The 288,358-nt window shown below is 41.8% G+C and overlaps 5 protein-coding genes and 1 long non-coding RNA gene across 9 annotated transcripts; 3 read left to right on the forward strand and 3 right to left on the reverse strand.

The window, feature by feature from the left end:
- Window positions 1-77,771: 77,771 nt before the first annotated feature.
- Window positions 77,772-138,011, forward strand: TMC3 (transmembrane channel like 3). The gene is made up of 22 exons (XM_069958544.1): window positions 77,772-77,869; window positions 79,299-79,445; window positions 80,410-80,485; window positions 97,059-97,140; window positions 101,138-101,244; window positions 104,786-104,884; window positions 105,288-105,430; window positions 106,048-106,195; window positions 109,135-109,178; window positions 110,461-110,608; window positions 111,783-111,892; window positions 111,980-112,055; window positions 114,632-114,865; window positions 115,075-115,203; window positions 117,025-117,092; window positions 117,289-117,417; window positions 125,081-125,191; window positions 125,500-125,625; window positions 127,463-127,541; window positions 127,645-127,687; window positions 129,088-129,349; window positions 137,134-138,011. Exons 1-22 carry the CDS (start codon window positions 77,772-77,774, stop codon window positions 137,984-137,986), a joined length of 3,312 nt encoding a protein of 1,103 aa, XP_069814645.1. The 3' UTR covers window positions 137,987-138,011.
- Window positions 138,012-142,403: 4,392 nt separating this feature from the next.
- Window positions 142,404-165,337, forward strand: LOC138801187 (pseudouridylate synthase 1 homolog). 4 transcript variants are annotated; one of them, XM_069983762.1, is made up of 7 exons: window positions 142,404-142,423; window positions 157,723-157,827; window positions 160,288-160,390; window positions 160,569-160,712; window positions 163,000-163,134; window positions 164,194-164,299; window positions 164,398-165,337. In XM_069983762.1, exons 2-7 carry the CDS (start codon window positions 157,784-157,786, stop codon window positions 165,060-165,062), a joined length of 1,197 nt encoding a protein of 398 aa, XP_069839863.1. In that variant the 5' UTR covers window positions 142,404-142,423; window positions 157,723-157,783; the 3' UTR covers window positions 165,063-165,337. The 4 variants fall into 4 exon arrangements, with proteins under 4 accessions (XP_069839863.1, XP_069839855.1, XP_069839847.1 ...); XM_069983754.1 differs by lacking the exon at window positions 142,404-142,423 and adding an exon at window positions 146,063-146,199; XM_069983746.1 differs by lacking the exon at window positions 142,404-142,423 and having other exon boundaries at window positions 157,552-157,827.
- On the reverse strand, window positions 152,485-154,132 carry LOC138779667 (uncharacterized). Its single transcript, XM_069956619.1, has 3 exons — window positions 154,042-154,132; window positions 153,806-153,952; window positions 152,485-153,623 (listed from the first exon to the last, which is right to left on the reverse strand). The coding sequence occupies exons 2-3, from the start codon at window positions 153,919-153,921 to the stop codon at window positions 152,735-152,737; spliced, it is 1,005 nt and encodes a 334-aa protein (XP_069812720.1). The 5' UTR covers window positions 153,922-153,952; window positions 154,042-154,132; the 3' UTR covers window positions 152,485-152,734.
- On the reverse strand, window positions 162,666-168,845 carry LOC138801220 (uncharacterized). The gene is made up of 3 exons (XR_011364584.1): window positions 168,670-168,845; window positions 165,805-166,006; window positions 162,666-165,058 (listed from the first exon to the last, which is right to left on the reverse strand). It is a non-coding gene; the product is annotated as an uncharacterized lncRNA (long non-coding RNA).
- Window positions 168,822-181,513, forward strand: STARD5 (StAR related lipid transfer domain containing 5). The gene is made up of 6 exons (XM_069983781.1): window positions 168,822-168,992; window positions 175,512-175,561; window positions 177,652-177,784; window positions 178,147-178,264; window positions 178,952-179,045; window positions 181,081-181,513. Exons 1-6 carry the CDS (start codon window positions 168,897-168,899, stop codon window positions 181,226-181,228), a joined length of 639 nt encoding a protein of 212 aa, XP_069839882.1. The 5' UTR covers window positions 168,822-168,896; the 3' UTR covers window positions 181,229-181,513.
- Window positions 181,514-182,871: 1,358 nt separating this feature from the next.
- On the reverse strand, window positions 182,872-242,956 carry IL16 (interleukin 16). The gene is made up of 19 exons (XM_069983802.1): window positions 242,885-242,956; window positions 235,322-235,705; window positions 233,383-233,485; window positions 220,092-220,234; window positions 219,422-219,532; window positions 217,068-217,182; window positions 216,505-216,578; window positions 215,012-215,204; window positions 213,875-213,992; window positions 212,607-212,739; window positions 211,470-211,542; window positions 209,186-209,589; window positions 206,532-206,655; window positions 204,560-205,607; window positions 199,592-199,766; window positions 198,590-198,691; window positions 197,568-197,808; window positions 192,279-192,404; window positions 182,872-185,824 (listed from the first exon to the last, which is right to left on the reverse strand). The coding sequence occupies exons 2-19, from the start codon at window positions 235,661-235,663 to the stop codon at window positions 185,646-185,648; spliced, it is 3,804 nt and encodes a 1,267-aa protein (XP_069839903.1). The 5' UTR covers window positions 235,664-235,705; window positions 242,885-242,956; the 3' UTR covers window positions 182,872-185,645.
- Between the last annotated feature and the right edge of the window lie 45,402 nt (window positions 242,957-288,358).

Here is a 288,358-nt window from a genome sequence, read left to right on the forward strand (position 1 = left end):
TCCAGTACCCTGTGTGTACAAGTGACTTATAGTGTCCCTGGTTTAGCCTACTAAGGGCACGTAAACGTTATATCTATTGTGCCAGTTGCCCAGTAATAGGCACATGATACCTATTGTACCAGTTGCCCAGTAAAAGGCAAGTGATACCTATTGTGCCAGTTGCCCAGTAAAAGGCAAGTGATACCTATTGTGCCAGTTGCCCAGTAAAAGGCATGTGATACCTATTGTTCTAGTAGCCCAGTAAAAGGCACGTGTGGCTATTGTTCCAGAAGCCTAGTAAAAGGCATGTGTAGCTATTGTTTCAGTAGCCTAGTAAAAGGCACGTCATACATACTGTTCCAGTAATGTTCGTACAGCATGATGCATGATACGCCCGAATAACGTGAGGCTTTACGGACGCACTGGAATCATGTATGTAACGCTGTGCAAGAAATACGAAGGAAATGTGTGAACATTGCTGTAAACATTCGTAAAGAGTTCAGAAATATTTTTCATTCGCAACTGTGGAGAGTGGCTTTATACTACGATTTTGGGGTATTGGGTGCACCCAGGCATGCTCCCCCTAATGTCCCATTGTCATTCCGGAGGTGTTGGCCTTGTTTAGGAAGGCTTCATGGGGGACTTGGTGACCTACAAGTGGTCAAATTTTGATTTCCAAGTGCCGAGAATTTTTTTCCCATAGACTACAAAGGGATCGAATATTCGTTCAAATAGTCGAATCTTGGTGCCGATTCGATTCGAATTCTCAAAAGATAAATATTTCACTACTCGCTCATCTCTAATCTTTATTTATTCATATTTATAAAATAGAAACTTTTAATAAATCCTACCAACAAGAATAGGACAGGATCAACAGGTCGTATACATATAATGAATAATAAGATTGATTCCTCCCTATATAAAAAAATTTAACCCATATATTACACTAGTAAGTTATAATAACCGAACAAACAGCATGTCAATACAACATGAAACGTAAAAAACACAAATAATAAAGGATGGCATTCACCTAGACTTGTGTCAGCGGAAATACTTCATCTGAAGCCAGTGCTTTCAACAAACCTACATAAAGATAAAGGCAGAATAATAATTACTTCTCTCAGATTATTTCAGACATTGTATTGCATTGTATACAGCCCACAATTCAGGTCAGGGATGATCAAGAGAAACATCAGCACCACATGATGTGACCATGGATTGCTGTCTTAGATACCAGCCTGGAGGAGGTTGTCAAGGATCCAAGAGCTTCCCGGTCACATGCCTAGCAAAACGGCACCACAAATGAGAAACATTAAACTATATATTGCTGTGAAATAGCAGCTTAAAATAGACTGAATTAGAGTATCAGAGTATTACATAAGAAAAAATTAGCCATGATATTAAAATCATGTGAAGGTATTATCTCATCACAGTGGCCTCTGTCACGGGGTCTGATATATTAAGAAGCTTGCGAACGTTGGCATGTTGGAAACAGGAAAAAGGTACAGCTCATCAGACCTATGTTCCATACATCCTGCAAGGTTTTCCATTAGGAAAACTATCAGCAGGTTAGAACCATGTAACCTGCTGATCCAGTATGTTCTTGTAGCACATGGGGCACTGAGGATTAAGGTAATTTTCTTACCTTCATCTTCTGCGCTGTTTTTGTGATATAAACAGTTTGTCTCCTATGCTAATTAAGCGTTTTGGTGCACTGGGGGCGGGATTGCCACCAGAGCACCGATGTGCCCCCGGCTGGGCCACCCCTCCTGATTGGATCGTGCCCATGGGGCAGTAGTCTGATCCTCAGTGGACCAAAACACCGTGTTAGCATAGGAAATAAACAGCTAAAATAAAATAAAAAATTGTGCCAAGGACGAAGGTAAGAATCCTGAGGCTCTGAGGAGGAAGATAATTTTCTTACCTCCATCCTTTGTGTTGCTTTTGTGATAAAATAGTTTGTCTCCTATGCTAATGAGGTGTTTTGGTGCACTGGAGATGGTACTACCACCCCCAGATCACCAATCTTCCCCCCAGCCAGTCCTCCTGATGAAAATCAGCAGAACGGGCCCAGGCAGATCGGTGCCCTGAGGTGGTAGTCCCATCTCCAGTGCACCAAAATGACTCATTAGCATAGGAAATAAACTGCTAAAATGAGAAAAGCAACAGAAAGGATGAAGGTAAGAAACTTAACTTCATCCTCAGCGACCTCAGGCATCATGTGATATAATTGTCTACTGTGGGTCAACATGAGCCACCACAGCAATCCCTGTGCCCAGTGTTTCCGGAGCAGTGGCTTAACCCATGATGATGGACATCATGGCTCTACTGCTTGTGATGGGCAGCTCTACAGTTTAAGCTGGTTAAGTCACTTGCTCTCAATTTATAAAGAAACAGTGTCAGTCGTCCAGTGTTTGGTTATCAGCTTTGTGGCGATTTCCCTATTTTGCTGGCACATTTTCTCAGATACTGCATACTGTGTTGGCGTTTCTGAATTTCCATATACCAACCCTTAGCCCAACTTCTAAATCCTAACGATACCAAACTTGGACCTGACATTCTTATAAACAGCTGTTCCAACTACCTCCTAGGGGTCTGACCTGTAGACTGAGACCTGGATATTCAACCAGGAAAGGCCACACTTCATTGTGCAGGTTAAGTATGAAGAGCAATAGATACCTTTTGCCCCTCTCTTCCTGGAAAAGCAGCCATAAGTATACCTGCTGCCAGTTGGCTTGGAACCAGCAACCAGCTATGTGTTTTGACTGGTACGCAAAGTACATTTGACTATGTTGCATAAGCCTAATACATCCAGTAATTTTATAACTGATAACATTGATGGTTTCTGCCAAGATGATATATGAAATAATCCCAATCCATAAAAAAACCCTGACAGCAATGGAATACTCTTAAATGAAGAAACAAAAATGCATCCTAAGCTAAATTTCAAAGAGCCAATAAAAATATCTGCCGCAGGATTCCTTGCCAATGTTTAGAATGTTCTCTGAATTTTGGATTACCCTGCTGTTCTTATTAAATTAAAGAGAGTGTCTTTAGTGTAATCTTCCATTGATGTTTATATAGAGTGTTTTAGAAACCTATCGGAGTCATTTCACCATACTTTGAAATTTGTTATGAAAAGATCCTTTTGACAAAGTGAACATTTCCCACAGAAGGCATTCATTGTAAAGTATAATTGATCTCAGAACTAGCATTGACTTAATCTAACATTGCAAAGGGCAGACACAGCGCAGAGAAACAGGTCAATTAACCAAGAGCTTCCCGTCTGAGAACCAAAGTCATTGGACTGGAAATAATCGGAAGTTTATTATATCTTCACAAATGCATTTGAATATTCATGATATGGGTTTTAAAGAACAATTATCATGCATCTGAAGAATTATTACAAGACAGGAAACATTGCCTAAATCTTTAGTCTATCCAAAGAATAGCAAGTAGCATATATAGACATAGACATACGATAGCACTCAGTGCAGGATTTCTAGTGTCTGTGGTATAGGGTTTTCTCTATGATGGATGGTACACCACAGGTGGAGGTTTCTGTTGCATATTTTGTATTGGGCCCAGAAGCCCAATGTAATCTGGATGTAATTAGATTTAATGTGCAGAAGCATTGTTCATTCATGTAATTGAAAAAAAAAGAAGAAGAACTGGAGCTTAGAGTCCTTATGGTGACCAGGAACATAAAACAATTACCAATTAAACCCCTGTATCCTTTATTGTGTAAAATGCTTCCCTGATTTTTATATTGTAACATTGTAGTCCTAAAAAAGTGGTACTGCTATGAAATTAAGCATGTAGCCTGTATTAGGCTATGTTCACACACGTATCTTTTTGTAGAAGTACGGCCGTTGTTACAATCGGCAACAATGGGCCGACTTTTTGCGAAAACATACGTTGCCTTGTCTTCTATGGAATCCCGTCCGGAGCGTATACACATAGTTAACGCTGCAGCTGGGATCTCTTGTGGGATCTGTCAGTTTTCTGCGGCCGCTATTTAGTGAACGGCGGCCACAGAAAACCGTGAAGCTAGAGGCTCTGGCCGTATGCTCTGTAGTGTGCAGCGGGGAGTTCTGACGAGGGCGCGCACGGATGTGCATCAGAATTCGGCCGGTCACGGAACTGAGGGTCTAATACGTAGAACAGCATTCATAATTCTTCAAGGTTTAGAGCTAACTTTTCCCAGCATTCCTGTTACTTCAATGTCAGCACAGAGCTTGCTTTGACAAGAGCAGTTGTTGATCGGAGTGGAGAAGAATTGCGGGACAAGTCTCAAAGTGACCCTGGGGAAACTGAATCGCCAGAGTATCCCTTTAAGAACGTTCTAAGTCTTCCTAAACATGTTGGTTTTATGATTTGAAATTCAATACAATTAAGACTTTTTATGGAGCTTGAGAACTTGTCTTTGTGTGCTATATTTTGCCTTCAACTCATCTGCTGTCTGACATAGTGAAAAATTTTAGACATTCACAGTAATTGCCACCTCTATTGTATGGTTTCACTATCCCCTAACAACATTTCCATTGCCTCAAACTACAGTATGAGGCTATGTTCACACACTATAATGATTTCAGAAAAATATGTCCATATCGGTCAGTGGTCATTGAAAACAATGGCCATAGGTTTCTAAATTAATTAAATTCTATTAATTTCAACAGAACAATGGTCATGGTTGTGCACACAGTGCATCAACAATGGCTGCTGTTTACTCCGACTGTATAAAATAATGAACATGTCTATTTTCCATGGCCACATTTCACAAACAACGGCCGCAGAAAATACACTGTGTGGCCGTCCTGCTGGTCTTAGTGTGAATGAAAGTCAATGGTTAATTGATTCTCATTCACACCCTTACGGCCAGTAGACTTCCATGGGTGGAAAAGAATGTTCCTATGACCCATAATGCATTATCGGCCAGAGGAACAGGGAATGAAGAAACATCTACTTCTCTTGATTTTGCACTTTGTGTCCTTTAAAAGAAATCAGTGGAAGGGAAATGCCTTGCTTCTGTTTGATTATTGTCATTGTTTTGATAAACATATTGAAAGACAACGATCAGCCGACATAATGGTAATCAGCCAAGTACGGCCAATGATCGTTTGGTGTAATAGGGCCCTGAGGTGTATAGGGATCTTTACACAAGCAGGGGCAAAAAAAACAGCGGGAAAACATCTGAAAAACTAAGCAACGGAGGAAAACATATTATATTCACAGCTGATCATAACCATACAATGAATATATTTAAATTAATTTGTAAAATTTTACTGTTTCCATCAGCTCCTATACCTTTGGATTACTTTGCTGTTAAATAGGTCAGTTTTCTTTTATGTATACATTAATTTTATGCCATAAAATGAGGAATTTATTAGGTCTAATCATCCAAAACGTTTAATAAACGGTCACAGAGACAGAACAGTACTGTGGTTGGTAATATTGTCTCCACTAGAGAAAAGAAGGCAGCAATAGTAGTTAGGACTTGGCAATGTTCAGTAGCCTCAAAGAGAATTAGTAGAATAAAGGCAGTGCATAGGTTTTACTTCTTTTCTCTGGATCAGTATTAGACTCACATGGTCATTATGTTATTTCCTATCCTGTAGACATGAGAAAAAATGCTGAGATGGGAGTACCCCATGAGTTGATGTATAATATTGGTAACTAAATAAAGTTAGTTTGATCCTTACGGCTATAAATAACGCATTGAGGTGGACAAGGACAATCCTAGAAAAGTACTTTAGAACGTGATCAATGAGGAAAAGGGAAAAACTAAATCTTTCAGGCAAAAGTATTTTAGTTAGATGTAATAAGACAGAAGATAAATTAAAAGATGAGTGTTTCACCGTATTTTCTTCCATTCGAGTTAATTGGCTTTGTTGAAAAAGCAGCAGGAATGGATTTGACGGAACTGTATGGTGAGATTTGATATAATTCTTGATCTACTGTCACATTCAGCCCCGGCGTGCTGCAGTGATTGAATGATTATGGAGCGTTATAACATTGCATCCTAATTAGGTAAAAGTGTCAATTAGACACACACTGACTTTATCTGAGAAAACGTAATGTCTTCAGGTATAATTAAGGTCAATCTGTGTAGGTCTCCTTCTAAAGGGAGATGTTATGTACTCTAGTACATAACAATACTATACTATAGTAATTACAATAGATACAAACACATATTTTCAGGTCAAATGGAAATTCTTGTCCAATAACTAAGACATATTTCACTTTCATATCGAGATATTTCTCCAAAACCTGTTGGATTGTTACCAAGAACAAAAACCAAACCATATCCCTGAAATTCTAGTGAATGCCTTATTTTTGGAAAGAGTGTGTACTGCTTTTAGTTTACTTGAATGAAGACTTTATAGGAAAATGCATTGCTGGTAACTCAAATATGAACCTTTTACAGTGGGTTGGCACATGTATGCTCCCTGTAGGAAAGGCATTTGGCTGGGTTCAGTTTACATTGCATCTGTTGGCTGGGTTAACAGAAAACATTGACTAGGGGGAACAGAAGTACCTGTCTGTTCTAAAGGTGCCCATACACCTTATCCTTAAAGGAGAAGTCCGTCAATTTTAACATTTTTACAGCCGGCAAGGGCAGGAGGGAATATGATAAACTATCATTACTTACCTTTCTCCCTGCCTGCAAAGCACCATGTCACAGCCCATGGACCCCTGTCAGAAGGCATTTTTCCCCGAGTTCCAATGACATCACAACTTGAAGAAAAATACCTGTCCTGGCTGATGAATTGTCCACTCAGCCAATCAGTGACTGCAGCAGTGTCCTGCACCAGTCACTGTGAAGGAAATTCAGGAGCCTGGCAATGGAGAGGGGTGAGTTGTGATTGTTTATTATGATTCCCCCTTGCCCCTGCCAGATGAAATGTTCTTCAAATCGCCAGACTTCTCCTTTAAAAGGGAACCAATCAACACAATTGTGCTAATATGGTTCCCTGCAGCACAGTATAGATCTACTGTGCAGCTCCCCGAGGCTACCAGACGCGTCTCCGTTACCTCAGGGAAAAATGTTTTATTCCAGTGGGCACGGCTGGGTCATGCTAACTAGTCATGTGGGCCACTTAAGTGTCTCTATTCCTGTCAATCATCCCCACATCTCGTGCTTACATGAAGAGTCACGGGCAGCTCCCCACCCACATGTCTAGTTGGCCTCTCGCGGCCTCGTGCACCGGAATAAAATGTAAAACTAGTGCACAGTAGATGTACAGTATATTGTGCAGCTGGGAACCATATCAGCAGAATCATTCTGATTGGTTCCCTTCAACTCAGGTTCAGCCAACAGCATAAGCAGCCCCCTGCCCCTAACCCCCCCCCCCCCCCCCCGCGCCTACACCGATGTTCCTTGGCAAGAAGGATTCAGAGTCATGGAATTTCAACATCCAACCCAATTTTTCTAGGGATTATAAGACAGTGGCAGAGCTAAGCTGCGGTAGTCCACCATGCCCACTATACAATGTACCAACCTGTTTCTATTATTTTTCGATATATGTTGGTCTTTGACAAAAAGTTGAGTGTAGGGGGGCTTTGTATTAATCCTCCACCAATTAGATAGGATTGGCTATCAATCAAAAGACCCATTTAATTCATGATAGAGAATATAATTATTGCAATGTACTTTCAGAGAATCATAACTATTACCATTTCTACAGCAGCGCTTTATATTTATACATACTTCATGAAGATTATGATTTTTTTCAAGTAACTGTGAACATGTTGCCTTTGACCTCGCCATCTGCTAGTCAATATGTAATATGAAACAAAATATATCCATCTAGTCTTCTCATCTAGAAGTATCCAAACATAAAAAATATAATACTAGAGTCTTCCTTAGTTTATAATAGAAGCACACAATATACATATATTTAAATACAATAATTAGCGAATATATGAAATGTAACAAATAGAAATATCTTGTTACTCTATATCAGCCACATCATGGTAATGATTAAGACTCAGTAATGAGGTGTAGTCCATCTGCTGGGACTGACACTGTGGCCACCCTCTGATTCATACGCCAGTGCTAGTTTACAGTGCTAGAAAAAAAACCGAGCCTGCAAAATCCATAGATTTCCTGGAAACCCCATTCAATGGTTCCATACAGGCCACACACAAAACTAAGCCCGTGCTTAGGTCTGCCAGAAAATATCCTGTGGTCAGCATCATTCACACCCACTAAAATGAGACCAGACACAAGCTTTTTAATTTTTAGTTTTTTTTTTATCTACTTGGGCAATATTATTTTCCACGCACAATGGAATGTACGATGCCATAAAACAGCACATGCATTTACCATATGATTAATCAATCCCACTTGATGAGATAGAAGAGAATAAATGTTTCAGAGGTGATAAACTGTGTACACACATCTGACCAAGGAATGTTATTAAGCTCATAAAGCTCCGGATTGCAGGAGCAGCCTTGGAAAATAAGTGATACATCATGATATGCATTATGAATGGAATAACGGATACCACCGGCCGTATCTGATATGTATGGATTTTAGCTAAAAGGGAATAAAAAGCTTTAAAAATTAGTATTAATCACTCAGTTAATACTTAATACATAGTAAATAAATCAGTAAACACCAGTTAATTCCATGGTTCAGATTCTGGACGTAATTTCTTTATTGTCATTCTTTTCCCTACAATGGATTACTCAGAAAATTAATAAAGTATAATAGCACATGTAATTTAAGACTGAAGACAATCGGAGACATGCTTGAAATGTACAGAGCACAAACTAGTCACTATTAATTGACAAAGCAGACCTGGACATCTGTATCCTATCTGATTGCAGGGGTGTAGCTAAGGAAAAGGGTATGTAGGTGTGTACCGAGGTACAAAGTATCAAAGTGTTACTAATAAATTTCAAGGGGTATACCTTTTTTTTTTTTTTTTAAAAACAGTACCACCCCCAAACTGGAGACAAGAGTGGGTGCTCTGTCTGGAAAAAAGAGGCTATGTTCTTCTGAGCCTGCATAACCCCTTTAAGGCCCCCTTCCATATATATGACCATCCAGCTCTCCTACCCTCCAGCGCAATAGCAAAGTGCCAGAGAGAAACTGACTGGAAAATTTCAATCGATCCCATATGAATGGCACAGTTCATAATATCCGACGCTTCAATCTGGATAATCGCCAGACAGGTCGGATGGAGAAACATATCATGAAGCGTTCGTCCCCTCTACCCTGTAAAGAACTGATGGTTTATGAAAAAAAGGGTAGAAAGCCTGATTACAGCTAATGTAGATAGTAAGCCTGATGACAAATTATGTTCATAATTTGCATAATACAGCCGTATTTTGATAGAAAAATGATGGCTATCCAACAAGGCGGTAGTTAAATCTAAGCCCCCCCCCCAAAAAAAAAAAAATAAATAAATAAAATGCTGCACATGTAGTGCAAAACCACTGAATTTTTATTACAGTAATACAAACATTAAAATGATTTTAAAAAAAATTATGTGACAAGGGGATGACAGCAACAACAAATCCCAAAGCAGGCAGATGACTATAATGTAGTAAGGTGCTTAGTTATCTGCATATAGCATCTAAAACAGTGACACTGGGCACTCATGTATACAAACAAAATTATACAAACAAGCAGGACTAATACACAAAGTAAAGTGCAACGTGCACAATAGTCCCGCAGCATGTGATCATATAATCAAAAACAAGTTTGTGTGACCATTTGCCTCATGTAATAAAAAGATGAATGCTATAGAAAGAATAATTTTCAACCAGGTAACTAGCTGCAGAAGAAGCCCCTCCAACACACACACACTCATGAGTCCATGATAGCAGACCAGGATCACAAAAGCCCCACCCCTTTATGTAAGCCCCGCCCAGTCACGTGGCAGTCAATAATGAAAGTGGCCAGAAGGAAATTTACCTCTGTGTTCTCTACAGGGTTTCTACAAGACTGTTTCAGGAACATGCAAATAATCCTACAGCCTGACAAAAAGTGTGGGCAAGACTATATTTTCTTTACCTATGTTATTTATTTTATTTATTTCTAGGTTTAGTATCGCTTCAAATAGGGATTAAGGAATTCTTTTATTTTATTTTTTTTAAATAAGCCACCATTTTCCATATAAACTTTTTTCCCACTCTGAATGTATGTAGTGTATTTTTTTGCATATATCTGTATATACTTGTATATATGCACTATGAAATGAAACAGAATGACAATTATTTTATTATATCACATGCTCACTGGTACGGAACAGTTGTGAATGGTAGGCTGGAAAAGCTAAGGTATGATTATATAACAAGTCACTCTAAGTGAATCTCATTACAACAGACCACACTGAACATATGTCAGAAATGTCAATTAATCAGGATGCTGTGCATGCGTTCTACATCAGCCAGCTATTTTTGCCCATATTACGTATTTAGGAAAGAATTGCATGGCATATGTATTGCTACAGGACGTGGAAAAATATAGAAAGTCTATCAAATTCTTCATCATTTTCCTGGTGTCAAAAAGCATTGACTGTCTAACTTGTCATACATGTACAGTATATGCATTCTGTTCCAAAGAAAAGATGGATTAAGTGTCATTTTATAAAGGTGCGTAAACTAATAATAATTATAAATGTTCCTGACACCTTTCTTCAGCCCAGGACATGAATAAGATTTTCATCATATCTTTCTAATCTAAACCAGTCCAATAGAAATCAGAATTACTCTTCCAGCAATACTGCAGGTTTTATGATTATTAAGTTTCAACCAGAACTAATGTCATTATTGCCTAGTTTAAAGCACCACAATACTGAGAAAGTGATGGACAGATTAACACAAGAGATTTTACCTCCGGGCTGCTCATCAGCCTAGAGGTGATCTATCCATGGACACACTGAGTATTCATCCTCTCAGTGCTGACACACTAGTGCCATCTTCAGATTGATATCATCTCTTATGAAAGCCTACAATGTGACCTGAAATATTAACTAGCACTTCTCTCCTTCAGGAAGACCGCCCATTGTCATTGCCCCATCTGTGCTACTCTCCTTGCCGAATGGTAATAAGACCTTTACAGATGTTATCGTGTAATAGTAGATGAGATTTAACAGTATGACATTTATACAAACTATTGAACCTTTTAACCACCCACACTGAGATACACTTGAGATTACAGTGGGTATAGCCTCCCTGAACAGTGGACATATTGCATTTTTTTTTAAATGACCTGAGAATATGATCTCAAGTGCATAAAAAGTGACAGTCTGGCTTGACAGTCTCCAAACTGCAGGGCTGGTTCTCTCTTCCTACTGACTCATCCCCCAGCCCCTCTCCCCTCCATAGATTATAATGGGCACAGGAAACCTGACTATGTTTCTATGTAATGTAGACAACTTTGCCTGAGAATGCACAGATAAGAAGTGAAAAAGCTCTGTGGGTACAGAAGGAAGCTTTTTTGCTGTTTTTAAAAGGGAACTATCAGCAGGTTAGAAAAATCTAACCTGCTGATAGCCCCCTATAGCACCTGGGACGCTGAGGAGGAAGGTATAATCAATGGAGTGGGCAGGCCGGATGATGCTGTGGGGGCCGAGCAGTGCTCCTAACAGTGCAAAGATTACGCCAACTAACAACGCGGAAACAGCACCAAGGAGGAAGGTAAGACACACACATCTTCCTCCTGAGCGTCCCAGGTGCTAAAGGGGGCTATCAGTACGTTAGATTCGTCTAACCTGCTGAAAGTTTCTCTTTCATTAGGCTATATCTCTTAGTGACAACAAATAAAAGAATATAAAACTACAACCAAAGAATGTAAAAATCCTATACCACCATAAATGCAGAACATTGAACTGTAAAATATGAATTCAACTAATTTTCAATTTACCACAGAACCTCTTGTATAATTCTATACAGATAAAAAATATCCTGGAGCTTTCTATGTCAATCTATTTTGTCTGTAGAGTCTGAATTAAAGAATGACAAAGTCATTACTAGTGTAATACTCTAAGGACGCCATCACTGTTACCTAACAAATCACTTATTGATTTACACTGTTCTGTTCTCCTCATCTAAGCACCAATAAAAAGCGGAGCACATATGTATTGTCCCACAAGTAACAGCTCACCTTTAACACTTTCTTCTTGGCTGATAGCCATTAACATTAATGTGTTTGTACCATACACTGTTACTTATACTCTCCCAATCCATAACAATAACTAGCCCAACATGGCTCGTTGGGTTTTTCCACATATGCAGCTGTGTAACTTACATCTAAGGAAAATTATTTCCATGTTTCTTTTTCCATTACAATAAAAATGTGATTCTATATTGGTCATGGCCAGTTTTCTGGCCAGCTAATATACTTAAATACTGGTCACTGGATTTAAGGGGTCTTGTACATGGCAAAGCCCCAATGGTGAGGCATCTAGGGGAGTATAACACTTCTTGGCAGCCACTGCTCCAGGTCCGTTAGCTGTTTCTGGGGAATTGTGGGGACGGCTATTTCCATTGATTATAAACAGTAAATTGCTGGAACTATACGTAGGATATTCCTATTCACAAACTGATGGAAAACATCTCAGATTCAGATTCTTTTGGATCAGGGACACCTTTAACCAATTTCTAAAGTTATGTGCGGACAGTATTCCTGAATTTTTTACTATTGTGTTGCTGCAAGACCTCACATGTCCTTCAAGGCAACCACAAGGCCTTGTATTATAAAGTAACATAAATGCATATCGAATGCATATATTGTCATGTGGTTTGATGACTGAGTAAACAAGGTTTTCCCTTAAATAAACATGTGTTTAATGTGCACTGCTGGACCAGGCAAAAGCAAAACATATGTTTTAAATTATGACAATGTAAAAAAGAAAAAAAAATCTTGTGTCTAGATATTGCTGATATTTGCGTCTTATGACAAGTTAGGCAGGGTTCACACTACGTTTTTGCAATCCATTTGCAAAAAAAAAAACGGATGGAAAAACATATGCATTTGTGTGCATCTGTTTTGATCTGTTTTTCCATTGACTTCCATTATTTAAAAAAAAACTGATGAAAACGAGTCTGGTTTTTTTTTTACGGCCACAAAAATGAGGTAGACTACGTTTTTGTGTATGTTAAAAAAAAAAAAAAAAAAAAAAAAAAAAAAAACGATCTGTTTTAATGGAAGTCAATGGAAAAATGGATGCACACAAATGCATACGTTTTTCCATCCATTTTTTGCGGTGGAAAAACATAACACAAAAACGTAGTGTGAACCCAGCCTAACCTGTTATTTTCTGTAAAAACATCCATCTAATAGGCTTAGTGTGAGTAGCCACAAATTCTGGTATTAACATATTAGGCAGGAAAGAATCTAACAATAAGAATAAATTCATGGGCCAACAGCTCTTCACCCAAATCTAGTCTTGGGTATAAATAGATCATTGGAGAGAAATCTCGGTATTGCCTCTGATTTATTTCTTCTTAGTTAATAGCCCCTCAGTTGTCTATTACTAAACTAAATAACCACAATTTTGGTAATATTTTCCATAATCCAACCACTCCATTTATTATTCTGGCCGTCCGTCATTTAACCCACTCAAGCACTTCTATGTCTTTCTTGTAATATGTGATGCCCCCAAACTGTATACAATATTCCATGTGTGGTCTGATTAGTCATGTATACAGTGATAGAACTATTTATTTGTCGTAGCAGCTGCCTGACACAGGTTACTACAGATATATTTGCTGTCAACTAACATTTCTAAGTCCAGTTCCATGTGTTTTTCTATTTAGTAAAAAAACTTTAACACAATAAGTATTCTGAGAGGGAAAGGACAACAGGGGAAACCAAACTATGTATGTAACAGCAAAATCTAGGTATAAAAGCATTTTTTTCTAAATAACGGCAATTGAATTGCTGACTGAACAAAGTAAATTAATGTTCAATTGAGGGACAACCATTTTAAAGCTTCTTGATTGGGGACATATATTTGCAGTGGGAAGAAAGAAGACTCCCTAAAACTGAGACATCACTTTCCCATTTATTTCCATAGCATACCTTATTTACTAGGTTGTGGTCAAAGGCCATGTTCATATTCTGTATGAACCTTGGCCGTTGTTTGATGTGTCAAACAACGGACAATGTCTCAGATGTTCACCTGACCGGTACTGCAGTATCAGCTGGGTGAACATCACTTTATTTTAATTGGAATGCGGGCACATTTGGGTTAGCCATAGAGAACAATGTAAAGTACGGCTGAGAGATGTACTTTACACTGTGAGAACAGGCTATCTTGTGTGGCCGATATTTACTGACTCAGTAATGGCATACTTACATAGTACTGTTTTAGCAAGCTTACTTTGCAAGGTGGAGGAGTGTAGGTGCAGCGCAGGTGGATGATACTGGGCTGCAAATCCTAACATGTAGCATCTATAGATCTATCTATCTATCTATCTATCTATCTATCTATCTATCTATCTATCTACTTTTAAGGGAAGGGACCTCAATCTGAATCTGTGCCCAACTAAAAAAAATAGATTTATCCTTGCCTATTAAGTACATGGTTGTATAATAACCAGACAGGAGTCTTAATATTGAGCAGATATATTCAGTAATCTTTCAATCTTTCTCCAATAATAAGTGAAATATATCTCTAAATCCATCTTTTTATGAAAACCTCTTGCAGCTGGACCACCCAAACTGCTGCTAAAGAAACATTGCATTTCATTCTATTGATTTGGTAAGAATGTCTCAAGTGTTGCCATCTATCATTAGCTCCTTCTTATTTTTATTTCCTTAGAGCTTTGCAGAGATGTATCTGAAAATCAAGTCTGTCACAGGACATTGCAGGACGAAGGCTCAAAGCTTTCTGGAGTAATACGTCTCATTTTATGATTTGTCTCCTGTGTGCTCCTTACAAGTAGATGATTCCCTTGCATCTCATTCTCTTCATTTTTCCTGATTGTTTTCTCTGTTATATGTATCTCCTTCTCTAGCTGTAAAACCCTTACTTGTTAGGATAACTGTGGCACTTACTGACCTGCTTACACAATGATCCTCTCCAAGTTATCCGTACTAATTACCCTATTAAGGAGGTCATAAAGAGGAATCCCAAGGCGCATAGTTACACCACCAGCAGAGATTTGTCTACTGAGGTGCTAAACTATATGCAATCTAATCTATCTATTCCAGACATACAGGAAGACTAAAAACTACAATACAATCATTTCAACTTTACAGCCTGAGCTCTCTATATAAAAATATTGTTGTACTTTTGTACCTTGGTACTTGCTGGGCAAGCTGGATCCTGGCTCTGCCAAACAACTTGTCCACGATGAAGTAGTATTAAAACAGAGGATGGTTTATTACAAAGAAACCAATAAAATACATACAAACAGCAATCACTTTTTTATGTATTTTATTGGTTTTTATACAATAAACCATCCTTTGTTTTAATACTACTTTATCACATTGTTTGGCATCGCCAGGATTCAGCTTCGTGTTTTTTTCTTCTCCTCTTTGACTCAATAAGTCCTCCCCAACGGGAGCATCCCCATTATATGAAGCACCTGGCCAGCAGCTTTCTTCTTGGGACCCAAAGCTACGAGTATTCATGGGGTTACATGCACAAAGCCCAAGGAGCACTCAGGTGAGAGTCCAACTACATCAGCTACACTTGGCATCTTCTCAAGGCAACCTCCCTACCACCTTTTTTCTCTCCCACACGTTTATCATGTGCTGGGTAGATTTGCTGTTACAAAGACTCTTACTATAATAATAGCATCCAACGTATAGTAATAGTAAGATGCACTGTTCTTTCTTCATTCACAGAAGGTAAAGAGCATACTGTTACGATGATTACAAGATGTTTTACCACTTGTATTCCCAAATTGTCCTTAAGTGAATCAGACAGCTAGGGGGATATTTATCAAACATGATGTAAAGTGAAACTGGCTCAGTTGCCCCTAGCAACCAATCAGATTCCACCATTCATTTTCCAAAGAGTCTGTGAGGAATAAAACATGGAATCTGATTGGTTGCTAGGGGCAACTGAGCCAGTTTCACTTTACACCATGTTTGATAAATCTCCCCCCAAGTGTTCAATTTCACTGCAGTGCTCCAACAGGTGAAATGAAGCATTACACAGTCCCTCATATGACAATAAAAATTGTAGTTTTGTGACAGCTGGAGGGCCAAGGTTTCTTATCCCTGCTCTATTAGGTTCCAAATGACAGATCCCTCCCCCTGTTTACTAAAAGAAGAGAATAGGATATTTTAACCAATATAAATGGGGCCAGTTGTGTACTTGTGGCCAACGTCTACAGGAAAAGACCAAAAGTTAACAGGAACATCTTCAAAAAGATTTATTGTTGTAATAAAAGCGAAATATACTTTAACAATTCACATCGCAACATCTACAATTTGAATATGGGTATGTCAACTGTATTCTACCATTTATACACATGAATCATTACTTCACCTCTATAATACATTCACCTGTATAAGATATTCATGCGGCATATAAAATATGTATTTCCAAACATACTAAGAGTAATGTAACCACTGCTGTAAATTATCATTAAAAGAATAACTCAGTGTGCTGATTTATTATACAGAGGACAGAGCCTGTGCCGGGTACAGGCCAAGCCAAGTTTACTAGGAGGTAGGGATGGCCCGAACCTGCCGAGGTCCGGGTTCGTATGAATCCGAACGCTCGGCAGCAGATTCCCGCTGTCTGCCCGCTCCGTGGAGCGGGCGGATACAGCGAGAGGAACGCCTGGAAAACTGGGATACAGCCTATGGCTATGGCTGTATCCCAGTTTTCCAGGCGGTCCTCCCGCTGGATCTGCCCTCTCCACGGAGCAGGCAGACAGCGGGAATCATTACCGAGGGTTCGGGGTCGTACGAACCCGAACCGAACTCGGTTCGGACCATCCCTACTAGGAGGCATGAGCCTCACAGTGAATTCAGACGGGAAAAAGGGGACAGGGCTTTATTTGAGACCCCCCCAATAATGTTGATGCATCGTCACAGATTGAAGAAATTATAGAAAGGACCTCGGAAAATATAATGCAGTATAGGAAATGAATGTGGCAGTGCATTCACAACTGGTTCCTGCTGGTTCCAATGGTCCTGGATATCAAAATTCTACTGGATTATTAAAGGGATATTCCAGAGACATATATCTATGTTTAATATGTATAAAACCTGTACTTGTACAACCCTCTGCTGGTGTTGCTCTGATGGTGCTGGTCCATACTGTCAGTGCTTCCAGTTCTCCATGCCAACACACAGGAAATGCTCACTCAGCCAATCAGTGAGTGTAGTGATCACTCCTGTGTGCCAAGAATGGAGGAGGCACTTCACATTGCAAACATGCACTCAAAACAGTACCAGCAGTTGTTGGGCAGCAGGTAAGTACAGATTTTTTCTTTTTTCCAGCACCATGAGCAGTTTTAAACATAGAGGTACCTCTTCAGTGTGCTCCCTAACTATAACAACAATATAACACTTATGTCATCCATCTGTTTTTAGGATAAAGTGTTTTTTAACTTACTTAAAGGGGTTTTCTGTGAATTTCAGAAAATTGTCTATGGCATATGAGCACTGAGCCAGTGACTGCTGTCAGTATCAGATAAACAATGTACATGACAGCATTAGTCATTATACTTTTTACAATAGGTAGAATATTTAAAAAAAAATTCCTTTAACCCCTTAAGGACAGAGCCTGAAATGGCCTTAATGACAGAGACAAATTTTATGAATATGACCAGTGTCACTTTATTCATTAATAACTTCGGGATGCTTTTACCTATCCGGCTGATTCTGAGATTGTTTTCTCGTGACATATTGTACTTTACATTTCTGGTAAATTGGAGTCGATAATCATAACAAATCTTTATGAAAAAAACCCAAATAATGTGAAAAAATGTGAAAAACTGCATTTTTCCAACTTTGAAACTTTTTTGCGTATACAGAAAGTGGTTATAACACATAAATTATATATTAAATAGCATTAGCAACATGTCTACTTTATGTTGGCGGCATTTATTAAATGATCTTTAATTTTTTTTAGACAATAGGAAGCTTAAAACATTAGCAGCAAATTTCCAAATTTTCAGTAAAATTTCAAAATCAGATATTTTTAGGGACCTGTTCAGGTTTAAAGTGTATTTGAGGGGCCTGTATGTTAGAAAGCCCCACAAAGCACCCCATTTCAGAAACTGCACCCCCCACACTCTGCAAAAGCATATCCATAAAGTGTTTTAACCCTTTAGGGGAGTCACAGAAATAAAAGCTAAGTGTGTAAGAAATTTGAAAATTTTAATTTTCTGTGCAGAGATTTTATTGTAATCCAATATTTTTCATAATTATAAACCTATTACCAGAGAAATGCACCCCAATAATTATTGCCCCGTTTCTGCAGTTTATAGAAATACCCCATATGTGGCCCTATTGCGCTATTTGACGCAACCACAAGCCTCAGATACAAAGGAGCGCCTAGTGAATTTCAACGCCTCCGTTATATTTGGTCATTTCTGACTGTACCACTTCAGGTTGGCAGAGGCTCTGGGGTGCCAAAAACTAAAAAACACCCCTAAATGGACACCATTTAGAAAACTACACCCCTCAAGGAATGTAACAAGGGGTGCGGTGAGCATTTGGACCCCACAGGTGCTTCACAGATTTTCCGAACAATATGGCGTGAAAAAAGAAAAATGTATTTTTTACACTAAAACGTTGTTCTAGCCTTCAATTTTTCATTTTCTTAAAGGGATAAGAGGAAAAAAAAGACACAAAATGTGTAGCGCAGTTTCTCCCGAGTACGGAAATACCCCACATGTGGCGATAAAGTGCCAAGCGGGCGCAGGACGACCCTCCAAAGGGAAGGAGCGCCAATTGGCTTTTGGAAGCTGAATTTCACTGGAAATCATTTCAAGGGCCATGTCGCATTTACAGAGCCCTCGTGCTGCCAAGACACTGGAAACCCCCCACAAGTGACCCCATTCTGGAAACTACACCCCTCAAGGAATCTAACAAGGGGCACAGTGAGCATATGGACCCCACTGGTAATGGGCACAAATGTGGAACAATGTGACGTAAAAGTAAAAAATTTCATTTTTTCACTTTCATGGCACAAATGTGCCCGTCATCAAGGGGTCCATATCCTCACTGCACCCCTTGTTAGATTCCTTGAGGGGTGCAGTTTCCAGAATGGGGTCACTTGTGGGGGGTTTCCAGTGTTTTGGCAGCACGAGGGCTCTGTAAATGCGACATGGCGTTCATCATCCATTCTAGCCAAATCCAACCTCCAAAATCCAAATGGCGCTCCTTCCCTTCGGAGGCTTGCCCTGCGCCCACATGGCGCTTTATGTCCACATGTGGGGTATTTACGGACTCGGGGGAAATTGCTCTACACATATTGTGTGTTTTTTTCTCTTTTAACCCCTTGTGAAAATGATAAATTCAAGGCTAAACCAACATTATAGTGTAAAAAATGTAATATTTCATTTTCACGCCACATTGTTCCACATTTGTGCCCGTCACCAGTGGGGTCCATATGCTCACTACACCCCTTGTTACATTCCTTGAGGGGTGTAGTTTCCATAATGGGGTCACTTGTGGGGGGGTTCAACTGTCTTGGCAACACAGAGGCCTTTTGAATGCAACATGGCCCCTTAAAATCCATTCCATCCAAATCCAGCCTTCAAAAACGAAATGGCGCTCCTTCCCTTCGGAGGCTTACCCTGCACCCGAATGGCGCTTTATGTACACAAGTGGGGTATTTCCGTACTCAGGGGAAATTGCTCTACACATTTAGTGGTTTTTTTTATCTTTTAGCCCCTTGTGAAAATGAAAAAATCATGACAAGATTAATGATTTAGAGTAAAAATTTTACAAAAATTACACTAAATGTTGGTCTAGCCTTGATTTTTTCCATTTCCACAAGGGGTTAAAAAAGAAAATTAACACAAAACGTGTAGGGTAGTTTCCCCTGATTACGAAAATACCCCACATGTGGGCATAATGTGCCATATGGGCACAGGGCAAGCCACCAAAGGGACAGAGCGCCATTTAGAGGCTGGAATGGAGGATGGAGGCCATGTCGCAATTACAAAGCTCCTGTGCTGCCAGGTCAGTAGATACCCCCGACAAGTGACCCCATTCTGGAAACTACACCCCATAAGGAATCTAACAAGGGGTGCAGTGAGCATATGGACCCCACTGGTGACAGGCACTTACGTAGAACATGTGCCGAGAAAATAAAAAATACCATTTTTTTCATTTTCACGTCCCAAATGTGGCCGTCACCAGGGGGCCATATCCCTGCTGCCCCCCTTGTTAGATTCCTTATGGGGTGTAGTTTCCAGAATGGGGTCACTTGTGGGGGGTTTCTACTGTCCTGGCCGCACAGAGGCTTTGTAATTGCATCATGGCATCCTCTAATGGGAATGGCGGCCATACCTATTTAGCTGGGAAAAAGGGACAATTCTAATTTATTTGGGGGTATTAGGCCAATTATTAGTTTATAAGGTTGAAAATGACAGGTGTCCATCAAATTCAATCTGTGTTGATCCAGAGGAAGGCAAAAAACCCTCGTGAGGCAGACGACAGTAGCCTCATCACAGGGGAAAAATTCCTTCCCGACTCCATAATGGCGATCAGAATAATCCCTGGATCAACGTGACCCCTGAAATAGGAATAAGAGACAGAATTTAGATAATGTAGAACCCCAGTGACGTGTGGTGCGCCTTGGAGCGATCCAGTATGCAGAGGCCGGGGGGATCAGGACAGGTGGCACACTGGAAAATGGTGTCCTTCCTGATACCCCTATTACCCCACACTCTGCACTTCTTCTGGGGTCTCCTGTTTTCCAGTGTGGGGGACGTCACCTGGAGAATGTTGTCCTGGTGCGATACGGGGTCCCACATATCCAGAAGCGCTGGGTCCGCTCCATGGCTACTAAATATTAGGGCGCTATTACTACTTCTGATATGTTCGGATCGTGCCGCAAGCTACAGGGCAGCGAGGGACCGGAAGAGGGGGCGCTGGTATAAAGGTTATCCCCGTACAGGTGGTAACCTTTATCCAGCAGTGGGAAGATCAGTTCCCGGACGATCTTCCCACTTGTTCCGAGGATGGGAGGGGAGGGGGCATCTGGGGCTGGATTCGGGTGTTCCTTCCTACATACACTCTAAGGGTACATGCACACTGCGGAATCGCGACAGATAACCCTTCGTGCATTCCGCAGTTGGCACCCGCCGGCGGACTGATGCAGGCGCACGTCTCCGTCCGTGTCATAGACTCCATTCTATGCACAGGCGGATTCCGCTCTCCGTCCAACGTGTTCATTCTTTGGACGGACGACGGAATCCGCCCATGCATAGGATGGAGTCTATGACATGGGTGGAGACGCGCGCCTCCATCAGTCCGCCGGCGGGTGCCAGCTGCGGAATGCACGAAGGGTTATCCTTCGCCATTCCGCAGTGTGCACGTACCCTAAATCTGTAAGTGTACCCTGAGGTACGCTCACACAGTTTGTAGAATTTCACACCATACCGTCATCTCTTATTGGGACGGTACTGGCGGAAAAGACGTGTCTGGGGGGCAGCGTACGCTACGCTACCCCCAGACACGTCACTGGATGATGAGGATGAATGGAGGAAAGAACGATCCCCCCCATTCATCCTCACTGGCTGTTTCGGTGTCGGAGGCAATAATAACGTATCCCTCTGACACCGAAAACACCCTGGGGGCCACCTTTATATGGGGACTAGTATATGGGGTATGTAGTGGTGTAGTGTCAAACTCTATTCAATGTAGTGTGGTGTAATGTAGTGTTTTTTACGTGTTTTTTTTACAGTAAGTATAAAAAAAACCTACGCCAACAAAGGAGTTGCTGATAAATGCCGCACTTATGTGCGGCACTTATAAGCAGACCGTGGCAGTAGGATAGAGAAAAAAAACACCCTACGCCAAAAAGGAGGAGTTGCTGATTAGCAGCGCACTTTCGTGCGATGCTGATCAACACTCAGCGGCGATAGGGTGCGGAAAATAGAAAAAAAAAAATTTGGGAAAAAAAATATTTTTTTTCTATATTCTGAATATCCCTCTAGCTGCTGATAAGTGTATTACACATATCAGCCGCTAGGGGGCAGCAGAGCGCAAAATCCGGAAAATGACGAGGCTGGAGCCGAAAATAGCCGAAAGAAGACGACGAGGACCGCCGGAAAGACCCGAAGACCGAACGGAATGACGGAGGACGCCGCGAACCCGGAAGCCGCCGATCAGGAGCCCGGGACAGGTGAGTAATGTACAAATACCTGCTCTGGACCCCTCGGCTACCTAGCTGAGGGGTCCAGGGCAGGTATTTACTATTTTGTGGGACTCTGATCGCCGTGCCACCGGCCCGATCGCCGTGAACGGCCGGCCGGCCGTTCACGGCGATCGGGCCGGTGGCACGGCGATCAACATTACTTTTTACAGTAATGGCGGTCGGTGCCGTCCTCGGACAGCACCGACCGCCATTTTTTTCCGGGTCATCGGGTCACCGATGACCCGGAAAGGTTCCGATCAGCGCTATTGGCTGATCTGAATTGATCAGCCTATAGCGGCGATCGTAAGCACGGGGGGTGTTAACCACCCCCCGTGCCGAGAAGCTATGATGGCCTGCTATGATTTATAGCAGGCCATCTTCCCCGACCGCTGTGTGTGAACACGCAGCGATCGGGGAAACATCGGGCGTAAATTTACGCCCTGATGCGCTAAGTACCAGGGCGCCAGGGCGTAAGTTTACGCCCGATGTCGTTAAGGGGTTAAATCTCCTTAGTTGCAAATCATATGAATGGACTCACCATGACTTCATGGCAAAGCTTATCTGTTCAATTTCCCATAGATGTAACGCTGTAGTGCAAGGAAGGTAAACAGCAATGAGAGGCAGACAGAGTTGGCATTTTATTATGTGAGAAAAGACCCTAAAATATTAGGATTATATCAACTTCATAGCCAATATTATAGAAATATCAGGGATATCTTGGTAGAGCTACTCCACCAATATGGCAGTAGAGTAGAGTACACCCAATACTCTAGCCTAGTCTAAGAATTACAGATGAGCGAACCGGGTTCGGGTTCGAGTCAATCTGAACCCGAACTTTCGGCATTTGATAAGCGGTGGCTGCTGAAGTTGGATAAAGCCCTAAGGCTATGTGGAAAACATGGATATAGTCATTGGCTGTATCAATGTTTTCCAGACAACCTTAGAGCTTTATCCAAGTTCAGCAGCCCCGGCTAATCAAATGCGAACATTCGGGTTTGGATTGACTCGAACCCGAACCCGGTTCGCTCATCTCTCTACTAAGAATCTGTAAATCCGCTGTTCACCCCATCAACATTTACAGAAGTGATTTCTTTGTTGTCATTTGTAATATTTCTTTATTATTGGTTATTTATTATTATATAGCATTAGCATATTCCATAATTTTGAACACAAATCCTACCCATAGTCCTATGCTACAACTTTGAGTATTACATAGACTCTAGAATATACTGTAATGCATGTGGTGGAATCCTTACATCTACTTGTAATATAATAAAGCTGAACTCCTTGGTATTAATGAGAAGAGGTGTATTAGTATATAAATTTCTCTAAGCTGATGGTATTTGTGCTCAGCACTGTATTACAGACAACAATGAATTTCAGGTTTTGCAGGGTTGCCAGACTATTATTGATCCAGTCTAGTCTGACTGATGCCTCATACTTCCTACAGAGCAAGGCTGTACAACTAGATCAGCACTGCCACCTACTGACTAAACAAGAGTACTGAATTAGATTTTTTTTTTCTTTTTCAATAAGCTGACATCAGCAATTATTTTTCCAATTTGGATGGACAATCACTGGTTTAAAAAAAAAAAACTTCAGCCTTACTAACATTACATTTAATTTGCTATAACAGCCAGACGCTTTTATTCTGCTCATTATTTTAAGCCAGTCAAAAATAAAGAGCAGACACTTGGCAGATTTTGTTCCTTGGTGCAAATGATGCATGGAGACCACAGATCCAAGATGTGTGTACGAGACAAGAGTCTTCCAGGTTTTATTCTCCTCTTTATCACCTTCTTGGTATATTTTTCTAATGCACAGAGAATACTGTACAGCTTTTTCACTCTATTTGGAGCCCGTATATTAAAGTATTATTTAGGAGCTAGTGATGATATCCTACTAAACATTGCAGTAAAAAAGGTATTTTAGAAATGTGGTCCCCCCTAAGAACAGAGAGCATATACAGGGGTTCTATGGCTATGTTTACACATTGTTTATTCTACGTGTCAGAGTATCAGGTGTGTTTTCTATTATTTACTTCCAACATTTACCCATGGCATACCGTATTCCACTGTATACAATGCAAAAAAGTATATACAATCAGGGAGACTTATCAAACTTGGTGTAAAGTGAAACTGGCTCAGTTGCCCCTAGCAACCAATCAGATTCCACCTCTCATTCCTCACAGACTCTTTGGAAAATGAATGGTGGAATGTGATTGGTTGCTAGGGGAAACTGAGCCACTTTCACTTTACACCATATTTGATAAATCTCCCCCAATATGTTTTATTTTTTGCACTGGTTCACTGTATAGGAAAGTGCAGACAATAAAAAAAAAGTTACGCCAAGGCATATCTGCCCAACAGAGGCCAAGAAGACACTCATTTGCCCTGTGTCTGGTTAATGGGGCCTATGTATTCATTACACATAAACTTTGGCTGGGTTCACACTACGTATATTCAGTCAGTATTGTGGTCCTCATATTGCAACCAAAACCAGGAGTGGATTAAAAACACAGAAAGGCTCTGTTCACACAATGTTGAAATTGAGTGGATGGCCATCATTTAATGGCAAATATTTGCTGTTATTTTAAAACAACGGCTGTTGTATTGAAATAATGGCAGTTATTTACCGTTATATGGCGGCCATCCACTCAATTTCAATATTGTGTGAACAGATCCTTTCTGTTTTTAATCCACTCCTGGTTTTGGTTGCAATATGAGGACCACAATACTGACTGAAATATACGTAGTGTGAACCCAGCCATATTCTGTTTTCTATGGAAAACTCTATGGAAACTTAAAATCTATCACAGACAAAATCTAGTGTAGGGGAACAGATCGCTGATCTCAGGGAGACCAGCCAAACGATAACACTGCTGGCTGCTAGTAAAATCGCTGAATGCAGTGAAATCCTAGGTGCATTGCCCCCTGGGAAGCATGAATATGCAAAAGAAGAGCCTGTGGAGCCTCATTGAAGAGTCTCGAAACATAGGACTAGCCAGACATCCCACCGGGAAGGACCCAGCCAAGGGGTGGCTCCTGTAAGGAAACCACCAAAACCACCATATTAAGTGGCCCTATAAGTCAATGCAATGACAAGGGAAAAACCAAGGCCAGATATCCATCCACATACAGCTGTTTCGGGGTGTTGCCCCTCATCAGTGTGGAGCAGGAATCTGGCTAGGTGGGAGCAATGCCTAGTAGAGCCATAAGAGAAACAGATTGCTGATCTCAGGGAGACCAGTCAAACGATTACACTGTCGGCTGCTAGTGAAAGTGCTCAATGTAGTCAAATCCTAGGAGCATTGCCCCCTGGGAAACATGAATATGCAAAAGAAGAGCCTGGGCGGGATGTCTGGCTAGTCCTGTGTTTCGAGGTTCTTCAATGAGGCTCCACAGGCTCTTCTTTTGCAAAATCTAGTCTAGATCAGGTTTAATCTTCTCAGTGAGGTGGTATTTTGGGGCTTTTAGAAAGGTCTCATCGTAGCTGTTTACAGTGCTGCGTTCACACTATGTATATTTCAGTCAGTATATGTATATTTCAGTCAGTATATTTCAGTCAGTATTGCAACCAAAACCAGGAGTGGATTAAAAACACAGAAAGGCTCTGTTCACACAATGTTGAAATTGAGTGGATGGCCACCATTTAATGGCAAATATTTGCTGTTATTTTAGAACAACGGCTGTTATATTGAAAAAATGGCAGTTATTTACTGTTATATGGCGGCCATCCACTCAATTTCAACATTGTGTGAACAGAGCCTTTCTGTGTTTTTAATCCACTCCTGGTTTTGGTTGCAATACTGACTGAAATATACTGACTGAAATATACGTAGTGTGAACATAGCCTAATGCTGTGTTCATGCTCAGTATTTTTGCTCAGTATTTTGCAACCAAAACCAGGAGTGGATTGAAAGCACAGAAAGGCTACTGTATGTTCACAGACTGCTGAAATTGAGTGGATGGCTGCAATTTAATGGCAAATAACGGCTGTTGTTTTAAAGTAATGGCAATTATTAATTTTAACATTATGTGAACATAGCCTTTCTGTGTTTTTAATCCACTCCTGGTTTTGGTAGCAAAATATTGACCAAAATACTGAGCAAAAATATCGTGTGGGAACAAAGCCTAAGCCTCCATCTTAGAGAAATAGTTTAAATAGCAGTTCGATAATAGACATTACTGGTGGAATCTTTCAAAAATACAGCAAAGCATCCACTGTAGCTTTTCTTTTATATTTCACAGCAAGTAGAGTAGGCAGTGCTATTATGGCTGCCAAAATGATGGACACCACAACAGAAACCAGAACCCTAATAATATGATATGACATATCCAGCAGAGCGATGTGCCTAATGTGTGTGTGAAGACCGTGCTATGAAGAGGTGCAACATAAATGATATGGCTTTGAGATGTGCAGAAAAGAACACATAATGACAAAAAATAATGCACCAAGAAGAAAACTTTATCTGTGTGAATGTAATGATGATATATGTAAGTGTAGAACTGAAAGGATGTCTCTGCACCCTAGTTAGTGCCTCTAGTCTGGATACAAGATGAGATATGGATGGACATGGAGGTCTACAGTTCCTGTATGGCATCCTGATGCACACTGCCCACAGATATTGTAGCTGGGCCTGTAGATCCTACATGCTTGCTGAAGCCAGATCACCATAAATGTTCGATTAGCAATAAATCTGGCATCCGGGCATGTCAAGGGAGTGTTGCTATCTAGTGGAGATCTTCCTGTGAAATCCTTGCTGTGTGGGTGTACCAGTTGTAAGCTCTGCCATAATAATAAGTGCTGCTGGATATCCTGCACATATCACTGATCTATTAGTGTCCCCCGTAACCGACTGTTATGTGCCAAAGACTCCCAGATAATCATACTAGCAGTTGTTGCAGTATAATGCTCCATAGCAAGGGTAGGATTGAAGCTCCATACCTGAACCTGACTTTCATCGAATCCCAAACACAACTCAGATTAATTGCTAAAGACTGTTTCAATCCAGCCCATAACAGTCCACAGCAAATGAGGATGACGGTGGTCGTGTGTCAATGGCAGGACACATAATGGGTGCCATGACATCACAGTTCTTTCTGCTAAGCGCTTGGCAATGGTCCAGAGAGAGAGGTGTAATGATAACTTTTCTGATAACGCAGAAACGTGTGAACACAAACCAGAAACTGTGATCATTACCTCACGACATCTGTTAACTACCCAAATGTAGCCTCTTGTAGGGTAGCAGGAAAGGCACATTTATGCCCTCTAATCGTTTACATATCTGCCTGACACTTACCTGGGTGCTGAGTTTTGCAGCAATCCAACATTTCTGAGTACATTAATCTTTGTTGGTGACTGTAGATATACAGATTTCCAGTGGTTTGGGTTTCTAATAATTCTGGGTCATAAGGCATGGGTGACATAATGTAAGAACGTTCTCCATATACTGCGACAGAACTAAATTCAGTAAGTGTGGTTTATGTCCATTCTGGAGAACCTTGTATGGAAAAACATGGGATGACTAAGCCAGTTTGGCAATGCTAATCTATAAACATGAGGACAAGATAAGACGATGCATATTTTCTTTGGCACTCCATTGAAGAGATGATTGTAGCATTTTGTATCATAATGCAGCGGACTCCTATTTGTTTCACTTGGTTTACATTCCTTAGTAACTAGGAGCAGAACTTCATATGGATATCATCAGCCATCTGCATACAGTCGCAGAAGTGATTGGAAACATTTATAAAGACTACTCAATTAAAGAGCAATGGATAAGGTAATAATGTGATGACCAATTAGCTCTATCTCGCCTATTGCTACTGTATTAGGAAACAACAAGGTGAAAGAGAAATTTACACATGTAACTACAACAGAGGCAGACGTGTTCAATTTCATTATAGTCCCTTTTGATTTTCTTCAGCAGATATGATGTGACAAAGATTGGCTTGGAGAACCCTGGTTAATCCACATTTTTGCTGCAATCAGTGTTAAACAAATGAAGTTGCTCACTGCCCTCATACAATACATAGAGGATGCACTGTAATAGACTGAATAAATTGCTAATTTATCTGCTAATCGCTACAAACACATTTGGCCTTGGTTCAGAAACTGCTGGGTCTTAAACCACACGCTGAGAAGAATAGAGAGAAGAAGAGGCTGGCATTTTACATTAAATAATAAAATGACTTCTAAGAAAGTAGCCACATTAAATGGGTTATCTGGATAGGGATATATATATATATATACACTACCGTTCAAAAGTTTGGGGTCACCCAAACAATTTTGTGTTTTCCATGAAAAGTCACACTTCTTCACCACCATACGTTGTGAAATGAATAGAAAATAGAGTCAAGACATTGACAAGGTTAGAAATAATGATTTGTATTTGAAATCACATTGTCTTTACATCAAACTTTGCTTTCGTCAAAGAATCCTTCTTTTGCAGCAATTCCAGCATTGCACACCTTTGGCATTCTAGCTATTAATCTGTTGGGGTAAGCTAGAGAAATTGCACCCCACACTTCTAGAAGCAGCTCCCACAAGTTGGATTGGTTGGATGGGCACTTCTGGCGTACCATACGGTCAAGCTGCTCCCATAATAGCTCAATGGGGTTCAGATCTGGTGACTGCGCTGGCCACTCCATTACCGATAGAATACCAGCTGCCTGCTTCTGTTGTAAATAGTTCTTGCACAATTTGGAGATGTGTTTAGGGTCATTGTCCTGTTGTAGGATGAAATTGGCTCCAATCAAGCGCTGTCCACTGGGTATGGCATGGCGTTGCAAAATTGAGTGATAGCCTTCCTTATTCAGAATCCCTTTTACCCTGTACAAATCTCCCACCTTACCAGCACCAAAGCAACCCCACACCATCACATTACCTCCACCATGCTTAACAGATGGCATCAGGCATTCTTCCAGCATCTTTTCATTTGTTCTGCGTCTCACAAACGTTCTTCTTTGTGATCCAAACACCTCAAACTTGGATTCATCCGTCCACAACACTTTTTTCCAGTCTTCCTCTGTCCAATGTCTGTGTTCTTTTGCCCATCTTAATCTTTTTCTTTTATTGGCCAGTCTCAGATATGGCTTTTTCTTTGCCACTCTGCCCTGAAGCCCAAAATCCCGCAGCCGCCTCTTCACTGTAGATGTTGACACTGGTGTTTTGCGGGTACTATTTAATGAAGATGCCAGTTGGGGACCTGTGAGGCGTCTGTTTCTCAAACTAGAGACTCTAATGTGCTTATCTTCTTGCTTATTGTGCAACGCGGCCTCCCACTTCTTTTTCTACTCTGGTTAGAGCCTGTTTGTGCTGTCCTCTGAAGGGAGTAGTACACACCGTTGTAGGAAATCTTCAATTTCTTAGCAATTTCTCGCATGGAATAGCCTTCATTTCTAAGAACAAGAATAGACTGTCGAGTTTCAGATGAAAGTTCTCTTTTTCTGGCCATTTTAAGCGTTTAATTGACCTCACAAATGTGATGCTCGAGAAACACAATCTGCTCAAAGGAAGGTCAGTTTTGTAGCTTCTGTAACGAGCTAGACTGTTTTCAGATGTGTGAACATGATTGCACAAGGGTTTTCTAATCATCAATTAGCCTTCTGAGCCAATGAGCAAACACATTGTACCATTAGAACACTGGAGTGATAGTTGCTGGAAATGGGCCTCTATACACCTGTGTAGATATTGCACCAAAAACCAGACATTTGCAGCAAGAATAGTCATTTACCACTTTATTGTGTAAAGATTTTAACAAAATATCCATCACTCCTATTGAACAAATTCCAGTAAATACACATAATAGAGTGACAGTGCTAAATAAACGGGAAACATACTGGATATATAGGATCCAATCATTATACCCTGATGGTCTTAATGAGGTTATAGAGCATATATAATTATATACCATTTTGCAGGTCCTAGGGGTATTTTATATGGTATTTTTAGATTCTCAGAGTTTAGAGAGGTTATTCACTTAATTATTTATTTATTTACACATTGATTTATCTATTTATTGATGTTTATTAATATATAGTTATTTATATCCTGAGTATGAACTGATATTCCCTTGTGTGTGATCTCACACATAGAGGGAAGGAGATTTGAATTCAGATAGGTCGCCATCTAGTGGGGCTTATCGGCTATTACATTTAAGTAGATGGCGTAGTTTTACGCCATTTACGTTACTAGAGGATACTGTTCACTACGTCCTACGTCATTTCCGCCGTAGCCATATTGGACTCCGCATGCAAGAGACATGGACAGTCGGAGGACAGTAAGTATATGATGTTTTCTGTTTTGTTTGTAACTTGTTTAGTAGATGTACTGGCAGTATACATATGAGATGATGTGATGTGACTGGGTGGCTTGCGATTAACATGGCTTGGTAATCCGCGATACCGGAAGTGCCGTGCTGGGACCTGTTGTACTACAGGTGTATATGTACTACTTTGTGTTACACTCTCTGTTAAGCTTGAGAAAGGCACTGATAGACTAGTGTGCCGAAACGCGTCGCAATTTTTTATAAACTTATCTTGGCATTCTTATCTGGCTTGGTGAGTCACATCCATTGGTAGCCAGCAGCACATGGCTTACTAACCACCTGGCTCTAATACCTGCGCTATGCTGTCTGAAGGATCGCTTGTGGGCCCTATAGTCTTTTAAGGACCTTGCTTCTTCCCGGTGTATCTGCTCCACACGCTGTGTGGATGATCCTCTGCTAAGCTGCGGTATTGATATTACGTCTGATATAGTGTTGTGCCTATCATTGCACAACTTCAAAAGCTGAGCACATTGACGATCTTGTGCATTATTGCTATCTAGTAACCCAGATATTGCACTAGGAAGCGCCCTTCCCTCCTTTCCTTCTTCTTTTTTACTACAATGATGGATTTGTTAGAATTAAATTATTGAACAACGAAAGGGACTTTATTACAAAGAAAATGTGTTTTATTAATTTAATATATTAACTATTAGAGGCATCGGCATTCGGCATCATTGCCGGCTATTTTTGAAGTACTCCGTATGGACCCCCTGTCAATCCACGGCCGCATTTCCAGCCGCAAACAATGGTCTTATTCATTTTTTACGGGTCCGTTTACGATTGGGCCGTAGATTCATACATAGTGTGCACTGTGCAGCCGTATATCGTATACTTTCCAGCGTACGCATAAACCGGAAAAATCCGGCCGATGATTTACCGCCTGCAATACAGCCGCACAGATACATAGTGTGAACCTAGCCTTAGGGTGGCTTCACACCTACCGGATCCGTAGTGGATCTCACTTACCAGTACCATTGATGCCTATGTTAGCACATACTCGCAGCGGGATTGACATCCCGCTGTGACTATGTGCTTTAACCCCCTGGTGCCCACAGCCCCGCTGCTCGCATTAGCCCCGCCACGGCATCCTCTATCCCCGCCTCCATCATCACCACCGCCCGCATCCTTTATCCCGGCCCCCCATTAGCCCGGCCGCCGGCATCCTCCATCCCGGCCACCCCATTAGCCCAGCCGCTTGCATCCTCCATCACAGCCCCCTATCAGCACAGCTGCCCGCATCCTGCAGCCCGTCGCCGAGAGCATACATTACCTGCTCCTCGGCGCGGCTGCAGTGAGGCTCCCGGTCCCGCTCAGCCGAACAGTGTTGCTGTGCGCTGATCGGCTGAGCGGGACCGGAGCCGGAAGCCTCACTGAAGCCGCGCCGCTGAGCAGGTAATGTATATGCTCTCAGCGGCGGCCTCCAGGATTCGGGTGCAGATGGAGAATGCGGGCGGCGGGGATGATGGGGAGCCGGGATGGAGGATGGGGGCGGCGGGGATGATGGGGGCGGGGATAGAGGATGCCGGCGGCGGGGCTAATGCGAGCAGCGGGGCTGTGGGCTCCAAGGGGTTAAAGCACATAGTCATGTGCGGGTATGTGCTAACATAGGCATCAATGGTGCTGGATCCCCAGCTGATCTCGCTGCGAATCTGCTGAAGTGAGATCCGCTACGGATCCGGTAGGTGTGAAGGCACCTAAGGGTGCCTTCACACCTACCGGATCCACAGCAGATCTCACTTCTGCGGATTCGAAGCGAGAACCGCTGCGGATCCGGTACCATTCACCCCTAAGATAGCACATATTCGCAGCGGGATTAACATCCCGCTGTCCGCAGCCCCGCTGCCGCATTAGTACCTAGAGCATAAAGTACCTGCTCGGCAGCGCGGCTGCAGTGAGGCTCCCGGGAGCTTCACTGCAGCCGCGCCGCCGAGCAGGTACTTTATGCTCTTAACGGCGGGCTGTAGGATGCGGCCGGGAATGCGGGGATGTGGGATGCGGCGGGGGATGGGGGGATGCGGCCAGAGATGGGGGATGCGGCCAAAGATGGGCTAATGCGGCTACGGGGCTGCGGACAGCGGGGCTTAAAGCACATATTCACAGCGGGATGTTAATCCCGCTAGGAATATGTGCTATCATAGGGGTAAATGGTACCGGATCCGCAGCGGTTCTCGCTTCGAATCTGCAAAAGTGAGATCCGCTGTGGATCCGGTAGGTGTGAAGGCACCCTAAAGCAGTATTTTTACTAGATTTGAAGACAGGTTCATATAATATGTTATTTCCCACAAATCTAGTGCACAGGATTTGTGTATTATACTTATTTAGGCTATGTGCACACACAGTAAGAGACCAGCCGTAAGAGACCAGAGAACGGCCGGTCTCTGAAAAGATCATCCCGGACGGTACTGCAGTACCGGCCGGATGATCTTTAGGGCTGCAGTGTTCTGATTCGGGCACATCCGTGGGGGCCCCCATCAGAACACCCCACAGCACCCTATGGAGCAAACGGCCGGAGCCGCTCACTCCATAGAGTGCACTGAGAGGGTTTTCTACGGCCGCTATTCAATGAATAGTGGCCGCAGAAAACTGACATGTCAGTTGTTTGCAGCGCCGCTAGGGATCCCGGCCGGAGTGTATACTATGTGTAATACACTCCGGCTTAGTCCACTCAAGTAAACAAAGCTCATAGAGCAAAATGGCACAAAAAAGTATACTCACAGATGCAGAAAAAGAATATATACATAAATATAGCCACACATATCATAATCAGTTCTTGTGCTTCATGTTTTTTTTCCAGAGCACATGTAGTATACAGAGTGTAACCTCAATGGAAACATTAGTATTTACTTAAGCAAATTAGTATGAGACAGTGGAATAAAAATGGAGCCAAGCTCCTAGAGACTGGGGGTTACCAAAGGACAGGCAAATCTAATGTAATCAATTATAGAGAACATCCGCCAATATACACCTAGTTTTAAATTGCCATTTCCTATGAACTCATGTGACTCACAGACTTTGGCAACTGTTATAAAATTCTTTGCACAATTATTACAGCTGTGCCAGCTAAACTGCCAAGCCGTCATCTAACTGTTATTCTTAAAGGGAGATAGGAAGCCAAACTGCCAGACTGCCATCTTTCTTAAAGACGGTTTTTGGCAGCATTTTATTTATTTTTATTTGAAAGGACAAACTAGTTAAAACAAGAAGCCTTACTCACCTACTTGACCCCTCACTGCTGCTGCTGCCCACTGTTCTCTGCTTCCTGCTACCTGATTTTGTCCTATACAGAGCATATGCCCACTTAGGGTTTACATACTCTAAATATAATTGCTTAATATCGGATTATAAAGAGCACAAATATATCTCAAAGAACATATATGAATGTATGTGAATAAATGTATGTGAAATAAAAAAAAGTTAAAAAAGTTGTTTACTATAGGTTTATATATAAAATATGATCTTTATTAAGGAACATAAAAGAAAAATTATAGCAAAGTAAAATATACACTTGTGTAACCTGCTTATATGAACAAATTACAGCTCAGCTTTCAGCTCTGGTAAAATGAAAGCTGAGCTGTGATTGGTTGCTCAGGGCAGTTTACACAGGTGGATATTGTACACCCTTTGTTAAATCACGGAACGGCCGGTCTCTAACGGTGTGTGAACATAGCCTTAAAGACAACGAATCTCTAAGAAAAACTGAGGGATGCCATAAGAAAACTAGAGCAGTAGCAACTTTAAATCTGCGCCATCAAATCTGCTGCTGATCTGCTGCGGATCCTGTACGTGTGAACACATCCCAACTGTACAATGTTCCAATTAATTAATAATGTTTTATACTTTATGTTTGTTCTGATTGTAGTCAAGAAACTTGGGTGACAACTATAGGCCTATATGGTTATGAATAGCTCTAAAATTGTCACCTGCACAAGCTGGTGTTGTCTATAAAGTACATACCTTCCAATGTTTGCTGAGAGGAAAAAGAGACATTCAAGGCAATGTGCCACGCCCCCATAACCACACCCAAATACCTTTCCCACTGCTATTCACACAATACTAGAGTAGCGCCACACACTACAGAAGCCAGAAGTGGATTCATACCATACCGTCACACTGTTACTGACCAAATCCATGAAAACCAAGACCACTATTACTGGTATGCCAGAAAGAAATATCACCACACCTTTACCACATAGTAATTAATACCACCAGACCACTAGCAAAATCCAAGACTAATAATACTGTCAGTATATAAAAAACATATTTTATTGCTACACTGTAACCACCACCATTACCATCACACAGGGATTAATACCACCATCTATTATGCTCACCTTTCCTTTCTTCTTCATCTTGCCCAGCCATCATGAAGACTTCTCTCGGCCATAACTCATCTCCACAGAAACTGGCAGACGTGACATTTTAGGCTTTTTTCTCCGGCACCATGTAGTGTTTAGGCACTATTTGGATCCTCAAACAGTACTTAGGCCCTCTCTAAGTAGAAAGACCCCAATCTGTGCCCTTATATAGTAGTTAGGTCCCTTTGTTTCCATATAGTAGTTAGTCCCTTCTCTGCCACATACAGTAGCCAAGCACACTCTATGCATCTTAATAGCAGTTAGGCCTCCCTTGGTAATGCCCCTGTTGTTTAGTCCCCCTCACCCTCACCCCAGCAGGTAGAATCCCCTTGTTAGGCATCACCCCTATTATTTAGACATTTAGACCCTCCCCCCCAAACTTATGTAGGCATCTCTCCTGGTAGTTATCCCCCCCCACACACACACACACACATGATGTAGGCATCTCTCAGACCCCTTCCCACCTATGTAGGCATCACCCGGTGTAAAAAAATAAAAAGCCCATACTCACCTATCTTCAACTGTGTGTCACAGTTGAATGGGCTGCTTGCAGGACCCAGTGCCGATGAGGGGGGCAGGACAAATGGAGGCCATCCCAGGATGGCGGGTGATCACAGGATTGAATATAAAATAAACAAATACAATGATAGTAGAGGGCAACTAGCAGGAGATTAGGGCACCATTGCATAGAAATAATTATGGACAGTGGTCACCTGGTGTAGTGTAAGGCAGAAACACTACTCATAAAACACTTTTTGTTTGACCTTCAGTATTACTTATACAAATATAATGCTTTATTTTCTAACTTATTTATGGATTAAATGACCACTATTCTTTAATAATTTTCAACAAGCTGTACAGTGCGGAAACCAAACACAATATTATCTCGATGACGTGCTATAGAAAACACAGACCATTAGCAGAAATTTCCTGTATAGAGAAAAAGCTGCTAAGGTCAATGTTTGTCCTCAAATATCCCTTGTCTGTTTATGGAAAAGCTTTATGAAAGCCAAGGAGATTTGTCATACATATTGTAGCAATATATACTGCATTACAAATCAGTGCATGCACTGAGAGCCATTGAGATAAAAACATAGGAGTTTATAAAAGAAATGAACTGGTATGAGTGAGGTGTTATTAAAGGAGAAGTCCCACCAACTATGACATTTACAGGCAGGTGGGGGTGGGTGTGAAAAGAACGAACATGTTAACTCACCCGTGCCTAGTAGCATCACCGGGGTCCTGTAGCTCTGCTAGCTGCAACATCACGGCCCTGGCTCAGCCAATCAGATGATTGGGCAATTGCTCAGCCACGCCGTAACTTTTCTGCTGCAGGAGCTGGGTACATCACATACCCGGTTTCCTATAGAAGATGACGTCCGGCAGTGAGGAACGTGCCCCCGGCGGCTGCGCTAAAAGGCACGGGGGGGGCAGGTGAGTTAACTTATTAGTTATTTTTACATCCACCACCGCCTGCCTGCAGATTTCAAAGTTGGTGGGACTTCTTTTTTCATGCTGCGGGGGTCCCAATCGCTTGTAATGATGGGCGGGGGTAAGCCACTAACCTCCGTCCTGTCGGATTGGCGTTCTGTGTATAGAATTTGCTCTCAGGCATGCACAGATCACTGATAACACTGATCTATGCTATGCTATAACATGATAGCATGTTTTACAGTGAATAAAAGTGTTAAAAAAAGGGGGGGGGGGGCGTGTTAGGAGCACTGCCCAACTCTATAGCGCTGATCTCGGCTCTTGTACCACAAACTACTCTTTTGGATCCTGATTCTGTACCACATTGTCTGTCAGGTTTGGCCTGCACGACCATCCCTTGGTGTTTTGTCTGTCTTGTCTTTGTTCTGTGTTTTACACCTCAGAGGATTGTCGCCAAGTTGCCCACAGCCACCTAGGGCAAGTCTAAGGCTCACTGTTTTTCCCCATACCTTCCCTGGTCGTTCCATGGCAGCCTAGCTGACAGGGAGTTTCTTTGCTAGACTTTCTTCACCACAGAAAAATTGGCCGTGGGGTGCTAATGGGAACCTATGCACACCAAGGGGCATAGCAAGGCTCTCATCCTATTAATAAGGCTACATAAACATAAAAATAGAAAAGCTCATGCCGGTTATGTGGCAAAACAATAAACATATTTAAAAATGTTTCCTCATTTTTATTACAAATGCACTGGAGTAATAAAAAGTGGTTTCAAAGATAAACATAGCCTTTAAGGGTTTTTCCCATGAACAAAGAATTGTGATGAGTCAATTCTAGATATAAAAAAAATAATGCGAAGATTTATGAATATATTTACACCAGTCTTGTGTTGTAAATACATTGAGAAATATGCTGTTTGTCAGGACTGTAAAAATTGGAAATGTTATTATTTGATAAAGCACAAGAAGCCTTGAATATGTATGGCTGTAATTATTACTTTGAGGTTAATGCTGCCGGTAAGACGCTGCATAATATAATTTGTAATCAACTACAAAAGAATTATATTGGGGCCATAAAGAAACTAGATGGGGCGGGTAATAATGAGCCTAGGGAAATAGTGGAACAATGTATGTTTTAGGCTCTAGAAATACTCAAAGAAATCACAATGATGGAATTTTTCAGTGTTTGAAATATTAGAGCTGCTGTTTTAGTCTGATGTTGACAAAAAGTATGTTGAAAACTCGATTATTAAAGGAGAAATAGAGAAAGACTTAGCTGGATTTGCATTAAATAAATCTCTTGGTTTGTCTTTTGCAATGTACAGTATAGGCATTATAGAAATCTTCTATCATATGAGCATTTTGAGGTATTAAATTAGGTTTGTGATACAGAACAGTTATCAGATTCTCTAAATGAAGCATATATTATGGTGCTACTTAAGGGTATGTGCACACTACAAAATACACGTGGAGATTTAAATCGGTTTCCAACGCGACGGTGGAATTCACTGGAGAATATCATTGAGTCTATGGGACGGATGGAACTTCAAGTGGAAGCTGCGCGACGGGAAGCGCTTGAAGTCTCCAAGATGGTTATCCCTGGCATAGGCAAACAGCTGACAGTTACCCCACTTTTGGGTTTAGCACTGCATACTTGTTACTGGAAGTCTCTCATAAAATCTGAAATCTTTGTTCCTAACGAAGGCTCTGGCCTTCAGGGCTGGCATGGATATAGACTTCAGCAGAAACTCTAAGGGGGTGCTTTATGAAGAATGGAGTACTCGTACGCCGGTTCAAACCTAGGCCCCGTCCCCTTTTTCCCAGCCGACTTCACTAAGAGGTGCATGCCTCTCAGCAGGGGCGTAGCTAATGTCTCCTGGGCCCTGGTGCGAGAGGTCAACGTGAGCCCCCTCCCCTTCACGTCCAAGTAATGCTATTGGTGTATGTATATATATATATATATATATATATACACACACACCAGATATTACCAATAACACCAGCATAAAGGAAGAGAAAATATTATCACCATACATATTACCACCATACTGTAACTGACCAAATCCTGTATACTGAGAGCAATATTACCAGTGTATAGGAAGGAAATATTACCGCCACACCACAACCACTACCATCACCACCATATTGTTACTGACCAAATCCTGTATACTAAGACTTATAAAAAACACAGTACCAGATAATAAGTAACAAATAATTCCACCACATACTGACTAACACTACCACATACTGACTAATACCACCACATACTGACTAACACCACCGCTGCTACTGAATAACATCCATTGTACACAGATCACTATCACCTCATCCAGTCATATAGAGGCTGACGCAGCTGTACACAGGCTCTGTACTCCATATACATTACAGTGCAGTTATATCAGGTGACAGGGGACGTCTTCTCTTATCGGAGTTCTTCCCTTTTCATTTTCTTCTCCATCCATCCTGTGCCGTTATGAGAACTTCTCCAAGCCACGAATCCACAGAATCTGCAAGAGAAACATATTAGGCTCCTCACTCTGGCGACATCCTCATCTCTATACACACTACACATATGTATTGGTCCCTGTACACCCTCATTTAGTAGGTAGGCTGACTGTATGTGACCCCCCTTATAGTATATGCCCGCCACTGTGCAGCCTCCTTATAGATGCCCCCCCCATGTTGCCCCCCTTATAGATGGCCCCCTCTACCCCTATGTTGCCCCCCTTAAAGGTAGCCCCCTCTCCCCTTCCCTTATAGATGGCCCCCCTCTCCCCCCTTATAGATGACCCCCTCTTCTCCCCCCCTTTATAGATGGCCCCCTCTCTCCTACCAACTATAGATGTCCCTCTCTCCCCTCCCTCCTATCGATGGCCCCCTCTACCCCCTCCTTATAGATGCCCCCCTCTCTCCCCCCTCTTTATAGATGGCCCCCTCTCCCCTTCCTCCTAAAGATGGCCCTCTCTCCCCTTCCTCCTATAGATGGCCCCCTCTCCCTTTCCTCCTATAGATGGCCCCCCTCAAACCCCCCTCCTCCTATAGATGGCCCCCTCAAACCCCAATCCTCCTATAGATGGCCCCCCTCAACCCCCCTCCCCTATAGATACCCCCCTCAAACCTCCCCTCCTCCTATAGATGGCCCCCCTCAAACCCCCTCCCTTCTCTTATAGATGGTCCCCTCAAACCCCCCTCCTATAGATGGCTCCCCTCAAACCCCCTACCCATCCTCCTATAGATGGCCTCCCTCAACCCCCCCCCCCCCCTCCTCCTATAGATGGCCCCTGCTGGCAAATAAAAAAAAAAACACACACACACAACTCACCTAACCCGCTCCCCCATCGATCCTCTCCTTCAGACTCCGTCTGCCCCCGGCTGATGTACAGCTGCCGGGGTTGTCGCGTCCTATCCCCGGCAGCGTGCGCATCATAGATATCCCTGTGGCTGTGACTTCCTGCACAGGGAGCGCACGTTAGAGACGCTCCCTGTGCAGGAAGTCACAGCCACAGGGAACTCTATGATGCGCGCTGCCAGGGATAGGATGTGACACCCCCCGCACCCGCGCATAAGCTGGGGGCAGACGGAGTCGGCCTCTTGTGACCGCAAGCAAAACAATGCTTGCGGTCACAAGAGTGATTGATGGGGGGCCGAGTGGTTGTGGTGGGCCGAGTCACAGCGGCAACCGCTGCGACCCTGGTAGTTACGCGACTGCCTCTCAGCGAATCCATCCGGCCGGGCGCCTGGCGCACCAAATCTGATTCCAGCAGGTGTAGATTTACACCTAATCTGTGCCTTCTACCTGGCGTACACCCCTGATGTGCTTTTCATACATGTCCCCCTAAGTCTAGATCTGTCTCTCTCCACCATCCACTAGAAACTGAACTGAACCAAGATCCCCTCCACACACACACACACACACACACACCAGGAACTAACCATCATAAATGACGTGGACTAACCTCCTATTCAGGGGCGCCGCAATCATGAGGCGACCTGAGTCGTCTGCCTCAGGCGGCGCCACCAGCTGTCTTCATGGGGGCGGCATTCAGTGGCAGATTATAATATGAGCGGTTCGGGCGGCCGCCCACATTATAATCCGCCACTGATTGTACCATGTACCGGAGTCCCCCCGCGCCCGGACAGCATCTGTAATTAGATGCTGGGAGCGGGGGAGACTGTATTCATAAGCGCCGCGCTGTAATGAATCAGCCGCGCGGTGCTGTTACTACAGCGCGGCGCTTATGAATACAGTCTCCCCCGCTCCCAGAATCTAATTATAGATGCTGTCCGGGCGCGGGGGGACTCTGGTAAATGCATTCCACGTCCGTGATCCGTCAGGATCACGGAACGTGGGAATGCAGCCTTAGTCCCCCGGCTGATGTGCGGCTGCCGGAGGTGTCCCGTCCTGTCCCCGGCAGCGCGCGCATCAGAGAGATCCCCGTGCGCCGGAAGTCACAGCCAGCGGCGCACGGGGAGCTCTCTGATGCGCGCGCTGCCGGGGACAGGACGGGACACCTCCAGCAGCCGCACATCAGCCGGGACCAGACCAGAGAGGCTCGACGGGGGAACGGATGGCAGGTGAGTTGTGTGCTGTTTTTTATTTTTGTTTTATCTGCTCTGCAGGGGGGGGGGGGGGAGAGGGGGACCATCTATAAGGTAGGGGGGGAAGGGGACCATCTATAAGGGAGGGGGGAAAGAGGGGGACGATCTATAAGGTAGGGGGGGAAGAGGGGGACGATCTATAAGGGGGGACCATCTATAAGGGAGGGGGAGAGGGAAGAGGGGGACCATCTATAGGGGGGGAAGGGGACCATCTATAAGGGAGGGGGGAAAGAGGGGGACCATCTATAAGGGGGGGACCATCTATAAGGGAGGGGCGGGAGGGGGACTGTCTATAAGGGGGGGGGGAAGAGGGGGACCATCTATAAGGGGGGGGGGAAGAGGGGGACCATCTATAAGGGAGGGGGAAAGAGGGGGACCATCTATAAGGGGGCATCTATAAGGGAGGGGGGAGAGGGGGACCATGTATAAGGGGGGGAGGGGGACCATCTATAAGGGAGAGGGGACCATCTATAAGGGAGGGGGAGAGGGGGACCATCTATAAGGGAGAGGGGACCATCTATAAGGGGGGGGGGGAGAGGGGGACCATCTATAAGGGGGGGGGAGAGGGGGACCATCTATAAGGGGGGGAGAGAGGGAAGAGGGGGACCATCTATAAGGGGGGGGAGAGGGGGACCATCTATAAGGGGGGGAGAGAGGGAAGAGGGGGACCATCTATAAGGGGGGGGGGGGAGAGGGGGACCATCTATAAGGGAGGGGAAAGAGGGGGACCATCTATAAGGGAGGGGGGAGAGGGGGACCATCTATAAGGGAGGGGGGAGAGGGGGCCATCTATAAGGGAGGGGGGGAGGGGGACCATCTATAAGGGAGGGGGGAGAGGGGGACCATCTATAAGGGGGGGGGGGAGAGGGGGACCATCTATAAGGGGGGGGGGACCATCTATAAGGGGGGGAAGAGGGGGACCATCTATAAGGGGGGGAAGAGGGGGACCATCTATAAGGGGGGAAGAGGGGGACCATCTCCTAAAAGATCAGCACCCTCCTCTCCTGACATCCTCTGTGCTGCTGTGACCTCTCCTAAAAGATCAGCACCCTCCTCTCCTGACATCCTCTGTGCTGCTGGGACTTCTCCTATAGGATTAGCACCCTCCTCTCCTGACATCCTCTGTGCTGCTGGGACCTCTCCTATAGGATTAGCACCCTCATCTCCTGACATCCTCTGTGCTGCTGGGACCTCTCCTATAGGATTAGCCCCCTCCTCTCCTGACATCCTCTGTGCTGCTGGGACCTCTCCTATAGGATTAGCCCCCTCCTCTCCTGACATCCTCTGTGCTGCTGGGACCTCTCCTATAAAGTCAGCCCCCTCCTCTCCTGACATCCTCTGTGCAGAAAGGGACCAAACATTATGTTTATTGGGGGGGGCAGTGGGGGGGGCAGTAGTGGATTATAATGTGGGCGGATTGACGGGGGGGGGGGGGGGGCGTCATTCTATAGTTCGCCTCGGGCAGCAGAGAGGCTAGAATCACCCCTGCTCCTATTGGTGGGGAAAGTGTTAGAAAGAATGAGAGTGTGACAGGTGAGAAGATGTGAGGCACTCAAGCTATTAATTGGACAACACATAGCACAGTACAATAGACACTGTTAGCCCTTTATACCTTTAGCTGTGCAGTTAAGATAGGGGAGAGTGAGACACCAAGTGGTGATAGTGTAAACAGTGGGATCAACTGTAGCCTGGGTCTGAACTGATTTTCGACGTGATAAAGAGAATCATATGCACTACTTGGGATTCACACACCATACTGTAGGTTGTATGCATGTTGTATGTAACAAAAATAAGCATGAAGTGCACAGTTTTATACAGAATCCCTGATATTGCTTGTAAAAAGACAGCATTTATGGCGCACAGACTCACCAACAGGCTGTACCCTCTGTACCCACTTCTAATATAGGCCTAAAACAAATACTAATTGAGCCAGGTGTTGTTTTCTAAATATATTAATAGAAATTTCAAAAAGTTATTGATAAATGTAATTTGGTAAGACTCTGAATAAGCTATTTTGTTACAATTTAGCTGTATTTTACTCATTTTGGGGTGACAAATGCAGCTGTAGAACTTATATATGCAGACACACTGCCTGGGACAGCATGACCTACAGTATTAGTACACTAATATGGAGCCCCTGTAACATATGAAAAGAATGGGCAGGGCCTCAGAGCTGGACCAAGCACAATTCATATATAGAAAACTTTCAGAATAGTGTCAGTAACCAATGACAGGCCTTACCTGACATTATAGAACATCAGAATCATCAACTTAGTGTATGTCAGGATATTCATCTTATATGTAGGAATGGATGTAGTGTATGTGCAAAATCATTACATGAAGAAAGAAAAACAGCTTACAATCTATTTTTTCTTATACAAAGTTCCATGTTTTGAATTTTTTAAATAGTCCTAAACGCAAAGCATTAAGGTCTATGATTTGCCTTAGTGATGGACAATAGTGAGGAATATTGCGTTCTAAAACCCAGTTTCTTTATTGGTTCTCTAAACTGTAAATCTGGTGACTGGATTCTGCCATCTCTAGTAAATACAAGGTCCACACTATCTTTTCATGTCCTCAGCTGACATAAGAACCTCTGGATTTCTATGTGTTAGTCTTTGTGGACACCTGGTGGACAATATTTAAATGACACCCCATGAAGCGTATCAATTATATATCTTGTTTACAGGATTTCCAATATTTTGCTAAAGCAATGAATGTTTGAAGGTAAGCTTCGTACTTGAAGTGTAAGTCATCCTGTAAGACAATATGAAGTGTAAGACAATATGAATGCAGAGTTCTTTGGAGGGATTTCTGCCACAGTTTATTATTAACTCTTGATAAGATATGTTACTATTTTGCAAACACATGACATACTGTATCATAGTGACATTTCAAAAAGGTGTGCAGCTGAGCAATGCAGTTTGCAGTTTGCAAAAGTCTCAGAAGCTTTCTATGAACCCTTAAAGGAGAACTCCAATGATCTCATAAAAATAATAAAATGCACAAAAAGGATATAGGTGCACTCAATGATCCCCACCGATTGTTTGACACCTTATCTGCAGCTCCTACACCCAGATTCAAACTTTTATAAATGATACCATTTTACATCATGGCACCAGGCCAGGAAACTACATCTCCCAGCATGCATTGCAAACAAAGACATACAAACAATTTTTAATTCATTGTTTGATTGTTGCTGTGCTTGCATGAGAAGATTATTACTTATATTCAAACGTAACTATTTTTTCCACGTTAATTGGCCCATATAGAAGGTTCTTAAACACAGTACGTATCTATCTATCTACATACACATATTAGAGAAAGAGATGAAACAGCAGTGTTTCCTTTCCCCTTATACTACTCAGGGGGCCAGGTGATCACTAATAAGTGTGATGTCAGGGGTGGGCGGGGTTAAAAATTCAGTGTTACAGCTCTTGCAACAGAAGAGACAGAGATCATGTGACCTCTGTCCCAGAAGGGAGGGGGAAGACAGAGGAGGGAGACAGAGTGGACAAGGAAATGAAGATTTGCAGGAACCAGGATGTGCTCTAGACAAACCCAATCCTACCCCCTCTGTTTGTGGGGAGTCTCGGCAACTGCCCCCCACCAAATTATCTGATATGTCCCCATGTTAAAGACAGAATATTCTTAAAAACAGTGGAGGATTGTATCATTCTTCACCTTGGAATTCCTGAGTTGCTGTGATCTTTTAATAAAGATATGTATATATATATATATATATATATATATATATATATATATATATGTAAACATTTTCAGTGATCCATGAGATCATGTGCAAAGTGGAGTAACTTCAATAAATGCTGACTCATTAAATTGATGAGCTTTACATAAATCAGTGTATATTGATATTGACTACATAAACACCGTTGGAGCAATACATTTCTTAAGAAAACACTGCAGTAATACATTATGACATGTGGCATACAGATGGCATATTTCTGTCACATAAACGTCATCTTTGCATCACACATTTGATATATGACCTCTAATGCAGAATATAATAGAAGCTTATTATGTATGTGCACCTCCATTACTTTCCCTGCATTTAGCACGGTACCTTACACAGTTAGAATCCAGCCGCTGATATTGATGATGCAGATGTAGTATTCATGAATAGCTGCCATAATAGGTTATGAATAAAGGTAATGTGTTACTCCTCAGTCCATTGGCTAGTCATACTTTCTCAAATAGGGCGTAATGTAGCACACAGGAAAATGGTCATTTGGACAATATTTTTTATCTTGATACATAACCATGCCCCACACTTCATAAATACTAGGAAGGGGATGACTTTGAGAAGACTGCCTCCGGCTGCACAGCTCTGCGTGACAACCTTAGATATGTTGCTGGAATTGATGTTCAATGTTTCTGTTTTCCTGGGCAAAAAGATATTTATGGAGGGGCCTGGATTACATTAATGTTTTAATAAACAAGGTCTGGTTGTCAGAAAAGACATAGTAACATATGTAGGTGGAATCATCTGGTTAAAGGAAATGGTCTCAGACTTCAATGATGTGCTCTATGGAAATAGAAACTGGATTTTTTTTCATGTTAAGTTAACCAATGAATTTTCTCCAAAGACTGACTGACTGACTATCTATCTCTTTGTCCTAGGATTTAATCCAACCAAACACAACCTCTGCAAGGGATATCTGTGCATGGGCTTTATCCCATACTCCAAAACATAGTGATAAGTCAATTTGTATTTTAGAATGTGAGCTCCACTGGTGACGGGGACCAACATATGTTGGCACTCTACAAATAAATTATTATTATCATTATTATTACTATTGTTTTTGTTGTATTGTAAAGATGTACAATGGCAGGACAGTGCTAGAAGGAAAAATAGCTTTTGACAATAACTTGGCAGAAAAATGTGTGGGATCTAAAATGGCATAACATGCCTTGCTCCCAAGTGGTTCACTTCCAGTTTAGTTCTGACACAACCTGACAGCTTTCTCCATACTTGATGTGGATGGGCCATTGCTCCTGCTTGCTTCGGCGGCTCCCGGCACGTTCCGCCCGGCCAATCAGTGCGCTGCCCCGCCGCAGCGCACTGATTGGCCGGGCGGGCCGTGAAGACACCTGGAGCCCCGAAGCAAGCAGGAACGGGGACCCGGTAATGTATAATGTCCGGCGGCCGGGGGGTTAATGGGGCGGGCTGCAGACAAAATCGCAGCAGGGATGTACATCCCTGCTGCGAGTTTCTCTGCTATTGAAAGTATAGGGCCAGGATCTGCAGCGAGTCTCGCTGCAAAAACGCAGCAAGGAGACTCGCTGCAGATCCGGCAAGTGGGTTTGTAACCTTAAGCTGAGAATACAGTTGTATTTTGCAAAATTACAGCCATAAGAAAAGGGCATGTTCAATGGTTGTTATTCCATATAGTGTGTGCACTTATAGACTATAGACTTATAGAATAATTTTTCCTCAAACGTACGGCTGCATTGTGCTCTTATTTTTTTGTTGTGTGAACATACCCTTAGACATAACTACATGTTGAGTTTTACAGCAACCTGGTTTTCAATGTGGGTACATTTAAAACATTTTCTTTTAATTTCAAACTTATTTCAAGAAGTTCATTTTTGAGCTGCAACAACAGCAGATACCTCTTTCATGCAGGTAGCTGAACATTAGAAAAAGTCTGAAAGAATATTTGAAAAGTCACAAACAAAGTGGCCAATTTAGTGGAAGGTTAACATAAAAATAAATATCATAAAACTCTTTCATCCTCTATTTTTTAACTTTACCTTCAATAAAAAAAACTTCATGACACACCGAATCAAATAACACTTGTGTGTAACTTAAAAATATGAAAAACTGAATTAAAAAAAACCTGTAAAGGATATGATGCTATTAGGAACATGATGTGCATAGTGAGGGGAGCAGTGCTGACTACTTCTGTTCAAGGTTTGACCAGCAGATGTCATTGTCCAAGCAATAAAAGAATGAATGATTTCCCACTTACTGTATCATGCTAGGATCACAGAAAACACAACTCTTTTTGCTGTTTTGCAATTGCTATATTGATTACCTATACACTGTAATCAGACTGTCTTCATAGATGAAACTTCACATTATCAAAACAGAACCAGACATTTATAATTTCTGGATTAAAGGAGTTTAGTTCTATTGTTAGTTCTACCTTCTACTTGATACTTGTATTTTCTGATCAAAAATTTCGTTTCCTTTACAATCCAAGCCTAATATTATCATAGACATAAAATGATAATGCAAATGTGATTAACATCTGCTGAGATCAAAGACTTGGACTAGTGAGGACTTTGCTCAAGGCAAGTCTACTTCTGTATTCCCTGAAATGCCATCTACCACACTGAATACTGTATGACAATGACAGCAGCTCAACATCCCATTTCACTCCTATTCAGAACTAGCAATGAACTGATGTTACTATTGCATATTCTGTTTAATCACCTATTGATGGACTATTGATGACCAGAGTATCACTTGACGATATCACTAATAAAAATTAATCTATTTTTAGTATGTATTTATGGTATTATGCACATATCACATAATCTCTGCAGCCTGTTTTGGTCTTAATGCCCTGGGCCTATTTTTCAAATCTGACCTCTCTCTCTTTATGTAGTGATAACTCTGCGGTGCTTTTAATTATCGTAGTTATTCTGAGATTTTCTGTAAAAAACACATTTGCGCAAAAACCTGAAAAATTTATGTTTCTTTATATTCAAAGTTCTCTTGTTCTAAGAAAAATAGTCATGCTACATGAACTAATTATTACTGCAACATCTACAACATGTCTGCTTTATGGTGACGTCATTTGGTGAACATCCTTTTACTTGTTAGGATGTTAGAGGGCTTTGAAATTTTACAGCAATTTTTCAAATTTTCAGGAAAATTTCAAATTCTTATTTTATTAGGGACCAGTTCAGTTCTGAAGTGTAATTGTGGGGCCTGTATGTTAGTTATCCCCATAAATCCCTCCACTGCATCCCTAAAAGTATTCAAAGTAAAATTTCATAAGTTTATTAACTCTTTAGGTGTTTCGTAGAAATTTAAGCAAGTTGGAGGGGAAATTTAAGATTTTCATTCTTTTCGGCAGATATTCTATCTTAATCCATTTTTTTTCTAACACAACAAATACAATCTGAGAAATGGAACGCGACATTTATTCCACTTATTATATCCCTCATATGTGGCCTCAGTGCGTCACCTGACTCAACCAGAGGCCTTAGACATAACAGAGACCTGGTGAATTTTGGGGGCTTTTTTTATTTAATTTTTTTTAGCCATTATACCAGGTCACAGAGGCCTTTTGAGTACGACAAGTTGATGATTCCATCTGTACCATTCTGGGGGACATGTGACACCCTGATCAGTTTTTATTTAATTTTTTATGAGGTGGTACAAATGAAAAACACAATTTAGCAGCCGTTTTTTATCATATATTTTTAATAATTATATTTTTTTGTAAGCCGTTTACTATACGTTACATATGACATGTTATCTTTATTCATCAGGTTAGTACGATTTTATATAGCTTTTGTTATAGCAAATTAGTTTTTTGTTTATGACATTTATACTTTTTTTTTACGGTGTTAAAGGTGCGGGATAATTAATCTAACAGGTTAATAGACGGAGTCATTATGGATGCTGCAATACCAAATATGTGTATTTTATGCTTAGGGGATCATTTATAAAGAGGGGGTGGGGAATGTGTAGCAGGGGCTGCAGGAGGAGGCTGTGTGACGCAGCCTCCTCCTGCTACCCGATCGCCGCTAGGGACAGCGGGGGGAGGCAGGGACAGCATGAAGTTCCTGGAAAAACATGTTGTAGGAAATACCTGCTTTACATGACATCATTTTGTGGCAAGGGGTTAAAGTAGCACTCACAGAGTTAATTTTTTTCTTTTAGCCCTTATAATACACACTCACTATCCCTATTCCTGCAGTGTCATCTGTTTTATTCCAGCTTTGCTGCTTCCATACATTTTATTACTGTGGTAGAGTCATGTGACCTCTTATGAGCCATCAACTTGGCTTTCCGAATTTTCTGCATTTTCTCTCTTTCAGATCTTCTATAAATCCCATAAACATCAGCACAGCATCACATGGCCAGCTAGAACCAGTGCCATATAATCCTGCGGGGAGGACAATCTAATAAACCTTGTCTCTATGTATCGCCAAATAAGCTAAGAGATTTTAAGCGCCCGGCTTAAAGTGAATGTACCATCAGGTACATCGCTTTAAGTTTTTTACATGTATGGATGGGTGCCGCCACAGGGATGCTGCTGCTGTCCTCTCCTTGAACAGGTTCCTGTGCACGGCGCCAGTCTATTACCGAGCACTGGCCCAGCATGAAGCACTGGGGGCACCCAGAATGAATGGAGCTCCGTCACAGAGGGGAGGGGGTTTCATCACACTGGGGGCCGGTGGGTGTGTCCCCAGTGCTCCATGCCACGCCAGTGCTCGGGAATAGACTGGCACTGTGTGCATAAACTGTGCATAAACAAAAAAAGGACCATGGCACCAGCATCCCATTCATCTATTCATGTAAAAAACTGATGGTACATTTGCTTTAAAAAAATTACCTGCAGTGACGATGCTTGTCAGATTTATGTTGAGCCACAATTCCTCTCAATAAATCCTGTGCGCACTGGAGTTCCTCCATGTGTGCGCACAGTGTAACCTACTCCAGCTCAGAGGTTTCAGTAACATTTTTCGATCCACAGTTATGTCCCCTGCTTGCCCCTTTCGCAAGACAAACATATACAAAGAGATTATTCACATCTTCCCCCTCTGCGCCAGAAAATGACAGTTTTGCTGCTTCATAAATGTCTCCCCAGATGTGCCCTGTGGGACATAGCTCCATTTGTGGCTTTTAGCAGCTGATATCTGCCATCAGTGACCGGGATGGGAAATAACTCCTATCACAGCCACCTACAGTACCTACCTAAATGCTGTGATCAATAGTGACTGCGGAATCTTGGGAGATACAGTATATTCCTTCTGACCTATAATAAAAATTCCAATCAACCCCCTTTTTCCATCTTTCAAATTCAAAGGTAAACTAAGCATGTTCAAACTACAGATATAGCCAGGGTCAACATGATTTCTGATGCAACAACTAGAACATCAAGTTAAATGCGTCATGGTGATAAAGTTAACAACGGCTACATCTGTATTAAAATATAATATCATTTATCCCATATGATGGACACCACATATGAAAATACAGCTCCATAGTAGGAAAACTACTAATTTTTCAAAAAGTCTTAAAACATAACAAAACTATAATAACTGTACATTTCTGTGATTTTATTCACCTATAGAATAAAGTTAACATTTTATTTTTACTGTGTTGAAAACTGTGTGACAACAAAACTTCCCAAGATTTGCAGAATTGCTTTTTTTAATCAAATTCCAGCTCGCCTCCCTTGGTGCTCCCATAGTAACTGATCTCAAAATTGACACCAAAATCCACACGACTTGGTATGATTTGAAGATGCAGATTTCCTTGGATAAACAGAGATGTTCCTTGATACATTTTGCCTTCTTTATGGATACATAATCTTACTGTTAGATTTTATAATAGAAATTATTGAAGGATTTTGACACAATATGTACTATAACTTGTGGGCAGGAGAACACATGCCCCAGGTAGGAACTGAATTATCAGGAGTTGCTGTTTTAAGACTTCGTTTCAAGAAGCCCTTTAGATGCAAAGTACTGTATATCCTCATTTATCCTCTGTTACTTTCATCAACTAAAATGTTTTTTTTTTTTTTTCCTTTTTCCGCACTCCAAGTAATAGTGCTAGTGTTGTTGGGATCGAGATGAAAAAAATAAACTGGCACTAGAGTAAATTGGACTCAAGTGAGTTCCCTTGGCTGTTTTCATGGAGATAAATTAAATCTCATTTTCAAGGACAGCGGCACTGTAGAGCTTGTAAACCCGACAAGATGGACGGAGATGGGAATAAGGATCTAACACAGGCAAACAAACTTGGTCTCACTTGTGTGACACTAAAGCTATAGGCACAAGGTCAATAGCAGTGCCAGATGTGTGGAACATAATTTACTTGTTATTAGAGATCCCTTAGAGAACTATACAGGCATATGGCTTGTGTAAAGGCTTGGATAGCATCTGCTTTGTGAGATAGTTTATCCTGGGTATTGGGCTTAAGTGTGTAATTATTCTTTCTTAAGTAAGATGACAAGTGGGACGGATTATGGTAAATTGCATCACACTAATCAGTATATTAGCTTTCCAATAAAAGCAGCAGAACCGAATCAGGAATTTGTGAATAGTCATTCTGGATAAAGATAGAAAGATCTTAAAGGAGAAGTCTGGCGGATTATGAAAGCCAGCAGGGGGGAAATTGATTACAAATACTAACTTACCTCTCCCCGTGCCTGCAGTGAGTGACCCCCACCAAGCTCTGGGATCTCCGGAGTTGAAATGCCATGACCCGGCTGTTGGACTGCATGCTCAGCCAATCAGTGATGGGGAAGAACGTTGCTCCAGTCGCTTATTGGCTTAACGGCTGGTGGATCAGCTAGGACAGACATCATCACAACTCGGGGGAGGTAAGTTAGTACTTGTAATCAATCCCCCCCTCCCTGCCCCGGCTGGCAGCTGACTTTTATAATCCTGGACTTATAACTACACAAGCCAAAGATGACACGCTATTCAGTTTACATTATACAGTAGGTACAGTTTTTTTATGAAATACTTTGTATTTTCTCATGTTATACCCTGTTTCTGGAATTCTTAAATATAAGCCCTACTCTAAAAAGAAAACGCTACTTCATCGAGTACAAGAAAGGGATCCAGCACAATGTGTGATTGTTGTTTATGGAAAAAATAAATTCCTATTCCAAAAATGAGAAAAAAAAAACAAGTAAAACCCTGTCTTATTTTGGAGAAACATGGTATAGTACCAATTAGTTATTACACTATCTAAAAATACTCATTATTATAACTATCATCATGAACCAACTTGTAGGGAAGTCTATGCTCCGTTTGTAGAGCCCTAATATCTGCATTTGGAAATGATGGCTGTGGAGTATATGACCAGTCATTAGAGGTCCAGTTCCTAGGATGGCACATTGTGGGGAGTCAAATGCAAAAACAACCGTGTTTGTGACATTATGGCTAGTATATGGACAGCTAGATGATCATGTGTTAGTATTGTGTATATAGGCCTATTGGTGGTTTGGTGGATTTCATATGAAATTTATTATTTACAACATACCACAGCTGTACTTTTATATCCTAGGGTGACTACTTTAACTTCAGCAGGTGAGATACATCTAACCTGATGATATGTCCCTATAGTGCACGGTGCATTGGGGATTAAGTTAATTTTCTTACCTTAATCCATTTTTGTTAGGTTTGTAGCTTAATACCTTACTAATAAGGTGGTTTGGTGAGCTTGGGGCAGGACTACCACCCTCAGTGCACTGATCCCCACCTGTTCTAATGAATATTGGGGGAGGACTATGCAATTATGTCACTCTGGTGATCATCACTGCAGAGCACTAGACCAAGATTCATTGGGGGGGGGGGGCACCAAACTGCTTATTTGCATGGAAAATAAACTAAAAATTAGTGATAAGGATCAAGGTAAGGAAACTTCCTTCATCTACAGTGCCCTGTGCGATATCGGGACATAACAGTAGGTTAGATGTGTCCTGATTAGCAATGTCACCCCCAGTCATGTTTGCCATATCCCCTACCCACTGTAGTACAGTGTTTAAATCAAAGTTGAGTTGGGTTGGGTTGACTGATAGACCAATTACTAGAGATGAGCAAACTTCCTGAACTGAGATTTGTTCAAAACTTTGCAAAAAGTTTGGTTCTGTAAGCCAGGAACCAAATTTTCACAAAGTAAAAAGCAAATTTGGAAAGATGGTGGCTGCACATCTAAAAGAGAGACTAAAAATTATTTTGTCACTTGTTTGTGCTCCCACAATGTTCTCCTCTGGGTCTCCAGTCTCTGCAGTCGCTAAAATCCGTTGACAGCACCGTGGACAGTGATTGCACTGTGCCATCTTAGTTAGTGATTGGCTGAGCGGGCTATCATTCTTGTCTCTGAAGTGACAGCTCACTCAGCCAATCATTGACTGACTTAGAGGGGACAGTGCTATGGCCAGTGATTGGCTGAGCGCACTGTCACTTTTGAGAAGAGACTGACAGCCAGCTCAGCCAATTATTTTCTGTGGTGCTATCCCGTCTCAGTCAGTGATTGGCTTAACAGGATTTTGGCAGCTGCGGGGACCAGGGAAGAAAGACATTGAGGGGAGCACAGACAGGTAAGGATAGATGAGCAAATTTTTTGAACCACACTAAAACAGCTAAACACCTGCAAACATTTGGCTGTTTTAGTGTGGTGTGGTTAGGTTCGGAAAACCTAAACTTTTACATCAAAGTTTAGCGAAAAGTTTGTTCATCGCTACCTATAGCCTCACCTCAGTAGGCCATATCCAGTTATGGATTTTTTTTCAGCTTCCCTTTCACTAGTTTATGCTACCCTTAGGGCCCGTTCACACTAAGAAATTTGCACAGAACTTCAAGTGGAGTACCATGGCGCCTGTCCCATTGATTGAATAGGATGTCTCACACACACTCTGCTGCTGCCCAAAGAATTGACACATATATATATATATATATATATATATATATATATATATATATATGCACTATGGGGGAGATTTATCAAACATGGTGTAAAGTGGAACTGGCTCAGTTGCCCCTAGCAACAAATCAGATTCCGCCTTTCATTCCTCCCAGACTCTTTGGAAAATGAGAGATGGAATCTGATTGGTTGCTAGGGGTGACTGAGCCAGTTTCACTTTACACCATGTTTGATAAATCTCTGTCTCTCTCTCTCTCTATATAATATATATATTATATATATATTGGTGCCTTGGATTACGAGCATAATTCGTTCCGGGACCGTGCTTGTAATCCGAATCGCTCTTAAAGCAAAGCAAATTTCTACATAAGAAATAAATGAACTGCAGACAATTGGTTTCATATCCCATAAATAATGATTTGTTATTCTGAATAACACGTCAAACAAATGAAACAAACATTCAGAAACAGCTGAATGTGTCATATTATAAGTTACTGTACAGTAATGGAGAGGTTGGAAAACACAAGGGCGGACAGAGACTGCAGGGAGCATGAAGGAATGAGCAGGACAGATGTGGGCATATACATACAGAACTTTCTGTCCGGGGAGAGGGGAGTTACAGCTATTAAGAGATTACCTCCACAGTCCTGTCCCCTGATGTAAGCCCCAGCCTTAAGTGGATCTGCCATGATTTGGAAGGTGAGGGAGACTTCCTGAGTCAGAGTACAGTGCTGTAGACCACACTATGCGGACCATACCCCTCCCCCACTCACGCTCCCACCCAGTACAGGGAGCTCTTGAACCAAAGCAATGCTCTTAAACCAAGTTAAAATTTTGAAAAACTGTGAGCTCTTCTTACAAAACGCTCTCAATCCAAGTTACTCTTAAACCAAGGTACCACTGTATATATATAAAGAAAAGTTATTATCATAGTCTAGTTGCTAAAGTCTGGATACCATTAGACAACATTTTGCTATTCCTGACTAATGATCTGTTATCAACATGAATTCCTGTCAATGTCGTATCATTTTTTTTTTTTTTTACCCAAACTAATGATAATAATTCAGCCGTTTTAAAATCATCTTGTTTCCACAGGAAAACCATATCTAGTGGGCTGTTAAAATACACTAATGGAATATTAAATGCTGGACATAACCCTGTTGGAAATGTATTATTTTCAGTAAATTCAATTGCAAGCAGTGAAATGTAATTTTACCAAACATTCAGTGATACACATACCGATGAGTCAAGTGGGGAATGGCTCAAATAATGAGGTTACAAAAAATAAAAAAGGAGAGACTATGTACATGAATGCTCCGTAATGTCTTCAACCTTCCCATGTCCGGGCGTAATGGTGTGATAAAAGCACCGATTAGGCGGTACCTTGATACATGTCTCATAGAATCATAAGTATTAATGTAGCTTTTATAGGAAGCCCACTGTATAAATGGTTCATAAGCCTCAAATTATTTATCTACGGGGCAGTGTAATTGGATTGTGCCTCATTTCCCATATAATTTATCTGTAGGTCTTCTCTGTGACATGGGAGCATGGAGAAAGTGACACCATAGAAGATTTAGTGAGCTTGCTCAAATATAGCAGGACAAGGCAACTAAAGGAAACAGGACATTTCAATGTCAATGGTTTGAGACAGTGCTCAATGGACACATTTACGAAAGAAGGAAAGGGTTGAGACTACTTACCATGCAGTAAGGTGCAGTTTATTGTACTTGATAGCAAATGAAATATGTAACATAATATTATTAATACTCCTTTGAAAAACTCTGTTGTTCGATATACTGTAGATCTGATGGTATTTATACAGTTAGGCTATGTTCACACAACGTATATTTGCGTAAAACGTTATAGAACGGCCATGAATATTATAAAAATATATGTCCTTTTGTTGCCTATGGGATCTCCCGCAGCGCCGCAAACAACTGACATGTCAGTTTTCTGCGGCCACTATTCATTGAATAGCGGCCGCAGAAAACCCTGTCAGTGCACACTATGGAGCCAGTGGCTCCGGGCTTACTCTCCATAGTGTGCAGGGGAAAGTTCTGATGTGGGCGCGCAGGGATGTGCCCACATCAGAACCCTGCGGCCGAAAAGATCATCCGGCCTGTACTGCAGTATCGGCCGGGATAATCTTTTCAGAGACCGGCCGTTCCGTGACCTGGCCTTTTACTGAATGTGAACATGGCCTTATACTGTTTGTAAACATGTTTTACATGTTCCCGCAGCTAAAACTGCCATATCAGGAAAATTACTGAACGGTTATTTGAATTGTGGGCACCTTTGGGTGTGTCTGCAATTCAATTAACCTTTGACCTCAATACAATGTACGGCCGTGAGAACGGCCATACATTGTGTGAACAGGCTGAGAACAACTGCTGTTGTTCACAGTCTGCCGGCCGTAAATAATTTAAAAGTCAATTATTTCCACGGTTGTAGAGGAAGAGCGGCCTTTGTGCAATACAGTGTATGAACAGCAGTGGTTGTTCCCCATATGATTCTACAGAGTGTATTCTTTTTTCACAAGAATACACTGTGTGAACATAGCATAGAATTTCACACCTGTATAAAAAGTATTGTTTGGAGACAAAATTACTTTATTATATTTGGCTTGGAACAACCCCACAAGAAGTGTGCCCACAAGAACAGCCTGTCTTAGCCAGTCACTGACTAAGGCAGGACAACGCTGTGGCCATTGATCTGTTGGGCAAGCAATTATTTGTGCCCACTCCAACCCTGGAAAAGCTGTGCAATGGGACCAGAGCTCAGTAATACCAGCAGCAGCTAGGAAGTGAGAAAGGTAAGTATAGCAATTTTTTCTTTTTGGCACTTGCCTGTGAATAATTCTTCATCAAAGTTACTCCCCATAACACATCTTTAGGACATGTAAACACTGCATGTACAACTGCATAATACCTTAAGTTTATCCATAGTACACAAAGCAGTCTATAGTTGCCACTTTTAGGATTGTGCAAAATGGTCAGGCACAAGGCCTAAGCCCCAGGGATTCCAGTAATGTGGTAAACTTAAAAAAGCTAATTCAGTGTTTTGTAGAAGGAAGATGATAATATATGCATGATATGCTCTTGCTTTATAAATAAATGTATATAGTAAAAAATTGATTTGTTATACTCTCTGTGCTGTTGTGTCATGTATTTGGCTCATTGTTGGTTATTGATCATTAAAGGATTTAAACCTGCAGACATTATTGCTTCAGCATTATTCTAGCAGCACTGTATAGATTGCTGAAACAATATATCACATAGAATCTATTCTGTCTACTTTTAATTACTGCAGAAAAAAAATTATGTTAATGTAAAGAACAAAATATACTGATTCAATATACTGCCCAACCTTAGTAGTGACAACTCCAAAAGATTGGAACATTGCTATAAGTGTCTGTAATGTATGTTTATCCAGAAAGGGACCAGGAAAGGACAATTACAAAACATATGAAGTAATGTGCCCACTTGTCCACAGCCCCCAGAGAAATGTACATTTTAAAGTGAATCTGTTAGCTGCAATTCACGTTCCACGCTGCTGACCCTGTTAGATAGCTGTTAGGTCACAAAACGGTCACATTGTACCTTTCATACTGTATATCCATCTGTAATTCCAGAACAAAGTAAAAAGCTTTTATTCATTTGTACAAAAAGTTAAAGAGGCTTTCCCAAGCTCCTGAATAGCTGCAAGCTGTAATGTACCCTCTCTCCCCCCCCCCCCCCCCCCCTCTCTCTGCTTGATTGACACCTGGAGTTCCAAGCAGGGTCAGGTATGAGAGTTTGCAGAGAAATCCGCTGCAAATTCCTTAACTGTTACTTTCAATAGGATCACACAGAGCGGAATTGCCATTCTGCTGCAAGTACGTAAAAAGCAGCCCCTTTAACCCCTGCATACATTACTGGGTCTGCAGTCCGGCTTGCTTCGGGGGCTCTTGGTGTCTGGCCAAACAAGATGTCCAGACGCTGGGAGCCTCTGAAGCAAGCCAGAGCATGGACCCGGTAATGTTTGCACCGGGCCGCAGGGGTTAAGGGGGCTGCCTTTTACATACTCACAGCGGGATGACAATTCCGCTGTATGTAACCCTATTGAAAGTGACAGGAGGGAAGTTGCAGTGGGTTTAGCTGAGAACTTGCAGGATGAAATCCATTGCAATTCCGTTACGTGTGAAGCTACCCTAAGTATTTGCATACATTTTGGCTAGTATACAAGGCATGTAATTTGATCTATATAATAACTTGCATAAACAAATGGAGAACCGCTGACAACATGTGATTACAAATCATGTGCCACTTGATAAGGAATCAGAGTGACGTTAAACAGCCATTGGTCAAACCTAGACGCTGCTCTTTCTGCATTTATGAACATATTGGAAAGAAAGAAAGTAAAAGTGGTTTTATTAAAGCTTTGGGGAGCGCCACATTTACTTTCTACCAATCACATTGTATCTACATGTTGAGCACCCTCCTACACTGCATGGTTACCAAACTGTTATAACAACAGATTCTGCAATCAAGTAACTAGTGTCAGCTGTGGAATAATTGATATTAAAGGGGTATTCCAGGCCGGGGGGTATTTTTGAGGATCACCGGGGAGGGGGTGGAAATTGAAGCCGGAGGTCACTTACCTTTGCTGTTCCAGTGCCGGTGCCCGGATCGCGCCGCCCGGTACTTCCGGGACTCCGCTACGGCCGCTAATTGGCAGAGCTGCCTTGAGACATCACGTCTCATGCGGCAGCTCTGACCAGGAAGCGGTGGCGGGACGGGAGTACTGGGCACGATCCGGGCACTGGCGCTGGAACAGGAGAGGTAAGTGACCTCTGGCTTCAATTTTCACCCCCTCCCTGGCGATCCTCCAAAAGACCCTCCGGCCATGAGTACCCCTTTAATGAAGGACATCACACTGATCAGCCATTATATATTGTGTATGCCCTCTAAAATATCAGGGCTTGAAGTCCACAGGACCTCTGAAAGTTGTGTTACCAGCTCCCAACATCCTTCAAGTTGTGTTGTGGGGCCTGCATGAATCTGACGTTGCTCAAACAGATTGAGATCTGCAGGATTTATGGTCTTTTTACATGGAGCAATAAATCGCTCAATTGATCATCTAACCATTTTGAAGCAACAATTTGGTTTTTATGCCGATCAGCATTAAGATGAAGAGATAAATCGTTCAAAAAAATTGTTTTTACGATCGCTTTAAGACCGCTTAAGGCCATCTCACACACTAGGATGAAGTTTTGAAAGACTGTTTATCAGCTAATTATCAGCGAGCAACCAGCGACGATTTGAGAACATGTTGAAAGATCACGATGCACAATTCCTCACTCGTCACTTGATCATTAGCTGTGTTTACACAAGCAGATAATTGCTCAAATGCAATCGTTATCGCGCAGATTTAAACGATAATTGCTTCGCCTAAACGGACCATTAGAGGTCATGTCAACACCTCGAAATCTTTGCTATATTCCCTAAACAATTTCCTTACTATTTTTGCAGTGTGGCTGAGTGCAGTAGTCTGCTGTAAGAGGCTCCTGGTATGTAACATTCACAATAAAGCCGATATAGATCAAACAATGTAAACACCGGGTTCTAATGCCAGTAACTCTTGGTTTCACAGTCAATTCAGATAAATGGGTAAAATCAAAAGCAATAAATATTGGTCTGTGTGAAAGGTAGATACATGAGTGTCTGAGCTTTGTAATTTTGTGGTCAGAGTTTATTGATAGAGGAGTAAAGACAAGCATCTTTCACATTGATTACAAGACAGTTTTTATAATACATTATCATCATAAATCAGTTGTTAGTAATGCAAACAATTCTATATACAATAAGAGTCATATTCTTATGCGCATCAAACTTTTTACAAGTGTCAAAAAGTATTGAGGGCATAGTACATAATGCAGTATGCTCGACCAAGCACCTTGTGGTGCTTGGATTACTGCAAGACACATTAGAACTCCAGTGGTATGCAGTCTATTGACAGCATACTGCCAGAGTTCTAATGTGTCTTGCAGGAACATATTAGTTTTTTTAAATCTTCGTACATTTAACTACACATTCCTTAAAAGTGAACCAGGCACCTTCCACTCTGCAAAGCAGAGGGCACCTGGTTAAATTCTTGAGTCTCCAATTGTTTTAATGGGGTTCGTTAGCCGCGCAAAGCACTGTAGCATTGAAAAATGCTCAACTCGCGTAAGAAGCACTCAAGCATATTGTGTGTTAAACAAGCATTAAAAAAGTTAGTGTAATTTATTATACTGTTCCAAAGGTTCTAATTAGACATTGGTTCGGGTTTAAAGGGGTTATACAGGTAAAAAAAACAATATTCTTAACAATCCCCTTTCCCAATACCACCCTATCTCTAAGGAGACATAATCTGCATCATCTCCATGCACCTGTGCTGCTTCCATAGACTTACATGTGTACCTGAGCTTAGGTTTCTGTAATATGAAACATTATAGTTCTATCTCTGCTTGCTGTCAGTGTATGCAGGCATATATACCTGTCTTTGTGTCTTAGCTCTGTATATTGTAAGTGTTATAGATGTTCTTAGAGTCTGGATGCAAATAGAATGTTTTCATTCACAGTCAGCAAGCAGAGATCTAAACCTACACTACACTTCCCACCCCCTGGTAAACAGATGCCTGTTATGCAGCACATAACTACACCATACGCACATCAGCTCTGCTACATCATTAGCTAGTATGGAATACATATTGGGGTGATGTGATGCAAAACCAGTGAAAAACAGTCCTGTGTTTACTGTACAATAGTAATGGCAGCAGTGGGCAGGAAAGAAAGCTAAGGGGGCAAGTACACATCTCGGGAAGGGCTGCAGCTTAGAAAGACAGAAGATGACTCAAAATACTCAGAGAGGGCTGGTAAGTAAAACCAGCTGGCATTTCATTTATTTTTATTTTTTTTTAGGTGGATAACCCCTTTAACTCACCTGAATAGTGTCAATCTAAGCTTTGCACACAACTCCCAGCCATTCAGGAGACAATATAAAAGCCTATGCACATAGCTTTAGTAGCCATTTTAGAGATAGGGGTTAGAAGAAGATCTCTGGGATGGGTAGTGATCAGTGAACAACACCTACAGGTGGAGGACCCTACAAACACATTAAACAATTATAGGTAAAGCAGCATTGCAGAGAGTGCTTGCCATCTGTTTTTTTTATGGCAAAATCTATTTCATTGCACACTGTATCAATTTGGATTTTTTTTAAACTAATTGTTGTGAATAAGTAGTGCATGGAAGGCTGTATTACTTTTGTGCGCAGCAGCTGTTTGCAAATTGTAATTTTTGTATTTTTTTTTTTTTCTTAGAGGATTTTGTCTCAATTTGCCAACAGTTTGGTTAATCAGAAATTCAAGTAATTTTTGGACCAGTTGGGAAAAGCCATTGCTTCTTCTGATATGTCCATGTGTATACAAACAGCAAAAGTAACTATTTTTAGACCTTTGTGTGATTAGTGCAGTGAAATGTGTTTTTATATAAGATGTTAGGTATCATCAGTTTATCCATAGCCATACATTTTGCTGTAGATGACATTAACGGGGTTAGCCACATTTACAAATGTTGGTAAGACTACTGTAATGTTTATAATAAATCACTTACTAACGAAGAAGCAGCTTCACTGCAGGCCCGTTCTTTATAACAATGCCACACTCTGATGTTAGATAGATAGATAGCGCAGAGAAAAGCCGCAAATCCGATAATAATGCAGTGGGTGCTGTAGGGATCTTCCCGGGGGATGGTGTGTTTGGACACAGTTCACAGCAGACTTGGACTTGTAAAATAACAGCTTGGCGTTTATTTGCAGCATAAACAGTCCAGCAAACAGAAATACAGCAACACCGTGCTTTAAAGAAACAAAAACAAACAAAAAGGTCTTGCCCGTCTGGGCTCTTACTAACAGGTTGGCTCACCTATCTAACACTTATCACAGTGCGTCTTTCACCTGGATACCGCAGGGTGTATATAAGCTCCAGCAGAGGCTTTATTCTCAGGTTGGTTCAGGGAAGAAAAAGAGCGCTGCACCTCACACCTATGGCTGATACTAGTACCTCTCGGCTGCATAAAAAACATCAGAATTCTGTATGTGAATTGATCAAGCCATACTGCCCCATGTACCTCGTGCAGGTATCTGATACACATGGGTCCCTACACTAAGTCCACACTGTGCCAGTCAGCGACCACCACCCCCGCAGGCATGCACAGTCAGGGAAGGGAGGCCATGGAACGGCCCTGCAACCCCCATGCCACAGGACCAGACCCAAAAATGCCACACCAAAGCCCAGCCAGCACCACCGGCGGAGGAAGCTGCCCCCAAACAGCACAAGTCTGGATAAGGTATTGCACTCACCATAGCTATCAAAGATAGAATGGGACAGACAGGAGGGATTAAAACCATGAGCACTCAGGAGAAAAGAGAGAAACAAAATATGGTTCAGGGAAGAAAAAGAGTGCTGCACCTCACACCTATGGCTGATACTAGTACCTCTCGGCTGCATAAAAAACATCAGAATTCTGTATGTGAAATGATCAAGCCACACTGCCCCATGTACCTCGTGCCGGTATCTGATACATCTGTTCCATGGCCTCCCTTCCCTGACTGTGCACGCCTGCGGGGGTGGTGGTCGCTGACTGGCACAGTGTGGACTTAGTGTAGGGACCCATGTGTATCAGATACCTGCACGAGGTACATGGGGCAGTGTGGCTTGATCAATTCACATACAGAATTCTGATGTTTTTTATGCAGCCGAGAGGTACTCGTATCAGCCATAGGTGTGAGGTGCAGCACTCTTTTTCTTCCCTGAACTTTATTCTCAGGTTGCTCCCAAACAGACACCCAGGCTGTTCACTCCTGGCTGAGAGCAATTCCCTGCACTCTGTGCAACCTTTTACCTTCTCAGGCTGATTGCTCACCTGATGGCAATACCCCAACTGGATCGGGGGGCAGGGAATGGCAAGTCCCACTACCAACCTACCCGCCATTCCAGTAAATCCAGGCCCGGAAAAAAGAACAACAACTCAGCAGCATAACACTGCTGAGTAACATATCTCTCCTGGACTCACCATCTCACACTATGCAGTAACCTAGGTGAGATGTACCTCCCCTTGAACACTTTTCCAGTAACATGTCTACAGTGCTTACAGACAAAGTCCCCGGGCCGGGTTCCAAAATACAGTCCGCAAAAATCCGCAGCTCTCCAACATGTGGCAAAAAAGATTTATTCCATCAATCACAGGTACAAAATAGCTACGTTTCAACTCTCACAGAGTCATTCTCAGACATTGTGGGAACATCCGGTGTACATATTTATAAGGCTAACTTATTAGCATATGAAATTACCCAATTGTGATTTAAGAAGTAAACAATCGAAAAAGACCGCGAGAGGCGGTTGAAACGTCGCACCCTTTTATATGGAATAAATTCACGTTTGAACTTCATTGAACTGAGTGCTGCTGGTGTATCCATCTATATTATTGTGGACCCAAGTCCAAGGTCCTACCTGCTGGCACCACTAACTTATGCAGTAGTGCTGCTCTCATCTTCAAGTAGATAGATAGATAGATAGATAGATAGATAGATAGATAGATAGATAGATAGATAGATAGATAGATAGAAAGTCCATAGGTAAATGTGAGACCTCCTTTTCCAGCCCTAATGTGTAAATGCCAGGGGCTTGCATAGATCTTCAATAACAGGAGAAGAATTTGTTCTTTTCAGCCAAAGCAATAACAAGTTAATAACTAAAGCACAGCAGGATGTTACAGATACATGTTGTTCCTTTTACCACTTTCATTGCCTGGATCTGCCCATTGTAACAATAATTTCCCAGTGGTGTTCATTTATTACAGCCCGTTCTATGGCCCGACCTGAAAATGCCTCCTATGCACTGTTATACATGAGAAGTCTCAGGTCTTTTCTTTTATGTCTCACAACATGATAGGTTCTAATTTAAAATCAGAAACTATTCAGGGTAACTAAGCTCATTGTTTTTGTAACAAAAATGTTTCCTTTTTTGTTTTCCTTTGGGAATCTTGTCGCCATTAAACTGTGAATATTAAATATGTGTTTGCTATTTATCAGACATTAACCCCTTCAGGACAGAGCCCTTTGATGCCCGGATGCCGGGTTCAAATTAATGCAATGTTCCTCCTCGCCTTCTAAGAGCCATAGCACTTTTATTTTTCCACCTACAGGGCTGGTTGGGGTCATTTTTCTTGTGCCATGATCTCTAGTTTTTATTAATATCATACTGGTGTAACAGAAAAACAGATCGCTTTTTATGAATTTTTTTTCTGATATATATTTTAATAAAATCAGCAATCCTGGTGTGGTTTATTTTTTTTCACTTACGCCGTTCACCGTGCGGGAACAATAATGTTATATGTAATATATTTATTTATTTTTAATATTTTTATTTTTATAATGGTCATGGGGGTATTTTAAACTTTTATTGGGAGGGGGTTGAAAAGGTTTTTTTTTAATACTTTTAAAAACTTTTTTTTATTACACTTTTTTTTTTGACAGGACATGGCAGGATTAAAAGAAAGAAAGTATAATACCAACCCTGATGAAAAGGTATAATGATACTGTCTGTATACCTGTAAGAGCAGCTGTAGGAACATTACTGTAATGCAAATCTCTGATTGTGCACTAAAGTCTGAACCTTTGTGTCAAGAACCCTTCAGAGCTGCAATCAACTATGATTATACCAGTGTACAAGGTGTACATGGTATGGAGCCTACTGGTAATGGGTGTCATTGGTCCTGGTAGTTTGTCCAATGCGGTTGGCAGCACCCAGTCCCCAGGGCTTACTTAATGTGAATGTCTATTGGGCTAAGGCTGGTTCTTCCTGGTACAAACTAGAGAATAAACATTAAAGGAGAAGTATGATGAAAATTTTTATTACAGTATTGTATTGCCTGCCAAAAGATATACAAATCCCCAATATACACTTATTATGGGAAATGCTCATAAAGTGCTTTTTTCCCTGCACTTACTACTGCATCAAGGCTTCACTTCCTGGATTACATGGTGATGTCACTTCCTGGATAACATGGTGATGTCACGACCCAACTCCCAGAGGTGTGCGGGCTGTGGCTGCTGGAGAGGATGATGGCAGGGTGACACTGAGGGACACAGGGCAGTGGAGGGACACTGAGCATCCCTCTGCCATCATCCTCTCCAGCAGACACAGCCCGCACAGCTCTGGGAGTCGGGTCGTGACATCACCATTTTATCAAGGAAGTGAAGCCTTGATGCCGTAGTAAGTACAGGGAAAAAGCACTTTATAAGCATTTCCTGTAATAAGTGTATATTGGTAATTTGTATAACTTTTTGGAGGGCAATACAATACTTTAATAAAAATTTTCGCCAGACTTCTCCTTTAACATACACATACTACAAAATGGTGTGAATAGAACCTAGCTACAGCAAAAATAAAAAGTAAGGCTGGGTTTCCACTGCATTTTTTCAATCAGTTTTTTTCCATCCGTTTTATGCAAAAAATGGATGCATTTGTGTGCATCAATTTTGATCAATTTTTCCATTGACTTCCTTTATAAAAAAAAAAAAGATCAAAAATAGGGATGAGCGAACCGGGTTCGGTATTTGATTAGCTGGGGCTGCTGGACTTGGATAAAGCTCTAAGGTTGCCTGGAAAACATGGATACAGCCAATGACTATATCCATGATTTCTACATAGCCTTAGGGCTTTATCCAACTTCAGCAGCCACCGCTAATCAAATGCCGAAAGTTCGGGTTCGAAACGACTCGAGCATGCTCCAGGTTCGCTAATCTCTAATCAAAACATATCCTTTTTCTAGCGAACACAAAACATGGTTGACAATGTTTTTGGGAACATTAAAAAGAAGATGTGTTTGGATCCGTTTTTTAGCCTTTTTTTAAATAATGGAAGTCACTGGAAAAACAGGTGAAAATGGAGGCATACAAATCCATCCATTTTTTTAGCCTGTTTTTGCATAAAACGAATGAAAAAAATATGGATTGCAAAAATGCTGTGTGAACCCCTCCAGAATATCTGACATTTTTTCTTATTTTTATAAACTGCTTTAAGTGTTCATGCCACTTAAAAAAAACAACAAAAAAAAACACTTTTTGATCAGTCAAAAGTTTGGATTTACTCAGGCCGATTATCGGCAACGAACATTCCTAGAAACGCTCATTTGGCCAGTAATCGAGCTGTGTAAAAGTGACAGCAATCATTTGATGAGTGTGAAAACTCACATTCATTGTCAGATCACATCTTTTGAACAGCACTAAAAATGTTTACACAGGGAGATGTATGGACTATAGTAATATATTTAGTCACCTGGCAGTCGCAGACATACAAGAACCCTAAGGGCCCTATTACACCAACATATTATTTGACAGATTTTTTTTTTTTAGCCAAAGCCAGGAATGGATTTGAAAAGAGGAGAAATCTCAGTCTTTTCTTTGTTATCTATTCTCTGTTTATAGTCCATTCCTGGCTTTGGCTCAAAAAAAATCATCAGATAATCTGTTGGTGTAATAGTGCCCTTAGACTGAGTGGAGAGCTGGGGAGTGAGGGGCACACTTCTCCCAGCTATACCTATCGGTGTGACAAGTTGAAAATTGTTTAATGTGACAATTTTGCTTTAAAGGGGTACTCTATAGAAAAAAATGTTTTCAAATCAACTGATGTTAGAAAAATATACAGATTTGTACATTATATTAAAAAAAAAAAAAAAAAAAAACAGTACTCATCAGCTGCTGTATACCCTCCAGGAAGTGGTGTATTTTTCCAGTCTGTCACATGCCCTCTCCTGCCACCTCTGTCCATTACAGGAACTGTCCAAAACTGGAAAGGTATTTCTATTGGAAGTTTCTACTGCCCTGGACAGTTCCTGACATGGACAGAGGGGGCAGACTGGAATAATACACCACTACCTGCAGGACATAAAGCAGCTAATAAGTACTAGAAGGCTTGAGTTGTTTATTTTTTATGAGAAATAATTGACAAATCTGTATAACGTTCTGACACCAATTAATTCAAATTGATTTGATTGCCATTAACAAAATGTAAGTGAGGTCATCCATAGAAAACTTTTTTTCCATTCTAGATCCAGCAGATCTGCATTTTGTTTGGTTCTGCACCACAGTGAGCATGCGGCATATTTAAAAGCCACAGCACAATCAGATTTTTTTCCTGCTCTGTATAGTATCAATGTATAAAGGCTACAGCTTCTGTGTTCTCCCATCTTCTACCTTTCCACATTTGTAGTAAGATGTGATTGCTTTACAAATCTGAATTTACCATAGCTAATAATAATACTGTTCCGGTTTATGACCTTGGAAACATTATATATACATACTTATTCTTCACCATTAAGAAAAAACTGCGCAAACTGTGTAACTTCTTAACCTGATTTCCTTGAGCTCTGCTATAACCATTACAGTATATCATCAAAGCATTATATGGTTTATTATGTCTAGGAAAGCTGTTCTAGACGTTGCATGGCTCCACATAGCAGCCACTGGTAAATCTCACTTTTTCGCAGAACTAATGTATCAGCAGCACATGAAACTTTATACTGAGATGATTCATCTGCTGGAACTGTAGCAGTATTAATCTATTTTATATTAACATTTTTGTTTCTTTTTTTTCTTTTTTCTAATGCATTTGTGGCTCACAGCTTGAAATACTTGGACATTGTCAAACACTTCTAATTTATGAGTGTTACTTTTTACCAAACTTTTAACTCTTTCATTGTTCTCTTAAATAATGAGTTATACTTAATAGCTTCATAAACATGAATCTCCATTGGTGAGACAGTAGAGGTTGCAGGGGCTGTATTGGTGGCCGTATGTTTGGTGGTCTCTGACCAAAATTCATGGGAGATGTAAAACAGACCAAATTCACAAACCTCCCGGCATCATGAATCATTATAATACCAGGAGCGGCACAACTGTAAATCTTCACGATATTGTACTGACACAGCCATGCGACTGTATCAGCACAGTACAGCAAAGATTTAAATGAATAGAGTAGGTGGGTTGAATTGATGCTATGGGGGCAGCAGTGCTCCTAATGGTTGTCCCAGTGCTCCTAACAGTCTCACCGGACCATGAAGCACACGATTAACTGCACTGGAACAGCACCAAGGAGAACATTAAGAGATCTTCCTTCTCTGTCTCCTGTGCAATAGGCACATATCAGCATATCGCACTGTGGCTGGGCCAGGATGAGGGGGCTTGCGCAAGGAATGGCGTTGTGATGCTGGAGGCAGAGAATGAAAATATGGCTGCCTGACTGTCTGACACACACCGTGGGCGGGGGGGGGGGCTGCACTAAGGATGGAGCTGTGGTGCAGGGGGGGAGGCAGCTGTCATGTCAGTGCCAGTGCTGGAGGGGCCACCTGTTACTACAATGGAGAGGCAGGCCATACTCTGCCAGGGGAGGGGGGTGGCTGCCCCCCCCCCAACTCCATGGGGCCTGTAGCAACTGCATTGGCTGCCTCCAAGGTAGCTATGCCAGTGGGTCCCACTTACACAATCAGCGTATAGAGAAGAGCACAACTCAAGCATGCTCGAGTCCGATCATTCGGCTTTTGAATATCAGTGGTTGAAGAAGCTAGGTGCAGCACTATGGCTGTAGCCATGTTTTCCAAGTCTTCCAGGCTTTAACCATGTTTTACAGGACTCCCTAGGGCTGCATTCAACTTCTTCAGCCACCAGCATTCCAATGCTGAATGATTGGACTTGAGCATGCTAGAGTTGTGCTCATCTTTAGTAGTGTATTAATGGATTCATACACCTCAGAGGTTATAACATTGCCATGTACCTGGAACCATTGAAAGACAACTTGAAATTCAACACATTGGAAAAGTCTAATTCCAAAAAGAAGAACCAGATACTAAAGCTGCTTGGTGTATAGGGTCCAACTAAAGAGGTGATAAAAGGGCACCTGCTTATAGACAGTCTGTACTGTTAAGATAAGGGAAAACTAGTAAACGTCTCTAGTTTGTATGCAATGAATTATGTTCCAGTCTTATATATGTTGCACTGGGGCACATGAGCATCTGATGCAATGTAAAGCACATTTTAGAGTAGTCTATAAAAATATCTCTCAGTGGTTTAGATGCCAACAGGAGTTATACCCTGAGCACGACCTGCACCTTCCTTAATGCATGTGTTCCAGTGATTTATATATCGGTTTAGTTGCGGTGAAAAAAAAGAAAGACAACTAATGGCTCCCAGGGGAAACATAAAAGTATTTGCCATAAGAAACAATAGAATGGCCTCGTATCAATCCTAATATCATGAATTGAGCTGTCTGCACAATATAATGAGCAACTACAGAGGAATAGTTTTCCGTCACCACAAGATCAAATAAAAGAAATGTAAGTCCAGAACTGTTTCTATATTCAGGGCAGAAAGTTTGGTGGGATCTAGAGTACTGTGTAGAAGTAGTTACACAGAAGGGGCAAAAGTGCTATGGAACTTCTGGCAATCCTTATACCGGAGGTTCTATAGATTTCCATTAAAACCATACAGCGCTCACAGAAGCTGTTTAGAGGGGAGATGAAGAGGCACAGGGCAGGCTACTGAGCGCTTCTACTGCTTCATTTTAGCAATTGGACCCCACCAATACAAACTTCTAACATGTTACTATGACATGTAAGAAGGTTGTTACAATGATAGTTATACTTTAATGTGACTTTCCTTATTAAACTCATTGGGTAACACCCTAGTCCATCCATTTCTGGTTCAGGGTCGAGTCACAATTCAAACTAAACTTCAAATAATTCTGTGTGGATGGATTTTTCAACTGATTCCCAACATTTAAGACTTTCCATAATCAATGGCTGCCAGCTGCTATATTCAACAGACAACTGCCAGAATGGAAGATAACTTTGATGTCAGCCAATTAACTTACTTGACACTACTACAACATCTAGGAGGTTAGTTGCCAGGTGCCCTACCTGACAAGACTCTGAAAGCTCAGGACAATGATACCCTGGCTGCCATGACAAGTGATCGCACCCTGTGCCACTATGGATAGCGTAATGGGAGGATTTGCACTACATGTCCCCTGGGGAGGGGGGAGGTTAAAAATCTGTGAAAACATCCTCCTATGAAAAAATGACACACTGCCTTATCTTCTATGGGATCCTGGCCGGAGTGTATACACATAGTATACGCTCCGGCCGGGATCCCAAGCGGCGCCACAAAGAACTGACATGTCAGTTTCCTGCAGCTGCAATTCAGTGAATTGTGGCCGCAGAAAGACCTGTCGGTTCACACAATGAAGCGAGATCAGAACACTGCTGCCGGAAAGATATTCCAGCCGGTACTGCAGTTGATGATGATCTTTGCAGAGAGCGGCCATTCCGTTACCTGGCCGGGTCATGGAACGGACGGTCTCTTACAGCGTGTGAGCATAGCCTAATACAAGTTTTTGGAGCAGTCCCTGTCAGCTTCTGTCTGCCTCACCAGCCTTGATTCAGAGATATTTTTTTCCTATACCCAAACAGGTAGCGATCTATCTCAGACATCATCCATTCAGCTAAGCAAGGTAGCCTGATCTCACGAATCATGCTCTCTTTTAGATCATGTGGACATCTAGGCCGGGCCGTATTAACAGCAGCTACTGCCCATGCACTAAACCTGAACACGTCCCATCTTGGGGAGCGTGGGGGAGAGTGGTTTCGGCCACATGCATTTCTCTACATGTAGGAACATTGTATGAATCGCAATTATCATGGTTTTTAACTGCCTAAAACATGAACAAATTTCCCCATTGAATTACTGTTTAGATCTGTTTGCATATTGTTGGAAGGAATTTTCACCACAGGATTGGTAGATTGGTAGGTAATAGCTCCAGATGTCACATTTAACACTGCTATACCAGACCTGACAAATACCGCCATACTGTGACTGCATATCACCGCCATACCAGACCTAAACAATTAAACCATAACCCCCCCCCCCCCCCCAAATCCCCCTTGGAAAGACACCAGATTTACTGACAAGTCTGAACTGGAGGTGGGGGCTGGGTTCACACTACGTATATTTCAGTCAGTATTGTGGTCCTCATGTTGCAACCAAAACCAGGAGTGGATTAAAAACACAGAATGGCTCTGTTCACACAATGTTGAAATTGAGTAAATGGCCGCCATATAATAGTAAAAAACTGCCATTATTTAAATATAACAGCCGTTGTTTTAAAATAACAGTAAATATTTGCCATTAAATGGCGGCCATCCACTCAATTTCAACATTGTGTGAACAGAGCCTTTCTGTGTTTTCAATCCACTCCTTGTTTTGGTTGCAATATGAGGACCTCAATACTGACTAGACATGCGGCCGGATGCGTACGAACCGCGAACATATGCCCGTAGTACAGTTATGCTTCCCTAGCTTGTTTCGAAGCGAACTGAGGCAGGTCATTTACTTGGAAATCTTCGCCCAGCCCCGTAAACCACACATAACTTTTTGGATCGAAAAATCAAGTTCAATTTGGCTGAAATAAGTACTTCGTACACGACCGCATGGAAATCCACGGCCGTGAGTTTCAACATTTTCGTCCTCAAACAATGGTCTTGTTCATTTTCACGGCGCCTCATACGATCCGGCCGTAAGCTCATACGTAGTGTGCACTATGCGGGCGTATATCGTATACTTTCAAGCGAACTCATCAACCTCAAAACTATGTGCATATATTCGCGGTTCGCACTACGGACGGAAACATACGCAGTGTGAACATAGCCTAAGGCAAAGGCAAGCACATTTAAGCAGCATAATGTTCTTTTAGTAATCCTTGGTTCCTGGCATTCATGTAGATGTTATTTTAATATATACCACCTTTGTAAACATTTTGGAAATCAAGTACAACCTCACGTGGCAATGGTATTCCTTAATGGCAGTGACCTGTTTTATGTAGCCTGCTATACTGCAGATATTCTTCAGGAATGGTTTGAGGAACATGACAAAAAATAAAAGGTAAAATTATCAGAGCTAAATCCAATCACGCATCTGTGGGATGTGCTGGGAAAACAAGTCCAAACTATGGAGGCCACAGCTTACATTTTCCTTGACTATGTAGCAAGGAAAGGGGTGTGGACTCACTGTGTTACCCAACTTGTTTGACTTTGAGCCATGCTCAGTAGTGAAGCCTAAGTACCATTTACGTTTTTATTTATTAGCCCGATCCAGGAAGCGGAAATTAGACTAACTGCAAAGGGGACCAGTGTTTCCGATGTGGGTAGTGGATAACCCAGTGGACCAGGAGATAAAAATGAGAAGCATACAGGGGTCAGGCAGGGCAAGCTGGGGTCCAGGTATAAGTCTGGGTAAGTGGTAAGATAGTGTAGTCAGAAACAGAGAAGGCAAGTGGCATACATTAAGAGTCAATGGTACACAGGAAAACAGGAGCACTATGCAGGTATCTGCTCTACGGAGTATGCCATATTGCTCAGACACCAAGGAGTGAGCGGAGCTGCCTTACATAGGTGGTGTAGAGCCAGAATAGGAGGGGGACACTCTACAGGTTAGAATCTGAAGCAGGGTAGAAGGCAGGGGCATGGCAGCAGTTAAAAAACAGTGGGACATGGACCAGAAGAATCTACTTGTGGTGAGTAACAGATACAAGCCAACCAATGGTGTTACCTTCAAAGGTTTTATAGGATCCATGTTTTGTTGGTTCATGGCTGCTTTGGTGTCCTGAGTAGGGCTTAAGCATTATTAGGCTGGGTGTATTTACACAGTGCAGTTTTGCCAGGATTTTTCTGAAATTGCATAAAAATGAGCCATTTTACAGTGATTATGCAAATTGTTATATAAAGGCTTCGTTGGCACATATTTCAAGGCAATTTTTTTAAAATCTTGTCAAAACTGCATATGAACAAAACCTTAAAGGGAATATCCAGCGTGACAAAAAACAGCTACTTTGTGCAAAAACAGCACCCCCCCTGTCCTCTGGTTGTTTGTGGTATTACAATTCAGTTCCATTCACTTAAAGGAAATAAGTTGTAAACCCACACCCAAACTGAGGACAAGAGTGGTGCTGTTTCAGGAAGAAGGTGGCTTGAATAGATCATTTATTATGAGGATTTTGGTTAATGAAATGTTCACTTCGACTGTATAATTAGCACAAAGCAATTAACCTCTGACCTCTTTACATCATCCAAAATAAGAAGTAAATAAATGAAATCCCTTTAAAGGACTGTAAGTATTACCATCATCCTGCAACCCTGGTAATGGGTCAATGGGTTGTCATAGAACTATATAATGATTCACTGACACTCGTTCGATTATACATCATAGCATATCAATGACTTGATTACAGTGTTCAATTCAACATCTGTGGCTTTCTATTAGACCCTTGACCTCATCACACGTGCTTTCTTATATCAGCTTTTACCCTGCTTGGATACAGGGCTAATATTTTAGGCTCTCTTACAGTCTCGTAAATAACATATATATATATAGAGAGAGAGAGAGAGAGAGAGAGAGATGATAACTACACTGTCCTCCCTGCAGAAATGGTAGTAGCCCTAGCTCCCCATGTAATGTTGTGCTGATGCATCATGGGATTAATGCACATCTGAAAGGAAGAGGATACAATTTGTAATCTGAAGATCAGGACGGTGGCTGATAAGAAGTCACATTACCCTGCTCCAGTAATTCAAAGGGATACATTTTATACCAAGTCAACTGGTGTCAGAAAGTTATACAAATTTGTTAATTACTTCTATACAAGAATCTCAAGCCTTCTTGTACTTATCCAGTACTTATCAGCGGCTGTAAATTGTGTTTTCTTTTTAGTAGATGATGATCCAGTACTTTGGGTAAAATTTGTAAACTTTTATTAACTGTCCATTTAAAATCCACTGGCAACACTCGAGTGCAATGACCTCAGCTTTCCTATACATGTTCTGGGCACAGGTGCCCCCTTTGTCACAGGTACCAGGTAATCCCACCCCTACCTCTTTTATAGTATTAGGGGCATTGTTACAAACATTAATTACATTCCAAATGCTTAAAAAGTATTGATTAAAACCAGATATAATTTAAACAGCTGCAAGACAAGTATTACTATCAACTATTAAAACTGATCTTACATGTACTGTTTTTTGCATGACAGTAGATGTCTTGCACACACATATAACACAATCACACAAACTTTATTACAATGAAACATGAGCTACTCAGGTATCCTAGTAGCTCATGGTATCCTAGTGCCTGGTGTAATGTGCCAGATAGCCTGGCGATTCCGGAGATGCCGCTGCAGATCTCCCCCTCTGGGGGGGGTGCCACATTGGTGTGTTGTCATGCTGCCTATGCCCTCATCACAGCCACTTATTGTTGGGACCTCCCGGAGTGTTGGGGTCACAGCAGACTAGCACATACAATGTCCAAACATTTACTATATGATCATCATGTGGTATTGGATAAAAGGACTCCTTTCTCAGGCTTGATAGTTTTTATAATAAAGCCTTTTTAAATGTGGTACCACAGGACACTGTGTTGTAGACCATATTAACATTGGAATTACGCACCAGCGGACTGGAGGGTCCTAAGATGAGCACTGTCTGCACTGTACACCGCTCTGTGTGAGTGTGTGGAGTCCCTCCAAATAAAGATGATAGGCAGTTTGGAAGGTGGATTTGCTTTGTGGGAGTTCAATGACTGGCATATCTTTTCCAAGCAATATATGTAATATTAAAATATTTGGGGCAAAGAAGATGTTGTCACAGCACTCACTGATGAATTAAAACCATGCTTTATTCAAAAATTCGGCAGAGCAAAACACAGTGCGTTCCACAGTTAGGCTGCGTTCACACTACGTATATTTCAGTCAGTATTGCAACCAAAACCAGGAGATGATTAAAAACACAGAAAGGATCTGTTCACACAATGTTGAAATTGAGTGGATGGCTGCCATATAACAGTAAATAACTGCCATTATTTCAATATAACAGCCATTGTTCTAAAAATAACAGCAAATATTTGCCATTAAATGACGGCCATCCACTCAATTTCAACATTGTGTGAACAGAGCCTTTCTGTGTTTTTAATCCACTCCTGGTTTTGGTTGCAATACTGACTGAAATATACTGACTGAAATATACATATACTGACTGAAATATACGTAGTGTGAACGCAGCCTTAATGAGCGATGGCCATTTAACATTACTGGACACTTCATCCGGTTCACATGTGAGCTGGATGAAGCGTCTCACGTGAAACAGCCGTTGCTCATTACCTGTGGAACGCACTGTGTTTTGCCCTGCCAAATTTTTGAATAAAGCATTGTTTTAATTTATCGGTTAGTGCCGTGATAACATCTTTGCCAGATGTATTAGTGAAAGTATATTCACAAAGAGCACCACCTTGAATTAGTGTTTCCACTTGAAGAATATATCAGAGAGAGCTTCAGTCAGTTTATGGGTTGGATCAGCTGTGCCAGTTTGGTTTTCTTCTATCCGTGAATATATAAATATTTGGGTTCTCTGAAAATATAAAAAAAGGTGGTATGATGTGGTGTCTCCATTCTTTTGTAGGTCAAAAATGACAGTATTAGGCTATGTTCTCACAACTTCAAAATAGAGAAAAGGTGGCCGCTTTTGCAATTTAAAATAACGTCCATTTTTGCCGCGATTTAACTGACTGCAATGCATTGAAGTCAATGGAAAGACGGATGTCCAATGCGCAGAATGTATGGAATAACGAACCTTATCTCCGCAGATGTCAACATAGTGATCAAGACTACTATTTTCGGACATCTTTTGCATACAGCAGGTGTTTTTTATTAGTTGTTCACCCACAGTTTTCTTTTGTCACCGTTCTTTCTCCATTTTTACTATTAAATTCAATGGACTTTTCAATTAAGCCACACCCAAGGGAGGGCTGGACAGCTAAATAACCTTTCTATTAATCCTCATGTACTTTCATTTGAGAGCTAAGAAAATTCTATACATGGAAATGATGAATTCACATCATTATTTTCCCACATTTAGAGAAGAGCTAGGATATTGTAAGACGCCATTTTGTAGTGTTTTACATTGCAGCTCAGTGAAGCAGTGAGGTCTCTGGAAGAATGTCTGAAAATAAAGTCCCAGTAACACTTGCTTCTAGTTTGCACAGATCTAAATAGTTATATTTGCAAATATACAAATGTATAACATTTGCATTTGAATGATGAATTCCTCTTTTTAGCTCTTAAGTATTTGCATAACTGATCAGCCTTATAGAACTTGCCTCTCATTCGGTGTATTATGCTATTTGTGTTACGGAAATCCTAGATTGATAACATGGACTTTAATCATGTGTGAGTGATTTCCACTTAATTCACTTTGCCTATGACCATCAGGGTTTGACAGTCATCTCCTCTGAGATTCATAGATCAAGTTAACCTGATTCTTTACATGTGCAGAAATCCTGTGCAGGCCTAGCGAGTGAAAGACTGAGAGTATTCTGTAAACCACATGGTAATACTAATTGAATTGTGAAGCTTACATAATCATTTGGATACATTATTTTTGTAATAAATTATACCTTTAAAAGTTGAGAATTTTAAGTTTTAAGGAACCCTATGATCCTGACCGATCAAAACTTAAATTTGTCACTATGACATGTCAAAAGTTTTTTGTTCTATGTTTTTTTTTTTTGTAAATGACAGTGCCCATTCAAAGATGGTTACATGATTCTAGTGCAATTTGTGAAGACATACAAGTAAAGAAACAAACAACCTTAATATTGGAATCTTCTTAAATTATCTAGGTCTGCATTGTTTGAGCATTATGAGAATTATGTAAGATAGAATTATGTAAGATAGGATAAAGTGTATGGCTATATAGCACTTTCTAAATGTCAATTATTGTTTCAAAATCTACTCATTTTAAATACAAACATCCCTAAAGCTGGCCAACCTAATCTATATTTCCCATGACATTTGCCATTAGGAGATGGCCACTAGGGCACTATACACATTAGATGGTTGGATAGTCCTACTGAAATTAGCAGGTTTGTCTTACATGTATCTAATATATATGCACTAGCGATGAGCGGACTTGCTGAACTGTTAGGGTTTGGAACGCTGTCTGAGCCTGAGCATTCGATATTTGACTCCTGGCAGCTGAAGAAGCTGGAGGCCTCCCTAGGGTGTCCTGGAAAACATGGATACAGCCAAAGGCCATGTTCATACTACGGGTCATGGAACGGCCGGTCTCTGAAAAGATTATCCCAGCGGGTACTGCAGTAGCGGCTGGATGATCTTTAGGGCCGCAGAGTTCTGATGTGGGCGCATCCATGTGCACCCGCATCTGAAATCCCCACTGCTCACTATGGAACGTGCGAGCCGTACTTTTTTACGTAAATATACGCTATATGAATATAAGATGTATCCAAGTTTTCCTAGTAGCCCTAGGGTGGTATCCAACTTCTCCAGCTGATGGGTGTCAAATGCTGAATGCTCAGGCTCAGAGAACATTTTCAAGCCTGAAAATATTTGCAACTCTGCTCAACACTAATATGGACAACTTAACAGTCTGACTGGCAAAGCCCCATAAGAATCTGATTGGTAGAGGTTGACCACTGAGCCGACCACACCAAATTCAAGTCCATTGCTCCCCAAAGTGTTTGTCACCTTATTCTCTCACTATGGGACCAAAGATAGCCAATAACATGATTAAATGCTACAGTAATCCCTTAAACATGGGATATTTATTTTTGACTTTTTAAAATAGCTTCTGTTCTATGATTATAATATGAAAATTCATAATTATTTAGATTATATTGGTAGAGATGCCCTTTGATCTCCACTATTACAAGTAATAAAACATTATATGCATGATAACCCTAGAAAATATTGATTTGTTTCAGCAGATATTCCCATTAAAGTACAGCTAAGAACATAATGTATTGTTATATAATATTATGAATGATAAAGAATAGGAAGTCATTGTGTTCCTCCACAGTCAGGAAACCTTCTATTAGAAACTTGTAGCCATCAGCCCTGTCACACTGGTGGGCGTTACAGTCATAAAACAGCAGGAGAATGCTTTACTAAGCACACAGCCCAGCTCCTCATAACAGAGGGAGGATTACACTGCAATGACAACAGCATCTTCAGCACTGAAGCCTACAAAGTCCACTAAGAGATATAAAAGTGTCAGGAGGAACACCAATATTTACAGGGTCCCCCCACAAAGGTAAGATGATATATAAGTAACCTATTTTATTATAATATAAGAAGTTAACTTTCATGTATTTTTGATAACACTGTTATTGGATCTGTAATATATGTCATGAAAACATAAAATACAAAATTTATTGAAAGTATTTTTAGCCGTCAATCTGATTGCAGCTCAGGTGAATTTTCATTTACATTTGTTGCATTGATGGAGATTCAGCACCATGGAGAGCAGCTAACCTATAGGGTAATAGTAACAGTTTAACAGAATGTAATAAAAGTAAACACAGATACAGCAGAGCAAAATTTGTCATTTTTCTTTTTTGTGCCATAGAAAAATATTGATGTGTGATGAGATGTGCCAAACAGGTCTGCCACATTTACACCGTAGATGATATGCAGTTAATACATAGTGCTTGCACCATTATATGCAATATATTACAACTAATAATCTGATGCAGAGTCTAGGAGATAACTTTCAATGTTGTTGTTTAACCCCTTGGATGTCACACTCACTATTGACATAAACATCTAAGACAGGGGTATGGAACCTTGCTCCCCAGCTGGTTGCAAACCTACAACTCCCATCATGGCTGGACAGCCAAAGCTAAAGCTTTGGCTGTCCAGCTATGGTGGGAGTTGTAGTTTTGCAACAGCTCAAGAGCCAAGGTTCCATACCTCTGATCTAAGGGGTTAGATAGGGGGAGGAGCTTCCCTGCCACCCATGAGCTGCCATGTGTGTTGACATGCATGATTTGTATGTCATTTAAAAAAATATATATATCCCTTAGATATTATGGCAAATATTTTCAAAAAGTACATATGATTGGTATTTCTATGTACATGATAACTTGTTCTATAAGGTAACATATTATCTTTTCTGAACGGCGAGTGCTGTAAAAAAAATTGAGGAAAAAAGCATTTTCTTGTTTATTTCCCCCAAAAAGTAATAAAAGTTAATCACTACACCCTCATTCCATGAAAAAAGAAGCTCTCATACAACCAAACATACATAATTGTTTTTATTGTGCAAATGTAAGAATGTGTTTTATATCACCATAATTACAGCAATCTAAAGACTAAAGATAAAGAATTTATCCCATATTCGAAAAACATAGCTGCTTTCTAAAAAGAGTGCCACTGTTGTTCATGCAGGGTACAGAAGCCCAGAACCACTGATGTGAAGGAGGCTGAGTGGTAATATCACACATAACCTGAGCGTGGAGCTGTTTTTGGAAGAAAACATTCATGTGTTTTCTTATCTTGGATAACCCCTTTTAATAAGTAATTTATACCACTCAGTGAACAATGTAAAAAACAAAAACTAACAAACTAAGATACAATGGCTAAAATGCTGTTTCTTTTTTCCATTCTTCCTCCAAAATAACTGTGTCCCTGAGAAGTTAAACATTTTTGTGGTATATTTTATGGTTCGCTTGTTTTGGCAGTAATTCAGATGAAGATGAAAATGCTGAAGGAAAGGAGGAGAATAATGATCCAGAAACTATCTTCCAGAATATACAAATCCAGAAGGAAATTGTTGCAAATATTCGATGCAGACCTTGGCCTATGAGACAGAAGCTGCGTTCACTGAAGTATGTTTATCTGCGGTCATAGACACTAGTTCTAGTCATACGTTTCTAGATTCAGTACCTAACTCTAGTTTTCATCATTATGTTCTAGATCTAGCGTCTGAATTCCATTCTATTTAATTTTCCCACCGCTTCCCTCTGTAGTTGGGCCTTGTACGCTCTGTCCCTCGACCCATACTTAATGTATCTTACTGCATCTTTTTACCACTCCTGACTCCCCTGTAGTTGTTCTCCCCTATACTCTATACATACCCCCTCTGCAGGAAGTCTCCATAATTTATACCCCCCCCCCCCCTATGTAGTTGGCCCAGGTACTCTTTGCCCCTCCCCCATACTCAATATACTCAATGTACCTTACAGTGTACCTTCTTACCACTCCCCACTCCTGCCTCCTCTGTAGCTTGTGTTGAGTTGGTCGGGGTGCCTGACACTTATTAGCTGATGTTCAGCCACCCAGTGTCAGGGATAAGGTCAGCTGACTGTCACTAGGGCTTATTTTTGGAGTAGGGCTTATATTTACAAGCCTACTCCACAAAGTCTGGAAAAGGAAGCTAAGTCTTATTTTTAGAGTAGGTCAGAGAAACAGCTATAGGGCTAGTCATTTAGTTCAACATCTCGTTATTGACTAATTCTAGTTATTTAGTTCTAGCTTTAGTAACTGTTTCTAATTCTTTTAGCCCTGGTTGTAGTAATTGACTCTTGTGTTAGATATTGATTCTACTTCTAGTTATTGACTCTAATTCTAGTCTTTCAGATCTAGTCATTCATTTATTCTAGTTCTAGCTATTTAGCTCTACTTGTAGTCATTGACTGTTGTTTCAATAACTGGGTAAAATATAGTAACATATTTGGATCCCAGATCCCAGGAACAAACCTATCAACTTCCATAGTTTATGTTAAAATTGTGTATTGTACTGCTGCATTATTACTTAGTATGAACTAGTACTGCATTGTGATTGTCCAATAGACAAGCCAAAGAAATTGTGTTGAAGTATGAAGGACGACTTACCAGAACCCGAGGGTATCAAGCAGCTGGAGCAGAGGTGAGTCTAACATGTAGAAGCAATACTCTATGCAATGTAATGTAATACCATGTACTTTTTTGTCAAAAACTACTACTTGTGGATAATATGGTGCCACACTTTTTTCCTATATCTGTGCTGTTAACCAGAGGTTTCCTGACAACTGACATCATTTGCTTCAGGATATATTAAGAGTATTGCATGATTAATGATCCTGAGTAACCTGTCTACACAGGGATAAAGAGCTGTGGCAGTCCATGGGGACTGATGCGGTATTGACGTATTGGCACACAACAGGTTATCAAGCTCTTTCTACCTGACGTATGACCAACATGGCAGCATCGACTCAAGTGACCTGTTAGTGTAGGGTGGCCATGTTTCCGTATCATTTAATTAAGAGACTTATTTGTTAATTACCATTGCAGCTGCCCGGCTCTTAATTATAGGCACATGTGTCTGTTTCCCTGCAGTGTGCTCATTTTTGTTAATGGAAAGTTTCATTTGGAAGGTTCCATTTCCTGGTGCATCTGCTGTGATTCATGGGAATAGAACAGAACATCAGTCTGTATTAAAATGGTCATCAGCTGTGCAATGTGTCATTTTGCACAGTATCTGAATAGTTAAAGTCAGAACACATCAATGATTCATTCAACTTTTTTGATCAGATAATATTTTTAATTTTGTTCTATATTAGAGTTTAAAAAAAAAACTATATTGGGAGGATGGATTATGGAATTAAACAAATCTTTTCAGTCTAGCATGTAGCATGTAACGGCCTGATACACAAAAGCTAATGTACCAAGCTTTTTTAGGCTATGTTCACACAATGGCCATGATGAATACTAAACTTACATTGTGCTGTAAGTAGAGGGAATACCAGCTGTAGTGTACACACATAGGGGGGGATTTATCAAACATGGTGTAAAGTGAAACTGGCTCAATTGCCCCTAGCAACCAATCAGATTTCACTTTTCATTCCTCAGAGACTCTTTAGAAAATGAAAGGTAGAATCTGATTGGTTGCTACCGTTGCTTTATACCATGTTTGATAAATCTCCCCCATAGTATAAACTCCGTCCAGGATTCCAGAACGGGTCACAGAACGGCTGGTGTTATACGTAGTATGAACCTGGCCTGGATTACAACAGGTTAAAACCAGCGTGCAAATTATAAAACAATAATCAGGGATTGTTAAAAATGGCAAATATAGATAACCTACTTTCCTTATTTTACCTTGGAAGTTATCTTTACTGGAGGTGTGCTTAACCCCCTTCAATTCACATCAGCGATGTGAAGGGGGAGTATGGCCCAGAAACTCCATGGACTTTAGGTGCCAAGTTGTAAGCTACAGTTGAGACCCTCTGCTAATGACCAACACCAGCGAACATGCTGATAACGGTCATTTAGCTATTTAAATGTCACTGTCAAAACAGCAGCATTTAAACAGAAGCACTGCACATCATTGGAAATATAGGGGCTGGATTAGCTCCCTGTAATGAGATCAAGGACTTCTTGGGTCTGCCATGACTGATCTTTTTGTCCAGTCTACCATAGTGAGTGACCAATTTATTACAGGGATGATTGTATCCCCATTCTCTGGATTGGCGGGAGTAGCAGTGGTCAGACCCTTAAAGGGGTTATCCAGCGCTACAAAACATGGCCACTTTTCCCCCTACTGTTGTCTCCAGTTCAGGTGCAGTTTGCAATTAAGCTCCATTTACTTCAATGGAACTGAGTTTTAAAACCCCACCCAAACTCGAGACAACAGTAGGGGGAAAGTGGCCATGTTTTTGTAGCGCTGGATAACCCCTTTAACAATCAGTTAGCTATGAATAGTGGATTCAAATTCAGATGGAAATACCCCTGTCAGGGCCCCTGGGAACACAGAGACACAGGACAAGTGGGCCCTAAGGCTAAGACCCCCCACACTGTCCCTACCTACCTGCAGAGCAGGCCCTAAACGACCGTCCGCAACTGGGCGGCGTTCCCTACGCTGCAGTAAGTGCGAAACACAAAACAAGACGAGACAAACTAACACAATAAAGAATAGTTGGCGGGCAAGGTAGGCAACAAACGGGCAGCAGAAGTACAGAGTCAGAATCCACAAGCAAAGTCGAGGTCATGAAATCCAGGTCAGAAACACTAATAAACACGGAACTGAGATACAAGGAAAAGGTACAAGGACCTATACGCAGTAACAGACAGTAAACAAGGTACACAGTGAAACAGAAACCAGAGACAATAACCAGATAACTAGAGGACAAGGCAAGGAACACTGAGGACAAGCAAGGCACACTGAGGACTAAAGGAGAACACTGAACCAAAAGACAAAGAAGGTAATAAACAAGCAAGGGATCAGGAAACCAGGAATACAGACAATCTGAGGAAAGGCAGGATCTAGCTATCAAGAGCACTGAGTGAAGGAAGAGGCACAGGTATAAGGGATCAGAAGTCCCGGACTCCAAGCTGATAGGTGGAGCAGGAGAAACACACAAGAAATCACAGAAAGCCAGAGGTGAGGAGACCTGTCAATCACACCACAGCAGACAACAATCAGTGAACAGACCACAGAAAGGAAAGTGCAGGGAGAACTGAGAAAACATGGACCGGAACACAGATGACATAAGCAGAGAACATTTTCTAGAACATTTTCTAGAACTATTTCTAGGGGTGGAGTCACCATTTGACATCTTTTAAGCAGTGACCCTGATTTATCAATCTATGTGCAACTAAAACTAGTGTAATTTCCCCAGAGAAAACCAATTACAGCTCAACTTTTATTTCACCAGAGCCACTATTGGTTGATATACAGATTAATAAATCTTGGCCAGTATGTTAGGCTGGGTTCACACTGCGTTTTTGCAGTTTAACATACCTGTTTAATGGAAAAAACTGATGCATTTGTGTGCATCCGTTTGGATCCATTTTTTTTTATAATGGAAGTCAATTAAAAAATGGATCCAAACGGATGCACACAAATGCATCTGTATTTTCTATTAAACGGATATGTTAAACAGACTGTAAAAATGCAGTGTGAACCTAGCCTTACTTTTAACTGATGTATTCCAGTCAAAAGGGTGCAATGTTATTTATAAATTATTCAGCTTGTTATGAGATAGTTTACATCATCGATGTATGCAATTGTTTAAATACAGTTCTGGACTAATGGAAGGTGACATACTCTGCCTCTATATGAGCTTTGAGATTTCTTAGCACCCATAAGTGTCTATGGGGTTGTAGTGGATGACACTGTTTGATGCAGAGGTATTCTGTATTATGACTATATACGCTCCAATATACTGCCTATTTTTTGGCGGAAAATGCCCATATGTGAATAAATTTATTAACAAACTGCTGTTTTGCGAATAAATTTTCGCATCTGGAAATTTTCTGCCTGTTGCGCCAGGGGAGGCGGGGAAGGGGTGGAACAGGAGGTGCGGACTCTGGGACTGCCGAATGTTTTTTTTCTTGCATCGCTTTTCCCTTTTGTGCACAGGATTTAATACACAATTATTTAGTTCCATTTGTCTTGTACATCCATTCCTATTGATATTATAAATATTAACAAACAACCCTCCCAGTGAAGCATCAGTCCACACAAGTAGCACTAAGATATACAGTAATAGGCAGGGTTCACACTACGTTAAACTCTGGCCGTTCTGTGACCCGTCCGGATAACAGAATAGCCAGTGTTAGTAAAGATCATCCCGACCTGTACTGCAATACTGGCCGGATGATTTTCATTTGTGCTGAATTAAGATGTGGTTGCAACCGTGTGCGCCCGCATCCCAATTAACCATTATACAGAATGGAAAGTGTGTCTGGAGCCGCACTCTCCATTGTCTGCACTGTCAGGGTAGTGCAGCCGCTATTTAATGAATAACGGCCGCACAAAACTGACATGTGAGTATTTTGTGTGACCGCTAGCAATCCCAGATGGAGTGCATACTATGGGGGAGATTTATGAAAGGGTGTAAATATACACCTGGTGTAAACTGCCCACAGCAACCAATCACAGACCCTCTTATATTTTACCAGAGCTGAAAGCTGAGCTGTGATTGGCTGCTGGGGGCAGTTTACACCAGGTGTATATTTACACTCTTTCAAAATTCTCCCCCTATGTGTATACACTCTGGCCGTGATTCCATAGGCAGCAGCACAATATAAATTTCGTATTAATCACGGCCGCTGCTGCAAATCAGCCACAAATGCCGTGAGTAATAAGAAACTTACGTTATGTAAAAGTAGCGATACATTGCAAAGGCCAGTAGACATTGATAATAGTAATAATAATACTAATAGGAATCTTTATATTTATATAGCACCAACATATACCTCAGCACTTTACAATGCCGAGTGTACAGGGACAGAAAAATAAATGATTAACACCTATAAAAGTCAATGGGATCCTTAATGGGATCTATGAGTAAACAGATCAGCACGGTTTTGTCTGAGGATAAGGAGAGCCTCACAGAGAATAATTTTTGTTCTTAACATCTAACAAATGACATTACATCATAAAGTGAATAAAGAAGAGATAAATACCAATCCCATCCTTGTAAGATAATGCAAATATTACTTCTGTGCGGCTCATCTGCTGCTTCACTGCAGTGACTTCATTATCTCTGGGCACCACGGATCTTAGTATTTATAGTGTAATAATAGCCAACTTTAACATTTGGATTATTTAGGATGCCTACCACTTGATGTTATAAAACCTGCACCTTACATTAAACCCATTATTAGAGTCCATAACCTGTGCACACCCCATAGCTTTCTCACTATCAGCGGGATATAGAGTTAGCACAGCTTTATCAGTGCTGGTCCAGGCTCTTTACAGTGACATCAATGTGTAATTTATATGTCATCAATTTAACCAGCTGACTGCTCCTTAGCACCAATACACCACAGCTCGCAGATGAAAGAGCCCGATCCTGCAGACTCTAAATCCGTTAGTGGCCGCAGTTAATTCTTTGTGTAATTAAAATACTTCAGTCACGCAATAAAATGTGAAATAGCTCTGTAAAAATTAATTAACTTTCCCATGTTGATTTATGGAGCCGTTATCCTATGCAATCCCCAGTCTGCTGTATGAGGAGAGATTGCTGGAATTTGTGTGTTTGCTACATGCTTCTGGAAAATGCATTTTCTGAGGATAATAATTATATCACCTATATCACCTAATAGTGTATAGCCTATTAATATGCAATGCACACACTGTTTAAATACCACTTTACTGCACAATGGTACAACAATAATGCAGGCATTGCTGTGTGTAAAGTGTACTAGTTCCAGTTAAAACGCTAAGGCCGGGTTCACATATTACTCAATCCGGCTGATGGATTGCCTGTTCAGCCAGTCAGTGACTGGCAGAGCGGGCAATCCAGGGGGGTCACGACATTGCAGCAGTAAGAACAGCAGGACACCAGCAGGGGTCCTGGAGTAGTAATGCAATGCTGTGGGGGCACTGGGATGGTTAAGTATACATTCTTTATTATGTTCCCCCCACCTGCATGGGACTTTTTATTTTCAACGGACTTCTCCTTTAATTTACTCTTCTAGGCCATGTTCACATGGCGTAAGACACCGGGCGTTCTGTGACCTGGCCGGTCACAAAACAGCCGGTGTCAGAGAAGATCATCCCAGCTGGTACTGCAGAACCAGCCAGATGATCTTCATTTCTGATGAATTGGGATGAGGGCGCATCAGTGTGCACCCGCATCCCAATTTACTGCAGCACACAATGGAGCATGCGGCCGGAGCAGGTTCTCTGCCGGGCGCCCGAAGATGCGCCCAGTGTACTAAATCTAATCCAAATCTCTTTAGATTTGGATTATAATTTACGCCTGCGAACAGGCGTAAATCATGATAAATGAGACACGGGGGGGCCACGCCTCCTCCTTGCCTTGTCACGCCCCCCCCAAGCTACCTCAGCCTGCCCATCGGGCGAGCGGGGCATATGGCAGGTGTACACCAGGGAGAAGGAGCAGACCTTTACCTTCTCCCTGGCGTACACCTCGGGCAGACATTTCATAAATGTCCCCCTTTGTGTATACGCTCTGGATGGGATTCCATTAATTCAAATGCAACATATGTTTTGCATGAATCACGGCCGTTGTTGCAAATTGCATTAACAACGGCCGTGATTTATGTAAAACATACGTTGTGTGAACATGGCTCTAGCCTGTAAAAAGCACTGCAGCCCCTTCTAACTGCTAATCCAGAGGAGAGGCCATCAATTTTAAAATCCCAGATAACCCCTTTAAATGATCTTGTGTAGCACGTAAACTGCACATACTGAATGAGATGACACAGTAGTGTTGTAGGATGCATCAAACGGCTGGATGCCATAAATAGTACTACATTTATATAAATGTTCACATGGTAACATAAGCTCAACACACTTATTTTGTACACCATTTCAGTTCTGACATACATGTGCTACACCCAAAGTGGGGCACTTCTTAGCCACACCTTTTTAGATGCCTTTTGTCTTTGTGAGGTGTGTTTGGTAGATAATTTGCATTGTATTTTAGAAAATGTTGGTGACGTATTTTAGAAAATGATGGTGACGTAGGGTTTTCCAGAATATTTTGCCATATTTAAGGTCAATTCTTAGTATAAGTTAAGTATTAGAACAGAGGAGGTACAACAACTAAAACCCCCATTGTTCTGCTTTACCAGGCCTTGCTCGACCCCTTAATAGTATTGTAATGGGTGTGTAAGCTGGTGGCTCTGCTTTCTAAGACAAAATGTAGCACACTTCAACTGCTGTTCGTCTGGGGTGGTGCCGAGTCCCACAATGTCTTGTTTGGTTTAAAAAATTATTGACAGCTGCCATTAAAAAATAACGTCTGTCATTTTTAAAACAACGGTAGTTATTTTACTTAAAAAGAACATAGCCTAAATGTGATATTGATAGTAATGGAAAACCTATTTAACTTCTCACTTTTGGCATCAGTGCGGCTAAACAGACATATGGAGCTCAATTTGCCTTTCCCAGTTAATTTGGAGCCCTGCCACCGCTCCAAACCCCGAAACTAAATCTATTACTTTATGGACGGACCGCTCCCCACCCCTCAGGAACAACAAAATATCGTCTGCATACAAAAGCAGTTTTTCATTAGAGCCCTCCAGACCAAATCCCTCTATCTCTTCAGACTGTCTCACCTTAATTGCCAATGGCTCAATATAGAAAGCATATAACAGGGGTGAGAGAGGACATCCCTGCCGGGTTCCCCTAGATAGGTCAAACCACTCAGTCGTAGTGTCGTTATACAGGACCCGTGCCCTTGGCTGAGTATAGAGTAACATTATCCATCTGACGAAGTCCCCTCCCAACTCAAATGCTCCTAAAACCCTCCAAAGGAACCCCCACTCCACCATGTCAAAGGCCTTCATGGCATCTAGGGACATGATGGAGTGGGGGCCCCCCTCCCCCAGCTGAATATTGGCAAAGACCCTGGCTAAGTTGTCAAATATAAGTCTGCCGGGTATAAACCCCGTCTGTTGCTCCCTAATAAGGATCGGAGCAACCTTAGCTAAGCGAATAGCCAGGACCTTCGCCAAGATTTTATAATCAGTATTAAGCAGCGATATTGGTCTGAAAGACTCTATTCTATTGGGCTCTTTATTCTTTTTTTCAATTAAAATAATTCCAGCCTCCCTCATGGAGCTGGGGAGCAATCCATCCAAACAGGATTCATTAAACGTATAGGACAGTGCCGGGAGGAGAATATCTGCAAACTCCTGATATATCTTAAAAGGGAGACCATCCGTCCCAGGGGCGGACTGTCCAGAGCAAGCATTTACTGCCTGTTTTAGATCGCCCACAGAGATCGGCTTGTTCAACTCCGATCTCAGTGAGGGATCCAATTTCGGAAATGGAATTTGCTGCAAAAAGCTGTCCACCTCTTCAGGTGTTATCCTACTATTAGAAGCGTAGAGGTTACTATAGAAATTATAAATAATAGATTGAACTCTATCCCTATCCCCTGTTAATTCCCCTTGCTTATCATATAAACGTGATATAAAGGTTTTATTCTCCTGCGGGGAAATATTACGTGCTAGCCATCTACCCGGTCTACCCGATTCCAAGAACTGAGTTTGGCCTCTAAAAAAGTTTTTTTGCTGAGCTTTCTCCCTCAGGAAGTTGGAGTACTCTCCTTGAGCTTTTTCAAGCTCTACACCTAACTGCCTCGAGGGGTCTCTGCTAAACTGCTCTTCAACTTCCAAAACCTTTCCCTGTAACTTATCCTCTTTTTCCCTAAAGATCTTTTTACAATTTTTAACTTCCCGAAACAAGAGTCCCCTCAGGAACGCCTTCATGGAGTCCCAAACTATTTGAGGCTTAGCGGAGCCCTGATTAATCTCCCAGAAACTTTTTAGCTCCCTTTTTATCTGTTCCTTATTATCAATTATATTTAGCCAATGGGGATTGAGCCTAAATGGTTTCCTGGGACCCAATTGCATCCAGGGGCCATTCAGGACCAAGACCATAGGTGAATGATCTGAAATGGACCTTGCTTCATACCCCAGTCTGTGTACCCAGTTAAGTAATAACTGATTACAGAGAGCAAGATCTATGCGGGAGATAGACTTGTGGGAGCTACTAAAACAAGAGAACACCCCTTTTTCCCCATATAATTCCCTCCATATATCCAACCACCCTGCTTCTTCCACCATTTTAGCCAAAAGGGTACGTTGTCCAACCTTCTGGGGCTTTCCTCTTCTATCAAGGAGGGGGTCCATCACACAGTTAAAGTCCCCACAAATAACCAATGGCAGGGAACCCCTTCCGTCCACAAACTCAGTTAACTGAATCAGAACATGTAGGGAAAAGGGAGGAGGGATATAGAGACACGCCAGAATCATTTCCACATTAAACAACTTGCAATGCAAAAAAATATATCTTCCCTTACTATCTATCTTTTTACTTATAACACTAAACACAATACTTTTGTGTATATAGATAGATACTCCAGACGAGAAGCTGGAAAAGGTGGAGTGGAACTCCATAGCTGCCCATCTTCGCCGAAGTTTATACAGGTTCTCTCGAGTACAATGAGTTTCGAGTAAACAAACTATGGCAGGTAAATGCAGATTGATCCTATCAAATATAGCGCATCTCTTAGATCCCTCCCCCATCCCCCTCACATTCCAACAATAAATTTTACAGCTCGTCATATTCTAAAAAAAAAAAAAAAAAAAAAAAAAAAAAAAAAAAAAACTCCTTCCCTCATCTGCCATCGCTCTCCACCCCCCCTCCCAATACCCTTATCCCTCCCCCTCCCCCCTCCCTCATCTGCCATCCCACTCCATCCCCCCCACCCAAGACCTCCATCCCTCCCCCTCCCCCACCCAAACCCCCAACCCCCTAATTGTCTCTCCGTGCTCCTAAAAGCCAGAGGGACTCTTCCCATTCCGTATACCAACTCCCCACTCCCCCCCCCTCTCCTCCCGTTCTCCACCCGCCTCCAGCAGGATATACACTAGGATATGCAAAAATGGCAATTGTAATACAGAATCAATAACCCTCACTATCTAGCCATTTAAGAGCTTCACTAGGATCAGAAAAGAAATGAGTGACATCCTTATGGATAATTCTAAGCTTGGCTGGAAAAATCAAGGAGAAAGAAATGTTCGCCTGATGGAGTCTTTTTTTTATATCCCGAAATGCAAGCCTCTTCTTCTGGGTAGCCCTAGAAAAGTCCGGAAAGAAGGCGACCTTCGCCCCATTATAGGTTATTTGTTCCTGTCTAGCCAGCTTAAGTAATACATCTCTGTCACCAGAACAAATGGTTTTAAAAATCATAGTCCTAGGGGGACTTCCAGGTGGCAAAGGCCTAAACGGCACTCTATGCGCTCTCTCCAGCGCAAAAAAACGTGAGAAAACGTCTCTGCCAAATGCCTCTTCCAGCCAGGTTGTGCAGAACTTGATAGGGTCACTCCCCTCCGCCCCCTCAGGGAGGCCAATTACTCTCACATTTGACCTTCTAGAACGGTCCTCCATTTCATTAATCCTGTCTTGAGAAGTCATCAACTGTTGCGAGATATCTTGGACCTTTTTCTGTAAATCCACAACCCCTTTCTCCAAGGGGGAAATAGCTTTCTCACAGTCCACAACCTTCTCTTTAATTTTAATCATGTCCCCTCTAATAAGACCGATATCAGATGAGAGGGCCCCAACTGTTAAAGATAAGTCCGACACCGCTTTATTACAAGTTCTTATTTCATCAAAGATTTTATCCAACGTAATTTTTGGCGCCTCATTATCCGGCTCCAGCGACCCCTGGGGCTCCTCCCCCTCCTCTTGCAGGACGTCAAACCTAGACCCTGTCTTGGTAGCCTTTTCAACCAGTGGGGAGGCAAGTGGGTGATTGCGAGTTTTCCCACCTCCAACTGGGGAGTTCAAAAATTTATCCATTTTAGGGGAGACACTGCTCCCTATTTTTTTTTGCGCCATTTTAGGGGCCATTGTAACTAGGCAGATCACTTTCCCAGCTGTTCTATCTAGGAAACAAGAGGAAGGAGCATTTGAAATAATAGAAGCACAAAAACAGGTGTTCAATCACCAAACTAACATAGAGTATTATTCTCAGAGTACCTGAGGGAGCTGAGGGAGGACAGAGAGATATCACTCTAGGACAGGGATGTCCTGCACCACAGAAGACCAGCCTGATAAATAAAACAGGGAAAATAAGCTTCTCCCCTTACAGCATAGTAAAAAATCACTCAGGCCCGCAGATGGAGTTCACCCCCAAATCCACAGTCCAAATCAGGCAAAGATAAAAACAGTTCATTGCAGAGAGCTAAATCTGGGGATCCCGCATCACAGCCAGCAAGCCCCTACCGAACCCCCGGCCGGAGATCGCCCCCGCCATCACAAGATAAAGGGACATAGCTCAAAAATCCATTCTCATACCACGACCGGCTAGAGCAGCCCTGTACTCACAGAGTCCCGAATAGGAGAGAGCGTGACCGAGGAGAAGCACCTCCAGGACGAAGACCGCACACGCAGCCGGAGCAGGGGACCTTCATACTCCAATGAGCGGTCACGTGCTTTTAGCTGTCCTATACCGCGCCTGTCCGGCCGCGCAGGTTAATACCTCTATCAATGAACGTCCAGCATCAGTCGGTCTCCACATGCCGCAGCGCTTCCACTGCATCTTACTTTATTTCCACCTTCAGACCGGCTTCATCCAAGGCAGCCCAGCCGAAGGGGCCCTCTCATGGTCAGTCAGGCAAATCCAGAGCGGCACATAGGGAGGCAGACAGAGTCCGGAGGAGCGGGGGAGGAGCAAGGCGCCGTGCGTCCTACCTCATGACGCACCGGAACCACTACTCCCCACTCAATTTGCCTTTAAAGATTACTAGGCAGCAGATGTGATCTGAACTGGCTATAATAATAAGGTATCATGGTAAAGAAGCTACTACAGCACTCAACTGCATCACATAATGACAATATGATAACCCAACAGCACTCATTAACAGGGAGTTTGAATAGTAACAGACTCCAATATGCAGAAGTACTTTACTAGTACTTTATAGTTTTTAGGTTAATGAAAATGGTATTCTAGTGGAATAAGTCTGTATATATGGGATGGAAGTCAGGCTAGGTTCACACTACATTAAAGGCTCCCTTCAGGACTCAGTTGCAGTTTCCTTTTGGCAATGGTACTGTAAATAGAGCTGGATGGATTGACTTTAATGGGGTTTGTTTCTGTTCATGTCCATCATTTTACATGAGTCTTATACAACATAAAATTGCTGCATGAATCTTTTTTGTGTGCTTTTGTTCTGTGACAAAGGCCTCTGGCGCAGTGTGAACCTAGCCTTATGTATTTTCTTGCTGGTAGGGGGACTTATTTAATATCTATATTGATTTATGTGTGTGGGCAGAGCTGTTTTAATGTTGTAGTGTGTGCCGTATACGGACTGTGGGGGAGATTTATCAAACATGGTGTAAAGTGAAACTGTCTCAGTTGCCCCTAGCAACCAATCAGATTCCACTTTTCATTCCTCACAGGCTCTTTGGAAAATGAAAGGTGGAATCTGATTGGTTGCTAGGGACAACTGAGCCAGTTTCACTTTACACCATGTTTGATAAATATCCCCCTGTGTTCCTTGGGGTCTTGGGTAGCAGGCTTGGTGATGTTGCAATGTTCTGTCATTGTAGCTGGTAGTGAGCTAATAGTTTCTTATCTATCAGCTAGCAGTAGGGGGTGACAGTGTCATTGTGGGTCCGGGAGGGGGCCACTCTGTAGCCAATCACTGGCCTTCTCAGTATGTGGCATAAGACCATTGAGGTCAGTGATTGGCTGCACTGATGGCCTTATATAGACAGGGCTGTCTCCTTCCAAATCCTGCCCAATCAACTAAATTTATAACAGATGATCCCAATTATGAATAATTAAAGGACAAGTGCCATAAAAATCTTTTCCCAGTAATTGAAGCACATTACAAAGTTATATAACTGTGTAATATGCTTCAATCACCTATCTGCCTCCCTTCCCTGTCTTTTCCCCCCTCCACCCCCCACCAGGAAGTGTCCTAACTCACAGACCTGATTACTGCCGTCACCGTCACCAGGCAGCTCCTTCTTGTGAGGATGAGTCATCAGCAGGAGGGCTGGGCTAGGTCCTGTTACAGCAGCCTCCCCTCCCCAGTCCAAGTGATGGCTTGCAGTTGTTCAGCCAATGGGAGCTTAGCAAGCCTGTCACCTGACAAGGCAGGGGAGGGGGAGGCTAGTGTAACAGGAGAAGGAGCTGAAAGAGCTTGGTGATGGTGACCACAGTAATTAGGTCTGTGTGAGTTAGGACACTTCCTGGTGGGGGGTGGAGGGGGGAAAAGACACGGAAGGGAGGCAGATAGGTGATTGAAGCATATTACACAGTTATATAACTTTGTAATGTGCTTCAATTACTGGGAAAAAGTTTTTCATGGCACTTGTCCTTTAACATCTCAAAGATCTCCATATAGAATTGAATTTTTTTAACCCTTTTTAAAAATTTGCACACATTTCTAAAATTCTCATTATGGGATACTTAGTGCAGAATGATAAGAGAAAATGTGAATATCTATATATATATATATATATCTATATCTATCTATCTATCTATCTATCTATCTATATATTATATATATATACACAGTATATATATTCTTATTTTAACACAAGGCTGAAAAATTAAACAAATTGTGAACAAAGTGAAAAGCTCTGAGGACATTCAGAATGCATTTTATAAGCTTACAAGCTAAAAGATAATATTACACCTAAACCATTTTTACACAGCTTAGAGTTATATTATCCAGAGCTAGGTATAATGGCTCATTTATAAATGTTGCATGCCTATACCCGTAAGGCCTTGGTATTACAATAAGAGGTTAATTACAACAATTACGGCTAATTAAGTATTGATCTGCTAAAGTTACGCCTTTTGGTCATAATGCAAGTAATTCATCAAGCTCCTTAAAAGAACAAGTAGACCATTTTTCTTAACATGTCTGTGTATTAAAAAGGCATGTATACAGTGCGCTGCAGGCACAGAGGTTAATTTGTTAAAAGCCCAAGGTCTCTAGTCTGTAATTCAGAAGAGAGTCTCTTACAGCAGTGTTGTAGTAATGCTGGGACAGGTAATTGTCCAGTACGTTGACCTTGATGTAAAATCATTTGTTACCAATTCACCCGAGCAACCAGCCAAACCATAAAACCACCATACAAAACATAAAAGGGTCTCGGAGAGATTACATAAGTTCACTTTTTTTCTAGATTCATGGAGAGGGGGGTTCCTTCATAGGGGGGTTTTAAAGAAAAGTAACGGAGCAGATTAGACAATGCATACATATCACACACAATTTATGTGAAAACATACAATAGCCTTTCTAAAAATCCAATGGGACACATTTACCAACATGCCAGATATCAGGTACCGAAAAAAACGGCATATATGCAGTGCATTTAGTACTTTTACTATTTTTATTGCATAAAAAATATAGAAGCCAAAATTAGAGCCCTTAAAGCCCCTATTACACGGGGGGATCAGCAGGAGCAAGTGAGTGCCGACTGGTCAGGTGACCACTCGCTTGCTCCTCATTCCCGCTTGCTGCCCATGCTATTGCACACACCCACAGCAAGCGGGTAAGTGCAGGGGGGCTGCGGGGAGCTGCGGGAGGGGCTCCTGGATGATCTAAAGACCACAGGAGATAGCCGAGGTCGGCTGCCGCAGCTTCTGTTGCACAGAGCGATAACGGCAGATCATTGCTTTCCTTGTCATTAGTCTTTCAACATGTTGAAAGAGGTTGAAAGACAACGATGAGCCGACATCGTACATGTCGGCTGATCGTTGCCTTTAATTACACAAAGCGACTATTGACCGTAATGGCCGAAAATTATCCAATACGTCGGATAATTGGTTCGTGTGATAGAGCCTTTAGCAACATGTTTTTTTTTTATTTTAATCAGATTTAAATTAAAGTTTTTATTAACGTTTTTCACATTTTCTTTAAACATAGACCAAGAACAAACATTGGCCACTCAACACCTCAAGAATAGACAGAATCAAGTTACAGATAACATAAAAAAAAAAATTAAACAACATAATCCAAATACAACAACTAGAGAGGAGCCAATTACTCAAAAATTTGTTTTGCAAAGTTCGTGAGTATTCGCATACAAACAAATTTTTATTAAAACAGGCAAACTATAGTAGCTACAATAGTGGGACTATTACAGAGTGGCAATTTTTTTCAGCAGCTGTTGCTGTGACATAACTGAAAAATTTTATTTTTTTTTAAATGTCAATCAGTCTGTCAATCATTCCGTGTCCGCTATGGACAGTAGCGGACGTTGGTGGATCAGCGGCGTAATATCAATTTTCTCTCAGGACAGCAGTGGACATTGGTAAATGAGCACTCAGTGAGTTATTAAGATGGACACTGTGTTCACTGGGACTTCCTATAATGCACACCCAGCACCCAGTTACTTCCTATAATGCACACCCAGCACCCAGTTACTTGGTATAATGCACACCCAGCAACCCAGTGACTTGTATGCTGGACAATGGCTTCACTGGTCCCACAGAAAATGACCCACAATCCCCCCTCCTATCCTCTCCTCTCTGTCCCTAACTTTCTGCTGCAACCTTCTCTCCACTACACACAGCTGACTGGCCGCCTCCAGGAAGCCAATCACCTTATATAGAGAGTGAAGGGGAGGTGCAGACATCACAGTGGGGGTTTCAGCTGATTGGACAAGTGCAAGAGATTATGGATAATCCCTTGCCCCCGCCAAAAGACAATTCTGTAAGCTAATATGTGCAGAGTTTGTGAAGCGAATCTGGCGAATATGTGAATCACGACAAAGCAAATTTAATGCCCAATTCGCTGCAAATCAGAATTCGTCAGATTCACTCATCTCTAACAAGAACTTTTCAACCAGCCCAGTGTGGTATGATAATCGTGCGGTCAGATCCATCCACATTCTTAAAACATCTGCCATTCTCCTCTGCCCATAGCGCAAACCCAGTCTGTGTTCTAATCATAAACATCAAGAGATTTCTTTTACCCACTAGCACCCTGCCACACCAAAGAGCGAGTACAAATTTCCACCCGACCACCTCTACCTCATGCTGTTCTTAAACATCTACTAAGCAACATGCCTAATTGTTGCATGGCCTTCCACCATAGGTAGTGAGGCCCCAGCACCCTCTTGGGCTTTGTGGTGAGGCCCAGGCATCACTCTGGACTGTTCGATGAGGCTTTAGTAGAAAAATCTGAGAAGCTCTGGTCTAGTCTAATGGTCCTTTTACACGGAACGATTGATCGTTCGTTTTTGCACGATAACGATCGAATTTGAACGATAATCGTACGTGTAAACGCAGCGAACGATCAAACGATAAGCAACAAATCGTTCATTTTGATCTTTCAACATGTTCTCAAATCATTGTTGATCGTTCGCAAAAAATTGGCAGATCGTTCAGTGTAAACAGTCTTTCAGCGATTTCACCTACTGTATGTGTGAGATTGGCTTAAGCGATCGCAAAACGATCACAAAGCGAATTTTCCGTACGATGTATCGTTCCGTCTAAACGCTGATCGTTATAAAAAAAACATTGTTCATTCAAAATCGTTAATCCTGCGATCGGGCGAATTATCGCTCAGTGTAAAAGTACCATAAGGTTAACCTGTCTCCTCTTTTTATGTGACCTGACTGAAGGTCTGGAACACTCGGTACATCAGTTATTCAGTCAGCATCCCATTTCCTCTTTATGTTCTTTATTGTCTGGCTCTATATAATATTCATACAAGTGCTTTATTGGAAATAATAGTTGGTTATTCATGACTTTTATTGGACAGTTATCAGAAAGGACCCGAGAGTTGAAACTACAAAGACATTCTGAATAACTTATTACTGTTAGATCTCATCTATGCATACAAGTGGACTGGGTCAATTGTCCTCATTCTTTTCTCGCCTTAACTAAAATGACTGTAATTCTGTAAAGATTCAGTTGTTTAACACATGATCTATTCATACAATACATCCATTGTTAGGGCAGCAATTGTAATCACTAAATATTCATTATTTCTTGCTGCAGCTTTGGAAAAAATTAAGTCGCCTGTCTTACAACTTTGTTGTTCTATTTATTCCCTGGGAAATGAGAATAAAGAAGATTGAGAGTAAGTATACTGAATTGTGACTTTGCCTTTTGTTACAAAGACTTTACAGATCCATTCCCTTCTCATTGCAGACATTTAGGCTAGGTTCACACTATGTAACTGTGCGGCTGTATTTTTTATGCGGCTGTAAATGTGCGGATGAAACTCCGGCCGTGGGAAAAAATAGACATGCGGCTCAAAACATACGGTCATTTACTTGGAAATCTGGTTCAACTAAAAATAACAAATAAAATCTTAAGAAAGTGATGCAAACACCTCTGGATGCATCTGGGAAAGCAGAGAACACAGTTTACATGAATTGCTATTACCGGGGTTTGCGATCCTCTGCACTAATGCCGATGTCTCTCATGGTTAATCTATTAAAATAATAAAACACATTTTCGTTGTAATAAAGTGCCTCAATAATTAAATTTAAACTAATCCATCATTTTGCAATTAAATATACTGTTAAAATAAATATATATATAAATAAATGTATATTTATATATATATTTATTTTTTGACAGTATATTTAATTGCACAATGATGGATTCGTTAGAATTAAATTATTGACCAACGAAACTGAATTTATTTCATCGAAAATGTGTTTTATTAATTAAATATTAATTAGTACAGGAAGCTCCATAAGCCGTTAATTCATATTGCCGGCAAAAGAGCTTTCTGTACTAAGCATCACTTTACTTTAATGAAAACATCAAATGTTTCTTCTAATTATGTTATCACAATAGCATTATTAGAAGAAACATTTAGAATTATATGTGCGCTCAGCTGATTGGTTGATCGGCTGAGCGCACGTATAATTAGCGGGTCCGCAGCACAGTGACTTCATTGTGCTGCGGACCAGGGAAGAGGCAACATCGGGGTGAGTATAGAGCTCTCCCCACCCCCTCCCCAGCACTGCACCCCTCCCAGCAAGGAAAGGGGGGTCAGTTAACCCCTTCCTTGCTGGGATGGGTGCAGTCTGACATCAGTCTGGCCCCCAAGGGGTTAAGGGGGATGCAATACATGCTCCCTTAACCCCTTGGGGGCCAGACTGTAAGCAGCGATCTGTAAAGATGCTGCATACTGTAAGTTGCACAACACCGCTCACAATGATGGGTGTTGTGCTCCTGTTTGTGTGTTTTTTGTGTGTTTCTCCCTTTTTGTTTTTCAGATATCGGTATCCTGTGGATTACGTCGGATTCCGTGGACTACGTCGATGACCAGCGTTTTTTTAATGTTTTTTTTTTAATAAAATGGTCAATGAGGGGTGTGGGGGTGTTTTTATTTGAATAAAAAAAAATTTTAACTTGTGTCTTGTCTTTATTTCTTTACTTTATAGATTTAGTAGTGGAAGCCGTCTAATAGACGGAATTCATTACTAAGTTGGGGCCTAGTGTTAGCCGGTATAAAATGGCTAACACTAACCCCCTATTATTACCCCAGTACCCAATGCCACCAGGGGTACTGGGAAGAGCCGGGTGCCAGTGGTCCCGGAGCGTCAAAATCGGCGCTCCTGGACCGGGCGGCAGCAGGCTGGTAAGATTTAGGCTGGGGAGGGCCTAAACCAATGGCTCTTCCCACCCTGGTGTTACCAGGCTGCTGTCGTTTGGTTTTTAACCCGGCTGGTTATAAAAATAGGGGGGACCCTATGCGTTTTTTTTAAATAAATAAATAATTAAAAAAAACGCATAGGGTCCCCCCTATTTTTATAACCAGCCGGGTTAAAAACCAAACGACAGCAGCCTGGTAACACCAGGGTGGGAAGAACCATTGGTTTAGGCCCTCCCCAGCCTAAATCTTACCAGCCTGCTGCCGCCCGATCCAGGAGCGCCGATTTTGACGCTCCGGGACCACTGGCACCCGGCTCTTCCCAGTACCCCTGGTGGCATTGGGTACTGGGGTAATAATAGGGGGTTAGTGTTAGCCATTTTATACCGGCTAACACTAGGCCCCAACTTAGTAATGGATTCCGTCTATTAGACGGCTTCCACTACTAAGTCTGTAAAGTAAAGAAATAAAGACAAGACACAAGTTAAAAAAATTTTTTATTCAAATAAAAACACCCCCACACCCCTCATTGACCATTTAAAACTAAATAAAATAAAAAAACGCTGGTCATCGACGTAGTCCACGGAATCCGACGTAATCCACAGGATACCGATATCTGAAAAACAAAAAGGGAGAAACACACAAAAAACACACAAACAGGAGCACAACACCCATCATTGTGAGTGGTGTTGTGCACCTTAGAGTATGCAGCATCTTTACAGATCGCTGCTTACAGTCTGGCCCCCAAGGGGTTAAGGGAGGATGTATTGCATCCCCCTTAACCCCTTGGGGGCCAGACTGATGTCAGACTGCAGCCATCCCAGCAAGGAAGGGGTTAACTGACCCCCCCCTTCCTTGCTGGGAGGGGTGCAGTGCTGGGGAGGGGGTGGGGAGAGCTTTATACTCACCCCGATGTGTCCTCTTCGCTGGTCCGCAGCACAATGAAGTCACTGTGCTGCGGACCCGCTAATTATATGTGCGCTGAGCCGATCAGCCAATCAGCTGAGCGCACATATAATTCTAAATGTTTCTTCTAATAATGCTATTGTGATAACATAATTAGAAGAAACATTTGATGTTTTCATTAAAGTAAAGTGATGATTAGTACAGAATGCTCTTTTGCCGGCAATATGAATTAACGGCTTATGGAGCTTCCTGTACTAATTAATATTTAATTAATAAAACACATTTTCGATGAAATAAATTCAGTTTCGTTGGTCAATAATTTAATTCTAACGAATCCATCATTGTGCAATTAAATATACTGTCAAAAAATAAATATATATATAAATATACATTTATTTATATATCTATTTTAACAGTATATTTAATTGCAAAATGATGGATTCGTTAGAATTAAATTATTGACCAACGAAAGGGATTTTATTACAAAGAAAATGTGTTTTGTTAATTTAATATATTAACTATTAGAGGCATCGGCATTCGGCATCATTGCCGGCTATTTTTGAAGTACTCCGTACGGACCGCTTGTCAATCCTCGGCTGCATGTCCAGCCGCAAACAATGGTCTTGTTCATTTTTTATGGGTCCGTTTACGATCGGGCCGTAGATTCATAGTGTGCACTGTGCAGCCGTATATCCTATACTTTCCAGCGTACGCATGAACCACCAAAAATACCGCCGCACAATTACAGCCGCAAATACAGCCGCACAGTTACATAGTCTGAACCTGGCTTCAAAGGGTTATTCTGGAGAGAAAAATATTTTTTTAAATCAGTTGGTGTAAGAAAGTTATACAGATTTGTAGTTTACTTCTATTAAAAAAAAAGAACTCAAGCCTCTCCTACTTATCAGCTGCTTTATGTCCTGTAGGAAGTGCAGTCTAACTCTTTGATGCCACCCCTGTGTGTCAGGAACTGTCCAGAGCAGGAGTGGTTTTCTATGGGGATTTGTTACTGCTCTGTACAGGTCTTGACACAGACAGAGGTGGCAGCAGAGAACACTGTGTAAGAATGCACTTCCTGCAGGGAATACAGCAGCTGATAAGTAATGGAAGTTTCAGGCTTTTTTTTTTATAGAAGTATTTTTCAAATCTATAAAACTTTCTTACACCAGTTGATTTAACAAACAAAAACAAACATTTTTCTCCATAGTACCCCCATCACAAATTTTCTGCAATACAGAGGTCACCACAACACTATACATTGCATTGACAGTCTCTTCTTGCAGAAGACCACCCATAATAACATTGTAAAGTGCTCTTCCATGGGGGTGGTCTTCTCAAAGAAAATTGCCACTATGCATAATGTACAGTATGGTGGACTGGAAATCCATCACACAAAATCTGGTCTGGATAATGGTTAGATCTTCTCAACCTTCCCTTTTAGAGACGTTTCACTGTATAAGCCTAGTGACATAACACCGACAGACTTTTGCATGTCCAATTAAACTTCTAGCTTAGTGACTACAATCCAATTGATGTATACCATCTTATTTTGCTATTGCAGGTCATTTTGGCTCAGGTGTCGCCTCATATTTTATCTTTTTACGATGGTTATTTGGAATCAATATTGTCCTTACTATTATGACTGGAGCCTTTGTGGTTTTACCAGAGGTATGAAGTACGTGAATCAACATTGGGGCTGAAGGCGAATAACGTCTGATGTTTTACAAATAGGGAAACTAAGGAAAGAACAAATGAATGTGGGTTATGTTAGTTTTTAATGGTGAAGGGGTTCGTTTTTAATGGTGAAGGGAACATGTTACTATGAATCTAATACATTTGATATATAGTGACACTTCTATCTATGAGCACTGGGGGACCAGACAGGCAATAATACTGGAACATTTCTCAGTAGATAGCACCACCCAAACATGAAACATTCAAGCTCATGTAATGCCATACCGGCTCCATGTGGTGCCATGTATACAGCTCTGTATACAGGAAGTCTGGCGGCACATGATTTTATTTTTTTCTGCTAAATTTGTATGGAATAAGACTCCCCATAAGTATCTGTAGAGACCTGAGAACCTCCATGAGAGCCTAGTATGTCTCTATACATAAGTATGAGTTCTCCTCCTCTAAATGTCACATTTTAATTGAACAATTAACTTTTATTTTTCACACTGTGGCACAAAATTTCTGAGCAATACATGATACGTTCCCGAGGCTCAACTAGAATGATGGTGTGCCAAAGTAATTTCCTGTCTTACTGTGTCTGCCGGCCTCAGGCTGTTCCACCTTAAGACCCTATTACACAGAGCGATTATCGGTTAAAAATTCGATATAACAACCAAAAATTTGCAATTATCTGCCCGTGTAATAACACCCAAGGATCAACCAACGGACAACCGTGTGCATATCTATTCATCTAATAAGTCGTTTATAGATATAACATGTTGTGTGGGTTGTCCTGAGGAACGACTAGTGACCATATACCAAAGCAAAAATGATTGTTCATAACAGGAATCAGTGAATGTAATAACCTCAGAATTGTTTGCTACTACATCACTAGTTATCACTAGCGATCCAACGTTATAGCGAATCTTTACACAATAATCTCTACGGGTAATAGGGCCTTTAATCATAGGGTTGCCTCATGCATTTAGTATAGGCTTTTGGTTGCTATACCTTTTGGCTGCTATGCCAATAACTTTAAGGGAAACCTTATGATCCTCAGTTGCAAGCGTGAAAGAACCAATTGCATACACAGTGCAGCAGGGAGAGAGTGGTCCCTAGGAGTGGCTAACAAAGTTTTGGACAATGACCACATACATTAAAGGGGTTGGCCACTTTGTAGTAAAGTAAAGGGTTCAGTGTACAGTATTGGTAAGTGTACTTACTGTATATACTGGCAGCAGATCCCTGTGTACCTCATAGAGCTAAAATCAGACTTCCCTCATTCAGGATGCACTGCCCTGCTCTGTGGTGTTTCTGTCCATAAGATGGCCGACATGGAGGAGTATGTGACCATGCTCCACCCCCCAGTGTCCAACATAGGCATATACAGGCTCAGTGATGGACACTGGGAGGCGAGGCATGGTCACATGCTCCTCCATGTCAGCCATCTTATAGAAAGACTCACCACAGAGCAGGACAGTACAGCCTGGAGGAGGGGAGTCTGATTTTAGCTCTATGAGGTACACAGGGAGCTGCTGTCAGTATATACAATGAGTTCACTTACTAATACTATACACTGAGCAATTTTACTATAAAGTGGCCTACCCCTTTAAATTTAAACCATATAACTACTACTTTAATCGAAGTCGTTTGCTTGCAGAGCACAGTGCAACACTTAACCTTTACATAATGGAGCTGTAGACACTCCTCATACTGTAATATAGAGATACTTTCTATGGAGAACCTCCATAATATGATTTTTATTATATGAACGATGCAGAAAAACCTCCATATGCTTCTTTAATAGACTGTCATGGGCGCTGTGTTACATCTCAGTAAAATGTAGAGCATGTAGGAAGCTGTAATATGGCATGTACATAAGGTCTTTATATTCCTTACACAGACATTGAAACAAAGCGCCTTCCTTTATACATGTCAACACTGGTTTACTGCTGGTTGGACATATCAGTTAGTGAATGACTTATAGTCGTTTTCCTGATACAAACCTCAAGCAGATTTATTACATTCTCTCCTGACCACTATTTGTACCCTCTATAAAAGCCATGGGGTATTTATCATCTGTATGAGGTATAGAGCCTTGCACTGTGACAGATGTGATGCTCGGTCTGTCTGTTGCCTGGATTGTGTCCTTGTGTTGATGGGGCTTGTCACTGTGAGTATAAGTGCTTTTCTTACTTTGGGTTATGTAAGAAGGTTACGTGTGTCATTTTCACACTGGAGTAGAAAGCATTGAAAAATCTCAGCATCACAGATTAGAACAACTCAACACACAGTATAGTGATGGTGATAATCTGACACCAGGAGTGCATCAAGTGCACAAAATACTAATGTAACAAAATTATAGTGCATGCTGACAACTAATCAATAACTGTGGTATAAGGTTTCAGAAATTAGATAGATAGATAGATAGATAGATAGATAGATAGATAGATAGATAGATAGATAGATAGATCAGATATCGAGCAGCACTTCCAATATGTAGTAACGGGTGCCAGTAGAAATGTCCTGACCACAGACAATTAGACATCCAATAATTGGAATAGTCCACAGCACTCACTTGCATACGGTAAAGAAAATTTATTTTACATGTAGTCACATGTGTACAGCACAGCAAACGTGGATCAGGATGTAACGTTTCGGCAGCCAGTTGCAGATGCTTGAAAATGGCGGCAACTGGCTTCCGAAACATAGCATCCTGATCCACGTTTGCTGTGCTGTACACATGTGACTACATGTAAAATAAATTTTCTTCACCGTATCCAAGTGAGTACTGCGGACTATTCAAATTATTAGATAGATTGAGAACAGAAGTCTTGCAGCACTCCAAAGTTCTGTGGTTCAAACGGTGTTTATTGAAGGTAAAAGTTCACATTTGTGCAACATTTCCACGTCTCAATGACGTCTTTCTCAAGCATAAGATAGATAGAAAGACAGACAGATAGGTTACTGCAACTCATCTCCCAATGAAGTGGATGCGAGTTGCAATGCAATGACCTGCCTCAGTCACTATACAATGAATGGAGCCAACTGCTTCCTGCTGTTCAGTGTGTATATGCTGGAGCTGTGGTTGTGCCAAACAGCTGATCAGTGCAGGTGCCAAGTGTCAGACCGGTCAGACATTGATAGACTATCCAGTGAATAGTCTATCAATGTAAAATGCCTGGAAAAATCCCTTTAATGCAAGTTGACTTTGCAACCCCCTTCCCTTGATTGGCTTGTCTAAGTGGACAACCCCTGTAACTTATTGTGCATTTTTTTAGTAAATTGAAATATAATATATAATACAATATGAGATATTAACCAGCGAATCACCTAAATGCATTTTTGCTCATGAAAGCAGCAAAGGACATTATTAACAAAGGTAATTTTGCAGTGTACAGCAGGCGCTCTAACTGAGGTTGCTGAGAACATCATTTATGACAAAAGGGATGACAGTATCACTTCTATAGTAATAGTTCATGTTCCGCCAACTCTTAATAATTCTTCTTTATATATACTTTTCTCTCCTATACAGATCCTAGCTGGCGCTCCGTTTGGGAGCACTGTCAACAAGAAAATCCCTGATAAGGAAATTTCTTCGGCACAGGACCTGAACACCATCTGGTCACTGGGGGCAAGACTCTAATCTATATGTTTTAAAGCCATTCCTCACTGCAAAAGACATATAGCTTATACAGAGAGACCACTTCATTAGCTAACGCTGTCTATTAGTTGTAAATGATTTTCATCAGCTGATGGATTCTGAGCAACAATGGTCCATTTGTAAAGTCTCAAGATGTCCAAGATAGGCATTATTAATAGATTTATTTAATAAAAGCTTATATTACAAATATTACACGGGATCTAAGCACATATGCTAGACTACATGCATCTTCAGCATAGATTGTATCTGCTATTATGATGGGTGTCTGATGGATACGGCCAAGTGCAGCACCCACTGATTTAGGAACACCTTATTTTAACTGTTTTTATAACTAATATGCAATTTATTGTTTAACCTTTGTCTATTTTTATAGGGTTATCTCCAATACTCTGTGTTATTTTATGGCTACTATGGACGGGAAAGAAAAATAGGACGAGCTGGCTACCGCCTACCGCTGGCATATTTTCTTGTTGGAATGGCAGTCTTTGCATACAGTTTCATCACACTGTTAAGAAAGTAATTTTTTAATTATATATTATACCAAGTTCCCAAGTCACAGAAGGGTTGGTCTAGTGGAACGTTATTCCTCTCTTGTATAGACACTTATCTTTAATCTATAGCTTTATAGTGCAGTACTATGCATTATCACTGCTAGTATTAGTCTTCGAGGATCATATAAAAATAGCAATCTGAAAAGATTTGTTTCTATACTGTAATGTTTTTGCAAAGTAACACTAGTGAATGACAGTCACTACAGCTCATACAGTGGTTGTCATTTCTTTTGCCGATTTATTGTTACCTTTCTAAGCAGATTTGCAATTTATGAATCTAGGAAAAACAGGTAAAAATTGCAAGAAAAAAGGACAACTCAAAGCCACAAATAATTGCCATTTTTGTTTTACTGTATTAACTTTGGAAAGTAAAAGCTAATGGTGACTAATAGGGTGAAGCTAAGTCATTGATACAGTATCTTTACCATGACACTAACATAGTTCTGCATATTTAAAGACTGAAAACATATCATTCTTACTTCTTACATACTGTAACTATCCACCATGAAATCCATTTACTAGTCTTGTCTAGTCTTATATTTTTAAATACCTGCATAAAACAATCTTTTCTGATCTTCTTAGAATGGCAAAGAATTCGAGGCTGAGCTTGGCAAGTACATCAGATGAAAATTACACATTTTGCTGGAGAATCTTCTGTGCATGGGATTATCTCATTGGGAATCCAGAAGCTGCTGAAAGCAAAACTGCTGCCATAGTTAATAGCATTAGAGTGAGTGCTTCATCTCAAAATTTTGTATTTCTTAACCCCTTGCCTCCGCAGCCTGTTTTGGCCTTAATGACCAGGGCCTATTTTTCAAATCTGACCAGTCTATCTTTATGTAGTTATAACTTTGCGGTGCTTTTAACTATTGCGATTATTCTGAGATTGTTTTTTCGTGACATATTTCTCTTTATGTTTGTGGTATACTTTGGTTGATACACTCAGTAGTTTTTTTTTTAAAACACATTTGCGCAAAAGTTAGAAAAATGTACAATCCTTTATATTCAAAATTCTCTTTTCCTAAGAAAGATAGTCATGTCACATGAACTAATTACTACTGCAACATCTAAAACATGTCTGCTTTATGGTGATGTCATTTGGTGAACGTCCTTTTACTTGTTAGGATGTTAGCGGGCTTTGAAATTTTGCAGCGATTTTTCAAATTTTCAGGAAAATGTCAAATTCTGATTTTATTAGGGACCAGTTCAGTTCTGAAGTAGATTTGTGAGGCCTGTATGTTAGTTATCCCCATAAATCTCTTCACTGTAAAAACTGCACCCCTCAAAGTATTCAAAGTAACATTTCATAAGTATATTAACCCTTTAGGTGTTTCGCAGAAATTTAAGCAAGTTGGAAGAGAAATTCAAAATTTTCATTATTTTGGCAGATATTACATTTTAATCTATTTTTTCCTCTAACACAGTAAATACTAACTGAGAAATGGAACTCACTATTTATTCCACTTATTCCAGTGTTTCTAGAAATCTCCCATATGTGGCCGCAGTGCGTCACCTGACTCAACCACAGGCCGCAGACATGACAGAGACCTGGCGAATTTTGGGGCCTTTTTTTATTTCAGTTTTATTTTAGCCATTATACCATGTCACAGAGGCCTTGCGGTGCCAAAATATTTGTGTAAGACAAGTTGACGTTTTCATCTGTACCATTCTGGGGGACGTGTGACACCCTGATCAATGTTTAGTTAATTTTTAATTAGGTGGTACGAATAAAAAACAGAATTTAGCAGCTGTTTTTAACCATTTTTTGTACGCTGTTTACTATCCGTCACATATGACATGTTATCTTTATTCGCCAGGTCGGTACGATTACAGTGATATCCATGTTATATAGCTTTTGTTATATTTTATGACATTTATGCTATCAATACTGTTTGTGTCTTGTATATTGTAACAGCGGTAATAGTTTTCTTTTTTTGCAAATGGAGTTACGTAGGGGATTTTCTTTTGCGGCATAAGCTGACATATTAAGTGGTACTCCTTTTGGGTACATATGTCAGTTTGATAGCTTTTTTTCTATATTTTATAGGGGGTGGGATTAACAAAAAATTGTCATTTTGGTTAGTTTTTTGTTTATTTTTTTTACAGTGTTCATCGGGGGGGATAATTGATGTAATGGGTTAATAGACGGGGTCATTATGGATGCAGCGATACCAAATATGTGTATCTTATTTATAGGGGATCATTTATAAAGGGGGATGGGGAATGTGTATATTTATTTATTTAATTAATTTATTTATTTATGTATTTATTTATTTATTTGTGTGTGTGTGTCTTTTTACTTTTACTTTTGCAGGTACTTGTATAATGCACTGGAGGCTCCCGGCTGGGGGGAGACTGGAAGCTCTGGGCAGGCAAGGGGGGGAGGTCGAAAGCTCCGGCGGGCGGCGGTGGCGCTGGAAGCTCGGGGGGGGGGGGGGGGAGGGCGGATTGGGTTGAAAGCTCCGGCGGGCGGGGGTGGCACTCTAAGCCCTGAGCAGCAGGCTGGAGGCATGGGGGGGGACGGGGGAAGCTGCATGGGGGGCCTGGGGAGGACATAAGTAGTGGCGGCAGGAGGAGGCAATGTGCCGCAGCTTCCTCCTGCCGCCCAATCGGCGAGGGAGACAGCAGATCTCCCCATAGACGCTGCGGTCACAACGACCGCGGCGCCTATGGGGTTAACTGTCCAGGGGGGAACACAGCTCCCCTCCGGGCAGTGGCAGCAGGGTGAGGCTATGTGACACAGCCTCCTCCTGCTTCCGGATCTCTGATAGTGACAGTGGGGGGAGGCAGAGAAGGCATGACGTCCAGGGACGTCATGATGCGTTCTGGCACTGCTTTTCATGACGTCCCTGGACGTCATATTGGGGGAAGGGGTTAAAGTGTTTGTGAACACTAGACTTCTCCATAAATCATCCAAACCATCACAGTTATAACACCATGGATATGTCATACGTCTAACGTTTCATACAATACAGTCAATTGTATTTTAGCAAAAGGCTGCCCTCCCTACTGCGGCCATTCCTGCGGCAATCTCCTCTATATTGTTCTATATATGGACCCAATAACAATCCCATTATGATATTTAAATCATGAAAGTGATTATGAAAGGTGCAATCCAGCCTTTAACATCACTGAGCTGTCCTAAGCTGATATAGGCAACAATGTATTACAGTTGGTGCAATGGAAGGTACAATCATATTCATATTATCAGTGAGTTTTTTGACACCTATGTTTCTTTAAACCAATACCATGGGTTAAAGAGAAAGAAAACTTTACAATACATCTCCTAAAGGAGTTTGTAAAATGTAAAAATACATATCAATCAATATTAAATTGGCAAGTGTTCAAATCTGGCACCCTTCCAAAAAGCTGTTTCAAAGGGCCTTGCCTTGCCTCTCTGGATAGATCATCCATGTTTACAGGCTATATAACCCTTTTAAGATCCACTTTTAAATGTGAATCCTTTTGGTGAACTCCACAGAGTACATTAATAGCTTAATCATTTCTGTACTTTTTATCAAAATTTCACGGAACACAAAGAACAAGGTAGACAGTGATGCAGGAGACAGGGAAGTCTGTAATAGCCCTGGTGGCATTGTGTTTCCAGCAGGGTAACGGGATTGTACAGTCAGCTCAATAATTTGCTTTCTATTCTTACTTTTCATAAAGGAAGCAATATTAGAAGAACAGGAAAAGAGAAAAAGCAAGAATTTGTAAGTACAATGCCAAGTCTCTTCTTCAACATTAAATTATTACAAGAAAGCTTTATTCACATCGCTCCATGTGTACCAATGATCATGGCACTTACCAATAATGACAATTGTGTAAATGTGTGACATGCAGAACCTTTATGAAAGATAAAGATAACCCCTGGTTGCATAGTCTATGTAATACATTGAGGCTATGTTCACACTACGTAAAAGTACGGCCGTTGTTGCCATTGGCAACAACGGCCGTACTTTTTGCGGGGTGGAACAATGGCTTATTTTCAATGGGATCCCAGCCAGAGCGTATACACATCGTACACGCTCCGGACGGGATCCCGTGCGGCGCCGCAAAGAACTGACATGTCAGTTTTCTGCTGCCACAATTTAATTAATTGCGGCCGTAGGAAACCCTGTCAGTTCACACAGTAAAGTGAGCGGCTCAGTCCGCTTGCTTCACTCTGCGCTATGGGAAGCTCTGATGCGAGAATGGAACGGAAGGGCCGGTCTCATACATAGTGTGAACATAGCCTAAGGCTGCATAGATGGCTGGATCGGTTAGATCGGCACTCACTTTATTAAGTCTATTACACGGCTCCATAATCATGTGGGCAGGGCTGCACGGACATTTTTATTGATTTCCGTGCAGCCCTTGCTTTAAAGGGGTAAAATAATAAAGATATTCTATGCTTATATGACCTGCTCCTCTGATGACTCCTGCCATGTCTCAGCGTTTCTTGCTGACCAAAGCTGCCAAGGGACACATCTCAGCAGAGGCAGCCCGCGCAGTCACTGACTAAGAGGGGACAGTACCGCAGTCAGTCAATGGCTAAGCAGACTGTCAATGCAGAGACAGATTCAGCAGCGGCTGCAATGAGTAGGGGATGCAAAGACAGGGCAGGGGGACACTGGGGAGCGTGGAGAGGTTGGAGATGCTGGAGTACCCTTTTAATCAGCTGTCAGATGCTCATCATCTATTACATGAAGCAATGAGCCATCAGTAGCCAATTTTTAAACTTGTTAAGAGACAACGATCAGCCGTCGAGTGAATGTTTGCTGATCACTGTTTTTATTTAACAAAGCAATATCTGCCTGATTCGGCATATCATCGCTCCATGTTATGGGGCCTTTATACTGGTATTCTTGGTATTCTCATAGGTTCAGGATGTACAGTGCGATTCTGATAAAGATGAAAGTGATTGGTAACAATGCTGTTTTGTATCTCTAGTGATATGTGACAGATAAAGAAAATGTGAAACCCTCTTCACCTGACCACATGTTCTTCTTTCAGGGCAGTTACAATAAGTCTGAGGATTCTTGCCAACATCTTAGTTCTCCTCTCACTTGCCGGCAGCATTTACATTATCTACTTTGTGGTAGACAGATCGCAAAAACTGGAACGTACAAAAATAGAGTTAACACTATGGGAGAAGAACGAGGTAAATGTGTTTCAGTTTGTTTCCTGCCTCTTTAGTAATAACCTGGTTAGTAACTAAGGTTTGCAGGTTTAGCATTGGTTACATGCTGCAAGCCCATAGAAATTGGATCAGTTTCTGATTTATAGATTTTTTAGGAGTACAGTGGTGAATATCTGTATTTTCTGGGTGCATTTCTCTAAACTATTGTTCTGCTCAATCCCCCTTTTATGTATTTAGACAAATAATCCATTTCTATTATTTTAAGTTAGCATGAACTTTTCATGTCAATTAGATTCAAAAAGTGCTCCCTTTGGGACCAATAAATTGTAATATATATTGTGATGTACATAAGCAATGGTTCCTATGACCAGATTCACATGCTCCCGGTCCCTGTAGGTCCCGCGCAGCCAATCAGTGCAGGGCCCCACCACAGTCATTAACTGGCAGCCCAAGGCCTCCGGAAGCCTCAGTTGCGGCCGGATTGCGGAACAGTATCTTGCCGGTGGCGGGAGGTTAATGGGGCCAGCACTTACATACCCACAGCGGCAATCCCGCTGCAAGTATGTAATCACATTGGAAATTAAAGGAGAGCTATCTGCAGCGGATTTCACTGCAAACTAGCAGCGTGAAATCCACTGCAGGTACGTTACGTGTGAATCTAACCTAAATCTCCTCTCCTTATCTGGAGAGGAGAATAGGTCCTACCTCTTCTGCTCTCCAGCGTTCTACTTCCTCCCTATGACCGTCCCTGCCAATAACCCCTGCAGACGAGATAGGGCAAGAGCATGTTGCGGGCAGTGATCAATCGTTACCAATGTGGCAGCGACATTGGGCAGCTGTTGGACATTGCGTGCACACACGATGTCTGCCACCCTCTCGCCTGCTGAAGTTATCAGCAGAGACGGTCAGAGAAAGGAAATGGAATGCCAGAGAACAGACTTTTGAGGCTTTTATTGCAATTTAAATATTTTGAGACATTTACCTTTAAGATACCTGTTACAATTGTGGCGGGGGGAACCATACATATCTCAGGAGCTACTGATACTGAGCAGCTCTCCATTCTGACTTATAGAGAGGGCTCCTCAGCAGGAAATCACATTTACTTGAGAACCTGCACAATATTATAAATGTGAATACAGTATGTTGTGCATGATATTACTGTCTACATATATAGACGCTGCATTTCTCTTTTCAGGTAAGCGTTGTGGTTTCACTCATTACCATGATAGCCCCTTCTGCATTTGAGCTCGTAGCTGCCTTAGAAATGTACCATCCAAGAACAACATTACGATTTCAATTGGCAAGGTAAGAATGGAAAGTATGCACACAGATCATTGAGATAATAGTGATATAATAATAATAGTATACTCACTCTATTTATTCTGTCTTCAGGGTTCTGGTGTTGTATCTAGGGAACTTATACAGCTTAATCATTGCCCTACTGGACAAAGTAAACAGCATGAGTGAAGTAAGTAGATAGTGAAGCTTACATACATAACTAAAAGAGCCACATCGCAAAGGCCAACGCAAATTGGGCACTTTGGGGGACATTTATTAAGATCTGCCTACTCGTACACTGGACTTATGTATAGCCCCGTCCCCAAATACCCACACCTCTTAGAAGATCTGCTAGGACCTGCTCCTGTTGCAGGGCTTGAGCAGGGATAGATTAAACAATCTGTACAAAGCAGGTGTAGAATTCTGCCATGGTTTATGCCTGTTTCCAGGTATAAACTCCGATAAATTAGACGTGGATAGGTTGCATATCACTGAACGTGTATTGCGGCCAGCAACGACAGGATTGCATGAAAATTCAACAGAGCCCCAATAATGTGACAGGTCTAATGCCATCATCCCCTTTACATTCAGGAAAGTAGCTGGGATATAAGCTGTCATCATAAAGCAACAAATATAGTTAAAAAACAACATATTTTCAAACATCTATTTGGACATTATAAGTAATTAAAGGTGAGCTCCTCATTTGGGCCCTCCATTTATCAGCTGTAGCACAGAGTGAAACAAAGTAGCTTTCTCTGGAGGACACAGCTTGTTTGTGCATTACATGGACAGTCTATTTGTTATGGCCTCCTAGCAGTGCATGGTGCAAGGTATACCTTCTTCCATTACTCCCCACAGAGACAACATTCATTAGAGGTTCCAGCCTGTGATTAGCTTATTTTTGGGGGGGAACTTTCTAACAAAGGAATTTCCTAAAGCGAACAACCCCTTTGAAACAATTTATCTAGTGGACTGTGACATTAGTAACACTGGGGCTTGAGTTACATAAGAGACTGACTTTGAATACATGAAAAAGTATACTTGTTTTGATAGCCGTTAACCTTTAGGCGAGGTTCGAACATCATTTTTTGGCATTATTTTCTTAATAATGATATTGTTATTGTCTAGGGTGTTGTGTTCTATTGTAGTATTTTCTCTTTGTGCAATTGTATGTCTCAAAGGGGTATTCCCAACTCAACTAACATAGGTAAGGGGGGTACTCCTAGGAAACCCTTTTTTCCTATCAAATGAAATGGTCTTAGAAAGTTATATAGATCTGTAATTTAAAAATCTCAAGTCTTTCAGCACTCATCAGCTGCTGTATGTCCTGCAGAAAGTGGCATATTCTTTCCAGTCTGGCACAGTGCTCTCTGCTGCCACCTCTGTCCATGACAGGAGCTGTCCAGAGCAGTAGTAAATCTCCACAGAAAATATCTTCTGCTCTGGACAGTTCCTGTCATAGACAAAGGTGGCAAAGAGCACTGTGCCTGACCGAAAAGAATACACCACCTTCTGCAGGACATACAGCAGCTGATAAGTACTGAAAGACTTGTAAATAGATTTTTAAATAGAAATAAATTACAAATATATTTAACTTTATGACACCAGTTGATTTGAAAGAAAAAAAAGCACTGACGTATCCCTTGAATTTGTAGGACACGTCAAGTTAAATATTTTTGCAAATACATTTTTTTAGCATACTAAATTCATGTTGCTCTTTCCCACCCATTGACAGCTCCTCGTCTAAGTTACCAACCACCACCCTGCTCTAAAAGCAGTGCTCTGGCTGGTGTATATACAGATATATATATATATACAAATGTAAGCAAGAGGACGGCACTCCAATAGTGTAAAAGTGATAATTTATTCACCCAATCACATCCCATATCACTTTTACACTATTGGAGTGCCGTCCTCTTGCCTACATTTGGATATCCAGTGAAGTCGGGGATCGACTGCCGTTGGGACGTGCACCCACCAGCTTAAAGCTATTGTGACTTAAACTGTCACTGTCGTTAAAATTTTTATTGCAGGAATCAATAGTACAGGCGATTTTAAGAAACTTTGTAATTGGTTTGATTAGCCGAAAAATGAATTTTTATCATGAAAAAGCAGTTTGAAGCTCTCCCCCCGTCTTCATGCTTTTCCTATGGAGAGAGAAAGTAAAAGCAGCAAAACAGGACAACAAAGAGTTAATTTACACTCACATCGTGGGCTCTCTCCTTTGACAGGCACCATGGACCTCTCTGACCTCTAATTAGGGCTCTGAATAGCTCCCCTGCTGAGCAATCCAACAGTCGAGATTTCCTGATTCTGAGGAGTGGATGACAGAAAGGAGAGGAGCGGGGGACCTGGGAAAAAGCTTTTTACATGCAGATATTTGGCAAATAAACCCAATTACAAAGTTTCTTAAAATCGCCTGGACTATTGATTTCTGCAAAACAAATTTTAACGACAGTGACACTTTGAAGCCAGCACAGTGCCGTCCTTCCTACTATTTTCCTTATATATATATATATATATATATATATACACACACACATATACCAGACCACTGCTTTTAGAGCAGAGTGGCGGTCAGTACCCTAGGCAATAAGCTGTCAACCATAGAAGAGAATGAAGTGCATATCAGGAAAAGGCGGCAAGTTTGCTATAAATGTATTTGCAAAACTATTTTACTTGACGTGTCCTACAAATATAACTATATTAGCTATGATGGGGAATACCCCTCTATCTTTTAACACATTTCCAAATGATTTGTTTCAGAACAGCAGCAATAATACAATCATAGATGCTGCCCCAATCTATGCTACCACAGCAGTCACCGTGTTTTCTACAGCCAATCCTGCTATAGGAATGGAAACAAACTCTACATTCATTCTTGAAATTGAGCAGAACATGACAAAGCCGTTGGCACTCCTTTACAACCAGACAACACCCTCAGCTATACCTACCATCCGTCCTCAGAAGACTGAATGTTGGGAAACTTATGTAGGGCAGGTAAGCTTAAAACAGTGGTATATGGCAAGCTACTTATGTAGGGAGGGGTACATGTACTTAAAACCAAAACTGGCCAACATGCCTGGATAAAGCAATAACTACGACCATTATTTCTGAAATGAATACTAACCAGCCAGATGGAAATAATTTACATTTACGTCTGATGAAACTTTAATCAGATCTTATTTTTTGGCTTTTCCCCATGTCAGGAGATGCTGAAGCTTTCCATTATTGATATGATTTTCACAGTGGCCAGTATCCTTCTTATTGACTTCTTTCGTGGGCTGATTGTACGCTATTTGAGTGACTGCTGCTGCTGGGACCTTGAAAGCAAATTTGTGAGTATAAGGTGAACTAATTGTAAAGTATAAGAATGTTATAAAATCCTCTTCAACTTGCAAAATGAATCAATTAAAAATGGGGACAAGATATTTATAGTTAGAAACACGTTGGTGGCGTGAGTGGTGCTCCCAGTGGTGAAGAACTTACTGGAGTATGAACAAATGTGATAAAACTTTTGCAATTTGACATACCACACACGTTTTATATTGTGGACATACACCATACAGAGGCCATCAACATATATACATATAAGCCTGCACTAGTATCCAGTATGTCATACGTGCATTACGCGGCTGGTGTGTGTCTCCTATGGAGAATAAGATTTACTCATGCTGACAGGTCTTTTCCATAATTGCTTAATATGTGTAACAATGAGACTCTATGGAGGGATCCTTTCTTCATGTCTGCCCTCAATGTCGAGGATGGATTGCTATTAGGTTAAATTATATCTGGATGTTTAGCAAGAACACGAGATTTAATTTCATTTGCCTGTTTTGTGGTTTAGATTTAACCCTATATGAGGTAGTTACAGTATTTTCACTTGGTATCAGTGTAAGGCTATGTTCACGCATTGTAACAGAGATGTTGGGAAATCGTCCGGCAGTGCAAACACCTTATAGAATAATGTCCATAATAAATTACGACCATCCAAATAATAAACATGCTAATTATTTACAATCTGTTTTTGCAAAATACAGCTGTTTTTTTCTTTTCTTTTCAGACTGTTCACACATTGTTTCATTTTCACCATGTGAAAATACTGTGTGTGAACCTAGCCTCAAAGTGGTAAAGTGTAAAACTCTGAAAAGTGTTGCTCCATTCAATAGAGCAGACCTCTGCAATATTCCATAGATCGCCATCCTGTAATAAAAAAAAATACTACACAGTATTTATTTTATTAACATGGAATCTACATATGATTGCTGCCACAAAATTGCACCCTTTATAGCTATACCCCCAAGGTATATGTAAGGGAGTCTCCCAACATATACACCTGCTGGACACCACAAATATGTGCTGTGATAAAAGTCTACGTTCACACACACAGTAAAATAGGTATAAAAGACAGCTGTATTTTTATCTACTAATGTGCTATATTAAAGGAGAAGAACCATGAAATTTAAAAAAGGGAGAAAAGTTGTGGAGTGCAGGAAGTCATTTTCATCTGGAAACAGGGTACGTCACATACCCAGCTCTTCCAGCTGCAACGTCACGGCCCGGTTGAGTGACTGCCCGTTCAGCCAGTCAGTCCCACCCCAGTCACTTATTGGCTGAGCGGGCAATAACTTAGCTGGGTATGTGAGGTTGCAGCTAAAAAAGCTGCAGGTCACCGGCAGCTGTATAAGGACAAAGGAGCGGCTTCCAGACTTCTTTTTTTTTTTTATTTGGTGGGACTCCTCCTTTAAAGTGTTTGGAAAAGCAGCTGCCTATGTACAAATTGCAAAAAAATATATATTTTTTCTATATAGACATTTTTCCATTACATTAAAAAAATACGGCCGTGTTTTATACCTATTTTACTGTCACATTTTGCATTTATTTTTTTATCCGGGGTGTAAACATAGCAAATTTATACTATATAATTTCTTTAACTAAAATACTCTCATTCATCTAAATGGGGTTGCTTCAGTGACAAGCATATTGATTTCTCAAAGTTTTATTCAAATAAACAGGACAATGTCAGAAATGTATACAAAATCTGTTATGTCTACCATTCATCACAGCTAAAATGATAATGAATATTCTATAGTTTATATATGGAATAACAGTTTACAATTATTTTTACAACTTAAATTAATGTGGTAATATGTATTTAGCCAGAATACGGAGAATTCAAAATAGCTGAGAATGTCCTACATCTGGTCTACAACCAAGGAATGATATGGTATGTAAAGTGGTATGATCACGTTTTTTACAGCTATATCTGTATGTGTATGTATGTATGTATGTATGTATGTATGTGTGTGTGTGTGTGTGTGTGTGTGTGTGTGTTTTTGTGCGTGTGTGAGTGTGTGTATGTTCTAATCATTGGAAGTATTTTAATTGTAAACTTAGTTAAGGTTATATCGTATTTTCCTTAGGATGGGAGCATTCTTTTCTCCATGTCTTCCAGCTTTCAATGTTTTCAAATTAATAGGACTGATGTATTTGAGAAGCTGGGCAGTGCTGACATGCAATGTTCCACACCAGCAGGTTTTCCGAGCTTCAAGGTCAGTAGTAACTAGCTCATCAGAAGAAGAAACACAATATTTCAGCTTGCCGCTACATTACAAAGATATATGATATATAAGTTCATATCCTAGGAAGGTTGCAATACAAATGTACGACTCTTAATGTCTACCAGATAATGGAGAATTTAAACTCTATAGGAGAGATTTATCAAACATGGTGTAAAGTGAAACTGGCTCAGTTGCCCCTAGCAACCAATCAGATTCCACCTTTCATTTTCCAAAGAGTATGTGAGGAATTAAAGGTGGAATCTAATTAGTTGCTAGGGGTAACTGAGCCAGTTTCACTTTACACCAGGTTTGAAAAATCTCCCTCTATGTTTGTGTTTCAGGGCTAAATATAAAAGTTCAGAACATACTGATTGTATCTGCTGCGATTTGTATCATATAAATGTTCAAACTAAACATTTTAACAATGGTCTTTGTAGAATTTGGTAGTTGAGATATAATTGACCATGTTGACTAATCTTAGTTCTGATTTCTTCACTAGTCTCATTAGAAGTAAGGCATTAAGGAGGACCTGTAGCCAACTCAAAAATGAGATGTTACTACCTTTAAATAACTTAAGGTGTCCTGATTATACAATTTTTTCTGTTTCTCAAAATGCCTTCCGTTCCACAGATATGTGGGGTAGTAGTTTGACAATTAAATTAATAGTAAGATAATTTTAATAATGGTGAATAATGAGTGTCAGTATACAGTCAGGAGTTGTATATTAGGCATAAGTGACCCTTAATTTAAGACATTTACACCCCCTGCCTGTATAATCACGCCCATTACCTATTCACTCCCATAATTAAAATTAAATTCACATCAATCTATCAACTAAATTGTCAAACTCAGAAAAGGGGGGTATATCAAGGAACTGTAACAAGTTGTGTAATCGGGTCACCCAAAGCTACTTAGATACTGTATAGTAAACAAGGAAAGAAAAAACTTTGCCGGCACTATCTATCTATCTATCTATCTATGCACAAGCCTTGAAGAATAGATGCATAGGCGGCACTCACCAAGAAACATAGTTTTACTGAAGATCCATCATATCATGCAGTGCAGTTGTCAGTAACTTACCTGACCGCGCTCCAGCGTCGTCTGGTCCGGCTGGAGCGCAGCGCCGTCCTCCTCGGCCGAGCCGGGTGACGTCACGGAGACCCGACGGCGTCCCTAGTAACCAGGGAAGCCGCGGGTCTCGCGTTAGTGTACGTCGCCCGGCCAAGCAGCTGAGTGCTGTTGAGCTCAGGCTGAGTGACGGATCGCTCTGCCACTCAGCCTGCAGCGCACCAGCTGCTATGTGTCTGGATTCAGGAGGCCGGACCAATCAGTCTTTGGTCCTGGCTCCTGATCCAGTATAAAGTGTTTGCAGTGTCAGCCTCTAATCGCTGGCTATTAGTTGTTTCTGATCCCAGCTCCCCAGTCCCTTGTATTCTGTCCTATCCTTTTCCATATTGTTCTGCCTGGATTCTGACCTTTTGCCTGTCCCCTGACTCTCCGCTCGGTTCTGATTTTGTACTGCGTTGCTCGTTTGGTTCCTGACTCGGCTAGTTGACTTTCCGCATTTTGTTTGTCTGTCTGTCTGCGTTTTATGTTCTGCACGTATACAGTATAGGGATTGTCTTCGTGGTTGTCCGCGACCGCCTAGGGTCGACTGAGGCAAGTAGGCAGGTGACAGTGGGTGGGGTCAGATTTAGGGCCCACTGTCGAGTGTGTTGTCTTCACCTGCCGGTCGTGACAGAATAGCCAGCCCGTACAGTTTCGTGACGTGCACCAGGATTTCTATTATGGATCCTATGAAAGCATTGTTGGAGCAAATGCAGAACCTAAATACTATGGTACAGAGCCTTGCTGAGCGGGTTCAGGAGCAGGAGGCTGCTCCCCGACAAGTTACTATGACCACCCCTTCCCCCCCTGAACCACCGGTACAACTCCCAGAAAAATTTAAGGGTGATAGAAGGAATTTCCGGACCTTCAGAGAGGGGTGCAGACTGTTCTTTCGACTACGTCCCCGCTCCTCAGGGGACGAGTCTCAAAGAGTGGGGATTATCATGTCACTGTTGCAGGGGCCACCACAGGAGTGGGCATTTTCTCTTCCTCCCAACGCCATAGAGTTAACCTCGGTTGATTATTTCTTTTCAGCTTTGGGGTTATTGTATGACGACCCTGACAGGACTGCTGTAGCCGAGCGACAGTTGACATCCTTAAAACAAGGTAAAAGGCCAGTTGAGGACTATTGCGCAGAGTTCCGCCAGTGGTGTATCCCATCCGGTTGGAACGACTCTGCTCTGCGCTATCAGTTTCGGGTGGGCCTATCTGAGCAGCTAAAGGACTGGTTGGTAGCTTATCCTCCCCCTGAAACGTTAGAAGAGACCATGACGTTAGCCATCAGGGTGGACCGTCGTACGCGGGACAGACGTAGGGAGAAAGGAATCGTTGAACTCTGTAAAACCCCTACCTCTTTTCTGTCTCCTTCTAAACCTCCTCCTTCCCCGTTACCACCTCCGGAGGAGCCCATGCAGATTGGGGCTACCGATGCGAAAACTAGACGGGCCCATCGTATGCAACATAATCTGTGTCTGTACTGTGGCAAAGCTGGACATCGTGTTCGGGAATGTACTTCCAAGCCTGGATCATCGCCGGAAAACTCCAGCGCCTGAGTGACTATCGAGGGGGTCACTCAGGCGCACAGGTACCACTCGATAAGAATAAATTAATGGTCCCCATCTCACTATGTTTGGGTGAGAAGTGTATTTCGGGAATGGCCCATGTGGACTCAGGGGCATCCGCTAATTTTATTAATTCCGGGTTTTGGTCCAGTTTGGAGGTATGTCCACTTCAGCTTAAATGCCCGCTGAGTATTACTGGGGCGGACTTTACACCACTGGCTCAAGGTAGAGTGAAATATATCACTCCTCCTCTAGAAGTAAAAGTGGGGTCGATCCATTCGGAGTGTCTTGATTTTTTGGTTATGGACAATTTGTCTTCCAATGTTATTTTAGGTTTGCCCTGGTTGACCCAGCATAACCCTGTTTTTGATTGGGCAAGCAGAGAGCTCGTCCAATGGGGGCCCGGGTGTGCTGCTCACTGTATTTCTTTAAATCTAACAGGATGTTCTTCATTAGAAGGGGAGATCCCCGAGTTTCTGTCTGATTTTGGTGATGTTTTTGATGAAAAATCGGTGGATGAACTACCCCCTCATCGTCCATACGATTGTGCTATCGATTTGGTTCCTGAATCTAAATACCCGAAAGGGCGTATCTTTAATTTGTCTAGACCAGAAAGGGAAGCTATGCGGGATTATATTAAGGAGAGTTTACATAAGGGTCACATCCGTCCCTCCTGTTCTCCCCTTGGGGCCGGATTTTTCTTCGTAGGTAAAAAAGATGGTGGATTACGTCCCTGCATTGATTATCGGGAGCTAAATAAAATCACCATTAAGAATCAACACCCGCTCCCTTTGATTCCAGATTTGTTTGATCAGATTGGGGGGGCCCGGTGGTTTTCTAAGATCGACCTCCGGGGGGCCTATAATTTGATTCGAATAAGGGAGGGTGACGAGTGGAAAACTGCATTCAATACCCCCGAGGGACACTTTGAATACCTAGTCATGCCCTTCGGGTTGTGTAATGCGCCTGCAGTTTTCCAACGCTTCGTCAATGATGTGTTTCGTGAGTACCTGGGTCGTTTTGTGGTGGTGTACTTGGACGATATCTTGGTTTTTTCTCCAGATTGGTCTTCACATGTCAATCATGTTCGCAGAGTTATGGAACTGTTAAGACACAATCAGTTATTTGCGAAGTTGTCGAAGTGCCAGTTTGGTGTTCAGGAGGTCTCTTTCCTGGGATATAAAATCACCCCTAGTTCTTTTGGTATGGATCCCCTTAAGGTGGCAGCCATTGAAAAGTGGGAACGCCCCAGGAATCTTAAAGCTCTTCAAAGATTTCTGGGTTTCGCCAACTACTACAGAAAATTTATTAAAGGCTTCTCAGTAATTGCTAAACCCTTAACTGATCTCACCAGAAGGGGTTCCGATATGGATAACTGGACTCCTGAAGCCATTCTGGCCTTCGACAAACTCAAAACATGTTTTTCTGTCGCTCCAGTGTTGATTCAACCTAACTTTGAATTACCTTTTATTGTCGAGGTAGACGCATCAGAGGTGGGTGTAGGGGCTGTCCTCTCTCAAGGTCCCGTAACACTCACTAACCTCCGACCCGTTGCCTACTTCTCTAGAAAGTTCTCCAAGACCGAATGCAACTATGATATTGGCAATAGAGAGCTCCTTGCCATTAAGTGGGCATTTGATGAGTGGAGACATTTTTTAGAAGGGGCTAAACACAAAATTAAAGTTCTTACCGATCATAAAAACCTCGTTTATTTAGATAAAGCCAAGCGCCTTACTCCACGGCAAGCCAGATGGGCATTGTTTTTTGCACGGTTTGATTTTGAAATCACCTTCAGACCAGGGTCCAAGAATGTAAAGGCAGATGCGTTATCTCGTAGTTTCAGTGTTAAAGAGGTCCCTGTAAGAGAATCCGAAACCATCTTATCTCCTGGGGTGGTGGTGGCAATTCTGCAGCCCGATCTGGCTGCTCAGGTGGTTCAGTCTCAGTCCATGGCACCTAGAAACACCCCGGAGAATAAACTATTTGTTCCCCCTAATCTTCGGTTGAAAGTGTTGGAAGAAACACATTGTTCAGTACTGGCAGGTCATCCAGGTATTGCTGGTACCAAGTACCTACTGTCTCGTCATTACTGGTGGCCATCCTGGGCTACGGATACTAAACTGTTTGTAGAAGCTTGTGAGATTTGCGCCAGGTCCAAGGTTCCTCGCAGGTTACCGGAGGGACTTCTTCAACCCCTGCCCCTGCCTGCTAGACCTTGGACCCACATCTCCATGGATTTTATAACTGATTTACCACCCTCTAAGGGTAAAACGGTGATTTGGGTGGTTGTTGACAGGTTCTCGAAGATGTGTCATTTAATTCCTCTCAGCAAACTGCCCAATGCTCGTACTTTGGCCTCTCTTTTTATTAGTCATGTCTTACGGTTGCATGGGGTACCAGAGAATATCGTGTCGGACCGGGGGGTACAGTTTGTATCTAGATTCTGGAAAGAGTTTTGTGGTCGTCTAGGTATATCTTTGTCATTTTCTTCAGCCTTTCATCCACAATCCAATGGACAAACGGAGAGGGTAAATCAGTCACTGGAGCAATTCTTAAGGTGTTTCGTTGCAGGCTCACAGGAGAAATGGAGAGAATACTTACCATTGGCTGAATTTGCCCTGAACAATCGCGAAAGTCAGTCTCTCAAAATGTCGCCGTTCTTTTGTAATTTTGGGTTTAATCCTCGTTGTTCTTCTGTACATGCGTCCGAATCCACTAATCCATCCGCCGAAAAAATTTACAGAAAACTGTGCACAGTTTGGGCCCAGGCTCTGCAGAACCTGGTTAAAGCTCAAGAGAATTGTAAAAAACAATCTAATAAAAGACGCATATCTGGCCCTGAGTACAGGGTGGGTGACAAGGTGTGGCTCTCCACTAGAAATTTGAAATTAAAGACACCATCTGGTAAATTGTCTCCAAAATACATTGGTCCTTATCCTATAGTAGAAATCATAAATCCAGTTTCATTTAAGCTGCTGTTGCCTAGGAGTCTTAGAGTTCACAATGTTTTTCATAAATCTCTATTGAAAAAATTTGTTAATCCAGTGATTCCGTCTGCTCCTCCCGCTCCGTTAATCATTCAAGGTGAACTGGAATATGAGGTGGAGAGAATTCTGGATTCTCGTCGGGTTCAGAGTTCTTTACAATATTTAGTTCATTGGAAGGGATTTGGACCAGAGGAGCGCACTTGGGTAGCTAGTAGAGATTTGCATGCTTCACGTCTAGTTAGACAGTTTCATCTGCAAAATCCATCTAAGCCTGGTCCCTTAGGTAGAGGTCCGGAGGCCCCTCCTGAAGGGGGGGGTAATGTCAGTAACTTACCTGACCGCGCTCCAGCGTCGTCTGGTCCGGCTGGAGCGCAGCGCCGTCCTCCTCGGCCGAGCCGGGTGACGTCACGGAGACCCGACGGCGTCCCTAGTAACCAGGGAAGCCGCGGGTCTCGCGTTAGTGTACGTCGCCCGGCCAAGCAGCTGAGTGCTGTTGAGCTCAGGCTGAGTGACGGATCGCTCTGCCACTCAGCCTGCAGCGCACCAGCTGCTATGTGTCTGGATTCAGGAGGCCGGACCAATCAGTCTTTGGTCCTGGCTCCTGATCCAGTATAAAGTGTTTGCAGTGTCAGCCTCTAATCGCTGGCTATTAGTTGTTTCTGATCCCAGCTCCCCAGTCCCTTGTATTCTGTCCTATCCTTTTCCATATTGTTCTGCCTGGATTCTGACCTTTTGCCTGTCCCCTGACTCTCCGCTCGGTTCTGATTTTGTACTGCGTTGCTCGTTTGGTTCCTGACTCGGCTAGTTGACTTTCCGCATTTTGTTTGTCTGTCTGTCTGCGTTTTATGTTCTGCACGTATACAGTATAGGGATTGTCTTCGTGGTTGTCCGCGACCGCCTAGGGTCGACTGAGGCAAGTAGGCAGGTGACAGTGGGTGGGGTCAGATTTAGGGCCCACTGTCGAGTGTGTTGTCTTCACCTGCCGGTCGTGACAGCAGTGGCAAACTTTGGGGCAGGGAGAGAGAGAGGTCGGTGGTGAAAGTGGTCGGTTTAGACGCGGGCTACAGTTGTTTTGTGTAGTATTTCTGTCAGTTGGCGTAGGGGAAGTATCCAGGAGGCAGTGTCCCCAGCTTCCCCCACTCTCCTATCCAGCAAGTTTTGATTGGCTTTATCTTTTCCTATGTACAGTACAAAGCCAGAACAGAGACATGTGAATTAAGCCAAGCTTAGTGAAAACTTCTTTTGGACACTTCCCCTATGCTACAGCTCAGTTTAAAACTAAGTTTTTTTTTAAATGTCACAGCCTTTTATAATAAAGACTCAGTTGTTATGGGGCAAGTCAGAATTTGATGCTGCCCTTGTTTCCTCATTCACATGGCATAAGAGACCAGCCTTTCCGTGACCCGGCTTGGTTTACGAAACAGCTGTTCTTTGAAAAGATCATCCCGGCCAGATGATCTTTCGGGCCACAGTGTTCTGAAGAAGGTGCATAAGTGTGCGCCCGCATCAGAACACTCCGCAGCACATTATGAAGCTTGCAGCCGCAGCCACTCGTTTTATAGTGTGCACTGACAAGGTTTTCTACGGACGCTATTCACTGAATAGCGGCAGCAGAAAACTGACATGTCAGTTCTTTGCGGCGCCGCGAGGGATCCCGGCCGGAGCTTATACCATGTGTATACACTCCAGCCGTGATCCCATACAAGACAAGGCAACGTATATTTCCGTAAAAGATACTGCCGTTATTGCTGATTTCAACGGCCGTACTTTTACAAAAATTATGCGTTGTGTGAACGCAGCCTAAATCTGCTGACTTTTTTTTTTAATAGCAGAAGACTTCTCTATATAACTACTATTATTGATTTTAGCTATTAGAGATTGCACTGAGATCTCTGTAAATTCTATTGCATATTTACAATAGCATAAGTGGTGAAAGTTACGATATAATGGCATTATTATTACCAGCAGAAAGATGAACATTTTCCTTTTTTCTTACAGGTCTAACAACTTTTACCTGGCTATGCTCCTCTTCATGCTTTTTCTGTGCATGCTGCCAACTGTTTTTGCTATAGTAAGGTATAAGCCATCCATAAACTGTGGGCCCTTTAGGTAAGTCATCGACACCATGCATAAAAGAAGGCTGTGACTTTTTATTTTTTCCTATACATGCCAAGATGTAGACATACATGAAACAAGTTTTATTATTATTATTATTATTATTATTATTATTGACCCATTGTAAAATTATGAATGTGGTAATGGGATTTTAAGTCAGTAATATATTTTTTCTTTATATGACATGTAAAACTATGGGACAAGGAGTAAAATGATAATGCACCCAAGCTTAAGATCGCTTTCTCTTACATTGAAGACATTTACGAGACGTAAAAAAAACTCTGTAACAATTATCTCAACAGTGGACAAGAGAAGATTTATGACATCATTTCAGAAACTATTGAATCCGATTTTCCAGCTTGGTTCAACAAGGTTATGAGCTATGTCAGCAGCCCTGTAGTGGTGCTTCCAGCTCTGCTTCTTCTCTTGTAAGTGATCTTTGGGCTATGATCTTAATGATGATCCACATTATTCAAAAGCAGCCCATAAAACAATATAGGCCAAAGATTGATCTTGTACATAGCCAAGAGGCAGTGCAAGGGTGGGTGAGCAAATAGGTAGCATAAACTCTATTAATAAAATGCTGTCAAGACATTAGCGGTAAGAACTAGCGGTGGGTGGATGTGGCTAAGGCATGTATAGTAGTCCTGTATTTCTAGTACTTGCTTAGTTATTTTCTTGTTTGCAAAAATAAAATAAAATTATAAAATCAATAAGAAAATACTTGGTTGAAAAAAATGCCCTTTTCAATAATGGCTGACTACCCATTTCTAAGCACCAATGAAGGTCTGTAATAATGCCCCAAAATCATTGTTTGAAGATTAACCCCTTAAGGACAGAGCCAATTTAGATTTTTGCGTTTTCGTTTTTTCCTCTTTGTGCATCAAAGGCCATAGCACTTGCATTTTTCCACCTAGAAACCCACATGAGCCCTTATTTTTTGCGTCACTAATTGTACTTTGCAATGACAGGCTGAATTTTTGCATAAAGTATACTGCGAAACCAGAAAAAAAATTCAAAGTGTGGTGAAATTGAAAAAAAAAAAACGCATTTTGTTTATTTGGGGGAAATGTGTTTTTACGCCATACGCCCTGGGGTAAAATTGACTTGTTATGCACGTTCCTCAAGTCGTTACGATTAAAACGATATATAACATGTATAACTTATATTGTATCGGATGGCCTGTAAAAAATTCAAACCATTGTCAACAAATATACGTCACTTAAAATCGCTCCATTCCCAGGCTTATAGCGCTTTTATCCTTTGGTCTATGGGGCTGTGTCAGGTGTCATTTTTTGCGCCATGATGTGTTCTTTCTATCGGTACCTTGATTGCGCATATACGACTTTTTGATCGCTTTTTAAAATTTTTCTGGATTTGATGCGACCAAAAATGGGCAATTTTGCACTTTGGGATTTTTTTGCGCTTACGCCGTTCACCGTACGAGATCAGGAATGTGATTAATTAATAGTTCGGGCGATTTCGCACGCGGCGATAGCAAACATGTTTGTTTATTTGTTTACTTTTATTTATAACCTGGGAAAAGGGGGGTGATTCAGACTTTTATTAGGGGAGGGGGCTTTTTATTGACAACAATACTATATTTTTTTTTTTTACACATATACTAGAAGCCCCCCTAGGGGACTTCTAGTATATACACTTTGATCTCTCATTGAGATCTCTGCAGCATAGATATGCTGCAGAGATCCATGAGATAGGCACTCGTTTACTTCCGGCTGCTGCAGCCGGAAGTAAACGAGTGCCGAGCCGGGGACGGCGCCATCCTGGAGCGGTCCCCGGCCGGCTTCAGAAATGGAAATCGCTCCTCCGGGATAACATCCCGGAGGAGCGATCTCCGCCTCTAGACACCAGGGAGACGCTGGATCCGGTAATCGGATGCAGCTGTCACGTTTGACAGCTGCATCTGATTACTGTATTAGCGGGCACGGCGATCGGACCGTGCCCGCTAATACCTACGGTCCCGGGCTACAAGCGGCACCCGGGACCGCCGCGGCGACCCCGCTCTGAACGCCCTTACCGGCAATAGGGTGTACCTATACGCCCTTTGTCGTTAAGGGGTTAAAGTACTTATTTCATTCATGCATGCCTCTTATAGATTACAGTAGCTTACGTCCTGCACTGGTATGATCTCCTTTGCTATTTTGCTATTGTCAGTTCCCTCACCTTTACATGATTTGTTATCCTTTTATGTACATTCATTGTGTATAATTGTATTTTGTGTGTTTGCACTTTTTTCTTTCGTAGCATGTTGATTTATTACCTCCAGAGCATCGCAAGATCATTAAAATTCACCAATAATCAGCTAAGAGCACAGATCCAGACTGTAAGTAGACACCACCGAGAAGCTGTTACCTTGAGCCATAATTACACATACCATGCTGTATGTCTTTTTAATATTTTAATGTTTTTTAAATTTTAATTATCAGGAAAGGACTGAAGACAAGAAAAAAGTGCTTAAAATGGCTGTAGGTGGGTTCTGAAAGTTTATATATACATATTATGGTGCGTTTACACATAACGATTATCGTGTGAATTTGCGCAATAACGATTGAATTGGAACGATAATCATACGTGTACACGCAGCGAACGATCAAATGACGAACGAGAAATTGTTCATTTTGATCTTACAACATGTTCTCCAATCGTCGTTTGCAAAAAAATCGCAGATCGTTCCGTGTAAACAGTCGTTCGCCGATTTAACCAATGTGTGAGATAGGCTTAAGCGATTGCAAAACGAATTTTCCGTACGATGTATCGTTCCATCTAAACGCTGATCGTTATAAAAAAAAACGTTACTCCGACATCGTTAATCGTACGATCGAGCCAATTATCGTTTCGTGTAAACGCAGCATTAATAATATTACATTACCAATGTATTATGAAACTGATGACAAGTTCCTTTTGAGGCAACTGCTTATCCGGTTGCTGCTGATGTGCCAGGTGCTCTGCAGGTGCCAGGTGCTCTGTTATATTCCATCATAAACTTCCTTTAGACCATATCCTCATGTATTTATGACACTTCTTTGGCAAGTGCAATTTAATCCTGCCAAATTTTTGAACAACCAGGCTGGCTTGTGCCAAAATTTGCACCTTTTTTCCAATCTACGCCCTGCTCGTCCGATGGGTGGGCATGGCAAGTTTCAGAGGGGACGTGGCCTCTTAATAAATTCAGCATAGGACATGAAGGTTGTAAAGTGCTGGAGAATCTGTTGCCACTATCTAAAAAAAATAATATAATAATAATAATAATAATAATAATAATAATGTATTATTATTATTATGGAGGCGAGGATTCAGTTAAGATAGGCGTACATAAATACTAGTCTTTATAATCCCGCCCCCCCCCAATAGTGTTTACATTGCAAGTAAAGATAAACCAGGATACACCAGGTGGGATGAAAATAAATGAGTTATCCAGGCTTAAAAAAACATGGCTGCTTTCTTCTTTAAACAACAAGATTTTTATCTCCAGTTTGGGTGGTTTTTCAGCTCAGTTTTACTAAACCTACATATAAGGACAGGGGTGGCCTTGTTTTTTTTGCAGGAAAGTATGTTTTTTCTAATCCTTGGTACCCCATTGAAAAAAGTAAGCAAGTCTGGGATAAACAAATTATAAAAGCAGTAACAACTTCACTGATTCTCAGCCACTGATATTCCAACAGTGCCAACTGATCTCCACTTTCCATGACTTAATTTTTACATTCAGTGAAACAGTTATCTCACTACATACTAGGTAAGACGTCATAGTATAAATGTAATTGTTTGCTATAAATACTATTTCCAGTATACAGAGATGACAGATGACTTACTGTACAGTGAATTTTTTTTCTACTAATCACATAATGCGTGACTTTGTCTTATGTACTCAGCTCGGTTTCAGAACAAGGATGGACATGATAAAAAACAAGAACAAGACAATGACATAATCAGCCAAGAATCATCTGTACACTCTTCTACTCCACGAAAGAATGGCAGTGTTGTCAACTTTGAATCCCCAGGTAGCAAGCACAGTCGAATACAGACCATCACCCAATCTGCACCACGAGTGGTTGTTCCCCAAATCCCCAATGTAAACCTGAGCCCTTCTATGTCTACAGTAAAACAGCAACGAGCAGAAAACACTTCAAGCAGGTATGTGACCACTTAAATTTAATGCAATGATATGTAAAGATGTGCTACAGAAGACTTAATAGATATCATAGAAATAACAAAAAAAAATCTATTAAAGGGTTTATCCAGGGTTAATCTATTAACCTCTTAAGGACATAGGACGTACCGGTACGTCCTATGTCCTCATTAGCACTTCAAAGCAGGGCCGCGCGGCGGCCCCGCTTTGAAGTGCCGCGATCCCGGGTGCCGCGTGTAGCCCGGGACCGCCGCTATTAGCGGGCACGGTCCGATCGCCGTGCCCGCTAATTAGCTAATCGGAGGCAGCTGTCAAAGTTGACAGCTGCCTCCGATTACCGGAGGCAACGTTTCCCTGGTGTCTAGTGGGGGAGATCGCTCCTCCGGGACCTTGTCCCGGAGGAGCGATCTCCGTTACTGATGCCGGCCCGGGGACGCGTCCAAGATGGCGCCGTCCTCGGCTCGGCACTCGTTTGTTTCCGGCTGCAGCAGCCGAAAGCAAACGAGTGCCGATCTCATGGATCTCTGCAGCATATCTATGCTGCAGAGATCTCAATGAGAGATCCAAGTGTATATACTAGAAGTCCCCCAGGGAGGCTTCTAGTATATGTGTAAAAAAAAAAAAAAAAGTGTTGTTAATAGTAAAAAGCCCCCTCCCCTAATAAAAGTCTGAATCACCCCCCTTTTCCCAGGTTTTAAATAAAAGTAAACAAATAAATAAATAAATAAACATGTTTGGTATCGCCGCGTGCGTAATCGCCCGAACTATTAATTAATCACATTCCTGATCTCGTACGGTAAACGGCGTCAGCGCAAAAAAATCCCAAAGTGCAAAATTGCGCATTTTTGGTCGCATCAAATCCAGAAAAAATGTAATAAAAAGCGATCAAAAAGTCGTATATGCGCAATCAAGGTACCGATAGAAAGATCACATCATGGCGCAAAAAATGACACCTCGCACAGCCCCATAGACCAAAGGATAAAAGCGCTATAAGCCTGGGAATGGAGCGATTTTAAGGAATGTATATTGGTTAACAACGGTTTGAATTTTTTACAGGCCATCAGATACAATATAAGTTATACATGTTATATATCGTTTTAATCGTAACGACTTGAGGAACATGCATAACAAGTCAGTTTTACCCCAGGGCGAATGGCGTAAAAACACATTTCCCCCAAATAAAAGAAATGCGTTTTTTTTTTCAATTTCACCACACTTTGAATTTTTTTCTGGTTTCGCAGTGTACTTTATGCAAAAATTCAGCCTGTAATTGCAAAGTACAATTAGTGACGCAAGAAATAAGGGGTCATGTGGGTTTCTAGGTGGAAAAATGCAAGTGCTATGACCTTTTAAACACAAGGAGGAAAAACCGAAAACGTAAAAACGAAAATAGGCCATGTCCTTAAAGGGTTAAAGTTTTTTTTTTTTTAAATGGATGAGGGGTGGTATGAAAAAAGGTTGGTCTTATACGTCAGAAAATGTTAACCCCTGCCTGACCGCAGCAGGGTTTACTAGCTGGAACCATACTGCAGTCATTAACTGAAGTTGAAGAAAAACAAAACAACTCACCTGCCACCCGTTCTGGGCAGCCGCACCTCTCCTGTCATGTTCCTGGTGTAGGCAGTGTGATGCACACTGTCTACGCCGGAAGTCCTCAAAGCTCTTCCAGCTGGCAGGAGAGCTTCAGGAGAACGACAGAGGCTTCAGGGACTTCCAGCACCTCTGCATTTCTCCTGAATCTCTCCCGGCAGCCGAGTGTCTCCAAGCTTCTCCAATAAGATGCTCGGCTGCCGGGAGAGCTTCGGGGACCTCCGGCACAGGCAGTGTCTCTGCATCACACTGCCTGCACCAGAAACATGACGGGAGACATGCGGCTGCTGGGAATGAGTCACAAGTGAGTAGAATTGTCTGTTATTTGATTGCGGTCGCCGCATATAGTGGAGATGCGGCCATTTCTAAACTCCCCACCATATGCGACGACCATACCTGGGGTATAAGATGACCCCCGATTTCTGAGAGGATTTTTCGGGGTTAAATTGAGTCTTATATGACGGAAAATATGGAAAATATTTTTTATTTAGTGGCCAGATAACCTTTTAATATTTACAGAATTAAATCCCTTCTGCAACTGAAACAACAAAGCAAGTTTTAACCCCTTAAGGACAGAGCCTGAAATGGCCTTAATGACAGAGACAAATTTTATGAATATGACCAGTGTCACTTTAGTCATTAATAACTTCGGGATGCTTTTACCTATCCGGCTGATTCTGAGATTGTTTTCTCGTGACATATTGTACTTTACATTTCTGGTAAATTGGAGTCGATACTCATAACAAATCTTTATGAAAAAAACCCAAATAATGTGAAAAAATGTGAAAAAATGCATTTTTCCAACTTTGAAACTTCTTTGCGTATACAGAAAGTGGTTATACCACATAAATTATATATTAAATAGCATTAGCAACATGTCTACTTTATGTTGGCGGCATTTATTAAACGATCTTTCATTTTTTTTAGACGATAGGAAGCTTAAAACATTAGCAGCAAATTTCCAAATTTTCAGTAAAATTTCAAAATCAGATATTTTTAGGGACCTGTTCAGGTTTAAAGTGTATTTGAGGAGCCTGTATGTTAGAAAGCCCCACAAAGCACCCCATTTCAGAAACTGCACCCCCCAAACTCTGCAAAAGCATATCCAGAAAGTGTTTTAACCCTTTAGGGGAGTCACAGAAATAAAAGCTAAGTGTGTAAGGAATTTGAAAATTTTAATTTTCTGTGCAGAGATTTTATTGTAATCCAATATTTTTCATAATTATAAACCTATTACCAGAGAAATGCACCCCAATAATTATTGCCCCGTTTCTGCAGTTTATAGAAATACCCCATATGTGGCCGTATTGCGCTATTTGACGCAACCACAAGCCTCAGATATAAGGGAGCGCCTAGTGAATTTCAACGCCTCCGTTATATTTGGTCATTTTTGACTGTACCACTTCAGGTTGGCAGAGGCTCTGGGGTGCCAAAACCTAAAAAACACCCCTAAAGGGACACCATTTAGAAAACTACACCCCTCAAGGAATGTAACAAGGGGTGCGGTGAGCATCTGGACCCCACAGGTGCTTCACAGATTTTCTGAACAATATGGCGTGAAAAAAGAAAAATTTATTTTTTACACTAAAACGTTGTTCTAGCCTTCAATTTTTCATTTTCTTAAAGGGATAAGAGGCAAAAAAAGACAAAAAATGTGTAGCGCAGTTTCTCCCGAGTACAGAAATACCCCACATGTGGCGATAGAGTGCCAAGGGGGCGCAGGACGAGCCTCCAAAGGGAAGGAGCGCCAATTGGCTTTTGGAAGCCGAATTTTACTGAAAAGGATTTCAAGGGCCATGTCGCATTTACAGAGCTCTCGTGCTGCCAAGACACTGGAAACCCCCCACAAGTGATTCCATTCTGGAAACTACACCCCTCAAGGAATCTAACAAGGGGTGCAGTGAGCATATGGACCCCACTGGTGACGGGCACAAATGTGGAACAATGTGACGTGAAAGGGAAAATTTTCATTTTTTCACTTTCATGGCACAAATGTGCCCATCATCAAGGGGTCCATATCCTCACTGCACCCCTTGTTAGATTCCTTGAGGGGTGCAGTTTCCAGAATGGGGTCACTTGTGGGGGGTTTCCAGTGTTTTGGCAGCACGAGGGCTCTGTAAATGCGACATGGCGTTCATCATCCATTCTAGCCAAATCCAACCTCCAAAATCCAAATGGTGCTCCTTCCCTTGGGAGGCTTGCCCTGCGCCCACATGGCGCTTTATGTCCACATGTGGGGTATTTACGGACTCGGGGGAAATTGCTCTACACATATTGTGTGTTTTTTTCTCTTTTAACCCCTTGTGAAAATGATAAATTCAAGGCTAAACCAACATTATAGTGTAAAAAATGTAATATTTCATTTTCACGCCACATTGTTCCACATTTGTGCCCGTCACCAGTGGGGTCCATATGCTCACTACACCCCTTGTTACATTCCCTGAGGGGTGTAGTTTCCATAATGGGGTCACTTGTGGGGGGTTTCAACTGTCTTGGCAACACAGAGGCCTTTTGAATGCAACATGGCCCCTCAAAATCCATTCCATCCAAATCCAGCCTTCAAAAACGAAATGGTGCTCCTTCCCTTCGGAGGCTTGCCCTGCGCCCACATGGCGCTTTATGTCCACATGTGGGGTATTTACGGACTCGGGGGAAATTGCGCTACACATTTTGTTTTTTTTCTCCTCTTTTAACCCCTTGTGAAAATGATATATTCAAGGCTAAACCAACATTATAGTGTAAAAAATGTAATATTTCATTTTCACGCCACATTGTTCCACATTTGTGTCCGTCACCAGTGGGGTCCATATGCTCACTACACCCCTTGTTACATTCCTTGAGGGGTGCAGTTTCCATAATGGGGTCACTTGTGGGGGGTTTCAACTGTCTTGGCAACACAGGGGCCTTTTGAATGCAACATGGCCCCTCGAAATCCATTCCATCCAAATCCAGCCTTCAAAAACCAAATGGCGCTTCTTCCCTTCGGAGGCTTACCCTGCACCCGCATGGCGCTTTATGTCCACATGTGGGGTATTTCCGTACTCAGGGGAAATTGCTCTACACATTAAATGTTTTTTTTATCTTTTAACCCCTTGTGAAAATGAAAAAACATGACAAGATTAATGATTTAGAGTAAAAATTTTACAAAAATTACACTAAATGTTGGTCTAGCCTTGATTTTTTTCCATTTCCACAAGGGGTTAAAAAAGAAAATGAACACAAAACGTGTAGGGTAGTGTCCCCTGAGTACGAAAATACCCCACATGTGGGCATAATGTGCCATATGGGCACAGGGCAAGTCACCAAAGGGACAGAGCGCCATTTAGAGGCTGGAATGGAGGATGGAGGCCATGTCGCAATTACAAAGCTCCTGTGCTGCCAGGACAGTAGAAACCCCCGACAAGTGACCCCATTCTGGAAACTACACCCCATAAGGAATCTAACAAGGGGTGCAGTGAGCATATGGACCCCACTGGTGACGGGCACTTACGTAGAACATGTGCCGAGAAAATAAAAAATACAATTTTTTTCATTTTCACGTCCCAAATGTGGCCGTCACCAGGGGGCCATATCCCCGCTGCCCCCCTTCTTAGATTCCTTATGGGGTGTAGTTTCCAGAATGGGGTCACTTGTGGGGGGTTTCTACTGTCCTGGCCGCACAGAGGCTTTGTAATTGCATCATGGCATCCTCTAATGGGAATGGCAGCCATACCTACTTAGCTGGGGAAAAGGGACAATTCTAATTTATTTGGGGGTGTTAGGCCAATTATTAGTTTATAAGGTTGGAAATGACAGGTGTCCATCAAACTCAACCTGTGTTGATCCAGAGGAAGGCAAAAAAAAACCCTCGTAAGGCAGACGACAGTAGCCTCATCACAGGGGAAAATTCCTTCCCGACTCCATATTGGCGATCAGAATAATCCCTGGATCAACGTGACCCCTGAAATAGGAATAAGGGACAGAATTTAGATAATGTAGAACCCCAGTGACGTGTGGTGCGCCTTGGAGCGATCCAGTATGCAGAGGCCGGGGTGATCAGGACGGGTGTCACACGGGAAAATGGTGTCCTTCCTGATCCCCCTGTTACGCCACACTCTGCACTTCTTCTGGGGTCTCCTGTTTTCCAGTGTGGGGGACGTCACCTGGAAAATGTTGCCCTGGTGCGATACGGGGTCCCTCATATCCAGAAGCGCTGGGTCCGCTCCATGGCTGCTAAATATTAGGGCCCTATTACTACTTCTGATATGTTCGGATCGTGCCGCAAGCTACAGTAGCTCAGGCAGCGAGGGACCGGAAGAGGGGGTGCTGGTATAAGAGTTATCCCCGTACAGGTGGTGACCTTTATCCAGCAGTGGGAAGATCAGTTCCCGAACGATCTTCCCACTAACTCCGAGGATGGGGGGGGAGGGGGCATCTGGGGGCTGGATTCGGGTGTCCCTTCCTACATACACTCTAAGGGTACGTGCACACTGCGGAATCGCGACAGATAACCCTTTGTGCATTCCACAGCTGGCACCCACCGGCGGACTGATGCAGGCGCACGTCTCCGTCCGTGTCATAGACTCCATTCTATGCACGGGCGGATTCCGCTCTCCGTCCAACGTATTCATTCTTTGGATGGACGATGGAATCCGCCCGTGCATAGAATGGAGTCTATGACACGGGTAGAGACATGCGCCCGCATCAGTCCGCCGGCGGGTGCCAGCTGCGGAATGCACAAAGGGTTATTCTTCGCCATTCCGCAGTGTGCACGTACCCTAAATCTGTAAGTGTACCCAGAGGTACGCTCACAGAGTTTGTAGAATTTCACTCCATACCGTCATCTCTTATTGGGACGGTACTGGCGGAAAAGACGTGTCTGGGGGGCAGCGTACGCTACGCTACCCCCCAGACATGTCACTGGATGATGAGGATGAAAGGAGGAAAGAACGATCCCCCCCATTCATCCTCACTGGCTGTTTCGGTGTCGGAGGCAATAATAACGTATCCCTCTGACGCCGAAAACACCCTGGGGGCCATCTTTATACGGGGATTGGTATATGGGGTATGTAGTGGTGTAGTGTCAAACTTTATTCAATGTAGTGTGGTGTAATGTAGTGTTTTTTACGTGTTTTTTTACAGTAAGTATAAAAAAAAAACCTACGCCAACAAAGGAGTTGGTGATATATTCTACTGCCACGGTCTGCACTTATAAGCAGACCGTGGCAGTAGAATATAGAAAAAAAACACCCTACGCCAAAAAGGAGGAGTTGCTGATTAGCAGCGCACTTTCGTGCGATGCTGATCAACACTCAGCGGCGATAGGGTGCGGAAAATAGAAAAAAAAAATTTGAAAAAAAAATAAATAAAAATTTCTACATTCTGAACATCCCTATAGTGGCTGATACGTGTATTACACATTATCAGCCGCTAGAGGGCAGCAGAGCGCAAAATACGGAAACAGCCGACACTGGAGTTGAAAATAGCCGAGAGAAGCCGAACGTGACGTCACGGAAGAAGCCGAAGACCCGAACGAAGACGAGGATGCCGCGAACCCGGAAGACGCCGATCAGGAGCCCGGGACAGGTGAGTAATGTACAAATACCTGCTCTGGACCCCTCGGCTGCCTAGCTGAGGGGTCCAGGGCAGGTATTTACTATTTTGTGGGACTCTGATCGCCGTGCCACCGGCCCGATCGCCGTGAACGGCCGGCCGGCCGTTCACGGCGATCGGGCCGGTGGCACGGCGATCACCATTACTTTTTACAGTAATGGCGGTCGGTGCCGTCCTCGGACAGCACCGACCGCCATTTTTTTTCCGGGTCATCGGGTCGCCGATGACCCGGAAAGGTTCCGATCGCCGCTATTGGCTGATCTGAATTGATCAGCCTATAGCGGCGATCGTAAGCACGGGGGGTGTTAACCACCCCCCGTGCCGTGAAGCTAAGATGGCCTGCTATGATTTATAGCAGGCCATCTTCCCCGACCGCTGTGTGTGAACACGCAGCGATCGGGGAAACATCGGGCGTAAATTTACGCCCTGATGCGCCAAGTACCAGGGCGCCAGGGCGTAAGTTTACGCCCGATGTCGTTAAGGGGTTAAGGCTCTTTAAAGCTCTTATTGTCCAAAAATGTTCCAGCTTTTCATAGATCATACACACACATTGTTGGATCCTGACTATAGGTGTTATATTCATGAAGTAATCCTGTTTTATTCACAGGCCACCTAGTGTAAAACTGGGAGGTTCAAGTGACGTCTGCAGAACTAAGAGCTACAATCCAGTAGTGCCTAAGAAACTAACTGAAGATGCTTTATCAGAGCCCTTGTTCAGGAAAGGAATCAGGCATGTAACACCTGAGCATCATGGATCCAGTGCCCCAAATGTTGTCACTCATCGTCCACACACAAGGTATTTTATTGTTAATGAACATGAGTCTCGAAAGAAAATCCTGCGTTCAACATCTAGGCTTCCAAGACATTTTAGAGTGGATGAATCTGGGGACATAGTTGAGCTATACCCAAGAAACGTTAGAAGGTATGTTGTTCAGACTCCAAGAAGATCCTACTCTCCACACTTCAGTGAGGAAGAAGAGGATGAACTTCAAAGAGATTTAATCCGCAAATCCAACCGCCCACGTTCATTATCAGACCTCCGGCATCCTCCTCGTTTTTACATTGGCGATCGTACTGACAGCCAGATTTTATCAGGCAGAGATTTGGCACGAATGCAGTATAAATCCTGGGAGGGAGGATTCCAGATTGACTCAGAAAAGCCACCACATCATCGCAAAAAAATAAATTTGAGGAACTATGATGTAGATGAACACTTTGTGGAACGTCACAGGAAAGGAAAATCAAAGCACAAACTTGAACATTGCCTTACAGAGTCTGACTCAGTATCTAATGCATCTAGCAGTGACCAGCAAAACAGCAGCACTGACCAGTATATCCAAGTCATCCATAATAAAGACAAATATGTCAAAACTAGTGGAAAAGTAACCAAAAAGAAGACGAAAGCAAGTGCAGAAATAAATCCCTCTGCATTTAATGATCTAATTTGTTCTAATGTCTAGGATACTATTCATGCCATATGTCTACATCTATGCAGCAAATATCATTTCACATAATAAAACACATTATGATACGCAAAACTAGCTCTTACGCCCCTTAACATTATACTAAGGTAACAAGATAGGTGTTTTTTTTGTACTGGTGTGTCAAACAAATACTTAAAGGGGTTATCCAGTTAGGTAAAATATATGTTGAATCATGCCCCCCTCCTGGAGACTAACAATTTATTCTATACATGTCTTTACCTTTTCTGTCCTAAGGGTGCGTTCACACTATGGAATTCTTGTGCATAAAATCCCGCGGATTTCGCTGATCACTCCTGCTTGACCCTCCATAGACTCAATTGTATAGACTCAATTCTTTGCTCAGACATGTCAATTCTTTGGGCAGATGGCGGAATCTGCATGAGCATAGAATGGAGTCTATGGGACAGGCGTAAAGTCAAGTGGGAATATGCGGTGGCCAGGGCCGGCCTTTGGGGTCTGCAGCCTGAGCAGGGCCTGTGCACAGCGTGCATCACTCCTGGCCAGTTGGGGGGGGGGGGGGGGGGGGGGTGCTCCTGCAGACAAACAGCACACTTAACTTAGAAATAGAAAGATGTTCTGTCTGCAGAAGCGGGCCCCCCCAGCTGGCCCCCCTTGTTCCATAGTGGTTGGTTCTAAGTGCCCCTGGCCGCCCTCCTCCCACAGGGGTTTGTTCTATTCCCCTCTCCTGCACATCACCTTACTGACATTTCTGACAGCGCTCCCCCAGATGCCATCAGCACCTGGCAAGTGCGCCCTCTCAGCCCCCGAATGCTGCGTCTGGCCCGGGCTGGTTCTCTCCTCTCTCCCCAGTCTCCACAGTCACATATTGCCCGGAGCTCCTGACGGCCCCTCCCCTTCTCCTGCTGTACAGTCCTGCAGAACGTTGTGTGAGGAGGGAGGAGAGGGAGTGATGGTCGCAGCTGGAGGCCTCCTACCAGGGACTGGACAGAGAAGAGGAGCAGCAGCAGCTCTGACAGTGAGGGTAATCATCAATGTGTTGCCTGTCAGCCTAAGTGCCTGTACTATTGGCCAAACCCCCATCATCCCCTGATAGCTGAATTGTTACATGACCACAACCCCCATCATACAGATAGCGGCAGTGTTACATGACTACAACCCCCATCATACCCTGATAGTGTCAGGAACTTACCTTACCTGGCTCCAGCGGCGTCTCCTTTCAGCTCGGCTCGGGAGCGCGCCGTCGCTCCGCCCACCAGAGACGAGTGACGTCACGGAGACCCGACGGCTTCCCTAGCAACCGGGGACGCCGTGGTCTCACGTGACTGTCAACCGGCCGGCCGGCACGCAGCTGATGTGTCTTGCACTCAGGCCCGAGTGACAGGTCGCCCGGACGAAAAAAGTTTCGCACAGAGCGCCATCTACCCTAAGGCCAGCCCTGGCGGTGGCAAAAGGCGGAATCCGCGGAATGTTATTTATTTTACCTAACAGGATAAACCCTTTAATAGCAATGTGAAAGAAAATGCACACTGGATGAGCCATGCTTTTTAGGGATCAAGTGATTGTGAACGGACAGCTGGAGGGAAAATCTCCAAAAATAACCCTCGATTTACCAATTTCTGATAAATGTATAAAATATAACTTTTAATTGATCCTATAAAAATAAACACACTAGTTAAAATTTTGAAGGACAACCGGTGTCTATTACATATCAGTTTGGTTCAAGTCACCTCCTGCCATTGTGGCTTCTGAGGTACCAGAGGATACTTTCCGCTACCTCTTGACAAAGGCACCAGCTGGTGCCGAAACATGTTGAGGGGGTAGAGAGTGTTTCTGGGTTTGTGTGCTGGTGTGTTTACATCAGCCATCTTGAAAGGGAGGGGGAGAAAGAGTGAAAAGCTCACACACAGGCTCTCAACTGGAGAAAGGTAATAACAAGTATCAAACTAATTAGTCTCCAGGAGGGTGTATGATTCAATATGTATTTTACCTGAGCAGAATATCCCTTTAATTTTCAGCCAGGAAAGGTGCATTGAAGTCTACATGATACACAGTTAATAGATGGGGCAGTTAGGGGAGGGGCTTAATCATTGAAGGGTTAACTTAAAGGGGTTACCCACCTAAAAGCAAAAAAAAAATTAATGCTCCCAACTAGGGATGGTCCAAACGTACCGAGGTTCAGGTTCGTATGAACCCGAACGCTCGGCATTAGATTCCCGCTGTCTGCCCGCTCCGTGCAGCGGGTGGATACAGCGGGAGAACCGCCTGGAAAACTGGGATACACCCTCTCCACGGAGCGGGCAGACAGCGAGAATCATTTCCGAGAGTTCGAGTTCGCACGAACCCGAACCGAAGCAGGTTCGGACCATCCCTACTCCCAACCCTAGCTGGTCTTAATCATCAAGCCCCCTGAGTATTTTGAGCTGTCTCCTGTCTTTCTATCTGCTGCCATTCCTTACCCTGACCTCACTACCTCCTATTTCTGACCAAGTGTGTTCCTTCCATTCATTTTTACACTGTACCCAGGGCTGTATTAACAGCTACTGCTGCCCTAGGCACTAAACCTGAAGACTCCCCCATCTTGCGGAGCCTGGGGGAACGTGGTTTCGGCCACATGCATCTCTCTACATGTAGAAAGATTATCTTAATCGCATTTTAATGGTTTTAAACTGCTTAAAACATACATTTCCACATTGAATCAATGATTAGAGCTATCTGCATATTGTCTTAAGGTATTCTCACCACAGGATTGGTAGGTAATAGCTCCAGACGGCCAGACCTGATCATACCTCCCCCCTTACCCCCTTAAAAAGACACCAGATTTACTGTCAAGTCTGAACAGGAGGTGTAAGATTAAAAAAAATTAAAACAAAAAAAAAGTTGTTTCCTTCCCCCTGCTCCCTGGTGCTGCCCCCCTGCAAGGTGCTGCCCTAGGCACCGGACCACGGGTGCCTAGTGGTAAATACGGCCCTGACTGTACCAAATTAAAATTGTAGCCTCACCTTAAACCATACGGCTCAGTCTGCATGCAGTCATTGCACTTATTGCAGCTATTAAATACATAAAAAATTCCCTTTTTTTACTGCTGCTCCACACTTGGCACCCCGACATTATTGCTGCCCTGTGCTGTCAAGGAGGCTCCTAGGGCTTATTCGGCTGTAAAACCAGCACTGCACATGACACACACTTTTGACTGTACACACACACACACAAATTTTACTTTTAGTATTTTTTTCCATCTTTGGATCACATTAAAAATAAATCCCACATCAGGCGCTCTTACTGCAATGCTTGGTGCATTTTTACCTTGAATTGCAGTGACTTTGTGTCGTGGTTATTGCAATGTGGTTATAACAGGTGACAGAAATGTAACCACATTGAGAGATAGGATCATAATCTATCTAGTATTACATCTGTGTTTGTTGCCCATAGCAACCAATCAGTGCTCGGTAAGGCTGGGTTCACACTGCATTTTTGCAATATTTTTTTCATCCGTTTTTGCAAAAACAGATGTAAAAACAGATGCATTTGTGTGCATCCTTTTTGATCCATTTTTCCATTGACTTCTATTATAAAAAAAACAGATCAAAATGCATCTGTTCTTTTTTTACGTACACAAAACATAGCTGACCTTATCTTTGTGTACATCTTTAAAAAACAAACAAACATGCGTTTTGATCCATTTTTTTTTTATAATGGAATTCAATGGAAAACGGATGAAAACAGATGCACACTATTGCATCAAGCCTAAGATGAAAGCTCAGCTCTAGTTGGTTGCTATGGGAGAAAAACCCAGGTTTACTAGTAGACAGTTATTACTGATCCCCCAATAGTAAGATGTCTCCACTGTTCCATAATGTGCTGTCAGTAGCCACACTGTACACCTAAGGCCGTATACAGCAAGATACACTGTCACTAATATACCATTACTTCATCATTGTTTCTATTTACATTGCATTGCTCATGACCCCTCCCCATATAGAACATCACATTATATGATGACAGTTCTTGTAATAGGGACAGATAACTATCAGCTTTGACCATAGCAGCCAACCAGATCATTGTTTTAATTAACAAACCTATAAGCACTAATCTGATTGACTGCCACAGTCATTAACCATAGCAACCAATCAGATCATTGCTTCATTTGTCAAACCTATAAGCACTAATCTGATTGGCTGCCACAGTAGTAGGATAAACAAAGTGATGTCACCATGTCTCTGGTTGTCATCACAACATCTTAAGGAGCAAGGCAAGGAATCAGGGATCTGTATGACACAGATGTCATACACAGCTTGCTGCCACCAGAGAAGCTACAGCACACTATTAATGACAGGAGCGTCCTTCATCTCCTGCTACATAGAGAACTCCTCCTAAGACATGATTGGAACAATGTCGTACATGTATATGCTGGAGCGCCACAGCGCCGCTGGAGACCATTAAACTACAATACAGGTGGGTCTATCTAGGCAGACTGTGTGTAATGTGTGGTGGGGATGAATGATGAAGACAATGGGGGAGATTTATCAAACATAGTGTAAAGTGAAACTGGCTCAGTTGCCCCTAGCAACCAATCAGATTACACCTTTCTTTCCTCAATAAAAAAAGGTGGAATCTGATTGGTTGCTAGGGGCAACTGAGCCAGTTCTACTTTACACCATGTTTGATAAATCTCCCCCAATGTGTTAGATTACAACCTAAAATGTTGTTTTCTAATAAAAGGATCAGATGCTATGGCTCTGCGCAGTTACTGGATATGGCTGTACTGGGACTGGTTATGGACACGTCCATTATAACATTTATTCTTATATCTATGTTACACACACATGTATTAGTCAGCGAGATAAACCAGACTTTCCATGATAATGGTTGCAGGAAATAACAATGTTATAAATTGAAAGCTGAGCTCTGATTGGTTGCTATGGGATCTAGTTGCTACTGGGGTCTGTTAAACAGTTCTGATACAAATGTTTCTTTTTTTCTTTTAAAGATGCGGAGCGCTAGGGAGAGAATGATCCTGGGGCAGAGACTACACGTGATGTCTATCTAATATTACTAGAGAGGGATTGTGCAATTCTGTGCTGAACACTGTCTAAGGGCCATATTACACTGGACGATTATCGTGGAAAAAAATTGTTAAAGGGGTTATCCAGCACTACAAAAACATGGCCGCTTTCCCCCTACTGTTGTCTCCAGATTGGGTAAGGTTTTGAAACTCAGTTCCATTGAAGTAAATTGAGCTTAATTGCAAACCACACCTGAACTGGAGACAACAGTAGGGGGGAAAGTGACCATGTTTTTGTAGCGCTGGATAACCCCTTTAAATCGTTCGAATTTAAAGAAGGAATAAACGATTTTAAAAATCATCGCAAAAACGATCAGGACTAACGATTATTGTTCTGTGTAATATGGTGCACGATTTTAGGTTAATGATAAACAATCTCGTTTCCGATCGTTTATCGTTAGTCATTAATCGTTAAAAATCACTCCGTGTAATAGGACCCTTAGGCTGTGTTCACACAGAGGGAGAGATTTATCAAACTGGTGTAAAGTAGAATTGTCTTAGTTGCCCCCAGCAACCAATCAGATTCCACCTTTCATTTTTTAAAGAATCTGTTAGGTATGAAAGGTGGAATCTGATTGGTTGCTAGGGGAAACAAAGACAATTCTACTTTACACCAGTTTGATAAATCTCCCCCATAGTGTTTAATTAGCCTAAACAAGCAATATTTTGCTCTGATTTTGGTAACAGTGGAAAATAGAACCATTTTACTGCAAATTGTGCAATTTGATGCAAAATAGTGATAACTAAACACTACTTAAACGCTTTGTGTAAAAACAGCCTTATGCATGTATCAATGTTATTTATAAGGGGATAGGTGATATATTTTCTATGGTAATGTGCTGGGGTAGCCACAGTAATAATTTTGTAAAAATTTTTGGGCAAGATAAAAAAAAAAAAAAAGTACAATCAGTACAACAGCTGGAAAAAAAGAGAGAAAACCACAATTAAACATGCCACACAGTCTAGGGTTTCTATTTGTAAAAAACTGTATTGGAGGGGAAAAAATTGAATTAAAGTCCTGGAGATAAAGACTATTACAGTACCCATCATTGAAAAAGATGACTTGGGAGAGAAGAATACTCATGAGTGAAGAAGAAAGATAAAGACTGTTATCATACCCATAATTTCTCACCACAGGCTATCTTCCAGATATTGCACATGTGAATGTTGTATGCTGTATGATAGTTGTGGCTTATGTCTGTGATCATGTGCTAGAAGTAGCTGTGGATTCTGTTATACAACAAGATGCCAAGACCAGAAAGGTTGAACAAGAAGACCTGGAACAGATGACTACCCTCCATGGCAGGAAGCAAGCGAAACCTGAAGGTTGGTATGTTATCATACCCATCGTTTTTCACCACAGGCTAGCTTTCAAATATTGCACATGTGAATGTTGTATGCTGTATGATAGTTGTGGCCTATGTCTGTGATCATGTGATCATCTGCTAGAGGTACTGTAGCTGTGGATTCCATTCCAAAAGAAGACACAGTGTCCAGAAAAAAGATTGAACAATAAAGAAGACTTGGGGTGGAAGACTACCCTCCTTTTGCAGGAAGCCAGCTAAAAACGAACATGGTTATGTTATCATACCCATACATCATTTCTCACCACAGGCTATCTTCCAAATATTGCACATGTGAACGTGGTATGCTGTATGATAGTTGTGGCCTATGTCTGTGATCATGTGCTAGAAGTAGCTGTGGATTCCTTTCTGCAAGACGTAGTGAACAGAAAGAAGATTAAAGAAAAGAGAAGACCTGGGACAGATGAGTACTCTCCGAGGGCAAGAAGCCACCTAAAGAGACGGGTATGTTATCATATCCATCCATCAGTAGCTGTGGATTTCTTTCTTCAAGAATATGCAGTGGCCAAAAAGAAGGTAGAACAAGATGACCTAGGACAAATGACTATCCTCCATGGGCAGGAAGCAAGCGAAAGATAAAAATCGGTATGTTTTCATACCCATAATTTCTTACAAATCTTCAAAATATTGCGCATGTGAATGTTGTATGTCTGTGTTCATGTGCTAGAAAGTAGCTGTGGATTCCTTTCTGCAAAGGGATACAATGCAAGAAAGAAAATTGAACAACAAAGCAGACCTGGGACGGCGGACTACCCTCCTTTTGCAAGATGCCAGTTAAACATAGGATGGATATGTTATCATACCTATCCGTTCTCACCACAGGTTATCTTCCAGATATTGCACATGTGAATGCTGTATGCTGTATGATAGTTGTGGCTTATGTCTGTGATCATGTGCTAGGAGTAGCTGTGGATTACATTCTGCAAGAAGAAGCAGTGGCCAAAAGGAAGATTGAAGAAGACCTGGGAAAGATGAGTACTCTCCATGGCCGAGAAGCCACCTAAAGAGAAATATGGGTATGTTATCATATCCATCATTTCTCACCACAGGCTATCTTCCAAATATTGCACATGTAAATGCTGTATGCTGTATGATAGTTGTGTCCTATGTCTGTGGTCATGTGCTAGAATTAGCTGTGGATTCTGTTCCGCAAGAAGATGCAGTGGCCAGAAGGAAGATTGAACAAGAAGACCTGGGACAGATGAGTACTCTCCATGCGCAAGAAGCCACCTAAAGAGAAAGATGGGTGTGTTATCATATCTATCATTTCTCACCACAGGCTATCTTCCAAATATTGCACATGTGAATGCTGTATGATAGTTGTGACAAATGTCTGTGATCATGTGCTAATAGTACCTGTGGATTTGTCTGCAAGAGGATTCAGTGGCCAGAAAGGAAACTGACCAAAAAAGAAGACCTCTTTTTACAAGAAGCCAGCTAAACATGAAGGATTTATCCTTCCAGCATAACAAAAGGCCCTATTCCACCAACAGATCTGATGACAGATTATCTGCCAAAGATTTGACGCCAAACCCAGGAACAGACTATAAACAGAGAACAGGTCATAAAGGAAAGACTGGATTTCTCCTCTTTTCAAATCCACTCCTGGGCTTGGCTTCAAATCTTTGGCAGATAATCTGTCGTCAGATCTGTTGGTGGAATAGGGCCTAAAGTTGCAAAGTTTACATTAGCTGTCTCAGAAGAAAGGGGGAGGGGAGAGACAGAGAGAAAAGCTCACACACTGAATTTTGTGTCTTTATCAGAAAGCAGCAGCTCAGAACTGAGGGAAAGAGACAGAAAAGGTAAAGACATGAATGTAATGAATTGTTAGTAGAATTGTTAGGAGGGGGGATGATTCAACATATATATTACCTAACTAGCGGACCCCTTTAAAGGGAACTTGTCATTTTTATGCTGCCTGAACCATTAATCACCAGGGCAGTCTCTGGAGGCTTTTCCCCACTCCAACAGCCTTGACTGATAGGTTCCTGCTTAGGTATAGGAACAAATCTATCAAGGCTGATGGGGCAGGGCGAACCCAGAACCAACCCAATGTAGTATAGCCAGCAAGAAAGTGATGACATATTCCCTTTAAAGGGAAAGAAGCATCCAACCTGCTGATATATCCCTACAGCGCATGGGCACTGAGGAGGAAGGCAAGTCTCTTACCTTGATCCTCTATGCTGTTTTCATGCGTTTTGTAGTCTAATTCATATACTAATGATGTGGTTTGTTGCAATGGGGGGGGGGAGGGGACTACCGCATAAGGGTTGAATGGTAGCTACAAAGGTGCAAAAGGTGGAGACACACTAAAGTGGGGCAGCTTAGGGACTCCATAACAGCACCATGATCTCCAGTTTTTATTAGTATCATCTTTGAGTAGATGGGACATATTCATCATTAGCTGCTCCTATCACTTACATTTAAACACTGTGGTTTTGGCATTATTGTTTGCGAGCTAATAGCTCCTGCTATGAAGTGAGCTCAGCTCTTCATAACTTGATACCTTGGTGGTGTACCCCGCTTGCGTTAAGGTGCAGCTTGCGGGGGCATACATGTACGCCCATGATCGTTTAGGGGTTAATGCATACTTTTAGCAGAAAATGTTATTGTGTTCAGAGGCCTCTAATGTTACCTGAAACTGTGATGAGGATTCTTCTTTGCAGCATTGCCAGCACCTTCCTTTAAATTGTTTTTTTGAAGAAAGAAGATCACTTTCAATGAGCTAGTGCCAGAAAGTTGTACAGATTTATAAATGCCATGGAAAAAAAAAAACAGACATGACAGCACATCCATATACTTATCACTGGTCCATATGTTTCTCAGCACCATATGCTACTAACATCAGGAGTTACTTACAATTTGATCAAAGTGCATAAGCCCACACACCGCTTCAAGGTTCCTGATTTGTGTCGCTCCCTGAATTAAAAATGGCGACCACCACCGCAACAACAGCGCCAAAGAGGGGAGTGAGCAAGTTGCCTACAAACCCCAGCTCTGCCAGACATAGTCCCCCTGGGCCACACCACCCGACAGACAGAGTTGACTGCTGCAATAATGGCGGCCGCATGAAACTGCACCACTCAGAGCAGGAGCAGATGGAATTAAAGGGGTTGTCTAGCAAAAATATTTTTCATTCATATCAAATGATATCAGAAAGTTATATAGATTTGTAGTTTACTTCTATTTAAAGATCTCAAATCTTCCTATACTTATAAGCGACTAAATGTCAGGCTATGTGCACACTGAGGAAAAGGCGAGGAATTCAGCTTTAAATTCAGCTTGAAATTCCTCCCGTAAAAAATGTACAGAGCAAAGTCCCATTGTGTTCAATGGGTTTTCTGCTCTGTTGTTCACACTGCAGAATTTCCAAGCAGAATTTTCTGCTGTCGATCTGCTAGAGGAATCCTATAGTAGTCAGGGTATGTACACACGGAGCAATTCTCGCGGAATTCCGCCCGAATTCCGCCATAATAAGCGGGCGGAATCCGCGTGGAATTCCGCCCGTGTAAATGCAACATTGCTCTTTCCATAGAGAACAATGGGATTTCCGACTGCCCGTGCACACAGAGTAAATTTCCGTCCGGAATTTCGCGCAGAATCCGCATTCCGCCCGAAGAATGTACATGTCAATTCTTTGGGCGGATTCCGCTAGAGGAATCTTATAGAAGTCAATGGGGTTTGAATTCTGCTGGTAATTCCGCTTGCATTCCGCTTGATTTCCGCGCGGATTCCGCTCAAATTCCGCCAGAGCAGAATAAGGGTATGTACACACGGAGCAATTCTCGCGGAATTCCGCCCGAATTCCGCCATAATAAGCGGGCGGAATCCGCGTGGAATTCCGCCCGTGTAAATGCAACATTGCTCTTTCCATAGAGAACAATGGGATTTCCGACTGCCCGTGCACACAGAGTAAATTTCCGTCCGGAATTCCGCGCAGAATCCGCATTCCGCCCGAAGAATGTACATGTCAATTCTTTGGGCGGATTCCGCTAGAGGAATCTTATAGAAGTCAATGGGGTTTGAATTCTGCTGGTAATTCCGCTTGCATTCCGCTTGATTTCCGCGCGGATTCCGCTCAAATTCCGCCAGAGCAGAATAAGGGTATGTGCACACTGAGGAAAAGGCGAGGAATTCAGCTTGAAATTCAGCTCAAAATTCAGCTTGAAATTCCTCCCGTAAAAAATGTGCAGAGCAAAGTCCCATTGTGTTCAATGGGTTTTCTGCTCTGTTGTTCCCACTGCAGAATTTCCGAGCAGAATTTTCTGCTGTAGATCTGCTAGAGGAATCCTATAGTAGTCAATGGGGGGCTTAAATTCTGCTTGAATTCTGCCTGAAAACTTTCAGCTACAATTCCTCGAGAATTGCTCAGTGTGCAAGGGCCCTTAGGGTATGTGCACACGGAGCAATTCTCGCGGAATTGTAGCTGAAAGATTTCAGCTTGAAATTCCGCTACTAATCTTTATGCGGAAATCACGCGGAATTCACGCGGAATTCACGCGGAATTGAGTCAGAATTCCGCCAGAATTCCGCCAGACATGTGTGGGTGGAGACCTAGATAAAATGTTGCAAATTAGGCAAAGTCTGGTCTCATGAGCCTGGAGAGTGTGGGGAAGACAGAGAGTGATGGCTTCCAAACGCCACAGGATGCCTATTGATGGGGATACCTTGATTTCTGAGGTAAAAAAGAACTTTTATTTCACTTCTGACATTTGTTCATAATCTTGTTTAGTCAGAAATGTTGTTGTGCATGTTGTATTTTTCTGTGTGTGAGTTTGTATTCCTCAGGAACCATATTAGCATGTAGTTTAGCATGTTGAGCATATGTGATCATCCTTAAACTTGGACTGTATACTCCCCTGTGTTATTTATGTTTATCTTTAATTTTATGTCATTTCATTGGCCAACATTATGTTAATTTTTCAACATGCATGTACTGATCTCTACAAACAGCTTTTAGCCACGTGCTTGGTGTGCTTGTGTTTGTGTGTTTCCCTACCCATTGCATGCTATATTCTGCTTAGGCATTTTTACTTTTACATGCAGCATTTGTTATGTACTCAAATATATATATATATATATATATATATATATATATATATATATATATATATATAATGTTTGTTTTACGCTGTGCTATCACCATGTTTTAACATTGGGGGAGATTGATCAAACATGGGGTAAAGTGCGACTGTCTCAGTTGCCCCTAGCAACCAATCAGATTCCACCTTTCATTCCTTTTACAGACTGTTTTAAAAATGAAAGCTGGAATCGGATTGGTTGCTAGGGGAAACTGAGCCAGTTACATACACACAGTGGTTGAGATTTATCAAACATGGTGTAAAGTGAATGTCCTTATGGCCATTATCATAACCATCCTTTCACCTCTTTGCCTTTACATGCTCCGCAATATTTAAATATAAAATTAATTTTTTTGTACTCTGCTAGTTATGTTTTTCAGCATTTACTTTCTGCTTTAATTACATTATTTGATTTCTAATTGTTTATAGGTGGAAGCTAGACCAGCTCTGTGGGACAAAGCGGCAAAAGGCTACTCTGACCGCAAGTTAAAGGCCAGATTATGGAGAGAGGTGGCCAACGCAATGTTTGACGATTTTGAGGATCTTGAGCCTGAGGAGCAGGCGGAATTAGGTATTTTTTATGTGTAAATAATGTAAACCTTTGTTAAAGGGTTACTCTGGCCTGGTGTTTTTTTTCGCCTATGTGGGCGGGGAGGAGGTGGATGAGGGCAATGACGTCCCCTTACCTCCCCTGTTCCAGTGTCCCGGATCCCGCAACTCCCATTCTGCGCTGTCCGGGCGCTTTCTGGTCTCTGAAACGGCCTTGAGATGTGATGTTTGAAGTCCCCCTCAGCCAGTCAGGGATATGGCCTCTGCCTTTTGACTGGCTGAGCAGAATAGAAACGTCACGTCTCAAGCCCCAGCATCCACCTCCTCCCCGGCCATAGACAAAAAAGCACACCAGGCCGGAGTACCCCTTTAATTTAATGTGTTATATTTCTAAATCCACATTTTTAACTTTTTATTACACAGATAAAAGCTTGCGGACAAGATGGAAGTCCATACGAGATTATTTTACAAAGGGGATGATGGAGGCAGAGAGGAGTGGTGCCTCACCAAGCAAGAGGAAGCCCATTCCATATGAAGATTCGTTAAGATTCTTGATTTCTAAAAAGGCATTTCGGAGGTAAAGGATTGAATCAATATATGTGTGCTATGTTCACCAAGGTTAGAATATAACAAATATATTTGAAATTTACATTACTCCTTTTATTTTGCTAGGACTTCTGGGAATTTTGGGAAAAAAAAACCCAGCAGCAACAACATCAGCAGCCACCACAAAGGAGGTCAAGCAGCAGTGCCACAGCATCAAGGGCCCAAACAGAGGAGGAGGAGGAAGAAGAGGAGTCTGGCACATCATGTATGTTCATGGACATCCCTGACTCGCCTTCCACACGCTCAAACACCCCTTCCCCAACTCCAAACATTAGATCGCCTGCCACTACCAGTGGTGCTGATGCTGCCACTGTCACCACTGCTGCTTCCCAGGCTGAGACAACCTCTGCTCGGCCTCGTCGTGTGCCCCTCCAAATTCGGAGAAATGTAAGAACCCCTCAAATACCAGATAAGGAACTTGATGTAGAGAACGAAACCTTATCTCTTATTCGACGGGTAGATGCCAAAGATGATTTTGATAACTTTGGCTCACTGATGGCAGCCTCCTGTCGTCGGATGGATCGTAATTTAGTTGGCCATTTTATGACTCTTTCCTTGACCATGTCAACAGCTTTTGAGTTAGCAAAATCCATGCCACCAGTGGTAGATATGATGAAAGGGCTGCACATTGCTTTGGGCCTGCGGGAGAGTACAAATGACCAGGCTATACAGACAGATATCCAATCTCAGGTCCAACTGCCAACATCACGTGTGCCTTCAAATAATCCTTTTTACCCCCAGTACCAGTACTACAGCCAGTACAATGTTGGACCTTCACAACGTACAAGTGCCCAGCATGACCCCAGTACCATGGGAAGATCCCCTACTTCTTACACAGACCTCAGCTAGTTGAGCCATGTGTGGTTGAGATTTCCTTGTTTTTTTTTTTTGGTTAAATTATTTGCTTGAGACATTTGTTTTTTGGTGGAGTTTTTGTCTTGACTTTAAAGAAGTCTATTTGCCTTGAATTAAGGCATGATAAAAGAATTTTGTTTCAAAAAAACAGTCTTGTGTATTCTTTATCTTTGACTATTTGAATGCATATGGCGATTTATGTTAAGCATGTGCTCCAGCCTGGGTTTTTGGGGACATGTTGGTCCAACACAGCTATTTATGTGTGTGTGTGTGTGTGGCAGCAGGTTCCCAGAGAAAACAGGCTGATGTACATACATAAGCATTTACACATTATTTATCAAACATGGTGTAAAGTGACACTGGCTTAGTTGCCCCTAGCAACCAATCAGATTCCTCATTTCATTCCTCACATATTCTTTGGAAAATGAAAGGTCGAATATGATTGGTTGCTATGGGCGACTGAGTCAGTTTCACTTTACACCATCATGTTTGAGAAATCTCCCTCTATATATTAACATACCAGAGCATACATAGACAAAGCACTTTTTAAGTATTACTGAATGACATTAAACATCAGCAACATGAATTTGTCATGTCCAAACTTTACATTAAAGCAAGGTGAGTTTCCTTTTGGAATAAATTAACTGGACAGACTACTGTTGATGATCAGCTAGCTACAAGGTGATCATGTAATTCTGCATAGAAATATGTCACATAAAAAATATCAACAATTATTGTCACTCTGAGCCAAGACTTAAAATCCAATAGTGATTTCAAAGGACGGGGACACTATAGCCTTTTCATTGGTTGTGCTGCTTGGGCCTGGAAAGATTGACATCAAGTAAATGTCAAATTATGTCCAACATGTATAGTATGTGTGCAATAATTGGATAAGCACTCAGACATTAATTTTAAACCAAAAATGGTATTTTATCTTAACCTTGTTATATATTGAACCAAATAAAAAAATTGTTCAGTAAGTAAGAACATAATGGCAAACATTTTACAACAAATTATCACATAAGCAAATAAAGGACAATGTCAACTGGCATCCGAGGCAGGATACACTGGTTGAAAGTCACAGCTGGGCAGGAGCACTGATGCCGGGACTTTGCCACTCAAAAAATAATGTTTCGCTTAACTGCATAGTCCTAAGGATGCCGGTTCCAGCAAGGAAAAAAAAAAAAAAAAAGGATGCCTTTGATAAAGTGGTAGAGAAGCCATCATCCCAAGGAGCGAGCGGTGATCACGGAGGCTGAATCAAATGCCAGGGCAAAGCACCTTCGGGGGACCCGAAATAGTCGGTGAAGGCTTCCCTCACCAGTACACCACGGTTGGATGGCCGCCCCAAGCCCCAGTTGACAGGGGTGCCATCAAAAGCTTCATGTGTGTCCACCTCAATGTCCAAACTAGCATCGTAGTCACGCACAAAGTTGTGGAGCACACATGCAGCTTTGATGACACTGTCAACTGTGGCTTCATCCAACTGCATAGCACTGGTGAAGACCCTCCACTTACTACACAGGATCCCGAAGGTGCACTCCACGAAGCGTCGTGCCCGGCTCAGCCTATAATTGAAGACTCTTCTCCGGGCATTCAAGCCCCTCTGTGGGTATGGGCGCAGCAGGTTATTCATCAGTGGAAAGGCCTCATCCGATACCAAGACGAAGGGGACTGGATGGTTGGTACCCGGGAGAGAACGTGGAGGGGGTAGAGTCACCTGATTTACAATTACTTGCCTCCCAAATTCAGATGTCATCAGCACTCGGGAGTCCCCGGTCCCTCCATAGGCACCGACTTCGATAGCAATGAACTTATAGTTCACATCAGCCACCGCCATCAGGACCACTGAAAAATACTTCTTGTAGTTGAAGTACAGTGATCCTGATCGCGGTGGCTGCAGAACTCGAACATGCTTACCGTCGACGGCACCTATGCAGTTCGGGAAGTTGGCCACAGACTGAAAGCCTGCTGCTGCCTGCAACCATGTCTCCTGAGTTGGACTGGGCATTGAAATGGGCTGCAAGTACTCCCAAATCACGTGGCATGTTGACCTCACAATTGCAGAGATAGTAGATGTCCCGACTCTGAATTGGAGGTGCAACGATGCAAAACTCTCCCCAGTTGCCAGAAATCTGCAAGAGACAAAAGAGAGACAAAATTTTAATCTTTTAACATCATTTATATAGCATAATTAACATTCATCATATGCCAATAAACTAAGCATGGAAAAAATTTGCAAAAAAACCCATAAAAAAAACATCCATGTTCTATAAAGCGCTAAACACTAAACAAAATATATAATATACATTCTTACCTCAACGTGATCATCAGTCGCTCCTTGGGAGTGATGGCTTTTCGCATTTCTGTATCCTGCTTCTTGAGATGTGGACCCAAAATTTCTACCAATTTATCAAAGGCATCCATTGGCATCCGAAAAAAACCAAAAAACTTGTCCGGATACCTTAGGGGAAAAAAAAAAAAAAAAAAATTACAAGTCTACTCAATACCAATAATATTTAGAAGGCAAAAAGTACACCAAAAAAAACTCACTCCCTCAATTCTGCATACAGTTGACCAATGTGACCACATTCGTGCCGACGAAGATTAATTGGGTGTACCCAAAAACGTCGTCCCTCAAATATGGTCTACACACAAAAAAAAATATAACAATTAAACATAGGCAGATATTGAACATGCTAATTTGTCTATTCTAAGGAAACACATCTTGCATCATCAAAATATACATATGAATTTATCACTATTCTATGGTTACATGATGTACAGTATTTATCTTTCAAGGAAAAATAACATTATCAGGGTTAACACAAATAACTTGAACATAAACTAGGGATATTGAAAAAAGCGATAAGCAAAGACTGAGCACAGCAAAAACATGCTCGTTTGTTGAACGGACCAAACAACATTACCTGTTGTTGTTGTTGTTGGTTACGTCGTCGTCGTCGCCGTCGTCGACGCATTACTCGTAGGGCTTGAATTAAAAGCAGCTGCAAAAATTCATCTTGAAGGCGTAGCCTTGGCTCTTGTACAGGAGCATGCAACTGGACTTGTTGTTCTGAAGCCATGTGCACACATTAAACTTGTTGTCCAAAAATGGCTGTTGGTCCAGCAAAAATGGGAGTTTTTGTAGGCCATTGTACCGCCCAGGGGGTGGAATAGTTGCTAAATTGTATTATAATTAATGTGCGGATATCCGCTTGTTTTCCGCTTGTTTTCCGCCCGTTTTCCGCCCGGATTAGGCGCGGAAATAAAATGTAAGCGGAAAATCAAAAACCCATAGAGTTCTATGGCATTCCGCCAGCGGAATCCGCCCAAAGAATTGTCATGTACATTCTTCGGGCGGAATGCGGAATCCGGACGGAAATTTACTCTGTGTGCACGGCCAGTCGGAAATCCCATTGTTCTCTATGGAAAGAGCAATGTTGAATTTACACGGGCGGAATTCCACGCGGATTCCGCCCGCTTTTTATGGCGGAATTCGGGCGGAATTCCGCGAGAATTGCTCCGTGTGCACGGGCCCTCGGCGAGGAATTTCAAGCAGAAATTTTTCAGCTACAATTCCTCGAGAATTGCTCCGTGTGCAAGGGCCCTCAATGGGGAGCTTAAATTCTGCTTGAATTCTGCCTCAAAACTTTCAGCTACAATTCCTCGAGAATTCCTCAGTGTGCACATAGCCTGAGGCTATGTGCACACTGAGGAATTCTCGAGGAATTGAAGCAGAAAGTTTTCAGGCAGAATTCAAGCAGAATTTGAGCCCCCCATTGACTTCTATAGGATTCCTCTGGCAGATCTACAGCAGAAAATTCTGCTTGAAAATTCTGCAGTGTGAACAACAGAGCAGAAAACCCATTGAACACAATGGGACTTTGCTCTGTACATATTTTACGGGAGGAATTTCAAGCTGAATTCCTCACCTTTTCCTCAGTGTGCACATACCCTCAGGCTATGTGCACACTGAGGAAAAGGCGAGGAATTCAGCTTGAAATTCAGCTCAAAATTCAGCTTGAAATTCCTCCCGTAAAAAATGTGCAGAGCAAAGTCCCATTGTGTTCAATGGGTTTTCTGCTCTGTTGTTCACACTGCAGAATTTCCGAGCAGAATTTTCTGCTGTAGATCTGCTAGAGGAATCCTATAGAAGTCAATGGGGGGCTTAAATTCTGCTTGAATTTTGCCTGAAAACTTTCAGCTACAATTCCTCGAGAATTGCTCAGTGTAAACATAGCCTCAGGGTATGTACACACTGAGCAATTCTCGAGGAATTGAAGCAGAAAATTTTCAGGCAGAATTCAAGCAGAATTTAAGCCCCCCATTGACTTCTATAGGATTCCTCTAGCAGATCGACAGCAGAAAATTCTGCTCGGAAATTCTGCAGTGTGAACAATAGAGCAGAAAACCCATTGAACACAATGGGACTTTGCTCTGTACATTTTTTACGGGAGGAATTTCAAGCTGAATTCCTCGCCTTTTCCTCAGTGTGCACATACCCCAAAGAAGTAACGGACGGACGGAAATTCCGCAGTGTAAAAAGCACAGCGCAAAGCCCATTGAAAACAATGGAAAAGTGCATAGCTCAATTTAAACGGGCGGATTTTTGAGCGGAATTTCGCACGAAATCCGCCTCTTTTGCTCAGTGTGCATGAGGCCTTAGGGGATATTAGCTGTCTGGGGTTGTGTGACAACAAACTTGAGCCTGTTACCAAATGGATAGACATGCTAAAAAAGGAATCCTTTAAACCTATCCAAGGACGAAGGACACGAAACGCGCGTCGGGGTGGTGGCGTCCTGGAGAGTGAGCAGGTTTTGTGACCTTCTGGTAACATGTGCGATTCTTATATGGGGTGGGACGGGTTTGCATTGCAAATATAGGATATTTTTCTAATGTGACAATCATGCACTTAGCACTTTATATCCGGTCCCAGTGTTCTTTTTGATGAATTGCTCTTGTACTACTATGTTATATGAGACATCTCTCCAGGATTGCCACCCTGTTTTTATAGTGTTGATTTTTTTTTTTTTTTTGGTATTTTAAATATTGGTTGAAATAAAATTATTGCTACAATACTCAATTTGTTTTTTCTTTGGTTTAGTTTGGCTATGTTGAGGTAGCATTACGGCTCAGGTATTATCCACTTATTTACGCCCATTAGGGGATTATATACATAACTGTGGCTGCCCTCAATTTATGTGATTTTGGTTAATATAGACATTACTTGTACACCTAGCTTAGCTGCAATGCACATTACACACACAGCTCTGCTATAGACATTACTTGTACACCTAGCTTAGCTGCAATGCACATTACACACACAGCTCTGCTATAGACATTACTTGTACACCTAGCTTAGCTGCAATGCACATTACACACACAGCTCTGCTATAGACATTACTTGTACACCTAGCTTAGCTGCAATGCACATTACACACACAGCTCTGCTATAGACATTACTTGTACACCTAGCTTAGCTGCAATGCACATTACACACACAGCTCTGCTATAGACATTACTTGTACACCTAGCTTAGCTGCAATGCACATTACACACACAGCTCTGCTATAGACATTACTTGTACACCTAGCTTAGCTGCAATGCACATTACACACACAGCTCTGCTATAGACATTACTTGTACACCTAGCTTAGCTGCAATGCACATTACACACACAGCTCTGCTATAGACATTACTTGTACACCTAGCTTAGCTGCAATGCACATTACACACACAGCTCTGCTATAGACATTACTTGTACACCTAGCTTAGCTGCAATGCACATTACACACACAGCTCTGCTATAGACATTACTTGTACACCTAGCTTAGCTGCAATGCACATTACACACACAGCTCTGCTATAGACATTACTTGTACACCTAGCTTAGCTGCAATGCACATTACACACACAGCTCTGCTATAGACATTACTTGTACACCTAGCTTAGCTGCAATGCACATTACACACACAGCTCTGCTATAGACATTACTTGTACACCTAGCTTAGCTGCAATGCACATTACACACACAGCTCTGCTATAGACATTACTTGTACACCTAGCTTAGCTGCAATGCACATTACACACACAGCTCTGCTATAGACATTACTTGTACACCTAGCTTAGCTGCAATGCACATTACACACACAGCTCTGCTGCACACACTATAGAAATAACCAGCATGCCCGACACACAGCTCTGCTGTCTGACCTGCTTTCTATCTGCAGCAGTGAGGCAAGACAGCCTGACTCCTCCCGAACATGTGACTGATCACATGATTATGACATCATGAAAGGTCCTTCAGACTACAAGGACCTGGCATCTACCTTCCTGTAAGTACCTACTACCCTAGTCTCGGTCACTGCAGGTAGAATGGGGCTCATAGATCTGGGTTTGCCATTATAGTCTTCCCTGAAAAGTTTCTGTTGAGGTGAAAGTAACATTGTTGTTTCCTTTGAACTGCTTTAAAACTACAGGTCCCAGCATGCACTCTGAATTCTAGTCCAGAAGCCCTTATGATCTTATTAGGACACATAGCAGACATCCCTACATGTGGAGACGCCTTCCATGTATCTGAATGGGGATGTTTGTGCAGCATGTACAACAAGATGTGTAAGAGAGAGAGAAATGTCTGCGACAAGTCTGCAGTGTGTGAACATGCCCTTAGAAAAGGAGCAGATCTCAGCTCTAACCTGATACTTTAGCCCACTTAAGTCATTATTATAGTTTTATTTTTCACCATTGACTATGATGAAGCAACCAAACATTATAATGACATTACAGACTAGAGAACACCGTTATGTCGTATGCAAAAGAGACAAATAAGTTAGCCACAATTAAAGGGGTTGTCTGACCTAGCATGGCAACCAGCGGATAGGAGATAACAAAGTTGATCAGGGGATTTTACAGCAGGGACCCCCACAGATCACAAGTACAGAAGACTATTGTCCCTATATGTATAGCATAGCATGTGCAGACACGGCATCAGTCTCTATAGGGCTTCTGATCAGTGTGGGAGCTCAGCAATGTTCCCAATGGTACCCTGGTCCTCTAGTTAAAGGGGAGGAAACCCTAGCCCCTCCATGATAGGGTTACATTGATTCTAATGGAGTCAGGTCATGGAGGGGCTGGGGTTTATTCCCACTGGGGGTGGGTCGGCCCGCCTCCAGTGCTTCAGCCTGGGCCTGGTGGTACAGTCACTTTAGGCTGCATTCCCACGTTCTGTGATCCTGACGGATCACGGACGTGGAATGCATGTACCGGAGCCCCCCCGCGCCCGCACAGCATCTGTAATTAGATGCTGGGAGCGGGGGAGACTGTATTCATAAGCGCACAGTCTCCCCCGCTCCCAGCATCTAATTGCAGATGCTGTCCGGGCGCGGGGGGACTCCGGTACATGCATTCCACGTCGGATCACGGAACGTGGGAATGCAGCCTAAAGCTCCATTTACTTCAATGGAACTGAGTTTGAAACCCCACCCAATCTGGAGACAAGAGAGGGGGAAAAGTGGGCATGTTTTTGTAGCACTGGATAACCCCTTTAATCCCCAATGATACCCCTTGTCCTGCCGTTAACCCCCATTGATACCCCAGTCCTGTATTTTACCGTCCATGATACCCCTAGTCCTGTAGTTAACCCCTAATGGTGCCCCTGGTCTTGTAGTTACCCCCAATGGTGCCCCTGGTTCTGTAGTTACCCCCCCATGGTGCCCCTGTAGTTACCTCCAATGGTGCCCTGGTCCTGTTGTTACTCTCGATGGTGCCCCTGGTCTTGCAGTTACTCCCCATGGTGCCCCTGGTTCTGTAGTTACCCCCAATGGTGCCCTGGTCCTGTAGTTACTCTCAATGGTGCCCCTTGTCTTGCAGTTACCCCCCATGGTGCCCCTGGTTCTGTAGTTACTCCCAATATTGCCCCTGGTTCTGTAGTTACTCCCAATGGTGCCCCTGGTCCTGTAGTTACTCCCAATGGTGCCCCTGGTCCTGTAGTTAACCCCCAATGGTGCCCCTGGTCCTGTAGTTACCCCCAATGGTGCCCCTGGTCCTGTAGTTATCCCCAATGGTGCCCCTGGTCCTGTAGTTATCCCCAATGGTGCCCCTGGTTCTGTAGTTACCCCAAATGGTGCCCCTGTAGTTACCCCCAATGGTGCCCCTGGTTCTGTAGTTACCCCAAATGGTGCCCCTGGTCCTGTAGTTACTCCCAATGGTGCCCCTATAGTTACTCCCAATGGTGCCCCTGGTCCTGTAGATAACCCCAATGATACCCCTGGTCCTGTAGTTACCCCCAATGATATTCTGGTCCTGTAGTTAATACTGTAATTTTCATAATTCCATTATCCTTTTTGATTCTGCAATTTCAATGTTGAGGAATGATTTTTTAGTTTATTTTTAAACACAGGAACTCCCAGTTGACTTATTATGTTACTGTTTGTTATATAGTGACCTATGTTAGGTGTTTATTATTACTGTAATCGAGCATATAGAGAGAGATTGGAAGGTATTGTAAGTAGAGATGAGCGAACCTGGAGCATGCTCGAGTCCATCCGAACCCGAACTTTCGGCATTTGATTAGCGGTGGCTGCTGAACTTGGATAAAGCCCTAAGGCTATGTGGAAATCATGGATATAGTCATTGGCTGTATCCATGTTTTCCAGACAACCTTACAGCTTTATCCAAGTTCAGCAGCCCCAGCTAATCAAATGCCGAAGGTTCGGGTTCGGATGGACTCGAGCATGCTCCAGGTTCGCTCATCTCTAATTGTAAGACATTGTTTTTGTTTTCTCATATAAAACCAGAAAGAAAATGAGGAAATTAACTCTGCTGGGTCTTCACTCAATGAGTATTTGCCAGAAACACTTTCTTCGCTTTTCAAGCTCAGCTGCCAGTTTTCCGTACCAGGTACTGAATGCGCCCTCCAATGGATCTTCCTATAACGGAGTCATGCTTTTGCTGCATGTGTATATTGCTTCTGTATCTACCATTACAAACACAGTGGTGAGGAGAAGCATGTGGACCGCTGCCACATCAGCCTGTTTGGTAGGAGTTCCATGGGTTCTCTTTCTTTTATTTTCTTTAGAGAAGTGACAATAATTCATTGGAAATAAAGTTGGAAGAAGCTGAAGAGGAGCCTCAGGATTTTTCAGTGAATAAACAGAGCATTCCGAAAAAGAAGCATGCTATACAAATGGTGTATTGTGGCTCAGGGTATTATGGCATGCAGGTGAGTGTGCTTCTTCAGGACATAACTCTTGTTTACATAGCATGTGTTAGACTTTTTCTTTTTTGCGGTTTGGGGCTATGTTCACACTACGTAAGAGACTGGCCGTTCCGTGACCCTGGCCGGATGATCTTTCGGCCGCGGAGCTCTGATGCGGGCGCATCGCTTCACTGTGTGAACTGACAGGTCTTTCTGCGGCCGGAATTCACTGAATTCCGGCCGCAGAAAACTGACATGTCAGTTGTTTGCGGCGGCGTATGGGATCCCGGCCGGAGCGCACACAATGTGTGTATGCTCCGGCCGGGATCCCATAGAACAACAGGCATTGTTCCACCGCGGTAAAAGTACGGCCGTTGTTGCCATCGGCAACAACGGCTGTACTTTTACGTAGTGTGAACATAGCCTGGAACTGGATGTAATAATGGCAGCCTTTTTCACTAATCATGTTTTCCCACTATATTTACATGCAGTTTTGTCTTCCTTTTTCTGTTGTACATTTTGGACGTGTTTTTCCTGGTGCTTCTTAGGGAGACGGTCCCATAACAATCCTTTTTTTCCCCTACAGTGCACCTCCACATTATTGCCTCTCCACATTATCACATTGCGGACTCCTGTCTTGTAGCCTAGACTCCTCTCTGCTTCTGATGAGCCACTATATTCTATTTCGGACCTCATAATGCTTTCTCCTCTTTGCTATGAGTCCTATGATGCATAAGCGCAGCATCACATCAGCAGCTAAAGCCTTTGCCATCTTTACCTTCTTGTCTGTTGAGTTGAGTTGCATTACTATATACAGTGGTGCCTTGGATTACGAGCATAATTCGTTGTGGGACTGTGCTTGTAATTCAAATCACTTTTTAACCAAAAACTAAATTTCCCATAAGAAATCATTGAAATGTAGACAATTGGTTCTACACCCCAAAAATAATAGGGGTGTGTGTTCAGCATAGACCAATCAGGAAGTGAGAATCATTAAGCTGTGCAGGAGGACAGTGACAGAAACCTTTCTATACAGCAGTGTGAATGGCTGAATGTGAGTGCAGGCACATTATAGCAGCAGTGTGTATAGCTGAGTGTAAGTGCAGGCACAATATAGCAGGAATGGAGAGGATGGGAAACAGAAGGGCTGACAGAGGCTTCAGGGAGCATGAAGGAATGAGCAGGGCAGATGTGGGCACATGTATGCAGCACTCTCTGTCCTGGGAGAGAGGGGTTACAGCTATGGAGAGATTATTTCCACAGTCCTGTCCCCTGATGCAAGACCCAGCCTGAAGTGGATCTGCTATGATTTGGAAGGTGATGAAGACTTCCAGAGTACAGTGCTGTAGACCACGCTATGCAGACCATGCCCCTCCCCCACTCCCCGTCCCACCCAGTACAGGGAGCTCTTAAACCAAAGCAAGGCTCTTAAACCTAGTTACAATTTTGAAAAACTATGAGCTCTTCTCACTAAACGCTCTCAATCCAGGTTAATCCAAGGCTTTACCTCCTGTAGACAAGGAAAAACATCAGAAAAATGCCGAACCTGAGTGTGCTGCATAAAAAAAGCCACAAACCAAGTTGCAATTTTATTTATTTTTTATTCTATGTTTCTGTTTGTTTAAGGTATACAGGTAAGATGAGCATTAGGCTTAAAAAGTGTGTTTTGGGCAAATAATTTGCCTGTAATATATATTTCCCCTGTAATAGTACACCCAGCTACCATTTGGTTACTAGGAGGCCACACTGCCGTCAAGCAGCTGATCGCTCAGAGGGCTTTAGGAAGTGTTTGATCAGTTGTAGAGATGAGCGAACCGGGTTCGGGTTCGAGTAGATCCGAACCCGAACGTTCGGTATTTGATTAGAGGGGGCTGCTGAAGTTGGATAAAGCTCTAAGGTTGTCTGGAAAACATGGATACAGCCAATGACTATACCCATGTTTTCCACATAGCCTTAGGGCTTTATCCAAGTTCAGCAGCCACCGCTAATCAAATGCCGAAAGTTCGGGTTCGGATCGACTCGAGCATGCTCGAGGTTCGCTCATCTCTAATCAGTTCGGATATACCTTTAATGGGTTAATTATTTGTCTGGTTTGTAAAATTATGAGATTTTCCAAATAAAATGTTACATTCCACTCATACTTGTGATAGCAAGCCTGCAGCTATGAAACTAGTTAAAGAAACCTTTATCAGACGCATGACTTTAATGAGTCATCATTTATAACAAGCTGACCATGAATTTATGATTATTGTTATCAAGACCACAAGGTTCACAAATATGAAGTTTTACTAATTTCAATTGTATTTTTCAGATAAATAATTCATCTTCTTTGCCAACTATTGAAGGACAGATAGTTTCAGCACTTGTTAAAGCACATTGTATTCCTGAGATTTGTTCTACGAACTTAAAACTTGTGCGATTTCAGCGTTGTGCCCGCACGGACAAGGTGGGTCAATTGCAAATTAAAATAGTAACATTACTACTTTGTTTAAAGGAGAAGTCTGGAGAAAAGCATCATTTTCCAGAAGGCGGGTGGGGGACATAATAAATGTTTCCTTACTGCTCCGGGACTCCCATCAGGCTCCTGGAACTCCTTCTGAAGGGAAGCATGATTCGGCTGATGGTTTGCCTGCACAGCCAGTCAGTAACTCGGGTGGCTGAGCAGGAAATCCATCAGCCCCCACCAGAAAATGAGATCCTGTGCCTGTGACGCACAGAGAGGTAAGTGCCGTTCTTTTTTTTTCCCCCTTGCTCTTTGTTGTTCCTACCAAAATATTTTTTATTTAAAAAAAAGATAAATGCTAAGAGAAACAAGGACATTTGCTACATGAAGCAAAATTACTTCTCTGAAAAAAAAGCTCAGCTGCAGTTGTCGTGTGGAATCATAGTGCAGGGGAACACAATGGAAGAATTCTCTCCTTGAGGTTCCTGTTTGTCATCTTCCAAGTTGTAAACTTGTGCATTACATTCATGCCACTAGGGAGTACAACTTTTTCTCTGTTGCATCACTGGTTTAGCTCTTTGCAGCTACTAACCCCAGACTGTGGACATGCACCAGATGGAAACCTTGGAAACATATCTTTTATGAATAAAGTGAATGTATTATTAGGTACCTTGTCCCAGGTCCTGTGCACGGCGCTGGTCTATTACCAAGCACTGGCCCGGGCTGACGCAGCTTCATTAGAATCAATGAAGCTGCATCATAAGAGGGACGGGGGTTTCCTCCCACTGGGGGCGGATTGGTCCACTTCCAGTGCTTCAGCCCGGGTCGGTGCTCTGGAATAGACCAGCATCCCCTTGCTGTTCTATTCATGTGCAACATTTAAAGCAAATGTACCTGATTGTACATTCACTTTATGGTTATTTACACTTCTAACATAATAGGGGACAGATAAAAATCCTCAATACACCTTATGCCTCTTACATATAAACTGTTGCAGGTTTTCCTATATCTAGAGGACAATGAATAATGATATATTTTGCTCACTTTTTATTTGTGTACTAGGGAGTTTCTGCCTTGGCTCAGGTTGTCTCCGTAAGACTCTTTGACAACTGTGAAAATCCTAAGGAGGTTATCAATTCTTTTCTTCCACCAGAAATTCGTGTCTTAGGTAATAAAACCAAGTAGTATCAAATCCAAGCATACAACGCGCTTCAGTAAGTTATTTTACCCTAAAACCTATCTTGTTTTTGTTTCTTTTCTATACAGGTATAAAAAGAACGACCAAGGGCTTCAGTGCTAAGATCATGTGTGATGCAAGGACATATTCTTACACACTGCCCACATTTGCTCTGTCGAGGAACGCCATCTCTGCTCCCGACTCCGGCTTCCGTTTGTCCCGAGAAGACTTTCATCACGTCAACAAACTTCTTTCTTTCTATAAAGGAACACACAATTTCCACAACTTCACAAAGGGAAAAGTGTCCGATGACCCCAGTGCACGTAGACACATATACGCAATCTCCTGCTCTGAGCCATTTGTTCGCCATGGTGTGGAATTTGCAAGGATTGAAATCACAGGACAAAGCTTCATGTTACACCAGATCCGTAAAATGGTTGGTCTTATCATAGCGGTGGTAAAGGGTGTTGCCACCCCTGAGTTTCTTCCTCTGTCAATGCAAATAGAAAAGACCAATCTTCCTCTGGCTCCAGCGTTAGGTCTGGTTTTGGAACGTACTTATTTTCACTTTCATAATCGACGTTGCCAGAGCAATCTGTCCACCCGTACAATAACCTGGGATGAATATCTGCCGGCAATTGAAGCCTTCAGGGAGGAGAAGATCACGCCTGTCATTATTGAGGGAGAACTGAGAGATCTTTCCATGTCTTGCTGGATGCAGCAGTTTAGTGGTTATACATTCTTGGTCTCCTGAAATAAGATATTGTAACATTTTGTTTGGATGGGTTAACATGCAGTATTTTGGTCAAAACACAGAAAATATTTTTTTACCATGTTCCCCTGACGGTTTCGATTATAAATATTGTCCAAAATAAAGACAAAATGCTACATGTGAGCACAGCCTTATTGGGTAAAAGTCTTAATATTTTATTACCTTGTGCATATATAAAGTATCAGCATATCTGCTTATGTTTTATACATATATTCATTTTAACAGTTTGCAGAATAAAATGAAAAGATAAAATCTTTCCATGTAGTAACAATTTATATCACAGCCTGTAAAATCCAATAACGTTGGATGCTAGGAGAGAGATGTGAGCTGATATACTGCAGAGGCAGGTGCGTAGCTAGTATTCACGGGGCCCCATAGCAAAAAAATTTAAGGGACTCCCATCCCCTACGCACAACACAAAGCACTGCGCATATATATATTACTTTACTGCTGGTGCACCGATTACCCCTGACCTTTGCATGGAGCTCTGCACATTTTCCTTTACTACTTGATTGCTCAGCTGGAGAACAGAGGTTAGAGGTTATCAGTGCAGTGAAGGAAAGATCTCTGTCTTCTGCTTGTTAACCCTTTTTTGTGTTGCAGCATGTAAATAAACATTGGGACACTTACACACTGCAGTACATACGGGGTTAAGCAGAAGGACACACTCTCTTACCTTCTCCCCCAGGCCCCCTCCTGCACAGGCCCCATAGCAACTGCCTACCTTGCCTCCAGGGCTGTGGAGTCGGTAAGCCGCAGCTCCGTCTCCAACTCCGACCCCTGAATTTTCTCAAGACCGACTCCAACTCCGACTCCTGAATTTTATCAGGACCGACTCCTGCTCCTTCATAAATGGCCGGTCATATACCAGGGGAGTTATTTATCACACTGCCTCAGCATCTTCTCCCTAATGTCCTACATGATTTCTGAGGGAAAAAGGAAACATATAAAGCAGCTTCTCCTGTGTGTGCAGTGGATGCAGCCAGTCTCCAGTCTCCATGTCCTGAACAACTCAGAACTGGACTAGATGGAGCAGGTGGTCTTTTCCTGCTGACAGTCTTCTATGTTTCTAACTAAATATTCACCATACAAAAAGAAACACTGCTAACAATGGCAGATACCTGTGATATAGAGGTCAGCCATAGTGATATACAGGGGGTCACACATAGTGATATAGAGGTCACACAGTGATATAGAAGGTCACTGTGGGGCCACGCAAAAGCACGCACACACAACACTGTCTGCTGCAGCCATAGCATACACACACACAGCCTGCTGCAGCCATAGCATACACACACAGCCTGCTGCAGCCTTAGCACACACACAGCTTGCTGCAGCCATAGCTCACACCACACACAGCCTGCTGCAGCCATAGCGCACACACAACACAGCTTGCTGCAGCCATAGCATACACACACACAGCCTGCTGAAGCCATAGCATACACACACAGCTTGCTGCAGCCTTAGCATACACACACAGCCTGCTGCAGCCTTAGCACACACACAGCTTGCTGCAGCCATAGCGCACACAACACACACACACAGCCTGCTGCGGCCATAGCACACATACACAGCCTGCTGCAGCCATAGTGTGCACACACAAACACAGAGCTTGCTGCAGCCATAGCACACATGCACACAGCCTGCTGCAGTCATAGCACACACACAGCCTACTGCAGCCAGAGCACGCACACACATACACACAGCTGCAGCCATTGAACACTTAAGAAAAACACACAATATTATCCCAGAGAGAAAACACAACACTGAGGACAGAGGTTACTGCTATACTACTTATGTCTTCTTCTCCTCCTCTATATTACACAGGATATCTTCATATTACACTGCTGCTCATATACAGTCATCCAGCATCCAGGAAGAGAACAGCGCTGATCTCCCCCCACACAATGGACTCTTCCTGCTTAGAAACAAACTGCCAAATAGTGACCGACAACTTTTCCATGACCCCCTTATGTAATAGGGCCAGTGTTCAATTAGAATGTTGCTCATAATATATATTTATGAGCAAAACTTGTAAAATTCATATCAAAATTAAATTCTACATTTTTTAAAGCTGGAGTCGGAGTTGGTACAATTTTTTCCGACTCCAGCCAAAGCTAGCTCCGACTCCGACTCCAGCCAAAACTAGCCACGACTCTGACTCCACAGCCCTGCTTGCCTCCAAGCAGTGAACCCTCTATCGTTAGGCAATGAGAACCAGTGGGGATCAGCTGTCATTATCACCAAAACCAGTGCATGGACCAGCACTGGGAAACCAGTGACGTTTTCCTTATGGCTTATGACTGCCCTTTGTGTATATGTGCACCATGGTGGGTTATCTGGCCTCTACTTTACGTCAGTATGCATATGGAAGTGTTTCTACATTCCGTATGAATATAACAGCAAGATAAAATTGTGGCATGCACTGTTGGACTTCAAAGGGCAGTTGCCATTTTTGTCACCTTTTGTGGTCCAGCAGCTAGGAAATGTGATGGCAGAGCAAAAAAAGTTCAGCACACAGAAACGCCTAAACCACAAAAAAAAAAAATGATTCACACAACGTAAAAAAATGCCATAAAACGCACACGCATGAAAAAAATGCCAGACAAAAACAATGTATGTGGGCACCCTTGGGCTCTGCTCACATCTGAACTGCTGTTTCTGTTAGAAGCTGAAACTACAGCACAGCGCAGCGCCGGATCAGAAATATGATGGACCACATTTACTTACATTGTGAGGTCTGTACAGTAATATATGTCCCTTCAAAATCAACTGAAGTGTTTACAGTGTTTCTTTACGGCTACAGGTGTATAACATTCATCTCCTATCAATGCAGTCTGCCTATACCAACACATGTGTAAGAATAGGTTATTCTTACAGGGAACCAATCAGGCTGATATGGTTCCCTGAAGTGCTGTATACAGCTCCAGCAACAGCCGCAACATTTTTTGCAGACATTACGAACATTTCATCTGCAAAAATTACAGACGCTCCCATAGACTTCAATAGGGCAATCTGTGGTACAGTTCATTTTTCGGGCGGAATCTGCCTTTGCATAGAATGTGAAATCCACGGCGGTGAATTCTCCGCTCATTTTCCATCATGTGCACATACCCTAACAGCTGGGATCTGAGTTACCTGTGGTCTCGGCCGTTTATCCCCATATTGCATCTCCTAGTGACCCCACATTAGTATGATGGCGGGAAGTATGCCACAGCTTTACATGCCACAGCTTTACATGCCACAGCTTTACATGCCACAGCTTTACATGCCACAGCTTTATATGCCACAGCTTTACATGCCACAGCTTTACATGCCACAGCTTTACATGCCACAGCTTTATATGCCACAGCTTTACATGCCACAGCTTTACATGCCACAGCTTTACATGCCACAGCTTTACATGCCACAGCTTTACATGCCACAGCTTTACATGCCACAGCTTTACATGCCACAGCTTTACATGCCACAGCTTTATATGCCACAGCTTTATAAATACCACGAAGTGACCGCAACCTATCTGAAGTAACATACTCTGTGTAAAATAGGCCGGGCATTCAGGGGTTACAAGAATCTCAGAATCTCAGACCTGGTGTTCTCCCCATCCTCCGTGTATTCCTATGGACAGTATACACCGCCCGCACCGGAGCACTGACCGCAGCCCCGTCTGTCCCCGGTGTGACGTGTGCAGCCTGGGAGGAGGCGGGGGAGGCCGGGGAGACATGAGGTGAGGGGCGGGGCCTGCACACGGATCCTCCCCCTCCAGTTGGCTGCCTGTCATCCCCGGGTCCTGTACGGTGTGCCCGTGCCCTCCTCATGCCCATGGAGTACACGGAGGCGGCACAGGCGGCGGCCGGGAAGCTGCTCTCCTACCGCAAGGACGAGGCGGGCTGGAGACTATGCAAGAGAACTGTAAGCACCAGCTGCGGCTATACAGTGCTCAGCCTGTGGGACCACAGCTCCCAGCATGGCTGCTTCTTATACGGCTGTCAGTCATGTGGTGGTGGTGGGGGGTGGGGGGGGGGGGGGGGGGGGGGTTCTGCGGTATATCGGGGGATGTTCTGTACTAGAAGCTGCGGCCGGGTGTGAATGACGCCATCAGCTATTATAGTAAGAGCTCATCCCTATACATCAGCCGGGTCACCAGTCCTATCCTCCTCCCTGTGCTCACCCTGCCGGGGGTCAGCCGGTCTAACTGGGAATATCTATCTATATTATCTATCTATCTATCTACTATCTATATTATCTATCTATCTCCTATCTATCTATCTATCTATCTATCTATATGATCTATCTATCTCATATCTATCTATCTATCTATCTATCTATCTATCTATCTATCTATCTATCTATCTCCTATCTAGCTATCTATCTATCTCCTATCTATCTATCTATCTATCTATCTCCTATCTATCTATCTATCTATCTATCTATCTATCTCCTATCTATCTATCTATCTATCTATCTATCTATCTATCTATCTATCTATCTATCTCCTATCTATCTATCTATCTATCTATCTATCTATCTCCTATCTATCTATCTATCTATCTATCTATCTATCTTTCTATCTATCTATCTATCTCCTATCTATCTATCTATCTCCTATCTATCTATCTATCTATCTCCTATCTATCTATCTTTCTATCTATCTATCTATCTTTCTATCTATCTATCTCCTATCTATCTATCTATCTCCTATCTATCTATCTATCTATCTATCTATCTGTCTGTCTGTCTGTCTATCTATCTATCTATCTATCTATCTATCTATCTATCTATCTATCTATCTATCTATCTCCTATCTATCTATCTCCTATCTATCTCCTATCTATCTACTATCTATCTTTCTATCTATCTATCTATCTATCTATCTATCTATCTATCTATCTATCTATGTGGTTCACACTGCCTTTTTGCATCCCTTTCACTGTATCAATTTTTTAACATTTAAAGGGAAACTATTAGCAGGTTCATTCATTTATCTTCCTCTGTTGCGCCATTTTCTGTGTTTTTAGCCAATATCTAATATGTAAATGAGTCTTCTGGTGCATTAGGGGGTGTTCTCCGCCTGCACCGTCCCACCCGGCTGTTGGCCCGCCCTACACCTACTTATACAAGTTTGTAGAAGCATAAGTAGCAATGTCCCTCCCTCCTGCTTGCGCCGTAAGGCTATATTCACACGTCCGTTGAAGCCAATGTTATTCAATGGCCCAGTTCACACGTCCGTACGTGTATATGGTGCCACGTATCGCTGGGGTAATGAAGTGTGAATGTAGTGCTCCGTGAAGCACGGAGCAGTACGGATGCACATTCGTAGTGCGGGCCGCAGTTTCGGGCTGCACTAGGGGTGTGTAAATAGCCTAACACTATCCCATCACTGTTACTGCACCAGATCTGGGAAGGGAGACATTACTACTTGGCATGGGACAAGCTGACAGGCAGGCGGGACACACACAGGGCACCAGAAGAGCTCTTTTACATGCAACAAAGGAAGATAAGAAGATCAGCGCTGGAATCTGCTTTTCTTCCTCTACAAATACCTGTCAGCAGTTTCCTATGTACAAACCTGCTGATAGTTTCCCTGTAGTTTTAACATACACAAAAAATGTGGTCAACCATGTTGTTCTGTTAGCTAAAAAACATTTAAAAAAAAACAACAACAAACAAACAGATCTTTTTATAATGTAAAGCAATGGAAAACGTATGGCATACAACTGCATTTGTGTCACGGCCGCGGCGGCGTCCCGAGTTCCGGGCCGTCGCCGCGACCTCCTCCTGCCCCTTGTGCAGGGACCCGGCGCTGCTGCTAGTTCGGCCCCTGGGGGCGCCTTACCTCTCCTCCGCTCCTGTCTCTCACTGTGCCGGCCGGCGCGCGCGGCCCCGCCTCCGGGGGCGCGCGCGCGCCGGCTGTCTCAGATTTTAAGGGGCAGTGCACTCCCAATTGGTCTGTTTGTCAATCACTCCCCTATAAGTTCCAGCCCTGCCCCCTTCCAGGTGTTGGAGCCTCTAAATGCTTCCCATAGCGTTTGGCCCAGCTCCCTGTTGTTCCTGATTCCTATCCGCTGCCTGGTCCCTAGTCCTTGTTCCTGGTTCCTGCTCCCCTGTTACACCATTGCTCCTGTGTTCAGCCTGTCACCTGCGGTTACACCTACAGACCTCTGCCAGCACCATCTCCTGCCTACTGCTCCTGCCACGCCTCGCCTGCTGTCACTAGCAACCAAGCCAGGGGTAGCGACCTGGGGGTCGCCTGCCGCAGCAAGTCCATCCCGCCTTGCGGCGGGCTCTGGTGAAAACCAGCGGCCCCTTAGACTCCGCTCCCTGGTGAGGTTAGTGCCATCGCTGGTGACGGTCCAGTGGATCCACTACTCCAGGCGTTACAGTAGGCTCCAACCATGGATCCCAGCGAGGTGCCTGATATCCGTGACGTAGCCCGTGTGGTCGCCCAACAGGCGCAGCAGATCCAGCAACTCACTGCCGCCTTACAGCAGCATACTACAGCCCAGCGCACACCACCTCCTGCTGTTTTTTCTACACTTCGACTGGCTCTCCCAAGCAAATACTCTGGTGACTCCAAGTTGTGCAGAGGATTCCTGACTCAGTGCACCATGCATATTGAACTTTTAAGTAGTCAGTTTCCCACCGAGCGCTCTAAAGTGGCTTTCATCATCAGCCTATTGGAAGGAAGAGCTCTGGCCTGGGCCACGCCGCTGTGGGACCGAGATGACCCTGCTGCTGCCAATCTCCGAACCTTCCTAGTCGAGTTTCGCTCCGTCTTTGAGGAACCTGCCCGTGCCTCTTCAGCTGAAACTGCTCTCCTCAACCTCTCTCAAGGGAGCTCCTCTGTTGGCGACTACGCCATCCAGTTCCGTACCCTGGCGGCAGAATTAGACTGGAATGAGGCCGCTCTAATAGCCACCTTCAAGAAGGGCCTGTCCAGTCGGGTGAGAGACGTGCTTTCCGCCCGAGACCTACCTACCTCCCTAAACGAACTCATCCTACTGGCCACCAGAGTTGATACTCATTTTTCGGAGAGGGAGGAGGAGGTTCGGCATGAACAACGACTAAGCCTGTCCCGTCGCCATCACCAGCTGGCGCCGGTCTTCCAGAATCCTGACATTCCGGTGTCCCAGCCCTCTCCTGAGATTCCTATGCAGGTGGAACGGGCTCACCTGACGCCTGATGAAAGAATTTGTCGTCTGGAGCTGAATCTCTGCCTCTACTGCGGTGGTTCGGATCACTTTCGGCTGAGATGTCCCCAACGTCCTCCAGCGTCCGGGAAATGCTCGCACCTAGGTCCGGTGGGACAGGTGTCTCTAGGTGTGAATGCCACCTCTCCAAGTTTGTCTATGCCGGTTTCCATCCAGACACCCGCAGGACAAAATCACCAGACTACTGCCCTTCTCGATTCTGGGTCAGCAGGCAGTTTTATTGCGGCAACATTGGTCCAAAGATGGCGGCTACCCGTGACCCAACTAGCCAGGCCCCTGACTATCTCCTCGGTCACGGGCGAGATTCTTACCGACCATGTGTACTACCAGACCGCACCTCTAGTCCTCCAGGTGGGTCCTTTACATCAGGAAAAGATATCCTTCTACGTCCTGCCCCATTCTTCTCCCGCCATCCTCCTGGGACTCCCTTGGCTGCAATTACATGCCCCTAAGCTGGACTGGAGAACCGGGGAGATTCTCAGTTGGGGTCAGGACTGTTCCAACCAGTGTCTCACGTCACCTCAGACCAAGTACTCTATGTCGTCACCTGACCCAGCCAAGCCTCTATCCGGCCTACCGGCGGAAGACCAAGACTTGGCGGATGCCTTCTCTGCCGAGGAGGCGGACTCTCTACCATCTCACCGGGCGTACGATTGTCCCATAGACCTCCTTCCTGGTACTCCTTCTCCACGAGGTCGGGTGTACCCTCTCTCCGTATCCGAGACTGAGGCCATGTCCTTCTACATCCGGGAGAACTTACAGAAGGATTTCATCCACAAATCCACATCCCCTCGCCACATTATACCTCCCGATCGCCTAGTACCAGTCGTCACCTCTACTCTTCAGAGAATACCCCCCGGAAAGACCCATGTTCACCCTGCGCTTCGAAGAAGGATTTTGAAGTGGGGACATTCCTCATTGGAGGCCGGGCACCCTGGAGTCCAAAAGACCGGGCAACGGATCTCCCGCCACTACTGGTGGCCCAGTCTGTTCCAGGATGTCAAGGACTTTGTGGCTTCCTGTACCATCTGTGCCAAAAACAAGTCTCCCCGACTAAGGCCTGCCGGCCTATTACAGCCCTTGCCAGGTCCAGACCTTCCCTGGCACCACATAGGGATGGACTTCATCACTGATTTGCCGCCATCTGCAGGCAAGAAAGAGGGGGAGGCCAAAGGGGGGGGGGGGGGTACTGTCACGGCCGCGGCGGCGTCCCGTGTTCCGGGCCGCCGCCGCGACCTCCTCCTGCCCCATGCAGCCGCCGGGGTCCTTGTGCAGGGATCCGGCGCTGCTGCTAGTTCGGCCCCTGGGGGCGCCTCACCTCTCCTCCGCTCCTGTCTCTCACTGTGCCGGCCGGCGCGCGCGGCCCCGCCTCCTAGGGCGCGCGCGCCGGCTGTCTCAGATTTTAAGGGGAAGTGCGCTCCCAATTGGTCTGTTTGTCAATCACTCCCCTATAAGTTCCAGCCCTGCCCCCTTCCAGGTGTTGGAGCCTCTACATGCTTCCCATAGCGTTTGGCACAGCTCCCTGTTGTTCCTGATTCCTATCCGCTACCTGGTCCCTAGTCCTTGTTCCTGGTTCCTGCTCCCCTGTTACTCCATTGCTCCTGTGTTCAGCCTGTCACCTGCTGTTACGCCTACAGACCTCTGCCAGCACCATCTCCTGCCTACTGCTCCTGCCACGCCTCGCCTGCCGTCACTAGCAACCAAGCCAGGGGTAGCAACCTGGGGGTCGCCTGCCGCAGCAAGTCCATCCCGCCTTGCGGCGGGCTCTGGTGAAAACCAGCGGCCCCTTAGAATCCGCTCCCTGGTGAGGTTAGTGCCATCACTGGTGACGGTCCATTGGATCCACTACTCCAGGCGTTACAATTTGTTTTTTTCCATAAAACAATGGACAGCAAGAACGCAGTGTGAACCCAGCCTAACTCATGTTCACATATGCTGCTGTATGTCCAGCAGTCTGATGGGAACATTGAGTGCACAAGTCACCTGGCATGCTATTCAGGAATAGGGCACAGCAGCAGACCTATGTCTGATCCTGCACGGCTGCCCCCCAGCATGGCCGCCCCAGATCAGAACAGACTGCATGCAGCCAAGATGGACAGCAGCAATGCCATACCGCCAGCATCTGATCTAATCCATCTAATCTATTCATTACATCCATGGCGCTCAGTAGAGATAATGCTCCAGAATCCACCTGGATAATCATCCTGCTCCAGATTATACAAATCTGTCAGTAATCCAGATAGATTTCCAGAGCATAAAATCCCCCATTCACATGTATTGCTGGTGGAATTCATAGGAGTTCTGTCTAGATTTAGTTGGTGCACACCTTTTTTTTTTTTTTTACCTCCTTTTACATGTAATGTACATATACTCCTTGGAGTTTCTGGCACAACCGGGTAGCCGGAGGCCACTATGGAGGGAAGTAAATTGGCAATCTCATGATTGTTAGATGTCCCAGTGTTTGGACCCCCAACTATCAGCGAGTGATGAGAAAACCTAGCAATATGCCATCACCTTATGAGATAGAAATACCCCTGTAAATATTACACCACTGCCGTACATATGTCACCCACTAATGCCATTGAAGTATACCTGCCATTTTAATAAAAAGTCGCTACGAGATATTAAAAGTCTTTGGAAAAGACATTTAGGTGTCGACTATTGGAAAAGCCAAAGCCTTTCCTACAAGGAGTTCCTATGCAGTTCTGTAATGTAATAGTTAAAGTGTCTACAAACCAAAGCTTTGATGTTTTACTGGGTCATAAACTCAGTAATATGTAGGTGAATCATTGTCACAGGATGAGGTATATACAATCTCCAGTTACAATATACAAGGTTACACTTTTTTTCTTTCCTCCAAAGAATAGAAAAGCAACAACGTGTAAGTGTGTGGCTACTTGGATACATGTGTGGCTAGCTGCTTGCTGACATCTGTCCAGGCAGTATCTGGTACTGGGAAGTGTGATATAGAATATAGAGTATTCCATAAATTATGTGAGAGGGAAATATTTAAAAAATAAGAGGGAAGCTAGGAGGTTGCTGGGCTGTATGGGGCGGACATGTCTGAGGAGTTTAGGACCTGCTGGCTTTATCCACACACTGCTTTCCGGTATATTAGGGAGTGATTAACAATAGCTACATATTGCAGAGAGTTATTTCAGCCACTAGCTGTAGAAACATAGACTTCAGTGGTTTATAGTGTTGTGTATTTTCTCTATAGGGTGATGTCGCTGTCTACTGGAGGCCATCAACTGAGTTCACTGGCAACGTGTGAGTAATGAAGTCTGAGCGACTTACATCAACCAGAAAGCAAGTAACCCTATTGTATGATGAACAGTTATCCTGCTGATCATTTTCTAAGCTAGGGACTGCCAAAACTATGGCAGCACCCTGTAATGTAATGAGCTACTGGCAAGAGATTTGGGCACTAGAAGCAGTTAAAATTGTAGGCAGAAAGTGCCCATAGTCCAGTGCCTGGCACAAGAGTTTGGAGGAAAGCTGCTTGGTCAGTCCTCAGAAGAGTTTGTGGGTGGCTCTGCTCCTTAAAGGGGTATTCCCCCCAAGATCTAAAAAATGAAATGCTCCCAGACCTAGCTGGTCTTACCAAGCCCCCCTGAGTATTTTGATCTGTCTCCCATCTTTCTAGCTGCAGTAATTGCTGAGTTAGAAGTTTTTCTAAAAGCCGGGCAATATCCAAGATGGCGCTGTCCAGTAAACTACATTTGCCATCATGTAGTGCTTCTCCCTGATTGGTCTGTTCGCATACCCGCCCCCTTAGCTTTATTTCTTGCCCACTGTTTGTCATTACTAAGTTGCACAGTTAACAGAGAACTGTGTTTACTGTGTAACTGAAAGAGAGCAGCCCTGACAGAGCAGGTGGGGGGACATCAGGGTCCTTTATAATTACTGAACAGTCTCCCTGCTGCTGTTTTACACCAATTTGTGCTAATCATGGCAGATTTACAGCAGGGACACAACAGAGAATATGTCTGTTTTGGGTGTATTATATTTATATTATATTATATTATATATTTGGATGGTGGTAGTGGGAATACAGGTGCCAGTTGCTGGGGACCTCATTACTAGCTGCCAGCACTGGCATGTGGGCTGCAGTGTGCACAGCTACATCAGGTGCTGCTGTAGCCACTGGTAGAGCAAGGGTTAATGGCTCTAGAGGTGAGAGGGATGGGGGACACTGAGAGGCAGGGGAGCTGCTGACCTCCACTCTGCTCCAGTACTATACACAGGAGAAGGTGTAGATAACAGACCCCCGAGCTGCAGAGAGTCACTGAAGCAGAAAGGACAGATGCAGAGGGAGGGGGGGCGGTGTTGGCTGGGGCGGGAGAGAAGATCAGCTCATAGGGGCTGTGAAGGGACCTGTACTGGAGGAAAGAATATGCTGTATAACACATCCTCCCTCTCTGAGACGGAGGGCACGTGATCCCCGACACGGAGGGTGGGGGCCAGGAGGAGGGAGGGTGTCAGACAGGACTCAGTTTAGTTGATATTATGCGTCCAAAGGAGGTAAATCCAGGTAGATAACAGCAAACAGTGCAAAAGCCATAATAAGTTGATTTTAGAAAGATATATAAAGCTATGGGTGGACTCTTACTTAATGCAAAAATGATTTGAGGGGGAAGCAGTACAGAGCTGTTCTAGTGGCACCATTGATAGGAGGACAGTCCTAAAGTACACTGAAAGAATATGATTTGTCCCTGTCACTTTAAAAACCTTTGACATGTCACGCAGATATGTCAAAAGTTTTAATGGGTGTTAATGTCGGCATTTAGCCCCCCCACAATCATTAGAATGAACCAGAAGTGCGCTGCTACGTCTTTCTCTCCCCATCTTGCTGCCTTTTCCAGCTCCATGCAGAAGTTATTCTCTATAGACTTACCATTGTAGTTTGCAATGGAGATTACAGCAAACCGTGGAGAGAAGTGCTTACCATTGTGCTTCTCCCAGCTTTACCAGGGATAAAATTCCTGTAATTTCTTATGACATAAAACACTTAGAAGTAGGCTATGCTCACACAGCTAAAGACTTGGCGTTAAAATAACGATGTGTGAACACAGCGGGCGGCCTTGCTTTGATTTCAATGCAATGCCGCCCCTGCAGTAAAGAACGGACACTAATTCCATTGCAATCAGCGTCCGTTGCAATGCAGTCACATAATCTGAAGAGACCTCAGATGCTTCTCTGTATTTCTACATCTTATTGTAATAATATTCTATGTATGTGGCCACCAAAATGGCATAAGTGCCTGCTAAGCCAGAAAGGATCCCACAGTAACCAATTGTCCCAACAAAATATCTCTACATCTTTAGTATTTACTGACATGTTGTGTATTTTATGTTTAGGTATAAAGGAGAAGGCTTGGTGGCAGCCAAACCAGAAGATGTTTGGGAATGTTTAAAACCAGAGCCTGGTGGTCTGAGAGTGAAGTGGGACAGTAATGTAGAGGATTTCCAGCTCCTAGAAACTGTTACTGATGTAAGTATAGAAGCATCAAGTACCAGGAGGCAGTCAGTTCTGGACCATCATCATCACTAATGCACTAATGTTACCCAGTGCAGTACCTTAGGGGTTGGTCTCCTTTAAAGGGGTTATCCAGGATTAGAAAAAATGCAGCTTTCAAGAACAGCACCACCGCTGTCTTCAGGTTGTGTGTGGTATTACAGTTTATCATGGCTCTGGCAAACAGTTGATTGGTGGAGGTGCAGAGTGTCAGCAGTCCTCCAATCTGATATTGGTTATTATTCTTTTTTGCCTGGAAAATCCATTTAAGCCATGAATACTACCAGAATCACATATATAATCTATTATCACACTATATGTCATTTTGTCTTCTTTAGGACATCACTATTTGCCGGACAGTGACACCATCAGCAGCCATGGGCATTATATCTCCTCGGGATTTTGTAGATGTGGTAATGATCAAGAGATATGAGGATGGTTCCATAACATCTAATGGTGAGTACATATCAGTTTGTGATCTGTCAGCAGGTGAAATAACTCAGGCCATGGCTGTATAGAACAAAAAACACAGCAAGACTTTCGACTCCATAAAATATGTTCAAGCTGCGTGTTTCGGAATGTTAATTGACCTTAGTCATGGCTGAATGGGGTATTCTGCTCATTTTCAAGTTTTATTATGTTGCTGCCCTGGCGGAGAACATAACAAACATGCTGTTCTTACCTTTTCGCAGTGTCCTCCTGCATCACCTTCGGTCCCCGGCTGATCGATCCCGCCTCTACTTCCGAGAGGCTCATCTCGTCTGTGACAGCCCGCTTAGCCAATCACTGACTGAGACAGGACAGCACAGTGACCAGTGATCGGTGTGAAGGCAGAATCATTCAGCTGGGGACCTGAAGGTGATGGAGCAGGACACGGGGAGCGTGGAAAGATAAGTATAGTGTGTTTGTTATGTTCCAGGATGGAATACCCCTTTAATAAGACTGTGCAGTATACACAGAGAGAAAAGCAGGAGCAGCAAATATAACCCCCATGGTGTATTAAGTTTATCACCGCTAAGGCCCCATTCACACATCTATAATGCTATCATCTATATTATTGGGTAAAGTTTTGCTATGTATTTCGTTATGGTTGTTTTGGTAAAAAAAAAAATATATATTAACATATTTCACATTTTGTTATAGCAACAAATGTTGAGCATCCCAGCTGCCCTCCACAGCGACACTTTGTTCGGGGGTTTAACCATCCTTGTGGCTGTACCTGTGCTCCTGTTCCTGGGTAAGCGAACTGCCATCCCATATGGGATAATTGGTGAAGTCTGGCTACTTAGATTCCTCTTTGGATAGTTGAATAACAATGCAGGGATTATGCGGAAATAGTTTTATAATATGACATAGGTGTTTTATGTTACGGTTTATGCTATGGTGTTATTATACAATTCTGATATATGTAAGCAGCCTAGTGATCCATATGGATAGTCTAAACATTCTGATTCTCAAATCCCAAAGTATTCCTTGCCCTAGTGTCCTTAGATCTTTGTCTAAGAGAATGGAACATTCTTACAGCATGAGGGTCGTTTAGACCAAGGGCTGTATTAGATGGCCTCAGCCCACCTGTAAACAAGCATCGATCTCGGTGATTGATCCTTATTTACTGAGCCTTAACAAGGCCCAGTCAGTGGTGCAGCTCTTTTGTGTGATCTGCCATCAAATACATATCTTCTCTTAGATGGTGAGTTGTGTAGCCAACAGCAGATGATTTTTCAAAACTGCCCGATCAGCGGATGATCACTGGCTGTATTGAATATGGGCCTATTCACGTGAAAATTACCCTGTGCAATAGGGCCCTTATTGTTCAGTGTAATGCTATGTTCACACTATGTAATTCTACAAATGGATGCTGATTGCAATGGAATCAGCATCCGTTCTATACTGCAGGGGCCACATTGCATTGAAGTCAATGCAATGCTGCCCGATGTGTTCACACAGCGTTAGTGCCTGAGGTATCGGCTGCAAGAACGTGCCTAATGCAGCGCAGCGGCTGGCAGTTTAACAGCGTCCGTTTCTATGCAACGGATGCTGTTAAACCAAGTGTGAACATAGCCTAATAGTAAAATTGTTTTGTAACAGCCTGGACTTCAGCTATATCTTGATTTACCATTATGGCCAGGAATAAATGATATAAAAAAGAGATGCATGAATCGGATAATGGCTTAGAATGTTTTCAATCAAAAATGGTTTCTCCCCCTGTAAAATCCTATTTGAAAAGCAAACAAAGTGCAAAAAGGGCCAAAAAAAAATCCCAAAAGCAAAAAACAGGGTAAAAAATGTTTGTGACACTTGCAGTTTTTGGGCTAATCAGCCATCACAGAGTAACATCCCAATAGGGAGGGCAGTAGTACATTAGGGGAATATATAATTTTCTACATCTTTTAACATAAACATCAGATCAGTGGATATGAGTTTTCCAGACAATTAACACTCAGAGCATTCCAACATTATAAATCAGATTTATTAGTAATATGGATTGGGTGTCAGCTGATATTTACTACTATATGTTTTACTGTTATTTGCCTCCACTGGTCACAATGGCAATTAAAGTGAAACTGCTTAATCTTGGATTCTGTTTAATGTGTTGCTAAATTGCATAGTATGTACTTTTGGCCATATTGTTAATGTCAGGCATTTATCATTGTTGTAACGCCGCACTAGTAAAGCTATCTATAGGTATTAGATTGGAGAATCTGTCATGTGTGTTGGCTGGCCTGATACGGGTTGTCTTAAATGTTTGCTTGGAGGGGGGGGGGGGGGGGTGTTCTTTGCAGTGGTTTTCCAATATGGCCAATAGTGAAGGATCTTAGGTGGGGCAACGTCTCTACAGTGTCCTTATGCCCCAATTTGACACAGGGCTGCAAGTTTAAAAGTTGTTTTTAGGACAAGAACTACATCACCTGCCAAACGGACCCCAGGACAGATCTTGGATTTAAAGCAGCTATCCAACGTTACAAGCGGTTTGGGGGGGGTCAGATTGTGGGTACAGAGGTGCTTTAAAGTATATAAAAAAAACAGCTGTCTGTGCACACATTGTAAAAAATATATATTTACAAAGACATTTATCCATAGACCTCAATGTATCACATTATTAGATTTAAAATATGGCTGCATTTTTTACCTATTTTACTGTTGTATTTTGCTTTTATTTAACTGTATGTGAACATAGCCTTGCACTCTTATTTGCATAAAGATGCACACTATTTACCATTTTTGACGAATTGTATTGTAATACATTGTTATTTCCTGTGTTCATCTTCCAGGGAACCTGAGAAAACACAAGTTTTAAGTTTCTTCCAGACGGATCTTAGCGGCTACCTGCCAAAATCTGTTGTGGAATCCTTTTTTCCTTACAGCATGACTCAGTTTTACAACAATCTCTCAAAGGCTGTCAAATCCTTAAATGTATGACACAGAGCACTGCCAGTGTTAGATGAATATTCTACTTGCAAGAGGTCATTGGATTGAAGAATCTAAAAGGGAACAAGGATCTACGACATTTATGTTACATCCTTAAAAAAAGGCGCATTGGTGCTCCTTGACTGCACTTGAGCTGCACTTATAGTTACATACAAAAATCTATGCATATTTATTTTTCCATTAGCATAGAAAAACAACTATTTTACCATTCAGTGTCTATTGTAAATGTTTTACAAGAACTAATGTTCATAAAAATTCTTCCTGTTTTTATTATTATTGATTGTTTTCCATAATTGTGCTAAGGACACAATAAAAACCATTGACTAAGAATGTATAAAGTGTAACATGAGCAGTACAATGGAGATGTCATTGGTGGAGAAAAGCAAAACCAGTAGTGCAATTGACAATAGATGCCCATCTTATAGAATAGTCTTAAAGGGGTTATCCAGTGCTACAAAAACATGGCCACTTCCCCCCATCTCTTGTCTCCAGATTGGGTGGGGTTTCAAACTCAGTTCCATTGAAGTAAATGGAGCTTAATTGCAAACCACACCTGAACTGGAGACAAGAGAGGGGGGAAAAGTAGCCATGTTTTTGTAGCGCTGGATAACCCCTGTAAAAAATTAGTCTGACTTAAAAAATGCTGACTGTATAGGTAAAGTACGTACAAAAATAAACATAGTTACAGTGTACATTACTTTTTTTAGGTTCTAACCTTCTGTACGCATTGTGTAGAATTCTCAATTCCAGGTATGTTTCATTGCTGCACAGTGGTCTGTTTATGTACACTGGATCACCCCATGACATCACAACAGTATGGCTGCGTAATCTAGGCTGTGCCCCGCCATCTGGTCATATAGTTTGAATCATTGGATGCATCACAAGAAGCCTCTGTACATATCACTAGTCAGACCACACATGGAATATTGTGTAAGAATGACAAGTCTTAAAGAGATACTCCAGCGAAGATATATATATATTTTTTTAATTAACTGGTACCAGAAAGTTATATAGATTTGTAAATTAATTCTGCCACCTCTGTCTGTGTTGGGAACTGTCCAAAGGAGTAGGGGTTTTCTATGGTGATTTGCTACTGCTCTGGACAGTTCCTCTCATGGACAGAAGTGGCAGTAGTGAGAACTGTTTCAGACTGGAGAGAATGCACCACTTCCTGCATTACATACAGCAGCTGATAGGTAATGGAAGACTTGAGATTTTTAAATAGAAGTAAAAAAATTTTGCCACAATTTCCATTTACCTGGAGTGGAAGGGTGACCAAGGTCATCAAAGAAAAGGGTGGGTAACAATACCTAGACAGATTATTAAACTTGGGGCTAGTTAGATTAGAAAAAAAGACATTTTAGGGGCGATCTGATCACAATGTACAAATATGTTAATAGACAGTACAAAGATCTTCCAGTGATCTTTTTACTCCTAGGTCTTTAACCATGGCAAGGGGGGGCATCCTCTACGTTTAGAGGGAAGAAGATTTCACCACCAGCACGGACAGGGATTCTTTACTGTAAGAGCAGTGAGACTGTGGAACTCTCTGCCACATGATGTTGTTATGGCTGACAACATCATGTGTATTTATAAGGGTTTGATGCGTTACCATTATTCACAATGAAACCAAATTTAGGTAGACAATTTTATTCAATATTACATAACCATAAGTATTTACATATATATCATAAACCCACAAAGTTAACAGAATATTTACAGAAACTGCGTATTGCATAGATTTAGAGCAGGCTTCATACAGTCCTTCCTGAGCAGAAGCTTTAAGCCTATTATTTCCTAAATCCCTTCATATCAAAGCTTTTATACCAAAGTATATGAATAAGTAATATTAGATGTCCAATAGGAGTGAGATGCCTATTGACTATCAGGTTATCTATACCAGTACTTGCATTTCTTATTAAACAACAACTCTTGAGCATCTTTTCCTAAAACTTGTGCTGTTCTGCTGTTATTCCTTCAGGAAATGTGAATAAAATAACCGTGTTACCCCATATGTCTTGTTGATACAGGATGTCCCTACGGGGTGTGACACTGTCCCATTGAGAATACAAATGGTAACACCTAGTTGTCAATTTATTTATACATTTCCTGGAGGGATAACAGAGGAATTGTACAATGCAAAGTTATCAAGGATAAGGCTCCATCGGGAATGTAAGTAACTAAAATGGACATGTCAGCAGAACTAGCAACCCCTGGTCCCTAGTACATTTTATATGGTATTGTACAGAAAGTAAACCACACGGGTAAGCTCCAGGAAACTTGTCATCATTTTTATGCTATCTGTACCACAAGCCACTACGGTGGTCCTACCTTCTTTGTTCCTCCCTGACGGACTTTATTGAGTCATCTCCCCTTATAGCCAAACATAAAGAGATCTATCAATGAAGACCGGTGGGGTGGACAGAAGCCCAAGTCTTCTTAACTTGTGCTTCAGCCATCATGAAATTGATGACAGGTTCCTTTAAATAATTGAAATAGAACATGCTGAATGTCTCACTTATTAACTAATACAAGGTCTGTTTCTGACTAAAGACCACCCATGCAGTGGCACAAGCAGTAGCATATCTAATGTAGAGGCAGGCCATGTTTATGGAGCCCGGTGCTGACCACTTCTTTACCTAAGACCAGCACCCAATTGTATTTCTAGGACCAATAGAGCCTAATGGAATGATATTAAGAGGTTATGAGCCAGCAATAGAATGGCAGTATGGAAAGGAAAGCAGCCAGACTGTTACTATGTCGCCTGTTTATAGCCTCCAAAATGTACCGCATGCTGGCTAACACAATTTGATTAAAGAGAACTACATATAATTACATATATGTGCTTTTTCATGGACGGCTGGTTACTTCTCATATCATGTCTAGACTAGAGTCATGTCAGAGACTCATTCTTCATTTGTGTTCAGCCTTGTGCCAAGTATTATGTTATCTGATGATTTCCATAGCGCTATGTGTTCTGACTGTAAATCACCAGATGTAGTGAGTAGCGTTCCTCTAATCTCATTATTCAGTGGCTGCTCTATGTGTATTTATGTGTGGTTGTCACTGATGCAATGTCTTCACTATTAGATCTGCTTGGCTTCCCATTAAAAAGAAATCTCTGTAAAGAAGTACAAACAAAACATAAACCCTGTAACCCGTCTCAATGGCAGTAGGCTACTCGATGGATCCATCTGTGGCCATATAATGTTCTTGTACATAGGAAACTTACCCTTCTCAAGGTTTTATGGCACCGTTAAGTGAATAATTGGAATATTCAAGCAGTTCAATGGCTTGTGACAGCTGGTAATGAATATTGCTTCACTAATTCTCTGCCTTCATTTATATTCATTTTATTATTTTTTATTATATTATTATTTTATGGCAATGAAGTTAAAACACTTAACAATTCCATGTGGGTGTATCTGCTGCAGTATGCTCCATGCTTGGGGATGTGTTTTGGGCAGCCCTATGGGAGAGAGCATATGCTGCACAGGGCCCTATGTGCATTATAGTGGCTGCATTAGTATTCAATGCTGTTCTCTTCATATACAGTACATATTTTATATATTTTAGGCTGTAATTTAATAATATAAATCATATTTCTTCTCATGTAGGTTTATTAAGGTCCCAAGGGTCCCATACTAGTCACGCTAACAAATTCTGCTTGGTTATTAGCTACATGGCCTGAATCAGGCAGCATATTAACAATGTAAGGGATATTGCTATCATAGTGACATTAAAAGGGACAATGTCAGATTCATGTCTGCATCATCACCAGTCACAGACGTCTACCTGGCAATGTTCACATAAGCCTAGGTCAACAAAGAGGATTGGAGATTTTACAGACACAACACTGCTCCAGCAGCTAAACCACTATCAAAATATCCAATATACTTTTGCACTAAAATATAATTTTAGTGCATTTGTAAAAAATCAGTAGGGGCAGTTTAGGTGCAAGACTAAGTGGTCAATATCTTTCCTTAACTTCTCTGTTCTTAAAATATATTTGATGGGTTAAAGGGGTTATGTCCACATTCAGTGATTGGCAATGTTCGGAAATCCAATAAAGAATAAATTAAGTGACAGTCGAGCATACATGCTACTGCTCCATTCACTCGGTGGACAGCAGGCCTCTGTTCTTGGCATGGGTCAGAATCCCAACAGCCAACCATCAATCAGCTAGGTATCCCCCTATTCTGTGGTAGGGATATCTTTAAATGTTGGGATAACTCATTTAATGTACCATCACATCAGGACTCATTTAGAACTGAAGATTTATCTACCCTGTCCTTTTCCTTCCATATCTGGGTCTAGCAGTTAGTCTGCCATTGTATAAACACCTCAGCAAGAATAAATGCAGTTGTGCAAGAGGCTTTAAGCAGTTTTCTTCGTTGTGCAGCTTAGTTCATGGATTGCTCATTGAGTCAGTGGTGTTAGATCGCCTAATAACAGCGAGTACTGGCCCATTGGGCAGCGTCTTGATGGCAGTCCAAGCTTCGAATCGAGTGAGACCTTGAAGGTTGATGTTTCCCAACTGCAGTAATTCATCCCCTGGCTGCACAGCATCATTCTTGTCTGACACACCTATGAGAACAAATACACAGTGATACTCAAGTTACATGTCAAACGTTTTTCTTAATGACAGGTATACTGAGGCAGTGGGGGGAAAACCCATCTATTCCTTGGCCATGATGGGAAGTAAGTGTGCTGACAGTAGTGCAGTACACTATCTAACACGATTTCAGTATGTATCATAGAGGCAGTCCATAGAATGCAATCCAGAAAGAAAAACAATGCAAAGTAGCTCTTCTCCAGCAAGAAAAGTAATATTGTGTACTACATGTTAGAGATAGCTTCCCCCTAAGTTACCCAGGAAGCAAAGCATTACTAACACTACTCTAGTTTAAAGTCTTACTGTCATTTGGAAAAACTTATAAAGACATGATAAAAGTTTTGATCGGTCTGGGTCTAAGTTTTCAGACTTGTACTGATCGTGAGCCAGAAGAAGACCACGCTACGCCGCTCAAGTGATCAGTCGGGATCCGATTAATTTTCTATGCAAGAGTTCACACCATAAGCGAAATTAGGGGGGGCATGGGGGCAGTGGCTCCTGGGCCCACACTGGCAGGGGCCCACTGAGGTCTCAGAGGCTTAATGCTGTCTGCAAAAGCTATTTCCTTTGCAGAGAGCCTGCAGAGCGATGAGGAAGGACCTGTGGTGATGTCATAAGGGGGCGGGGCTGAGAACTGGAGAGGATTCTTGTGGATGAAGGACCTGTTGTGATGTCATGAGGGGGCAGGGCTGAGAACGGGAGAAGATGCTGGTGCATGAAGGACATGTGATCATTGTCCTCTTATATCTCCTCCTGTAATGTGATAGATAGATAGAGAGAGAGAGAGAAATAGGAGATAGATAGATAGATAGATAGATAGATAGATAGATAGATAGGAGATAGGTGATAGCTAGATAGAGAGATAGGAGATAGCTAGATAGAGAGATAGATAGAAGATAGAGAGATAGATAATAGATAGATAGATAGATAGATAGATAGATAGATAGATAGATAGATAGATAGAAGATAGAGAGATAGATAATAGATAGATAGATAGATAGATAGATAGATAGATAGATAGATAGATAAATATATAGATAGATAGATAGATAGGAGATAGATAGATAGATAGATAGATAGATAGATAGATAGGTGATAGCTAGATAGAGAGATAGGAGATAGCTAGATAGAGAGATAGATAGATAGATAGATAGATAGATAGATAGATAATAGATAGATAGATAGATAGATAGATAGATAGATAGATAGATAGATAGGAGATAGATAGATAATAGATAGATATATAGATAGATAGTAGATAGATAGATAGATAGATAGATAGATAGATAGATAGATAGATAGGAGATAGATGATAGATAGATAGATAGATAGATAGGAGATAGATAGGAGATAGATAGATAGACAGATAGATAGATAGATAGGAGATAGATAGATAGGAGATAGAGATATATAGATAATAGATAGATAGATGATAGATAGATAGGAGATAGATAGATAGATAGATAGATAGATAGATAGATAGACAGACAGACAGACAGACAGATAGATAGATAGATAGATAGGAGATAGAGATATAGAGATAATAGATAGATAGATAGATAGATAGATAGATAGATAGATAGATAGATGATAGATAGATAGATAGATAGGAGATAGATAGATAGATAGATAGATAGATAGATAGATAGATAGGAGATAGATGATAGATAGATAGATAGATAGATAGATAGATAGATAGGAGATAGATAGATAGATAGATAGATAGATAGATAGATAGATAGATAGATGATAGGAGATAGATAGATAGGAGATAGATAGATAGATAGATAGATAGATAGATAGGAGATAGATAGATAGATAGATAGATAGATAGATAGATAGATAGATAGATAGATAGATAGATAGATAGAAGATAGATAGGAAATGGATATCTAGCAGCTCATCACATATCTTGGATTGTACATGTATGATCACAACCAGCTCACCCCTTTGAGGCTATGTTCACACTGCGTATGTTTCCGGCCGTAGTGCGAACCGCGAATATACGCACGTAGTTTTGAGGTTGATGCGTTCGCTTGAAAGTAAACGATATACGCCCGCACAATGCACACTACGTATGAGCTTACGGCCGGATCGTATACGGTGGCGTGAAAAATGAACAAGACCATTGTTTGAGGACGGAAATGTTGAAACTCACGGCCGTGGATTTCCATGCGGTCCTGTACGAAGTACTTATTTCAGCCAAATTGAACTTGATTTTTCGATCCAAAAGGATCTGTGAGTTTTATTGGGCTGGCCAAAGATTTCCAAGTAAATGACTTGCCTCAGATCGCTTCGAAACAAGCTAGGGAAGCATAACTGTACTACAGGCGTATGTTCGCGGTTCGTACGCATCCAGCCGCATGTCGATTTTTCCCACATGTACGCCGGCGCACAAAATGCGGCCGGACTCATACGCAGTGTGAACATAGCCTTAATGTCTAAAAACATATTACCTATACCACTATTATTTTTAGGCAAAGATAATCTGGTTAAAAGGGTTCTCCAGAATTAAGAAAAAAAAACATAGTTGCTTTCTTCCAAAACAGCGCCACCCCTGCTCTTAGGTTGTGTGTGGTATTACAACTTGGCACTATTCACTTCAGTCGAATACCACACAAACTGAGGACAAGAGTGGTGCTGTCTGTGGAAGAAAGCAGCTATATTTTTCTAATCTTAAGCACTTAAAAAAATTTTGTGGTTCTATATGTGAAATGTACAGAAGCTTCTTACACTGCTCTTTTTTCTTATCCACTATGAGTAATGTAGAAGAATATACTCTTTATTATTCAAAAATCCTTGTCACCTGCTGAGGTTCCCTATTGGTAAGGTTGGTTGGGGGCCCACTCAGACTCACTCGCCCCCCCTAGGCTGAACCCCTAGCTATGCCCCTGGTTCACACTGAACAAAAGGCAAGGAATTGCCTTTGAAATCCGCTCTTAATTTAACTTGTACTCCGCTTGAAATTCCACCTGTAAAATATGTACAGAGTAATGCCTTATTGTGCTCAATGGCATTTCCTCTCTGCTGTTCACACAGTGGAATTTACGCACGTGATTCCCCTTCTGCCCAAAGAACTGACATGTAAATTCTTTGGGCGCATTCCTCTAGAGAAATAGAAGTCAATGTGGCTTTGAATTTCCCCTTTCCGTTTGTATGCCGCGGAATACGCGCAGAATATGTGTTGAAAGCATCTATCTAGGTCTCCTCCCACATTTTGCTCACAATTCCGTGCAAAATTGATGCTGAACTTTGCTCCAATTCCTCACCAACTTAGGAGGAGATTTTATCCATGAAAATGTCCTCTTCAACTCCTCACCTATTGCTCAGTGTGAACATACCCTAAGTCTGTGGAGCCCAGCTGATATCACTGACAGCGGGGAGCGGACCTTGCCTATAATCTCCTACATAAGTTAAAGTGTACCTCTCATTCTAAAAAAACTTTTGATATGTCATAGAGACATGTCAAAAGTCTTGTTTGGTCTGGTTCTGAGTGTTCAGTCCCATACCGATCGCTGGGAGGAGACCGCACTTAAGCGTAGTCCTCTTCTAGCTCAGTGTCATGTGACAAGTCAGATTCCTAATGTAAGACTATGGAGCCCGACTCTTTTTTTCTGACACAGAGGGGGGAGCAGACGCGCTGCCATGTGGTCCTCTCCCCGTTCGTTCTCACAATTGGTACTACCTGAGACGTGTGGAGATAGGGCATCTGCTTTTAGGTAAGAGTTGGCACACTCCCATATACACTGGCGTAGCTACCATGGGGGCAGGGTACGCCGTCGCTATGGGGCCCGGGCCCCCGCGTTAAAACATGCCCCCGCCCCCTGTATTGCCGCTCACTATGCATATGCATAGTGAGCGGCCCTGAGCCATCCCCCCACCCGCCCAGCCCGCCCCTTCTATCGCCGCTCAGCTGAGCCGATCAGAAGCCCGGGAAAGTGCAATGAGCAGCACTTTCCTGGGCTCCTGATTGGCTAAGCGGCGATGGAGGGGGCGGGCTGGGCAGGTGGAGGGGATCGCTGTCCTACTCACCTGTCAGCCGGCCCCAGCAGCTCCTCTCCCGACACTCCGGTCTCCCGTCATCCTCCGGCACAGGCAGCGGGGTGCAGAGAAGCTGCCTGTGTCCCGGAAGTGTTCTGCAGCGGCAGATGAGGATGACGGGAGACCGGAGTGTCGGGAGAGGAGCTGCTGGGGCCGGCGGACAGGTGAGTAGCCTGTTTGTTGTTTTTCTGGTCGCAGGGGGGCTACTATGGGGGCACTATATGGGGCATTGGCTACTGTATGGGGGCATTGGCTACTATGGGGGGCACTGTCTGGGGGCATTGGCTACTATGGGGGCACTGTCTTCTATGGGGGCACTGTATGGGGGCATTGGCTACTATGGGGGGCACTGTCTTCTATGGGGGCACTGTATGGGGGCATTGGCTACTATATGGCGGCATTGGCTACTGTATGGGGGCATTGGCTACTATATGGGGGGCACTATATGGGGGCATTGGCTACTATGTGGGGGTATTGGCTACTATATGGGGGCATTGGCTACTATATGGGGGGCACTATATGGGGGCATTGGCTACTATATGGGGGGCACTATATGGGGGCATTGGCTACTATATGGGGGGCACTATATGGGGGCATTGGCTACTATGTGGGGGTATTGGCTACTATATGGGGGCATTGGCTACTATGTGGGGGCATTGGCTACTATGTAGGGGCACTATGTGGGGGCATTGGCTACTATATGGGGAGCACTATATTATGGGGGCATTGGCTACTATGTGGGGCACTATATGGGGGGATTGGCACCAATTACACTGCTGCTATCTCCAAACTGTGACAATAAGCAAAATATTTTTTTTCTATTTTCCCCCCTAAAATCAGGGGTGCGTCTTATCAAAAGGCGCGTCCTATAAAGCGAAAAATATGGGGGGGGCCTTAAAAAATTTTGCTATGGGGCCCCGTGAATCCTAGCTACGCCCCTGCCCATATACACATTATATTGCCGTCTGCTATTACGGAGATCAGTGGGATTGAACGATTTATTACTAATGTTTATGGAATCAGATCATCTTAAGTACCTGTCATCAAAAAACACTTTTGACACGTCATAAGGCATGTCAAAAACTATAGATTGCAGCGGGTTTCATGAGGAGCTATAGCTGGGGAGAGAGAGTACAACAGGCGTGATATCCACTTCATGGCCGCTCTTAATTCCGACAATGTAGCCTCATAAATTTACCTTGTCTGGTTACATTGCACAGCCACTGCTCTCTCTCCGTGGCTACTTTATATCTCCTGATCGTAGCGGGTCTTAGCAATGTTTTTAATGACAGGTACTCTTTGATAACAAACTCATTATAAAAAAAAAACTGCCTGCAGTTAACAGGGCACATAAACATGAAGTAGGGTAAAAAGGCTAGACGCAGCAATATAGAAGTCTGTTTAAAGGTCAGCGGATGAGGAAGTTGGATGAACATATACAGAAGTAAGTAGAAGTAATACATTGTAAGTTCTTGTGAGCACTCATCTTGTGTGGATTGATAATGAATGTGTTATTCTGTAATGTCTGATCTATTAGATTTGTAAGTACTGTAGAACATGTTCAAAGACATGCAATGCGTTGACCATGCATTACAACAAATAAAATGTTTGCTTATAAATGATTACCTTGTCCCTTACACACATTTATGAAGATTTTCATGAAAACAGAATTGAATGGTGATGGACAGAGCTTTAGAACTTGATGGCGTAAGCATACCCAAATACTATATTTCTCCTGCCTGGTGTATTGCTGCCCTCTAGTGGCTGCTTTTGTTAATTTTACATTCGAAAGAGTGAATTATTTTGTTATGTTTGATCCTGGAGAGTCTGAAGTTATAAATTTTATTGGTAATATGGATATGGTGGAATTGAAATATTTCTAATCACCTTGCCAGTTAAACTTCTATGTTATCAAGTGTTACAGTGTACCTGTCGCTATAACTTTCAAAATCTAAATCAACAGTAGATGTGATATAAAACAAGTTTGCAATTTACATTCATTTTTTTTTTGGTTAGTTATCATGGAAAATACAGCACTTCCTGTTTTCTTAAAAAAACAGGAAGTCCTGTGTATCCCAGGCCACCTGAGCGCTCACAGAGAAGGCAGTCATGTGACTGATGGACACATTGAGCTGTGACTCTCTGTACTGGCCGGAATTCCTGTGTTTAGTCTGTTTTTTCCACCAGCACAAGTCAGAAAATCTGCCTTCAGGAGACTGGACCTGGATGTCTGGTAAGTTCAGCTTTGTTTTTACAGCAGGATAACAACAAAACAAAAAAATAAATGTATATTGCAAACTTGCTGTATATCACATCTACTGTTGATTTAGATTTTGAAAAAGTTATAACGACAGTGACACTTTAAACACAAAGAAACAGGCTCACCTTTAAATATTCGGTTAATGACAATAGGCTTGTCTCCATTGACAGAGCCTTTGCCTCCATCTAAACTGAATCCCAGACCGGACAAATTCTTTTCAAGTGTAACAGTCATCGATCCTGCATCTGAATCTGTCAGAAAGAAGGATACATATTCTATAGTGAATCCAAAAAATACATTATAAAGTTATTATCTGTATATTTCAGTTCCCATAGGTGTGAAGAAATGAATGTACAATAATAATAATTATCATCAATGGTAGTAGAAGTAGTAGTAGTAGTAATAGTAGTATTTAAAGTAACAGCTATAACAAGTAGTTGAGGTAGTAATAGTAGCAGTGACAGTAGTAACAGTAATTGGTAATGGTAACAATGAGTAGTAATAGGTAATCGTAACAATAGTAGCAGTAAGAGTAGTAGCATGTACTATATAAATAACGATAATAGTAGTAAGAGTAATTGTAATAGCAGTTGAAGTATTAACTAATAATAGTAGGTAATAATAGTAGTAGTAGTAGTAGTAGTATTACCGGGCAATAGTCATAGTAATAGCAGTATTAATAATATTGTAGTAGCAGTAGTAGTAGTATTAGTAGTAGTAGTAACTAATAATAGTAGGTAATAATAGTAGTAGTAATAGTATTACTGGGCAATAGTCATAGTAATAGTAGTAATAATAATATTGTAGTAGTAGTAGTAGTAGTAACTAATAATAGTAGGTAATAATAGTAAAAGTAATAGTATTACTGGGCAATAGTCATAGTAATAGTAGTAATAATAATATTGTAGTAGTAGTAGTAGTAGTAAAAGCAGGAGAAGTAGTAACTAATAATAGCAGGTAATAATAATAGTAGTAGTAGTATTAATGCAAAATAGTTATAGTAATAGTAGTAATAATAATATTGTAGTAGTAGTAGTAGTAGTAGTAGTAGTAAAAGCAGGAGAAGTAGTAACTAGTAATAGTAGTAGTAGTAGTAGTAGTAGTAGTAAAACTAGAAGAAGTGGTAACTAATTATAGGTAATAGTAGTAGTAGTAGTAGTAGTAGTAGTAGTAGTAAAAGCAGTAGAAGTAGTAATAGTAGTAGTAGTAGTAGTAGTAGTAGTAGTAGTAGTAGTAGTAGTAGTAGTAGTAAAACTAGAAGAAGTGGTAAGTAATTATAGGTAATAGTAGTAGTAGTAGTAGTAGTAAAAGCAGGAGAAGTAGTAACTAGTAATAGTAGTAGTAGTAAAACTAGAAGAAGTGGTAACTAATTATAGGTAATAGTAGTAGTAGTAAAAGCAGGAGAAGTAGTAACTAGTAATAGTAGCAGTAGTAGTAACACTAGAAGAAGTGGTAACTAATTATAGGTAATAGTAGTAGTAGTAGTAGTAAAAGCAGGAGAAGTAGTAACTAGTAATAGTAGTAGTAGTAGTAGTAGTAGTAGTAGTAGTAGTAAAACTAGAAGAAGTGGTGACTAATTATAGGTAATAGTAGTAGTAGTAGTAAAAGCAGTAGAAGTAGTAATAGTAGTAGTAGTAGTAGTAGTAGTAGTAGTAAAACTAGAAGAAGTAACTAATTATAGGTAATAGTAGTAGTAGTAGTAGTAAAAGCAGGAGAAGTAGTAACTAGTAATAGTAGTAGTAGTAGTAAAACTAGAAGAAGTGGTAACTAATTATAGGTAATAGTAGTAGTAGTAGTAGTAGTAGTAGTAGTAAAAGCAGGAGAAGTAGTAACTAGTAATAGTAGTAGTAGTAAAACTAGAAGAAGTGGTAACTAATTATAGGTAATAGTAGTAGTACTAGTAAAAGCAGTAGAAGTAGTAATAGTAGTAGTAGTAGTAGTAGTAGTAAAACTAGAAGAAGTGGTAACTAATTATAGGTAATAGTAGTAGTAGTAAAACTAGAAGTGGTAACTAATTATAGGTAATAGTAGTAGTAGTAGTAGTAGTAAAAGCAGGAGAAGTAGTAACTAGTAATAGTAGTAGTAGTAGTAGTAAAACTAGAAAAAGTGGTAACTAATTATAGGTAATAGTAGTAGTAGTAAAAGCAGTAGAAGTAGTAATAGTAGTAGTAGTAGTAGTAGTAAAACTAGAAGAAGTGGTAACTAATTATAGGTAATAGTAGTAGTAGTAGTAGTAGTAGTAGTAGTAGTAAAAGCAGGAGAAGTAGTAACTAGTAATAGTAGTAGTAAAACTAGAAGTGGTAACTAATTATAGGTAATAGTAGTAGTAGTAGTAGTAGTAGTAGTAGTAGTAAAAGCAGGAGAAGTAGTAACTAGTAATAGTAGTAGTAGTAGTAGTAGTAAAAGCAGGAGAAGTAGTAACTAGTAATAGTAGTAGTAGTAAAACTAGAAGAAGTGGTAACTAATTATAGGTAATAGTAGTAGTAGTACTAGTAAAAGCAGTAGAAGTAGTAATAGTAGTAGTAGTAGTAGTAAAACTAGAAGAAGTGGTAACTAGTTATAGGTAATAGTAGTAAAAGCAGGAGAAGTAGTAACTAGTAATAGTAGTAGTAGTAGTAATAGTAGTAGTAGTAGTAGTAGTAGTAGTAAAAGCAGGAGAAGTAGTAACTAGTAATAGTAGTAGTAGTAGTAAAACTAGAAGAAGTGGTAACTAATTATAGGTAATGGTAGTAGTAGTAAAAGCAGGATAAGTAGTAACTAGTAATAGAAGTAGTAGTAGTAGTAAAACTAGAAGAAGTGGTAACTAATTATAGGTAATAGTAGTAGTAGTAAAAGCAGGAGAAGTAGTAACTAGTAATAGTAGTAGTAGTAGTAAAACTAGAAGAAGTGGTAACTAATTATAGGTAATAGTAGTAGTAGTAGTAGTAAAAGCAGGAGAAGTAGTAACTAGTAATAGTAGTAGTAGTAGTAGTAAAACTAGAAGAAGTGGTAACTAATTATAGGTAATAGTAGTAGTAGTAGTAGTAGTAGTAGTAGTAGTAGTAGTAAAAGCAGGAGAAGTAGTAACTAGTAATAGTAGTAGTAGTAAAACTAGAAGAAGTGGTAACTAATTATAGGTAATAGTAGTAGTAAAACTAGAAGAAGTGGTAACTAATTATAGGTAATAGTAGTAGTAGTAGTAGTAAAAGCAGGAGAAGTAGTAACTAATAATAATAGCATTAGTGATAGTAGTAGTAGAATTAGTAGTAGTAAAACTAGAAGAAGTGGTAACTAATTATAGGTAGTAGTAGTAGTAGTAGTATTAGTAAAAGCAGTAGAAGTAGTAATAGTAGTAGTAGTAGTAGTAGTAGTAGTAGTAGTAGTAAAACTAGAAGAAGTAACTAATTATAGGTAATAGTAGTAGTAGTAGTAGTAGTAGTAAAAGCAGGAGAAGTAGTAACTAGTAATAGTAGTAGTAGTAGTAGTAAAACTAGAAGAAGTGGTAACTAATTATAGGTAATAGTAGTAGTAGTAGTAGTAAAAGCAGGAGAAGTAGTAACTAGTAATAGTAGTAGTAGTAAAACTAGAAGAAGTGGTAACTAATTATAGGTAACAGTAGTAGTAGTACTAGTAAAAGCAGTAGAAGTAGTAATAGTAGTAGTAGTAGTAGTAGTAAAACTAGAAGAAGTGGTAACTAATTATAGGTAATAGTAGTAGTAGTAAAACTAGAAGAAGTGGTAACTAATTATAGATAATAGTAGTAGTAGTAGTAGTAGTAGTAAAAGCAGGAGAAGTAGTAACTAGTAATAGTAGTAGTAGTAGTAGTAAAACTAGAAGAAGTGGTAACTAATTATAGGTAATAGTAGTAGTAGTAGTAGTAAAAGCAGTAGAAGTAGTAATAGTAGTAGTAGTAGTAGTAGTAGTAGTAAAACTAGAAGAAGTGGTAACTAATTATAGGTAATAGTAGTAGTAGTAGTAGTAGTAGTAGTAAAAGCAGGAGAAGTAGTAACTAGTAATAGTAGTAGTAGTAAAACTAGAAGAAGTGGTAACTAATTATAGGTAATAGTAGTAGTAGTAGTAGTAGTAGTAGTAAAAGCAGGAGAAGTAGTAACTAGTAATAGTAGTAGTAGTAGTAGTAGTAGTAGTAAAAGCAGGAGAAGTAGTAACTAGTAATAGTAGTAGTAAAACTAGAAGAAGTGGTAACTAATTATAGGTAATAGTAGTAGTAGTACTAGTAAAAGCAGTAGAAGTAGTAATAGTAGTAGTAGTAGTAGTAGTAGTAAAACTAGAAGAAGTGGTAACTAATTATAGGTAATAGTAGTAGTAGTAGTAGTAGTAGTAGTAGTAAAAGCAGGAGAAGTAGTAACTAGTAATAGTAGTAGTAGTAGTAGTAGTAGTAAAAGCAGGAGAAGTAGTAACTAGTAATAGTAGTAGTAGTAGTAAAACTAGAAGAAGTGGTAACTAATTATAGGTAATAGTAGTAGTAGTACTAGTAAAAGCAGTAGAAGTAGTAATAGTAGTAGTAGTAGTAGTAGTAAAACTAGAAGAAGTGGTAACTAATTATAGGTAATAGTAGTAGTAGTAGTAGTAAAAGCAGGATAAGTAGTAACTAGTAATAGTAGTAGTAGTAGTAAAACTAGAAGAAGTGGTAACTAATTATAGGTAATAGTAGTAGTAGTAAAAGCAGGATAAGTAGTAACTAGTAATAGTAGTAGTAGTAGTAGTAAAACTAGAAGAAGTGGTAACTAATTATAGGTAATAGTAGTAGTAGTAAAAGCAGGATAAGTAGTAACTAGTAATAGTAGTAGTAGTAGTAGTAAAACTAGAAGAAGTGGTAACTAATTATAGGTAATAGTAGTAGTAGTAAAAGCAGGAGAAGTAGTAACTAGTAATAGTAGTAGTAGTAGTAGTAGTAGTAAAACTAGAAGAAGTGGTAACTAATTATAGGTAATAGTAGTAGTAGTAGTAGTAGTAAAAGCAGGAGAAGTAGTAACTAGTAATAGTAGTAGTAAAACTAGAAGAAGTGGTAACTAATTATAGGTAATAGTAGTAGTAGTAAAACTAGAAGAAGTGGTAACTAATTATAGGTAATAGTAGTAGTAGTAGTAGTAGTAGTAGTAGTAGTAAAAGCAGGAGAAGTAGTAACTAATAATAATAGCATTAGTGATAGTAGTAGTAGAATTAGTATTACTAGGCAATAGTAGTGGCAATAGTAATAGTAATAGTAGTTGTGTTTTAACAGTAGAAGTAGTAACTTAATAGTAGTAACTTACTACAATAGTAGTAGTAGTAATCGGAATAATGGTAGTATTTGTAGTAATAGTAGTTGGAAATAGTGGTGGTAGTAGTATTACTACTGCTGCCACAAAGTACACACTATATAGTAAATAATGTAATTTTGTTGGTGTAATGTTCAGGGTGAGCTCTTTACTTACTAGATAGTGTAGAGTCATCAGAGAGGCCACAGGCTTCCGCTGTGTCCATAGCTTGCCCTCCATCTTTTTCTTTCTTTACTACAATGACAGCTTGTTTGGGATGGCGAGCCTGGCGCAGAATTTCTGTAGCTTCTTTATGGCTGACGCCTTTCAGTGATTTTCCATTAATAGACAAAACTTTATCTCCTTTCTGTATTGTTCCTTCGTGAGCAGTCAGTCCGTCTGGGAAAACTCTGTGCACCTGCAACCAGAAACCCAAGCAGTTAGAAAAGGGATTTTACTGTTTTACATTGGTTAGTAAATAGGACACCCTAAACCAGTGCTTTTCAAACTGTGAGGCGGGCCTCACCAGTGAGGCTCCCCCTAAGTTGTTGGTGAGGCCCGTTGGTGAGCCAGTTTTCACAAAAGTAACTATGATCTGCACAGTCCTCCAAAATCTCCATTTTAGCAACATTAATAATGTATTTCATACTTGCTGTATTATTATCTACAGCTTGGGAGACAGTTGAAAGGTAGTCCTAGCATTATTTTCAGCTTTTAAATTGACTTTCACCACAGATGGTGAGGCCCAGGCACCCTCTTGGTCAGTCTGGTGAGGCCCAGGCATTGCCTTGGTCTGTTGGGTGAGGCTCCAGTAGAAAAAGTTTGAGAAGCACTGTCCTAAACTATACTGCACGGCCATAAGTATGTAACTCTTCTTTTTAGTTGTTTGACCTTTTTCCTTTGTGCCCAGTGATATAACTATGGGTTAGCTAGAATTAGAAAAAGCATAGCAATTTTTTCCCCAACAATATCACCACCCCTGTCTTCAGGTTGCATGTGGTATTACATTGCAGCTCAGTTCACTTCAACACTACTACTTATATGAAGTAGTAGTGTACTCAGGCTTACAGGACTGGACCACCCAGCAGTCTAAATGTTTTGTTACAACAAAAGCACAAGAATGATTTGCAGGGACTCTTCAAGAAAAGAGCTTGTGGTTGATAGAAATAACAATTTTCATAGAATTCATAAATACATACAGTGATTTCTTTATTTTCCAGATCAGCTCCTCCTGCAAGACCGAAACCTAGACCAATGCCTTCCTCCTTGTGGAGGACCACCACATGGATGTCATCAAATTGCTGGGATAGAAAAGTATACACAGATGCGATTACACATATACATCTGAAAGCAGATATACTGTAGGCTTATGCTACGTTTACACTGAGCATTAATCGGCCAATTCATCGTTTAACAATTTTGAAGCAACTGTTTGGTTTTTATAACGATCAGCATTTAGACGAAGTAAAAAATCGTTTAAAAGTCGCTATTGCGATCATTTTAAGATTGCTTAAGCCCATCTCACACATAGGGGGAATCTGTGAAAGACTGCTTACACGAATCGATGTGCAAATTTTTAGCAAACGACCAAGGACGATTTGAGAACATGTTGAAGGATCACAATGAACAATATTTCGCTCATCACTTGATCGCTCACTGTGTTTACACGAACCAATTATCGCTCAAATGCAATCGTTAAAAATTCGAATGATATTCGTTCCGTTTAAACGCACCATTCAATGCAACAATTAGAGATGAGAGCATTTACAGTTTGGGAAGATGGATGCAGCCCTAGGCCGCCGGGAAAAACGGTATCCATGTTTTCCAGGCAGCCCTAGGGTTGCATGCATCTTCTCCAGCCACCAGGGATAAGATACCGAGGATTCAGGGTTTCTCACACCCGGACTTACTGTAAATTCGCTCATCTCTAGCAGAGACGTCATGCCTGACATAGAAAAATGGCTCTACATTGCAGCTCATATAGACTGCTGAAAACAACCATGGGGTCTAATATAGACTCTAAAAAAGTTTGTGACTAATTATTGATACATATTATATATTATATACATCTCTTTTTCTTTGATACTAAGAGCATTGATAAGGCAAACCCCTTTGGTCTTATTTGATAAAATAAGTGTATTTTTGTCAACACTGTGTAACAAAAAAGGGAACTAAGTGCAGAACAACTTAAAATACATTACCTTCAGTGTTTTCTCATCCAGTCCTTTAACTTCCTCTATGAGCTGGGACAGTTCTTCTGGGGGAAGTAGTGAAATGACGGACTGGCCGGCACCAGCACTTGTAGAAGGCAGAAAACTCTTCTCTTCCTTCTCCCTTTCTATCTCTCCCGCACTATACCCCTTCAGCTCTGAAAGGCTATGAGAAGGAAAAATATAATTTCATGAGATGGTTTGTAGCAGAACTGATTTTAACAAAAACTATTTAAAAACTATGGACAGTGTGCTGTATGAGCTCTATTTTGTCTCTGTACATGTACACAGCCTACTGTATATGATTTTTCTTTGCAAACTGCCTTGTTTCTGCTTCCCTCTCTTTTTCCAGCATGTGTGAGTTTTCCTTCAGGGTTTCTCCACACCCTGTCTACCATCTGAGCAACAAACGCTTTTCTTTTCTCTAACACTGGAAGAGCGGAAAGTGCTTCTTGGAGCAGGAGCTAAATGGTAGGATTTTTTTTTAAATAAAGACTATTTATAAAGTTGCTACATTCTGCAAAATTAGTGCCCAGTGTCTATAGCTTTAAGTAAAATCCCAGAAACTAAGCAATTCAGGTGTGCTGACATATTCTTTGCCTCAGGCTGGGTTCATGCATAGTATGATCAGTATTTGTATGATTCAGTATTATGGTCAGTATTTTTAACCAAAACCATGAATGGGTCCAAAACATATAAAGTGTTACAAAAACATATCAAGTGTTAAACTTTTCTTATAGTTTTTCGGTGTTTTAGTTTTACTCTTAGTTAAGGCTAATAACACTGATCAAAATATCAAGAAAATACTGATCAAAATACTATTTAGGATCCCAGCCTCAGTTGGCAGATGTATTATAAATCAGTTCTACTGGAATAGGAACTAGGTCAAGTGCCTAGGGCAGCACCTTTTTTTTTTAGTTTTTCTAGTCTCCCACCTCCAGTTCAGACTTGCCAGTAAATCTGGTGTCTTTTCAAGAGGGTTGGGGCGGGGGGCGGGGTATTGGTCATATTGGTCAGGTCTGCTATGGCGGTGTTATTCAGTCACAGTATGGCGGTATTGGTCAGGTCTGGTATGGCGGTGTTATCCAGTCACAGTGTGGTGGTATTGGTCAGTTCTGGTATGGCAGTGTTATCTAGTCACAGTGTGGTGGTATTGGTCAGGTCTGGTATGGCGGTGTTATTCAGTCACAGTATGGTGGTATTGGTCAGGTCTGGTGTGGTGGTGTTATCCAGTCACAGTATGGTGGTATTGGTCAGGTCTGGTGTGGTGGTGTTATCCAGTCACAGTGTGGTGGTATTGGTCAGGTGTCTGGTATGGCGGTGTTATTCAGTCACAGTATAGTGATATTGGTCAGATCTGGTGTGGCAGTGTAATCCAGTAACAGTATGGTGGTATTGGTCAGGTGTCTGGTATGGCGGTGTTATACCGTCACAGTAAGGTGTATTGGTCAGGTATGGTATGGTGGGGTTATCCAGTCACAGTATGGTGATATTGGTCAGGTCTGGTGTGGCAGTGTAATCCAGTCACAGTATGGCGGTATTGGTCAGGTCTGGTATGACAGTGTTATCAAGTCACGGTATGGTGGTATTGGTCAGGTCTGTTATGGCGGTGTTATCCAGTCACAGTATGGTGGTATTGGTCAGGTCTGGTATGGCGGTGTTATCCAGTCACAATATGGCAGTATTGGTCAGGTCTGGTATGGCAGTGTTATTCAGTCACAGTATGGTGATATTGGTCAGGTCTGGTGTGGCAGTGTAATCCAGTCACAGTATGGCGGTATTGGTCAGGTCTGGTGTGACGGTGTTATCCAGTCACAGTATGGTGGTATTGGTCAGGTCTGTTATGGCGGTGTTATCCAGTCACAGTATGGTGGTATTGGTCAGGTCTGGTATGGCGGTGTTATCCAGTCACAGTATGGCAGTATTGGTCAGGTCTGGTATGGCAGTGTTATCCAGTCACAGTATGGTGATATTGGTAAGGTCTGGTGTGGCAGTGTAATCCAGTCACAGTATGGCGGTATTGGTCAGGTCTGGTATGGTGGTGTTATCCAGTCACAGTATGGTGGTATTGGTCAGGTCTGGTATGGCAGTGTTATCCAGTCACAGTATGGTGGTATTGGTCAGGTCTGGTATGGCAGTGTTATCCAGTCACAGTATGGTGGTATTGGTCAGGTCTGGTATGGCAGTGTTATCCAGTCACAGTATGGTGATATTGGTCAGGTCTGGTGTGGCAGTGTAATCCAGTCACAGTATGGCGGTATTGGTCAGGTCTGGTAAGGCAGTATTATCCAGTCACAGTATGGTGGTATTGGTCAGGTCTGGTATGGTGGTGTTATCCAGTCACAGTATGGTGGTATTGGTCAGGTCTGGTATGGCGGTGTTATCCAGTCACAGTATGGCGGTATTGGTCAGGTCTGGTAGGGCGGTGTTATCCAGTCACAGTATGGTGGTATTGGTCAGGTCTGGTATGGCGGTGTTATCCAGTCACAGTATGGCAGTATTGGTCAGGTCTGGTATGGCAGTTATCCAGTCACAGTATGGTGATATTGGTCAGGTCTGGTATGGCAGTGTTATACAGTCACAGTATGGTGTATTGGTCAGGTCTGGTGTGACGGTGTTAACCAGTCACAGTATGGCGGTATTGGTCAGGTCTGGTATGGTATGGCAGTGTTATCCAGTCACAGTATGGCGGTATTGGTCAGGTCTGGTATGGCAGTGCTATCCAGTCACAGTATAGTGATATTGGTCAGGTCTGGTGTAGCAGTGTAATCCAGTCCCAGTATGGTGTTATTGGTCAGGTCTGGTATAGCGGTGTTATCCAGTCACAGTATGGTGTATTGGTCAGGTATGGTATGGTGGGTTTATCTAGTCACAGTATGGTGATAATGGTCAGGTCTGGCATGGCAGTGTTATCCAATCACAGTATGGTGATATTGGTCAGGTCTGGGGTGGCAGTGTAATTCAGTCACAGTATGGTGGTATTGGTCAGGTCTGGTGTGGCAGTGTTATCCAGTCACAGTATGGTGTTAATGATCAGGTGTCTGGTATGGCGGTGTTATACAGTCACAGTATGGTGATATTGTTCAGGTCTGGTGTGGCAGTGTTAAATGTGACGCCTGGAGCTATTACTTACAAATCTACCAATCCTGATGCCAATAAGTGAGTGAAGATGGGGCGTCTTCAGGTTTAGTGCCTAGGGCAGCATCAGCTGGTAATACGGCCCTGCTGGTGACTCAGCTGTTTTGTTTGAGAGAAAAGCACATATCCATTTTCATGCTACTACCTGTCTTTCTTTTCTCAAGATCAGCAGTAGGGTAGATTACAGAAGTGTAGGGAAAATGGGGAAATATGAAACATCCAGAAAAGTTTAAAGTTATGTACAGCCTCAGCACAGAGTAATATAAATTTGGCACACAGTGCAAAGCTATAAAGCCAGGAGAAAGAGAAAGGGCATGAAGCAATGTAGAAACACCATGCCAGGATGAAGTCAATAGCCCTTATTATTCAGGATAAATATTCACACAATACCCACATATATATAGTCCCATCTCATAAAAACAATTAATACTTCCTCACTGTGGGACTGCTGAAATAAGACAGATCTCTTTCAATTTAGAAATGAATCAGAAAGCCTGTCACCATGTACAAACAATCAATAATAAAGAGCTAAGGCAACAAGTGCATGTAGCGTACCAAAGTACAAACACAGCAATACAGAAGTAATGAATTCTATAAAAAAAAGTGCAATCAAATCAATGTGAAAACAAATAAAGAGGGACAAAGCAAAAATGGGGCCAGGGGTCCCCTGAGGAAATCTGATGACAGGACGGAACATGTGGGGTTTTGTGGACCTTAACCTTAACCATCCCCATTCTCCAATGTTCACTCTGTATGGTGCGTTGGTACAATTCTTTTTATTTTGATTGTGCATAGCTGTATTTGCCTATAATATACAGTATGTATTTGGGAAAACTTCTGAAGACACTGACAGGGCAGCCATGTATCCGGAGAAGTAACAGAAATAGCCCAGTGACAATGTGATGGTATGCACACAACCCTGATGATTTGTCAAATAAATGCTCATACTAGATTATACAAGGTAATGTTAGGCTCTCTAGTACTAATCTGCACACACAGCATTTTGTGCACACACAGCATTTTTGCTGTGCTTTTTGCAAGGTTTTTAATTGCATTTTTGGAGAGATTTGTTTTGGTCCCAAAATGACAGCCGTCCAAACGAAGGCGCCGGTGCAATAGCCAGAGAAAGATGTTGTGGGAACTTAGCCTTAGGGTACATTCACATGGAGTGTTTTCAGCTGAGTGTTGTTGTATATTTTGTCATTTGGAATCAGTGTGAAACCCAAAAACAAGCAGGAGTAATGCCAAAAACACGCAGCTAAAAACTCTACACGTGAAGTAAGTTATCAGGTTCCAACTGACAGACTACTTTGACTTTCTCTGGCTCCCCCTTCTAATGTAAGTTTATGGTGTGAGCTGTGTCCTTCTAGTTGATTGAATTTGTACATACATCTTATCAGTGGCTAAAACGTATACAGTTGGTCTTGGTCCTCAATTATAAACCCCCCTTCCACCCCCCACCATACATTCCTGTACCCCAAGTACTTCTCCCTCCCCCTTTCTCTCCACTAGACAAGACTTATAAGAGTATAGGCACATGCATCATTAGTTGATGCTTTTTGCACTATATGTTTTTACTGTACCCTGCTGTTACCACATTGAACTTTACTGTATGGTACTTTAATACATTGCAGTTTACTATGTCATATTTTACTCAATGTTCTATACTACAATGTACTTGTACTTAATTCATAGTATTGGTTTCCATACTTCTCATGTCTTGGGTGTAGATAATACTTTCTATGCTTTGAATATCAGCGATCATGATAAATAAAGCTTTTATTACATCTATTATTATGTAACATTAAAGACTTTTCTTACTTTACTGAAAATCCTGTATCGTTGTGTTGATTTTCACTTGATAAAGCTGGTCCGACATCTTCTCCAGTAGTTGCCTCAAATTGCCATATTTCACCTCCATGGGTACTTGGGGACTGAGGAAAAGCCAACAGGGATTTCATAAGGGCAGAGGACACTTGGTTGCTTATTGAGTAGATTTTGCTGCAGTTCTCTGATATCTTGCTGTTATCGATGGATGGTGTGGAGGTCAGTGGATAACTCCTTGATCTCTGGCTTGGTGTCTTATATGGTAGGGGCTCAGTGAGTTCTGTATATGAAGAGTGGTTTTGGAGTTCATTACTAGTACTGCTAGTTCTTCTTGTAGTCAATATCTTTGGTGGAGAGTGTGACTCACAGCTTTCATGCTTGTCCACGGGAGACACTATGACAGGATCGCTAATTTCTTTAATTTGACTTTCAACTGAGTTGACAGTGACCTTATTGAACGATACAGTTACACATTCTACTTCTAGTTCCTTGTTAGTTGGTTTTTCATGTTGGACTGAATTTCGAGCATTGGGCCTGTCATTCCCTTTGGTTGATGGCTGTGGTGCACTACAGGTTTCAAATGAACTTATTCTCTGTTTGATTGATGATACCCTACCGGAGAATTGTGGTCTAAAACTATTACTGGTTTCCCTGGGTTTAACTTGATGGCCACTGTCTGCCGTTCTGTCTCCATTCTTTGACCCTCTTAAACTCTGACGGAACCAAGCTGGCTTGGGTGCTACAGGCGGGCCTTTCTTCAAGTTCCCCATTTCTTCATTTCTACATGTCTGAGAACTGCAGTCTCCGCTCTGAGGTTGTTGCTGCCCACGATCTAACTGAGCAGCAGCTGTGCTATCCACCCCTGTGCCCATGCTTCCATCCAGATCCATTAGGCTGTGGTCTTCAGATAATATGGGACTGAATAAGTTTTTGATACAGTCAGATATCCTGACCCAAGGATCTTCTGCTGGTGTATCAAGGCTGTAGTCAACACGGGCCTGTCGCCTTAATAATGGCTTGTGATGGGAAACAATAGGAATTCCTATGGAACATTAGAAACATGAATGATATACTCTTAGGAGATACTATCTCTTAGACATATCAGCATTATTTTGAAAAAGTCACGAGCAATATTGTTACTGTGATAAAAATAACCAGGGGTATATACATAAAGGCCGGGTTCACACGCTGTAAGACACTGACTGTTCTGTGATCAGGCCGTGTCAGTGTCAGATGATCCTAGCCAGTAGTGCAAATCAGCAACAACGGCCGTGATTATTAAAAAAAAATTACATTGTGTGAACATAGCCAAAGGGTGCAGGACTAGAAGCAGCTTCTAGCCCAAAGAGGACAGAACATAGGACCAAAACATTTTAATGGCTCCATTCATACATCCATACATGTGTACGGGGCCATGATCCGTGCTGCAAAATAAAAAGGTACAGGTCCCAGAGTGGACCTGCAAATGCAGCATGGGTCACTATCTTCAAGGGAGTGCTCCATGAATTACAGTATGAAGCACTACAAATGTGTGATTGAAGCCAGACACCTAATTCACACTCATCATATCTTATCAGGATGATATCTATCCCCCCCTACATTTTGAGCTTAAACCCTCTACATTGAAAATCTATAACAATGTATAGTCATGTGAGCTACAACAATGTATAGACATCATCATTATTTAAGCTGTAGATTTTGGCAAGGTTGCTAATTCAGAAATTATTTGACTAAAAGTAATATATGTAACTATGTAGTATATATATATATATATATATATATATATATATATATATATATAGTAAATCAGACTCCATTATAGTATATAGTATAGATATATAGTAAATCAGCACCATTAAGATACTTTGTCATGCTAGGTATGGAAATATTGTCATGCAGGAGCCCAGTGTGATGCCGGTATCTGTAGAATTGTGCCGGACTGAGGCGCCATCGTCCAGTGACATACCTGTGTCTGGAGACCTTCGTTCGCCAGGCGTTGTGTGCGAGGATTCAGTGGATGATACTGTTGTATCTAGCACTCTGTGGGCTGTCATTTGCTGGTTTCCTCTTAGCAGCAAGTTTCCTGCTTCCTGTGAAACAATGCTGTCATGTCAGAAACAGTATTCAGAAAACCACAAGATTTTCTCAAAGTGCTGTTCTGGGTACAAGTTCTCTTGCCAGACAGGTCCTGATCTAATGGTTATGCATAGTCTCCATAGTATTTACTGTCCATTAATGTGAATGGTACTTTCACTGGTAAAGTTTACTGTCACTTAGTAGTAGCACAAATGATTTGCCAATATACCTTCTGCAGGGGTTAGGATAACAGCCTTGCAGGTATGTTGCCTTGTTCTCTGTTTTGATGAAGGTATCCTCTTTATGGAATCTGCACATTACCACTATGTTCATACAGTCTGTCCACATTGTGTGTCTTCTTAAAGGGTTCCTGTCACTGTGCTTCTCTCCTAAGATCAGCATGCAGTTGTAGCCGATGCTGAAAGATTGGGTTGCTGTGGAAACACCCCACACCCGGTGAGTCCGTGCACAAGACCTATTATAATTAATAGGGCTTGTGCACAGAACTTGCCAGGTATGGGACATTTCCATGGCAACCCAATCGTCCGGTATCAGCTGCAACTGCACAGCAATGTCAGGACATATGTATAGTGACAAGTACCCTTTAAGATACCCTTTTCTCCCACATCCCCCCATCTCTGTGAATCTTTTCTATGTAGTATAAAGATGACTGGTCCATTGTGCAAAATAATGCTTATTTCCTCATAGATTGAAAGCTCTTGAAATGACCCCTATGCCATTGCATTGGGGGCACATGATGACAGAGACCCTAAGGACATTTAGTTTAGGCTGTTTAGGCTGTTCTATGTGTTTCTGCTCCCCCCCCCCCTCCCTTCCTTTTCTTATTCTAGCAGGTGGTTGCTGCCAGGTGGTTGCTGGGCTGATGTGCGAGCTGCCTCCTGATTGGCTGTGTGAATCTAAGCGGGAAGGAGTGGATACTGTTATCTATGTTCCAGTGTGGGAGGGTCAGTCTCTGTGAGGAGCAGCTACAGTACAGACCTGTGAGGTACAGTTACAGCGCCCCGCCCACCCCCCCTTGTTAAAAGAGTTCCTGCTATTGTCACAATGCTTCATTAGTGGGGGTTATGGTCACTGAGCCCTTCTCTGTGGACCGGGTATATGCTGATGTCTGTTTATGAAATATTATTATATTTATTGGTTAATAAAGTTATTTATGGATGAATTGAATAGTAACCCCATAATAAAGCATCGTGGCCAGTTTTCACCAAAAGTTGAATTTGAGTCTTATTTATTTAGGTAATGTAGAATGGGCCTTCTCTCATCATGTGTTTAAGGTCCTCACTTCTCTGGTGCCCCCCTATTTCCCTTATGGATTTTAGGCTCCTGTGATCAGGGCCCTCACTTCTCTCCTGTCACCTTTATTTCCCTTTTACAGAGCTGAAGCTTGTTACAGTGTATGGCTATGTTCACACAATGTCAAAAATAGAGAAAAGGCGTCCAATTTTGATATTTTAAAAAACGACTGCGATTAAACTGACTGCAATGGATATGCATTAAAGTCAATGGGTAGACAGACGTCCAATGCACACAATGCATTGAATACCGGACGTTTTTACCGCAGACATCGAAATAATGAACATGATCATTTTTTTTCGGACGTCTTTTGCAAACAACGGACATTTTTTATTAATTGTTCACAAACAGTTTTCCTTTTGTCACCGTTCTTTCTCCATTTTTACTATTAAATTCAATGGAATTTTCAATTAAGCCACAGCCAAAGGGCAATTAGTAATTCTAAACTAGAATAATATACCAACACCGGTCATTGCACTAAGGGAAGGCTAGGCTGCTAAATAACATCCGTTATTTTAGACTCAAAATGACGGACATAATTTTATACGGAGCTGAAATAACGTTGTGTGAATATAGGCTACCAATGTAGACAAGACCAATCAGCATAAACCTTTTTTTTACTCTTGCTGTGTAGCTGATGTAGATTTGCCTGCCTAAAATTAAATCTTACAAAGAAGTTTAAGCAGAGGATAGCCTTTGATCCCCAATATGGACCAGAGTATCTGTATTCACTAACGGCAAGCAGATATGTTGAAATCGGTAAGAAAAAGAGTGAATAATTTGCCACGTCAATTTTCAATCAGTTTTAATGCTATATTGCCATAACGTCCTCTCTCTGTACAACAAATCAACAGTTCTTCTTACAACAAAGAAACTTCTTATGAGTACATAGCGAGGAAGCAATTTCTCACAGTTTATATAAGCTGTCAGGCATATCTATGCCCCTAAAGTCATTTTATGTGTAAAGCTCAAACTTCCTTTGCCAAACCGCATCCTGTGCAGTTTTTGTTAGTATTAATGATAGTTTTATAGAATACGCTCTGTACATTGTAACTTCTAAGTGAACATGATGGGGATATTTCATACACACATTCTTTTTAATTGCAGCAAGACGGAAAAATAGTAAAAACATCTTTAATAAAATGAAAAAGAGGTTCCCTTGAGTATATTTCCATAAGATGTAATTAGATAAATACAAACCAGAGACCGGTGGATTATAATGGGACTTACATCGTCTTTGGTATCTTGCTTGTAGTATTTCCTTGGTGGTGGAGCTGGTTTTGATGGCAGCTTCTTCACTATGATCTCTCCTGAGTGTCCACTCATTTTCTTACATAGAACCTGAGTTGTCATCTGAGCTTCACTGTGAATGGGTGAATGGTCGTCCATGCTTACAGGGGCAGAATAGTGTTGCTCTGTTTGCACAGGCACATCCAGGCTATGTACCCTGTTCTTTAGATCATACAGATGGTAGGTGTCTGGACTGGCACATCTGGGGTTATAATTGCTGTCACTGCTTGAGCGAACCATTGGTTTCTGTTCCCTCCGGTTGTAATATAAGTATGCTGCATACCTCTCTATACAGTGGTCACATTGGTATTTCCCATGGGAGCATGAGAACATTTTTTTATCTCCTGAAATGAAAGTATATCTAAAGTTACATATACATCTCATTTTGTGCAGACTGAACATAGTCATAGGGGAGAATTTATTAATGGAGTAGTCTTCACTTCTTGAGTCAAAAAGTCTCAAAATTTTGTTCAAATAATTTGCACAAAAATATGTGACTTTTAGGGGACCAATGTGTGTGGTAGCATCAGTGACGTAGCTACCATAGAGGCAGGGTAGGCAATTGCTATGGGGCCTTTGCAAGAGAGGGGCCCGGGTTGCACAGCGAAGATCAGAGTCTCCTATTTCCTTCTGCTGAACCCCTTATGTACTGTAGTGTGTAAGTGACCCAGTGTTCACTTACATGCTGCAACTTAAAAAAAAAGGTTAATATGCAGAAGACAAGGAGATCTCTGCTTCACTCCTCTGATAACCCCTGGGCTGCTGCAATCAAGTAGGAAAATGTGCCAGAGGTCAAGGGTTATCAGTGCAGGAGCAGTAAAGCAGAGATCTCTTTGTCTTCCTTTTTAACTCTTTTTTGTGTTGCTGTATGTTATTGAACTTTGGGTTACTTACACACAGCAGTACATAAGGGGTTAAGCGAAAAGTAGTCTTCTCCTGCATCTATGTATTTAACCATAAGGGCTCCTAATGGGCCCTTATAGTTTAATATAGTGGACTGACAGAGCAAGCAGCCATTGTCTCTCTGCTCTGCAAGTCACCTTGCAAGGTACCAGCTGCTTCTGCCCTTGGTCACAAGAGATTTTAGTTTTTGGAGTATGCAGTACTTTGTGTTGTGCATAGGGGAGAGAGGGCCCCGTAGAGTTTTTTTTGCTATGGGGCCCAATGAAACCTAGCTACTCCCCTGGGTAGCATGAAATATTATATTTATGGTTAGTCCTATAGGTAAGTATTATTGACTTTGTGACACTTTTAACTTTATCTTGAAGAACAACGTGTGCGAAACAGTTCTACAGCAGCTGTACAACCAGAAGTTACTGTTATTTGCTAGTTCAAGCACTTTTTCACTTTAGACATCTATTCTGATTAAATAAGTTTGCTTTTTATCTTTTAATCATGTTTGAGATGCAGGCTTTGTCATATATTATATCTTCCTCTCTCTAAGCTCTCCCCTCTCCAGTCTATCCTGAACACAGCAGCCAGGCTAATCTTCCTCTCCAGCCGCTATACCGACATCTCCCTTCTGTGCCAGTCACTGCACTGGTTACCCATTAAATATAGAACACAGTTCAAACTCCTCACCCTCACCCATAAAGCTCTCCACAACTCTGCCCCCCATATATCTCCTCCCTAATCTCCACCTACCATCCTTCCCGTGCTCTGCATTCTGCTAATGACCTTACACTAACCTCTTCTTTAATCAGAACTTCTCATTCCCGCCTCCAAGACTTCTCTCGTGCTGTACCAGTTCTCTGGAACTCCCTACCCAAAGACCTCAGACTTATTTCCAACATCCCCAGTTTTAACCGTGCACTGAAGACCCATCTCTTCAGGCGTGCTTATAACATTTCGTAGTCTCGTCTCCCTTTGCTATCCCCTCTCCATCCTCTCTATAACTTCTTCGGTGCTAGTTACACTGTCCTTGTTATCTGAGTTTAGAAAATGGCTTGTGACTGGCTTGCCCAGTCACCTATAGGCACTTAGAGATTCCATGTACAATGACTGGAACATTGACAAATAAAGCACTTGTTGCCTCTCGTGTTACTCCCAGTCATCCTAGTCTGTAAGCGCTTGAGAGCAGGTCACTAATTCTGTATTTTTAATTTTATTTTATTTATTCATTGTATAACTTAATATATAACCTGCAATGTATTTATATATTTAAATAAGCGCTGCGGAATCTGTTGGCGCTATACAAATAAAAATTATTATTATTATTATATACCTTCCATATTGCACTGAGGATGATCTCGCTCCACGGCCTCAGCCATAGCTTGCTGCAACTGCTGCTCAGAAACCTGGCCAAAGGCAAACACCTTATTTAGTACTGATACAGGAGATATCTTTTCTCTGTTTACATATTTTATGTTGGAATAATAAATGTTAAGTTTTCCTGAGCCCTGATTGTTTAATCACCATGGCGTCTTTACTACAGGCATTGTTTTAATGACTAAAAGGGGTACTCCGGCGAAATAATTTTTACTTCAAATCAACTGGTATCAGAAGGTTATATAGATTTGTAATCAGCTGTTGTCAAATCCTTTTTCACACTTTGGCTAAAATACTGAGTGTGGTTTCTCTCTAGAAAAGGCACTAGAGATTCTTTGCTATAACCAGTGCCACAGAAAGCCAGGAATATAAATTTGTTATTATTAGAAAGAGCTCGGAGAAGCACTTAGTTGAGCCCTTCACTCCTATATTTGCTGCTCTCTCTTCTTGCCGCTCTATTTTGTTGCATAAGATTGGCTCGATAGAATTACAATAGAGCTCATTGACGCAGTAAGGCTATGTTCACACAACGTATGTGTTGCATAAATCACGGCCGTTGTTGCAATTTGCTATGGCTATGTTCACACTACGTAAGCACCATTGTTACAACGGCCGTGATTTCTACGGTACTTACGTAGTGCTGCACCTGAGGGAATCCCGATCGGAGTGTATACTCCAGCCAGGATCCCTAGCGGCGCCACAAGAAACTGACACGTTAGTTTTCTGTGGCCTGTATTCATTGAATAGAGGCCGCAGAAAACCCTGTCAGTTCAAACAATGGAGCGTGCGGCTCCTGGGGGGCCCATGGCCATCCAAAAAGACTGATACTTTTACTGGTGAAATGTCTCCTGGCTACAGTTCTGCCATGATTTGCAAAAAAATTGTGGCTTTTCTACAGTGATTTTGCACATTTAAGGGCATCATGACATTATATATTCTGTACTATGAACACCATGCTAGTGCTTACATAGTTAAAGTGGGGGGGGGGGGGCAGGCTTGGTAAACAGCTCGGGGCCTATGGTAAAGTTAATCCACCCCTGATGCCATGTCTCCAGCTCCATCACTATTTATTACTCAACATGACTTCAGTTACCTGAGGATCTGGATGTCTGCTGATCAGAATAATGATGGGTCCAGGGTGACAGTGACTTAACAATGCATACACTTCGTTCAGGGACTTGTTTGTGACAGCGTGTTCATTTATTTCCACAATTTCATCACCTTTTCTGAAGTAGAATACATTATCATTAGCTCCTACTACGAGAATATCTTGGATAATAAAATATGCATGTTAGGCTGGATTCACATTACATTTGCTTTGGATGTCCCACCGAGAACGAGATGCCGACGTACTGTATACTGTGGTGTACTGCAGTGGGCCTCATTTATTTCAATGGTCTGAACAGAGTCACCTATTGACACTACTCAAGCTGGTATGTACTAACTTGCCCAGACTCAATAGTACGGCCTGTTGTGCTATTGTGCTGTTCAGACTTATTAATTTAGCATATACGGCTCGAACAGATAATTAGGAGACTCTGTTGATGCCACTGAAATGAAAGGGGCTCAGTACTGTCCACCACAGTATATGTTGGCATCCTGTTCTTGAGACAGAGAAAACTGGCATGAACTCAGCCTTATCTATACTTTGTTTTTTAGCACTATTGTTTGACAGGCATCATCTTATGGCCTACAGTAGGACTGAAAATAACGTTTCTGTGTACACATTATCTGCAAATAGCTACATTTTGCTTACACATTGTATAAAACAGGAAGAATAAGTTATAGTGAATGTTAACAACAAGAGTTGTGTAATTTACTGAAAGAATAGGAACCTATAGACTGTGAACTTGTTATCTGTGGAGTAACAGAGTTTGGCTATGTTCACACTACGTAAGTTTCCGGCCGTAGAGTCTTATTTGTACGTTTTCTGTGCAACTTTGTGTGGATTAGTGCAAGTATATTATACGGCATGCAAAACAACTTAAGGCTGGCAGCACATAGACCATAAATGATAACCCCCCCCAAATCTGGCATGATACTTAGCATGTTCATAAGATAAATGTATCAGTTAGCAGAGAGCGATATTGGTGGGTCTATAGAATTCTACTCAAGAAGCAGTCTCTTTCTTTACAGCCTATTTTTTCTCTATATATACCTGAACAAACAACTGAGTCACAGAACATCAGTACAAAATGGGCAAGAACTATAGCGCATATAAATAACATCAAAATAGCTAGTAAATTAGTTGGTTGATCACAACATTGATTTTTGAGTGGCAGGCACTTTTAGTCCTTTGTTGTTGTTGTACTTTGAGCATTTTTAGATACTCTAAAAAAAAAAAAAAAAAAAGGTTAATACCTTAATCGTCCATCCATGTGGGCCATAGACCCTGGAGAAAGGGTATGGATAAATATTCCGGAAATGCTACCACAGTTTGGAACATTGCACAGCCCAATACCTAGGCCGACCCCTGATTCTGGAGAGATAAAGAACAAGAACATTACAGGGTCAACTATGACATATATACATACTATGAAGTATACACATCATTTAGATTAAAGGGTGGTCCTAAAGAGGCCAGTCTTTGCCTATATGTCTTATTAAGGCATATAGCCTTGTCTAGAGAGGCTAAATAGAAGAGTCTCTTGCTTTGGTAGAGCCATTCTGTGAATTATACAGCCTTCTCAAAAGTAATTGCTGAACAAAATTTCTGCTATTGACATGTCCAAGAGCCAGACCTGTGTTTATAAGAGTAGAAATTGTTTTTGTGAGACAACCTCCTTAAGAAATAGTAAATTAGAGGCATACGGGGGTACAGCAGACTGCATTACAGTGAGTGCTGCATTGTAGCTCCATACAATTCTGAGGGTGCTGTAAATAAAATCACAATTAAAAAGCAATTAAATGAGCATAAACTGTTAAAATAATAATAATCATTTTTGCATCAGTAATTCTGTAAGAAAAACATAATTAGAATTGTAAATATGAATGTTGTTACATGTACAAGTACACTAAAGGAACCCCTGCCCTAGAAATGCATGATAACAGGAAACAGGAGAAAATCTTTCCCTCAGTGTTTAACCAATAAAAAATGTATTTTTTTTTTAATAATAAAATAATCTGCTTCTAATTCACAGGATACCTTTAGGGGTCTTGGGCAGTCCATGCCTTGATGTGTTAGAGCTGTTTTGGGAACCCTTAATATATCGGGTAGGTGTTTTTAATTATATAACTGAGTAGTGTATATACTTTTTTATATTCATACTCATTTTCCATTGGAAAAGGTCGTGTTAAGCCACACCAAATTAAAAGTCGAAAATTGTATTGTAGATAAGTTGTATGGTTCTTTTTCTAGTAACAATAATATGGTTTTCATTTCTGTAGCTGGGAATGCCCGGGGCTTGAGCATCACTCATACAGATATATAGCATATGAAGTAAAAACTATCAATAATCGGGTGTGATCAGAATACAAAGCGTCCTGTTTAGTTGGTACCTTTTTGTAGTGACACCTCCATAATAACTCTGTCATTTGGATTACAGCTTTCTGGTTGTAGCGGGCTATGCTCTCTTACTACGCAAGTGCTGGAGCTTTTGGAGCGAACCATTTGAGCGTTGCTGGCTTTAATGATGTCTGGTGCACTGAGTCCTGTTCGAACCGTGAGTGTGATCACTCCTTTCTTCACTTGCTGAAATGGACAAATAACAGTGTGTCATATACTTATACTCCACAAAATCGTATTATTAGAGATGAGCCAATTTACAGTAGGAACAAAGCAAACTGCTTCGTTCCTACCTGCATTCTGCTCATCAGGCTGCGGGCTTTGAAGTCTACTCTGCTCGGTGCTGCTCCTCCCCGCGTGCTGGGAAAAGCTGGATCCAGTCCTGGGAAACGAGCAAAAGTTTCCCAGCACTGGATCCATCTTTTCTCACCACCCAGGGAGGAGCGGCACGGAGCATACTTCAAAGCCCGCAGCCCGATGAATGCAGATAGGAACGAAACACAATAATCTGATTTTGTTTGACTGCAGCACTTAAAATGTTATTGTCTATATGTGCCACTGTAAACATAATGCATAAAAGAATAGGCAAAACTGATACACTATGTTAAAGGAGTTACCTGGCAATAAAAAAAAGAAATGCAAAACTCTCCACTTACAGTACCTTCCTGACAAAGCTAATGACAGCGCCTTGATGTGTAGGATCAGGGGTGGCAAGAGCCAGTGCCCATCTGAGGCTGGACATAGCTGTGGCCACTTGGCACTTGATTCCCCGCAGCATTTCCCACATCTGCAGAGGTTAGATGCAGTCCTGGGTGTCCTAGAAAATATGGATACAGGGTTCACACAGTGTATGACAGCAGGCGGTGTCTGCGAAGTTCACGCCGGTACCAGCTGGATGAACTCCACTTGTTTTGATTTGGAATGCAGGTGCATTCGGGTGTGCCGCATTTCAAATTGGAACCGCACTTTACATTGTCTAAACTGTCAGTTTTCTGTGGCTGCTATTCAATGAATTGCGGCCGCAAGAAACTGACATGTCAGTTTTCTATTCGGCCGCATGAAATCCTTGCCAGAGTGTATACAGAGTGTATACACTCCGGCCTGAATTCCATAGGATTCAATGTTATTTTAATTTTCATTAAATAGCGGCCGGTGGTGCAAAGGCCGTTATTTATTGAAAAGTTACATTGTGTGAACTGTTTTCCAGGACTCCCTGATGCTGCAATCAACTTCTGCAGTTGAAGGGACTCAAATGCAGACTGTTCGAGTTTGGAGAATGTTGCTGAATCCCAACAGTTCAGCCTCTCCGCTCAACACTAATTAGGATGCTTTGCACCCAAGTCTTGCAGATCCCAAATATCCTGATACGTCCCCTGCTGTTTTGGCTGTTCTTTCTGTTGTTTTCTATGTTCCATTGTTAGTTCACTATATTTTCGAAGTGCATCTACAAATCACATAGTGTTCAATTAGAATCAGTAATTCTTACCTTAAATTTTTGCAACGCATCATTATGTGTTAGACCAGACATTGACTCTCCATTAAGATCCAGAATTTCATCCCCTGCAATAAAACACTTTGGAAAGTTAATAATGCATGGACTCTTCAGCAGGAGTTTTCTATGTCATAACACAGCTAATCTAATAAGCTTTGTTAAAGGCAGCTACTTATGTCCCATTTACACTGATTCTATTAGTCTAGAAGGCAATCTATTCCATGTCAGAGGCTGAATTTATGTAAGTAATTTACCCTTCATTTTTCCATCCGGCTCCACTATAAGAGGTAATTAAGCTTTGCTCATTTTACAGTCACGCTCACCGCTCACACTGCATACATAATAGATGGTTCATGATATTGTTTTATTTGAATATGGGGCAGCATTTTAGTCTGGCCTTGTTAAAATGAGTATATAAAGCCCAGATGTGAATAATGTGTATGGGCCACAATTTTATATTTTTTTATTTTTTTTTATCTAAAGTCAAAGATATGGAACAGTTTTATCATGACTAGTAGAAAATTAAAAACATTTTTGAACACTTTGCAGACAGTTACCTTCCTGTAGCCTGCCATCAGCTGCAGCAGCCCCATCCGGGAATATTGTCTTCACATATATACCCACTGGTCCATAGATGCTGTCCTTTCCTCCAACAATGCTAAAACCCAATCCCTGATCAACAACAATAGAACTGTTAGAGAATGAATACTTCTTAATAGATTTATTAATGCATTAACTAAACACTGCCTACGGACAGTACCGGACAGTATTATACCTCTTTTTTTACATTGTCACATGAAAGGGCTATGTTGTAATAGTACTGGATTAATACAGTGATACTTTGTATGCAGTTCTAATTCTACTATAACCTTCTAAACAATGTTTCTTTTTGTTGGAACCCCCAGTGATCAGGTGTAGTCTGTGGTGGAATGTGTCAGTAAATACACAGTTTCCCTGCAGCACCGCCACAGGGAAAATTAAAGCAAATCTCTACCGGGCCACCACCAACCCCAAACCACCGGTACTATTTTCTAGTTTTCGCCCAAACCGCTAGTACCATTCTTTAGTCTTCACCATGCCATGTCCAACCCCGGGGTCGGCCTTCCCCCTGGAGCCAGTATTGTGGTTAAAAACATATTTTCAGATATGTAAGAAAATAGAGATGGCACTCACCAACATTCAGTAGACCTTTATTATTCAGATATCTTTAAAATCCAGTTCAGACTGCATTGTGCAGCAGGAACGCCAACAGCCTCACAAGCACTGTAACAGCTATTTCGTGTGCAACTACATAGTTACTCACAAAACAGCTGTCACAGTGACTAGGAGGGTGTAGTGTTCTTGCCGCCTGATGCAGCCTGAATTGGACTTTAAAGATATCTGAAGAATAAAGGTCTACTGAATGTTGGTGAGTGCCATCTCTATTTTCTTACATATCTAAAGATTCTATAAGCTTTCAGTTCATGAGAGTTAGCATCCTCATTCGTAAGAATCATCCATGAGGTCCTCCATATATTCCGCTGACATATATGCAAACCTGTAGTGTTGACCGCTTTGTCTTTCCTTAGTTGGTAAAAACACATATTATTCCGGCAGTGAGGCAGAGAGTCAGTGGGGCGGGGCCCCAACTCACCCCCCTAATGGGCATGCCCTTGGGCTGGATGCAGGCGCTGCAGATCTAGGGCACGGATGCTCTAGGCAACAATGACTATTGACTCCCTGCCTCACCACCATCGGAATAAAACTTGTTTTTATTCATAATACCAGCTACAGGAGAAAGGCTGTATACTCACGGCTGTATATTGTGAGTGTTGGATAATACCTGTTATCTTGCTACTACTGATTCGTAGTTATTGTTAATTTTCGTTAATACGCATTCTACACTGCACCTGACCTGATACATACGCAATTGTGTACTGCTAGACCGAAACATACGCTTCTACTTTACATTCATAATTTGTTCGTGAATGTTCAGCGAATGTTCAGGATCCAAACCGAAGATTGGGATGTTAGCTCATTACTAGTGTCAGATGCAGACAGGCATGCTTCCCCTGCTGTCCCATATGCATCCCAGAGGTGTTGGTATCATTTCCTGAGGTTTCATTGGGCACTTGGTGACCTTCTAGTGGTCGAATATTGATTTCCAGGTCCCAAGGATTTTTTCCCATAGTCTATAATGGGATTTGATATTCGTTCGAATATATGAATATCTGGAGCTATTCGAATTGAATTTTGAATTATCGAATATTTCACTATTCGCTCATCTCTACTAGAGATTGGTAACTGTGGTTGGGGTGGGTGGCGTCCGTACAAATTAGCTTTTTGCATTACTTAATTTGTTTTGAAATGTGTAATAAAGAACAGAGCAGGTTCTAGAGAGAGATGCTTTTTTAACTGAAAAATGAGCATCTCCATCATGAGAACCACCTCTATTAACACAGAAAAACCTAATAAAAAATATAAAATATACTAAAATTCAGAAAGTCTAACACATTGCATCACCTATAGTCTATACACTACATACAATAGAGATGGACGATGTGGCTGCTATGGGGCCTTGGGAAGAAGATGCCCAGCACATGCCCATTACCAGTGGGTGATGCAGGGTCACCATCTAAACTACTAAAAACAGGATGGTAGGTAATTGGCCTACACACAGTATCCTAGTAGGCCTCCCTTTTAGTAATACCTTTGGGCTCCCCTTCTACTGTGCATGCCACTTTGCAATGCAGTCCAGCTTGTGTGCATATGTCATCTGCATTATTCATGATGTAATATACATCTGTTGAGTCTATCAAGTACGCTACATTCTTATTATTAATCGCATTTTTAGGCATCTCTTTGACAAGCACAAATATCAGATGTGAAATGACCTGTGCGTTCTATTGAATAATGATAAAAGTCAGCTCACCTTGCCTTGGCCCTTCATTAGGATAATATTGGAGATGACAGAAGCATGTGAGGAGCTTCTCATGCTCATTAATTGTGCTGAACTCAGCGACCTTGATGAACGGGAAACACCCTGTAAGTATGGAGGATGTAATACCACATTATTGATGTGACTTGTACTAGGTCATCGTGTTAATGGGATGTACAATTATAATAAATCTGACTCTCTACAGGCCAAATGCATAGTGCTGAAAATTGACTAACATTAAAACTGCTTAAGGCTATGTGCACACGTTTTTTCAGCTCTGTTTAAAATGACATCCGTTATTTTGAGTCTAAAATAACAGACGTAATTTAGCTGTCTGGCCTCCCCTAGCAATGACTGTGTTTGTACATTATTCTAGTTTGGGGTTATTAATTGGACTTTGGGTGTGGCTTAATTGAAAATTCCATTGTATTTAATACTAAAAATGGAGAAGGATCAGTGACAAGAAAAACTGTCTGAAAAGAAAGGCGTCCGAAAATAATGATCATGTTCATTATTTTGACGTCCGCAGTAAAAACGTCCATTATTCAATGCATTGTGTGCATTGGACGTCCATCTTCCCGTTGACTTCAATGCATTGCCATTGCAGTCAGTTACATCGCAGCAAAAATTGACTTTTCTCCATTCAAATCTGCCATGTACTTACCTGAACAGCCCCTATAGGAGAGTCGAATTGCTGAGACAAAGACTTCCTGTTGCTGCACAAGTTTGCCGATTGCCTGTCTCTGTATAGTGATGGCTTCTTAGATGCAGAAGGGTCAATCTCACCAATCCAATATGGATTCACACCTAATACAGATAAGAAAAATATTCAGTAACACAACAGACACAACTTGTGTGCTTTCTTCTGAAGGCGTAGCAATAAGGCTTAAAAGTGGTCAATGATTAAAGGGGTACTCCAACAAAAATCTTTTCCTTTCAAATCAACTGGTTTCAGAAAATTATATAGATTTGTAATTTACTTCTATGGAAAGGCTTAAAAATCTCAAGTCTTCCCATACTTATTACCTGCTGTATGTCCAGCTGGAAGTTTTCTTTTCAGTCTGACAGTGCTCTCTGCTAACATCTCTGGACAGGAACTGTCCAGAGCAGGAGAGGTTTTCTATACGGATTTTGCTGCTGCTCTGGACAGTTCCTGTCTTGGCCAGAGATGTCAGCCGAGAGCACTGTGTCAGACTAGAAAGAATACACCTTTTCTGTAGGACAGGACATGAAGCAGCTGAGTAGTACTGGACTCAGTACTGGAAGCCTGGAGATTTTTAAATAGAAGTAAATTACAAATCTATATAACTTTCTGAAACCAGTTAATTTGAAAGAAAGATTTTCTCTGGAGTACCCCTTTAAATACTTTTTGTTGGGTTTTTCTGAATACATTTTGAGCAGGGGTGATCATACTAAATGCCCTTGCTTTTTTGAAGACCAACATGGTCACCTTTTGTAGTCCAGGATGGTAGCATGTAATGCATTTTCATCACAGAACCACTACACACTGAAATTTACAGGGATAGTTCATCTACAGGGATAGTCTATCTCCCCATTTTCATTTTAGTTTTAAATCTATAATCATAATAATAGTACAAACGAAAAAAAGAAAACATGTAAAATGTGTTACATTGGTACAGTCAAATATAAAAGTGACAACAACTGCAACAAAAAGGGACGTGCAAGGTCATTATGCTTTATTTTTTATTTTATTTTTTGTGGGGGGAGGGTAATAAAAAAGAAAGAAAGAATGCAAATATTGGCAAAACAATGTGTGAGAATGACAGTAGGTCTATATTACCTGTTACTGAATTAACTATTACAGCCTTAGGTACAGTACAAAGTGTAACATTGTCTTTTTATGTCATTGCTTTAACATACAGCTAACCCTACTTTATCTGTGGTATAGCTTAGACTGCTAATACTGCATGCGCAAAGTTTTGATCAAAGTCATTCAATTTACTATCGTAATAATAGAGCAGTTCAGTAACAAATACCATATACCTGCCCTGTGAGCCCATCAATGTGCTCTAAAATATAACTTTTCTATGTAAGGCTATTAGTGAACACTAGATGGCACTCTGTTTCAGATTTTTGTTTAAAGTAGATTAGTACTGTTTTTTTTTGTTTTTGTTTTTTTCGTTTTTTTTAAGATTAATACTGCTTTTTGTTTTCATCTATATATTTTTTTTCTTCTATTTTATAGGTGTATTAAATTATTAAGCTCCTAATAAACCCCCAGAACATGGTTTACACTCACCTTTTTTTTCATCATTAATTTGTACTCATATTAGTAGAAACATAGAAACATAGAAGATTGTCGGCAGCAAAAGACCACTGGGTCCATCTAGTCTGCCCTTTTAGTATTTTCTTTCTTATTATCTTAGGATAGATATATGTTTATCCCAGGCGTGTTTAAATTCTGTTATTGTAGATTTACCAACCACCTCTGCTGGAAGTTTGTTCCAGGTATCTACTACTCTTTCAGTAAAATAATATTTTATCACATTGCTTCTGATCTTTCCCCCAACTAACCTCTCACTGTGTCCTCTTGTTCTTGAGCTCAGTTTTTTTTTACTAAAAACACTCCCCTCTTGAACCTTATTTAGTCCCTTAACATACTTAAAGGTTTCAATCATGTCCCCCCTTTCCCTTCTTTCCTCCAGACTATACAGATTCAAATCTTTAAGTCTTTCCTGATATGGTGTATTCCTCACACCCTCCACCATTTTTGTAGCCCATCTTTGGACCTGTTCTATTTTATCATTGTCCTTTTTTAGGTGAGGTCTCCAGAACTGGACACAGTATTCCAGATGTGGCCTCACCAGAGCTCTATACAGCGGGATCACAATCTCCCTTTTCCTACTGGTTATACCTCTAGCTATACACCCCAGCATATGATTTGCTTTCCCCACCGCCTGGTTGCACTGGTAACTCATTTTAAGGCTGTCAGATATCACTACCCCTAAATCCTTCTCTTCTGAAGTCTTTTCCAACACAGTACTGCCGATGTGATACTCGGATAGAGGATTCCTCCTCCCCAAGTGCATTATTTTACATTTGGAAACGTTGAACTTCAATTTTCACTGTTTGGACCACTTATCTCAGCTAAATCATTTACCACATTACTGACACCTCTGGGAATATCATCCCTATTGCACACTTTTGTGTCGTCAGCAAACAGACAAACTTTACCTACCAAACCTTCTCCTATGTCACTTACAAACATATTAAGGCTATGTTCACACTACGTATATGTCCGGCCGCGGCTACGTACGGTCCGCGAACTTACGCCGTAGTGTACTTACGCTTCCCGAGCGCCGTACGTAGCAATCTGACAGCGGTCTTTTACTTGGATATCTTCGGCTAGTCCCGGACACCCCACAGAACCTTTTGGATCGACAAATCAAAGTGCAAAAATGAAGAAATCACCACTCTGTACGGGACCGCATGTTACGCAGCGGGGCGTAATTTACAGCATTTCTGTCCTGAAACAATGGCCTGGTTCATTTTTTACGTAGTGTGAACTGTGCAGCCGTAGATTGTATACTTTCCATTGTATGCAAACTACGTAAATCTCCGGCAGCTTATTCACGGAACGCGCTACGGCCGATAACTTACGTAGTATGAACATAGCCTAAAAAGAATAGGACCCAGAACAGACCCTTGTGGCACACCACTTGTAACCAGTCTCTGCTCGGAATATACACCATTAACAACAACCCTCTGATATCTATCCTTCGGCCAACCACAAATCCACTGAACTATCCAGGGATTTAGTCCAATTTTCTCCAACTTCTCTATCAGCTCTTTATGGGGAACTGTATCAAAAGCTTTGCTGAAGTCCAGATAGGCAATATCCACCCACAGCACCACCTTCATCCAGCACTTTTGTGACATAATCAAAGAAATCAATGAGATTAATCTGACATGATCGGCCCGCAGTAAAGCCATGCTGGTTTGGATCCATCAAATTGTTGATTCTTAGGTGATCCATTATCTTCTTTTTTAGAAGAGTTTCCATCATTTCCATCATTTTTTTAGTGTTTGGTGCCTACTACACTATAGGTTATGACACTGTATACAAGAATTTCTGCTATGCTCATTGAAAACACTATATACATATGCTACACTAAGCTTTTTCTTTAGAGTACCTATTTAGAGTCAGTAAGGCCAAAAATAGAATGTTAAAAAAAAACCACAATCTTCCATGCTTGCATTATCAGAACATGACCTATTGGTAAAATGATTTTTTATGTTAAACATATTTTTAAAGAATTTTTGATTATTAAATGACTATACTATCATCATTTTAAAATAATCCTGAAATCTTGCAGTCTGATAAGCATAATAATAAGTTGACACTTACTTTTTTTGTATTCAGCATTCTTACTTTTTTTACAAGAAGTATTCACTGCAAGGAGACACCAATATAATCTGTTGTGCTCAAAAGTTTACATACTGTGGCAGAAATTTTGCTTTCCTGTCCTTTTTTCCAGAGAATTATAAAACAAAAACTTTTTTCTCACTCATGGTTAGTGGTTGGGTGAAACCATTTATTGTCAAACTACTGCGTTATCTCTCTCTAAATTATAATGACAACCAAAAACATCCGAATTACCCTGATCAAAAGTTTACATACCCCAGTTAATACTATGTATTGCCCCCTCTAACGTCAAAAACAGCTTGAAGTCTTTTGTAGTAGTTGTGGATGAGGCTCTTGGCAATTTTGCCCATTCTTCTTGGCAAAAAGCTTCCAGTTCCTGTAAACTCCTGGACTGTCTTACATGAGCTGCGCGCTTGAGATCTCCCCAGAATAGCTCAATGATATTAAGGTCAGGAGACTGAGATGGTTCTCCAGAACCTTCACTATGTTCTGATATCCAAGGGATTGATTGCTAGTCAGCATGTTCAAACTGTGATTAACAAATAGAAAAATATAGGTTCTGTACAAACCAAGTCAGGTAGACCAACAAAAATTTTGGCCACATCTGCCAGGAAAATTGTTCAGGATGCAAAGAAAAAGCCACAAATAACAGTTTCAAATGAACATACTGTATGAAAGAAAAAAGCAATAAGAGCTGCCTGTGCAGGAAAATTAACTCTGAGGGAGACACAAACACAAGTACATACAGTAGTATGCATGCTCACCTGGTGTGGTCGTACTGAATTAGGCACGACAATATTGCAGTGGGATTGCAGCCCTCCACCTTCCTGTAACTCAGCCAGGAGTTCAGTGCTAATAACTCTTTCAAGATACACAATAAGAAAGAAGAAGAAAAAGGGGCTGCATGGTCGAGTTGCCAGAAGAAAGCCATTACTGCGCAAATGCCACAAAGTATATTGCCTACAATACGCCAAACAGCACAGAGACAAGCCTCAAAACTTCTGGAACAAGCAAGGTCATTTGGCGTGATGAGACCAAAATCGAATTTTGGCCACAACCATAAACATTACATTTGGAGAGGAGTCAACAAGGCTTATGATAAAAGGAACGCCACTCCTACTGTAAAACATAAAGGGGGATCGCTGGTGCTTTGGGGATGTATGAGCTACAAAGGCACAGAAAACTTTGCCCAGTGGCGGATTAAATGTACCCTGGGCCCCGGGCTGTCCACCCAACCTGGGCCCCCCCCCCCAGCCACCCCAGCAGGCTGTGTGGGGTATATAAGAATACATAGATCTGAGGGGGATCAGTATATAGAAGTGACCCCAGAACATCACTAATAGGGGATAGGGGGGATGTTTTTGTTCTATCCCCTATTAGTGATGTTCTGGGGTCACTTCCCTGCACTGAGCCCCCACAGATCTATGTATTCTTATATGCCACAAAGAATCCAGTGTATGATGCACCTAGGACCAAACTACAACAGCTACATGCACTACAACTCCCAGCATGTACTGACAGTCTGCAGCCCTCATAATATGCTGGGAGTTGTAGTGCCTGCAGTTGTAGTTGGGTTCTAGTTTAAAAGTTTTCGCTAGTGTACTGTAGTGACCGCGGGGCTGTGTCAGTACACTACCGCAAACAAAACACTGACCCATTTAGACCCCAATGGTACACAGGCTCTGCACACTATAGGGCTGGGTTCACACTATGTATATTTCAGGCAGTATTTGGTCCTCATGTCAGGTCCTCATAGCAACCAAAACCAGGAGTGGATGGAAAACACAGAAAGGATCTGTTGACACAACGTTGTAATTGAGTGGATGGCCGTCATATAACAGTAAATAACGTCCATTATTTCAATATAACAGCCATTGTTTTAAAATAACAGCAAATATTTGCCATTAAATAACGGCCATCCACTCAATTACAACATTGTGTGAACAGAGCCTTTCTGTGTTTTCTATCCACTCCTGGTTTTGGTTGCTATGAGGACCACAATACTGACTGAAATATACTGTGTGTGAGCCCAGCCTATAAGTGATTACAGTGCAGTTACTAATGACTCACAGGTGACGTCTTCTCCGATTGCCGTCGCTCACTTTTTCCTTTCCTCTCTATTTGGCGCAGCATCATGAAGACTTCTCCGGCCCCAACTCAACTGCAGGCGGGGAGCTGGGGGTGACTGGGGAAGGGAGGCAGCTGGGGCGACAGGGGGAGAAGCTGGGGCAAATGAGGCCGGGGAGGGGGGGGGGGGAAGCTGGGAAGGCAGGGAAGCAGCAGGGGGTGAACATGATGGGGGTAGCAGCAGGGGGAGAAGATGATGGGGGTAGCAGCAGGGGGAAAAGATGATGGGGGTGGCAGCGGGAGGAGAAGATGATGAAGGGTAGCAGCAGGAGGAGAAGATGATGAAGGGTAGCAGCAGGGGGAAAAGATGATGGGGGTAGCAGCAGGGGGAGAAGATGATGGGGGTGGCAGCAGGAGGAGAAGATGATGAAGGGTAGCAGCAGGGGGAGAAGATGATGAAGGGTAGCAGCAGGGGGAGAAGATGATGGGGGTGGCAGCAGATGATGAAGGGTAGCAGCAGGGGGAGAAGATGATGGGGGTGGCAGCAGGGGGAGAAGATGATGGGGGTGGCAGCAGGGGGAGAAGATGATGGGGGTGGCAGCAGGGGGAGAAGATGATGGGGGTGGCAGCAGGGGGAGAAGATGATGGGGTGGCAGCAGGGGGAGAAGATGATGGGGGTAGCAGCAGGAGTAGAAGATGATGGGGGTGGCAGCAGGGGGAGAAGATGATGGGGGTGGCAGCAGGGGGAGAAGATGATGGGGGTGGCAGCAGGGGGAGAAGATGATAGGGTTAGCAGCAGGGGGAGAAGATGATAGGGTTAGCAGCAGGGGGAGAAGATGATGGGGTGGCAGCAGGGGGAGAAGATGATGGGGGTAGCAGCAGGAGTAGAAGATGATGGGGGTGGCAGCAGGGGGAGAAGATGATGGGGGTGGCAGCAGGAGTAGAAGATGATGGGGGTGGCAGCAGGGGGAGAAGATGATGGGGGTGGCAGCAGGGGGAGTAGATGATGGGGGTGGCAGCAGGGGGAGAAGATGATGGGGTTAGCAGCAGGGGGAAAAGATGATGGGGGTAGCAGCAGGGGGAGAAGATGATGGGGGTAGCAGCAGGGGGAGAAGATGATGGGGGTGGCAGCAGGGGGAGATGATGGGGGTAGCAGCAGGGGGAGAAGATGATGGGGGTGGCAGCAGGGGGAGATGATGGGGGTAGCAGCAGGGGGAGAAGATGATGGGGGTGGCAGCAGGGGGAGAAGATGATGGGGGTATCAGCAGGGAGAGAAGATGATGGGGTAGCAGCAGGGGGAGAAGATGATGGGGGTGGCAGCAGGGGGAGATGATGGGGGTAGCAGCAGGGGGAGAAGATGATGGGGGTGGCAGCAGGGGGAGAAGATGATGGGGGTATCAGCAGGGGGAGAAGATGATGGGGGTAGCAGCAGGGGGAGAAGATGATGGGGGTAGCAGCAGGGGGAGAAGATGATGGGGGTAGCAGCAGGGGGAGAAGATGATGGGGGTAGCAGCAGGGGGAGAAGATGGGGCGGCATGGAGAGCAGCTAAGGGGCAAGGGGTACAGCCGGGTGGCAGGGGGTATATTCGGGCGGCAGGGAGCCAGGGTGAGCTTCCGGCAGAGAGAGCAGGCCGGAAGCTCACAGTGCAGCCCCGCGGTGCCCGAACTTCTCTGCTTGGCGGCGCGCAGGATGTGACGTCATCACGCCGCCAGGAGAGAAGTACGGGCACCGCAAAGACGGCAAGGAGAGAGGGGGCGGTGCCGCGGCGGACTCCGACGACAGCGCGCCACAGCAGAACATCACTCGGGGGCCCATTGGGCCCCGAAAGTGATGTGCTGCTGGCGCTGCTATGCAAGATCTTAATGTGGGCGGCGCGGGCCCCCCCGGAGCCTTGGGCCCCGGGCGGCCGCCCAAACCGCCCACATTATAATCCGCCATTGACTTTGCCAGACTTAAAGATGAATGGCACAGGTTATCAGCAAATACTGGAAGCAAATTTGCAATCATAAACCCGGAAACTGCACATGAGACGTAATTGTACATTTAACCCTTTAAGGACAGAGCAAATTTCGATTTTTGCGTTTTCGGTTTTTCCTCCTTGTGCATAAAAGGCCATAGCACTTGCATTTTTCCACCTAGAGACCCACATGACCCCTTATTTTTTGCGTCACTAATTGTACTTTGCAATGACAGGCTGAATTTTTGCATAAAGTACACTGCGAAACCAGAAAAAAATTCAAAGTGTGATGAAATTGAAAAATAAAACGCATTTTGTTTATTTGGGGGAAATGTGTTTTTACGCCATTCGCCCTGGGGTAAAACTGACTTGTTATATATGTTCCTCAAGTCGTTACGATTAAAACGATATGTAACATGTATAACTTATATTGTATCGGATGGCCTGTAAAAAATTTAAACCATTGTCAACAAATATACGACACTTAAAACCGCTCCATTCCCAGGCTTATAGCGCTTTTATCCTTTAGTCTATGGGGCTGTGTCAGGTGTCATTTTTTGCGCCATGATGTGTTCTTTCTATCGGTACCTTGATTGCGCATATACGACTTTTTGATCGCTTTTTATTACAATTTTTCTGGATTTGATGCGACCAAAAATGCGCAATTTTGCACTTTGGGATTTTTTTGCGCTGACGCTATTTACCGTGCGAGATCAGGAATATGAATAATTAATAGTTTGGGCGATTACGCACGCGGCGATAGCAAACATGTTTATTTATTTATTTATTTGTTTACTTTTATTTATAACCTGGGAAAAGGGGGGTGATTCAGACTTTTATTAGGGGAGGGGGATTTTTACTATTAACAACACTTTTTTTTTTACTTTTACACTTATACTAGAAGCCCCCCTGGGGGACTTCTAGTATAAGTGCTTTGATCTCTCATTGAGATCTCTGCAGCATAGATATGCTGCAGAGATCCATGAGATAGGCACTCGTTTACTTCCGGCTGCTGCAGCCGGAAGTAAACGAGTGCCGAGCCGGGGACGGCGCCATCTTGGAGCGGTCCCCGGCCGGCTTCATTTACGGAGATCGCTCCTCCGGGATAACATCCCGGAGGAGCGATCTCCCCACTAGACACCAGGGATGACGCTGCGTCCGGTAATCGGATGCAGCTGTCAACTTTGACAGCTGCATCCGATTACTGTATTAGCGGGCACGGCGATCGGACCGTGCCCGCTAATACCTACGGTCCCGGGCTACACGCGGCACCCGGGACCGGCGCGGTTCAGAGCGGGGCCGCCGCGCGGCCCCGCTCTGAACTCCCTTACCGGCATCAGGGCGTAAATTTACGCCCGATGTCGTTAAGGGGTTAAGCATGACAACGATCCAAAACACAAGTCCAAGTTGGCCTGTCATTGGCTACAGCTGAACAAACTAAAGGCTCTGGAGTGACCATCTCAATCTCCTGACAATATCATTGAGCCACTCTGGGGAGATCTAAATCACGCAGTTCATGCAAGATAGCCCAGAAATTAACAGGAACCTCATCCACAACTACCACAAAAGACTTCAAGCTGATGATTTAAAAAGAAAAAACACATTAGTTTGACAATAGATGGCTTCACCCAACCACTAACCATGAGTGCAAAAAAAGTTTTCAAGTTATCATTCATATTCTCTGAAAAAAGGACAAGAAAGCAAAAATTCTGCCAAAGTATGTAAACTTTTGAGCACAACTGTAGATAATATGGAATCAGGCCATGCAAAAAAAAGCATGAACACAAACCCCCTCCCCCTGCACAGGTCACAAAGCATGCCTAGAAAAGTCTGCCAAAGAAAGCAGTAGGGTCCCCTTTATAAAACAGGCAACTGAAGTAACATAGGGATGTACTGTAGCCAAGTTGTATTTCACATTGGCAGCTGTCTGTCACATGTATTTCATTACTACGCATGTATCTTAAAGGTACATATTTAAGAATTTGTTGGGCAAACATATAAGGCAAACGCGGCTGTCTCGTGGACAGCCGCTAATAAAGATAATGATTAGAGATGAGCAAATCGCTCATCTAAGCAAAGCATAGCGCTTTGTTTGATCTGCGCTTCGCTCATCAAGCTGCCGGACTTTCAGCGCTGCTCTGCTCCCTGCCACTCCACCCTGTGTGCCGGGGAAAAGCTGTATCCAATCCTGGGAAACTGGGAGAAGTTTCTCAGGATTGGATCCAGCTTTTCCTGACGTCCTGGGAGGAGTGGCAGCGAGCGGAGCAGCGCTGAAAGCCCGGCAGCTTGATGGGTGAAAAACAGATCAAACAAAGTGCTTCGCTTCATTTAGATGAGGATTCACTCATCTCTAATAATGATTGTTATTGGCCGTCTATTATGTTGCAAGACGGCCACCTTCCCCGATGTATTCCTAAAGGGAGAACATAGCCATAGGTTGTTGCCACTGGTCATTGGTCATTGCAGTTTTTGAGCCTCAACCAGAAGTGGATCCAGCATGAAGCAGAAATAAAAGTCCTTCCTTTATATTTCTGATTCCATTTGAATCCACTTCTGGCATTGGCTCAGTCTTCAAAAACAAAGGTCTAGCAATAGAAAATAACTTTGATAATTTTGACAATCATTTCAAGGCTGTGGGAATGTAGAGAAAAAGTGGTACTTTATGCAATTATAATGGAACATCTGGCAGAGGCCCTCAGGAGGAATTCTGGTGTGCACGGTCTGGCTATAAATGGGGAGCAGGTCAAGACTGCATTATATGCAGATGACCTCTTGTTATATATTACACAACCTCGGATTTCATTCCCCTGTATCTTAAAAGAATTCACTAGGTTTGGGAATATGTCAAACTTTAAGGTGAATTTGGCTAAGACAGAGGCTCTGGATGTGTCTCTTTCTGGGGGGGAAGCGGAAGACTTGGCACGGGTGTTCCCCTTTAAATGGAAGAAGGACACAATTGAATATCTAGGGATCCAGCTGTCCAAAGATCCATCTACCCTATATAGGTTAAATTATTTACCCCTACTGGAAAAAATAGAGATAGATCTTAGGAGGTATGCAGGGAGGCCACTTTCATGGTTTGGTAAAATTAATGTTTTGAAGATGGATGTAGTACCTCGCCTTTTATACTTATTTCAGGCTTTACCTATAGTAGTACCAGCTGTGTTCTTCAAAAAACTCAAGTCCATGTTCACGCTCTTTATATGGGGGGGAGGTGGTTGTAGAATAAGCTTTAAAACTCTGACACGACCAAAGGATAGGGGGGGAGTGGGGCTTCCAGACCCAAAAATATATCACTCTGCGGCTGTACTACAGCGGGTCTTTGACTGGCATTTTCACAAGAATACTAAACAGTGGGTTGGAATTGAAACACGATTAGCACACTCACAATTACACATATTACCATGGTTATCACGGCAGGATAGGCCAAAAGATTTTAAGTCTTTATGTTTTATAGACAAAGTTTTGAGTTTATGGGATAGTATTATTATAGGGAATGGGTTTAGTTTAGATAAGGGGCCTTTGACCCCCCTTTTCCACAATCCATCCTTTCCGCCAGGCCTTACAGATAATAGTTTTATGGGTTGGCATAAAGGGAGGGATATTAGATTTTTTCACATTCTGGGTGGGAAACCATTAGTAAGTTTAGAAGAACTGAGGTCACGGGCACCCGGGGCTTTGATTACCTGGCTAGAGTATAATCAATTGTCCTCGTTTGTTAATGATAAACATAATAAGCACAAATTATTAGCTACACCTACACCGTTAGAAAAATTGTTTCTACAGAATGAAGCGCCCACACGAATTTTATCTCTGTTGTATTCAGTCTTGCTAAGTACAGTATCGCAGGGCCTCCCCCCTTATACTACTTCATGGGAAAAAGAGCTGAGGGCTAGTGTTACGGAAGAAGAATGGCTTATAGCCTTTAAGTCTACACATAAGACATCTATTTCAGGTACTGCACAGGAGAGGAATTACAAACTACTCTCCAGATGGTATAGGACCCCTGCTAAGTTACATAAGATATACCCTGATGTACCAGTAGAATGTTGGAGATGTGGAGAAGGAGAGGGGACAATATTACATATATGGTGGGAGTGTCCACTCCTCCAGTCCTTTTGGGGGAAAATTCTTCGGGTCTGTGAAGAGATTGTGGGCTCTGCGTTAGAAAGATCTCCTAAGACTACTTTGCTTTCTATTATTCCGGTGCATGGTAACTACACTAAGTTAGGATTAGTACGACATCTTTTAGCTGCTGCTCGAACGTTAATACCTAGAAAGTGGAAGAGTCAGGATCCTCCCACAATGGCGGAGTGGATACATGAGGTTAATGTGATACAGAGGATGGAGGAGTTGGTTGCAGAGAGTAGGGGAACGCAGGTTGGTTTTCAGAATAGATGGGGACCGTGGAGTTTTTGTGTTCATTCATGGATTGAGTGGAGAATTAGAACTATATAGATATGTGTGTTAGTTTAAATATAGATATATGTATTTTTTTTTGTTTTGTTTTGTTTTTTTTCCTTTGTTGGTTAGTTGTTTTGTGTGTATTTTTCTGTTTAGAGGGTGTGTGTGGGGAGGGGGGGGGGGTTGGGTACATGTGCCGGGTGGAACGGTTATAACATTATGCAGGAACCCTGGGGTTTTCTCAGTGTTCGTATGTTTGATCATAGGGGCTTTGTTCGGCAGAGTGGATAATTGTTGCACCCGTAATGTCTTTGTAATATTTGTATGTAATGTGGTTTTTATGTTTTTTGTGAAAAATGTAATTATAAATAAAGATTTAAGAGAAAAAGTGGTGCCTGCTGTGACTTTAGCCTCTGACGTATGGAAACAGGGTAAAAGGGTTTTAGCAGTATTGTATGTGTTACAACAAGATTGCAGCATTTCAATGTATTTATTGTTTCACAATGTTGTATGTAAATCAGGAAAGTCATTAAGTCATTGGAGATACAGTATCATATCAGGAAAGCAGCCTATTCTTGTAGGTTGTTTGGATTTGAGTAATGGATGATCATACAAGTTTTCCTGCATTCCAAATCCTGGTGGAATGACAGCACTCCTAATAACTGGGTAGTGGAGAAGTTCTAAATTCAGCAAGGCTGGGGTATCCAGCCTATATTATTATTATTATTATTATTATTATTATTATAATATTATTAATCCCTCCAATGGGAACTTTAGTCAAAGTCTGACTGGGCCCCCTATAAATGTGAAAGGGTGGTTTCAATTTACTCTGCTCCACATCCATTTTCTAGTGCCGTCTACCCAGCGGCCCTTTATAAGTAAGAAAAAAATAGGATTTTTTTTGTTTTGGCTGTCTAGGCATGATGACAACTGCTTTTGCAACAGCGGGAGGATTGAAGGTTCCCCATGCCTGTTTTCTTCCTTTTTTTTTTTTTTGTTAGTTTTGCTTTTCTTTAATCACGTTACATTTGTAACTGTCACTCCATATGGTTTACGTCCACACAGTAAGGAAGTTTATGAGCAGTATTACACAAACCAATCAATATCACCTTCATGTATAAATAAAAACCAGAACATACTTGTGGAATTACTACGTGTCCTGACACAGGGAACCTTCATTTGTAGCATGCAGTGATTTTCCAGTTTAGCTTGACTTTCTATAAAGGCGTTTAAAGCCGTTTCCTGAAAGACAAAAGATTGATGGTAAGCAGTAGAATTATAAGGTGTTACTTTCAATAAAGGGTTAAGATGACTGATCTCTTAGCTGTGGTTAATCTGTCTACATCAATTTTGTAGACAAAGGTCTAGCAAATCCAAGCTGAGGTTTCAGGGGAGCCACGTGCCAAATGTGGTAAAGTTTTGGCAAGCTGTCCTCTGGCTATAAAAAACATTTGCTGTGTATACATTCAGCTCAACAATTCTCCCTGATTTCACTGTAGAAAAAGTATTCATGATAAATGTGTATAAATAATGCTAAAATAAATACATCTCTAAATTATAGCAATCACTGCAGAAACAAGGCGGACAAATCTGCTCCTCTAGTCACCCTATTACTTGGTATTCTTTCCTAGAATATCCCTATAATAGAAGCTATATGGAGACACCATGCTGTTGCTTAGGTGCTATAGGGACTTTTTGTGCTACCATACAGGTCCTGTGTATTGAAGTGATACTGTTACGCACCCCCCCCCCCCCCATACTCTCGCTTCATTTCATTGACAGTGTCACTTAGGCATGGCTTAACAACAGTTGGGCCCCACCTCCTGGCTGGGGAGAGTGCCCAATTGCCGTGAATCCTCGCCTAGGTGACACTGTCCACTGATAAAATTAAGCTATTTTAGGGCAAAGAAGACATGAGTAACAATATAACTTTATGTACTGTTTATTTCATAACTAACAATGCTTTTTACATGCTATTGGCTGATAAGAGAATTATTAGTACACATGTATGGGAATGCTTAAAAGGGTACTCCAGAGAGTTACATTTTGTGTGTTTTTTTTTATAATACATTGCTTTGATAAAGTTATATTACTTTGTATTTCATTAAAATAAATGTATAGTTGTTTGTTTGTTTATTTAATCACTTCCATCAATAGGGCAGGGGTAAAGGGTGACACAGCTTTTCTGTTGCCACCCATTAGTTTTGGGAACTGTTCCCCATCCCCTTCTCTTATCAAGCCCAGGGTCACATCCCCATCACCCTTGTGTACGTTATAGGGGGAGGGGGAGGCATGGTTGGGATGATCGGCTGAACAATCGTTGGTTGGGATTGTTTAGCCGTCAGTTTTCTCTCACGGCTGCCAGTCCTCCCTATACACAACAATGTTGGGCACGGCCGAGCGTTCCTGTCCTCTCTGTGGGGAGGGGTAAATTGCAGGGAAACAAAGGGTTCAGGCACAATTTTCCATCCATCCCCTATCTCCACCAACATAATCACCTATCTCCACCGACATAAGCCATCAGTGGACAGTCGAGAGAGCCCCATACACCTTAGATTGATGGCCAAATCCGCCATGAGCAGTGGGTTCAGCCATTTAAAGTCTTAGGTGTCTTTAGGGGCCTTTAGTTGCTATGAAAAGTAAAATAGTTGGATGGTTGGTAATAAAAAAGTAAAACTAACACACAATGTTTTTGTAGAACAGACCTTTACCATCTATTTAAAAGGAAAACTATCAGCAGTTTAGAAGTATCTGTTTATATGTCCCCATAGCGCACAGGTTACTGAGAATGAGTGTACGTTTCTTACCTTTTGGGGCACCTTCCCTCCCTCCGGGGGCGCATCAGTACACTGGAGGTGGTTGTACCGTCTCCAGTGCACCAAAGCACCTAATTAGTGGTAGTACCGTCTCCAGTGCACCATAGCACCTAATTAGTGTTAGGATATAAGAACCTTACCTTCATCCTAAGTGCCCTGTGCACTATAGCAAAATATCGGAGGTTAGAAGAATCTAACCTGCTGATAGTTTCCCTTTTGTCAGTTTTAGCTGTTTAGTGCATCTCAGTACAAAGTAACTTACCTTTAGAGATATTTTGTTCATAGTTTTGTCACCGGAAGTAGCTTTGGACGTGGCAGTTGTTTTAGCCGTGAGATCTGGGACTGTGCTAACTGTGTGCGTTGTATCAGCTGTAGATGTCTCTGTATCTCGAACACTTGAGCGAGATATATCATTGATTTCAGAATACTTTTCTTCCATGCTGGACCCATCATCACTGTTCTTGGTGTTGCATAGAATAAGAGACTTGGATATAGATCTGAAGTTTTTAGGTTTCTTAGTTTTTTTCCCTGTGCTGTTCTGTCTGTCCATCCTTAGAGAGGACATAAAGATGCTGGTTCTCTCGCGACCATATTTGTTGGGCATGTCAGGAGTTAGGCCTACATCACTGACATTGTAACATTATTGCTGAAAGAACAATGGAAATTATTATATTATTGTACCATTATTTCAAAGCCAAGAGCTCATGATTTTATTGCATAAAGAAGCTATTCACTTCACATGATTGCTCATGATCAGTATCTCCACTTTATAGGGTTGCTCTTGTAACATGTACCAACCAGTCTATCATTTAACTTTTTTTTTTTCATTTGTTTTTGGAGTTTATTTTATAACCCTGTATATACACGTAACACACAGGTTCAACACCCCTGGATTTATCTAAACGACCCATGTAAAAGTGTCACTGATCAGCCAAAGATAGGGAAAACGCTCGATACTTGGCTGATCAGGTATAACACATCCTCCTATATAAATAGGGTTTTGTGGGGCTGCATTTTAATGCTGGGAACAGCGCATCCCTGGTGTCTAGTGGGTCGGATCTCCGCCTTGCAATGCGATAGCAGTGGGGAGATCCGTTCTTCTGCCCAGGCCAGGCCTCAGCGTCACACTGATGCTCATCCCAGCTCAGCAATACAGCAGCTCAAAGCAATGTATCACTGATCTCATTGATCAGTGATGTGTGAGAGATCAATGGTGTATGAGTGCTCTATGAGAGATCAATGATGTGTATATAGAAGTCCCCCAGGGGAAAAAAATATTAATAGAAAATGTCCTCCTCTAAATTCCTGATTGTGGATGGTAAACGGTGTAAGTGCAAAACAATTCCAAAGTTTAAAATTGCACTTTTTTGGTGGCATCAAATCCAGAAAAATGGTAATAAAAAATGGTCAAAAAGTTGCATACAGTATGTGCAAGCTAGCTACCAATAGAAAGTTCAGATCATGACACCTCACATAGCCCCATAGACCAAGAAAAAAAAATTATAAGGATGGGAATAGAGCAATTTTAAACACATTTAGGGCGAGATTTATCAAACTGGTGTAAAGTAGAATTGTCTTAGTTGCCCCTAGCAACCAATCAGATTCCACCTTTCATTCTTCACAGGCTCTTTGTAAAATGAAAGGTGGAATCTAATAAGACAAATCTATTTTACACCAGTTTGATAAATCTCCCCCTTAGTGTTTTTAAAAAGGTTTAAATTTTTTAAAAGCCGTCAAATAAAATAAAAAATATAATTTTTTTCTGGTTTCGCAGCATATTTTATGCAAAAAATCAGCCTGTCATTGTAAAGTACAATTAGTGATGCAAAAATAAAGGGCTTATGTGGGTCCGTAGGTGTAAAAATGCCACTGCTATGGCCTTGTATACACAAGGAGGAAAAAACAAAAACGCAAAAGCGAAAAGTAGCCCGGTCCTTAAGGGGTTAATCCCCATAGAAAGCCTCTCATGCTCTGTACAGTTCCTGTCTCAGCCAGAGATGTCAGCAGAGAGCACTATGTAAGGCCCCATTCACACGTCTGTGTCAGTTTTTACTGTCAGGAAATCCTGATCAGGAGGCCTCAAATGGCATCAGGAAAGTATCAGGAAAAGCCTTCAGGATTTCCTGATCAGAAGAAAAAATAGGACATGATGGGAGATGTAGTTCTGCAAACTGGATGGTCACAGCTTGCAGAACTACAACTCCCATCATGCCTTGCTGCCAGGTCATGATGGGAGTTGTACTTTTGCAACTTGGATGATCACAGGCTGCAGAACTACAACTCAAATCATGACCTGGCAGCCAGGCATGATGGGAGTTGTACTTCTGCAACCTGGATGGCCACAGGCTGCAGAAGTACAACTCCCATCATGACCTGTCAGCAGGGCATGATGGGAGTTGTACTTCTGCAACCTGGATGACCACAGGCTGCAGAACTACAACTCCCATCATGACCTGACAGCAGGGCATGATGGGAGTTGTACTTCTGCAACCTGGATGACCACAGGCTGCAAAACTACAACTCCCATCATGACCTTACGGCATGGCATGATGGGATTTGTACTTCTGCAACCGGGATGACCACAGGCTGCAGAAGTACAACTTCCATCTGTAGGACATGGTGAGAGTTTTAGGGGGGGGGGGATCTCACCTGTCCGAGCTTGAGGTCAGCGCTGCAGGTCCGGGGGAACGGAATCGGCGATCGCCAATGCTGCTCCGGACCGGGGGGGGGGTGTCCATGGAGGGCTTGTGTGGGGGGGGTTGCTGCTGAAGGTCCGGGTCGGGGGGGGGGGGGGGGGGGTTGCGGTGAAGATCCAGGTCCGGGGGGTGGGTGCGGGGTGCCGCTGAAGGTCCGGGGGGGGGGGGACACGGGGCAATCGGGCGGCGTGCCGGCTGCAGGGCAGAGAGCTGTGCTGAGAGGCTCTCAACCAATCCGGAATCCCGTGATTCCGAAGCTCCCATAGACTTCTATGGGGGCGTCTGGGACGGAATTCCAAACAAAAATAGGACATGTATTATTTTTTCTGGATCTATTTTCCGGAACAGACACCCTTCCGAAAAAATCCGGAAGGGTGTCCGTGACCAATTAAAATCTATGGGTCCGGAAATCCTGATAGGAAATCCGGATGGTTTTTCCGTTCGTTTGAAGGGGGCCTTAGACTGAAAATAAAACAACACTTCCTGCAGGACATACAGCAGCTAATAAGTATGGGAAGGCTTGAGATTTTTTAATAGAAGTAAATTAGAAATCTATATAACTTTCTGACACCAGTTGATTTGAAAGAAAGATTTTCGCTGGACAACCCATTTAATAAATAAACTAGTTATAAAGATATTGGAACAATAAGATACTGTGACACTGTCCCTCTCTGACCCATGTTTGTGAGGCATACAGCTATTATTCAGTTTCACAATGAATATTATAGATTTTGTTGCATCACAAATGTTCTGCAACATGTACGCTTACAAGTATTTATTGGCTTACTAAAATCTTTGCCTGCGACCACAAAACTTGGATAAGGATGAGGTTTTAATTTATTGTTATTTTAACTCATTGTGACATGTTCTGCTGTCATACCAGTGAGCAGTTAAGATGACTCAACAGACACTTTATTACTTATTTAGGTTTGTTGTGTAGACAGTTTATGGATAGATGTTTATCCGGTAATTACTGTAGATGTGTCTTGTGTTTATATGTGCTGACTTTTTATCCTCCCTATTAATGCGTCTCATAACTTCATAATCCTTGCATCTTGCAAATAAGGACACTATTGCAACATCTCTCTGGTCTCAAATATCTTACTACACTATGTTTTTGTTTTTATAGCTTTTGGTAAATGAATGAAGAGTTATACTTATGTAGTACATTGATGGCATCATATCCAAAGTAGGAGAGAAGTACACTCATATCATGGACTACATTACATTTTAGAACATTTTTTTGAAACATGTGAAGTAAGGTCATAACATAGTGATAGAACCAAAAATCCTTAAATAAAACTGTACAGCATTACTTTCTTACTGTTTCAAATCTTTCCTTATTTCACTTGTAAAAGCCAAAACCATAAGCCATAAGTTTAAGCCATATTATTTCCAGCATACGCTGAGAGTGAAAGGCTGAATGCTGGGAGTTGTAGTTTTACAATTGCTGGAGAGCCTTAGGTTGAAGACTTTTGTTATAGCCCATTAATAAATAATCAGTGGGGGTTTGACCTCTGGGACCCTTTAACAATTACCAGAATTAAGGGCCACCAGTGCTGGGGTGAACAGGTCTAAGCAGGGATGAATTGCAGTACTGGAAGCAGCCACAAAAGTATGGATGTCACTGTGCTGGCTTCTAAAATAAAGGCAGTAGCATAGCTGGGTGGGGGTTGGGTTGCTTAGTTGTATGCTGGGGCCTACCCAGAAGGATAACTCTTACCAGGCTGCAGTGTCATTGGATTATTGCTTACTGATCTGAAACAATGGCAAATACATATAGCATCACTTAGGCTGCATTCACACATCGTCTGAAATTGTCTGTGGTTGCGGATCAGCAACCATGGACAATTTTAGGTACCATTAAAGTGAATGCAGGCATTCACATGATCCGTGCCACGACCCCCACCGCCCAAAAAAAAAGGACATGTCCTAGTGCGGAACGCGGCTTGGATCCGCCCGGCAGCAGAGATGACAGGTGCGCATAATGTTCACCCCTGTCATTACATCTGACTACTCACCTACTCCCCATGCAGGCCGGCTTCATGTTCACCAGAAGTGGCCTGGACTACGCTGCCTTCTCCCGGCAGCGTAGTCCTGGCCACTTCTGGTGAGCGTCTGTAGCCGGCCTGCATGGGGGAGTAGGTCATTAGTCAGATGCCATGATAGAAGTGCACATCATGCGCTCCTGTCATCTCTGCTGCCAGGGTGGGTGTGTGTGGGGGATCAGTGGCAAGCAATGGGGGGGTGGGGGCTGGAACTCCGCTAGGGGATCCGAGCCACGATCATTCTCCAGATTGCTTCACAGATCGTGTGAATTCAGCCTTAAGCTATGTTCACACAACATATCTTTTTGTAAAAGTACGACCGTTGTTGCAATCGGCAACAACGGCCGTACTTTTTACGAAAAAATACGTTGCCTTGTCTTCTTTGGAATCCCGTCCGGAGCATATAAACATTGCATACGCTCCGGCCGGGATCTCTTGCAGCGCCATAGAAAACTGACATGTCAGTTTTCTGCGGCCGCTATCCAGTGAATAGCAGCCGTAGGAAACCCTTTCAGTACACACTATGGAGCGAGCGGCTCCGGTCACTCACTCCATAGTGTGCAGTGGGAAGTTCTGATGCAGGAGTGCACGGATGCACCCGCATCAGAACTCTGCTGCTGCAAAAATCATCTGCAGTAACGGCCAGGATGATCTTTGCAGAGACCAGCCGTTCCTTAACCCAGCCTGGTCACGGAACGGCCGATCTCGTATGCAGTCTGAACATAGCCTTATACTGTATGCAGTGCATCTCTACTGTCTACTGCCTAAGTACCCTGGGGCTCACTAACCTGTTAGGTCAGAGTCAAAGAAGAGGGGGAGGGGAGGACTTACTGCACAGCAGCCTGCAGAGGTCAAACTATATCAGGGCCAGGAAGCTGTGTCTGCTGTGCTTCCTGTGCTGGGCCCCTTCCTTTGCATGACTACAGCTGTCCTCAGAATGGTGGTCCTGACCCCTCCATGGCCTAATGGAACCAATGTAAGGTGACAGAGCAACACAGATGATTATTGTACGAAAGGCTATATTCCCACACTGTCTTTTATTGTCCATTTGATGCCCAAAAAAATGGCAGTTTTTTCATATTGATGGCCATTATTGTGCATTGTGACCTATGCGGGTGTATAAGTGTATGTATATTCAATATGTGAAACACAACAAAAATTATATATTTGGTTCCACTGTTATACTGACTAAGTTCTCCTCCCTAATTGTATAGATTTTCCATACAAAATATCTGGGGTGCAGTCCCATACAGTAAAAGAAAGTTTACCATCTGTAAACAATAAACATAGCCAGAGCAATATCCATGCCATGATTTATACGGTCTGTGGTGTACTTTGTCCAATACATGTACAATGTAAATGGGACACATAGACACTCACTTGAACCATTGATGGAAGTATGGTACTTTGGAGCCATTTGTGCAGGCTGTAGATGTCATGAACCCATATAGCGGTCTTTTTTGAAATCTAAACAAACTCAATTTGGATAGACTTTAAGATCACTCATACATTTTATTACCTTCATTAATTGCGATTGCTGCCTCTGATCTCCTTCCAGCACCATAACATACTTTATATGAACTGGTGCCAAAATCTACTGCATATGTAAGGTGATCTGGTGCTGTAGTAAATCAGACTTCTGTCTCCTCATTTTCAACATCTAGGAATTTTCTAAGAAACCTTTTGGTACTGTACTTGTTCTGAATTATTTGTATTTTTCAGTCGACTATTTCTATCTGGTTACAGAGGCTCAAGTAGTCGCAAACACAACTTCTGAGCACTTTTGTGCCTTTATATCCCTTTTCAACATTATGTTTCTAAATTTTAAAACATCCAAAGAAACTAAAACAGTACAAACCAATAACCATGTTACTGATCTGTGCAGATTGGTATTGTCAATGTTACTTGTGTATTTGTGTTATTAGGATTTTTGTTGCTTTAAGATCATTATTGTTATTATTATTACTAGGCTAGGTTCACACTCCATTTTGCTGCCCGTATCTGTTTTTAAATGGTTAGTTTTAGTGTACAGAAAAACTTGGTCATATGGTCAACCATTTTTTAGTGTACGCTAAAAAAAAGGGATGGCAAACAACTGCATCTGTTTTTCTTTGCAAAAACGCAGCCTGAAATTAGCCTTATTATTATTCTTAAACAAGCACAATTTCAAGGCCTCACATGAGCTTTTTCTGTCCATGAATCGAGATCCTAATTCACTGACAGAAGAGGGCCTCATTGTGGTTGTCCACTCATCTGTTTTGACCGCTGATCTGTCCCAAAAAAAAGTAGGACCTGCATGTATGTGGTCCGTTTTTTCGGTCTAGTAAGCCCTAGGCAGGCTCTACCCTGTGGCCTTTTATCACCCTCATATCAGTTTTTGTGGATCTGCAAAAACTGATGCCATACAGACGGCCTCTTTAACTTTTTTTTTTTACAGATTTGCAGGTAAAGGCTATGTTTACACAACGTTTTTTCAGCTCTGTTTAAAATAACGTCTGTCACTTTGAGTCTAAAATAACAGACGTCATTTAGCTGTCTGGCCTTCCCTTAGTGCAATGACGACTGTTGGTACATTATTCTAGTTTGGGGTTACTAATTGGACTTTGGATGCGGCTTAAATAAAAAGTCCATTGAATTTAATAGTCAAAACAGAGCAAGAAAAACTGTGTGTGAATAACTAATAAAAAAACGTCCGCTGTTTGCAAAAGACATCCGAAAATAATGATCATGATCATTATTTTGACGTCTGCGGTAAAAACATTTGTTATTCAATACATTGTGTGCATTGGATGTCTGTCTTTCCATTGACTTCAACGTATTGCCATTGCAGTCAGTTAAATTGCAGCAAAAACGGGCGTTATTTTAAATAGCAAAATTGGACGCCTTTTCTCTATTTTTGACGTTGTGTGAACATAGCCTGATTTTATTTTATTTTCATGGATCCCTATTGAACAACACTACAGTTGTCTATCCTAAAATACGGTCAAATATATTTAATTTCATATATCATAATCCTAATCAGAGGATGACTAAAATAATTATAAGGTAGAATTTATGTAATTTATTTAAATGTTGACTTACCTTGCATTCTGGTTTAAAGTAAAGAAAGTGCACATGTGAACAGATCCATTATTTTTTTCCCCTGGGTTTCCTTTTATAAGAAGACAAGAAAAGTACAAATGAAAAATCATTTAGTGTCATTAATATGCTGTAAATACACTGTCAAGTTACATTATTATGACCACTTTCTACTTTCAAAGTAGGCTGCTCATAGCTCATGATGGAAGTCACTGGCTATGAGCTGGCTTGGCAGATATATACGGGCTGCTCACATATCTCTTGTTGCTGTCACAGGTAAAAGATTTGCAAAAAGGAATGATTAAAGGGCCACTTTGGGGTAAAATAGTTTAGTATACAGTATTATTAGGTGTACTCACTGTATATACTAACAGCAGCTTCCTGTGTACCTCATAGAGCTAAAATCAGGCTGTACCAGGCTGTACTGCCCTGCTTTGTGGTGTTCCTGTCCATAAGATGGCTGACATGGAGGAGCATGTGACCATGCCCCGCCCCCCCAGTGTCCACCACCGAGCCTGTGTATGTCCATGGAGGACACAGGGGGCGAGACATGGTCACATGCTCCTCCATGCTAGCCATTGTATGGACAGAAACAAAACAAAGCAGGGCAGCACAGTCTGCAGAAGGGGAATCTGATTTAAGCTCTATGAGGTACACAGTGAACTGTTGTCAGTATATACAGTAAGTACACTAATGCTGTACACTGAACTATTTTACTATAAAGTGGCCAACCCCTTTAATGGCTTTCAGGCCAAGTCTCAAACTGTGCAGGTTGTAAACTATTTGTGTGTTGCTGTGGTGAAAGTGTATTGTAAGTGGGCAATTGGCACCAATGCAAATAAACAACAGAGAAACTGGAGCACCAGGTGCCATGTGAGAGGGAAAGTCAGCTATGAAGGTGCAGAAGGGCGGTCTGACATGCTACAGTGGAGAAGCTCACCACCAAGATAACCCAGGGGTCTACTTGGCATGTGTCTAAAAAAACAGCAAAGGTTGTGGCATATCAAGCTCTGAAGCACACAGATGATCACTGCGTCTCTGCTGACAAAGTTGCATCGGTTTGCCTCCTCTGATTAGTCACATTTTCTGCTTTATTGAATGAATGCACCCTGCAACCATTGGTGGAAGAACACAAGCTGGTGGTGGCAGTGTTGCGGTCATGGCATTCTTTGGGCCCATTCATCAGGTCACTTAACCTGCAGACAAGCTGGAACTTGTATCCACCATATGGCCATAGTATGCTTGGCTGAACTAGCCTTAATGGTCCAAGAAAAAGAAGGCGATCACAGGGTGTCATAATGTTGGGACCTCCAGCAATCATCTGTACTGTTATCAGTAACCTGGTAGCGTGTTGTCAATTCCCCTGCAGTGCCATCACACCCAAAAGGAAGCCTAGGGTGAGTTCACTTGGTGCAAATTTTTTGCAGAACTTTCTATGAAAATTCATTTTAACCATTAGAATGGATTGTTTGGTGGTAGTGATGAGTGAGTAGTATTCGATCGAACACTATTCAAACTATTCGTTTTCTATCGAATATTTGATAGAGAACGCAGTAAAAATTCGAAAACTAAAAAAAAAATTCGAACTAAAAAAAAAAAGCTTTAACTGTGTGTGATTGGCTGGCTAAACCATGTGACCTCCCAATTTATCAAGTAGGAGATTTCATATTCGTTTCACTTGCTGGTTGGAGCTAGAGAGGGACAGACTGTACACCAGGGAGAGTTAGATTTTAGGTGAAGTTAGATAGGAAGGGACTAAAAGTATAGAAAGCAGAGATTTAGAAGGTGTTTTGAGACAGTTTGTTCAGACAGGCAGGCACTGCAATGTGAGCAATAGGCTGTAGTGTACCTACTCTAGAGATAGGGAATACAGCTGTATACTGTGAGTGTGCCATAACAAAAAACAAGTTTGGTACCACTGATTTGCGCCTTTTTCTGTTTGGCATTCGAAAAAAATGTATATATGCGGTATACGTATGTATACTGCGAGTGTGCCATAAAAACGATTATCTTGGTACTACTGATTAGCGCACTGTGCATCCTGTAAAGAATTTGAACACCTTTTTTTGTTTAAACTTCTAAAAAAATCACATCACACACACATACATACACAATGACAGTTACGGGTGGGTGCTGTTTAATTTCCCCCTTGCCTATGCCATCTGTGGTTGTTATGGGCAACGTTATTTAAAGTGGTGCCTGATAAAGTTTCTTTTGCTTAATATTTGGCTTTCTGTCCACGCTAATGTAGAGGAACAAAGTTTTCCAAGTATTTTTCCATTATACATAGCGGTTATATTGTGTTTGGAGTGTATTGTAGACAGGCTGTGATAGTGGCGTAATGATGCGACTTTGGCGTGTTAGATGCACCCAGGCATGCTTCCCCTGCTGTCCCAGATGCATTCCAGAGGTGTTGGCATCATTTCCTAAGGTTTCATTGTGCACTTGTTGACCCTCAAGTGGTCGAATATTGACTTCCAAGTCCCGAGTATTTTTCTCCCATAGACTATAATGGGATTCTATATTCAATTGAATAGTCGAATATCAGAGGCTATTCGAATGGAATTTAGAATTTTTGAATATTTCACTATTCGCTCATCTCTATTTGGTGGTAAAAACATGAATTTCTTCAAGCCCCAGGAATACCACAGCCACTGAAATAACTGCAACAAATCTGTCACGTATGAATTCTGCCTTATGGCGTGTAAATCAAAATGAATTGTCTGTGAATTGTATGGACAATCCAGGTCCTCCAGAGAAACAACTTTTTTTAGCCATTCACTGCTCTGTATATAATGGATATCACAAATAATAAACTGACTTCTATTAACTCTGAATGCCTAGATTTCTTTTCTAAACTAGACAACTACTTTATGTTTGTATTCACTTGTTTCCAGAACTTACCTGTTCTGGAACACCCCTAGATAGTAACTGATACTGACATTATGACAGCAATGCGCCCAATAGGTAATATGGCTAAACTTAGATTTACCTATTTAATAACATGGCATTGTTTCATGAGGCCATATCAATTTGAGGGTAGCTTCACATGTACCGACTCGCAGCGTTAATAACACTGCGAGTCGGCTAGGTCCTGGCAGATCACTGGCAGATCTGAACGACCGCTGCGTGTATGTAATTCTGCCGGCCGCTTAACCCCTTCAGCTGCCGCCCGGCTCCCGCTCCGTATACATTACCTGTCCTCGCTGCACGGGTCCCGGCGTACTGCTCTCCCACCCGGCCAATCAGTGGCTGCGGCAGGGCAACACACTGATTGGCCGGGCGGGAGAGAAGTACGCCGGGACCCCGTGCAGCAAGGACAGGTAATGTATACAGAGCGGGAGCCGGGGTGGCAGCTGAAGGGGTTAAAGGGGTATTCCTCCCAAAATTATTTTTGCATTAATACGCTGCCCACCCGTAGCTTTCCATCTTTCCAATATAAAGTTAATATGGATTCTGCACAGTTTTGCTGTTATCCAGCTGCATTCACCCCCACGGATTGCAGAGAATCATCAGACCTCAGTCCACTCCGACACACTCCCTGCTCCTGGCCCCCACCCTCCGTGTCGGCATCACGTGTCCTCAGTCCCAGCACAGTGAAGTGACTGAGAACACTGATGCGGTGGCTGCTGTTACAGAGGGAGAGAGGCCCCCCCCCGCAATCGCCCACGACTAGCTCCCCCCCCCCCCCGCAATCGCCCGCGACTAGCTCCCCCCCCCTGCAATCGCCCGCGACTAGCTCCGCCCCCCCAGCAATCGCCCGCATCATCGCCAACTCAGCCTGCTACACCGGCGTCCCCGCCAACTCAGCTCTGCTACACCGGCGTCTGCTACACCGGCGTCCCCGCCAACTCAGCTCTGCTACACCGGCGTCCTTGCCAACTCAGCTCTGCTACACTGGCGTCCCCGCCAACTTAGCTCTGCTACACCGGCGTCCCCAACTCAGCTCTGCTACACCGGCATCCCCGCCAACTCAGCTCTGCTACACCGGCGTCCCCGCCAACTTAGCTCTGCTACACCGGCGTCCCCAACTCAGCTCTCCTACAATGGCATCCCCAACTCAGCTCTCCTACAACGGCATCCCCAACTCAGTTCTGCTACACCGGCGTCCCCGCAAACTCAGCTCTGCTACACCGGCGTCCCCGCCAACTCAGCTCTGCTACACTGGCGTCCTTGCCAACTCAGCTCTGCTACACCGGCGTCCCCGCCAACTTAGCTCTGCTACACCGGCGTCCCCAACTCAGTTCTGCTACACCGGCATCCCCGCCAACTCAGCTCTGCTACACCGGCATCCCCGCCAACTCAGCTCTGCTACACCGGCGTCCCCGCCAACTTAGCTCTGCTACACCGGCGTCCCCAACTCAGCTCTGCTACATCGGCATCCCCAACTCAGCTATGCTACACCGGCGTCCCCGCAAACTCAGCTCTGCTACACCGGCGTCCCCGCAAACTCAGCTCTGCTACACCGGCGTCCCCGCCAACTCAGCTCTGCTACACCGTCACCGTCAACGCATCTCTGCTACATCGTCACTTCCAACTCAGCTTTGTTATACCGACACAGCCATCTCAGCTCTGCTACACTGTCATCATCTCCTTCATTGTCTCAGCTCTGCTACTTCACCATTATCAGGCAGAAGCATTGCATGATGGGAAATGTAGTTTCCTATCTTGGATATAGACCATGTTTTACAAAAAGTTGTAACTCAGGAATGACAGCAGCTAGAAAGATGGGAGATGTCTCAAAATACTTAGGGGGACTTAGTGAGTAAGGCCAGCTAGGTTTGGGAGCATTTCATTTTTTTTAGCTCTTGGGGGGAATACCCCTTTAAGCAGCCGGCAGAATTACATACACGCAGCGGTAGTTCAGACCGCTGCGTGCATGTAGTGAAAGTGATCTGCCAGGACCTAGCCAACTCGCAGCGTTATTAACGCTGTGAGTCGGTACGTGTGAAGCTACCCTGACGCTGATGTGGCAAAATTTTGTTGTTATTGTACATGTGCACAGACAATGGCTATGTTCACACAACGTCAAAGAAAGAGAAAAGGCGTCCCTTTTTTCTATTTAAAAAGACGTCCTTTATTGCCATGATTTAATTGACTTGAATGCAATGCATTAGAGTCAATGGAATGACGGACGTCCAATGCACACAGTGTATAAAATGACGGACATTGTCTGCACTGACGTCAAAATAATGATCATGGCAATTATTTTAGGACGTCTTTTACAAACAGCGGACGTTATTTTTTGGTTGTTCACACACAGTTTTTTTTTCACCATCCTTTCACCGTTTTTTACTATTAAATTCAATGGGCTTTTCAATTAAAGACACATCCAAAGGCCAATTAGTAACCCAAACTAGAATAATGTTACCCCTATCTATTGTATAGCGCTCTGGAATTAAGGGTGCTCTCTATTATTAATAATAATAATAATAATAATAATAATAATAATAATAATAATGTACCAACAGCCGTCAACAGATGGTCGGCCAAACAGCGAAATGACGGGTTGTCATTTTAAACTCAAAATGACTGACATAATTTTTCTTTTCAAAAATGTGAACATAGCCCTTGGCCGCGCGGTCACACTTCAATCCAAGATAACATTAGACTTGTGCACTACATTTAACGTAATTGCCTCTAAATGTTTGACCCAGACATATGCAACTGTATGTCCAGGGGCGTAACTACCACTATAGCAGCCATAGCGGCTGCTATGGGGCCCGCCGCATCAGAGGGCCCCATGGCCTGCTCCTGCAATACACTGGGCCCCCTGAGCCGTCATCATTTGCAGCACCGGGTGGCCCTGCTGGTCTCCTGGGTTTTGCAAATGTCCCTTTAACTGCAAGCACTCCTGACCAGAGCTAGCAGTTATGTAGTTATGACTTCACTTGACCGTTTAGTGGTCAGTTGGGGGGGGGGGGGGGGGGGCAAATCAAAAGTTTGCTATGGGGCCCAGCCATTTCTAGTTACGCCCCTGTGTATGTCTTTCGAGCTTAATGCATTTCGAAGAATCTCAATACAGTTGAATCATAGACGTATTGAGATATCATAAACTAACAGGAAACTCCTTTGGAATACGCCTAGCTAAAGAAGTCTAGAAACACTTGTATACATAGGGAGATAAATCAGTGTGGTTGTCAACAACATTGACTGCTTTATTATCAACTACAATTAGAAACTGTTTACTATTAGACTTTAGTAAGTCTATAAAAGTGATAGAACTGGTTGTATGTGTGTAGCAGTGTAAAAGTTAAAAGTCGCAATGAGTCAATTTCACAGTTAACTGGTTTAGCAATGTATATAAAATCACTGTACTTTAGTTTCCAATTTAGAGACGTGAATCAGACCTTCCACAATATAAACTTGTACTTGGCATTGACCAGTAAATTTGACTCCTTCCAAATGTTTTGTCAGCCAAGTTACCCCTTACTGTCACCGCTCTTTGTTGAGTATCTCTCCCCAGAAAACAATAAAAGTAATAGGATGATGTCAGAAGGATGCTATTAATTATCAGTTAATTAAATGCAGAGATCAATTTCTGCTTTTCCTTCCTGTTATAATTTCAGTAAAATTTTAAAATGCTTACGAGTCAGGAACTTGGAACTAATTACGTCCTCTTACTAACTCGCTGAGCGCTAAAGAGTGCCCTGTGGTGCGGCCTTCGGGCTCTCTCTTAAATTAAATAGACCTATTTAACCACAACTTTTGTAACAGTATAGTTTTACGTGGTCATGGGCTTAGTATACACTGGGAACTACCAGAATTATTTATAATTGTGCACAAAAGATTATAGAATTTACTTTGTGAAATGTAAAAAGTGAGTGGCTGCCAAGTTTCCCTATCGCCAGTGAAGTTGAAGCTGGACCCATGGTTCATCAGTTTATCAACAAGAATCCAGAACTGTATATTAAAATATTACCATTTTTAGGGTACAAACCCACACACCGTATACGCAGCTTATTTACTGCTGCGATACGCAGCAAATACGCAGCAGATTATATCTAAATAACTGAACACAGCATCAAATCTGCACCACCAAATCTGCTTCAAATCTGCTGCGTATTTGCTGCGTATCTGCTGCATATACGGTGTTAGCCTTTTTTAACCAGACATGATGCCACTTCGCCTTTATTCCTTCCAAATTCAGACATTGAAAATAATACTTGTGCAATATTTGCTAGCAATTTTCTGAATACTCATGCCAGTACTCATCTACACCTCTGACACTTTTGCAGTGGATATACAGATCTGTCACTGGAAGAGATAAAAACCAGAAACTTGACATGATACACCAACCATTTGCCTGTAGCCATGGCTACAATAAGTTTGAGGCTCAACACCAACACAGGCATAAACATTTTACATTTTGACACACTTTTAGGTTATGCTCACACATGGCAAGAACATCAGCCATTCTTTGACACGACCAGTGTTTTATGTGTCAAACAAAAGCTGACGTCTCAGATGTTCACCCAGCCGATATATCGGCAATATCGGCCGTGTGAACATCACTTCATTGTAATTGGAATGTGGGTACATTTGGATGTGCCCTATACTCCAATTAGTCATAGAGCACAATGTAAAGTATGGCCAAGAGCCATAGTTTACATTGTGTGCACAGGCTATTTTGTATGGCCGCTGTTCACTGAATAGCGGCCGCTTAAAATAGTCCTGTCAATTATTTTGTGTGGCTGCATGGAACACTGGCCATAGTGTATACAGAGTGTATACACTATGGCCGTTGTTCCATATACACTAGTTTGATTTCACACTGTCAATAAACAGTGGCCATTGTTGCAACCTGCAATAACAGCCATTGGTTATTGCAAAAATACGCAGTGTGAACATGGCCTAAAGTCATAACATGTTTTTGCCTGCATTTTTAAACTTTTCCAACTTTAGTTTTTGGACAATCCCCCCTAAACAGGGCAATAGTCCTTAAATGATTGTGATCGGTTCGCTTTCGGCGAACATTTATGAACAAATAACAAACATACAGTAAAAGCATTTCGGTCTATGCACATGCGTACAGATTATCAGGTGCAAATCGTAAACCACGCAGTTGCATACGCATTTGCGTACAGATTGCATATGTTTTGGTCTAGAGTTACCTACATGCATACAGATTATCATGCGCAAAGCGTAAATTACGCAGTTGCATATGTTCACAAGTTTGAACATGTTTGAAAATGATTATTATAACCATTCCGATCATCGAACAAATTCCCGATCGGCGAACAGGAACAATTAGTGTCATGTTCGTACAAGCATATGAACATTTACGAACATGTTTGCTGATCACTAGTTATGACATTTAGTTAGCAAGATTCCTTAGATACTACCTTGTGCTCTCACCTGCTACAACCCCTCCTATAATACACAACACTGTCCCTAAGCCTTTTCAAACACATTGCTGCAAAAGTCTTGGCTAAAACGAAATTAGTCAGTGAAAAAGCATTGCCTATCAGATGCCTCTGGATTGGTTGTTATAATATACCGTACATACTGTATGTGTACATTTTCTTCTTCCCTTTAATGCAATAATTGGAGATATAGGACATACTGTATTCCTGGATCCAATTAAATCTTTCCGCACATTTTTCTGCAAAGGAAATAAAGTGACCCTGTCTAAAGCAGTGTTCTGTTCTGGATTCGTCTATCATAAACTGTCATATGGCTGAAGTGAACACGGTCTCATGATTAACAAAGAAAGCCCTTTGTATAAGCAGCTAGGCATTCTAAATATGAGCTGGGGAGACCACAGGCTGTAGGACGCTGAATGTTGCCTCCTGTTTAGTAAGCTGCAGTGGGCTGGGTAGGCTTTATAAATACTGTCCTCATAATATTTTCTTTCATAAGTTGTTTTTTTTAGTTTGAATCAACAATAGTTGTGTACAGGAACTAATAAGCATGAAAAACACAAGGCACATTCCAGCTCGCATCAGTTAATATTTATTACAATCGAACCACATTCTTCCAGACTATATATGTAATATATGACACCTACATTGTAGTTTAATTATGCAATAATTATGTCAAGTGTGTCCAGAGACATAACTCCAAGCTCCTGCTGTAAAAGCTGTACCAGGGCCGCTGACTGTCATTAGTCATTTATAGTACTGTTGTCCTGCAATGTGGTACTGTGGCCATTACCTCAGACACCAGGACACAAAATGTGTGTGTGTGTAAATTTTTTGAAAAAAAAAAAAATAGAGACAACTTAGCGCCTCTGCTATAGTGATCAAGATCCCTTCAAAGTTTAAAAATTAAAACATTTTTTCCTGTTTTTCAATTGATGCTATGCAAAATGTAAAATACAAGTCTACCAACAGTCGACCAAGTTTATTTATATATTTGAGACTTAAAAATCTCTTGATGTCTAGCTGCAGTGTGATTAGAAATAAGCATCTATTCCTTTTTTTTTTTTAAATGGATGGCTAAATATATGTTTGTTGAGAGGGTTGGTGGCTAGCATAAATTATGGAATCATCACTTGACTTTTTTACTTTGAAGAAAATACACAAATCTTAAATATGACATAAAACATTCTGGTTTTGTTCAATATGCACAAAACGAACAAAAGTTAATTTTTATGGATAAAGACAAATGCCGAAGAGGTGTTTGACAAGGACAGCACAAGAACAGGACAGGTGAATGTGAAATACTGCTCAAGAGGGGCTCAGTGCATTACAGTATATATATATATATATATATATATATATATATATATATATATCATTAAGGGGACTTCATGTTGGATACACACAATGTATTATATAACATTGGGGTACAGTGCATTATATGTCATTGGTGGCATAGTGCTTTATATCTCATGGGGGCATATTGCATTATTTGTCTCTGGGGGGCAGTGTCGTGCATTATATCTTATTAAGGGGGCAAAGTGCATTATATCTCACAAAGAGGGCACAGTACATGATATCTTATTAAGGAGCCACAGCATATTATATCTTCCTAAGGTGATTCAGTGCATTGTATATCTTTAGGGGGCACAGTGCATTATAGCCCATTATGTGGGGCACAGTAAACTATAGCTTATTAAGGGAGCACAACACATTATAATTTCATTATATTCAGAGGGCACAGTGTGGCATTATTATTATTATTATTCTTTTCTGATATAAATCAGTGGTTGAAGCTAACTTGACACTTATAGAGACTTTTCCTTGAGAAGGGACAACAGGTCTTCAACGAACAACAATACGAACACGATACTGAAAAAGTACCATGACATTTAGTGATCTTTAAAAACACTGACCCTGCCCTCATGGAGATTTGGGAACCTTTTCACCAGAGATGCTATTAGAGGGATTGCTGTACAACTGGGGCACACTGGCAAAATCAGATGACCCTTGACATGACTGATATTGCCATGTTTAATCCTCATTATCCTTGCCTTAGTCACATGCTGTGTAATCCTGTCTGCCTAAAGAATTTCAAAGCTTTTGAAGAGGCAACTCCAACTATGTATGCTGATTTCCCTTCCTATGATAATTAAGAAGATTCTAAAAGACTGAAGCCAATGAATAAAGAAGAAGCGATGCCACCCCCATACATTCCATTTGGGATGGAGTAGGAACTGGTTTTCAAATTTCTTTGAAACCTATCTGCTAGAGATGGGTTTTTCTCCAAAGTGGTGAAGCCCTCAGAACACACAATGGAACAAGTTGTTGACTTTTTAATCTAGTGATAAACATCAGCCACTTTTGAAAATGGCTTCAACAGAGGGACTGTTAAGGATGTCATGATAATATTTTGTGGAACCATTACAATATGGCATGACCTTTAAAATGTTTACAGTTGTTAACATTCCTGTTATCTATTTTTGTATCTCAGCCAATTAAACAATGATATGAGCCTTTTTCTTATCTTCACTACTTGCGATCTTTGAATAAACAAGTTCTGATTTGACCCTGCAAGGTGTCAGTGGGATTTTCTGTTCACGATAAATGCCTTTAGCTTGTAATTTGGAGCAGACAGTCAATATAACATGACCCCTAAAGTGTTTCCAAAACAAGAGGGCAAAGTATGTAACACTAAAACGCTTTTCTTAGTTTAGAAGTTGAGAAGCCCAAGATGTCAGGACATCCTAACCCTGCAGAGATGAGACTTGAAAGAAGGCATTGCAAACTAGATCAGATGGAGAAAGGGGACAACTGTTAAAAGAACGGACGCTGTTTAAAATAAAATCAGCATCCGTTCTTTTCTGCAGGGGCGGCATTGCATTGAATTGTGCTCCGACATTGTTATTTTAATGCCTGTTCTTTAGAACGGGCATTGAAATAATGAACATGTCTATTATCTGTTAGCACATTTTTCATGTCTATTAGCTGTTCACACAATGTAAAGTACAGCCGCCGACCGTACTTTACATTGTAGCAAATGGTTAATTGATTTGTGGGAACATCTAACGGTGCCCACAATTCAATTGTAAAAAAAAAAAATGAAATAATAACGTTTGTGGAGGTGTACTCACTGATCTGAGATCAGGTAGATAGATACAGCATCTGGTACTCTGATGGACGAATCCAACACTGAGGCTGTAGAAATGAAACTAAGCTGAATTTTTATACCATAATAAGTGCAAAAAATAATTAAAAAATACATCAAGGTATCCATAATCTTTAACTTTCAAATATTAATACAAAATCAACAGTTAAAGTGGGAAATGGTTAACAGAGACTTTTCTTTAATTTAAATGACTTAAAAATACTCAAGAAATGGCTGTATCTAGGCAACAGTTTGAAACAAATAATTTAACTGTAGGCGATTTGGACTTTTGAAATGTAAAAGCACATTAAATTGTTCTTACAGTAGTTTTAAATGATTTATAAACAACACAGTTATGTAAAAAGAACTAAACTCATTATGTGCATTGTATGGCATTAACAACTAGCAATAGCAGATATCCGCCTATGTGAGCTATTTTCCTGTCATCTCTCTAGCATAAGATTCTACAATAATGTAAACTGTCATCTTCACAAAGTATATACAAATTCCACAGAAGTCCTTCATTTTACTACCATTTAGAGTGGATAGAAAAATTAAAGGGGTACTCTGGTGGGGATTGTTTTCTTTCTAACTTACAGGCATCAGTACGTTTTATAGATATGTAATTGACTTCTATTTAAAAATCTCAAGTCTTACAGCACTTTTCAACTGCTGTATGTACTGCAGGAAGTTGTATATTCTCTCCAGTCTGTCACTGTGCTCTCTGCTGCCACCTCTGTCTATGACAGGAACTCTCTAAAGCTGTAGCAAATAGGAAACCTTTCCTGCTATGGACAGTTCCTCTGACAGACAGAGATGGCAGCAGAGAGCATTGTGTCAGACTGGAAAGAAAACTCCACTTCCTGCATGACATACAGCAGCTGATAAATACCGGAAACCGTGAGATTTAAAATAGAAGTAAATTACAAATCTATATAACTTCCTTAAATCAGTTCATTTGAATAACAATCCTTTTCACCAGAGTTCCCCTAAAGGAACACTCTGGTAAAAACTGATATTCTGGGGCATTGCAGGACACATTGATGCTGTCTTTAGAACTGTACAAATACCTGTACAATGCACCTCTTACTTGGGGCCTACACTAGACAGTTATGGCATGAATGTTTCTTTCAGGAGCTGGGCCCACACAATCAGCAATCAATGTCACCTGCAACAAATAGCTGGCAGCCTGCTGCAGTGCCTGTGGTCTGAGTTATCTCTGAGCCCAGGCATTTAAGATTTTTTCCTCATAGGAGATTCCTTTTCAATGTAATTTTGTGTGGTTTCGCTGTGTATAAATTTAATTTTGTTGTAATCAATACGACTTGCAAAATAGAATTATCACATCATGTATACCATGCAGTGATTGCTGTAGAAACAAAACCATAAAACAAAATTTGTTCTCACAGGAGAAAAGGTGTCTGGCAGCAGCTTACTCCCTTCTCTCCTTTAAAGTGACTCTGTACCCACAATCTGACCCCCCAAACCACTTGTACCTTCTGATAGCTGCTTTTAATTCAAGATCTGTCCTGGGATCCGTTCGACAGGTGATGCAGTTATTCTCCTAAAAAACAACTTTTAAACTTGCAGCCCCGTGCCCAACGGGAATATCTGTGCCCTAACTTTGCACAACCCCTCCGTCTCTCCTCCCCATCCTCTTCATCATTAGGAATGCCACTGGAACATTTTCTCCTGTCTGAACATTGCACAGGTGCCTTAACGATCCAGCCCATGTTCAGTTTTCACACAGCTGATGAATAGGAGACAATGTGCCTGGAGCATTCCTAATGATGATGGGTGGAGAGGAGGGACAGAGAGGGTGTGGCAGCCTAATGCATACACAATCTAAGCCCCGGCCGTTGGGCATGGGGCTGCAAGTTTAAAAGTTGTTTTTTAGGACAATAACTGCATCACCTGCCGAACGGACCGCAGGACACATCTTGGATTAAGAGCAGCTATCTGAAGGTACAAGTTTGTGGGTACAGAGTCGCTTTAGGAAAACATGCATGTGTATGGGCTGGGGGAAATACCTTTCAGCTAAGCAAGAGTTATAACTTTCAAAATCTAAATTAACAGTAGATGTGAAATAAAGCAAGTTTGCAATTTTCATATGTTTTTTTTTCAGTTATCATGCTGTAAAACAAAGCTGAAAACAGATGACTTGTGCACACAAAAAATCTGACTAGTACAGAGAGTCACGGCTCAATGTGTCCATCAATCACATGACTGCCTTCTCTCTGTGAGCAGTTTTAGACTCTTTGAAAAAAAAGAGTCTAAACACAGGAAGTACCGTGTTTTCAATGATAACTAAAAAAATAAATTGTGAAATGTACATTGCAAACTTGCTTGATATCACATCTACTGCTGATTTCGGTTTTGAAAGTTATAACGACAGGTACACATTGACAAAATCAATGTTTAGATTAGTAAAACCATACTTACTAACAGTATATGTACCCTCAGGAAGTCCTATGAGGACTCTGATGGTATAACTGTCCATATAACCGTCCAAAGGTCAAAATAAAAATTTTTGCCTTCTGTCTGACATTGGGCCTCTCTATACACAAGTTAATTGTCGTTGTGCACTGTGGTATTAATAAGGCATAACAGAGAATTACCTAGTAATTGTAAACAGTTAAGTCCATGTCCCTAATTGCAGACAGAATTAGGTTTTTACAATGCCTCTAAATGCATCATTAGGCCCTAAAGATAATTTGAATGAACATAAACACACATAGAGAGGCAAATTCATACATGGAAGAGGAAGACCATGTGGAGATGGGGACAGGCAAAATACATATGATGCAGCAATGCACATAAATAATCCTTTAATAAGAATAATAATAATAGGAAATGTACTTTATAGGTTTTGTTGACTTCTGAAAGTAATTTTGGGTTCACACTGCGTTTTTACAATCCGTTTAACGTATAGGTGTTATGAAAAAAAATAGATGCAAAAAACGGATTCAAAAAATGGATGCAATTGTGTGTCATCTGTTTGGATCCGTTTTTCCATTGACTTCCAATTTTTTTGAAAAAGGATCGAAACATGAGTTTTTTTTTTAACAGACACAAAAGTAGTGTTGACTACATTTTTCTGTCCGTTAAAAGTAACTAATTAAAAACAGATACGTTGAGCGGATTGCAAAAACGCAGTGTGAACCCAGCCTAATCTGGATTGTTTTCACAACCTGATAGCAAACAGGGATTTAAAAAATACACAGAATGAAGGACTCTAATCACATTCCTAAGTGTAAGTAGTCATTGAGGTTATCATTTATGTTAAAAGTCATGTGAAGCCATAATACTGATTCACAGAACCTTTATGACCAAGGTAATCCTTATGTTAAGGCTTCATTTTATAAAATGTAGCTAAATTAAAATTTCTTATCAATGACCGATCTATGTATCCTGTTATATAAGTACAGTTATGGCTTTATATAATCAGCTTTTTAACTTGCAAGGCACTTGCCTCTGTTCACATGAAAGTGACGGCCCTTATCTACAAGCAATTTCAATTTTCAGAATTTTTGTTATTTAATATAGATTAACACGTTATATTATTGGATAATTTCAACAAATCACAGCTCATGAATCTAATGCAAAACCCATCCATTTTGGGTGTCTAGTCTACTTAAACTAAGGTACCCAGACTCTCCTCAAACACTTGAAAAAAGAAAAGTCAGTGGGGGAAGAAGTACAGTAAGTAGACACTCCAGCTACTTGACTATCAACAGAAATCAATACAGCTAGCGGCCATGGGCAAAAATATGTAAAAAGAGAAACGAACATCTAACAAGCAAATGTACCAGTTCTATTTTATAGCCAAAGTTATTTATAGACATACCCTTAAATTATCTGGAAATTGCCAATGTAGAAACAGCCCAGTACACATGGATCTTATGCAATGTCAAAAGAAGCTAATATAACCCAAAGCATAAGAGTCAGAGAACTGGAACAGATCAGTGATCAGGAAGTGAGATATTGAAGAAGCAATCATTTTTTTTCTTTTTTTATTACGAAATCTAAGATTCAAAACAACTTCCTGTTTCTAAAATGTAACATAGTTGAATCTGTGTGTTTAGTCAAGATGTGCACAATTTTATCCATCAACCTGCAATATAACACATACAAGTTCTACCAGTTGGGTACATAAGAAAGGGAATTTAGGCTGACTGTAGATGGACTTAAAGGAGTTATCCAGCGAAAATCTTTTTGTTTCAAATCAATGGGTGTTAAAAAGTTATATAGATTTGTAATTTACTTCTATTAAAAATTCTCAAGTCTTCCCATACTTATTAGCTGCTGTATGTCCTGCAGGAAATGTTTTATTTTCAGTCTGACACAGTGCTCTCTGCTGACATCTCTGGTCTCGGTTTTCTATGAATCCCTATAGAAAACCTCTCCTGCTGTGGACAGTTCCTGTCTCGGCCAGAGATGTCAGCAGAGAGCACTGTGTCAGACTGAAAATAAAACATTACCTGCATGACAAATAGTAGCTAATAAGTATGGGAAGATTTTTTTAACAGAAGTTAAATACAAATCTATATAACTTTCTGACACCAGTTGATTTGAAAGAAAAAGATTTTTGCTGGACAACCCCTTTAAGCCACATTTCAACATCCAGCTTCAGCCACCATAGACCTTTTGTAACAAACGCCACCACAGACCTACTGTACTAAACTTACAGCAGATCACCTTAGATCCATCTCAAAGAGACAATAGTAGAGAATATTCATCTGACTGAGTGAGCTATAGATGTAACTTTAGGCCGCATCTTATGATGGTTATAACATGAGGCTTATGTGGGTTAGTACATGTATAACTTTAGCATATTTTAGTCTTTAACTGTCTGGATTATAATACAACTCTTCTGTCAATTTCTATGTAGAATTTACCCATGATGCTACTATATCAATATCATGAAGCATCCAAAGCACAGAGTTATCACATTATTGCCTAAGGATGGGCCATGCCTCATTGGCATAAAAGAGGGTTGTTCTAGAAAGAAGACACTCATGGTACATAATAACATCACAGTAGCATTATCTTTAATATCACAATGTATTATAATGCTAATCACTCAATAGGAAAAATAATTTTATAATAAAATCTTTTAAAACTTTTATCCCATAGCCTCCCAGCATACAGAACCTGGTTAAACTGGCTAAATTCATCTCACAGTAGACCCATAATAAAATGTTCTAACCTTTAAAACTGTTGCATATATGTAACAGCCTATAGGTAAAAATGGGCAGAAATTCAAATATACACTACTACTCCAAGGTACTTGAAATGCCAACCATGCAAAGGCTAATACTTAGCCTAAATCCTGGTCTGTATATGAGTAAAAACACAACATTCTAATATGAACAGGACATTCCAGCTGGTTTCCAATATACCAATGACTAAATATATTACTGTATTTGAACCCTCCCCCCATCCCCAGTGTTCTAGATAATATTCACTACACTATAACATCACCTTAGATAGATGGGGATCACACAGTATTTACATGTATGTTGTTCCAGTAAACCCAGCATAAAATGTGTTATATATAAATCCAATATTATTACTTTGTCGCACATCATATTTCAAGCAACAATTTGTGTTCCTGACAGTGAATTTCTGTTCTTTGACTGATGTCTGAGCAGCAGAGTCCCCAGCATGTCTGCATCTCTACTCCCATAGAAAAAAGAACTCTTTCTTTAGTTGGTCTTAATTAAAAATAACACAGGACAAACTGCTGCTACTGTAAATGAAAAACACATGGCAAACTTTTCCACTTTATAAGTCACTAAAACTCAAGTCGATGGAAAAAAAAGGACTTACCATTGCCAAGAATATTGAATATCTTCTTTACAGATTCATTAACACAAAGTTATTCCCCAGGTTAAGAATGAGCGTCCAGTCCATGTTTCTGAGTGTAGAGCCTGTAACTCCTGGGTGTATTTCCCTCCTCTGCTGCTAAACACATCCACAGCAAGCTATACTTTCATCCAGTTTTCCCTCTCCTCTTAGTCTGCAGTGACTGAGTAGCTTGCCAGTAAATCATAATTGCCTGAGTCTCTGCATTTTAAATACCGCCCAGTGAGACAGATGTGCATAAAAGAGATGCTATTTCACTGAATGAAACCACTTTGGTCATAACCTTTTTTTTCCTGCACCACCAGGGAACATGAAAAAAACTCAGACTTTCCTTTAGACATTCACTGAGTTGCTAGTCTGTTATAAAAGCATACTCCCCCAGTTGTATGGCAGTGGTGGTGTTTCGCTGTTTGCCATAGTGCCAGCAAAGGGTTAAGCCACTCTTTTTCTTTAATTCTTCAGAGCAGATTGTTAGTCGGATGGCTGTCTGTTTATATAGTTCTCTACTGCTACACATTAGCTATACTTCATGCCTAAAATTAAAATGAATCATTTAGATTATTATTTTTTTTTAAGGAAAAAAAAAAATTCTCTCTGCTTGCTTTACCAGGAAGAAAACGCCTTTCATAAAGTGTTTCCAGGCTGCTACAGGGTGAATAATGTCTGTGTGGAGACTATGCAGGGAAAAAAAATGAAAATGACGTGACAAGGGACAGAACGTTTTACTGCCTCTTGTAAAAATATAAGACAGTGTATAGTGACATAGAACACAGCCATTTGTCAGCAATTTAATGCTACTATTTTAGTATATCAGCTATCTCTGTGTGTAACAAAGATACATTGTATAGTAGTTTATTATGGAAGGTCAGAGGCAAATAAATAACAAAAAACATTACAACTTTAGGTATGTGATTGTTTACTTAATATTTATTATCTTTAGTCACAATAGAATACAATTTGCAAAGAATAATTGAAATAGTTTCACTTCTGTCTTAGCATAAAAACAAATCTCAACTATTTATATAAATAATACCAAATAAACAAACAAAGCCATTATGTGCAGCTAGGAATCGCTTGCTTGTGGTACGTTACCTTAAATTGCTATTAGTTACCAAATTCAAAAGTTATCCTGTATCCACAGAATAGGAGGAAAGAAGTTAACCAATGAGGGTCTGACCCATAAGACTTCCACCCATTACAAGAAGCATTTACAACTTTTCATCCCCAGCCCCTTTTCAGACCCCACTCTTTTTCTTGCCCTACTTTTTATTATTTATTCCTATTGCCATTCTCACACTATGTACATAGTGGTGTCACAAGGTTTTCCACTAAGCTTCGTCCTATTTTTCATTTGATTGAATAGGGGAAGGGGAAGTGCACAAGGACCAATAGATTTTTACTATTGACGAACAAGTACAGCCACCAATAAATGGGGTGATTACTCTGCTTTTAGGTATAATGCATGGAAGGAAGAGAGTAGGGATGGTATGCTCAATCTGATCTCCCTTACATAAAAAATAGAGGGCCTCATGGCAAAGATTAAAATGCCCCCTCCCCCCATTATGGTTTTGGGGTTTTGAGACTCAACAGGTGGCCATACACCTTTAATAACTGACAGCTGAATGATCATCCAGTCATCAGTTACCTTTTCTGCCTTGCCCTCGTCTTCCCCATACACAGGAACGATCGGCACAGCCCCTTAGGGACCTGTCTAAAACTTCACTATTATTGGATACACTTTAATACATGTTAAAATGTAGTAATAAACTACATTAGGAGCTTTTGTGTCATGCCAAAATTACAATTCCCATCATGCATGGGTAGCCAAAGCTTATCTTTGCAGGCATGATGGGAATAGTAGTTTTGCAAAAGTTGGAGGGCCGCAGTTTGACATCTGTGCCTTATACTGACAAAAGTAAAAAGTGTATAGGGACCTTAAGGGCAGAAAAGTGTTTTTTTTCTCCACACCCTTCTGACTACCCCCTGCTTGCACAGTTTGTCACCACTTACATGGGAAATGATACGTAGTAAAGCTAGACCCCTTCTCTTAAAGGGCCTTCTTTCTACCTCAGCCTATGTGCTGATAGTTTGTCTAAAATGGTCTTAATTAATCTGTATAGCCAATCAATTTCTCTAGTGGATGAACAGCTTTAGGCCCACGTCTAAGTAGTACATATAGGGAATAGGTTGGCGCACCCTGGAAAAAAAAGGGCATGCAGATATGTACTGCAGAATACGCACAGTGCACAAATTAAAGGGGTTGTCCAGTGAAGAATGGTATTAAGTATGCTGCTAGGGCTGTGGGGAACATGAATCATGAATACTAACTCGTCCCACTCTGCCGCCACTGCCTATTTCCAGACTACTCAGTGTCTGTCACCATCCTCTTCTTCAAAACTTCCACTGATGTGCCGTGAAGGCAAAAAATCACTGCTTGGCTTCGACAACTTAGCTATGTCTCCCACAGTCCCCGCCAACATATTTATTTCATTTCCTGAACATATACAGTTTTTGTACAGGACCCAAACATGATCTATGGTGCTACATTTGTTTCATTAAATTTAAAGGGTATATATATTAACGTATCTTTTTGCCACTATACCCAATGCAAACTAAACATACAGTCCAAACATAATGTAAATCGGTCCTTAAAGTCACCAGTTCTATTGAGTTTGAGGTTGCATAGCCCCCAACCATCCAGGGTTTATGTCTTACATTACTACCTCTTTTTTTTAACTTTAGTCTTTGTATCATTTATTTGTTAAATGATGTTGTGTGACACAGTCAGGGGTTTGTTGCTGAATGGGAGGTATTTTATATTCAAGGACTGGACTGGAGTTAATAGATCATTCTAGGTTCTTATGTGTTGCCCAACATACAAAGCTCAGCTGCGAGTAAGGGCAAGGAGATTTGGTGTGTGCTCTAGTCTAAGAGTGTGGAGTACACATATGTGACCCGTCTAGGAGATTTCGCACCGTGTTCAGACTCATGGACTATGTACAATGCAGCCGATGCTGTGAAGTGTGAACAAACACCTTGAACTTTTTGTGGGACTTCCGTTACTGCCTAAAAGGCCAAGCTGGGACTGTACACTTATGTGCTATGGCAGCATGACGGTAATGCTGGATTTTTGTTCCATTTGTTTTTGTGGTGTGAATAAACACTGAGATTTGAAACTGTAAACTGCCTGTTTTCCTCTGTCTGTGCCCGCTACCTAGCTATACCTAAGCGACTCCCCCACATTTGGTATATGTAACACATATCCAATTAAAGCCATTATAATATAAAACCACCATCTGTAGACCTCACTGCAGTGCCTGCAGACTGTCAGCTTAAGATAAATATTATGTAGCAATAACAACATTCAAATTATAAAATGTTCTCTGCAAATCCTGCAGAAACTGGATGAAATCTTGGAGGAAAATGTAGCATCCTGCCAGTGGCTGTGCCACACCCGTCCACACGCACATGGATTTCACATCACCCATGCTCTGCCATAATAAAATAGAAATTCTTATGATTTGCATAACAGTGTTAGTTTTTCCAAGTTACTTTTATTCTAGTTGAGTCTAGGACAAGAGTCATAGTACAGTATAATGTTTTTATTTTAGGTATAAAACATAGTTTTTGGAGAAATAAGTTAATTTTCTCTGAATAGTAGGCTTGTAATAAAGCCTTTATCATCGACACTTCTGTACTGTAAATGATTAATATATTAGGAACCTATGAACCTCTGGTCTATAGTATAAAAGGGCACTGCATAAATAGCCATATGCAAATACATGTATGTATGCAGAAAGCTCTTTTTTACAAGCATGCTCTTCCGCAGACACATAAGGGGATATTTACATATAATAGTGCAAATAATAAATAGAGGATTCTCCTTTAAGACAGCTTACTATTGCCAGAAATTAATTTGCAGAGCCCTTACAAGGCACAAACTCGAATGATCGCTGTTTTGTTCCTAAGGCCATTTAAATACATTGTTATGGGCCACACATCCCCTGTGTACACAGAGAGATGTTTTGGTGATAGTTTTTATGGCCGCACAAAAGATCAAATCAGCTGAGGATCAGGTGTTTGCTCACTCCTCAGCTGTTCTCTGGCACTTTTACATGGGATGGTTATCAGTTAATTGAGTGTCTAGAGGAACACGTGTTAGTGATAATCAGCCTGTGTAAAAGGGTCTTAAGCAAGAGCGCTGAGCTATAGGTCTCCACAGAGAAGGAGAAAAATACAGGAAATGATCTGGGGCCTGTTTTACTTTGGGTTGTGGTCTAAGATTTGTAGTTATTCTGGGGTCTTGTCTGGAGTCTTTATGCATTTCTCTGGCTTTAGGGGGCTGCCTTTACTAGGGAACTTTTAAGATTTCAGGTCTAGTTTCTCTAGTTATTTTGGTCAGTGGTCTGCATTAATTCAAAGGTGTCATCTGGGATCTGTTTATAATTCAGGGTCTGGTCTGGGGTCTGTAGTTATTCTGTCATCCATATTTATTTCTAGGGTTTAGTCTAGAGCAGGGGTCTCAAACTCAATTTACCCGGGGGCCGCTGGTGGTAGAGTCTGGGTGAGGCTGGGCCGCATCAGGGTTTCCACAAAAAAAACAAGATAGCAACCCTCCATAGCCACTCCCCTACAGTCACCACATGCTGCTGACTTAATAGTACCCCATATAGTATCCAATCCCAATTATAGTGCCCTATATAGTATCCAATGCCCCCATATAGTGCCCCACATAGTAGCCAATGCCCCCATATAGTGCCCCACATAGTAGCCAATGCCCCCATATAGTGCCCCACATAGTAGCCAATGCCCCCATATAGTGCCCCACATAGTAGCCAAGTCCCCCATATAGTGCCCTATATAGTATCCAATGCCCCCATATAGTGCCCACATAGTATCCAATGCCCCCATATAGTGCCCACATAGTATCCAATGCCCCCATATAGTGCCCACACTATCCCACCTGACCCCCCCACACACTACCCCACGTGACCTCCCTACACACACTATCTCACCTTACTCCCCCCCTACACACACTACCCCACCTGGCTACCATCCCCACATACACACACACTGCCAACCCCCAGCCTTCCCACCCCCCGGCCGCCATCCCCTGGATTACAATAGCACTGCCTCCTGTAGTTTGACGTCAGTAGGCAAAAGATTCGGGGCAGTGACTTTCCTGTCCGGGGCACTGGCCCCGAATCTTAATGCCTAGCGACGTCACTGGGTCGGGCCACATATAATGCGGGACACTGGGTGAGGTGGGGGCCGCAAACTAGAGTCCCGAGGGCCGCAGTTGGCCCGCGGGCAGCGAGTTTGAGACCCCTGGTCTAGAGTTTGTATTCCTTTAGGTGGATTGATCTAAAATCTGTATTTCTTGGGCTTTGGTCTGGGGTCTGTATTTGGGGGTCAGTTTTTATTCTGTTTTTGTTCAAGGGTCTGCATTTATTTTGGGGAAAATTAACATTTTGGCTCTGGATTCTGTATCTTGGGGACAGAACTGTATACTGGTCTGTATTCGTTTAGTGATGGTACTTGTTTTACTAACATCTGTATTCTGTGATTTTAGTGATATTATTTGTGTGATTAAGGAGTCTTATACTTTTTATTAGGTAAGTGTTTGGGGGAACTTGCCTATGTAAATGAGTGGACATATGTGTTTGTTTGTTTTTTGCGTTCCTTAACATGCAAATTGTTCAAATCCTCTACTGTAACTATTGAAGGAATATGCCATATATGTCTGCTTGTTACAAATCTACATGTAGGTCTGTCAATGACTTTCCCTGTGTGTTAGTGACTGTACACCTGTTCCTGATTGTCATTACATATAACAACATTTCTTGACTGTCCCAATATGTTAATGACTATTTGCATGTCCCTGACTTTCCATATGAGTTAAAGGGATTTTCCAGGCATTATACATTGACGACTTATCCTCAGGATAGGCCATCAATGGATAATCGGTGGGGTGCTGACAAGTTGACACTCCTGTCAATACACTGTTCAGGTGAGCCATATCTCCAACACATTCACAAAGAATGGGACTGGAGCTGTGTGCCATTTATTGTTTAGTGCCCATACTAGGTACTGCATGACAGCTCCCACTGAATTTAATGGAAACTGAGCTGCATTAAATGGGGGCCACCATTATACAATGAATGGCAAATGGATTCCAGCCCTCATTATTGTGTATGTTCCAGAGCCACAGCTCTCCCAAACATCTGATGGGGGGTGGGGGGTGGTGCTGGCACTCCACCGAATAAACATTGATGGTCTCATACCTGAGGCCAAAAAAAAACTCTTCAGAGCATACCTGAACAACATGCCCATAACCAAATTAATATCTTCTGGTAGGTCTTCTGTCTTACCCACTGGTAAATCACACGAAAAGTCAATAATTGTTTTGCTCATCTCTAGCATTACTTTTTTCTGCAGGTTTTTTTTATATTTATAATGTTTAATGAAGTTCAACCTACACCCTTAAGCTTTGTACTTTTACTGTATGGGAATGAGAATACTTCTTCCCCAGAATTCGGGTTTACATGCAAAGTCACCATGAATGGTATTATTATGCAGCTTTCATAGTTACAAGAAGTCTGGAAAATAGCATCACCAACAACTAAATGTAAACATTTGTACACTTTGTTATGATGAAGAGTTAGTGGCTAGAGGCAGTAGCTGCACCCGGTCTACCACTTCAAATGCAGAGCAGAAAAAAAGCAGTATGGGATGGAGATGTAGAATTAAGCATTGCCACATTCCTGTACAAAGTTCTGGTAGAGTAAAAAAATATTATTTTTCATGCTCAATAAATTTGGCGAAGGAAACTCTAGACTGCTAGAGGTACATAACATTTTATATACATTTTGCTGTATCCTAATATAAGTATGGAGTCCTTGTTATTCTGTACTGTACAGCCTTGGCACTCTTTGTGTATGATACCATGTAATTTGGCCGTACTCTCCACAATATGGGTTCTAATGCAGAATGGTGCAACATATGATTTTTTACATGGGAACCCCAGATAACCTAGAATCGCTGTCAGATATATATTTAACCTTGAAGGACCTTTATCTGACCTTCACATCTCAGAGGTTATTTGCACACTTGGGAACTTTACTAGAAGAGGACAAACAGCTTGCAAAACTGACTCAGGTGCTACAGTAAGTACATGCCTCCATCCTAATGAACACTGGGGGAAAATGTATCTAAAAATGTTACATAAAACTTCTCATACTTTCCACTTTTCCCACAGAGAAGCCCCAGCTCATTATTTACTGGCTTACCCGAAATGCTCTCTACCAAGGGCCATCTTGTATTATTGCTTGTGGTCCTGTCCAACAATCTAGCAACTGTGGGAGTCACAACTATTTCAAGTATACTGCAGATTTTGGACTTTGTTATTTTCTTTACGATGATACTCATGGTGACTGTTGTTCTAAAAGATGTTAGTAAAATTTTGTTAAAAAAAAATAAAAACTCTAGCACAGAATAATTCCTTCATGGCATATAGTGACTTATTGGAGCTTCTAAATCCTTCTCTCCAAAAAATTGTGCACATGGACAGGCTCCAGTGTGCATGGGATTTATGTAGAGGCTTTGCGCTTCTACATAAATCATGAGCCTCAACATTGCAAACTTTGTAAATGTCCCTCCATGTCTACAGGAAACAGGCAACTGCTTATCACATGCCCAGTACCAACATTGTAGTATGGTGATGGCAGTATCATGCTGTTGGGGGGATTGGTCGATGTTGAGGGAAAGCTGAATGGAACAAAGTACAGAGATATTTTAAATGACAGTCTGATCCAGAGTCTTTTGGATCTCAGACTAGGCTGATACTTCACCTTCCAGCAATGCAAAGACAACTCTGTGAATGTCTTTGAATGGTCCAGCCACTGTCCTGCTTTAACCCCTTAAGGTCAAAGCCAATTTTCGTTTTTGCACTTTTGCTTTTTCCACTTTATGTTTAAAAGTCCATAGCGCTTGCATTTTTTTACCTAGAGACCTATATGAGTGCTTATTTTTTGCGAAACCAATTGTACTTTGCAATGACAGGCATTTTTTTTTCCATAACATATGCTGCGAAACCAGAAAAAAATCATTTGCGCTGTCAAATTGAAAAAAAAAAAGGAATTTGTTTTGATTTCGGGGAGTTTTGCATTTTCGCCGTTCGATTTATGGTAAAACTGACTGGTTATGCATGTTCCTCAAGTCGTTACGATTACAACGATATATAACATGTATAACTTTTATATTATCTGATGGCTTGTAAAAAATTCAAACCATTGTTAACAGATATATGTTCCTTAAAATTGCTCTATTCCCAGGCTTATAGCGCTTTTATCCTTTGGTCTATGGGGCTGTGTGAGGTGTCATTTTTTGCGCCATGATGTGTTCTTTCTATCGGTACCTTGTCTGCGCATATATGACTGTTTTATCACTTTTTATTACATTTTTTCTGGATTTGATGCAACCAAAAATGCGCAATTTTGCACTTTGGAATTTTTTTGGCGCTTACGCCGTTTACCGTGCGAGATCAGTAATGTGATTAATTAATAGTTTGGGCGATTACGTGCGCAGCGATACCAAATATGTTTATTTATTTGTTTATTTATTTATATTTATAAAATGGGAAAAGGGGGGTGATTTGGACTTTTAATAGGGGAGGGGATTTTTTATTAATAAAAAAAATTTTTACTTTTATTTTTACTTTAACTAGAAGTCCCCCTGGGGGACTTGTATATAAACAGCAATGATCTCTCATAGAGATCAATGCTGTGTATATACACAGCAAAGATCGATCAGATCGGTCATAGATTGCTATGGCCTGCTGCAGGCCATAGCAATCTATTGCCGAGCCGGGATCAGCGTCATTCTGACACTGAGGCCCGGCACGGGAAGAAGAACGGATCTCCCCCCCACGATCGCATCGCGGGGGGAGATCCGTCCCACTAGACACCAGGGACTTGTGGATCAAAGCCTCTAAGTGCTGCTGTCAGGTTTGACAGCTGCACTTAGAGGCTTAATTAGCTGGCGCGGCAACGGGACCCGCGCCGGCTAATAGAGGCACTGCCCGGCTGCACATGTCAGCCGGGATCAGCGCCGTTCAGAGCGGGGTCCCGGCGGGACCCCGCTCTGAACACCCCCCGCGGCACCATGACGTATCAGATACGTCATGGGTCGCTAAGGGGTTAAACAAAATTATACAGCTCTGGAGAGACCTGAAAATGGTTGTCCACCGATGGTCCTTACCCAACTTTACAGAACTTCAGAGGATTTGCAGAGAAAATGGAATTAAAGGAGAAGTCCAGCAAATTTTTTTTTATTAAAGTATTGTATTGCCCCCCAAAAGTTATACAATTTACCGATATACATGTATTACGGGAAATGCTTATAAAATGCTTTTTTCCCTGCACTTACTACTGCATCAAGGCTTCACTTCCTGGATAACATGGTGATGTCACGACCCGACTCCCAGAGCTGTGCAGGCTGTGGCTGCTGGAGAGGATGATGGCAGAGGGATGCTCAGTGTCCCTCCAGTGCCCTGTGTCCCTCAGTGTCCCCCTGCCATCATCCTCTCCAGCAGCCACAGCCTGCACAGCTCTGGGAGTCGGGTCGTGACATCACCTTGTTATCCAGGAAGTGAACCCTTGATGCAGTAGTAAGTGCAGGGAAAAAAGCATTTTATATGCATTTTGCGTAATAAGTGTATATTGGTGATTTGTATAACTTTAGGGGGGCAATACAATAATTTTTGCTCCTTTAAATCCCCAAATCTGCAAACTCAAGAAGACTGGATGCTTTAAAGCGTAACTGTCATTTCAGGGTCATTTTTCTGAAAACATTAAATATCAACAGTACAAGCGATTTTAAGAAACTCTGTAATAGGTTTTATGTACTAAAAGAGTTTCCTTCTGTACTGAAAAAGCAATCTCCCAGCCTCCCCCCTCACATCAAATGAAGCAGGATTTCTGTCTCCATTATGTGGCTATGGAGAGGGGAGGGGCTGTTAGGAGTGACTGAGCACGGAGCAGTCCTGCACAGCACAACACCCTGCAATCTTCTCTCAGTAAGTTCATAGATAAGCACTGACCTTTCTGACACCTGAATTTAGCGTTTTAGGTGCCCAGAGAGTCTACAAACAGCTGACCTTCCTGTCACCTCTTCCTGCTCCCTCATCTCCCTCAGCCCCTCCCCCCTTCATAGGCTTACAATGGAGAGAGCAGAACCCGTCTTCAGTGGCTTCTCTGTAATGAAGACGTGTTTGCCTGATAATGCACAGATAAGAAGTCAGGGGGGGAGGCTGGGAGATTGCTTCTTGAGGACAGAAGGAGGCTTTTTTGGCTAATGAAACCTATTACAGAGTTTCTTAAAATCGCTTATACTACTGATTTCTGCAATAAAAAAAAAAAACATGACAGTTACGCTTTAAGTAAAAACTTCCAAACCTTGAAAACTTAAATTCACAACTGTGACAAAAATAAAAGGATATGAAGATTGTTGAATGCATTGTACAACAGTCAAATTATTTATTGTTTCCTTTTCATTGCTTTTGGCTAGGACTACACACATTTCACATTTTGTCACTCAACTTCAAAAATTGCAGAACAATCAATGTCTATTGAGCCACTTGGAAAAAGCTGGGGCCAAAATATTCACTTATTCTTCCCTAGAGTAATATGAAAATTACTTGGAAAAGACATGAACTTGTTACTTACAAGTGATATTTATACTACTATTATTGCTTTATTAGAAAAAAAATTCATGCGACTAAATGTCTGTGTATAGCCCCAGGCTTTGACCACAAGTGGTTCTTCATATACTTACATTAGGGAGGCCGCATGATGATTTATGATGACATGCTCTTGTAAAGAGGATTGCAGATAATTCCTAGATCATGAGATAATAAAATTAATTGTAAAACAGTCTATGCAATTTAATAGTTGGTTTTAAATTGCTATTATTTCTATATTTATATTTTGTATTTCCACGTGCCAATTATTCCTTCCCCCAGTTCTGAGCTGCCGCTTTCTGCTGACACAAAATTCTGTGTGTAAACTTTTGTCTCCATCTCCCCCTCATATCCCTCCCTTCTGATGTAAATATATACCTGGCTGGCTTTATCTGCAACTTTTTATAGCTTCTTTGTAATGCTGGGATGGTTAATCTGAGGTCAAATTGCTTATGAACTTACCGTGATTAACCCTCCTAGCATTACAAAATTGCTACAAAGTTGCAGATAGGGACTTTACATCAGCCATCTTGGAAGGGAGAGTGAGGAGGGGGAGATGGAGAGAAAAGGTCACACACAGATTTTTGTGTCTTTAGCAGAAATCAGCAGCTCAGAACAAAGGGAAGGAGACTGATAATAGATAATAAGAAGTATGGAATTATTAGTATCACCACAGGCAGCAGCATCTGAAAAGTTTAATAGCACAGACTCTGAGGAGGGAACAAGGTGTCAGGTCAGCGCTTACTTGCTCCTAAATATGGGGCCGTCCTTACCCATCCATAGGTTCCGTGTTATATAAAATTTAAGAATAAGCACTAAGGTTGGTGCTGCATAAGCCCCTTATTCTCCAAAATTATTATATCTCTAAGGAGTCACCCTGTCAGGATTCCTGTATTCAGAATGTAATTCAGAAAGAATTAGTACAGAAAAGCAATATTATGGAAGAAGAAAACAAGTATTCTCTTAGCATCCATAGAAACATTAAAAAACAAGGTTTATTTGAATTAAAAAAATTTTTAAGAGAATACATAAATTAGAGTTCTCTTTTAAGTTTTTCCTGATTTATTACAAGCTCGTTTTTTTTTTTAATGAAAATCTATGCAAGTTTGCTACACTCTATCTGTGTTAGAGCCGTCAAGGCGTTATTAGAAATCTCAAATGGCATTACATGGCACTGGCAGATATATTGGGTGACATAATTGCTCCTTTCAAATGGCAGTTTTGTTCCTAGAATCATAATGGTACCAGCTCAGTTATACGGATTTCAGTCCTCGAAAGTGAATTTTGTTTTTTTCAGTTTTATTCATGATTTCAGTTTTATTTATTTAAAAAATTTTTAAGCTGAAGCCAGAAAGTCCGTCCTCCGGCATACCAGCTGGTTTGTTCTTATCAATGTAGTTCCGCTACAACTGGTCTGTGAGATTTTTCCTAGTATAAGTCAAACATAGTACTAAAAAGTAAATTGTTAGATCATACTTTCTTTTTTCATCAAAATGTTACATTGGTTTAAACAGGATGCAAAACATCCACAAGTGTTTATAGAGTTTTCAATTCAGATTTATTCCGTTTGGGATGTCAGTGCTTAAAGGGGCCAGTAATACAACAGTGGTCCTTTGTTTCATAAAAAACATTTCTGTAGTTAATGTGTGCCTTTTGGGTCATACATCGAGAACAAATTAGATTAAGAAGTACACATTAATTAAATGCTGAACATTGAGTTTGTGTCTGTTATATTCTTAATCTGGCCCTATAAAGATGTCTCTGATGAGGCATAGGCTTAGCTCTTGAAGCTATTATAGAAGTGACTGTAACATTACCATCTGTACTGCTCTTTCCACTACCCGCTGTCAAGACACTTCTTTTGGAGAACAGTTTATTTCATTATGGTCGTCTGTTATCCAGAAGAACCATTCCAGATGTGAAGAGAAGAGACACTTGGAAAATCCACCCCAACAGGTGTAAAGAAGACAACTATTTATATGCAGGATGCTAACTCTGGGTATATAAAGTGCCTACCAGTGTCTAGATGCATTTGATCCGGCAAATCAATTTTGAGTTAATTTTACAGGGCACCTACATCAACATCTGTAATTAAAGGAAACATTACAGATAAACCGGCAAAAGTTGTATTTGGTTAGGCATGGTGTGTTCACGCTATGTCTAGGAGTGATTAGTATATTTAAAGAGGGGTATTATGTTCTGTGGAATGGCAGCAATATATCAAAAGTTTTATATAGCCAGTTCCATTCCACATACCGTGTTTCTCCTAAAATAAGACACCCCAACTACTCTACCCTCTACATATACACAGAAAAAATTTGGTTAGTTATTATTAAATTATTATATTTATTATTAAAATACGAAAAAACAAAACAGTTAAATACCGGAACAGACCAGACTAAGATGGGTGTATATAGAGTAATATGTATATATTACACACAATACTAATATTAATTCTATTAGGGAGCTGAATTAACAAACCCATACAATCTTATTGTATGCATCCACTGCCACTCCATACATTGCTGTAACCCTTAACAGGTATATTAGTACCAGACATCAAGCAGAGATGTATCACATATAAATATGATTGTGCACACCCACCTATAGGTATGTTGCACTGTAATACCGCCACCGAATCCCCCTAAATGCACGTTTCGCGTTGCTTCCTCAAAAGGCTACTTTCTAGCCTAAAGTAAGGCATTTCCACGAAAATAAGGCACTTTCTACTCTAAACTAGGGCACTCCCCAAAAGTAAGGCTGCCTGTTGCCATCCCCGCCATCCACGACTCACCTAATCCCTTCGTGGACCACCAAAACCGGTGCCGCATGCATACTGTCCATGGTCCCTCATGCCACCACCGCACGCATGACGCACGTCCCACTGCATGCCTGACCCACATCCCGCCGCTGGTGCGCTCTTAGTCCCAGGGTGAGTATTCTGGGGAGGAAAAATAAGACATCCCCTAAAAATATGACATAGTGCCTGTTTTTGAGGGGAAAAAAATATAAGGCACTGTCTTATTTTCAGGGAAACACAGTATTACGGTGCTGATCACTGTTTGTAAAGTCATAAAAGAGCAGCTGAAGTGCCATAAAGGCAGTGCTCAGCTGCAGCAGCATGTCTTCTCATGAGTGTGTCCAGTAAGGTACAGTACATGTTACACTGTGAGGCAGAACAAAGCTTTTGGCCTATTCCTGCCATCCAGGAATGTATGGGAGCCAGCGGTTGCTTTATTTGCACAACATGCACATGCCCAAATGTATATTATAGTGCTTTAGAAAAGGCCTAATACAGAGATGGGGAACCTTTGGCCCTTCAGCTATTGCAAGGGCCAAAAGTTTTGCAACAGCTGGAGGGCCAAAGGTCCTCCATCCCTGGCCAAAGAGAAGATGCATTAGAGTTGGTGAGTGGAGGAGAGTGTAAGCAAGGGAATGCATACAGTATGCAGTTGGTTGAAACTGTTGGTACTAAACAATAAGCCAGAGTCTGTATGCGTTCCTTTCTTCTTCAAGCTGTGAGTTGGTACACATGGCTAGAGTGACTACATTTTTGTTGGAGAGAAAGATTAATTTATCTGTCAAAGATGTAAGTGTCACTGTGTTGCCAGCCCTCATATGCCAGCCCTCATAAACATGCCAACCATGTTCATATTTAGGGACATTGTTTGGCCAAATAGCAGTTAGGGGTTACACTGTAGTTGCTGAATTGTTGGGCAGTGCATCTATGTCTGCAGCCTAGGATTATCAGGAGGCAATTGCAGGGCACGGGGCTGCCAGTTTAAAAGTTGTTTTTAGCACAATAGCTGCATCACCTGCCAAACGGACCGCAGGACAGATCTTGGATTAAAAGCAGTTATCTGAAAGTACAAGCGGTTTGGGGGGGGTCAGATTGTGGGTACACAGTCACTTTAAGTAACTAAGTAACAATAACTATTAAGTTCCCATAACTCTGTGGAAGTAAAAAAGAAATATTTAACGTGATTGTATCAAAACTGTTGACATTTCAGTGGAGTAAAGCCCTTTTAAATATTTATATTCTGAAATGCAGTGGCAATTGGTCAACACTCCTTTGTGGCCTTAGGGGGTCATACTATTAGGCTACGTTCACACAACCTAAGTTCGGTAGTAACCACGGCCGTTGTTGCCGATATTCCACAACGACCGTGAATACTACTGAACCTACATTGTGCTGCAGGCTAAGGGAATCCCCTGGAATCGCTAGCAGTGCCGCAAAAACCTGACATGTCAGTTTTCTGCAGCCACTATTCATTGATTAGCGGCCGCAGAAGACATGTCAGTGCACGCTCCATTGTGTGCAGCGGGGAATTCGGATGCGGGCACACACTGATGTGCCTGCAACCGAATTCAGCAGCAGTAAAGATCATCCCAGCCGGTATGATCTTCTCTGACACAAGGCATTTCTCGACCTGGCTGGGTCACGGAACGGCCGGTGTCTTATGCCATGTAAGACTGGCCTTATACATTGTGCAAAGTGCAATGTTGCTATATATATTCCAATAATACAAAACAATGACAATAGACTTTTCAAAATAGGGTACTACCCAACCCTGCCATAAAATACCCAAATAACACCACCCCAATGCCCAAATAATATATAATAAATAAAAATGCTTCCTGACATGCAAAACAAGGATCAATTATGTAGGATTTCAGCATGTTGTATTCTTCCTCCTTTGGGGATCAACAGGTACCAGAGGTGACTGCCAGCAGATTGTCTCCCCCTATTCATTGACATACACATGATCAGGGAGGGGTACTAATTACTGGAAAAAAACATTTTGAAAACCTGTCAGGAAAGGGAGGTGAGGACAAGACGATACAGTGGGCCCTGATACTGAACCCACCCTCTGTCCCTACCTACTTGCCTCAAACAGCCCTAGGCAGCAGCGGGCAACCACGAAGACGTTCCCTGTACTAGATACGTGAACAAAAAACAAGACAGATAGACAAACACAATAAAGGGAAGTCAGGCGGGAGGTCAGGTAACGAGTCAAGCAAGCAGAGGAATTAGGAACGGGGGTCGCAGGAATAGAAAGGGGGAGCTGGGATCAGGGTATGAACCTTAATAGCCAGCAGAGAAGGACTGGCTCAGCTTTCTTTTATGAGGATCAAGAGCCTGGTCCGGTTGCCCATTGGACCAGTTCTCTGATCCTCAAGGTTGTGGACAGGTAGAGGTATATGTCACTCAAAAGACACTGCTCAGCTGCAGCAATCGAGTCTGGCAGAGCTCAGTGTAACTCCTGCATTGCCAGAAGCTGAGAAGCAAGCGGGTGTGTCACACAAGAGTAAAAACAGGCCCAGTTCACACCAGGCTACTGCACATTCCTGCCAAAACCTGTTTATGAACACATGCATAACTATAGTAGCTGCAGAGATCATACTAGCTGCCCAGAATATAAGCCTAAAGGTCTATGAGTTGGAGATAGGATTTAACTAGATCATCAAATCAAAAGATTTCACACAACTGCTGACTTTCCCAAGACAGGCTGGCCCAGTAATGCAGTAAAAAGAACAGACTGCAAGTTGATGCCGTTCACACAAAAGATTTTCACATGGATTTTGGCATTGAATCCACAGATCTTCCATGCTAAAATCTGCAATCATTTTGCCCCCAAACCATGTACCATAGTTTTTATTTGGAATCCTAGGAATCCTAGTACACATGACATATTATTCTATGATGTGGTTTCTGTGTGGATTCCACAAGGAAACCAGGTCAGATATGGATTAGCTTCATTTAATGGCACTAATGTGTGTTCATAATCGCAACAAAATCTGCCACATACAAAGTGCAAATCTATGGGCGAATTTTGAGGTTCTGATTTTCCTCAACAGACTTATTATGGTGCGTTTACACAGAGAGATTTATCTGACAGATTTTGGAAGCCAAAGCCAGGAACAGACTATAAACAGGGAGCAGGTCATAAAGGAAAGACTGGGATCTCTCCTCTTTTCAAATCCATTCCTGGCTTTGGCTTCCAAAATCTGTCAGATAAATCTCTCTGTGTAAACGCACCCTTATGGTGTGTTTACACAGAGAGATTTATCTGACAGATTTTTTAAGTCAAAGCCAGGATTTGAAAAGAGGAGAAATCTCAGTCTTTCATTTGTGACCTGTTCTCTGTTTATAGTCTGTTCCTGGCTTTGGCTTCAAAGGTCTGTCAGATAAATCTCTCTGTGTAAATGCACCATTATAACTAACGTGTGACAATGCCCTGCACCCTCATGGGATCTACTAATAGCTTGTGTCATTATTGATCTTAAAGTGCATGTGTCTTCCATAGGAAGAAACCTGTCAGCAGGTTAGGACATAAACTAGGGCATAATCAGCCTAACCTGCTGATGGAGTCTAATTGGGGCAAAGTCACATAGTGCTTTGAATATGGTACTTTAGTGCGCCATTCTAATGAAATAAGTGTTGCATTAAAATGCAAATGAGGCCATTCGGAGGTAGTAAGCTACATTATCCCTTGGTTCCCAGAATGTCCCCCACCTGCTCCTCTTATTATCATGCCTCTAATAAATAGTGAGGCCCTTGTCTGTATTGGCGGCTTCTTCAGAGGTGCAGCCTCAGTATACAGTAGGAATGGTAAGCAGCCATTTTGATGCGCTGAGGGGTAAAGTACCGCCCCCTGTGCACCATTACTAAAATGCTTATTTCATAAGAGCAGCTCACTGGAGGGCCATATCAAGAGCACTATGTGGCCTGGCCTAATGTCTCTTATTACACTTATCAGCAGTTTAGGATGCCCTAACCCGCTGATAGATGTGCTGTAAAGGGGTAGTGCAGCGTTTTTCTTTTTCTGCTTAATTAACACACATTACAAAGTTATATACCCCCCCCCTCCTCTGGAAGTTAAATAAAGTATACATACCAAAACACTGTCAACCCCGTCCTCTTCTCCCGGGCGCCATCTTGGATCGATGTCCTCACAGCAGGGGGCAGTCCTGGCCTCCTTCCTCTTTGCTGTCTTCCACAGCAGTGAATGGAAGAGAAAAGGCTGCCGGTGCACATGTGCCTTAGCAGCCTTTTCCTTGGCTGGATCGCATCACATGGCTTCCAGCTTGCTAAATCCTGATTAGCTGAGCTTGCTGAAAGCCATGTGATGCGCTCCAGCCAATGAAAAGGCTGCTAATGCACACTTTTCTCTCCTATTCACTACACCCGGACCTGGAAGTCAGGAAGGCGGCCAAAGATGGCGGGGACGTGGCCGGCGGGAAATTCGAACGGCAATCGTCACCAGAGGGATGGTAAGTAACTTTCCTATGTGTCTGTTTTTTTTGTTTGTTTGTTTTGTTTTTTTTTTTTGGGGGGGGGGAGGCACACTACCCCTTTAAATGTGACCAGGATTTTTACTTCAGCATGTGTATAGGTTAATAGCGATGAGCATCCAATGGCTGATGAATCTGTAAAGATAATAATTCATACATTACCTCTCCACACTCTCCGGTGTCGTCCTGGCTTCTCCATGCTCCCCACAGCCGCCAGTGCAACGTCGGAGCAGTCTCGGGATCGCTACGGCCAGTGATTGGCTGAGCAACCTGTCACGTCATAGACCAGTTCTAAAGTTCCACTGGAGGCTGTGGGGTGCGTGGAGAACACAGGAAGACATAGGGGAGCGTGGAGAGGTAACATATACTTTATTTTTACACTTTTAAAGCAAGGCCTGCACGAACATCGCTAACGATCTCTGTGCAGCCCTTGCATCAGAATAATCGATGCTGCATGAATTGTAACAGGCTCAGTAAATGAGCGCCAATTGGTGTTTATTTACTATATTGATCAGGCTGTCTAATAAGGACCCTAGGGCCCTATTACACTTTTAGGCTCGGTTCACACGTTGTAAGAGTGCGGCTGTATTTGCGGCTGTAATTGTGCGGCGGTATTTTTGATGGTTCGTGTGTATGCTGGGAAGTATAGGATATGCGGCTGCACAGTGCACACTATCTCTGAATCTACGGCCCTATCGTAAACGGACCCGTAAAAAATGAACAAGACCATTGTTTGCGGCTGGACATGCGGCCGAGGATTGACAGGCGGTCCGTAAGGAGTACTTCAAAAATAGCCGGCAATGATGCCGAATGCCGATGCCTCTAATAGTTAATATATTAAATTAATCAAAGACATTTTATTTGTAATCAAGACACTTTCGTTGATCAATAATTTATTTCTAACGAATCCATCATTTTGCAATTAAATATACTGTTAAAAAAAATAGATATATAAATAAATGTATATTTATCTATATATTTATTTTTTGACAGTATATTGAATTGCACAATGATGGATTCGTTAGAATTAAATTATTGACCAACGAAACTGAATTTATTTCCAAGAAAATGTGTTTTCTTAATTAAATATTAATTAGTACAGGAAGCTCTATAAGCCGGTAATTCATATGCCGGCAGTAGAGCATTCTGTACTAATCATCACTTTACTTTAATGAAAACATCAAATGTTTCTTCTAATTATGTTATGACAATAACATTATTAGAAGAAACATTTAGAATTATATGTGCGCTCAGCTGATTGGCTGTTCGGCTGAGCGCACATATAATAAGCCGGTCCGCAGTACAGTCACTTCATTGTGCTGCGGACCAGCGAAGAGGACACATCGGGGTGAGTATAGAGCTCTCCCCACCCCCTCCCCAGCACTGCACCCCTCCCAGCAAGGAAGGGGGGGTCAGTTAACCCCTTCCTTGCTGGGATGGGTGCAGTCTGACATCAGTCTGGCCCCCCGGGGGTTAAGGGGGATGCAATACATCCTCCCTTAACCCCTTGGGGGTCAGACTGTAAGCAGCGATCTGTAAAGATGCTGCATACTGTAAGGAGCACAACACCGCTCACAATGATGGGTGTTGTGCTCCTGTTTGTGTTTTTTTTGTGTGTTTCTCCCTTTTTGTTTTTCAGATATCGGTATCCTGGGGATTACGTCGGATTCCATGGACTACGTCGATGACCAGCGGTTGTTCTTTGAATTTTTTAAATAAAATGGTCAATGAGGGGTGTGGGGGTGTTTTTATTTGAATAAAAAAAATTTTAAACTTGTGTCTTGTCTTTATTTCTTTACTTTTTAGACTTAGTAGTGGAAGCCGTCTAATAGATGGAATCCATTACTAAGTTGGGGCCTAGTGTTAGCCGGTATAAAATGGCTAACAATAACCCCCTATTATTACCCCAGTACCCAATGCCACCAGGGGTACTGGGAAGAGCCGGGTGCCAGTGGTCCCGGAGCGTCAAAATTGGCGCTCCTGGACCGGGCGGCAGCAGGCTGGTAATATTTAGGCTGGGGAGGGCCTAAAACAATGGCTCTTCCCACCCTGGTGTTACCAGGCTGCTGTCGTTTGGTTTTTAAATCGGCTGGTTATAAAAATAGGGGGGACCCTATGCGGGTTTTTTTTTTAAATAAATAAATAATAAAAAAAAAACACATAGAGTCCCCCCTATTTTTATAACCAGCCGGGTGAAAACCAAACGACAGCAGCCAGGTAACACCAGGGTGGGAAGAGCCATTGGTTTAGGCCCTCCCCAGCCTAAATATTACCAGCCTGCTGCCGCCCGGTCCAGGAGCGCCAATTTTGACGCTCCGGGACCACTGGCACCCGGCTCTTCCCAGTACCCCTGGTGGCATTGGGTACTGGGGTAATAATAGGGGATTAGTGTTAGCCATTTTATACCGGCTAACACTAGGCTCCAACTTAGTAATGGATTCCGTCTATTAGACGGCTTCCACTACTAAGTCTAAAAAGTAAAGAAATAAAGACAAGACACAAGTTTAAAATTTTTTTTATTCAAATAAAAACACCCCCACACCCCTCATTGACCATTTTATTTAAAAAAATTCAAAGAACAACCGCTGGTCATCGACGTAGTCCATGGAATCCGACGTAATCCCCAGGATACCGATATCTGAAAAACAAAAAGGGAGAAACACACAAAAAAAACACAAACAGGAGCACAACACCCATCATTGTGAGCGGTGTTGTGCTCCTTACAGTATGCAGCATCTTTACAGATCGCTGCTTACAGTCTGGCCCCCAAGGGGTTAAGGGAGGATGTATTGCATCCCCCTTAACTCCTTGGGGGCCAGACTGATGTCAGACTGCACCCATCCCAGCAAGGAAGGGGTTAACTGACCCCCCTTCCTTGCTGGGAGGGGTGCAGTGCCGGGGAGGGGGTGGGGAGAGCTCTATACTCACCCCGATGTGTCCTCTTCGCTGGTCCGCAGCACAATGAAGTCACTGTACTGCGGACCGGCTTATTATATGTGCGCTCAGCCCAACAGCCAATCAGCTGAGCGCACATATAATTCTAAATGTTTCTTCTAATAATGTTATTGTCACAACATAATTAGAAGAAACATTTGATGTTTTGAGTAAAGTAAAGTGATGATAAGTACAGAATGCTCTATTGCCGGGAATATGAATTACCGGCTTATAGAGCTTCCTGTACTAATTAATATTTAATTAAGAAAACACATTTTCGTTTAAATAAATACAGTTTCTTTGTTCAATAATTTAATTCTAACGAATCCATCATTGTGCAATTCAATATACTGTCAAAAAATAAATATATATATAAATATACATTTATTTATATATATATTTATTTTAACAGTATATTTAATTGCAAAATGATGGAATCGTTTACATTTAATTATTGAATAATAAAAGGGACTTTATTAGACAGAAAATGTGTTTTATTAATTCAATATATTAACCATGAGACACATCGGCTATAGTGCAGAGGATCGCAAACCCCGGTAATAGCGATTCATGTAAACTGTGTTCCCTGCTTTCCCAGATGCATCCAGAGGTGTTTCCATCACTTTCTTAACATTTTATTTGTTATTTTTAGTTGAACCAGATTTCCAAGTAAATGACCGTATGTTTTGAGCCGCATGTCTATTTTTTCCCACGGCCGGAGTTTCACCCGCACATTTACAGCCGCATAAAAAATACAGCCGCACAGTTACAGCGTGTGAACCCAGCCTTAGATAGAAGAAGCAAGAGCAGACAGCCTTTCAACATTATTATGATCCTGAACAGTCAGTAATCAGTTAAGTAAGACCGATAATCGTTCATTGTAATAGGGCCTTTAGACCCCGGCTGGTTAAAATTTTTCTCATGTTTCTGCAACACTATAAAGAATCAGTGAACCTTCTGCATTTTCCTGACAAGATGGTGAAGGATATAAAAATCGAAGGGGCTAATGAGATTCTATCGTTTCCAAGCATTCCCAATAGCATGGCTTTTACTCTTGAGTATCAATATCTTATTTTAGGTACATGCTGCTACACTGAAACATGTCTAAATGTATTTTCACACTTAATTCTATTTACATGGCTCCAGTAAAGACATTCATAAAAGGATTGGTGGAGAACTGGCTTACTTGAAAGAAAATCCAAGCATTGTTTAGTGAGTCATGGCATGCCTTGCTCTAGTAACTGGTACAAACTTAAAGGATTGTTAAAGATCTGTGTGTGCTAGACTATTACAGCTGAGGACGAAATACATCAATAAGAGAACACTTATGTGGATGCTAATGCTCTTTGATCATTGATGCAATTAAGAAATATTTCATTAGATAAACTTTCAATTCATTGCTTTATAAGAAGTCGAGATTTGGAATCGAATCCTTTTTGTAAATAATACAGTGTGTTGAGGTCTTGGAAAAGTAAGTTTCACCGGCCAAATGCTTTAAAATCCACCCCCTGAAATGTGTTTCAGTTTAACATTACCACCACTTTAGGGTAATATTGGAGTTGATGATATTACACAAATATGTTCTGAAGCCATCTTTCCCCCCTGCTTGGGAAAACTCCAACACCACTTGTTTCCGTTGAATTAAGCAAAGCAGAAATTGCTCCAAGAAGGAAGACTCCTTCTAGTGATATGTTATTACTCTACTTTACATGAAGAAAATTAAAGAACATGAAAAATATGCCTGTAAAATCTCCCCAATAACAACATAGGTTGAAAACATTTTTAATGAGCCATAAGCCATTCTCTTTTAACATTACAAAATGTAGTTGTTTTTCCCACAGCACTACTGTACCAATGAAATGTGATAGTCTGACAGCTAGGAGTCTCAACTGTTATTTTATATGTATTTTACCAACAATGGGTTCTAATTAGAGATGAGCAAATTTACAGCGAATCGATTTGTTAATTCGGCATTGGGTTTATCAGCTTGCTGCCTTTTAACTCAGTGCCGTTCTTCCTTGGGTGCTGAGAAAAGCTGGATAAAGTCCAGAGAACCTGAGTTCTCTAGTTCTAATATAAAAATACACTTTTTTTGAAAATTTTTTGAAAGCCTTTGTTAGGGTGCGTTCATACATAACCCATCTGCAGCGGATTTCACAGCGCGAGTTCGCGGGAAAATCCACTGCAGATGCCTCTCTGTCACTTTCAATGAGATTACGAGATTGTCATCCTGCTGGGAGTATGTAAGTGACAGCCCCCTTGACACCCCTTAGCCCAGTACTTACATTACTGGCGGGCCAGCACACTGATTGGCTAAGCGGGACTTCCAGATGACAGAAACCCCCATGGCAAGCCTGAGCATGGACTCTTTATGTATGTACTGGGTCACGGGGGGTTAAAGGGGCTGACTTTTACATACAGTACTCGCAGCAGGATGATAATCCGGTTGTGATTATGTTATCTCATTGAAAGTAAGGGTATGTGCACACTGACTAATTTTGGCGGAAACTTTGTCACGGAATTCTCAGCTCGTCGTGTCTCCACCCGTGTCATATACTCCATTATATGCACGGGCGGATTATGCCCTCCATCCAAAGAATGAACTTGATCACTCTTTGGACGGATGAAAGAATCCGTCCGTGCATAGAATGGAGTATATGACACGAGCGGAGACGCGACAAGCTGAGAATTCCGCAACGACGTTTCCGTCAAAATTACTCAGTGTGACATACCCTTACAATGCAGGGACCCGCAGCAGATTTCGCTGCACACTTGCAGCGTTAAATCCGCTGCATATGCGTTATGTATGAACGCACCTTTAAGCCACGTTAACACAATGTATGACGCCGGCCATTCTGTGACGGTGTCAGTAAAGTTTTTTCTAGCTGGTACTGCAGTACCGACCGGGATAAACGTAATTTCTATTGAATTGGGATGCGGGCGCATTCATGTGCGCCCACATCCCAATTCACCATTGCACACAATGGAGAGTGCGGCCGGAGCCGCACTCTCCATTGTGTGCACTGCCAGGGTTGTGCGGCCACTATTCAATGAATAGCGGACACGAAAAAAACGAGATGTAAGTTTTCGCTGTGGCCACTAGGGATCCCGTCTGGGGTGTTTACTATGTGTATGTGATTTCATAGACTGCAGCACAATGTAAATTATCTATTACTTGCAAATCAGCAACAACGGCTGTGATTAATAGAAAATTTATGTTGTGTGAACGTAGTCATAAACTTCAACAATCCTCATAGGATATTTACTCCATTGTATAAATCTCTAACCTTGATTATAGCACTTAGTGTCAGAGTATAACTGAGGAAGATGAGACTTCAGTTACTGTAAGGTTCCTTTTCCACGGGCTGATATGGGGCCAGCTACAGACGCAAACAAGCATCAGTCAAGGCAAAATAAATCACACCACTGGGCTGCATAAATGACCATTGTATCAATCATGCAGTTATTAACATTCATTGTTATCGGCCATGCGTCTCCTGTTTACACAGAGGGATGTGCCGCCGATAACGATAAATGTTACTGCTGCAGAACCGCAGAAAAGTTCCAATCAGCAGACAATCGGGTGTTTTTCCGCTGCCTGATCATGACAGGACTCCCAAAAACGCTCCTGGACAATAATCTGCCCAAGTAAAAGGGCCTTAACCCTTTACTTCCTACCAACTGATGTCAACAGGAGATTAAATAGATCAAAGATAGACATATAGATTTAAAGGGGTTCTCCCTATTAGAAATGTCATATTCCCTGCTAGTAATTTTTTAGTAAATACAAGTGGATCCTTTGTTAAAGCGTATTGCGAAGAGTCCAACCGGAGGATTTTGGGAAGAGATTCTTGTCAAGGAACCCTTTTAACACATAGGGATTGTACAAAATAGAGAACCCCTTTATTATTTTGCCACCTTGAGTGATCTGTGTGAAACCGTTGTGATAATATAGATACGTATAATACTCGGGCAAATCAAAACACAGCTGCCTGTTTAGAAAATAACTATTCTATAATGCAAAAGCTTTGGCTATCCAGACATGATGGGAATTGTAGTTTTGCAGCAGCTGGAGGCCCGCAGGTTTAAGGTCCCTTTTCTAAGGAATTATTTGACTGTACAATGCAGCTGTGAACAATAGAAATTCCTTGGTATTCGGTTTTTATTTGCCGATGGAAAATGCTTGTTCCTTGTCAAATGTAAAAACGTATGACAATAATAATAACATAGCAGAAGTGAATTATGTAATGTACAGTCTCCAGTCATGTTATTTACAGTCGCTATATACCTTTTCATTACCATAACTGACTGTATACATAATTCAAAGACAATGGATTGCACTGGGAATATTCAGAGTTGCTCTGTATAGGTAATTTTACACCGTCTTGTTACATCTATATGTGTAACCTTTTGCCTGCAAGCAATTATCTAGAGAGCACAGACCATCTATTCATTTTGAGAGAGAAAAAAAAGTAAAACAGATGCTGAACATTGGTGCCTTGTACACATCAAACTTTGTTGGCTTAGAAACACTGTGTAAGTTGGTTGCAACTCACAGAAATGATCTAATCAGAAATATGCTGGTGAAAACATCATCCCTTGAAACGTGATATATTGTATGAGTTAATATCCCACTTAAATGGCTGCATTTTTTTTTTACATTTTCACAATATTTAAGAATTTCTTATTTCCTCTATTTTGATTTAGTTTGCAGGGTTGGTGATTGGTAGATTTGACCTCCCTGACCCTAACTTCCTGTCATTTTATAGATTGCCAGGATTAAGAAAGCAGCATCACACCATGGTTATACAACTACTACTACTAGTACTACTACTTTGTATTCTAAGTTAATATAAATGTATAAAATGTATAAAGTAAAAGTTTTTTTTATATTTACATTTCCACTTCTGTTACTGGCATTAGTAAGGGGCAACATGGCCCCCTCTGCTGCCACTACCATTTGTGGTGGGAACTGCAGGGCTAATCTCCTGCTCTGCTCGAATGCTGGCGATGTATATTCTTATATACAGTATCTTGGGGGGGTGCTACCCAACATGACCATCAGCTTCTGTACAGCGAGCAGTGATTGCTGTCACCGCTCACTGTGCTAGAACCACTGGCAGAGCAGGTGGACATAATAATCGCCCCACACTGGTCATGTCAGGCAGAATCCCCCTGGGTACTGTATATAAGAACATACAGTACATGGGGGGGGAAATGGGACCCTGTTTTTTATAGTGTTGTACCTGTTAGAGCACAGCACAAACATGGGTTCGGTTTCGAGTCCATCCGAACCTGAACGTTCTGCATTTGATTAGCGGTGGCTGCTGAACTTGGATAAAGCTCTAAGGTTGTCTGGAAAACATGGATACAGCCAATGGCTATATCCATGTTTTCTACATAGCCTTAGGGTTTTATCCAAGTTCAGCAGCCACCGCTAATCAAATGCTGAAAGTTCGGGTTCGGATCGACTCGAGCATGCCTGAGGTTCGCTCATCTCTAGTGGCAGCCAAACCTGAGCCGTCTCTTACTGAAGTGCACAGAAGTGCATATGGGAAGTAAAAAAACTATAAATTTATTTTAATGAAGGCATATTGCAAAGTAAGTGTATTAGCAAAATTAGTTTCCAGATTACTCCTATAAGTGTAAAAGTGGACGTACACCTTCAAAACTATCAGCCTCGACAACTTTTTAAACCTGGCGTGGTTGGTGTAAAGGGACAAAAAGTCATAATTGTTTGTGATATTCAAAAAAGTTCTGATTTTAAATGTCCTGTGATATTTGTAGTAATAAGGGGCTTTATGTGAACACTGGTCATGTTGATTAGGAGGATTAATAACATGTGCCATATATTAAATACACTTAAATACATTGTGTTTCAGGGCTCAGTTACCTGGTACAGTATATGTTGGGATACCTTTAAAAAGGTTTTCTGAGAAATACTGTGGCTCAGCCATAGTACTTATAGACCAAACAGCTGTTTAACCCCTTTGATGCTGCTGTCAGTACCAACTGTGGCATCTACGTCTGAGTTCCTGTCTGAGCTCTGACTAGTACCCCTGTGATGCAAATGCAGGGTGCCGATTGGTTGTTATGGCAGTCAAGAGCCCTCTGAATGCCTAATAAATAACTGCCATGTTAGGCTAGGTTCACACTGCGTTTTTGCAATCAGTTTTTTTCATCGTTTGTTTGCAAAAAAAGGATGAAAAAAAACGGATTGCAAAAACGCAGTGTGAAACTAGCCTTAGAATGTTAAAACGTATTTTTTATCTCACAATAAAAAAAAACAAGTGCCCTACAAATTTGCATAATTCTGTTTCCTTTGAATTTACACCCTATATATACATATTTTTTTTTCATTTTGTAATTCATAATATGGGAAAGAAAAAAAGGAACAACTTGTTCTGTGAAAATGAAACCATCTTATGCCTCTGTAAATGGGAAAATGAAATGGTCTTGAAAGGCAAGAAGGGCAAAAAAAAGTAAAAAAAAAAAAAAAAAACCTTCATTAAGATGGTTAAATGAACAACCCCAAGGATGTCATTGAATTATTGGATTTCTAATTTGACTATTTACTACTATTGGAAAAGTATAAATTCTTCATTTACTTTATAGAGTATGGCTATGTTCAATCAAAGTAAAAAAAAAGAAAAGGCAGCCGCTTTTGAGATGCCCATTATTACCACATTTTAATTGACCTTAATGGAATGCATTGAAGTCAATGGAATGACAGCTGTCCAATGCACACAGTGTATTAAGTAACGGACGTTGTCTGCATGGATGTCAAAATAATGATTATGACAATTATTTTAGGTCGTCTTTTGCAACAAACATTATTTTTTTGTTGTTTGTGCAGTTTTTCTTTTTTCGCCACTCTTTGCCATTAAATTACAGCCATTAACTAAATTTTAACAGTGTGTGAACATAGCCTTTCTATGTTTTTAATCCACTTCTGCTTTTGGTTGAAAAATACTGTGTGAGAACATAGCCTTAGGATGTTAGAGGCCGTAAATGTTTAGTAACAGTTTTCAAAATTTTTGTGAACATTTCAAACTCTGAATTTTTTAAGGACCAGTTCAGTTTGGAGTACATTTTATACTACATTGTATACTACAAATCCCCATAAATCA

The sequence above is a fragment of the Dendropsophus ebraccatus genome, chromosome 1 (genome assembly GCF_027789765.1).
Source record: "Dendropsophus ebraccatus isolate aDenEbr1 chromosome 1, aDenEbr1.pat, whole genome shotgun sequence".
Classification (NCBI taxonomy): Eukaryota; Metazoa; Chordata; class Amphibia; order Anura; family Hylidae; genus Dendropsophus; species Dendropsophus ebraccatus.

Excerpts from the sequence above, each read along its gene's own strand:
- TMC3 (XM_069958544.1), top strand. The coding sequence starts at position 77,772 with ATGACAACAGCATCTTCAGCACTGAAGCCTACAAAGTCCACTAAGAGA. Across the intron at positions 77,870-79,298 it reads TACAGGGTCCCCCCACAAAG|TAATTCAGATGAAGATGAAA; the intron begins GTAAGATGATAT and ends TTGTTTTGGCAG. Across the intron at positions 125,626-127,462 it reads CCAGCTCTGCTTCTTCTCTT|CATGTTGATTTATTACCTCC; the intron begins GTAAGTGATCTT and ends TTTCTTTCGTAG.
- LOC138779667 (XM_069956619.1), bottom strand. The coding sequence starts at position 153,921 with ATGCCAATGGATGCCTTTGATAAATTGGTAGAAATTTTGGGTCCACAT. Across the intron at positions 153,624-153,805 it reads CGACTGATGATCACGTTGAG|ATTTCTGGCAACTGGGGAGA; the intron begins GTAAGAATGTAT and ends TGTCTCTTGCAG.
- LOC138801187 (XM_069983762.1), top strand. The coding sequence starts at position 157,784 with ATGAAAGGTCCTTCAGACTACAAGGACCTGGCATCTACCTTCCT. Across the intron at positions 157,828-160,287 it reads GACCTGGCATCTACCTTCCT|AAAGAAAATGAGGAAATTAA; the intron begins GTAAGTACCTAC and ends ATATAAAACCAG. Across the intron at positions 160,391-160,568 it reads CTGCCAGTTTTCCGTACCAG|AGAAGTGACAATAATTCATT; the intron begins GTACTGAATGCG and ends TATTTTCTTTAG.
- STARD5 (XM_069983781.1), top strand. The coding sequence starts at position 168,897 with ATGCCCATGGAGTACACGGAGGCGGCACAGGCGGCGGCCGGGAAGCTG. Across the intron at positions 177,785-178,146 it reads TCCTAGAAACTGTTACTGAT|GACATCACTATTTGCCGGAC; the intron begins GTAAGTATAGAA and ends TGTCTTCTTTAG. Across the intron at positions 179,046-181,080 it reads ACCTGTGCTCCTGTTCCTGG|GGAACCTGAGAAAACACAAG; the intron begins GTAAGCGAACTG and ends TTCATCTTCCAG.
- IL16 (XM_069983802.1), bottom strand. The coding sequence starts at position 235,663 with ATGCCCAACAAATATGGTCGCGAGAGAACCAGCATCTTTATGTCCTCT. Across the intron at positions 217,183-219,421 it reads TAATGAAGGGCCAAGGCAAG|GGATTGGGTTTTAGCATTGT; the intron begins GTGAGCTGACTT and ends GTTGTTGATCAG. Across the intron at positions 213,993-215,011 it reads GGAGGTGTCACTACAAAAAG|AATCAGGGGTCGGCCTAGGT; the intron begins GTACCAACTAAA and ends TTATCTCTCCAG.